The sequence below is a fragment of the Schistocerca serialis genome, chromosome 10 (genome assembly GCF_023864345.2).
Source record: "Schistocerca serialis cubense isolate TAMUIC-IGC-003099 chromosome 10, iqSchSeri2.2, whole genome shotgun sequence".
Taxonomy (NCBI): domain Eukaryota; kingdom Metazoa; phylum Arthropoda; class Insecta; order Orthoptera; family Acrididae; genus Schistocerca; species Schistocerca serialis.
In genome coordinates, this window is record NC_064647.1 from 179,438,190 (window position 1) to 179,700,755 (window position 262,566).

The window sequence follows — 262,566 nt, forward strand, 5'->3', positions numbered from 1 at the left end:
ACTGTCCTGCACAACTCTTACTCATTGCACCCATCCAAGTACACAAGATCTCTTCAGATGTGCACATGTTGAGGACGTTACCACTCCTTGTCAGTGTATAGTAGACATGAGAGTGATGTGGTGATATAACAGATGGTTAAGAAGAAATGTGTGGCTTATGCATAAGGGAGCTCCAGATGGATGGAGGTTGAAGCACTTTACCTAAATCAAGTGTACTGTCAGTCCTAAAGTATTGTTTATTGTTCCAGCGTCTGGGGTCAGTAGCAAGAAGGTCGCCTGACGCTTGCGGCATTCTTGACGCTTTTATCAAGCCGAATCTCAAGAAGCTGCTGCTCTCTTTCTTGCTGCAAAGTCTCGCCTTGCGGTGGGATTGCGGTCCGCTGGCGGGCACTCTGATCTATCTCCTGCTGTGCCTCCGAGATCGGTTTGTTGATCTGCCTCTCGTGACGCTCCTTCCTCGCTCGTGCGTCAGCTAGCTCCGCAATGACGGAGGTAATTGACTTCGCCCTGAGCTGCAACTTTGGTGCGTCCTTTGGCGTGATGGTGCTGGAGGCAACAGGAGGCGCTGCTAACGTCCATTTCCTCACCATTGTCCGTCTTCGTCGCAGGAGTCGTCATACGTGAGGGGCCAGATACGGCCATCGTCCGAGCAAGCTCATCCGAACGGTGATCTGCCGACCCGTCTTCCAGTTGCACACTCCGTGGAAACTCTCGTTTATCCAAGACACGCTTGCGCTTCGGCCTCTCAGCGCGGTGTGTTCACGAGATTTCAATTTCCGGTCCGTATCGTCTGCGCAGCCAGACACTATCCAATGTCTGTGTTCTCGCTGTACGGAAAGAATATCGCAGAACTGCATGCGATCTTTGTTATATTTATTTTGTGTACTGGGCTGTAGTGTGTATACATTCTGATGGGTTTGTGAGTGTAGGTGTAAGAGATACGTATGTGAGAAATTGTGACTTTAGGAGAACTCATACTTACTAATTTCAGTTTTCGTGTGCATTTCACAGACTGCATATTTTGAAAAGGGTAAGTACTTTGTAATGATGGTCATCGGTATGTCAGTAATTTATTTTCCCCTCAAAATAACAGCGCTGTAGGTCGTTGAATGGCAGTATAAATAAAGAAATGGCCAGGAGTGAGGAAATATTACATGTGAAACCAAATACATTGAGATTTTTGTAGTCAAAAGGTATGAATCGACTAATATGTAATAATGTACAGATACTAAAAACCTAAAATACATATTATTGATGATCCACAATAATATTGTTTCATAGTTCGTTATGAACCCCCTTTTTGTGTATTCAAGTTCGTAACATGTTTGCGTTCCACCAAGAACCGACGGAATACTCCATAAATGTTGACTTATGTAGTCATTACTGAATCTTAGAAGAGAGTTTTTAAATTTCCATCTTGTAGTAATAGGTGTCGGAAAGCTAGGATGAATTCACTAGCGGAAAAGAAAATTCAGTTTGCTGCATACATATATCGTTTTTCTGATGATATGACTTTTAAATGTACACCTTAGTTGCGTTATTGCAAGTACTCAATTTGCATATTTGCTAGAAACTGGTGCTATATTGCTCCCTCAAGAACAGCTAAGACATGGCAGGAATGTTGGCCGAGTTTTTTGCCGCTCCTGCAATAATTAGGTTTCCCAAATACTCCAACTTAACGATTTGCGCTTCGCTAGTGTCGCTGATGAATCTGTTACAACAAATGTCTATCTTCAGAACTTTTTTCATTATTAGTAGCTGTTTGTCATGTGCCCAAACAAATTATTACACAATTACTGCCAATATATGTATATAGCTTGTAGTAATACGTTAAATCTCCTGTTGGATTGTACTCTTCGATTTTAAGTATGAATGTTCAATATTAACTTATGTTCAGTGTAGTGATTAGAGGTAATGCCCTGTTCATAGTGGTGGTAATATTGTTCTGTTTTAAAGCATAAACTGGTTTGATTTTTCTATAGAATTGTAACAACAGCAGTTTCATAATTGCTTTGAAATTTTATGGTGACGTGCATGCAGTGTTGAGAGACACTTACTGATGTTATAGGTAGCAACTTATTTTTTGCTACAGGTGGTGATCAGCTTTCCTGAGTCATGGATTGGAGACCTAATCAGTGAGTATTGAGTTCATCTTATTCACAATGGAAACCTATATTTATCTGTAAAGAAACTTGTTTCCTGCATAAATAAAGCCAGTCATCTTTTTGTGTTACATTTTGCATTATTACTGAGTGTTATCATTTCCATTGTGGTTTTGACAAAGAAGTAATTTGACTTGTAAATATCAAAGGAAGAAAACTATGTTTGGTTGCTGGTAATGGCTGTATTGACAGGCAGTATGAATGTTCATCCCTTGGGGGTGCCCTGAAATTAGCTTTACATGTGTCAATTTTATTCCATTAAGAATGGAAGGTAGGAGGTTCTGAAACAAATAAAAATTTATTTACTTAGTTTTTGCTGTGATGTCATCAATATGATGGCTTTTCTAAACATTTAATATGTATAGGTCTTAGTACTATAAGTAGTAAATACAACAATCTCTCTTTCTCTCTCTCCATCCTCTGACGGACAAGAACGCCATTCTTCACTGAATGTTCGTTATTATTCTTTTAATACAACCTGTTAAGGCTCCCACACTGATTGTATTATTCAAGAGTCTGTGGAACTTGTTTTGCAAGCCACTTCTTTTGTGAATTATAATTATATTTTCTTAACATTCCCCCAGTTAATCTGTCTGGTATCTACTTTCTTACCATTTGTTCTATGTGGTCATTCCAATTTTAAGTTGTTCCATGTGATTACCCATAGACAACAGCAGCATCCATGCTTCGCAGACTGTCCAACTTTATCCACTAAATCAATGATATATTTTGTAAACATTAATTGTCCATTCATGATCCCGTGGGGCGCTCCTGAAATTAACTTTACATGTACCAATTTTATTCTGTCAAGAATAGTGTATTTCTTTCTATCTGGTAGAAGGTTCTGAAACCAATCAAAATTTATTTATTTATTTAATTTTTTGTGTGGCGTCATCAGTATGATGGCCATTACAAACATTTAATATGTGTAGGTCTAGTGCTACAAGTAGTAATTACAACAATCGAAAATGCTTATCAAAATACATTACAATTTTTACACTTCTTAATCTGACAAGAATCAATAGATTACCACATACATAAAGTCTATCTTTTATAAAATCATCTCATTAATTTATAAAAAATGCTTCAAACATCTTACCCCCATCTTATGGTTACATTATGTTACAGTATATCAGTGGTATTTTTTATGTTTGTTGTTGTTGTTGTTGTTATTGTGGTCTTCAGTCCTGAGACTGGTTTGAAACAGCTCTCCATGCTACTCTATCCTTCTTTATCTCCCAGTACCTACTGCAGCCTACATCCTTCTGAATCTGTTTAGTGTATTCATCTCTTGGTCTCCCTCTACGATTTTTACCCTCCACGCTGCCCTCCAATACTAAATTGGTGATCCCTTGATGCCTCAGAACATGTCCTACCAACCGATCCCTTCTTCTAGTCAAGTTGTGCCACAAACTTCTCTTTTACCCAATCCTATTCAATACCTCCTCATTAGTTATATGATCTACTCATCTAATCTTCAGCATTCTTCTGTAGCACCACATTTCTAAAGCTTCTATTCTCTTCTTGTCCAAACTATTTATCGTCTACGTTTCACTTCCATACATGGCTACACTCCATACAAATACTTTCAGAAATGACTTCCTGACACTTAAATCAATACTCGATGTTAACAAATTTCTCTTCCTCAGAAACGCTTTCCTTGCCATTGCCAGACTACATTTGATATCCTCTCTACTTCGACCATCATCAGTTATTTTGCTCTGCAAATAGCAAAACTACTTTTTAAGTGTTTCATTTCCTAATCTAATTCCCTCAGCATCACCCGACATAATTCAACTACATTCCATTATCCTCGTTTTGCTTTTGTTGATGTTCATCTTATATCCTCCTCTCAAGACACTGTCCATTCCGTTCAACTGCTATTCCAAGTCCTTTGCTGTCTCTGACAGAATTACAATGTCATCAGCGAACCTCAAAGTTTTTATTTCTTCTCCATGGATTTTAATACCTACTCCGAATTTTTCTTTTGTTTCCTTCACTGCTTGCTCAATATAGAGATTGAGAGATATACTCCTTCCACCTTTCTGCTTTCCCTTCTTTGCTTAGACCTGGATTTCCATCTGAGCTCTTAATATTCGTACAAGTGGTTCTCTTTTCTCCAAAGGTCTCTTTAATTTTCCTGTAGGCAGTGTCAATCTTACCCCTCGTGAGATAAGCCTCTACATCCTTACATTTGTCCTCTAGCCATCCCTGCTTAGCCATTTTGCACTTCCTGTCGATCTCATTTCTGAGACATTTGTATTCCTTTTCGCCTGCTTCATTTACTGCATTTTTATATTTTCTCCTTTGATCAATTAAATTCAATATTTCTTCTGTTACCCAAGGATTTCTACTAGCCCTCATCTTTTTACCTACTAGATCCCCTGCTGCCTTCACTACATCATCTCTCAAAGCTACCCATTCTTCTTCTACTGTATTTCTTTCCCCCATTCTTGCCAATTGTTCCCTTATGCTCTCCCTGAAACTGTGTACAACCTCTGGTTCTTTCAGTTTATCCAGGTCCCATCTCCTTAAATTCCCATCTTTTTGCAGTTTCTTCAGTTTTAATCTACAGTTCATAACCAATAGATTGTGGTCAGAGTCCACATCTGCCCCTGGAAATGTCTTACAATTTAAAACCTGGTTCCTAAATCTCTGTCTTACCATTATATAATCTATCTGAAAGCTGTCAGTATCTCCAGGCTTCTTCCATGTATACAACCTTCTTTTATGATTCTTGAACCAAGTGTTAGCTATTTAGCTATGATTAAGTTGTGCACTGTGCAAAACTCTATCAGGCGGCTTCCTCTTTCATTTCTTAGCCCCAATCCATATTCACCTACTAAGTTTCCTTCTCTCCCTTTTCCTACTACCGAATTCCAGTCACCCATGACTGTTAAATTTTCGTCTCCCTTCACTATCTGAATAATTTCTTTTATTTCATCATACATTTCTTTAATTTCTTCGTCATCTGCAGAGCTAGTTGGCATATAAACTTGTACTACTGTAGTAGGCGCAGGCTTCGTGTCTATTTGGGCCACAATAATGCGTTCACTATGCTGTTTCTAGTAGCTTATCCTCACTCCTATTTTTTTATTCATTGTTAAACTGACTCCTGCATTACCCCTATTTGATTTTGTATTTATAACTCGGTATTCACCGGACCAAAAGTCTTGTTCCTCCTGCCAGCGAACTTCACTAATTTCCTTTAACCTATCCATTTCCCTTTTTAAATTTTCTAACCTACCTGCCCGATTAAGGGATCTGACATTCCACACTCCGATCTGTAGAACGCCAGTTTTCTTTCTCCTGATAACGACATCCTCCTGAGTAGTCCCCACCCGGAGATCCAAATTGGGGAGTATTTTACGTCAGGAATATTTTACGTAAGAGGACGCCATCATCATTTAACCATACAGTAAAGTTGCATGCCCTCGGGAAAAATTACGGCTGTAGTTTCCCCTTGCTTTCAGCCATCCGCAGTACCAGCACAGCAAGGCCGGCTTGGTTAGTGTTACAAGGCCAGATCAGTCAATCATCCAGACTGTTGCCCCCTGCAACTACTGAAAAGGCTGCTGCCCCTCTTCAGGAACCACATGTTTGTCTGGCCTTGCAACAGATACCCCTCCGTTGTGGTTGCACCTCCGGTACGGCTATCTGTATCGCTGAGGCACGCAAGCCTCCCCACCAACGGCAAGGTCCATGGTTCTTTGAGGGGGTTATGTTTATTGCTTTAATATTTTTTAAATGAATACAGACACCTTTCAATTAATATTATTTTTTTATTTTTAATTTGAACAGCTTTCAGGGTTTCTTGACAACTTGTTATACCATAACAGCCTATTAATAAATGGGCCCCAGCCATCATTTATAATGTAGCTCTTTGTCTGATAGTTGCTACCTTCTTACCTGGTGCTGCGGTTAATTACTTCAGTTTTCTGGTAGACATAAAGGGTAATTAATTTATAGAGGTAAAAAAGTAGATGGTGAACTATTTGTGTTGCAGGAAAACTTAATGGGAAAAAGCTTTATGGCCCAGTCCATGTATAAATTCGCTTTTTTTTTTAGCAGCAGTACTCTGTCAAGGTGTATGTCTGCAGTACAAACTCGTATTTCTATGCAGTAGCTAAGAGAAAAGTTGATTGTCACATAATACACAGTATTCACGGTGTGGGAGGCCAGCATTTTGGAAATCTGGCAAGGAAGTTACAGGTTATTACTAACTTTACTACATATAGCAGTAAAGCATCAAAGGTTTAAGTCTAGATGGACGCCTAGGCGTTTAAGGTGGTTTCTTCTGCTGTCATTATGCCCTTTGCAAATGTCACTTTCATGGATAATTTGCGTAATTTGACCTTTACACCTTGAGCATGGAAAAACCTTATTAGTTGCTGAAAGTTACACTTTGTCACAGTCTTTGTTGTAGAATAAAACTGGGATGTCATCAGCATAATTGACAATGTGCAAGGTAAAATAATGTACAGTGTCATTAATAAATGCTAGAAAAGGAAAATACCAAGAATTGAATCTTGTGGAACTCCTTTTATCACTATGTCACTTTTGGAATTGAAAGCTAAAACCTTATCATCACTTTAGTGGGAGAAGTAATGGCAAAATATAAATAATTTACAAATAAAGGAGACCATCACCAAATGGCAGAGATGTTCAGTCATCGACAGGCACAAACAAAAGAATAAAAACTTTGCTGGTTTTCAGAAACAGTCTTCTGACGAGCTAGAATGCAAGTAGATGCACGAATGGATCCCCATCCCCCACCACGCACATACACGTCACCCAACATGCTCCCCACCCCCAGCCCCCACCCCAATCTACCTGCAGAACGGCAATCCAAGCATTGTGTGTCCAGCTGCCACAATGTAGGTACGTGCATTGGCTTTTGTATGTGTGTGTGAATGGGGGTGGGGGGGGGGGTCGAGGGTGCAGTTTAGGTTGTATTTCAACTCAGTGTCTCGGTTACTATTCGTTGTGTGGTCTCGTTTACTCCTACCTCACCGTCAATTTTGTATCAAAGAATGGAAACTCCATGTAGGAGTATCAGTAATGTAGGAACAAATAGTGTGTTACTTATCATAAAGAAGACATGTTTCGTTGCAGACAGGTACAATTAAAAGATGCTTACACAAAGCCTTCAGCCACAACCTTCATCAGCAAAAAAGAAACATGTACCATTCATACACACAAGATGCACACTACTTGCACACAACAGCCAGCTCCAGCAGCTCGCATCAGAACACCACTATCATTTGGGATGGAAGCAGTAATCTGGAGGGGGTGGAGAAGGGGTAATACTGTACGGGTTGGGGGAAAAATGGAATGCTGTCTGGCAGAATGTACAGCAACTAGAATGCCAACAGATGCAGTGTGAGGAGGTTGTGGGGGGGAAAAGGGGGCGAAAAAGGAGAAGGGGGGATGGGTGGGTACATTGGCATAGGGTGGGAGATGAGAATGGGGAGAAGATGATAGGACAGGAGTGACAAATGGGTGGTTGATGTGGGGCAGTGTGTCACATAGGTTGAGGCCAGCGTAATTACGGGAGTGGAGAATGTTTGATAACGATAACTCCCATCTGCACAGTTCCGAAAAGCTGGTTGGGGGGGGGGGGGAGATACAGATGACTCGGGTCGTGAAGTGGCCATTGAAATCAAGCATGTAATGTTCAGCTGCATGTTGGTCTACTTTTCTCTTGGCCACGGTTTGATGGTGACTGTTCATCCTGGTGGACAGGTGGTTGGTAGTCATACCAATATAAAAGCAGTGCAATGATTGCAGCAAGCTGATAAATGACTTGGCTGTTTTCACAGGTGGCCCGGCCCTGATGGGGTAGGATAAATATGTGACAGGACTGGAATAGGAAGTGCTTTGTTTGTGGATTGGGCAGCCCTTACACCTGGTTCTTTCACAGGGATATGATCCTTGAGGCAAAGGGTTGGTATTGGGAATGGTATAGGGATGGACTAGGATGTTGTGGAGGTTGGGTGGGTGATGGAATACCACTTTTGGAAGGTTGATCTTAGAGAGGATGTCCCTCATTTCAGGACATGATGGTAGGTAATCAAAGCCCTGGTGAAGAATGTGGTTCAGTTGTTCCAGTCCAGGGCGGTACTGGGTGAAGAAGGAGGTGGTCATGTATGCATGAGGTGTGCTTGTTTGTGTTTATGGATGGTGTGTGTTTCTCTTTTACTGATGGCTGCTGTGGCCAAAAGGTTTGTGTAAATGTCTTTTAATTTTGCCTGTCTGCAGCTGAACGTGTCTTCTTTACAGTAAGTATTAATCTGTCTTTTCCTACATTGTTGTCAATTTTATATGGAAGTTTGGTACATTGTTTGTGACTCATCAGGTACATGGCTACAAGTTTCGTTGGTATTTAATGCCCACAGTTTAAGAGAAGCCCATAGTTACCTGAGTCAAAGGTTTGCTCAGGTCTAGAAATATTCCAGCATTGTGCATTCCCAGTTCTATTTACTGTGGTCTTCATGGAAGACACTCACATCAGTCGCATGCTAAGGCCTTTCCAAAATCCGTGCTGTGACTTGGTAAGCATTTTGTATTGTGAGAGGAAAGCCGTGAGTTGCAATAGCATAACAGTTCCAAATATTCTACTGAAGTGGGGGTTAGTGATGTCAGTCAATAATATGAAAGGTCTTCCTCACCCCTTTTCTATTTATGAGAGTTGCCCAGAGAGTAATGAACTACAATTTTTTCCCAGCTGAAAACAATGCTACGAAATCAAAACGTTACATATGTATTATTTGAAGCCTTCTGATTGAGCGCACGAAGTTTCTGTCACTTCCGACAGATAGCGTAGGTGCAGGTCTGTTTCAGAATGGCATCTGTAGGCGATGTACATTACAAGCAATGTGCCGTCATTGAATTTTTCACTGTGGGGAATATTCACAAATCCTTGTGCAAGCTCTGTGGAGCATCTGCTGTTGACAGAAGTACAGTTAGTCACTGGGCAAGGAGGGTTAGATTATCAGAAGGTGGTTCGCCGGAGCTCCACGATTTGCAGAGGTCAGGGAGACCATCCACTGCTGTCACATCTGACATGTTGCAGTGAGCTCATGTCGTCATTCACGAGGACAGATAAGCAAAGGAAGTTCACTCAGTGATGCACTGGCTCTGCCACCATGTCAAGGATTGGTACCGACAGGGTATACACGCCCTTGTTTCACGCTGGAGGAAGGCCATAGAAGGGGTTGGAAAAATAGGGCATGTAGATAAAACACCATTCTTTCGTACGTGTAATTCATATTATATTCAATAAAGAATAGTTGAAGAAAAAATGTGGGGTATTAGTTTCTGAGCAATGCTTGTATTTATTGAAAATTACACTTTTTAAGGCCTTGGGTATATATTTTCTCTAATACTAAAATTAATAAGATAGCTAAGGGGTTTAGTGATTTCATAGATACATTTCTCTGATACCACATTTGTGATACCATCCCATCCAAATTAGTATTTGTTCTTAAGCTTTTGTATCATGTTAAATATCTCCTTTTGATCCACATCTAGAAATTTGAGCCCAACACAAAGTGTAGTATTATTTGATGTCTCAGCCTATAGATATATAATGGGGGCTAGTTGATCAGGGGGAGGGATAAAGCGTTTATTGAACAACTTACATGTTTCATTTTGACTTTTCATGAGATGGCCTTTATTCCTAATGGAGACTGGGTCACTTTGCACCTTGCGTATGGTTTTACAATGTTTACTTGACTAGTCTCTAGGATGCCTTACATAGTTGACTGAACGCTCTATTGCAGCCCTGTTTATTGGTTTCCTGAGCATAAAAGTCTACCTTAAAGTTTTTGTACTTTTTCTTAATATGTTCTTTCGTTTCATTATATATTTTGCCAAGATCAAATATATATTCCACCTTTACCAGATTTGACTAGGTGGAAGTTTTAATCTAGTATTAGTCTCAGTATGGAATTTTGTTTTTTTCTCTGGTTATTGCTTTGAAAGGCAGAAATTGTCAAAATGTTCCAACATTGTTCTATAAAATTCGTACCATTTGCTTTTCAACTCCTTTACCTGGTAAATTGTGACCTTCTCACTGCTAGCTTAATTCAAAAGGTGCTGATGTTGGTGCTACTCGGAAACTGTTTCTTTTCAAATATTTTAGCAGTTTTTGATGCAACAATGCTTAAGTACTCCTGCAACTGACAATAATGATTTGAGTAATGAAAATCAATACTTTGGCAGTTAACACTGTCATCTATGTTTCTCTTGATTATTGCATCATCTATTTTACTGAACATTGAGTCTGTTATCCTAGTGTCCCCCCCCGTGAACCATGGACCTTGCTGTTGGTGGGGAGGCTTGAGTGCCTCAACGATACAGATAGCCGTACCGTAGGTGCAACCACAACAGAGGGGTATCTGTTGAGAGTCCAGACAAACGTGTGGTTCCTGAAGAGGGGCAGTAGCCTTTTCAGTAGTTGCAGGGGCAACAGTCTGGATGATTGATGGATCTGGCCCTGTAACACTAACCAAAATGGCCTTGCTGTTGTGGTATTGCGAACGGCTGAAAGCAAGGGGAAACTACCGCCGTAATTTTTCCCGAGGGCATGCAGCTTTACTGTATGATTAAATGATGATGGTGTCCTCTTGGGTAAATTGTTCCAGAGGTAAAATAGTCCCCCATTCGGATCTCCGGGCAGGGACTACTCAAGAGGATGTCGTTATCAGGAGAAAGAAAACTGGCGTTCTACGGATCGGAGTGTGGAATGTCAGATCTCTTAATCGGACAGGTAGGTTAAAAAATTTAAAAAGGGAAATGGATAGGTTAAAGTCAGATATAGTGGGAATTAGTGAAGTTCGGTCAGGTGAATACAGGGTTATAAATACAAAATCAAATAGGGGTAATGCAGGAGTAGGTTTAATAATGAATAAAAAATAATAGGAGTGCAGGTAAGCTACTACAAACAGCATAGTGAACGCATTATTGTGGCCAAGATAGACACGAAGCCCAAACCTACTACAGTAGTACAAGTTTATATGCCAACTAGCTCTGCAGATGATGAAGAAATTGATGAAATGTATGACGAGATAAAAGAAATTATTCAGGTAGTGAAGGGAGACGAAAATTTAATAGTCATGGGTGACTGGAATTTGAGTGTAGGGAAAGGAAGAGAAGGAAACGTAGTAGGTGAATATGGATTGGGGCTAAGAAATGAAAGAGGAAGCTGCCTGGTAGAATTTTGCACAGAGCATAACTTAACCATAGCTAACGCTTGGTTCAAGAATCATGAAAGGCGGTTGTATACATGGAAGAAGCCTGGAGATACTGACAGGTTTCAGATAGATTATATAATGGTAAGACAGAGATTTAGGAACCAGGTTTTAAATTGTGAGACATTTCCAGGGGCAGATGTGGACTCTGACCACAATCTATTGGTTATGAACTGTAGATTAAAACTGAAGAAACTGCAAAAAGATGGGAATTTAAGGAGATGGGACCTGGATAAACTGAAAGAACCAGAGGTTGTACACAGTTTCAGGGAGAGCATAAGGGAACAATTGGCAAGAATGGGGGAAAGAAATACAGTAGAAGCAGCATGGGTAGCTTTGAGAGACGATGTGGTGAAGGCAGCAGAGGATCTAGTAGGTAAAAAGACGAGGGCTAGTAGAAATCCTTGGGTAACAGAAGAAATATTGAATTTAATTGATCAAAGGAGAAAATATAAAAATGCAGCAAATGAAGCAGGCGAAAAGGAATACAAATGTCTCAGAAATGAGATCGACAGGAAGTGCAAAATGGCTAAGCAGGGATGGCTAGAGGACAAATGTAAGGATGTAGAGGCTTATCTCACGAGGGATAAGATTGACACTGCCTACAGGAAAATTAGAGACCTTTGGAGAAAAGAGAACCACTTGTATGAATACTAAGAGCTCAGATGGAAACCCAGTTCTAAGCAAAGAAGAGCAAGCAGAAAGGTGGAAGGATTATATAGAGGGTCTATACAGGGGCAATGTTCTTGAGGACAACGTTATGGAAATGGAAGAGGAGGTAGATGAAGATGAAATGGGAGATAAGATACTGCGTGAAGAGTTTGACAGAGCACTGGAATACCTAAGTCAAAACAAGACCCCGGGAGTAGACAACATTCCATTAGAACTACTGATAGCCTTGGGAGAGCCAGTCCTGACAAAACTCTGCCATCTGGTGAGCAAGATGTACGAGACAGGTGAAATATCCTCAGACTTCAAGAAGAATATAATAATTCCAATCCCAAAGAAAGCAGGTGTTGACAGATGTGAAAATTACCGAACTATCAGTTTAATAAGTCACAGCTGCAAAATACTAATGCAAATTCTTTACAGACGAATCGAAAAACTGGTAGCAACCGACCTCGGGAAAGACCAGTTTGGATTCCGTAAAAATATTGGAACACGTGAGGCAATACTGACCCTACGACTTATCTTAGAAGAAAGATTAAGGAAAGGCAAACCTATGTTTCTAGCATTTGTAGACTTAGAGAAAGCTATTGACGATGTTGACTGGAATACTCTCTTTCAAATTCTGAAGGTGGCAGGGGCAAAATACAGGGAGCAAAATGCTATTTACAATTTGTACAGAAATCAGATGGTAGTTATAAGAGTCGAGGGGCATTAAAGCGAAGCAGCGGTTGGGAAGGGAGTGAGACAGGGTTGTAGCCTATCCCCGATTTTATTCAATCTGTATATTGAGCAAGCAGTCAAGGAAACAAAAGAAAAGTTCAGAGTAGGTATTAAAATCCATGGAGAAGAAATAAAAACTTTGAGGTTCGCCGATGACATTGTAATTCTGTCAGAGACAGCATAGGACTTGGAAGAGCAGTTGAACAGAATGGACAGTGTCTTGAAAGGAGGGTATGAGATGAACATCAACAAAAGCAAAACGAGGATAATGGAGTTGAATTATGTCGGGTGATGCTGAGGGAATTAGATTAGGAAATGAGACACTTAAAGTAGTAAAGGAGTTTTGCTATTTGGGGAGCAAAATAACTGATGATGGTCGAAGTAGAGAGGATATAAAATGTAGACTGGCAATGACAAGGAAAGCGTTTCTGAAGAAGAGAAATTTGTTAACATCGAGTATTGATTTAAGTGTCAGGAAGTCATTTCTGAAAGTATTTGTATGGAAGTGAAACATGGACGATAAATAGTTTAGACAAGAAGAGAATAGAAGCTTTCGAAATGTGGTGCTACAGAAGAATGCTGAAAATTAGATGGGTAGATCACGTAACTAATGATGAGGTATTGAATAGAATTGAGGAAAAGAGGAGTTTGTGGCACAACTTGACTAGAAGAGGGGATCGGTTGGTAGGACATGTTCTGAGGCATCAAGGGATCACCAATTTAGTACTGGGGGCAGCGTGGAGAGTAAAAATCGTAGAGGAAGACCAAGAGATGAATACACTAAGCAGATGCAGAAGGATGTAGGCTGCAGTAGGTACTGGGAGATGAAGCAGCTTGCACAGGATAGAGTAGCATGGAGAGCTGCATCAAACCAGTCTCAGGACTGAAGACCACAACAACAACAATCCTAGTGTCAGAGCTTATTATATTTGTGAGATTGTGTGAATTTAATGTATCTGTCAGTTTCATATGGGTCACAATACGGGAGTTGTCATCAATATTTAGATCTCTGATTGTGCTAATTTCAGTTTGGCCTGCCTGCCCAACTGCTCTGTTAAGTCTGTCAAGGTAGTGTAAGACTTCAGTACTTAGTGGGCAATACTTTCCAATTACAGTATTTAGCTAATCCACGTGAATGAGCGTTTATGTGAACTGCAACACCAGCCATTTCAGTTGTTCCTTCCTTAGTGTATTGTTCAAGACATAAGGTAAAACTTTATACAGGGCAATTGATGCTCTTGCCGTTGATTACATGTCAGCAATGGCTGCCGCGAGTGATGGTGGGTAGCTAAGGTGGTGGATCACCTGATTTATTTAGCTAATTAAAATGATGTTTTAGGGCTTATTGCGGGAGAAACAAATACAGCATTTTAATATAACAGCATCCATTAGCAAAGAACGTGTCATTGGTGCAATGTAACTGAATTTCCTCTGAAAAATTAGGATATACACAAGCATGCAATAAATGATTTAACACAAGTGTTGTTATATTCTTGCTGGTGTGGTCTATTTGTGCAACTAACTAAGGCCTTTTTTTCATGATGCATGCATTTTGGTTCTTTGTAGTTATGAAACGACAACTATTACAGGTCTCTGATGGCGCTTCACAAATAAAAGGGAGTGAAACATGTATGTCATAAAAACAAGCAGCCCTTTATTCAGTTGCATGGATGGATCACATCTTCAAGAGAATAATAATGTAGAAGTAACTAAGGAATGCCATAAAATATAAAAATGAGAATAACGCCATTCAAAATAAGACATTACACTATGGCTTGTAGATCATTGCTGCAGATTTAATGAAATGCATAAATAAATCTACCTTTTCACTATACCTTCTGCACCACATACAGTACAATACACCCATGGCACAGATCAGTGGCCATTTTGCTGCAGGTGAGAGATAATCGACAAAATTAAACTCAAACCAGACAACTTTCTACATCCAGGAAACAGTATAATGTAATGTACTGATCCACCTGAAGATAAGAGTGCAGACTCTTGAAATGCACTGTGGGAAAGACTGAAGAGTGACTGATACAGATAATTGTGTTAATTGAATTTTGATGTTATCAACAGATAAAGTTTCTAATTCACAATCCAGCATGGATTACATAAAGTTAAAGAAGGGAAATGTGGAAAAAAGGGTTATGTAAGGGAAGCAAACTTGAGGACAATATTAGAGACCAAGAAGAGGCAGCAGATGAGGATGAAATGTGAGATGATATATTGTGAGAAGAATTTGACAGCACTAAAAGATCTAAATCGAAACAAGGCTGTTGGGCTGGATGCCATTCCCTCAGAACTACGGGTACCCTCGGCAGAGCCATCCATAGCATTATTCCAGCAGGCGTGCAAGGTGCACGATAACAGGTGAGATGCCCTCAGATTTCAAGAAGGGTGTAATAATTCAAATTCCAAATAAGACAGGTGTGAGTATTACAGAACTATCAGTTTAAGAAGTCATGCTTGCAAAATACTGACAAGAATTATTTACAGATGAACTGAAAAACTGGTAGAATCCGATCTCAGAAATCAGTTTGGGTTCCTGAAATGTGGAACATGTGAGATGATACCAACTTTACAACTTACCTTAGAAGGCATGTTAAAGAAAGAGAGACCTACATTTATAGCGTTGGTAGATTTAGAGAAAGCTTTTCACAATGTTGACTGAAACATACTCTTTGAAACTTTGAATTTGTCAGGGATAAATTCCAGTGAGGGATGGTTATCTACAATTGGTACGAAAACCAGACTGCAGTCACAAGGTTCAAAGGACATGAAAGGAAAGCTGTAGTTGAGAAGAGGATGAGGCAGGGCTGTTGCCTATTCCTGAATTTATTCAATCTGTTCATTGAATAAGAATTAAAAGAAACAAAGAAGAAATTATAAATCGAATTAAAATTCAGGGAGAAGAAATAAAAACTTCGAGGCTTACTGATGACATTGTAATTCTGTCAGAGGCAAAAAAGGACTTGGAAGAAGATTCAGAAGGAATGGTACCATGGAAAGCTGCTGTGAAATGAACATAAGTGAAAGTAAGAGAGAGGTGATAAGCAATGAAATTAAATCAAGCAATGTTAGGGAAATTAGATTAGGAAATGAGGCAGTAAAAGTTATAGATGAGCTTCGCTGCTTGGGCAGAAAAATAACTGACAATGACCATAGTAGAAAGGATATACAAAGCAGTTTGACTTTAGCAGGGAAAACTTTTTTGGAGAAGAGAAATTTGTTCACGTCGAATATACGAGAGTGTGCTGAAAAGTATGTGAAAACCCTTAAAGATTTTCAAATAAAGCAAACGTTATTAACATTCTGAATCTTTACTCTCTACATATTTCTCAAAATAGTCACTCTGATGATGAACATGTTTCTTCCAATGAGATACCAGTTTATTGATACCGTCACTGTAGAATGTTTGACTTTATTAATGGAGTCGCAACCTCAGCCCTGCTTACACTGCTTCATGACTATCAAAGTGAAGTCCTCAAAGATGTTCTTTAAGTTTTAGAAATGGATGAAAATTGGATGGGGGCAAATCAGGACTGTATGGAGGGTGATCGATGACAGTGAACCCGAGGTGTTGGATTGTTGCAGATTTCGCTGCCCTGGCATTTAGCCTGGCATTGTCATGCCTAAGAAGAGGGTGCTTCACATGTGGAGGAATTCTTTAAATTTGGAACTTAATTACAGCACACTGTTTCTCACACACCGATGTACAGTATACATCACATACAAAGTGCCATCTTACACACTACAATTTGGAAGTCTTTTGTGGCAGTAGGCTGCAAATGTGTAGACATGAAGGATAAAGACCTAGGATGTTAATAATGTTTGTTTTTATTTGAAAAGAAAATTGGATGAATTAACTTTTCAGCACATCCTCATAAATTTAAGGCATTTGCTTGGAATGTAGCATTTTGTGAAAGTGTAACACAGACTATAAACTATTCGGAAAATAAAAGAATAGAAGCTGTTGAAATGTGATGCTAGAGAAGAATGCTGAAGATCAGATGGGTAGATCCGGTAACTAATGAGATGGTATCGAGTCGAATGTTAGGCGAAAAAAGAAATTTATGTCAGTACCTAACTGAAAGAATGGGTTGACTTACAGGACACATTCTGAGGCATCAAGGAATTGTCAACTTATTAATGAAGTGAAGATGGGGGGAGGGGGGTGCAGTGGGTGGAGGGGGGAAGGAATTGTAGACGTACAGTAAGCAGGTTCAAATGGATATAGATAGCAGTAATTATTTAGAATTGAAAAGGTCTGAATAGTGTGGAGAGCTGCATCAAACCAGCCTTTGAACTAAAGACCACAACAAAAGTATCTGTTTGGTCCTAAAGTTCATAGCTTTTTTCCATAAGTTTAATGAACACAACAGGTACACATAACAGAAATTTCAATCGTCGGCAATATCTTCTCCTTCACCATTTACAACAGTCTGCCAATGCTGGGGTAACTTGATTCTGCAACTGTGGAAATCACGTGGTTTTGAGGTGAAGAACTTGTGGATCCGTGTTTGGAGTGCATTTTCATGCTGAAAGGAAGATCCTTGAAGGTTGTTAGAATGTGAAAACCTGATAGCGCGAGACTGGGTGAATAAGATGAGTGCGGAATGACTTCCCAACCAAAATCCTGTTCAGTATTTTTTGTCAGTATAGTAGAATGCAGGCAGACATTATCGTGGAGTAGCATAGTCTTCCTTGGATTGTGTCTGCAAGATGTCTCTGTTGTTGACAATAAATATCAGCAGTAGTGAGTACACCTGGGGGAAACATTATCTTTTGTGCATGTGCACAGGTCTTTGTAGGGGGAGTTGCTGCTTTGTTTGAGCTCAGGCATTTCTTTCTTTACATTATGTTAGCATAAAGACACCATTGCTCATCACTGCTTATAATAAAGGATAGGAATAGTTGGATTTGTTCACGAGTCAGTTGGCGATGGACAGGCAGAGGTGCACCTATGATTTTTGTGACTTTGGCATGGAGCATGCTGTGCCCATACACCTGATTTTTGAACCTTCCCCATGTCATGCAAATATCACACAATGTCAGGATGATCACAGTTTATCACATTTGCCTGTTCTCAAGTACACTGATGTGGATCATTGAGGATTAATGCATTTAAATTATCTTCGTCAAACCCTGAACATCTTTCAGAAAGTGGAGTGTCACTGACGTCAAAATGATCCTCCCTAAAACGAGAAAAACCATTTTCTTGCTGTGCTCTATGGCATTATTTGCGTAAATAGCACAGGTGTTTCTGGCTGCCTCCACTGCTGTCACCCCTGTATTGAACTCGAAACGGAAGAATATGTTGGAAACATTCTGATTTCTCTATTTGGCAATCGCTTTTTTTGCATCCATAACTCTACTCACTACCTCTAAATGATAAAATGACAATGTGTAAACTCAAATAGCAACTAGGAACTGAAAATAAAAAATGATAAAAAAAATAATAGATAAATGAACCCATAACAACTGGAATACCAACATGCAAAACAAACTCCATGAATTTATGCACCGACCTAATACATACAAAATAGCATAGATGCGGCCAGGTCACAGGGCCACGTATGTGTGTACGCATTGCATATGTGTGAATGTGTGTGTGATTTTTGTTCCAAAAGAAGAACTTTTGGCTGAAAGCTGAAATGTTCAGTAGTCTTTCAATTGTGCTTGTCTGCGAGTCAGTGCCTCCTCTGTGTTGAGTAGCAATCTATGCTTTTTGTGATGTTGTTTTTTTTTTCGTTCCTAGATTTTACATTGTTTTGTTATTATTCTTGTTATTGTTATTAGTATTACTATTATTACTGGGCAAGTATTACATTACGTTTCAGTGAGAACTGGTGCTGTAGACCATGTGTTGCTTCAATAGTTTGTACCATTTGACAGTATGTTCAAAGCTCCAGCAGTTCTTGTTGTTTCATCTCGACATTCTGTCTGAGAACTTCCTCGAGAACATAGATTGACAAGTGTTTCTTTTATTATTGTATTGTGTTTCCTGTGGTCTGGCTTTCGACGTAGCTATCCTTTCTACTCTAATCGTCTCACCACCAGTTTGCGTTCTACATTAAATTGTTTCAAGAGTCGTTAGCTCTCCAGTCTTTCTAGTTCTCCTAGTGCCATTTTTGGATACGATATTCATTCACAGGTCTTTCTCAGCATTTCTCATGTCGAAACATTTTGTTCTCTTAGGTGTTTGGCCACTGATAGCAGGCAATATTTATGCCTTGTGTATCTCCTAAAAGTTGCCAGATCTCATTTCCTGGTCATTTGAAAGCTATTATTAATTTAATTTTTGTGACACAATGTAGTAATGATCCCCAACAAAGACTGCTCATTCGGTCTTTCGTCAAAGACTCACTGTCAATAGAAAATGTTGTTTTAATTCTAACTACAGACCATCAACAATGGACAGAGGGGGGGAGAGGGTGTATCCTGTTGCAGAGAATGCTGTATAACATGACAGTCGTGACCTTGTGCCTGTTTCACAGCTGCTATCTGGATTCTTCCTCAAGGCACCTGCTTCTCACAACTGTACAGGTTGGAACTGGCATTAGAATGTGTCTTCAGTTCTCACCATCCACCCAGCATTAATCTACGTTTACATCTATGTAGATACTGTGTAATTCACACTTAAGTGCCTGGCAGAGGGTTCACCAAAGCACCTTCACAATAATTCTCTGTTATTCCACTCTCAAACTGCACACAGGAAAAATGAATATCTTTCTGTGCAAGCTCTGATTTCCAGTACTTTATTATCAGGATTGTTTCTACCTATGTAAGTAGACGTCAACAAAATATTTTTGCATTCAGAGGAGAAAGTTGGTGATTGAAATTTTGTGAGAAGATCCCACCACAACAAGAAACGCCTCTCTTTTAATGATGTCCACCCCGTATCGTGTCTGTGATACTCTCTCCCCTATTTCTCGATAATACAAAATATACTGTTCTTCTTTGAATTTTACCAATGTACTCTGGTTATCCTATCTGGCTAGGATAACACACCAAGCAGCAGTACTCCAAAAGAGGACTGACAACTGTAGTGTAGGCAGTCTCTTTAGTAGATCTATTGCATCTTCTAAGTGTTCTGTCAATCAATTGCAGTCTTTGGTTTGCCTTCCCCACAACATTTTCTATGTGTTGTTTCCATTTTAAGTTGCTCGTAATTGTAATTGCTAGGTATTTAGTTGAACTTACAGCCTTTAGATTTGATTGATTTATCGTGTAATCAAAGTTTAATGGTTTCTTTTTAGCACTCATGGGATGACCTCACTTTTCATTATTTAGGGTCAATTGCCAATTTTTGTACCATACACATATCTTATCTAAAACATTTTGCAGTTGGTTTTGATCTTATGATGATTTTACTTGACGGTAAATGAAGCACCAGCTGCCAACAACCTAAGGCGGCAGTTCACATGGTCTCGTAAATCTTTTGTACAGATAATGAACAGCGGAGGGCCTATATTACTACCTTGGGGAATGCCATGAATCACTTGTTTTACTCAATAACTTTCCATCAATTAGCTCTCAGGGGCTCGGCATTCATTTGCTGGGTACGGGCTTGGCGACCCCGGGGTTCCTGAGCTGGGGACCGGTCAGGGCTGCAAGCCCCCCTGTACCGTAAGCTCTGGGCATGCTTTAGCGACCACCGTGTGGCGTGGCGATAGAATGTTGTGTGTCTCAGGGGAAATCTCTATAACGAACCCTTCAATCTCAAGGTGTGCGGTGCACTGATGAGATGCGTGGCTGCTGAGGTGGAACAGTTATTAGCGGGCGACCTCTGAGGGACCTGCCGCACCTCAGTTGTATAAGGTTTACTCGGGCATGCGGGGCTCTGTCTGAGTGGACCCTTATTTCCCTAACTGCTCATGGGACCGAAATGGATCGTCCGAAATCTTCCTTTCCTCCTCCCAGTGGAACGGGTGAGCCACTGGGAGGTACTAACACCCCAACTAGTAAGAGGGCTTGGGTAGCCAGTCCTCCAGATGCGAAAGTAAGACAGCACACAGATGTAAAGAGTAACAGAGCACAGGATGGTAATCAGAATGTGTTTTTAGTAATCAAACATAAAGAAGGTAGTTTCCAGACAGTCTCGCCTTTTTACATCCAGAAGGGCTTAGAAGGAGTTGATCCAGTTCCCAACAAGCTGTTAATATACAGAGTGCAAAGTGCCTGGGCAAATATGCCGTCGATACAGAGCTCCACAGCACTTTGAACTTCAGCAAAGGTGTTGTGTCATGTCGGGATCTAGCGGATATTCCTGTTGAAGAATTGAAGAGTGAGTGGGCTCTGGAGGAAATTGTGGATGTCCAGACTGTCATGAAAAGGGTAGATGGAAATCTGGTGAAATCTGACTCCTTCATTCTTACCTTCAACACACCCAACTACCAGAGCACGTCAAGGCAGGCTTTCTTCGCCTAAAAGTATGGCCTTATGTTCCAAACCCAATGGCTGTTCCAAATGCCAGCATTTTGGGCATACAACCCTTGGGTGTAAAGGAGAAGCGACATGTGGAAACTGTGGTAAGGCCGCTCATGAAGGAGTTGGTTGCTCGTCTCAAGCTGGATGTATCAACTGCTCTGGACAACACCTGGTTTGGAATAGGGACTGCAGAATCTTTTTAGAGGAACGCAAAGTGCAGGAAATAAAAACAACTAAGCGTATACCCTATGGTGAGGCAAAAAAATTTAAAAGTCCATGCAGCCTCCCACATTTGCTACGTCTTTTGTGTCCATTCTTCAGAAGCCTACTCCAAAATCTGATGCCTCTATACAAACGAAGATGGCGAGTGTTGGCACAAACACTGCCAGACAGCAAGTGATCCAACACAGTAGCCCCCCTGTAACAACAGACAAAGCTACAGTGGCCAACTTGAGTGAGACCTGCCTGAGCCTGTTCAGAAGCCCAGCACAGCCATTACCATTCCTCCTCCATCTCAAGCAAAGCCCACAAAACTGCGAAAACCTACTGTAAAGGAGAAACAGCAGGTAAAGTAAAGTGGTAAACCATCCGACCATGTCGATCTGATTCTGCATGATGCTTCATGTGACTCCTCCTCAGAGCTGTTATAGTATGAGGAATGTGTCGGGCAATCATCTCGATCCACGACTGCCGTGCCTCCTGCTTCAGTCTCCCCACCCAGGCGGAGAGACAGGTTGAAGTTGCTACCCCCGTGATAGATGGTTCCCATCTTCAGTGGAATTTGGGGAGGGTTCAGGATGCATTTGGAGGAACTTTGTCTACTCTCTCAGTGTAGACCACTGTGTCTGTGTCTCCAGGAGACTCTTTTTCCCTGAGCTTCGGGACTATGTCCTCCTCAAGAAGGACGACGTGAGTGGCGAGAGAACTAGTGGAGGAGTCAGTATTTTTGTCAATACTGACTACCACTCCTCGCCTCTCTGCCTTACGATGAATTTACAAACAGTTGCCATATCAGTGCACTTGCATCATCCGTTGACATTATGTTGCCTTTACGTGGCGCCACTTGATGCACTTGACGTAGAGGCTCTCGGCAACCTTCTTACACAGCTCCCCCACCCCTTCATCCTCTGTGTTAATTTCAATGCACACTATGTACTCTGGGGCTCTGCAACTAACCTGTCCCCGGGGAAGAGCAGTAGAACACCGTTACTCATTCCACGAAGAGTTCTATTTTATGCCCAGATGATGGCAGCCTATTTTGCCATTGTTACTGCAACAACTAGTCAGGATCCAGCTTTCCAGCACCATGGAGCGGTTGCTAAGAGGGGCAGTGTGAATTTGCGGTCCACCTCTGATGAAGATTACAACTGCCCATTCTCCATGTGGGATCTGGATTCTGCATTGTCTGTGACTTGTGACACATCCCTTAGCCATGACAGAATCCATTATAATATGCTGCGACACCTCACCAACTGAAACAAAGGTACCCTCCTCGCACTTTTTAATGCCATTTGGGCATCAGGCCATTATCCTGACTCGTGGCGTGAGGCCATTTTGATTCCTCTTGTAAAACCTGGGAAGGACCGTATGCGCCCAAATAGTTATTGCAGTGTTGCCCTCACTAGCTGCCTAGGAAAGGCCTTGGAGCGAATGGTCAACTGCCGCCTGGTCTGGATGTTAGAATCCAGGCAACTCTTAGTTGCTTTCATTGTGGGTTCAGGAGGTATCGCTTCACCTTTGATAACCTGGTCCTCCTGGAGGTGGCTATACAACAGGCTTTCCTGCACCGGCATCACCTTTTAGGTATATTTTTTTGATATCGAGAAGGCATACGATACTACTTGGAGTCATCTTATCCTCGAGCAGCTTGGCAACTGGTATTTTCGTGGTTGTCTTACCATTTTTATTTGGTCCTTTCTCTCGCCACGATATTTTCGATACAGAGTCAGTGGCGTTCTGTCTGAGCTGTTTGAGCAGGAAAACGGTCCCCCTCAAGGTAGTGTTTTAAGTGTGACTGTCTTTGCCATAGCTATTAATAGTATTACCTCAGCAGTGCAAAGTCCTGTCCAGTGTTCTTTGTTTGGGGATGATTTCTCTGTGTTTTTCTATTTTTCTCCTCTTCCAGCCTTGCCACGACAACACGTCATTTGCAACTCACTCTTCGACATTTGGATTAATGGGTGCAGAGGAGTGCGTTTAAGTTTTCAACTGAGGAGTCTGTGTGTGTTCTTTTTAACCATTCTCATTCCATTTTAAACTTTCCCGAGTCGATGATAAGGGATGCTGTTCTTAATTCTACTGACACAGTGAGGTTTCTGGGCCTTATATTTGACAGCAAACTTACATGGTTTGCCACATCTTAAGGACCTGAAGAAACGGTCACTTAAGGCTCTCAGTATTTTAAAATCTCTTAGTCACACTACATGGGGAGCAGACAGGACTTATCTGCTCTGGTTTTATAGGGCATATGTGCGATCTCGGCTCGATTATGGTTGCACGGTGTATGGATCTGCGAGACCTTCTTATTTGAAAATTTTGGACATGGTGCATCTTGAAGGCATTCGATTATCCCCTGGGGCATTCAGAACAAGCCCCATACCAATCCTCTGTGCAGAGGTTGGTGAACCACCACTTCACATTAGGCGACGGCTTCTTAATGTGCACCAGATGTATAAAACACTGTTCACACCGTACATACCTGCATACCATATGTTGCTCGGCTTCCACTGGCATGGCTTTTTCATACCAGGCAACGTGCAATGATGCACTGTGGGATTCATGTACAGGATTGCCTTTTAGAGATGGACGTGGCTGGTCTTAATGTTTTACATTGAGATTGGAGCAGATTTCCACCCTGGCTCCTCCAGAGACCCAGAATTATTTTAGATTTGACTAATTTTAAGAAGGATAGTTACCAGATTTTACATATCAATCTCTTTTTTTTTTTTAACATTTTAGATATACATATCTGTTTCATGGTCATTTACACTGATGGCTTCAAACATTGGAATTCCCTTGGCTGCTCTGTAGTGTTCGCAGACTGTGTCACCAGGATTCGCCTTGCTGCTGAGTATACCATTTTTTTCAGCAGAGCTCCACGTGATCCTGAAGGCACTGGAGCAGATACGTCGTCTTCTGGGCAAACGTTTTCTCATCTACTCCAATTTCCTTGCGCCTCACAATCATTGCAGAACCTATACCCAGCTGAGGCGTTGGTCTAGTTCATATTTAGCCAATTGTACTTGCTCCATCAGTGGGGTAATCACGTGTCATTCTACTGGGTGCCTGGTCATGTATGGATATGGGGCAATGAACAGGCCGATTGGGCTGCCAAGGAGGCCTGCATAGGACAGGGCGTGACACAGTGTCCTATTCCCTTGCAGTATGTTGTTTCTGTCCTGCACAGGAAGTGCATGCAGTTGTGGGAGGAGGAATGGCTGTCAGTGACGGCCAATAAGCTGTGGTTGGTGAAGTCCACAAACCAGCCATGGCATTCCTTCTGCTCAGGCAGGATAAAGTCACACTCACTTGTCTCTAGGATTGGGCACTGTCCTCTCACACATAGCTTTCTATTACGGCAGGAGGATCCCCGATCCCCCGTTTTGTGATGTCTGTGGTGCGCACATCTCTGTCTGCCATGTTTTAACAGAGTGCATTTTATACTGTGATGCAAGGGCAGCAGCAAAAGTTGATGGGGATCTGCCCTCTATTTTAGCTGATGATGAGATGAGTGTACTTAGGGTTTTAAAGTTTTGTGATTTGTCTGGCCTCTGGCCTAAACTTTTAGGCTGGAAGTTTTAGTGTGTTGTGGAGTGGATGGCATCTCCTTTTTTTTCTTTCCTTGTGGTTCACCAGCCACATCCATCTGCTGTATTGTTTTAGCTCCTTCTACCACTTTCTTCCTGTGTCATTCATGTTTTACTGTTGATGCCACGATTTGTCCCATGCTTTGGTGTGTGTCCGTATGGTTTTCCACACTTTGTTACATGTGGTTTACTTGCTGTTTTATCTTTCTGTTCTGGGTATTTTACCGACACTAATCACAATCTGTTTTTGTGCAGACGCTAAAGACCTTGCCATCAGGTGCCCTTATCACCATCTCCATCCATCCATTGCCATCAGTTACTACGATCCGTGACCTCTCTGTCAGGAAATCACGAATCCAGTCCCGTAACTGAGTTGATATTCCATAAGCACACAATTTGATTACAAGCCACTTGTGAGGTACAGTGTCAAAAGCCTTCTGAAACTGTAGAAATGTAGAATCAGTTTGAATACCAAAAAATGAGATGACCATAACTTTCCCAGTAGAAGCAACCACTTCTGCTTTTTTGGGGGTTGGTGATGGAGATTTCCACACTGAGTTTTGCTGTTTGCTCTCAGGATCAAAATGGTGTAGCAAAGTTTCATCAGCGGTGATTACATTTGAAGAAAAAAAAAAAGAAAAAAATTCTGGATCTTCCTCTAACATCAATTTTAACTGCACGCAGATCTGCACACGAGTGTCCTTTTGTTCGGGAATTGACAGTCTAGGAACCCATCGCACACAAACACGTGCTGTGTGCAATTTTTCTGTCACCAACGTGTGGGTGGCACCCAGTGAAATGTTCAGTATTTCAGAAAGTGATCTTAAGGTAATTTGTCGATCCTCTCTCACAATGACAGCAGCAGTGTTGATGTTTTCTTCTGTAAGAGCAGTAAATAGAGCACCAGGTCCACCTTCCTTTGATATTAGTAATTCCCCCTCTTTAAGCATTTTAAAGCACCTTCGAGCTGTGCTGTAGGGAAGAACAGACTCTCCATGGACCTCCTGTAACATTGTGTAGGCCTCAACTGAAGATTTGTTGAGACGAAAGCAGAATTTCAAAGCCCCATATTGTCCCTCATGTATTACCTCCATTGTAGCAGCAGGCGATACTGAACATGTCTGACCTTGCCTGCCTCTCACAGGTAGGAACCAGGAGTCCCAACAATGAAACTATTACGGCGTGTTTGTTGCACATTAAGCTAACAGGATATCGTAAGAAATTTAATGACAAGAAATTATGACCATAAAAAAGTTATGATCATTCTTCATTGAACAGCTCTTGTAAATGAAAATAGAACAGTCCCTAAAGTGTAAATATCTGTAAAAATTATTTTTAAATTGTTTACATTTTATACATTGGCAGAATCGCTTTTTCCAGTCTTGGTAGCAGTGTTGAAAGGCTTCAACTGGTAGGGCCTTCAACAAGTTGGTCATGTCATTTTGAATATTCTTGAGAGACCCAAAATGACAACCTTTAAGACATTTTTCAATTTTGGGAAAAGAAAAAAAAATAAGGGTGAATTGAGTGAGACCAGACAATGAAGAAAGGTGGATTGTCTGCATCAAGACAATGCTCCATGTCACACAGCCTTGTCTATAACAGAATTTTTTACCTCGAAAGACATTCCTGTTGCTCCACAGAGAGGCAGAATTAAGACAGAAAGCTTTCAGCCAAAGCCTTCATCAACGAAAGAGAAACACACATCCTTCATACAAACAAGCAAGTGCACCCCACGCATACGTGATCACAAACTCCAACATCTCGGGCCAGAATGCCTTCTGCAACCTTTTTCTTTAGCCTTTTATGGACACTTTTGTAAAACACTTGCTTGACAGTTTGACCAGGAGGAACAAATTATTTATGCACAATACCCATGCTGTCAAAAAAGGCAAATCAGCATTGATTGGATTTGCTCATTTGGGCCTTTTTTCAGTCGAAGAGATGTCTCTGTGTGTGACTCTTCACTTTGCCACATTGTCTCAACATCATACTCAAAATCCAGGATTCATCATCTGTGATTACACAAGTGAATCATTTGAGGACATTGACAGTCCTCTCAAGAAGATCAATGCACATGTTTCTCCAACTGTCCCTCTGCTCAGTTGTGAAGTTTTTTGGCACCATTTTTGCATAAACTTTTCGCATGTGCAAATCTTCTGTCAAAATTTGATGTATGGTGAAAGTGTTTAAGTGTAACAGATCACCCATCATCCTTATTGTTAAACATTGGTCTGATCTCACAAGAGCATGCAAACATTCGACATTTTCGTCAGATTTGAAGTTAGTCTCCGTGAGTGAGGTTCATCTTGAATGTGTTTTCGGTCTTCCAAAAATGATTTGTGCTAGTGAAAAACTTGTGCTCTTGATAAAGAGTGCTCCCCGCAGGACCATTTCAACTTTTCAAAGATCACACTTGCGGATTCCCCAAGTGTAACATGAAACTTTATTGCATAACATTGCTTTAAATTCCTCTGTTCCACTTTTGGTACATACAACAAAAACACACCTTCACTGATGGTGCCTTGAAAATCATGTCATGGTTGTACGGAACTCAAACTCGGGCTGAGCATCTGGAAGGGATGAACACACCAGTCTACACAAGTAGAATACGACAGCGTTGCCAGATCACTCGTAGTTGTGTCCATCTCATTATTTTCCTCGCACACCTCATATGTCATTTTGAAGTGAAAGAAGCTGGTAATTTCCAAAAGTTTCACACCTCTGTGTGTTGAGTGTGGATGGCAACCCATATAAAATTATTTGGCTGTTTTTGATAATTGTCTTTTTTCAGTTTTTATTTATTTTCACTTTCTTTTGTTTTGTCTTAGTAGATATATTCTAAGTTGTATTTTAGAAACCCTTCTCCCCCCTGCCTTAGCACTCTCAGAATCTTACATTCTTGTGGAGGTTCTGTTAAGAGTATTGGTGTTTGCTGTGGTAATGATTTTCTCCTTAATAACGTCATCCAGTTCTGGTTGTTTCATGAGGCTTGTATTTCCCTCATATTGGCAGCATCATTGCACTGTGGACTCAGTACTGTAGTCTTTACTAATTCTTAATATTATTTGCATAATTAGTGGGATTCCCAATTTATTCCTATGGTATGATATCATTCAGCAGTATGTATTGAGAGTGATTCTAAACCATGAAGAATAATTGGTATTTACATTTCTGATGGATCAACATTCGTTGATGGATCTGTTAGGACAGTGCAGCACACGTGTGACTGCCACTGTTGAAACTACTTATGATTGTTTGCATGCTGTTGTCACCCTCAATGCATAGCTCTTGACTGTGTACAAAATCAGATAAATTTAAGGCAGTGCTGTCAGTTGCTCACACAAACTTATCCCAACACTTTATCTGTAAAGAATGTACTGTTTTGATAAAACTCTATATTCGGCTGATATTGTATGTATGTGACATGAAACTATCTGACAAAGACACACAGTGTATACTGATTCTATCTACACAATGGAAACAGTATTTACAATATTTTCAAAACAGAGAAAATTATGATTGAAGTTCGTTAGGAGACGTGCTCATTCTCATCCTCCGTATTAATTTTGTTTTAAGTGTAGTGTTAAGAGTGAAAATGCATCTTGATCCTGCAATAATTCTTTCTTTTATGCCCGACCATTCATTGTTGTAACTAAACTATATTCAGGGTTATTTCAACCATCAAATGTTTCTCAGTCTTGTATAGTTATCAGTTTTGTGGAATTTGGTAGAATGTCTTTTCTTGTATAATTGTGTTAAGTTGACTGCTACCCGTCTTTCTGGCACAGCTTTTATAAGGACAATATATTTATTCTGGTTGTTCATCTCATTTGCATAGCAGTACTAAATCCTCTGCATAAGCTATAATTTTGAATTCCACAAGTTTTTTAAATAACAGTGGCCATGCGGTTCTAGGCACTACAGTCTGGAGCTGAGCGACTGCTACGGTCGCAGGTTCAAATCCTGCCTCGGGCATGGATGTGTGTGATGTCCTTAGGTTAGTTAGGTTTAATTAGTTCTAAGTTCTAGGCGACTGATGACCTCAGGAGTTAAGTCACATAGTGCTCAGAGCCATTTGAACCATTTTTTTAAATAACATTGCATCCATGGTGAGTTCTCTTCTACCACCTTCTCAGGACAGCAGACAACTCTTGTTTTCATAAGAAGTCTGAAATTTAATGACAACTGAGGAGCTGCCGATACAGAACTGAACAATCCAAACAACTTGTCTACTTTACGTAACTGACTGATACCTAATAGGAGGAATTATTTCAACAATATCACCACCTCACCATGAATATTTTTGGTCTGAGGGTAGTTAATTAAGTAAAACTGGTTACCAAAATAGATAAATTGACTTTTTGTTGCAAAGATCCATAATGAGGAGAACCTCAAGGAAATAGAACATGTCATAAAAAACAAAAACGGGTAATAATAATAAGAAAGGAAAGTTGCTATTCACCATATAGCGGAGATGCTGAGTTGGAGATAGGCACAACAGAGAGACTGTCACAAATAAAGCTTTCAGCCATTAAGGCCTTTGTCAACTGGTAATACATATTAACAAAAGAACATATTTGCTATGATTCCTTCCACAGGTACTAAGCGAAGTGGTCCTCAGGAAAATGGAATAAGTAAAAGACCATAAAGATATTTTCATTTAAAAGTTAATGCCAAACCTGCCACAGGCATGTAAATGTATATACTCTAAAAGGCAAAAAGATAATTTCTAGCTATTGTGGCCATACTTTATCAGACAGTAAACAGCCGCAGCACTTAGACAGATCACGTAACTGTGCTGAAGATAAACACAAGTCAGATTTTACATAAAAGTCACGTTATTTAAAATTATTAATATATACAAGTCCTCTGTAACTATAAACTCTTGGCATGCCACTTTGTGGCTCAGCGGTAGAATGTTGTACGTCACAGGAAGCGGCGATCTGGGTTTAACCCCACGGATCATGAGGATGGTAAAAAATAGACTCTTTAAAGTGTGCTGCACCCTAATGGCACAGATGTCTGTTGAGGCAAAATAATTGTTAGCAGGCAATCTCTGGAGGACCTGCTACATCTCATTTGTGTAAGGCTTACTGTGGAAGTGTGGTGATCCCTGGGTGAACCACACGGGTCAACAGAGTAATACCTTTAGAATTGTGTTAGGAAAATCTGACTGTGGTAGTTTTAACATGGCACAACAGTGTTGGAATGTCTTTATTGTGACGAAATGATAATGTTGTATGGTGCAAATGCCTGATGCAAGTCTTTCAGTTATTTGCCACTTAAGTGCCTTGCGTGGCCCTGACTCAATGGCCACCCATCCTAGTACCGACCAGGCACAGTGTTGCTTAACTTTAGTGATTGGGCTGGAACTGGTGTATCTGATTTGATGAGGCTGTTGGCTTCATTGTGATAAAAACAGTAGAGGGGACTTTTGAGGCAGTATTCTCTTTGTGCATCGACTAAAAACATTGGAATGTGTCATTGGACCTGTGACGTCAGTCGAGTGACTTTGCATCAGGACCCTATTGGTTGAAACTTCTATTTCTGAACTATTAAGAATTGGTTCAGTATGCTGTAGCTGTAGAAAAAAGTAACACACTCAACTTAAGTAATGGTTTTGTAAGGTGTAGACATATAATGGACACAGATACCCATGCCATTGAAGGCAGGAGAGTGAGTGGTGAGTTACAAAAAACTGCCACTTTCATCGTAGCCTTCAGTTTGCCTATGCTACCAGAACATATCAGGGTCAGGTTTATTCGACTGAAGGCAAGACCTCATATAACCGGTCCAGTGCGATGCTCTAAGTGTCAGAGGTATGGTGACACTGCACTAGGGTTTAATGCCAAGGCAACATGAAACAAATGTAACTGTGTAACAGGGTCATTGTGTTCAATGCGACTTTTGTGTAAATGGCTAGTGTAGTCAGTTTGCTTCAAGCTGGAATTCCTCAGTATTTCTAGAAGAAAATAAAATTTGACAAACTAAAGTGATGAAGAGAATTCTGTATCTGACTCCAGAAGAAAAAAAAAAAAAAAAGTATGTAAGGACTTGCAATCCCCAGTTTTCTCACCATTGTTTGCTTCCACTGTGAGAAAAACTGAAGGCAAAATCAGTAGTGCCACACAAACACAGGCACAAGCAGGCATACAAGGAAACTTTTTTAATTCCCAAGCTACTAAGCCTACAGCTACTTCTGAATCAGTGTCAGCAGGGGTTACTACTTAGCCCCAAAGACAACCTCCGACTACAAAACCAGGGGCCCCAAGTAACTCAGTCTTATGTGAACAGCCTGCATCACAACAAAATGCAAAATCCTCTCCCAGAAACAGTCAAAATCCAAAGAAACCTGGCATGATACCAATATGTAGGAGCTTAGTATTAACTGACAAAAGTAAATCTCAACTGTAATAGGATACATATGATGACAAAGTGGGAGGTCGTTGTCATCCTCCTCTTCCTCCTCCTCCTCTCACTGTCACCAAAAAAGAGAGACAGGGTGAAATAAAACCCTCTGACTAATGGCTTCTACGTTGCAGTGGAATGTGAACAGTTTAAGACATACTGTAGAAGTAAAGCTGTTAACATAGGTTAGGCCCTTGTGCCTATGCGTACAAGAAACACATCTCAGACCTTTGTCAACAATGTCTTTATAAGCTATACGATCCACAGGAAGGGTGCTACAGATGGCGAGAGAGTCAAGGGTAGAGTGACGGGATTCATCCATGAAAAATGCCATTCTGTACCTGTTACACTTACCAGTCATCTCGAAGCAGCCGATACTGTCCTTAGGGAAGAGTTGGAGGATTTGCAGTCTCCTCATAGTTTTTTCGTGTGAATCCACATGTCATATAGCAACACTTGCCACCAAGCCACCTAAATGAATTTTAAATAAAGCCAGATGGGCACTTTATATCAACCTGGTTTTATTCTAACATAAATCCTGCATCCAGGACACAGTAGGAAATGTAACTGACACCCTTAACAGTGTTGCCAGTGTCGCTGTCCCGAAGTGGTCATGTAATCGTGGCAGATGACCAGTCCCATGGTGGATCAGGTAATGCCATTTAGCCATCAGGACAAGCACGGGCACTACAAAAGCTTTAATATAACACATCTGTTGACAACGCTGCAGCATTTTGCTTTGTTCGGGCCAAATATAGGCGCGTTGTTGAAGAGAGTAAAATGCAGCTTTGATGAGAATTTTTTCAATCTATTAACATTCCATTCTGTCAGCAGAGGTGTGGGACTCGGTGAGAAGTAGGGATGTACACTCCGGTGCTGTACCGAGCAGTAGTGCCCCTTGGCTACATCAGAAGCTGTAGCATAGACAATTAAGAAATGCTTTGAACTGATTACATCCAACACAAATTGAGATCCCCACATTCCAATTCAGCTGGGAATTAGCTTGGAAGATGCGACTGGACTTCAGCTCCAATAGTACCGTCGAGTACAGCTGCCCCTTTTACGAGGACAAGTTACAGTAGAATATTCCAGCACAACTGCGAAGTGCACCTGGCATTGCCGGGTGACCCTTGACTCACTCAGGGGGGAGCACAGCACGTCTACTGGGTGACCCTGTTTTGCTCATTCCTCTCCTGTGACCCTGCCCGCTGCCCACATGCATTTGGCTGGTGCAGAATTGTCACACGTGTTACAGCCCGGCAGCTTTACTGCCTGCACCAGTTCCCGGCTGTGTGACAGTGGGCATGCGATCTGAAAAGACCTGAGCTACGATGTTCACTTGCTTTGGGTCACAGTGCAGATTTTGGAACCAGACAGTGTGCTCTACAGTATTTGAATACTGAGTCGAAAAACTACATTCTCGATATTTTTGAAAGAATGTTGTCAATGGGATAATACAGTTCATTCTGTGAAGGCAGCAGTTGTGGTCTCCCTCCTGAAACTTAAAGAATAACATGGGTCCAAGTAGTTATCACTGTCTAGCACTTACCAGTTGTCTAGGGAAGACACTGGAATTAATGATCAGCAGTCACTTAGCATGTGTTCTGGAAACCAGAAAACTCTCCAGTCCCCTTTCTGTAGGTACTGCTGTATATTTGACAATCTAATACTCTTTGAGGCAGTGATATGAGAAGCTTTTTTAGCAGCCCTCAATAAGAATATTTTTTGATATTGAAGAGATCTGCGGCAGTACACGGAAATAAACATTTTATGACAACTGTAAAGATGGAACTTCTGCTCCTGTATTGCTGTTGTAGCGCAATCTTTCCTTTTGGGGTGGTATTTTGGGCTCAGAGTTGACAGTGCTCCCAGACAGACAGACTTAGGAGAAAGGTGTAGTACAGTGGAGCATTTTTAGTGCTACTCTTTTTCCAGCAGTCAGCAACTGTACACTGGCCACAGTCAGGAGGTCTGTCTGATGGTGTTTCAATTTTGTTTGTCTTCCATTATTGAGATATCTGCTCGATAACTGCAAGTGACTTGAAGAACATTAGAGTTACGGATTAAAAATACAGGCCTTATTTTTCCCCGCCAGAAGAATTTGTCACTTTTAATTGTGCACATCGCAGATTTAGTCCATCCAAGTTGCATCAAGGGGAACACCGCGTAGCTTTTATGAATCGATAATGATGCTGGGTGGTGTGTTTGTGAGAAACTCACCTTCTTATCATACCTTAACCATCTCAAAGTGAGAGCTCTAAACATCTTAAAAGTGCCTCGGTGGCAGATACTGGTGGGAGGGTGGGAGGTGCTGATAGATACTTCCTGCCGTTACTGTGGTTGTTTTGTGTATACGGTTCTGCATGGCCATCTTGTTGAAATATCTCAGGATCAGTTCACCACGATGGGATTAGATTGGTGACTGCATCCTTGAGGATGAACCCAGTACCCCCCCCCCCCCCCCTCCCGACCTGCCTCCCGTTTCCCCCAGGTTCCGGCCTTTAATCTATAATCCATCAGCAGAATGAATGTATGTAAATCACAGAACAACAATGATATTGTTTGCGATCAGAGCAAAGGAGCAGCTTGCAGAGCTTGGTGTAGCGGACCTGAGTGTTTTAGCACGTGGTTGGAATGAGTAACTTCCCTAGTTAGTATTGAAACCAAGGCTGTTTTTAAATTTGACAAAAGCACAGGAAATCTCATGCACCAGATTTTATTTTTTAAATGAGCGTTTCAAGAGTTTGTTGAGGAGCACCAAAATGTTGCAGTTTTATGCTCTGATGAATCAAAGCAGGCCCTAAGTGTCAGCTGCTCAGTAATTACCCCTGACATTGTTGTTAGTATTAAACTATCGGACAAATTTATATTCTTTGACATGGAGTGTTTGCAGTCCTAGAGGTGCTGGAGGAGGTGATGTGCAGTCAACAGAATAACTTCCTCGTCTGTTTTGATTCCGTATGTGTCGTACAGGCCATTTGGCAAATGTATGCGGCATACAAAGTGGTACGAAACATATGAGACACACTTTATATACTGTAATGTCGGGGGAAGGAAGTGTTCTGCTGGGTGCCAAACCACATGGGAATCCTGGGAAATGAGCAATCCTATGCTCCAGCAAAGCACACACATCAGGAAAGTAATGTACTGCCCCCTGCCATTCCCTCGAGTGCTATTACCTTGTTAAGGAGGAGAGTTTGAGTCAGTTGGAGAATGTGTGGCTGGCTCTTTCCCTATTTTTATTTAGTATTTTGTGCCCTGACTATTATTGTATTATTTAAGCATGAGGAAGTGACAGGGATATTCATACATGAACACAGGCTCCTGTGTGTGATTTTTTTATTATCCATTTTAATGTGTCACTAAGTGGCCACTTTTGTCATTGCCAGACTGTTTTTCTTGTGTCTAATGTGCCTGTGGGGATCTGTCCCAGGAAGATTGCTTATGAGAGACACTTTATTTTCGCCCAAAATTTACTTTGTTATGCGGAAGCACCGATAACTGTGTTGTTGAACCCCCGGGAAGCGATATTATTGTCTTTATGGCTGTCATAAATAATATATACATCAATTGATTTTACTAAGAACATTGACAGTGAAGTAGAAGAAATTGTCTGCCAATAAGCAATTTGGGTTCATCTTAACTTGTACTTTATTAGTTGATAAACTATTTATGGCTGCTTGCAAGTTACTAAAAATGTGTGTCTTCAATAATGAATAACTTTATCAATCAAATTAATTGACTTTAAATCTTATTTAGCTTATTTTTATTTCTAGTATTGATTCCATGAACTGAGCTGTTAGTTTTAAAAAGAGCTATATTCTTTGTGACAAAATTCCATTAAATGTGTACTGACAAGCACTAGTTCAACAGTTCCTCGAAAGGCCTTCTTCTCAGCAGGACATTTATGAATTCACATCACAAATAACTTTTATTAGCTGCTTTTGGATTCAGAAAACTGTAGCTCGATTGATGAGTCACTGTGAGAATGAACTCGAGGAATGATAGTAAGCGAAGTATGCCAGCTTTTCTATTGTGGTAATTCCTACATCTCACGGCTTTCACAATGCAGGTAAAAATTTATGTACACATTTCAGCTGTGTTCAGCGATACATTTCTGCAAATGTAATCTCCTATAGAACTGCAATCGAAAGAATCACAAACTTCTTCCATCTGCTTGTCTTCACATGAGGTGTGTCTGGAGAGCAGTGCTGTTGTTCTAACCAGTAGATTTATTGTATATAATGTTGCAAACATTTAATAATCTTTGAATTACTTTCCTTGGACATCCACACACCTTTTCCAGTGGCACTGCCAAGCACAAGACGTGTCCTGGAAGGCTTCAGTTGAGATCTCAGCAAAGGTCCTAATCATGGTGCATTGGACTTCTGCAGTAGACCCGTAACCGATTACTTTGAGTAAGGCCTTGAAGGGAAATAAGTTGGCTGGTACTATGTGTGGACTGTAAGGGGGTTGCGGCAGTGTTGCCAAGTTGTGCTGTGCCAGGTAGTCACAATTGTGAAGTGTGGCATGCCTTGGAGCATTGCACATGCCCCCCTGCGGGTTCGGGGGTAAGAATAGGCCCGCGGTATTCCTGCCTGTCGTAAGAGGCGACTAAAAGGAGTCTCAAACGTTTCGGCCTTATGTGATGGTCCCCTCTCGGGTTTGACCTCCATCTATCTAAATTATTCCGAAGAGCGAGCCAATTGGGGAAGGGCACCTTACATGGTGCACTGTATCCTTCGTGCATTTCGACCTATAGCCGTCTTCCTCGTCGTTGCAATGGTGTCCCGCTCGTTTTCGATCTCTTGGGCGTTTACCGCGCTGCACTCTGCAGTGTTTCTTTTAACTGTGACGACGACCTTGGCCATTTTTGCACCTAAGATCCAGCACGGTAGCCAGTCCGTTGTGGTGGGGTCGCCATGTACCCTCTTGGTTGTAGCCCCCTGACAACACAGGGATCGCTCTACTGATGCCTGCGCCGTTCACTCCCCACGTATGCCAAGGAGTAGATGCCCATCTCCCTGGGGCATCAGGACTCCCGGCAATGGCCATCCTGCCAGGTGGTCTTTGCTGTGGCTGGGTGGCGCCCGTGGGGAGGGCCCTTGGTCGGAGTAGGTGGCATCAGGGCGGATGACCCGCAATGAAGCGTGGTACATCATCTGTCGCTGGCGGCCAGCCGTCAGCAGTCTCTAAGCGTTCGAGAGCCCATTTTAAAGGTAACGTTTATGACCCCAAATCGTTCCCCTCCCTCGCCACACCATGGGAGGAACGACAGGCATTGCGTGACACTGAGACGTATTCGCCCAGATATCTTGTCTGTACCAGAGCTGATGGGGAATCTTTTCTATCCGTGAAGCCGCAGTTCTTTGTAGAGCATTTAGAGGACAAGTTCGGGGAGGTGGAGGGCTTGTCCAAGATGCGGTCTGGATCGGTGTTGATAAAAACGGCATCCTCTGCCCAGTCACGGAGGTTGCTCAATTGTGACAAGTTGGGGGATGTTTCCGTTAGCATCACGCCGCATAAGAGTCTGAACATGGTCCAGGGTATTATATTCCACCGGGATCTTCTTCTGCAGTCCGACGATGAATTACGCGCCAACCTCGAACGACGAGGTGTTCACTTCGTCCGGCGCGTCCGTCGGGGTCCGAGGGATAATCAGGTCGCCACCGGTGCCTTCATCTTGGCCTTTGAGGGTGATGTCTTACCCGAAAAGGTTAAGGTGATGGTTTATCGTTGTGATGTGAAACCATATATCCCTCCTCCGATGCGGTGTTTTAAATGCTGGAAGTTCGGGCACATGTCATCTCGCTGTACTTCCAGCATGACGTGTCGGGATTGCGGACGTCCTTCGCATCCCGATACTCCATGTGCCCCGCCTCCTATCTGTGTTAACTGCGGAGAACACCATTCCCCCTGCTCGCCGGACTGTAGGATATTGCAGAAAGAACGGAAGATAATGGAATATAAGACCTTGGACCGGCTGACCTACCCCGAGGCTAGACGGAAATATGAGAGGCTCCATCCTGTGGCAATGCCGTCGACCTACGCCGCTGCTGCAACGACGGTTCTCCCGTCATCACGAATCGGCCCTAAGATCGGTCAGCATCCACCGGCCCCCTTGCTTGTGGGGGGCACTTCACACCCTGTTGCTCCTGCTCCCTCTTCTTCAGGAGCAACACCCTCCCAACCTTCGGGGACATCAGCTCCCCCTTCCCAGCCGGAGAAGCGTAAGACTTCTTCGGCTGCTCTCGCCAGGAAGGGATCCCTTGGGGACCTCCCTTCGCAAGTTCCGACCAGTGGCAAGGCGGACGCCCGCAAGTGGTTGAAACACCCGCCAGTCCCTGGTTGTCGGGCCTCGCGGTCGTCGTCTGTCCCAGAGACTGACCCAGTGAAGCCCATGCAGCCTGAAGAGCCGAAGGCACAGCGTGATAAGCAGAAAAGGAAGAAAGTCCCCAAGACCAACGGTAATGCGGTGGCACCGATCCCGCCGCTCCCTACAAGCTCTGCCTCTGAGGACGAGGTGGAGATTCTGGCGTCCGCTGAGGACCTCGCTCTTGCCGGTCCCGCGGACGCAATGGATGGCATTTGCACGGATGCTCCATCGGAGGCAGCAGGTGCCCCAGTGGCGTAATCTGCCTTCCCAGTCCCGTCACGCCTTTCCCAGCCATGGACAACACCATCCTCCAGTGGAACTGCAGCGGTTTCTTCCACCATCTCGCTGAGCTCCGCCACCTTATCAGCCTTCACCCTTTCTTCTGCATTGCTCTCCAGGAAACTTGGTTTCCAGCAATGCGAACCCCCGCCCTCCGTGGCTATCGGGGTTATTATAAGAACCGAGCAGCTTATGAAAGGGTGTCTGGTGGCGTCTGCATATATGTCCTTCACACTCTGCACAGCGAGTCTGTCCCTCTCCAGACGCCTCTAGAGGCTGTCGCTGTACGCGTGTGGACGCCACAGGCTGTTACCGTCTGCAGTCTTTACATTCCACCGGATGGTGATGTCTCGCAGCATGTCCTGGCTGCACTGGTCGCCCAATTGCCGCCACCTTTCTTGCTATTGGGCGACTTCAACGCTCATAACCCTCTGTGGGGTGGGTCAGTGGCAACAGGTCGAGGCGCCATCGTTGAGCATTTATTGTCGCAGCTCGATCTCTCGCTGTTAAATGATGGTGCCTTCACACACTTCAGTGTGGCGCATGGCACCTACTCCGCCATTGACCTTTCCATCTGTAGCCATAGCCTCTTACCGTCTGTCCAATGGAGTGTGCATGACGACCTGTGTGGTAGTGACCATTTTCCGATCTTTTTGTCACTACCACAGCGCCACTCTTCTGGGCGCCCTAGCAGATGGGCTATGAATAAGGCTGACTGGGACTTGTTCTCCTCCACTGCCGCTTTTGAGCCTCTCTCTACCGATGACATTGATGCGGTGGTTCAATCGGTCACCACCGGCATCGTTACTGCCGCCGAATCTGCCATTCCCCATTCCTGTGGGTCCCCTCGGCGGAAGGCTGTGCCTTGGTGGTCGCCTGAGATCGCTGAAGCGATTAAAGATCGCCGGCGGGCGCTCCAGCGTCACAAGCGACACCCCTCCCTCGACCACCTTATCGCCTTCAAACGGCTGCGTGCGCGGGCCCGCCTCCTTATCCGCCAAGGCAAGAAGGAGTGCTGGGAGCGGTATGTGTCCACAATTGGCCTCCATGTCTCTCCATCGCAGGTCTGGGCCAAGATTCGACGCGTCTACGGCTATCGGCCACCTGTCAGCGTCCCTGCGCTCTCACTGAATGGAGCAGTTTGTACTGACTCCGACGTCATTGCAAATCGCTTAGCAGAGCATTTTGCTTTGACTTCCGCTTCTGCGAATTACCCCCAGGCCTTCCGCTCCATTAAAGAGCGGATGGAACGTCGGAGCCTTTCGTTTCGCACCAACCACCCAGAATCTTACAATGCTCCATTCAGTGAGTGGGAATTTCGCAGTGCCCTCGCTGCTTGCCCTGATACCGCTCCTGGGCCAGATGGCATCCACTGTCAAATGCTGAAACATCTTTCAGTGGACTGCCAGCGGCGCCTTCTCGATCTTTACAACCGTCTTTGGGTCGAGGGGGAGTTTCCGTCGCAATGGCGGGAAGGCATTGCCATCCCCGTTTTGAAACCTGGAAAGACCCCTCTGGAGGTGGACAGCTACCGTCCCATTAGCCTCACCAACGTTATGTGCAAGCTTCTCGAACGGATGGTGAGCCGGCGCTTGCATTGGGTACTGGAGTCTCGGGGCCTTCTGGCTCCGTCTCAGGGTGGGTTCCGTCAAGGCCGCTCCGCCACCGACAATCTGGTGAGCCTGGAGACTGCCATCCGTACTGCCTGCCCGCCGTCAGCACCTGGTCGCTGTCTTTTTCGACATGCGGAAGGCGTACGATACAACATGGCGTCATCACATTCTTTCTACGCTTCATGGATGGGGTCTTCGGGGTCCTCTGCCGATTTTTATCCGCAATTTTCTGTTGTGTCGTACCTTCCGCGTGCAAGTCGCGGCCTCGTATAGTTCCTCCCACGTCCAGGAGAACGGTGTGCCACAGGGCTCTGTTTTAAGTGTCTGTCTGTTTTTAATAGCCATTAACGGGCTTGCTGCGGCCGTGGGAAATTCTGTCTCCGCTTCCCTGTATGCTGACGACTTCTGCCTTTATTACAGCTCTACTGGCATTGCAGCTGTTGAACGTCAGCTACAGGGCGCTATCCGTAAGGCGCAGTCTTGGGCTGTAGCGCATGGCTTTCAGTTTTCGGCAGCCAAGACCTGCGTTATGCATTTCTGCCGGCGCCGAACAGTCCATCCTGAGCCGCGGCTTTATCTTGCCGACGAACTCCTTGCTGTGGTGGAGACCCACAGGTTTTTGGGGGTGGTTGTCGATGCCCGGTTGACTTGGCTGCCTCATATCCGGCAGCTCAAACAGACGTGTTGGCGGCATCTCAATGCACTCCGGTGTTTGAGCCACACCCGCTGGGGAGCCGACCGCTCTACCCTGCTACGGCTCTACCAGGCGTTAATTCAGTCCCGTCTGGATTATGGGTGCCTGGCATATGGCTCAGCCTCCCCGTCTGCGTTGCGGGTGCTGGACCCAATTCTCCACAGCGGGATACGCCTTGCCACTGGTGCTTTCCGCACCAGCCCTGTGGACAGCTTACTCGTGGAGGCAGGTGTCCCTCCCCTGCGGTTCCGACGCCAACGTTTGCTGGCCGCTTATGCTGCCCATGTTCTCAGCTCGCCCGGGCATCCAAATTATCGTCTCCTGTTCCCGCGATCGGTCGTCCATCTGCCAGATGGTCGGCCCCGGTCTGGTTGTACAATAGCGGTCCGCGTCAAGGAGCTTCTCTCTGGGCTTCAGGTTTTCACTGTTCCACCTACTTTCCGGGCTACTTTGCATACACCCCCATGGTGTGTTCGTCGCCCTTGCCTTCGGCTGGACCTGGCACAGGGCCCGAAGGACTCAGTCCCTCCAGAGGCCTTCCGCCGCCGCTTTTATTCTATCCTGGCCACGTATCAGGGCTCTGGTGTTGTCTACACTGACGGTTCGATGGTTGCTGGTCGTGTCGGGTATGCGCTCACTCTAGGGGACCGTTCCGAACAACGTTCCTTGCAGGATGGCTGCAGCGTTTACACTGCTGAATTGGTCGCCATCTTTCGTGCCCTAGAGTATATCCGCTCCTGCTCAGGTGAGTCCTTCGTTATCTGTAGCGATTCCCTGAGCGGTTTACGAGCTCTCGACCAGTGTTTCCCTCGTTCTCGTCTGGTGATGGCTATCCACGAGTCTCTGCATACTCTTGCCTGTTGCGGCCGCTCTGTGGTCTTTGTGTGGACCCCCGGTCATGTCGGTATCCCGGGTAACGAACATGTTGACCGCCTGGCGAAAGAGGCCACCAGCAAGCCATCTCTGGACCTTGGCCTCCCAGAGACTGATTTGCGGGCAGTCTTCCGCCGCAAAATCTTGGCGCTATGGGACGAGGAATGGCGCGAACTGCCATTGTCCAATAAACTCCGTGCTGTCAAGGAGACGACGGCTGTGTGGCGGTCATCCCTGCGAGCCACTCGCAGGGAATCGGTAGTTCTTTGCCGGCTCCGCATTGGCCACTCCCGGCTGACACACAGTTATTTACTGCGCCGGGAGGACCCTCCTGTATGTCGCTGCGGGGCAGCTTTGACAGTGGCCCACATTCTGTTGGCCTGCCCCCTTTTAGCTGTGGTCAGGCAGACATTTGCGCTGCCTGATACGCTCCCTGCCCTTTTAACAGACGACTCCACTATGGCTGACTTAGTTTTACGTTTTATTCGGGCAGGGGGATTTTATCATTTAATCTGAGTGTTTCTGTTTTATTTTTGTTTTGTGTCGACTCTGGCCTTTGGCCTATGATTTTACACTGATTTTTTAATGTGTTTCTAAGTGGTTGGCTTTTCCTTTTTTATTTGTATGGTCGGCCAACCACCGTTTATCTCTATGTGGTTTTCGTTCGTTTCGTTTTGTCTTGTCTTTGTCTCAGTCTCTCCTGTTCTGTATCGTCTGTGATCTCTTCTGTTCCTCGTTTTTGTTCTCTGTGGGTGTTCTATGTCTTAGGAAAAAGGGACCGATGACCATGGCAGTCTGGTCCCTTTAATCCCCCAAACCAACCAACCAACCATTGCACATGGTGGAGCTCCCAAGAAGTGATGATCTCCTTTCTCACTCACACGACCAATTTTTGCAATTTTTCCAGCACACTGACATAGTAGGCAGTGTTCACTATTTGGCTGAGAGGAACAGACTCTCTGTGGACCACACCATTGGCATAAAAAAAGACCGTTGACATTGTTTTCACTTTCAATTTGCTCAGTTTTGATTTTTTTCAGTTGTGGGGATATTGAGGTGTATGCCACTTGCAGCTTTGACATTCTGTTTCATTGCCGGTAATGATGTCTAAGAAAGAAGTTCAAAAACCCAACGCATTTGAGAAATTCAATTGCGACAGTCACCTAATGATTCTTCTAATTGTCCATCAAAAGCTTGGGAACCAGTTTGGCACACACCTTCCTCATGTGCAATTTATAGTGCACTAATTGTACATTTGCTTTGGGACTGTTGAGAGTTTCTGCAATCTTCTGGACACTCAACTGATAGTCAGTTGAACAGATCGCACACATGGCCCAAATTGTCATCGGTTTTGGTGCTTGACGACCATCGAGTGTGGGATTCTTCGACTACCTCTACCTGGTCTTCCTTAAATGCTTTCATCCACCGCGAAACTTGCGAATTTGATAGAGCACTGCCCCTCAAACTTGCACTATCAATCAGTGACCTCCAGAAGAGATTTTTTCAGTTTCAAACAAAACTTCACTGCATAATGTAACTCAGGTGACTATTTCATTTCCTTTTGAGATGCATGCACTAAACAGGGATGCACAGAGACAGCAGTCCTGATGCCCCAAACTGCTCAGACCAGAGTGGTGAAGGCATCACTTTGAAGCTGAAAGTCCCTCCCCCACCTAATCCAACCATTTGAAATTCTCTGTGGCCACTTGAAGTACCAGCACAAAAAATTTAGACATTTGCTGAGTAGAAACATCTTACAAGTTTTGAACTGCACGTAGTGTGCCTTTTTGAACTTCCGTGACAAAGATTTGCTTAGAAATCATATATTAATGTGTGTAAAAGTTCCGTTAATGGTGCTTTCTAAAACTAGACTGAATGCAGTGACAGTCCATTTGCACACTACCAGTCATTAATTTTTGGAAAAAAAAAAAAAAAAAAAAAAAAAACCACTATGCTGCATTTTAAAAGTTTTGGAACGATGTTTCATGACTGTAACGATACATAAACTATTTTTCATTCTGATTTCAAATCTTATTTTGGTTTTTCTTTATCACACCAGATTTTTTGTACAAATCACATCTGAAGTTTTAGCTGAAATCACATTTTTTCTAACAGGATTTTTTTTAAAATTGCATTAAAAATTAATCATTTATTTTGTAATATTGTCCAGAATCATTACACACTGCATTAGATGAAACAGTGGTATACGTTTACTCAAAAATGCTAATAATTATTACAAAACCAGCACATGTCTGACAGTTTAATTTCCCTTAGCTGATTTCACTGTGTCGAGGTCTTTCTGAGGTGGGATAGAAAGGTCTCTTCTTCAATTGTCTCCTTACTCCAATGTCATCTCTCAGTAGCATAAAACAGTTTCCAGCCATCATGTTTGTTCGTTCCACCTTCCCTGGTATCTCTCTTCCATCTTCTTGATATCCTCTTGGAACCATTATCCGTCTTCTTCACTGACATTTGCATGGTTTGCAGGAAAAAATTCGAAATGTGAATGTAGAAAATGAAGCTTCATACTTGTGTTGCATCCTAATTTTGTGAAACTCTGCAACATTCCTTTAACTGTGGTTTTACAATTTGGATGTTTGTTGCTGCCCAAAAGTTGGGCACTACATTGTTAAATAAAACCCAGACCCTTTACACTGATTCATTGTACTTTCAAACTAACTGTCTTTCATCAAATTTCTGATCTGCGGCCCCACAGGGATGCCTTCTTTAAGTTTCTCATGAAGTGCTTTTGGTAATCTTGTTACTGAGCACAGTAAGCTGTAACCATCTTTTGGAAGTGCTTTAGTGAACAGGATCCTTAATCCAAGCTTGCTGTGATGAGGTGGTCGTAGTATCTTGCTTGGCTGACCAACTGGTTCATTCATTATATTCTGCGAACCAGGTTGAAGAGCCAGTTAGTTAAGTACCAGTGCTGGTCTTTCACTCAGCCGTCCCTCTCACAAATGAAACTAGACATTTTTGTGTAGCCAGATTGTTCACCAATTTAACATGCCAGCTACTTGCAAATTTCCACATACTGTCCAGGAATGTTTTTCATGATTCACAGTTTCAGCACAGCATTGAGGTCCAGTGTACTGAATGGACAACAAGCATTGAGCCAAATAAATTTCGATTATGGAAGAGTATGCCTTTCAGGCTACATTTTGATCAGTCTGTAAACAGTTTCCACTGATTTGGATCATAGATCACATTAAAGATATTCAATAAACCCTCAATATGACAACAAAAAACCCTATGGTCTTCTTCTTTAATTTATTAATTTCTTTTCTCTTTTCATGTGCCAAATAAAAAAAATGATACTTTGGCTGACAGTAGTAGATGACCCAAGCAATTTGGAAGCATCTTTGTCAGATTCAGGTCACAAGTTAAATCATTTAGTTCATTTTGATTAAATAACTGTAGTGCAGCTCTTCCAGCTTGTAATCATCACACTACTTTTCTGAGTTGCTCTCCTGTTGCAAATCTTCAACAATGGAAGGTGGAGTTGGAGGAGGGGGCTTCACTGTGTGTAACTGGTCATAAGACTGAAGAAATGTTAGGATATTTTATATCCTTCTTGCTTTTTGCACTGTGACCTGTGATGCTAACAGTACTAAGGGAAAAAAAAGGATATATGTGATTTTGTGGCTCCTTCCAAACTATGAGAATTGCAAAAGATATTGATTTCATTTTCCCATTTTTCCACAGTGTCTATCCATCAATACCTGTACGGTCTATCTTGTGTGATGCCAGCTTTGGTTACTATCACCAAGCCTCATACCAAAGTATGGGTAGAACATATTTTTCATGAAGCTGTTAATGTCCTATTTCACTTAGTTATGTAGCTACCACATACATAACAGAATACATTTGGGCTACTGGACAACTTTCGGGAACTCTTTTCTGAGAAACTGCTAATCTACATTTAACAACACAAATGTAACGTCGTAACAGTATAGCATACCAAACAGCTAAATGGGAGTGACAGGTGAGACCAACTACTCCAAATTACTAAGATAATATTTTCCTTACTTGCAATAAAATTTCTCTTTGTGGAACTTGAGGTTGAATGAAAAATGCACTTATTTGATGTGGAAAAACTATATGCGGTAACAGACCTGAAATCAGCACTAAAAAGTAATTCAGAAGCAGCAAAAATTATGCAAACATAAAAAATCATGTTAAAAATCTTTTTTACATTTTCAAGTGTTGAAATTACTCCATTAGGTTTTATTATAATACCTATATGTACTAGTTTGGATTTTCAGCAAAGTGAATTATTTCTGCTTCTTGGATATGTGATAGAAGGTCCATTATATGTAACAAGAAGAAGAGTGACCCCATATTAATCCGTGTTCTAAAAATGTAGAGATTACCCCCATACTGAAGTTGCTGTTTCATTGTGTACAACCACTGAATTTCTCAGTGCAACACGTAGCATCCTGATAGATAGAGAAGATGAAACCAGTTAACAACAAGATCTTTGATACCATAATATTTGAGCTTCTGTAGGAGACACTGCAAACTGACAATCGTATGCATTTGACATATAACTGAAATTACGAGTTGGAAATATTTTATCTTTTAAATTTTGTATAATTGTACTATTTAGTGTATCAAGTGTCAAGGCATTTGCATGCATAATTTTTTTCCAGCACCTTCATGGTGGAGATAAGTCTTAGTGAGACCGGTCAGTACTAATTAACATCTGTCTTATTGCCTTTATTGTAAAAGGGTCTGACAGTAACACATTTCAGTCTGTCTGGAAGTATCCCTCATTATAGTGACGCATACGTGACCAAATGCATCGTGTATTAGTGAAGAATAGTAATGTTTCAGATCCTTTTTTACTCGTCTGACGACCAGTCGGCATCCCGACTGCACGGCGAGTGTTACCTTTACTCTTATAGCGTATTGGCTCTAGGCTCTGTTCTTCTAGAATTCTTAGCCTCTTTATCGATTTAATATCTCTCGTATAACAGGCGGGTGCTGACACAAGTCCCAGTCACCAAAGATCCGATTATAGAAAGAGGACCAGTACTATACGGCGGCAGAGGGAAACCACAATACCAGCGGCAACCGCTGCCCGCGGTGCAACCACACCGACCACTGCCCGCAGTACAGCCGCTGCCCGCGGTGCAGTCGCGGCAGCCGCCACCCGTAGTGCAGCCGCGCCACCCGCCACCTGTGGTGCAGCCGCCTGTCTTACAGCACCCAGTGGCGCAGCAGAGCCACTACCAGTCACCGCCTGTGGTGCAGCCGCCTGTCGTGCAGCAGAGTTACTACCAGTCCCTGACACATAGCACCGTGTCACCCCAGGCTGTGCAGCATGCAGTGGCCGTGTTTGCACAGACAGGTAAGGAAACTAGGCTGTTCTGCCTTACAGTATCTGTTAATAGGCATCTTGCTTCTTACCCCATTCTTTTTACACTAGTAGGGTGTGCTGTCCGCTTCTACATTTATACCCCACTAGCCACCGTATAATGTTTGCTGGAGGGTGCTTTGACTATAACAGCCACTTTGCCCTCTTTCCTGTTCCAGCCACAGTTTGCAGGAAGAACAGTTGTCAGTAAGCCACCGTGTGAGCACGAATCTCTCAAATTTTTTTTTTGGTCTTTTTAGTGAGATTTATGTAGGGCGAAGCAGTATATCTGTTGACTTGTGTAGGAATGTACACTCTCAACAATTCAGGAAAAGACAGAGTTGTGGAGAAGCACAGTTAAGACACATTCATGAAGTTCATGAAGCTTGTAGCCACAGCCTTCGTCAACGAAAGAGAAACACACACCCTTCATACAAACAAGCAAGTGCACCCCACGCACACATGATCGTAAACTCCAGCATCTCGGGTCAGAATGCCTTCTGGCCGGATATGCTGGAGTTTACGATCATGTGTGCGTGGGGTGCACTTGCTTGTTTGTATGAAGGGTGTGTGTTTCTCTTTCGTTGACGAAGGCTTTGGCTGAAAACTTTATGTAAGTATCTTTTAATTGTGCCTCTCTGCAACTTAACGTGTCTTCTGTATGGTAAGAAGCAACCCGTTGTTTCCTACATTGTTGGTATTCCTGCCTGTAGAGTTTCCATTGTTTGAACACACTCTCTCAGAATTTTGACAATAAACCAGACTGTGATGCAAAATGCCTCTCTGCAGCATATGCCACTGGAGTTGGACCAGCATCTCCATCGGTGTTTACTAGATGAACTTTACCAAAGTGCATTGCTTTTCTTTGCACTTTCTCTGTTTCCTCCATCAATTTAACTTGGAAGGATCCCAAACGGAAAAATGTTATTGGAGTATTCATTGAACGAGGATTTTGTAAGCTACCTCCCTTGTGGGATAACTACACTCCTCCTCTGCCATGGTCTGCTCCCCTTGACACAATGCCCCTTGGTCTGTACCCCTCACCACACAGCCCCTTTGATCCGCCGCCCGCTCGCCTGCTCTGTGTGTACACTCTCCAAACCCTCTTGTCAACACCCCAAGTGTATCCACCACGGCATGCCCCTAGCCCCAGTCCCACCTCAACATCAGCCCAGTAACAACCCCCCCCCCCCCCCCCCCCGCCTTCCCCCTTCCCAGCCCTCGCCGCCCTCTACCCTCGCCGCCGCCCTCTACCCTCACCGCCGCCCTCTACCCTCGCTTTTGTCCCTTGCACCCTGACCCTGCCTCTCACCATTCGCTCAGTCCCATCCCTCACTCACACCTTCCACCTCCCTTCTATATTCTACACCTACCTATACTATCCCTTCCCTTCTCTGCTTCCCCTCCCCTCTACATCTCCAACTTCCTCCCCTCTTCTACTCACCTCAAAACATGCCATCATACTTCCCTCTTCCCCGCATTCTTACTTCCAGCCGCACTCTTCCCCTCTGCCCCTCGCCCCCACCACTCTCACCACAACCACTCTCACCACAACCACTCTCACCACAACTTCCCTCACCTCTCTGCCCTAAGCACTTACTTACATGCCTGCCCCTTAGCCCCCACCCCATCACCCCATCCTCGGAAACTGCCCTACCCTGCTCGTGCCTTGCCAACACCCACTTATACCTGTCACCCCCCCCCCCCCGATGCCATCTCTCTCCTTTGTCTGTGCCCTGCCCCTCCACCATCCTCCTCCGCTGCCTCCAACCCTGTATCTCGTACCTTGGTCCGTTATTTCCTGCCTTAGCTACGACTTCTTCTCTGCCGTAGCTCCAACTTCTCCTTCTCCTGCCTTATCTCCAACCTCTCCTTCACCTCTACTTCTCCCGCCTTATCTCCAACCTCTCCTTCACCTCTACTTCTCCCGCCTTATCTCCAACATCTCCTTCTCCCGCCTCATCTCCAGCCTCTCCTTCTCCCGCCTCATCTCCAGCCTCTCCTTCTCCCGCCTCATCTCCAGCCTCTCCTTCTCCCGCCTCATCTCCAGCCTCTCCTTCTCCCGCCTCATCTCCAGCCTCTCCTTCTCCCGCCTCATCTCCAGCCTCTCCTTCTCCCGCCTCATCTCCAGCCTCTCCTTCTCCCGCCTCATCTCCAGCCTCTCCTTCTCCCGCCTCATCTCCAGCCTCTCCGTCTCTCTCCTTCTCCCGCCTCATCTCCAGCCTCTCCTTCTCCCGCCTCATCTCCAACCTCTCCTTCTCCCGCCTCATCTCCAACCTCTCCTTCTCCCGCCTCATCTCCAACCTCTCCTTCTCCCGCCTCATCTCCAACCTCTCCTTCTCCTGCCTCATCTCCAACCTCTCCTTCTCCCGCCTCATCTCCAACCTCTCCTTCTCCCGCCTCATCTCCAACCTCTCCTTCTCCTGCCTCATCTCCAACCTCTCCTTCTCCCGCCTCATCTCCACCCTCTCCTTCTCCCGCCTCATCTCCAACCTCTCCTTCTCCCGCCTCATCTCCAACCTCTCCTTCTCCCGCCTCATCTCCAACCTCTCCTTCTCCCGCCTCATCTCCAACCTCTCCTTCTCCCGCCTCATCTCCAACCTCTCCTTCTCCCGCCTCATCTCCAACCTCTCCTTCTGCCGCCTCATCTCCAACCTCTCCTTCTGCCGCCTCATCTCCAACCTTTCTGCCGCCTCATCTCCAACCTTTCTGCCGCCTCATCCCCAACCTCTCCTTCTCCTGCCTCATCTCCAGCCTCTCCTCCTCCTGCTGCCTTATCTCCAGCCTCTCCTCCTCCTGCTGCCTTATCTCCAGCCTCTCCTCCTCCTGCTGCCTTATCTCCAGCCTCTCCTCCTCCTGCTGCCTTATCTCCAGCCTCTCCTCCTCCTGCTGCCTTATCTCCAGCCTCTCCTCCTCCTGCTGCCTTATCTCCAGCCTCTCCTCCTCCTGCTGCCTTATCTCCAGCCTCTCCTCCTCCTGCTGCCTTATCTCCAGCCTCTCCTCCTCCTGCTGCCTTATCTCCAGCCTCTCCTCCTCCTGCTGCCTTATCTCCAGCCTCTCCTCCTCCTGCTGCCTTATCTCCAGCCTCTCCTCCTCCTGCTGCCTTATCTCCAGCCTCTCCTCCTCCTGCTGCCTTATCTCCAGCCTCTCCTCCTCCTGCTGCCTTATCTCCAGCCTCTCCTCCTCCTGCTGCCTTATCTCCAGCCTCTCCTCCTCCTGCTGCCTTATCTCCAGCCTCTCCTCCTCCTGCTGCCTTATCTCCAGCCTCTCCTCCTCCTGCTGCCTTATCTCCAGCCTCTCCTCCTCCTGCTGCCTTATCTCCAGCCTCTCCTCCTCCTGCTGCCTTATCTCCAGCCTCTCCTCCTCCTGCTGCCTTATCTCCAGCCTCTCCTCCTCCTGCTGCCTTATCTCCAGCCTCTCCTCCTCCTGCTGCCTTATCTCCAGCCTCTCCTCCTCCTGCTGCCTTATCTCCAGCCTCTCCTCCTCCTGCTGCCTTATCTCCAGCCTCTCCTCCTCCTGCTGCCTTATCTCCAGCCTCTCCTCCTCCTGCTGCCTTATCTCCAGCCTCTCCTCCTCCTGCTGCCTTATCTCCAGCCTCTCCTCCTCCTGCTGCCTTATCTCCAGCCTCTCCTCCTCCTGCTGCCTTATCTCCAGCCTCTCCTCCTCCTGCTGCCTTATCTCCAGCCTCTCCTCCTCCTGCTGCCTTATCTCCAGCCTCTCCTCCTCCTGCTGCCTTATCTCCAGCCTCTCCTCCTCCTGCTGCCTTATCTCCAGCCTCTCCTCCTCCTGCTGCCTTATCTCCAGCCTCTCCTCCTCCTGCTGCCTTATCTCCAGCCTCTCCTCCTCCTGCTGCCTTATCTCCAGCCTCTCCTCCTCCTGCTGCCTTATCTCCAGCCTCTCCTCCTCCTGCTGCCTTATCTCCAGCCTCTCCTCCTCCTGCTGCCTTATCTCCAGCCTCTCCTCCTCCTGCTGCCTTATCTCCAGCCTCTCCTCCTCCTGCTGCCTTATCTCCAGCCTCTCCTCCTCCTGCTGCCTTATCTCCAGCCTCTCCTCCTCCTGCTGCCTTATCTCCAGCCTCTCCTCCTCCTGCTGCCTTATCTCCAGCCTCTCCTCCTCCTGCTGCCTTATCTCCAGCCTCTCCTCCTCCTGCTGCCTTATCTCCAGCCTCTCCTCCTCCTGCTGCCTTATCTCCAGCCTCTCCTCCTCCTGCTGCCTTATCTCCAGCCTCTCCTCCTCCTGCTGCCTTATCTCCAGCCTCTCCTCCTCCTGCTGCCTTATCTCCAGCCTCTCCTCCTCCTGCTGCCTTATCTCCAGCCTCTCCTCCTCCTGCTGCCTTATCTCCAGCCTCTCCTCCTCCTGCTGCCTTATCTCCAGCCTCTCCTCCTCCTGCTGCCTTATCTCCAGCCTCTCCTCCTCCTGCTGCCTTATCTCCAGCCTCTCCTCCTCCTGCTGCCTTATCTCCAGCCTCTCCTCCTCCTGCTGCCTTATCTCCAGCCTCTCCTCCTCCTGCTGCCTTATCTCCAGCCTCTCCTCCTCCTGCTGCCTTATCTCCAGCCTCTCCTCCTCCTGCTGCCTTATCTCCAGCCTCTCCTCCTCCTGCTGCCTTATCTCCAGCCTCTCCTCCTCCTGCTGCCTTATCTCCAGCCTCTCCTCCTCCTGCTGCCTTATCTCCAGCCTCTCCTCCTCCTGCTGCCTTATCTCCAGCCTCTCCTCCTCCTCCTGCCGCCTTATCTCCAGCCTCTCCTCCTCCTCCTGCCGCCTTATCTCCAGCCTCTCCTCCTCCTCCTGCCGCCTTATCTCCAGCCTCTCCTCCTCCTCCTGCCGCCTTATCTCCAGCCTCTCCTCCTCCTCCTGCCGCCTTATCTCCAGCCTCTCCTCCTCCTCCTGCCGCCTTATCTCCAGCCTCTCCTCCTCCTCCTGCCGCCTTATCTCCAGCCTCTCCTCCTCCTCCTGCCGCCTTATCTCCAGCCTCTCCTCCTCCTCCTGCCGCCTTATCTCCAGCCTCTCCTCCTCCTCCTGCTGCCTTATCTCCAGCCTCTCCTCCTCCTCCTGCTGCCTTATCTCCAGCCTCTCCTCCTCCTCCTGCTGCCTTATCTCCAGCCTCTCCTCCTCCTCCTGCTGCCTTATCTCCAGCCTCTCCTCCTCCTCCTGCTGCCTTATCTCCAGCCTCTCCTCCTCCTCCTGCTGCCTTATCTCCAGCCTCTCCTCCTCCTCCTGCTGCCTTATCTCCAGCCTCTCCTCCTCCTCCTGCTGCCTTATCTCCAGCCTCTCCTCCTCCTCCTGCTGCCTTATCTCCAGCCTCTCCTCCTCCTCCTGCTGCCTTATCTCCAGCCTCTCCTCCTCCTCCTGCTGCCTTATCTCCAGCCTCTCCTCCTCCTCCTGCTGCCTTATCTCCAGCCTCTCCTCCTCCTCCTGCTGCCTTATCTCCAGCCTCTCCTCCTCCTCCTGCTGCCTTATCTCCAGCCTCTCCTCCTCCTCCTGCTGCCTTATCTCCAGCCTCTCCTCCTCCTCCTGCTGCCTTATCTCCAGCCTCTCCTCCTCCTGCTGCCTTATCTCCAGCCTCTCCTCCTCCTGCTGCCTTATCTCCAGCCTCTCCTCCTCCTGCTGCCTTATCTCCAGCCTCTCCTCCTCCTGCTGCCTTATCTCCAGCCTCTCCTCCTCCTGCTGCCTTATCTCCAGCCTCTCCTCCTCCTGCTGCCTTATCTCCAGCCTCTCCTCCTCCTGCTGCCTTATCTCCAGCCTCTCCTCCTCCTGCTGCCTTATCTCCAGCCTCTCCTCCTCCTGCTGCCTTATCTCCAGCCTCTCCTCCTCCTGCTGCCTTATCTCCAGCCTCTCCTCCTCCTGCTGCCTTATCTCCAGCCTCTCCTCCTCCTGCTGCCTTATCTCCAGCCTCTCCTCCTCCTGCTGCCTTATCTCCAGCCTCTCCTCCTCCTGCTGCCTTATCTCCAGCCTCTCCTCCTCCTGCTGCCTTATCTCCAGCCTCTCCTCCTCCTGCTGCCTTATCTCCAGCCTCTCCTCCTCCTGCTGCCTTATCTCCAGCCTCTCCTCCTCCTGCTGCCTTATCTCCAGCCTCTCCTCCTCCTGCTGCCTTATCTCCAGCCTCTCCTCCTCCTGCTGCCTTATCTCCAGCCTCTCCTCCTCCTGCTGCCTTATCTCCAGCCTCTCCTCCTCCTGCTGCCTTATCTCCAGCCTCTCCTCCTCCTGCTGCCTTATCTCCAGCCTCTCCTCCTCCTGCTGCCTTATCTCCAGCCTCTCCTCCTCCTGCTGCCTTATCTCCAGCCTCTCCTCCTCCTGCTGCCTTATCTCCAGCCTCTCCTCCTCCTGCTGCCTTATCTCCAGCCTCTCCTCCTCCTGCTGCCTTATCTCCAGCCTCTCCTCCTCCTGCTGCCTTATCTCCAGCCTCTCCTCCTCCTGCTGCCTTATCTCCAGCCTCTCCTCCTCCTGCTGCCTTATCTCCAGCCTCTCCTCCTCCTGCTGCCTTATCTCCAGCCTCTCCTCCTCCTGCTGCCTTATCTCCAGCCTCTCCTCCTCCTGCTGCCTTATCTCCAGCCTCTCCTCCTCCTGCTGCCTTATCTCCAGCCTCTCCTCCTCCTGCTGCCTTATCTCCAGCCTCTCCTCCTCCTGCTGCCTTATCTCCAGCCTCTCCTCCTCCTGCTGCCTTATCTCCAGCCTCTCCTCCTCCTGCTGCCTTATCTCCAGCCTCTCCTCCTCCTGCTGCCTTATCTCCAGCCTCTCCTCCTCCTGCTGCCTTATCTCCAGCCTCTCCTCCTCCTGCTGCCTTATCTCCAGCCTCTCCTCCTCCTGCTGCCTTATCTCCAGCCTCTCCTCCTCCTGCTGCCTTATCTCCAGCCTCTCCTCCTCCTGCTGCCTTATCTCCAGCCTCTCCTCCTCCTGCTGCCTTATCTCCAGCCTCTCCTCCTCCTGCTGCCTTATCTCCAGCCTCTCCTCCTCCTGCTGCCTTATCTCCAGCCTCTCCTCCTCCTGCTGCCTTATCTCCAGCCTCTCCTCCTCCTGCTGCCTTATCTCCAGCCTCTCCTCCTCCTGCTGCCTTATCTCCAGCCTCTCCTCCTCCTGCTGCCTTATCTCCAGCCTCTCCTCCTCCTGCTGCCTTATCTCCAGCCTCTCCTCCTCCTGCTGCCTTATCTCCAGCCTCTCCTCCTCCTGCTGCCTTATCTCCAGCCTCTCCTCCTCCTGCTGCCTTATCTCCAGCCTCTCCTCCTCCTGCTGCCTTATCTCCAGCCTCTCCTCCTCCTGCTGCCTTATCTCCAGCCTCTCCTCCTCCTGCTGCCTTATCTCCAGCCTCTCCTCCTCCTGCTGCCTTATCTCCAGCCTCTCCTCCTCCTGCTGCCTTATCTCCAGCCTCTCCTCCTCCTGCTGCCTTATCTCCAGCCTCTCCTCCTCCTGCTGCCTTATCTCCAGCCTCTCCTCCTCCTGCTGCCTTATCTCCAGCCTCTCCTCCTCCTGCTGCCTTATCTCCAGCCTCTCCTCCTCCTGCTGCCTTATCTCCAGCCTCTCCTCCTCCTGCTGCCTTATCTCCAGCCTCTCCTCCTCCTGCTGCCTTATCTCCAGCCTCTCCTCCTCCTGCTGCCTTATCTCCAGCCTCTCCTCCTCCTGCTGCCTTATCTCCAGCCTCTCCTCCTCCTGCTGCCTTATCTCCAGCCTCTCCTCCTCCTGCTGCCTTATCTCCAGCCTCTCCTCCTCCTGCTGCCTTATCTCCAGCCTCTCCTCCTCCTGCTGCCTTATCTCCAGCCTCTCCTCCTCCTCCTGCTGCCTTATCTCCAGCCTCTCCTCCTCCTCCTGCTGCCTTATCTCCAGCCTCTCCTCCTCCTCCTGCGCCTTATCTCCAGCCTCTCCTCCTCCTCCTGCCGCCTTATCTCCAGCCTCTCCTCCTCCTCCTGCCGCCTTATCTCCAGCCTCTCCTCCTCCTCCTGCCGCCTTATCTCCAGCCTCTCCTCCTCCTCCTGCCGCCTTATCTCCAGCCTCTCCTCCTCCTCCTGCCGCCTTATCTCCAGCCTCTCCTCCTCCTCCTGCCGCCTTATCTCCAGCCTCTCCTCCTCCTCCTGCCGCCTTATCTCCAGCCTCTCCTCCTCCTCCTGCCGCCTTATCTCCAGCCTCTCCTCCTCCTCCTGCCGCCTTATCTCCAGCCTCTCCTCCTCCTCCTGCCGCCTTATCTCCAGCCTCTCCTCCTCCTCCTGCCGCCTTATCTCCAGCCTCTCCTCCTCCTCCTGCCGCCTTATCTCCAGCCTCTCCTCCTCCTCCTGCCGCCTTATCTCCAGCCTCTCCTCCTCCTCCTGCCGCCTTATCTCCAGCCTCTCCTCCTCCTCCTGCCGCCTTATCTCCAGCCTCTCCTCCTCCTCCTGCCGCCTTATCTCCAGCCTCTCCTCCTCCTCCTGCCGCCTTATCTCCAGCCTCTCCTCCTCCTCCTGCCGCCTTATCTCCAGCCTCTCCTCCTCCTCCTGCTGCCTTATCTCCAGCCTCTCCTCCTCCTCCTGCTGCCTTATCTCCAGCCTCTCCTCCTCCTCCTGCTGCCTTATCTCCAGCCTCTCCTCCTCCTCCTGCTGCCTTATCTCCAGCCTCTCCTCCTCCTCCTGCTGCCTTATCTCCAGCCTCTCCTCCTCCTCCTGCTGCCTTATCTCCAGCCTCTCCTCCTCCTCCTGCTGCCTTATCTCCAGCCTCTCCTCCTCCTCCTGCTGCCTTATCTCCAGCCTCTCCTCCTCCTCCTGCTGCCTTATCTCCAGCCTCTCCTCCTCCTCCTGCTGCCTTATCTCCAGCCTCTCCTCCTCCTCCTGCTGCCTTATCTCCAGCCTCTCCTCCTCCTCCTGCTGCCTTATCTCCAGCCTCTCCTCCTCCTCCTGCTGCCTTATCTCCAGCCTCTCCTCCTCCTCCTGCTGCCTTATCTCCAGCCTCTCCTCCTCCTCCTGCTGCCTTATCTCCAGCCTCTCCTCCTCCTGCTGCCTTATCTCCAGCCTCTCCTCCTCCTGCTGCCTTATCTCCAGCCTCTCCTCCTCCTGCTGCCTTATCTCCCCTTATCTCCAGCCTCTCCTCCTCCTGCTGCCTTATCTCCAGCCTCTCCTCCTCCTGCTGCCTTATCTCCAGCCTCTCCTCCTCCTGCTGCCTTATCTCCAGCCTCTCCTCCTCCTGCTGCCTTATCTCCAGCCTCTCCTCCTCCTGCTGCCTTATCTCCAGCCTCTCCTCCTCCTGCTGCCTTATCTCCAGCCTCTCCTCCTCCTGCTGCCTTATCTCCAGCCTCTCCTCCTCCTGCTGCCTTATCTCCAGCCTCTCCTCCTCCTGCTGCCTTATCTCCAGCCTCTCCTCCTCCTGCTGCCTTATCTCCAGCCTCTCCTCCTCCTGCTGCCTTATCTCCAGCCTCTCCTCCTCCTGCTGCCTTATCTCCAGCCTCTCCTCCTCCTGCTGCCTTATCTCCAGCCTCTCCTCCTCCTGCTGCCTTATCTCCAGCCTCTCCTCCTCCTGCTGCCTTATCTCCAGCCTCTCCTCCTCCTGCTGCCTTATCTCCAGCCTCTCCTCCTCCTGCTGCCTTATCTCCAGCCTCTCCTCCTCCTGCTGCCTTATCTCCAGCCTCTCCTCCTCCTGCTGCCTTATCTCCAGCCTCTCCTCCTCCTGCTGCCTTATCTCCAGCCTCTCCTCCTCCTGCTGCCTTATCTCCAGCCTCTCCTCCTCCTGCTGCCTTATCTCCAGCCTCTCCTCCTCCTGCTGCCTTATCTCCAGCCTCTCCTCCTCCTGCTGCCTTATCTCCAGCCTCTCCTCCTCCTGCTGCCTTATCTCCAGCCTCTCCTCCTCCTTGCTGCCTTATCTCCAGCCTCTCCTCCTCCTCCTGCTGCCTTATCTCCAGCCTCTCCTCCTCCTCCTGCTGCCTTATCTCCAGCCTCTCCTCCTCCTCCTGCCTGCCTTATCTCCAGCCTCTCCTCCTCCTCCTGCCGCCTTATCTCCAGCCTCTCCTCCTCCTCCTGCCGCCTTATCTCCAGCCTCTCCTCCTCCTCCTGCCGCCTTATCTCCAGCCTCTCCTCCTCCTCCTGCCGCCTTATCTCCAGCCTCTCCTCCTCCTCCTGCCGCCTTATCTCCAGCCTCTCCTCCTCCTCCTGCCGCCTTATCTCCAGCCTCTCCTCCTCCTCCTGCCGCCTTATCTCCAGCCTCTCCTCCTCCTCCTGCCGCCTTATCTCCAGCCTCTCCTCCTCCTCCTGCCGCCTTATCTCCAGCCTCTCCTCCTCCTCCTGCCGCCTTATCTCCAGCCTCTCCTCCTCCTCCTGCCGCCTTATCTCCAGCCTCTCCTCCTCCTCCTGCCTGCCTTATCTCCAGCCTCTCCTCCTCCTCCTGCCGCCTTATCTCCAGCCTCTCCTCCTCCTCCTGCTGCCTTATCTCCAGCCTCTCCTCCTCCTCCTGCTGCCTTATCTCCAGCCTCTCCTCCTCCTCCTGCTGCCTTATCTCCAGCCTCTCCTCCTCCTCCTGCTGCCTTATCTCCAGCCTCTCCTCCTCCTCCTGCTGCCTTATCTCCAGCCTCTCCTCCTCCTCCTGCTGCCTTATCTCCAGCCTCTCCTCCTCCTCCTGCTGCCTTATCTCCAGCCTCTCCTCCTCCTCCTGCTGCCTTATCTCCAGCCTCTCCTCCTCCTCCTGCTGCCTTATCTCCAGCCTCTCCTCCTCCTCCTGCTGCCTTATCTCCAGCCTCTCCTCCTCCTCCTGCTGCCTTATCTCCAGCCTCTCCTCCTCCTCCTGCTGCCTTATCTCCAGCCTCTCCTCCTCCTCCTGCTGCCTTATCTCCAGCCTCTCCTCCTCCTGCTGCCTTATCTCCAGCCTCTCCTCCTCCTGCTGCCTTATCTCCAGCCTCTCCTCCTCCTCCTGCTGCCTTATCTCCAGCCTCTCCTCCTCCTGCTGCCTTATCTCCAGCCTCTCCTCCTCCTGCTGCCTTATCTCCAGCCTCTCCTCCTCCTGCTGCCTTATCTCCAGCCTCTCCTCCTCCTGCTGCCTTATCTCCAGCCTCTCCTCCTCCTGCTGCCTTATCTCCAGCCTCTCCTCCTCCTGCTGCCTTATCTCCAGCCTCTCCTCCTCCTGCTGCCTTATCTCCAGCCTCTCCTCCTCCTGCTGCCTTATCTCCAGCCTCTCCTCCTCCTGCTGCCTTATCTCCAGCCTCTCCTCCTCCTGCTGCCTTATCTCCAGCCTCTCCTCCTCCTGCTGCCTTATCTCCAGCCTCTCCTCCTCCTGCTGCCTTATCTCCAGCCTCTCCTCCTCCTGCTGCCTTATCTCCAGCCTCTCCTCCTCCTGCTGCCTTATCTCCAGCCTCTCCTCCTCCTGCTGCCTTATCTCCAGCCTCTCCTCCTCCTGCTGCCTTATCTCCAGCCTCTCCTCCTCCTGCTGCCTTATCTCCAGCCTCTCCTCCTCCTGCTGCCTTATCTCCAGCCTCTCCTCCTCCTGCTGCCTTATCTCCAGCCTCTCCTCCTCCTGCTGCCTTATCTCCAGCCTCTCCTCCTCCTGCTGCCTTATCTCCAGCCTCTCCTCCTCCTGCTGCCTTATCTCCAGCCTCTCCTCCTCCTGCTGCCTTATCTCCAGCCTCTCCTCCTCCTGCTGCCTTATCTCCAGCCTCTCCTCCTCCTGCTGCCTTATCTCCAGCCTCTCCTCCTCCTGCTGCCTTATCTCCAGCCTCTCCTCCTCCTGCTGCCTTATCTCCAGCCTCTCCTCCTCCTGCTGCCTTATCTCCAGCCTCTCCTCCTCCTGCTGCCTTATCTCCAGCCTCTCCTCCTCCTGCTGCCTTATCTCCAGCCTCTCCTCCTCCTGCTGCCTTATCTCCAGCCTCTCCTCCTCCTGCTGCCTTATCTCCAGCCTCTCCTCCTCCTGCTGCCTTATCTCCAGCCTCTCCTCCTCCTGCTGCCTTATCTCCAGCCTCTCCTCCTCCTGCTGCCTTATCTCCAGCCTCTCCTCCTCCTGCTGCCTTATCTCCAGCCTCTCCTCCTCCTGCTGCCTTATCTCCAGCCTCTCCTCCTCCTGCTGCCTTATCTCCAGCCTCTCCTCCTCCTGCTGCCTTATCTCCAGCCTCTCCTCCTCCTGCTGCCTTATCTCCAGCCTCTCCTCCTCCTGCTGCCTTATCTCCAGCCTCTCCTCCTCCTGCTGCCTTATCTCCAGCCTCTCCTCCTCCTGCTGCCTTATCTCCAGCCTCTCCTCCTCCTGCTGCCTTATCTCCAGCCTCTCCTCCTCCTGCTGCCTTATCTCCAGCCTCTCCTCCTCCTGCTGCCTTATCTCCAGCCTCTCCTCCTCCTGCTGCCTTATCTCCAGCCTCTCCTCCTCCTGCTGCCTTATCTCCAGCCTCTCCTCCTCCTGCTGCCTTATCTCCAGCCTCTCCTCCTCCTGCTGCCTTATCTCCAGCCTCTCCTCCTCCTGCTGCCTTATCTCCAGCCTCTCCTCCTCCTGCTGCCTTATCTCCAGCCTCTCCTCCTCCTGCTGCCTTATCTCCAGCCTCTCCTCCTCCTGCTGCCTTATCTCCAGCCTCTCCTCCTCCTGCTGCCTTATCTCCAGCCTCTCCTCCTCCTGCTGCCTTATCTCCAGCCTCTCCTCCTCCTGCTGCCTTATCTCCAGCCTCTCCTCCTCCTGCTGCCTTATCTCCAGCCTCTCCTCCTCCTGCTGCCTTATCTCCAGCCTCTCCTCCTCCTGCTGCCTTATCTCCAGCCTCTCCTCCTCCTGCTGCCTTATCTCCAGCCTCTCCTCCTCCTGCTGCCTTATCTCCAGCCTCTCCTCCTCCTGCTGCCTTATCTCCAGCCTCTCCTCCTCCTGCTGCCTTATCTCCAGCCTCTCCTCCTCCTGCTGCCTTATCTCCAGCCTCTCCTCCTCCTGCTGCCTTTGCTCCACCATCTCCTTCTCCCGCCTTAGCTCGACTTCTCTTGCTTTTACCCCCATCTCAGCTCACTTTACCCCCACCTCGCCTCGCTTTACCCACACTCCCCTCCTTTTGACTCTATCTCCATCCTGTGGCCTCCACGTGCCTGCCTCATCTTCATTCATGACCCCCCCCCTCCCAATTCCATTTGCTCTGTCCTCCTTCCTTTCTTTTTAATCCCTCCTTCTCTCACCTCCATGCATCTCCTCTGTACTTTCCCTGTACACTGATCCAGTACTAGCTCCACCCATTGTTACATTACCATGTCATCCTTTTCCTTTATTCCTTTCCTGCCACCAGCCTGTGTTCCTTTAAGGTAATCAATTTGGAACTGAAAAGGAAAGGTAATACATTTTTGTTCAATATGTGGTGCAGTAAGTTCCTTTGTGTGTCAGCTCCCTAGTTCTGAGATTCTAGTCAGCTCCCAGTAATCATTAATTTTTCTTCTTCTCTAGAAAGAACATACTTTTCTTTTGTTATGTAGAGAAACGGGCAGCCATTGTGCAGATGTTGATAAAAAGTCATATTTCAATTACGTTCACGAAAGAAAGTCGTTATAAAATGTTTACTTCTGTTACTTACAGGAATTGCAGAAGAATTCGTGGAGTTGAACTCCTCAAATTCCTTGAAGTTTGCCAACATGCACGGTGATATTCTTACTGATATTGGTCATAATGCTAGCCAGTGGCACCAGATCACTGTAAGTACATCAGTTTCTTTTACATAGAAATCTAAGTGGTAGTAGCTGTAATATATTACAGAATTTTTCAATGTGTATTGATAGAAGTCAAGAAAATTTCTTCTTGAAAAAATACTACATCAGACAGGTGGTAGATCCATCATATGTCCAAGTGTGTAATGTACCAGTGACAGACAAAATATCTTACTGGTCTCTTTTCTTCTATTTTTTACTGCAGGAAGGAAGAACTAAGGTGGATGATTAACTGACTAAAGGAAAATCACAGAAATGAAAGATTCAGAACAATTGTATGCCCTTGTTTTTACCCTACTCTTATGTATAATTTTGAGGTGATGCACCAACGTGAAAGTAAAAAACCCAGTGAAATGAATGAACAGTTTATTTCAGTATATGCAGGTAATGGTATGAAGCAGGACACTGTAATAATGTGGCAACAGTGTGGGCAGTCAGGTCCAGAATATGAAACAGAATTGGCTACCCAGGTATATGATGTGGGAGTTGTTGGGAATCCTTAAGATTGCCATTGTGAAATGTTAATTGCAGCAATTCCTGTATTGCTATGTTATGGCTGTGTACAGATGGACGTTGCTTTTTATCTGTAGGGCAGTGTTACATACGGACCAATTAGCAGTCGTTTATATCTGGAGAGTGATTGCTTGCATCTGCTGGGCATGTTTTTCAAGATTTACTCATCTCAATATATGGTTTTCTGCTGAGGCAGCACTATCTGTTTAAGGATGTTGCTTTTCACCAAACACAGAATTGTCGGATGTGGAGATACTCTGGGACGAATTAATGTTTTATGCACTTCAAATGTCCTGGGTGAAGGTTTCTGCCATCTTGAAGTATGCTTTCACCTTATACCAGGCAGAACCTTCACTTCTTCTAGCTGTTCTTCCCATAATGCAACTTTTACTGTGAAGAAAAACAGGCTATGTGCTCTGGACACAATCTAGTTTGTTGTGGAAACTACAACTTAAACTCAATTTACAACTCAACTTCAATCTGCAATTCAGTTTGCAACTTAGTGTTAGCTGCTTCACAAGTACATCTCATCTGACAGACTTCTGTCATCAAGATTATTCTCTTTTCATTTTTGTACATTCTTAGATCTGCATTGACAAAAACATGGAACTTCGCCAGGGAGGGGATTCGTGGTGCAATGCATGGCACTGCAGACTCTGAGCGATTACTTGTGATGATTGAAACTTGCCAAAAGGATGTCTTACAATGGACCAGCAACACTTCGAACATAAAAATCTGTCCCAACAAACCAAGAATCACCTCAATAGTATAACTAACGATAATAATGCTATATTTATGAGAAGCATTTGTGAATATTGCCAGACTTTGGCTGCACTATGCATTATTGACAGTGAAAACTTGTACATAGGCCAGGACTTCAACCTAGATCTTCCACTTAACACTAGTGGTCACCTCGTCTGCCTCGGCCACTGAAGCACTCTCCCTGGACGTACCCAAATTTTCGTATCTCGCTGCTTTCATCTACATCCTATACTGGCACGGATATTGTGAGTCCCATATGGGAAGAGATATGTGATTAAAGTCAAAGCTCTTTATTAGGCATAAAATGCGTGAATGTCTGAAGGACATTGCAAAGTACGTTAGAACAACACAGCCACTACAATATAGTATTTTACACTAAACAACTGGACGAATTTAATCATACATCTCTTCCTGTATAGGACTCACAGTATCTCCCTCTCCCTCTCCCTCTCCCTCTCCCTCTCTCCCTCTCCCTCTCCCTCTCCCTCTCCCTCTCCCTCTCCCTCTCTCCCACTCCCTCTCCCTCTGTGTGTGTGTGTGTGTGTGTGTGTGTGTGTGTGTGTGTGTGTGTGTGCGTGTGTGTGTGTAGGCGAAATCAGTGACATTACGGAAATTTGGATCGGTTTGGGGAGCATGCTCGGATGGTCGAGGCAGTCACGTGGAAGTACCTGGTTCGAGTCCTGGCCTGTGAACAAGTTTGCATTGGCAGCAGTGCATAGTGCAGCCAAAGTTTAGCAAATGCAAATATGATTCTCATATTTCATACGACTGTTGATTGCTGCAGTGCCTGTTCCTTCAGACGTGCGTGCATGGGGGGAGGGCTTAAGAAGTGATGAGGACCAAAGTCTGTAACTGGAAAGTTCACACAGTGGAAGGTGCTACCTCTCCCAGCCTTATAATCTCATACTGTTGTCATTGTTACCATTATTACAGTGCACAAGAAAATTAAAGGATCAATTTCTTTTTTGTCTTCCATTCTGATGCATAAGTTTGAACTTCAGCTCAAAGGTGCCTACAATGTTCCTCTGTAGTGGTGGAAAAGCGTAGTGGCATGCAATGTCACCCTCAGGTTTGACAACACTTCAGCGAATGTTGACACGTGTGAAAAATAGGCCAGAGCTCAGAAGCTCATGTGATGTATAAAGTGGGTTAATGATGTCACATTGGCACCAAATTCAGTCACAGTTCTACCCAGTGCCACAGTCGAAGTGTCACACGATTGCGAGGTCATCACAGCCCTCTTACCACTCCTTTTAATGCCTTTGCGATGGAGGTCTGAATCACAACACCCGGAATTGAAATTGTGCAGTTTTTGTACGCGTTGCTGAGGAAAACGTTTCAGACATACCACCACTCACAATCTACACCAAAAAAAAGCTTCAGAAGATGACATAAAGGGCATCAATGTAACCACCTCTTTCCTGCAGACTTTGATTCCCACACATTTTGCGGTGAAAAACAACCATTTTTGAGTGTGATGAGCAAAAGGAAGACATTTTTGACAACATTTGGCACTGTTGACATCACCTGAACTATTCACCCCGTTCTCAACAGACATCACAGAGCTGCAACCCCATTGAATATGATCTCACCCCTTTGGAGTGCAGTTTTTGCTCTAGTGTACGGGGTGGGTGCAGTAGGGCCCATTCAAAACCATTCGACGAAATTTGAACGTGATGCAAAGCAGTAAAGGGCCTTACGTTTTTTCAGTGTTCCTATTTCACACCCTCCTGTGGCAGGATCACGGAATGGTGTGAAACTGACACAAGCATGAATAAAACAGTAAAATGTTCCTCTAAGACCCCCAAGTTCAGCAAAACTATTTGTGGGACCTATCCACACTTATTGAGTAATTTGAAAATGTTTTCTTTACAGGAAAAACCTGAGAAATACTCCTAGTTGTGTGCAGCAGGCAAGCCACGGGAGGATGTTAGCTAGTTGATTACCTGCAGGTGCCCCTGGCAACTTCACAGGTTTTCTGTGTAACAGCACATTTTTAAAATTCCCAGTAAATGTAGGCAGCTGCTACTGAATATTTTGCCAACCTGGAGACTTTAGAGGGACCCTTTGCTATTTTATTCACGCATGTGCCAATGTCACACCCTTCTGTGATTGTGTCGCAGGAGGGTGTGAAACAGGAACATCGAAAAAACATGAAGATCCTTTGCTGCTTTGGATCACATTCAAATTTTGTCAAATGATTTTCAATGGGCCCTACTGGTTCCATCCTGTGCATCAGAGCAAAAATTGTGGTAGCGCTGCACCTGAAAAGGGAGAGATCACGTTCAACAGGGTTCCGTGACGTCTGCTGAGAAGGGTCGAGTAGCCCACGAGATGCCACCAATGCCGAAGGCCAAAGGCTGTTAAGAATGTCTTCCTGTTGCTTATCACACTGCAAATGGTTGTTTTTGACCACCAAATGTGTGGGAAATTGACACCACAGGGGAAGGGGTGGTTTTACTGATGCCCTTTTTCCACATCCTGAGACCTTTTCGTTTCGATCCTGAGTGTTAGTGTGTCTGAAATGTTCTCCTCGCCTACTCATTCGACACTGGGCATCGCGGTTCTGACCTCCACCACAGAGGTGTCAGTGGAAAAAATGAAATGCGGGTAAGACGTGCTGTGACGACTTTTCAATTGTGTGACACATCCGTTGTGGTGTTGGGCAGAATTGTGGTCAAATTCGGTGCCAATGTGACACCAGTAACCCACCTCACACGTCACATGAACTTTTTTTTGCATGTGTTGACACATTGCCATTTGGAGGGTTGTCAGGCTCAAGAATGACATCGCATGGCACCACGCTTTTGCACCATTACGTAGGAAGGCTATACGCACGTTTGAGCCAAATTAAAGACTTATGCATCAGTTATGAAGTGCAGAGTGTTATTATTATTATTATTGTTGTTGTTGTTGTTGTTGTTGTATTGACTACTTAACAACACTCGGTTTATGTACATTCTCTGTTGTTTCTGCTTTTATCACGTACTCATTCATCTTCTCCCGATGTTATCGTTTTCTTTCTTCTGTCCATGTTGTCCTGGTTTGTTCTCCCCCCCCCCCCCCCCCCCCCCCCCGGCAACCTTGAAAAAATTAAGGATGTTGATTGAAAAGTGCTTGTATTATTCCCGATCCTTTGATGATGTTTCTTTTAGTTTCTTTCTAATTTCTGTGATCCATGCTATTGTTGTTTTCTTACTCCAGAAAGAATTGTTCTTTTGGCCTGTTCTGTTTCATATGGTAGAAATGTCCAGAAAAAAATTAATCTTTACTTTTACTTTTCCATTTCCTATGTTGTTATTATGTTGGTGGTGGTGTATGAAGCTTCATATATTTTATTTCCAGATCAAAACTCCTGTTCCAGAATATGAGAGAAGATTTGTGATCGCAGCCATCAACAAACGAATATCACCACAGAAAATTACGCCTTACTTTGTAAGTACACTTCCTTTTTCATTTCACAGTAGTATTTTTTCTACATTCTTTGGCTTTCATTTCTCTCACTGGCCATGTGATGATTCAGCTCTCGGTGATAATTATGTTCTGTATAAGCACACCAGATGAAAAATTTGGTACTCTCAGCAGACATCATACTAATAGGGGCAACATCATACTAATAAGGGCAACACCAAGTCTCTAGCCTCAATAATGGCATCAAAGGAAGAGTGAACAGGTGTGCTGTATCGAGCTGTGACTGCTCGGTGATGATTGGATCCCTTATAGCTACCAAATTATAACATTATTGATTGCTACATTCCATATTCTGTTACAAATAGTTCCAGACTTATTGTATGGTATTTAGTGTGCTTCTTCTTGTGTAATAAAGTGCCTGAACGTGTGAAACCAGCAATGTGTGTGCGGGTGAACTTGGCTGTTGTCATGTTGAAAAATGAGAGCTTCCACAGTGCACTCAGCATAAGATGTAGTCACGAAGAGTGTTGAAACAAACATCCTCAATTCACGTTAAAAGTGACACAACAGACTGAGCCTATCTCACACTCTGAAAAAATCCTTAACTTGGGACAGGATGACCTCTGCCCTGAAAACTACACCCTCCACATATTTCAAATGTCCATTTGTGTGCAGTTCCTTGCACAGTGTTCACTTGAAAACTGTCGAGAAGATCCTCCGTATCCTGATGGTACCAATTCCTACTAGGTTTGAAACAAATTCCCGTGACGAGGTGTGACATTTGTCTCTGATCCGTCAATAATTCCTCTCTGCCATTCTTAAGAGTTCCACGTAGGCCTGTCTCACTGCTCTGATTCTGTACAGCCGACTGGCACATGTCCACCACTTCACTGCCACAACTTCCGTCAGCAGTGGAGGCTTGCATGACTAGCCAGTAGTTGCTCTACGATGACAGTGTGTTAAGAAGGTGACTAGCATTAAACTGGTCAATGTCAATTAAGTTAGCCATTGTATAGAGTATTAATAATAATGGTTATAATGCTAAAAGCACAGTATTTTTATAATCATGCAGGAAGTTATAAACATTTACAAGGTTCTCCTATTTGTGCAGTTTCACAACTTAACATTAATGGTACTCGCCATTTAGCAAGACTGACAACTTTCAGCCAACAGTATTTTCATAACCGCTCAAAATATGAGAATGATTAAAATAATTTTGCTTTGCAAACTTAATAACAATCTGATAATCTTTATCTTTTATTTTCCGTAGTATGTGGATGTTGCCTCATCTGACAACTCTATATAAAGTATTCAGTAAATGTGAATGTATGCTTTCCCGGCGTATACAGCTGGCGAAGAGTTCTCGGGCTTCCAGCCGGGTGGCAATGTCTTCAAACTGCGACGTTTCGACGAGTGACATACTCATCATCTTCGCCCGAGAACTCTTCGCCAGCCAAAGTATTCAGTGTTTTTCGTAAAACATTACGGGCAAATTTTGGGATGGTCATTAAAATAACTCAGCATGACCAAATTGCTTTCCTTCACATATTCCCATTATTTATATGTAGAAATATTTATTTGTTATTCATATAACAGAGTGACGTATTGCACGACTATGGTATTATGAGTACCACTTTCCTATGCTGGAGGATGGAAACTATTTGCAGACTTGAGATTCTTTGTTATTGAAACTCCACCTTGTGAGAAATAAGTCTAGGAAATGAAAATGAGAATATTATAATAAGGATAGATTGATACTCACTGCAATGATGATACTTTGTATTGCAGACATGCACAATGAGAACACTGTTACGCATAGAACTTTTGGCTAAAGCTTTTATCAGAAAGCGCACACGCACACACACACACACACACACACACACACACACACACAGATATATACAAACAAGCAGGCAGCCACTTCGGCCAAATTCAGCTGTCGTGTTAAATGGAAGTGGCAATCTGGAGTGGGGTGGGGAAGGAGGAGGGAGAGCTGGATACGGCTGTGGAGAGAAAGAGGTGAGTGCTTTCTGTCAGAGCATGCAGGGATTAGATGGTGGCAGGACAAAGCTGCTAGGTACAGTGTTGGGGTTGTGGGAGAGGAAGGGAAGGAATTGGAAACCGAAAAGGAGAGGATTAGATAAAGGCAAAAGACCAGTGGGTGTGTTGACAGTGTGTGGCGCACAATGAGAGTGAGAGTACGTGAATTGTGGGAGATGATACAGCAAGGGGTGGAAACTGTTGGGTAGAAGGGGTGGGGACAGTAGTTATCGTAGGTTGAGGCTGGGATAATTTCGGGAGTGGAAAATGTTTTGTAAAGATAAGTCCCATCTACACACTTAAGAAAAGTTGGCAATGGAGAGAGGACCCAGATGCCCCAGGTTGTGAAGAAGCCTTTGAAATCAAGCCTGTTATGTTCAGCTGCCTGTTGCGCCGCAGTGTGGTCCACTTTGCTCTTGGCCACAGTTTGGTGGCGGCCATTCGTCCTGGTGGACAGCTGGTTGGTAGTCTTTACAGTGAGTAGCAATATATCTTTTTCCTAATATTGTTGATATTCTAATCTGAACTTTCCATTGTTTGCTGGAGATTGAGAGAGTTATTTAAATCATTTTATTATTCAAAAACCATGTTATTGAGATGAGGTTTTTGTGTAATTGAAATGTTGCTTCTGATAAGCTGTTAATTATGAGATCTTGGTGAAAAGATGTGATTCTTTCATTTATGAACTTTTGTTTTTATTGTATCAGTAAAAAATTCAGCATTAATGCTCTTCAATGTCAATGTGATCTGCAGAATAGACAGTTTTTTAAAGTAGTCATTTTGTGCTATTTCACTCAAGAGACTGTCTACATTAATCTTTCTTGTTGAATGGTTTATTGCCGATGGAAATTCACCCAAAATTGAAATTTTGTCAGGAGTCTGTTCATTATTATTTTCACTAGTAAATAAAAGAATTTGGATGTGTCCGTACTACTTCTGAAGATCTCGGATTGGATGATATCCTGAAACTGCAGCTATAGATGAAAATGTTATGAAATGCTGTGTATTATATTGTACCTTGAGTTAGTACAGATATATGAAATAATTGCCACCTAAGCGTATCAGAAGAAGAGAGGGTGAAGGAAACCTTTGTACAAGGCTGACACCACATTTTTTGATTGCTGATCAAAACCAAAAACAGTCAAGGCAATGCTTCAATTTTTGTGCTGGCTGGTTACTGTGGATGAGATGTGAGTTTACCAATTTAGCCTGGGGCAGGGGGAGGGGGAAAAGAAAAAATTGAATCAAAATGAGAATTGAAGCTGGCACTCCACCATAAAATGTGATGTAGCTTTCATTTGCCTGCAAAATATACAACTAGTCCAGAATGAGATTTTCACTCTGCAGCGGAGTGTGCGCTGATATGAAACTTCCTGGCAGATTAAAACTGTGTGCCCGACCGAGACTCGAACTCGGGACCTTTGCCTTTTGCGGGCAAGTGCTCTACCATCTGAGCTACCGAAGCACGACTCACGCCCGGTACTCACATCTTTACTTCTGCCAGTATCTCGTCTCCTACCTTCCAAACTTTACAGAAGCTCTCCTGCGAACCTTGCAGAACTAGCACTCCTGAAAGAAAGGATATTGCGGAGACATGGCTTAGCCACAGTCTGGGGGATGTTTCCAGAATGAGATTTTCACTCTGCAGTGGAGTGTGCGCTGACATGAAACTTCCTGGCAGATTAAAGCTGTGTGCCCGACCGAGACTCAGATTCTGTAAAGTTTGGAAGGTAGGAGACAAGATACTGGCAGAAGTAAAGATGTGAGTACCGGGCGTGAGTCGTGCTTCGGTAGCTCAGATGGTAGAGCACTTGCCCGCAAAAGGCAAAGGTCCCGAGTTCGAGTCTCGGTCGGGCACACAGTTTTAATCTGCCAGGAAGTTTCATATCAGCGCACACTCCACTGCAGAGTGAAAATCTCATTCTGGAAACATCCCCCAGGCTGTGGCTAAGCCATGTCTCCGCTATATCCTTTCTTTCAGGAGTGCTAGTTCTGCAAGGTTCTCAGGAGAGCTTCTGTAAAGTTTGGAAGGTAGGAGACGAGATACTGGCAGAAGTAAAGCTGTGAGTACCGGGCGTGAGTTGTGCTTTGGTAGCTCAGATGGTAGAGCACTTGCCCGCGAAAGGCAAAGGTCCCGAGTTCGAGTCTCGGTCGGGCACACAGTTTTAATCTGCCAGGAAGTTTTTTATACGACTAGTGTTTCCTGGGTTCAAAAGGGAATTTTCTTATACATTACTGCGCTTAGAGTGAAATGGTATGTGGCAAATGTTATGAAATTGATGTAGGACTGCCTGGGTGAAAAAGTATATGAGAAGAGATTCGGTTTTCAAAAAGATAGTTTTTCATTGGGACAATTCTGGTGTTCTTAGAGGTGTTTTGCAATGGAAAACTGAGGGAACTTAAGTAAAAGTCTTACAAGTCTGCTCTACCCACCGGGTTTTGAACATATGTCTTCCACGTGCTGCCACATCCAAAACTTTGCATTTACAAAACTTGTACATGCAGGAGGATACTATCCTTTAACTGTTGCTCAAACTGCCTGCTGCTGATAAACGGTTTAAAGAGTTGAAAACAAGTAAGTCGTCATTTCAAGGTATTATACAGTCTGGTTTCACAAAGAGTACTCTTGTGCATTGACCACATATTTTTCTTACATTCATTATGAATCTCTTGCCCAGCAGAATATCCCGTATGACAGAGGAAAAAAAATGGAGGTGACTCCATGACATAAGCAAGGTAAAATAACAGAGGTGCGGAATTACAGACCAGTATCCATAATGTCTTTTTTTTTTATTTTACTATGTCAGCCCTTGCGTAGAGTATATATTTTTTGATGTCACTTAAATGTTACGTCTTAAAGGCATGTGCTAGTCATTTGTTTACCTGCTTTGGGCTGACTTCACCAGATATGATTTGCTTGTGTGCTGCATTCTTACAAGGCATTAATTTTGTACCATTTATATCAATGTTAAGCGGATGTGTTGAACTGAGTATTTGCCATTCTGCACAGTACACAGCAGAATGATGTTAATGCTCTAAGAACATTGCACTCACCAATGGCGTGAAAGCCAAAATCTAGACTGTATAGAAGAAAAATACAGTAATGTACAGTCAGATGGCAGTATATTCTTTCAGAACTTATTAATATCCTTATGTTGGCTTCTTGATTAGATATAGAGTTATATTATAATAAATTTCCTTGAAAGAGAAAACATTCTATCCACAAATCATACAAATTTAGAAACAATTTCGGGCGTGAAACTCGGTTCACCTTTAAGGAATAGATTTCGGACAAGTGAGTTGCTCGAAGAACTTTTGAGTAATAGAACCCAGTATATTATCCTGAATGGCAAATGTTCTTCGGAGATAAAGATGTCATCAGGATTGCTCCTAGGAAGTTCTCTGTGTACATGTAAACATTCTGATGGGTAATACGAGCAACAATCTGTAACTATTTTCTGACAACATTGTTGTGCGCAGGAAAGTGTCATTGACGAGCAACTGTAGGTGGATACGAGATGACTTATGTAGAATTTATATTTGTTGTGGTTAACGGCAGCTTGCTGTAAATGTGGTGAAATGTAAGCTGATGCATATGAGTAAGAACACCAACCTTGTAGTTTGAATGCAGAATCAAAGGTGTGGTGCCTGACAGTCTCTTCAATTGAATATCTAGGCATAATGTTGCAGTGACACAAAATAGAACAATCTCAGTGTCAGTTGTAAGTAATGTGAATGGTTGACTTAGGTTTATTGTGAGATTTTTGAGAAAGTACATCTCATCTGTAAAAGAGACAGCATTCAGAACTCGTTCTCGAATGCTGCTAGAGTGTCTGGGCCTGCCACTAGATCAGATGAAAGGAGGACAGCGAAGCAGTTCAGAGGTGTTTTGTTAGATGTGTCACCTCTAGGTTCAATCAACATTAGAGTATTACAGAAATGCTCCGTGAACTCAAATGGGAACCCTCAGAGGGAAGACGACATTTGTTCTGCTGATCACTGTTTAGAAAGTGTAGAGAATCAGCATTTGCAACAGATTGTAGAATGATTGAACTGCCACGAGTATAAATCTCATGTAAAGATCCCAAAAGCGAGATAAGAAAATTGTACTCATACGGAAGCATATAGACAGTCACTTTCACCTTGTTCCATTTGCGACTGGAACAGGAGAGGGAATAACTGTCAGCTATAGGAGGTACCCTCCACTATGTCTTAAGGGTCATAGATGGAGATGGAGATGTAAAGAAATCTGTGGCTGAAAATGTTGTGAGCCAATGGAAGATGGCTATTTGTAGACCTTGCAAAATCACACTTCAGGGATTAAATCAGCTCTCCAGTAAAACATAACTCTCTGACCTCTGTGGTGTTTTGATGGGAAACTCAGTATGTTTCTAACCTAAACCTTGTCCTTCGCAGCCGGAGCAAGAGCATTTCTGTTCCCTTGTGTTTCTCAGAGGTCTTCTGTGTAAACTACTACTGGACAAGCCATGAAGGCCCAACGGTACTGACATGCCACCGAGTCATCCTTGGCCCATAGGCGTCACTGGATGCAGATATGGAGAGGCATGTGGTCAGCACACTTCTCTCCTGGTTGTCTGTCAGTTTCCGAGATTGGAGTTGCTACTACTTGATCAAGTAGCCCCTCAGTTTGCCTCACAAGAGCTGAGCTCACCCCACTTGCCAACAGAGCTTGGCAGACCAGATGGTCAACCATCCAAGTGCTAACCGAGCCCGACAGCGATTAACTTCAGTGATCTGACGGGAACCGGTGTTACCATTAAGGCAAGGCCATTGGCCAGTTTTCTGTGTGGTGAGTTTTTATCTGCATGTCTTCATGTGCATCTGTACTCAACAAGCCACTACACAGTGTGCAGCAGAGTGCTCGTTGTGTGCCAGCACCGTTTTACCCCGTCCCATTCCACGTATGGATACTATGTGACCGGCTGCTGTGGCCGAGCAATTCTAGGCGCCACAGTCCGGAACCATGCTGCTGCTACGGTCACAGGTTCGAATCGTGCCTCAGCCATGGATGTGTGTGATGTCTGTAGGTTAGTTAGGTTTAAGTAGTTCTAAGTCTAGGGGACTGATGACCTCAGATGTTAAGTCTCATCGTGCTTAGAGCCATTTGAACCATTTGATACTGTGTGGGAAGAATCACAGCTAGAGCCCTCTGTGGGATTCCGGATTTGTCTAATTTTGGCACAGTGGTAATTACACTAGGTGTATGTCAGAGTAAGTAGTACAATTGTGACTCATTTTGGAATGTCAGCTTTGAGAATTTTGTAGGTGGGACACCCCACAATGCAAGACATCTATCTGACCGTGCCTCACACTGCAGTTTCTTGAATATGTCCGTTGACGTCTCAAGCACGAATGTCTCCTGTGTACCATGTGTGAGCTGATTAGTGTTTGTATTTCAGTTCAGTAGAGGAATGGAAGCAACATACAAGCTTGTGGGATGAGCTGTCACTTGCATCCTGCCCTCATTTGGGTGATAATCCCTCTGTTACACCCCCTGCGGATCCAGGGATTAGAATAGGCCTGTCGTTAGAGGTGACTAACAGGAGTCGCACACGTTTCGGCCTTTATGTGATGGTCCCCTGTAGGGTTTGACCTCCATTTTCAAAATTTTCCCAAAGAGTGAGCCAATTGGGGAAGGGCGCCTTACATGATGCATCTTGTCCATTGTGCATTGAGATCTTTAGCCCACTTTCTCATCGCCGCATTGCAGGCCAACTCATTCTCCATCTCTTGGGTAAGGATACCTTCCTGGGTGCCTTTTCCACCATGCACTATCCAGTGTTGCTTTCTGTGCCGACGATGACCATTGACCTCTTTGCACCTTGTATCCAGAATGGTAGCCAGTCCGTTGTGGTAGGGCCACCATGTACCTGTTGGTTTTAGTCCCCTGACAACACAGGGATCACTCTGTTGATTCCTGTGCTGTTAACTCCCCACGTTTGCCGAGGAGTAGATGCCCATCACCCTGGGCATCAGGACTCTCAGCAAAGGCCATGCTGCCAGGTAGCTTTTGCTGCAGCTGGGTGGCGCCCATGGGGAGGTCCCCTTGTCGGAGTGGGTGGCATCAGGAAGGATGATACACAATGAAGCATACCACGTCATCACTTGCTGGTGATCAGAAACCAGCTGTCTCTAAGCGTTTCAAGTCTCAGTACAGTGCAAGAAAGTACGACCCTAAGTCATTCCCCTCCCTGGCCACACTATTGGAGGAACACCAGGCTAAGGATGTATGAGAACTGATGGGGACTCCTTTGTTTCGATGAATCCAGTTTTTTGTAGAGCATTTAGAGGACAAGTTTGGGGAGGTGGAGGGCTTGTCCAAAATGCGCTCTGGGTCAGTCTTGATAAAAAAGGCATCCTCTGCCCAGTCATGGGCTTTAATTGCCTGTAACGAGTTGGAGGATGTTTCTGCTACCATCACGCCACATAAGGGTTTAAATATGATCCAGGGTATTATATTCCACAGGGATGTTCTTTTGCAGTCTGACAACGAGTTGCACCCAATTTAGAGTGGTGAGGTGTTCATTTCGTGCGGCGCGTCCATTGGGGTCCGAGGGATAATCTGGCTGCCACCGGTGCTTTCATCATGGCCTTCGAGGGTGACACCTTACCTGAGAAGGTCAAGGTGATGGTCTACTGCTGTAATGTCAAACCATACATCCCTCTCCCGATGCAGTGCTTTAAGTGCTGGAAGTTCAGCCATATGTTTTCCCGCTGTACTTAGAATGTCACATGTCGAGATTGTGGACGTCCATGACATCCCAATACGCCATGTGCCCTGCCTTCCATCTGTGTCAGCTGCGGAGAGCATCATTCACCTTGCTCGCCAGACTGCAGGATTTTACAGAAAGAGAGGAAAATCAAGGAATACAACACCCTGTACCGACTGACCTACACTGAGGCTGAGAGAAAATATGAGCGCCTACATCTTGTGGCTATGACAAGAACAGTTGTAGCCCCATCTATTCCGCAAATTCTAGTCGGCTGTCAGAGCCAGAAGGCTACACCTGCCCCCTTGATGGTGGGGGGCAATTACCCCTTGTTTCTACCGCACTACCTAACTCGGTAGCACTGCCCTTCTATCCATCACAGACACCAATCCCCACTTCCCAGCCAGAGAAGCATAAGTCTTCTTCAGCTCCTTTCTCCAGGAAGGGATCCCTTGGCTCACTCCCTTCCCAGGTTTCTACTAGTGGGAAACATGAGGTCCGCCAGTGGCTGAAGTGCCCAAAAGCAGCTGGTTGTAGGGCTTCACAGTCGTCCTCAGTCCCGGAGACTGAATCAGTGAAGCCCTCCCAGCCAGAGAAACACAAGGAGCAGCGAGAAAAGTCCAAAAAGAAGACCCTTAATACCAAGGAAACTGCTGCGGCACCCACACCACCGCTACCTACAGGCTCTGCATCTAGGGATGAGGTGGAGGTTCTGGCATCCGCTGAGTACCTAGATCTCGCCAGACCCTCAGAGACAATGTATATAGACTGCTCAGGCAATAAGTTGGTGGCAGACGGTGACCCTTAGGCGTAAACTGCCTCATCGAATGTTCGATGCCTTCCTGGTCTCACAATGTCGTCCTCCAGTGGAATTACAGCAGTTTTTTCCACCATCTGGCTGAGCTATGGCAACTGTTGTTAAGCTTTACACCTACTTTCTGCAGTGCCCTCCAGGAAACCTGGTTCCCGGCAATGCCGACCCCTGCCCTCCGCAGCTATGAGGGATATTACAGGAACCATAGCGACTATAATAGTGTGTCACGTGCCCCTTCAAACCCCTCTTGAAGCTGTCGCTGTCAGGATAAGGACAACACAGGAAATAACTGCCTGCAATGTATATCTTCCTCCAGATGGTGCAGCACCCCTGAACGTATTAGCTGCAGTGATTGATAAACTCACTAAACCTTTCCTACTTTTGGGAGATTTTTAAGCCCATAACCCCTTGTGGGGTGGCACCATGCTTACTGGCTGAGGTAGATATGTCGAAACTTTACTGTATCAGTCCGACCTCTGCCTCTTACATACTGGGGCCGCCACACATTTCAGTGTGGCTCGTGGTAGTTACTCGGCCGTTGATTTATCAATTTGTAGCCCAGGACTTCTCCCATCTATCCATTGAGGAGCACATGACAACCTGTGTGGTAGTGACCACTGCCCTATCTTCCTGCCACTGCCCCGGCGTCACGCCCCTGGACGCTTGCCCAGATGGGCTTTAAACAAGGTAGACTAGGAAACTTTCACGTCTGTGGTCACCGTTGCCTCTCCCCCATACGGTAACATCGATGTGATGGTTGAGCAGGTGACCACAACAATCGTTAATGGGGCAGGAAACATGATCCCTCGCTCTTTAGGGTGCCCCTGGTGAAATGTGGTCCCTTTGTGGTCGCTGGAAGTCACTGAGGCAATTAAGGAGCATCGGTGAGCTCTACAGCGGAGTAAGCGACACCCTTCCCTGGAGCACCATGTAGCCTTTAAGCGGCTCCATGCTCGCATTCACCAGTATATCAAAAGATGGAAGCAGGAGTGTTGGGAGAGATACGTCTCGACCGTTGGATGCCATACGTCACCTTCTCAAGTCTGAACAAAGATCAGACATCTTTTTGGGTACCAGACCCCAACAGATGTCCTTGGCATCAACATCAGTGGCATGTTGTCTACCGACACAAACATGATTGCTGAGCACTGTGCTCAAGCCTCTGTGTTGGAGAACACCCTTCAACAGCGGATGGAAAGAAAAGTCATCTCATTTGCTACATGCCACAGTGAACCCTATAACGCCACATTTACAGAGTGGGAGCTTCTCAGTGCCCTTGCACATTGCCCCAACACAGCTCCTGGGCCAGATCAGATCCATGGTCAGATGATTAAACATCTCTCATCTGACTGCAAGTATCATCTGCTCGTCATCTTCATCTGGATCTGGTGTGGTGGCGTCTTCCCATCGCAGTGGCGGGAGAGCACCATCATTCCGGTGCTTAAACCTGGTAAAAACCCGCTTGATGTGGATAGTATCATCCCATCAGCCTCACCAACATTCTTTGTAATTTGCTGGAACATATGGTGTGTTGGCGGTTGGGTTGGGTCCTGGAGTCACATGGTCTCCTGTCTCCATGTCAGGGTGGCTTCTGCCAGGGTCGCTCTACCACTGATAATCTTGTGTCCCGTGAGTCTGCCATCCGAACAGCCTTTTCCAGATGCCAAACCTGGTTACTGTCTTTTTTTATTTACGTATGAGACTAGCTGGCAACATCATATCCTTGCCACATTATACGAGTGGGGTCTCTGAGGCCCACTCCCGATTCTTATCCAAAATTTCCTGTCGCTTGGTACTTTCCGTGTCCGAGTTGGTGCTTCCCATAGTTCACCCCATACCCAGGAGAATGAGGTCTCGCAGCAACTGTAGGGCCATCCGTCTCACCATCTCTGTATGGAGATGACTTCTGCATTTTGTACTGCTCCACCAGTACTGGTGTTGCTGAGCAGCACTTACAGGGAGCCATCCACAATATGCAGTCATGGGCTGTAGCCCACGGTTTCCAGTTTTCGGCCACAAAGTCGTGTGGTATGCACTTCTGTCGGCATTGTACCATTAGTCAGGAACCGGAACTTTATCTTAATGATGATCCACTCACTGTAGTGGAGGCATATTGATTCTTAGGACTGGTTTTTGACGCCCAATTGACTTGGCTTCTTTACCTTCGTCAGCTTAAACGGAAGTGCTGGCAGCACCTCATTGCCCTCCGCTGCCTGAGCAACACCAACTGGGGTGCAGATTGCTCTATGCTGCTGCAACTCTGCAGGGCCTTTTTTCAATTCCGTCTTGACTATGGGAGTCTGGTTTACGGTTCGGCGACACCCCGAGTGTTGCGTTTACTCGATCCAGTGCACCATTGTGGCATTCACCTAGCAGCAGGTGCTTTTAGGACGAGTCCTGATGGAGGCCGGAGTCCCTCCATTGCAGGTTAGGTGTGTGCAATTGCTCTCCAGTTATGTTGCACACGTTGGTAGTTCTCCTGCACATCCTAATTACTGTCTCCTTTTCCTGCCCACGGCGGCTCACCTCCCGCATCAGCGTCCGAGGTCAGGGCTTACAATTGCAATTCGTGTGTGATCCCTTCTCTCCAAACTGGAGTCCTGGCCTTTACCACCTGTACTCGAGGTTCATTCACATACACCTCCATGATGTACACCTAGGCCGCAGCTTCGCCTGGACCTTTCACATGGCCCTGAGGACTCAGTTAACCCTGCAACTCTCCGCTGCCACTTCCTCTCAATTCTCGACATGTACCGAAGCCAAACGTGGTTTACACCAATGGCTCGATGGCTGATGGTCACGTTGGGTTTGACTATGTTCGTGGAGGACATATAGCACAGCACTCCTTGCCCGATGGCTGCAGTGTTTTCACTGCAGAGCTGGTAGCCATATCTCGTGCTCTTGAGCACATCTGCTCATGACCAGGCAAGTCATTTCTCCTATGTACTGACTCCTTGGGTAGCCTACAAGTTATCGACCAGTGCTCCCCTCTTCATCCTGTGGTAGTGACCATCCAGAAGTCCATCAATGCCCTGGAATGGTCCAGTCGTTCAGTGGTATTTGTCTGGATCCCAGGTCATGTCGGAATCTCGGGCAACGAACTTGCCGACAGGCTGGCTAAACGTGCCATGCGGAAACTGCTTATGGAGGTCGGCTTCTGTGAAACTGACCTGCATTCAGTATTACGCCGCAAGGTTTTGTGGCTTTGGGAGATGGAATGGCATAACCTCAGTATGCACAACAGGTTGCATGCCATTAAGGAAACTACGAATGTGTGGAAGACTTCTATGCGCACCTCTCGCATCTCTGTGGTTCTCTGTCAGCTCCGCATTGGCCATACGTGGCTGAAACATGGTTACCTCCTCCATCACGAGGACCCACCTCAGTGTCACTGTGGCTCATGAATGACGGTCATCCATCTCTTGCTGGACGACTCAGTATTAGTCGCTCTGTGGCGAACTTTTTCCTTTCCCAGCACCCTACCTTTGGTGTTGGGCGACAGTGCCTCAACAGCAGCTTTAGTTTTACGTTTTATTCGTGAGTGTGAGTTTTATCATTTGCTCTAAGTCTTAGCACACATCCTTTGTCCCTATGTGTCCTCCACCGCAGTGCTTTCAGGGTGGGGGTTTTAATATGTTGCAGAGTGGCTGGCTTTTCCTTTTTATCCTCATGGTCAGCCAGCCGTGGTAACATGCTTTCTTGTTTTAACATCTTCTACCTGTTTCTTGCGTCTTTGTGGTTTTCATGTCCCCTTTTGTGCATTTAAGTGTTTGTTGCCCTTCAGTCATTGTTGTAGTTTTTCCTTTCATTATGTTTTGTTTTGTCTCAGTGTCTTATTCTCACCCTTGCGGCATTGTGTCCTTTGGAACAAGGGACCGATGACCTCATAGTTTGGTATGTTCCCTCCTCTTTTAAACCAACCAGCCTCTGTTGCAAATCCAATTTTAGCTCACCCTTCGTCAAGCATGGTAATTGTTGTGTGGCAAACTGCTGCAAATGAACACTCTTGAGGATGGGGAAATTAGCAGAGTTGCAGACTGTGGCCAAATGTCGGTTGTTGACCTGTTCCTTTCTTGTTTATGAGAGTTGTCTTTTAAATTTGTATGGATGGACACTGGATTGTGCTTTTCAGATGTGAAATTAGTGTGATTTAAAATTTGTCGTTTGTTATTGTTAATCTGTGACAATGGTGTTTGCAGTTTGTTTACGTTGAGTGTTTGAGGAAAAAATGCAAATTTCGTGTGAAGTTTTTCATAAAACAATTTTGTGAGATTTTTGTAAAGGCCTTACTATGACGGTTCCTCAAACCACTTCATTTGAGGTTTGGTAGTAGACTGCATTCCACCTTTGGAGAAGACTGTTTATAATTTTGTGGCATATCTATAGACAGAGACATCATTAGGTGTACGAAAGACTACATACAGTGCATTTGTACATTTGATTTTGCATCAAAATGTAGCTCCGAAAAAGACCAGTGTGATCAAAGCTTAAAAACTGTCAGCTGATGTAAGAAAATCTTCAAAAGATTCCACTGAGGAAATGTAAAATCCTTATAAAAAAAATTATAACTTGAGTTGGAACTGATATATTTACATGATCTAGAAAATAAGCAGCAGTGTACTGTGTTCAAAGAGAGAAGTTTTTTGTTCCTTTTAAAATCATGCTTTTAAGAATATAAACATCTGAGTGAGAAAAATGTTTCTGTGATTGGTTCGATGTGTGTATTTCTGTATTTGTTTTTGTACAAGCGTAAGAGGCAGTCACTGTAACAAGCGTTCTCGAAAGTAATGCCTCTGACCTCTTTTGTATGTGTATGTTTTCCTCTGCTTGCAAAAAGACTTTTTGTAAAATTTCAGCACACTTTTGTACTGTTCTGTTTGTATTTACACTCATATCTATATTTTGACCATTCTTTTGCAGTTTCGTATGGAAAATCTACACATAACATTCTTTGTGAATATGTGCGGTTTGGCACTGAGAACACTTTGCAGGAGAGATCTTAAAGTGCCGTATGTCTCTGATAAATTTGATGAGGTTGGTATCTGGTGTAATTTTGTCAGTTATTTGTAAATTTAATAACTGACCTTAAAACAGTCTGAATCACCATGTTGATAAAGGGTTGGCAACTTTGAAGAAGTAATATGAGCAGTATAGTAATATAAGTAGTATAGTATGTAGTATATAAGTAGTATGAAGTAATACTAGGTGTTAGTCAATAGTGTAAAGTAAATAACTCGTTTGTTTACTTTGGACTGTTTGGAGATCAGTTTTTGTTAATTTACTTGCTTTAATTCCATAGTAGATGCTATGTCTTAAAACTGTTGTTTTGTAAATTTGTCAGCTGAGAGAAACAGTGGTTAATTTTTTTTAACTGTATGAAGTCGTTCGGTGTAAATGGGTCTTCAGTATATTTTTGCACTATAACATACCTATTGATTTTTGATTTATGCTGCCACTCTGCTGTCACCATATGGTGTTGGTACCAAGTGTAGGTGAACAATATTCAACATTTTTTGTTTTTAATTTATTTGCAGTGTAGCACATCTGAGGGATACAGACTTAATTTTCACAGTGGTGCAGAACAATGTTAGAGCAGATACTTAAAAACCTCACATATTTATGAGAGTTCAATCCAAAAGATTGTGTTAAAGAGCGTGACAATTATCCACCTTGCTAGAAGTGACACTAGCACAGTGTCCGTGCCTGCTTGTAGACGACATTGATTGACTTAATGAAGTCTTATGGAATGCAGTGTGATTGGTTTTGTTACAGTCACTCAGTTCATACAGCATAACATACTAAAAGCCAAGAGTAACCTTTTCTTACAACAGGGTGTATACGACCCGGGAGATCCGGGAAAAACCCGGGAATTTTTTCATCTGGGAGAAAACCAGGAAAAACCTGTGAATTTTTTAGAATTCTGGGAATTTTTCATTGTTTTAGTTTTCAGTAAAATTTTTGTAATTTTGACTGGTAAGAATCAATATTCAACAAAGGAATACTACTGCAACAATAAAACGTGAATGGAAAAAAAAAAAGAAAGTAAAACATAATTTGCAAAGGAAATGTGCCATATACAACAACAAAACACAGTGCTCATACAAGCATTTGCCAACAGCAAAATGTGTCAAAGGTTTTAGGAAGACCATGCAATGCTTCGTAACAACAAATTGCCTCCGATGAGCGTTATGTGACAACTGTTTACATTAGATTCATTTTAGCAGTTACGAGCGGGCTCATGTGCATGCACATTTGAGTGGCGTATGAGTAGTACCTTCTCCCATTTCTGGCTACAAAAATGTGGCTGCTGCGCCCAAGGTGCCAGATTCATGCATGCACAGCGGGCCATGATCTATGAGGGGGGGGGGGGGGGGGGGCGCCAAAATCATATTCTAGTTTCACAAAGTGCCTAGCATCCAGCGCACATTGGTCTATTGATTACTCATATGATTTTGATGCACATCCCTGTTGGTTTTTGAACACACTCTGTAAGTTGATTTCTGAATGAATCATAAGCCGCGCGGGGTAGCCATGCGGTCTGAGGCGACTTGTCATGGCTCCCCTCGTCGGAGGTTTGAATCCTCCCTCTGGCATGGGTGTATGTGTTGTCCTTAGTGTAAGTTAGATTAAGTAGTGTGTAAGCCTAGGGACCGATGACATCAGAAGCTTGGTCCCATGGTAAAAAAAAAAAAAAATAAATAAATAAAATAAAATAAATCGTAAGTTGATTTTTGAATGCGTGGATAGTGTACGTGATGTTAGGGGAATCCTCGTCGCATCTAGAAATAAACTTTCCTGCAGGCAAAAGGGGACCGGGCTATACAAGCTGAGCAGAGTAAAGCTGAACGAGTGAACGCCAATTGTTGTCTGATTATGTGGTTGATTGGGTTTGTGAATGATCAGTGTTGTTGTTATTACTAGGGAAATCCCTAGATTCAGACTACCAGAGTGGAAATAAATGACTAACAGGAATAACAGGTAAGAAAGATTACGTATTATCTTCTCGGTGTATCCAGGAAAATGAAATTTTGTCAGAAAATTTTTGACCAGACCGCTACACTAGTAAGGGCCAGTTGTACAGTCTCCGTCTAGCAGACGCTTAAATTATATTCTGGAAGTAGCGAGGTGACAAAGGCAGGAATAGTTCCAGAATTAGTCATGACAAGATTGTTAGAACGAGGAAGGAGAGGAAACAGGGACATTACACAAATTAGGGAAGTATGTGACAATTCCAAATTTATATTAAAATCTCATACTACTACTTTTCGATCTCATGCTCGAGCAACTGGAACGTATGAATGAAATGTGAAACTATTTTCTAACATAAAGCTTTTTGCTTGTAGTAGGTCTAATAGGCATTTTATGTTGGTCTTTGTGAATTATATTCTGACGTGTTATAAAAATGACCATTTGTGCCAAAGCAGTCTGGTTTATTTGGTGTATGTTACAATTTCTGCAGTGTTAGAAAGGCCTATTTTGTTTTATTTAGCAGACAGTGACAAAATAGACGTAATCAGATTGAGAAACCACACCAGTCTTGGGTACTATTTGTATTAACAGCTTATGCAGTGTTAAACAACGATATTTCGATTTTTCATGTAGCAAAACGTTTGACGAACTTTGATGAGGTAATAGATTCTGTCGCAGAAAGGAAAGCACGTTATGTAAAGCAGTAGCAAGATTAGAGAGAGAACAATGCTAGCAGCTAAGGATTGAAGAAATGTGTACTGTATTGCTTGTGTCTTGCCTTTACTGGTTTTACGTATTCTATATTTAATTTTATGTCACCCAAAACAGAAAGTTGTTAGCTAACAGGCAATAAAGAGCGAAAATTTTCTGAAGAGTTCTTGTTCTTCCAATAACAAATATTCCCATCTAGTTTTAATTGTGAGTTGAGGGGCAGGATGTCAAACCGGGCGACTGGGAGCAGGAGAGGCACCACAGGACATTTTAATTTCCACTGTTCTGAATATGGTTTGATGGCATCCAGTACAAAATATACACGTTTCAATCCCACGGAGCGAAATACAGTGATGTGCGATAGAAGAATGCTGTGTGAAGAGGGGTGGCAGTGCACTCTGGCACACTTAAGACCAAATAGCATGTCTTACATTTCCTCAAACATATATGTTTTATGTATCAGACTCTTCAGAAAGATGTGCACTACAAAATAAACATATTTTTGAAAATTAGATTTTTTAATTTTTTGACGTATCTCAAACGCTCAAGGGAGGGGTGTGCGGCTGGGGGGGGGGGGATTTCCACTTTTCTGACAGCTATGTATTAATCGCCTTGTAGAACAATGAAGTTATTTTTGTCAGTTTGCTAAAGAAATTTGGCTTTTATTAATCTTTTACACTGAGGCAGTCAACGTGTTTGAAACAAAGTGTTTAGTTCCACACTATTGGCCAATTTCAACTGCTCACTGCATTTCAAGTGCACGTTTTCATCTTCTAGCACATATGGCATTGTGCCATAATAAAGAATAAAAAATGAGTTAATACAGTGCTGGTGCTCCAAGAAAATTGTACATCCCGAAACCCTCTCTGAAAAGCTTAATGTCAGGTCGAGGCCTACTTCATTGGGAATCTGGACTTACGAATGTGCTCTTTAAGTACGCACTTTAAATATGCCATTTTAGTATGGTTCACAAAATTCCGATGCTCTTGGAGTATCGTCTGTTGACTTTTTTCTTTTGTGACATAATGTAAGATCTTTTATTGTTTTACTCGTACGAACATACAGGCTTCCTGCGTCATAGCAGCTGCCAAAGTGCGATGGTGCCTGTTATCTTGCGCTCTCTGACGACTACTGAAGTGAACCTATTTCTAACAGGTCACAGGAAAATATTGCTTATGGTGGTTTGAAAAGCGTTACTTTCAAAGTAAATTTCCTTTTACGCAAGTTGAACTATGTGCGAGAATGTACAATGAATTTCTTAAATCACAGAGCGTTTGATGACGAGCCATTTTGAGCCCAGATCAGACATTCATGTCGTCATTATGAGCAAATTGATATAGTGCTGTGGGAGGCTCTCTCTCCTCTGCAGTAGCTAATTTATTTGTGGAGAACTTCAAGGCCAAGTCACTGGAATCGGCTAAAAATTTTACTGGCACATTTGTGTGATATATATTAAAGTGTAACACGCGCAAAAAATATCAACATTATATGTGAAAGCTTAGCTTTTCTTGTAGCAACACTATGTATATTAATTTAAAACATTAACTTTTCCTGTTTGTGTATTCGCACTACATAAGTGATGTTGCTATTAGCTGACTACATCACGTGTCCTGTGGTCTGAATATTCACTGTCATCGGCTGGCAGGATCACATAGCATGAGCTATGAATGTCTTACAAAAGCGCATCGCAATCTTGATTACAATGGTTCGGAAAGTAACATGCGGTGTTTGGTGGAATTAGAATTTATATTTTCGTAATACAAAAATATGCAGCATACATGTTGCTGCACATCAAAAATATTTCCAAAAGGAGTTTTCTTCCTGAGTTTCGTTTTCTAAAGTGCCGGGAAATTCTACATCCGTGTATAAAAACATAACCATCAAAGGAGTGATAAGTTTTACAGTTCCAAGAGAAAATATACTGTCACTTAATTGCATGGAAAAATTGTGTGTTTTTAACCGGGAAATCCAGGATTTTTTTTTCCTTGTCCGCGTATACTTCACAGTGTGTGTTGACAGCAGTGTTTTGTTTTGACAGCTCACTGTCGTCGAGTTCCTTATTAAAGGAAAGGAAATTCATCCCTGACTTCAGTGGGGATTCCAAGGTTTTTGTGTGTGTGTGTGTGTGTGTGTGTGTGTGTGTGTGTGTGTGTGGGCGCGCGCGCGCGCTTCAGCAGCTATGCGTTTGTTGCAGTTACCCACGAACAACGTACTTAGGACGAGTATCTATCAAGGAAAGAGTTGATAAGTTCATTAGAGAAGACTGACATGTCACTATGAATGAAATCACAACAAAGCTTGAGGTAGAACATTGTGAAGTGCAAGAAATGGTTCAAAGCTTCAGTTATTAAAAATTTTTTGTCCATTAGGGCCCCACATTTATTGACAAGAGATCACAAAGTTTGAAAAATAATGTTGCAGAAAGACTATTTCAGAGAATTTGAAATGAAGGAGATGATTCTTGGTAAGTGTCGTGACATTGACAGAAGTTGGCTGTCTGTATTATCAACTGACTATCCTGTAACCCACTACTATTTACAGTTTGCTAGTCTAACATGTCCAGGGGCAAGAAGAAATTCATTTACAGAGTTTCACATAATTATTGAACACATTTAAAAATTTAAAGTGATATCATAATCTACTCATTAAGAATTATAATCTTACAAGAAAAATGTAACACACAATACGATTAGTATTACAATTAGAAACTGTGTCTATATCTTGATGCAGCAGAACTCTTAGTGCACAGATACCCAGACTTTAATAATTCGTATTTGAAAATGAGAGCACCTAGCGACTTCTGACAAACTTTACATATCATACAATGAAGGCTTTCACGACCGGATGGTACTGTTGTTGATAATTCTTCCGGGTTATTAGGCCGTGGTCCATGGAATTCTTCAATTCTTGAAGAATTCCATGGACCATGGCCTTATAACCCGGAAGAATTATCAACAACAAACTTTACATGTAATTTGAAACCTTTACAAATCTTTTCCATCCTGACAACCCCCCCCCCCCCCCCCCCCCCCGCCCCACACACACACACACACACACACACACACACACACACACACACACACACACACACACAAAATGATTAAGGGAAAAGAATTTATCCCTTACTACATTTTAACTATTCATGCAGTTAACTTCTGCATAGGTAAAATATTTTAATATAGTAATACTTTATCACTAACTCTGTTCATAACACATTTTGCAGGCAGTATCCTTGTGTACTACTGAATGTACCTGCAACATTATATCATTGTATGACTCACAGTACAAGAGATATGATGCCATAAATATTGAGATGTGTTAAAAACTTGGTTTTGCTTAAAACTGAGCGCAACTCACGCAGATTATAGCACCCAATATTTCATAATGAGAGCACTTAGTGACTTCCGACAAATAATTTCAAAACTTCCCTTATTTTTTCCTCGCTTACATGCTTAAAATCAAATGTTAACATACTAAATCATTACTAAAGTAATCATATGTTTGAAGTTGTTTTATACATGAGCATTTTTGATTCTTTTAGAATCGATGGTTTACTAGTTTAATATAGCAGAGCAAGCAGCAGAGATACATTTAATGGCATATGGGATGAGGCAGCAGTTTTTAGATTGGCTGGATAAAAAATAGTGGCAAGACTGTTATAATTCATGCCAGACTTTATTGACTGACATTTATCGTATCACAGGCTCTCGGTATAAGTATCCCACATCGCGATCAGCTCACCCACACAGGTACACTGTCAGTGCATCCATATCTGTCACACAAGGTCCGCCTTATGGCACGGATGATGCCTTCTCTCATGTTGTAGTACGCGTGACGAGGAGGTTCCTTCATTTAGGCAAACAAGTTCTGACCACATGACTAATTTTGTGTGAATACAGTAGATGTTCCAGTATCTCCCACCCTGACATATGCAGGAGCTGCCACTGTATGGCATTTTGCAGTGTCATGTGGGATAATGGGATGCATTTCCAGAAGGTGCAGTCACTTTCCTCTCAGTGCGAGACGGAGGTGAGGTTGCAAGAAATAGCAGTAGTCGGGTACAGTGACTTTCTGCCCCTGTAGTACAATGTGAAACCACATGTCGTCGATAACTTGATATAGAGGGTGTTCGACTGTTGCCCTCACTGGTACAGTCTTCAGATCTCGTACCCATCAAAAATATCCAAAAGGTTGTCAACAGACTGACACGATACCACTTGCCATCCACTACAGTTGATAAACTCTGGCATAAAGTCGATACTGCACAGAACAACATAATTGTACTTGTGTTTGAAACTCAGTTAAACTCGATGGCCAGTTGTGTTAGAACTGTTGTTGGTGCCAGAAATGCCACTTATGTGCCCTTAATTTTGCACCTTGTATGCTTTCAGATTAGTTGAAAATGTTTAGTGCTTAACAGTGCTTGGAAATCTAACCTTTGGAGATGATTTTCTGGAATGTTTTTGAGAATTGCATCATACTGCTTTAGGAAATTAATGTCTGGGCACTGTGCCGGAAGTCCTATAAGTATAAAGGTAATTGAAGAGAATCGGGCCATCTCTTGCAGCCACAGCCTGTCACATGGGCCCATGTACTGCAGACAGGTACGTGAACTGCATTTTGTTCTCTCCCCAGAACTGTCGTCAACAGCATTCTGACATTTACTGGAGGACTGTGTTCCACATATTTACCCAAGACACACCTAGAAGCTGTGATGTCGTAACTGTAAAATTACAGAGAGATGGAATTGCTTGCCATAACTTACCTGACAGTAGAGGAAACACGTTCTACCAATAGGCATGTTGAAAAGTGGAAAATAGGCATGAAGATTAAAAATCTGTGGCTAGGTTTTAGAGCAATAGTTCCCTTTCTCTGGTAGGATGGATATAGGTCAGTAAAGGTTAGGAATGATGGAGGGGGGGGGGGGGGGGTGTAGGCAGCTCACTCGGACCCATGTGCTGTGAGGAAGGTTCTAACTTTGTTTGGTGTCAAATTTTGTTCCTGACGGTTAAAACCAGCTACAAAGCTAAATACTGCTTGTACGTAAGAATAGTATTGTTATGTTCTTTGGATTCATAAACAGTATTTTCATTTTAATGTTGTGTTACTTCTGCTCATTGACAAAATTTTGCTTTTTTAATCCGACAGATTGAAATGACAATCAAACTGTTCAGCAAAAATTTCAACCTCTCAGAAGCTCTGAAAGAAATTATTTCAAGAAGACTGGACAGTCCGAAAAAGTTTTTGGATCTCTCTTATATAAACAGTATTCCTGGTGAGTACAACATACTTTTTGTGGCTGCGTGCGCTCTCTCTCTCTCTCTCTCTCTCTCTCTCTCTCTCTCTCTCTATCTCTCACACACACACACACACACACACACACACACACACACACACACACACACACAAACCTCCTTTGCTTTTACATCATTGGTTCTGTAACTGTAATTAAGCTAAACTATCTGCACAACAAAACTCTATAGCTCACTTGCCAAACATTATCAGAAATTTGCAGAAGTTATAGAGCCTGCGGACTGCAGTGTTCAGTTAGAGTAGTCTGTTCCGTCGCCGCCCTCGGGGTCAGTGGGCGCCCATCAGCTCGCCTGCAGGCTACCCACCGGAAGCCCACTTGCACGCAGTCTACATATGTGTGAGCCCCTCAGCTGACACAGTAGGGCTGCGTACACTAGGACCTGTCTCCCTGACTGCTGATGCCTCAGCTGTTTGCTTATACCTGATCACCTCAGCCCCACTGCTTTCCAGCTGGAACAGTTGGGCTTAGTGTTATTTTCTCCCTGCATTTCTGACGTCCTTGAGAACTGATACTTAACTTCCTGTGCTCTTCATTACATCATGTAAGGTTTATTTGATCTGGAAATTGTCAGCTCATTTAATGTGGAAGAGCTTTCAGAAGATACAAACAGTGAATAAGATGAATTCATAGCCTGTCAGTACTGCGGCACTCTTAGTGCATTTTTGTGTGTGTGTGTGTGGGGGGGGGGGGGGGGGGTTACTGAAGTTTTGTGTACTACATTATTGTTTTCAGCAGATGATTAGAATGGAAACAGGTTATCAGAAGAGACTGGAAGTGATGACAAATGTCAGAGTTACTGTCTGTCACATCAGTTGCAGAAGCTGGTGTGCAGAAGGCGACTGTCATTAGCTGTAACTTGCCATATGAACACTGAGAAAAATTCTGTCATAAATCCTCTTCTGGACTGTGCTAGAGTTTCCCTAACAAATAAAAAAAAGAGAGAACTGAAAGCCAAATCTGTGTACATAACAAGTATTAGGGGAGAAGAAAAGTAGTAAAAATGATCTAAAACATTCTCCACTCCTGTAATTGTCCCCTCACCCTCCACCCAACAGTTTTCATCCTTCCGTCCTGCCACTTGCTCCCACCTTCCCATCCCCTCACCCTCACTGTGCACTGCTCTCCGGTAATGCACTCACTGATGTTTCCCCATCTCTTCTCCTCCCCTTTCCTTTCCTTTCTTTCTCATCTGTCCCTCCCCAACAGCCTCCTGACTCTGCATCAGGTAGCCTTGTCTGCCACCTCTAGTCCCTGCACACTATTAGGTAGACTGTTTCCTCTTCCCCCACTCGTAACATGCTGGCCTTCCTCCTTCACCACTCCACTACAGATTGTTTCTCCTATTTGATACATTTCAGTTTCATTCTGGCCTGAGCAACCAGAGATAGTGGTAATGTGTGTATGAGGTGGGCTTGCTTGTGTGAATGCGTGTCTGTTTTTCGTTTGTGATAAAGGCTTTGACCAAAAACTTAATGTGTAACATTAAGTTTCCTGTTTGCAACTCAACATGTCATCTTTACGGCGAGAAGCAATCTGTCCTTTCCGTAATTGTTGACTTACTGTTTACTTTGATGTGCATATATTTGCATCTTCTTGACAAATGTAAGCTTTTTGAACTTGCAGATGTGTAGACTTCAGCTAGCAGTGTAATGTAGACTGATACTTCAATCATAATCAGTAGAAGCCTTTCATAAATGTAAGTGGCGAGCATCGATAACTTCTGTTGATCTGTCATCCTAAATTATGTGTAATACTATGTTGATAATTTCCATGTTATGTTAATCTATGTGCAGTTGGATAAAACCAAATTTATCTTGCCATAAGGCTTTGCCATCAGTGGCTTGAAGCATATCCATATCTGTGTGTGTATCAGGGCTTTGCATTCTAGGTACTGAACTTTCGTATTAGAAACAGCTCTAGCATTTTCTGACTTCGTATAATGTAATAATGGACAGCCTTTGCACAATAGTTGGCAACAACTTTCCAATTGCAATATGAAGAAAATGTGTGTTCATACTCTCAGTGCTGTGCTTACAAATTCAGAAAGTGCTAGAACTGTCTCTAATCTGAAAGTACATTGTCTAGTACATAAAGCAAAAGGCTACACACATAATTACCGATATGAATATATTTCAGGCCACTGAATATGCCTTTCAAAAAAACAAACTCAAAATTTGTGTGGCATGAAAAAATTGGTTTTTATTTAGTTGGAGATACAACCAGAAAATTAGCATCCTTGATGAGATCTGCTTGCTCCCAAGGATTAACAGCAACAATTGAACAATTCCCCCCATCCCCCCCTTCTCCCCAACACAGTTCAGTCTAGTAAGCTAGCATGTAAACACTGCAAAGTATATTTTCAAAAACACAAAATTCTGTAAGTTTTACGGGACACTACAGTGCCAGTGGTTATCTGTATGGTACTGTAAGGGTGCAAATGTTTATTGATATAAAGCTGAGAGTTGAATCACGGGGTATTTGTAATTAAAAGAAAATTATGTTCTATTTGGATTGCTGTGGTGCTGGTTTATGTTGGATATTCCGGGGGGCATCAGACAGATGCTTGTGATGTCAGAATAGGCAGGGGCCCAGAGTCTGCAAACATGGCTGCACTCTGTGGAGCACCACCCATGGCAAAGTTCCACAATACTGGGACTTGCTAACTGAGGAAACCTAAGTAGTAATGCAGAACCGAATTTGACTCAGAACTGTAAGGAGAGTCTGTTAATGTTGTTATCTGGTTGCATGAACATACTGTTGATCAGAAATTAAACAGATTTCTTATAATAATAATAAATCCTGTTTATGACCCTTCACGGCAAAGGTCTGCCCTCAGTACTCAGCAAAGCAGTTCCTACCAGTGATAGAATTGCTGGCTCACTTTGCATACTTTCGATAAATTCAGCCCTGTGGCATGTAGTAAAGGCCAAAGAAGCATTTATTCTACTGGAGAGTGTGCTAAGACTGCCATGTAACGTTGATAACAAAACATCTGGCAAAAAGCTATTCAATGACCTTTGGGATTCTTGCACTTAGAATGTTACAGCAAAAGGAGTGTATTGAATTTAAAGAATTCTCATTTGATGAAATTGGCCACTGAATCTTAACTCATGGAATCTTGTGTTGTTTCAGTCTGTAAACACACTGTCAGAAACTTTTTACATATTGATTAAAATAATAGGTACATTTTCTTGTTTCAAACTTTTACAACTACTAATATACTCCATACTTTACCATCTGACCAAAAGCAACTGACTTGCTTGGCCTAGCATAGGTCCTTTATATTAAAACGTTACAACACACAGGGACAAGTTCATTACTCATATTAATACGTTCACAAAGTTATGATGAAAAATTACATATACACAAAGACGGAGTGTAACAATGAGTTAAAGAGTAATTTAGAAAATGTTTGACACTGTTTCCTTTTCATATGATATTTTGTAAGGTAGTGGTTTTGAACATTTGCTTTTGAAATATGCGAATTTCAGATAAAATGCGTAATTATTTTGATTACGAATTTTTGTGGAAGTTTCAGTGCTAAAGTTACATTATTTGATGCAACCAACAGCTGTACGATGACATTAAGGATTATTAACTACTGGACTATTTACAGTTTGAATAATTGGTCTCAACTTTGCCGAGTGTTTTTCTAGGACTTACAGTTCGATAATTTTGCATATTTCATATGAAAGCAATGTTCTTTTTCATTTGAAATTATTGGTTTAATGGAATGGAGAAATGTATGCACGTAATTGCAAATTATCCTGTTTTATAATCATGTAAATGAAATAGTGTATCTAACTGTTATTTACAGGCCTTTCAGTTATTCTCAATAGTATTAAGATAATGAATAAAAAAATGTAGGAATAAACACAATCATGGTAATGGATGTTTAAGGTCTGTTCCTATGCTTGCAGAAAATATTTATGAATTAAAGAGCATCTGTCTTTTTGCAAGAACACAAATTGCTAGATTTTGTAAAGCTGATGTTGGACAGCTTTTAGATATTTAAGAAACTTAATTGTATGATGGCACACCTGTTTTTGCACTGTTTTTTAACAATTAATTCTTGTCAGCTTTAAGACCAACTTCTGGTTGTCAGTACCAAAAGAAAATGCTGTACCTGTCCACTCCTCTGACAGCAATTCGAAAGATACAGTTCCCTAAATTGCACCACAAGTGGCTCTCAGTTTCACACAATTTTACAGATAGCGGCACTCTGTACAACAGTCCACCCCTTTTCCCCCTTCCACATGTAGGGTCACGTAGTGTGAACTCGTGGACTTCGAGCTGCGTAACGAGGCTAGTGCAGCTGACTCCAGCAGATTCACATGCTGTTTATGTTCTTAATGATGACATCGACTCCTGCTTCACCCGAGGACTTCTACAGTTTGCTGTGTAAACTGGATTCTCATGTGCCATTCACTTGACGACTACGCACAGCCTCGGTTCAGTGCATCGGACTCGCACTTTATGTAAACTGTAATTGTGCATTTGGGCAGTAAAGGAGACGCGGACCACGCCGTTACAAAAAAAAAAGTGCTTACATTTGTACTGATGTGCACTACTGTATTGAAACAAAGTTGTGGTTGAAACTCCATCAGAAGTAAGTAGTTGCAAGTCATTTTCTTACAATTTCTCTTAAAGAATTAAGCTGTTCCATTGCAGTATAAACACAGATCGCGCAGAAAATCATGTGTTTATTTGAACACATTTTTGTACTCTCACTTCAAATATAAGTAATGTTAAATTATAGTCTGTTCAGAATTACTTCATGATTAACAGTTACAAGGGAGCAGTAAGGCGGAGGCCCATGTGGGAGGTGTGACATGCAATCCACCCGTACCAGGAGACCTGTAGTGGAAGCAAGCATGCACTAGTGCCAAAACTTCGCACTCGACACCACACACTTCGTGCCTGCACTGTGCCTGCTGTCATGTGTGATCGTTGAATCATTTGATTTTGTTTGTTTTTAATTTTGTAGTTAGAAAAGTTAAACGTCTTTCTCGGCCGGAGGATTACCGTTCGAGGTTAGTAGAGGCAAACGGTGTGAGTGTTACATGCCTACTTTGAGACTGAAAAATTTAATGGTGCGCTGTTGCTCGCTGTTAACGAGGTCTTAAAGAGAAACACTGTTGTGAAAACTGGCAAGGAAATATTTGAGAAAGAAAAGGAATCTGGAAAACATTGAAGCTAAAAGGGAAAAAATGTTATATAGGTAAACAGATTACCAATATAGAGTCATTTGATGGAGATGTGATTCATCTTCAGGCTTATTATTATTATTATTATCATTATTATCATTATTATTATTGATCACCCTTAAGTAATCAGATTTGTTTCAAGGAAGGTGCACATAACTTAAAAGTTTTGCATAACCTGGTGTTCTTTTGTGGGCATTTCTCTGGCTATAAGCTGTTAATGGAGAGGGACGATATAGCTGCATGACGATTCCAATTTTTAAGGCAGATCTGTGGCGTGAATATCGATGAAGCGAGTATCGCTTGGTGAAATGTGGGTCAGTTCTGGCAATGCTGGACAGACAACACAACTAGAAGCTCAATATCAATGTCTTCTGGTAAGGGTGCAGAGTTATTCGTGTTCATGCAGACTCCTCACAAGGTTTCTTCCCAGACAGTCTTTTGTTTTCTGAATTAAAGAAAGCAGGACATTATCATGCAGAAATGAACCACATCAGATTTATTGGGTGATTCATAAAATCACTATTTCTGAATCTGAGTAAACAGTTGGCATTGGTTCTTGGTAATGATCTTTACAATTCAGTTATTGTTGAGAAGGCACCTATTATGGCAAAGCAAAAAGAGGAAATGATTGATTGACTTCAGCAGTTTAACGACAGTGTAAGTTATAACCTTAGGAAAGTGGAGCTTATGGAAGTAATATCTCTCCGTGAACCACAGTTCTGCATATACTTAATCAACAAGATGGCAAAAACACATGAATATACAATCATTTGGCTACCAATGTAACACTGTCATTTAAACCCAGTAGAGTAATATGGGCCTAAATTAAAGGTTATATTGCCAGAAAGAATAGTAATAAATCTACCCGTTCTGCATTCAAAGCCCTCATAAAAGAAGCTGTTAGGAGTGTCACTTCTGAAGACTGAAAGAAAGCTGTCAAATGACCACCATGCATCATAGAAAGAGCATGGTAGAATGAAGCTGTTTCGGAAAATTCATTGGAGGAGACCATTAAAAAACATCAGTGACAATGACCTTCAGGCTTCTTTATTAGTAATGGGAGTGATGTCAGTGCAGTTTTTCATTATCACTATAGAAATGAAGGATAAGCGGATTCAACTGCATGTTTGCAATCCACAGTTTACATTGGTAAGTGGGTATATAATGAAATTATTTTTCGCAAGTTTTACATTTTAATAATGACGCCAGTATCAGCAGCTAATTCCAGATGTGCATTCAGGAATCCAGTGTATATCACACAAAATGTATAATTACTGCAATACTGAGGTACTGTTTTTTGTATCACCTTTGTTCTGCCTCTTGATACTGGTTAGTGTATTTAAGACACATTTTCTCACCACGATAAACACTCAAAAATTGTATTTATTGTTGTGTTTCATAGGAGTAGGCAGATTAGAAACTTAATTACAGTTCAATTAAAAACTTAGTGATCTGTTTCTCATAATGAGGCCATTAAGTAATTGACACACATGTAGGCTGTTATTCATCTTATTTAACTGAAATTATCTTGTGTTAGAAAACTGTTAACAAAGTTCGTGTTTGGAGTGAATGAAGATGTAATGTATTCTTAAGATTTTGCTTGTAGAATTTGTACATCGAAGTGCAATAACTAATAATTTCCCAAATGTTGAAAATTTGGTCACGACATCAGAAAATTCATTTTCATGACTTGCCCATATACCACCATAATAAGTAGTTTGTGTAGATAAAACTAAAATGAAAATATTGTACAGCTGTTCCAGGATACAATGATGCATGTTCCGTCTTTGTAAATCAGATAGTTTGCCAGATTTAGCACATTAAAATTAATATAAGATTACACGTGTTCTGTGTGGGATGCGTCAGCTCTGCATCGCACCTCCATGCACTCGTGCTGAACTGTCAGTCGTAAAGTAATTTTGAACAGACTGTAGAAGGTATGTCTCACATGCTGTTTTGTGGCTGCATGTAGAATAATAAATATTACGTCAGTAGTATTCCAGTCCCTAAATTGTGAAGCATGTTATTGTACCAAAGTGGTTAATGTGTTGTATAACAGTTTGTGATAGCCTTTCTTTCTGGTACAAATAACCTGAAAACAGTGTCAAACATAACCGAAATCGGTGCACCTGGGTGCAGTTCCTAATATGCCAAAAATTATGTTTAGCAGCTGCTGCCTCGGAAGTAGTTGTGTGAATCTAAAGTTTCTCGAAGGCAACATTCACGAAATTTGAAATATGTCGATCATCACACTGATGATTCTGTTTCTCCCATTTCTAAGAGATCCAGGAAATGCTGTTTGACCCGACTGATAATTGGCACATCCTGGACCAGATGCTGAGGGTCGCAGAGGTCTCGGCGCCCGGGCTCGTTGCCCTCAGACTCGCGGGTAACGGGATCACGACGCTGACCCTCCTCTGGGATTTTCTGGTCCACTCCAAGTGGAAGTCTCTACGAACTTTGGATGTGTCAGACAATGAGGCAAGTTTCACTTCGTAAAAGTTTTAAAATGTCAGTGTTTGTATTTCCCATGTCTATTGAAAAGCTTAAGCATGTTTCATCCAGCCTGAGATCATTAAAACCAGAAATGATGCAGTCCACAATGGAAGTAAGAAACTAACAGGTGTCAAAATTGCCATTCCGTGAATTTGTGTGTCACTGGAATGAGCTTTATGCCACCAATTCGGTACACGTGACATGCAGATAAATATTTCTGCCGTGTTAAAAGTGTGTGCCAGGCGAAGACTCGAACCCAGTATTGTGCTGAATCCACAAATCTTTTATCCTGGCTTTCTCACTCCAGAAAGTACGCAGGAGTGTTTCAGTGAAGTTTGATATGTGCGAGAGTGAAGCCAGCAGATTTGAGGCTGTGAAGGCATCCCCTGCAAAAGGCCATGTTCGGTGTTTGAATCCCAGTCTGTCAAACACATTTTATGTGAGAAGAAGTCTCAAAACTGTGAACACTCCAATGTGAAGTGATAAATTCATTCTGGAAACACAGTCTAACAAAGTGCAATATTGAAAATGTAAATTGCACAAAACTAGCTAATTCTTATGAGTTTCATTGTCCTGATAATGAATATCATGAAGAAAAATGAACCTTAGCTCTAGCTTTTGTTTCACATACGTTTTCATCCGTAAAGGGATATAGAAGGAATTCACTGCCTTATATATGTCACATGTGACAAAAATGAAACAATATAATATAAGTGTTATTCAGCCCTCAGGTCAGTACAGTTCAGTACTTTGCTTTGGTTATAGTTTAATCCATGAACGATGGAGGGCTGCACAGTCCCACACAGTGTAGAGGCACAGATGGGGATTGCAGTGTAGCCGGTTGCAAACGGCTGGTACCATATGCGCATAGAGACGTAAACATCAAATAGTTCGTAAGCTTGTGTTTAGGGGACAGCAGAGAAAGTTAAGTTCCCACCACCACATGACTACCACGGTGAGATGACCAGATTGAAAGGAGTAAGATGTGCAGTGTTGTCTGGCACAGCAAGTTGCAATTTGTGGTTCATGCTGGGCATCTCTGTGCATGGAAGTACGAATGCTGCTGTCCAGTGGCAAAATTAAAGTTTACAGATAATTATTGTCATAAAACACCAGAAAAACTGCTGCCGTGCACTGCATGTCACTGATACCTACGGAGACATAGTTAAATTAGATTATATTCTGAATTCTGAAGGGAATAATTTTAATAGCACAAGAATATTGTATGTAATATTGGAAAATCTTTTGCAACTGTGATAAACATTTTACTTAGACCAGATGCATTTCACTTTATTTTAAAGCACCTCAACCAAGACAGAGTTGATAAAGTACAGAAAGTGAATTGTGGACTTATAAAAATATAAAAACCAAAATCTATTGAGTGTCTGTGAAGTGCAATGTGCTAAAAAATGAATTTGTTTGAGTGTGTCTGTTATACACAAACAGTTATTTTTTTTCTAAAATACAGATCAGTCAAGACAAATGTTGACTGTGATCTTACCAGTGCAGTGATGTGCAAAACTACAACAGGTAATAAAGTGTCTCAGCAGTGTAGAAGCCAAAATACTCTCCACAGAAGATCTTTCAGAATAAAGCAGAATGCTTCTGTTATAAATAAAACTTTTATTGCAGTCACAAAAGACAGAGTATATCTCAATATTACTGGTAAAACTGCGACTGAGAAAGAGAAGATATTGGGGGGGGATACAATGTGAATATGCTTGTGTGCCTCACTTTACATTGTTTTCAGTTGCTGCAACCATCGTCATCTTCATCGCTGCAGTCCGTGTCAATGTCTGACTCATCTGGTATTTTGACGGTGATGAAGATAGGATCAAGGAGATTGTCAATTAAAATTTTCCTCTCCATGTCCTCTCGTGTAGCTATTTTGGGTGCTAACCACATTCAAACCGTGCTGAAGGTGTTGTGCTGTCAAGAACTTTGTGCACAAGCCTTTCTGTGTCAGCAGTTTTAAATGTCGGGTTTCGTTCTGCGACATTCCCTTTCACTTGTGTCCGTGTTCCTGTGCAATGCAGTCATTACATAAACTTTTAGACGAGACTTATGAAACCCTTCAAGATTCAACAATTCGGCCCAAGTTTGGTTGGCAGCGTTACTTGCAAACCACAGCATAATGTTGGCTTTTTTGTGTTTCTTGTGGGAGCCTTGTTAACAATAACTGAGTGATAACTCGCTTTGTCCATAACAACTGCTGAATTTGCCGGCATTTAAGGGAGAAATTGTTTCCTAAACCATAATTTAAATGTCTCTGTGTTCACTTCAGAATAATAATCTCCTGAATTACTCCATTTTGCTTTCTGGAATGGATACAAAAGCAGAATGATGTGAAGCACAATTACTCAACCACCTTTTACTAACTGGTACTTTAAAGCCACCCAAACCATCACTCGACTTCCAAAACGCTTTTCTTGAATGGTTCTGGTTTACCCATGATTCATCCAAGTAAAATAATTTTCTAATTGCCATATTTTCTTCTTTCAAGAACACTTTCTAAGTACTGTATCCTTGAAGCTGCAGTATCGCAACGTTCCATTAAAAATTTTCTTTTGTCATATGTATTTACATGTTTGAATTCTGTGTTTTTCAGCACTCTTCACATTGAGGTACACTGCCTTTAAAATTTATAGTTTCACAAATTTTCACCATAACTTTTTTGACTGTAGGAAAATCTCCTGTCTTACACATATTGAATACAGCTTGTCTAAGAACATCTTTGTTGAAGTCGTCTAAATTTGTGACAGGCTTCCCACAACTGAGATGTTTCCCTGGTCATCTCCAAACTGGGCTTCCACTTGTCTGGACAGAAAATTACCTTCATTGGCAGTGCAATCCATGGAACAGTTCTCAAGCTGACAATCGAGCTCACAGGTGAACAGCCGATTATTACTGTCCAACGGGCACAGTATTTCAGCAAGTGACCACGTTGCCATCATCAGGTGTGCTGACAAAGTGACCGCCGAGGCGCCGGTGCCGGGCTTTTATCTCCTCTCCGATCTCCAGGTGTTCTGAATGGAGTCCACGCCCAGTCGTGGAGCATCCATCATCCGTTCCCTTTGCAGTCCGCACCCAGGGGCTGGCAACATCATCTCAGCAACTCTGACTGTTCTTGAAGTCAGTTCATGGTGGGATGTTTTCTTTCTTTTTTTAATCAGGTTCAAAGCGGGTTCCCAGACCTTACTAAGGATGTAACCGCTACCTCGATTGGTCAGCGGTTCCTATACTCAGGTATTGATAGATTCTTTAATGAGACAGTCCCAATATTTGGATGTTTGTGCCAGAACCTGAGTCTGATCGTAATTCATTCTGTGTCATTCCAAGAGGCAATGTTCAGCAACAGCCAACTTGTTGGGCTGCTGCAGTCTGGTGCGCCATTGATGTTCTTGGCAATGATCTTCGACAGTACGCGCTGTTTGACATGTTAGTCATACCACATTTGCAGGGGATCTGGCAGACCCCAGGTTTCCAAAAGTCCTAGATTGTCCTTGACATTAGCAAGCAGCGCCCGTGTCGTAATTGGTGGGCGGAAGACAGTCTTCACTTGAGGTTTTTGAAGAATTTGACCTGTCTTTCCCAATAAAGCGCAACAGAACAGAATGAAATGCTATGCCCCCTTTCTGATGAGGTTCCTCTTCTGCTTCCTCCGATTGTACAGTCAGTGTGGGACACAGAGATTTCCCAGTTTGCTTCTCTGTGTAGCCATTTTTCTGGAAAACCGACCTGAGATGTTAAAGTTCTTGGGTAAGGCTCTCATTGTCAGAAAGGGTACAGGCCCTGTGAACCAATGTTTTGAGAATGCCGTTCCTCTGCAGTGGATAGTGGCAGTCGTTTACATGTAAGTAAAGGTCGGTGTGCGTCTTCTTACGGTACACGCTATTGTGCAACGTGCCTTCTGCTCTTCCTTTAACCAGGACATCCAGCAAGGGGGCAAATAAAAGCCTGGTGCCCGCATCTGATGATAGCAATGTGGTTGCTTGTTGCTTGCTGAAATATTGTGCTCATTGGTCACTAACACCTGGCTGTTCACCCGTGAACTCTTTCGTCACGAAGTACACTGGGAGAAATTGATGAATCACAGTTCTCGAGCTGATGCCACTTGCTTATGCAGTGCGTTCCTGAAATCTATTAACATCAGTGTTAGATCCACTGTTTCCTGCTTTGCTCTCGAAGAAAGTGTATATCCTGTAAATTGTGTCTTTTGCTTGTTCGTGAAGTATTTGTTGCTTACCACCACCATCAGCCATGACAAATCGCAAGAAACTGAATAAAAATCCACCAAATAACTGCTACAGTTATGTTCAACACTTGCACTGGCCAAGACACTCGCAGCAGAGTGTTGAGAAAAACTGCTGAACAGTCATTGGCTGTAGGAGGATGATTTCGCACCAGGTGCACAGAATGAGCCTAAACTAGACCACTATCATTCGTGGCTGCAACTGTAGTGTGTGGTGAATGTAATTTTATCTTATATTTTCTACTAAAGTGGTTTTATATAACTCTTGAAAAATTTTGTCGAGAAAAGAATTACAAAAACAAGAACTATACACACTTGAGGGAAAAATTCTAACAGTTGACCAAATTGAAAGTAAAAAAGGTATCTTCGTTTGTCTGCAGATTTGAACACTTTCCAGAGAGAAGCAATTTGATGAAATGTTACATGGTGACGAGAAGGTTGCCTGGGAAAGTTTCTGAAATGGTTTTCATATATTAGGAAATAAGAGAGCTCAGAATTATAAGGCCCCTATGACTTGTTTCTGTAATTCATTTCTTTCACGCTCATCTCGACTTCACAGGTGATAAGCCAAGCAGGAAACTTGCAGCCAGTTGAAAGTTAGAACAAAAATTCTTCATAATGTTGTCTGGACATTGAGAGTGGTGAAACTGTTTGTCTGGCTTTGGCAGCCAGAACCAGTGGTCATGTGTGTGTGTGTTGTGCTGTGTGGATGTGCGTGTGTTGTCTACTTTAGAAGAACGCCTTTTGGCCGAAAGCTCACTTGTTTAGCAGTCATTTTGTCGTGCCTGTTTGTGACTCGACATCTCCACTATATGGTGAGTAGCAATCTGTCCTTTTCATAATACTGTAATTATTCCATCCTGGGTTTTCCTGCTCTTGTTTGTTTTACTGTTGTGTGTGTGAGCTGTTCAAAAAGTATCAGACCTTATTTTTATTGTTGAAAACAACAATGTTATCGGCCCACAACCGCACTATATGTTTGTAAGCATACATAGTGCACATGCCTGATTTTTTTCGGGACTGCAGAAACAACCAGTTGCTAGTTAGCTGTTGACAAGTGGACATCTGTAAGTGGCAGTCGTTGGATTTTGTGTTGTGGGCAATATGTCAGAAAAAGTATAACAAGATTATTGCATCAAATTTTGTTGTAAGCTTGGTGATTCTCAAGTCGAAATGACATGCAAGATGTGATAAGTATTTGGGGATGAAGCATTGGGTACCACACATATAAAGGAGTGGTATAACCACAGCAAAGATAGCTGGTTGTCAGTGAAGAGTGGAGCATTGTCAGGGAGGCCCTCAACATCTGCAAATGAGGTTGTTACAGATCACGTAAAGACCGTGGTGATGCAGGATGGATGATTGACAATCAGATAACTCACAGATGACATTAAAATTAGTATTGGGTGCATTCATTCCATTTTGACAGAACAACATTAGACCTCAGGAGGATCCCAGCAAAATTCGTGCCAAAGTTGGCAACAACTGAAAAGAAGCAACTTTGTTCAGAGATCCTACAGGATGTGCTGGACACTGTGAACTGTAATCCCAACTCTCTTGAACAGTGATCACTGGTGGTGAGTTCTGAGTTTATTGGTACGATGCAGAAGCAAAGTTCCAGTCTTCGCAATAGAAGCATCTGTCATCCCCGAGATCCAATGAAGTGATGCAGGTCCACAGCAGTGTGTGAAAGTGATGCTGACTGTCTTTTTTGACTAGGTTGTGTGGTCCATCACAAGTACACCCCGGAAGGTACTGACTGTTACGATGACGACGAAAGAGTCGTCACCAATGTTGACTGGTGGCCAATGCTAAATAGAAACATATAAATCACAGCAGGTGTGTCAGTAACATTGATAAGGTGCTGGCTGCATGGTCTGGATCTGTAACGACTAAAATAATCAGAAGTCGGTTGTAAAAAATAATATATATTGTACTTAACTGGTTGTAGAGAATTCTTGTTGGCTGCATACATATAATTATCTCACTTAGGCCATACATTACTAAGTGCCTTGTTAGAGGTTGCTTCCTATTAGCTGAAGGCTATGCTACTTTACTACTTGACGTCCCGAGCAAGAGTGGACGAGAGCTTGCTAGAAACTTGATACAAAGCGCCGAGCGGCACTTGCAGTGCTGGTCACGGCTTGCAGATCCAATGATACTAATATGGTCCGCAGTCGATAACTACAACCCCTAAAAAGTGTGGTAGCGAACGTTGATACCACATTCCTCCCCCGCAAATCTGCGAACGGCCGTTAAATTTGGCTTATGACTGCCGGGTGGAGGACCCCATGCTGACGTAGTTGAGGAGGTGGAGAGCCTGACTGCAGGAGAGGTGTGCCCACCTGCACCCCGCCATTTGGACCGAGGGGAGACAGGAAACGCCTGGAAACGTACTCCAGGGTGGACATCAACATGAGGTATCTGCACTTCTACAACTATGGGAGGAACCGAAGGGTTGACCTCCATCGGGTCGGGGCACCCGACCAGCAACAAACACTGGAAACCAGGAAGTGCAGGCTCTTGTACGGCAGTGGACGGCATTGTAACTGGAATTTCACTGTGCCCTATCACAGTTGAAGGCCCCTGGTCCACATGGCCATCTGGTCAGCGCAGTGATGCTGGCACAGCGGGCAACTCCGGCACGAGACATGTCCACACTGGCGCATCATCGCATGGCAAAGGTGAAGCTACGAGCACTGGCACCCAGGGGCGAGGAAGAGGTCCCCGCGGGGGGTAGCCCCGTCGGCGCCGACACTGGAAATATAGGGCAAGCGGCAGAAACCCCACGACTAAAGAGGTGCATCTGATTCTGATGCCTGCGCACCTCACCAGATGGACCTGATATGACAAGCATAGCGCAGCCAAGATGGTGAAGAATGTGCTCTTTCAACCATCGGCGATTGCTGCGGAAATGATGAAAGTAAACAATATCATTTCGCAAGAACTCGTGGGTCTACCGTGGCAAAGAAACGTGGTGCGGAGGATGCAACAAATTCATCAGAGTTCTGTGAGGACGACCAAGCAACAATTCAGCTGGTGAAACATCGTCGCGTGGCTGTGACCAGTACGAAGATAAAAACAACAAAAGAGCGTCCTCGCGAGAATGAGAGTCACGACTTAAACATTTGAATGAATCTTTCAGCAGCTCTGTTCGATTGAGGGGAGAACAGTGCTGAAGTTAAATACTCAATACCATTAGCTGCACAAAATGTTTTGAACTCTGCAGACACTAAATGAGGTCCATTGTTGGTGACAATGACTTGTGGCACTCCTTCTATGCAGAATATAGAAGACAAGGCTTTGGTGGTAGCAGATGATGTCATTGAGGACATACGAACAACAAATGGAAAAAAGCTAAAAGAATCAACAAGAATTAACCATTGTGCATCCCAAAAAGGACCAGCAAAATCTAAATGTGAGCAATTCCATGGCAGAGTTGCCTTAGGCCAAGAGAGAAATTTCTGCGGTGGTGCGGATGGATTTTCTGCACACACAGAACGAGGACAACAAATCTTGGTTATATCAGCATCAATACTAAACCAGGTACAGTGACGGCGACCTAACTGTTTTGTCCGTACGACACCCCAATGACCTTGATGAAGAAGTCGTGGCACAGCTGACTGCAAAGAACGTGGAACAATAACATGAGACTGATCGTTCTGCGTGTGGAGCAAGAGGACACCATATTGGACAAAAAGTAGTTGTCTGTGCACAAAAAGCGATGAACCAACTGATCTTCTATCTGATTTTTAATCCATTGCATAGTGCCATAACACAAAACAACACTTACTACTGGGTTGTTAGCTGTTGCTGTGGCTGTACTACGAAAGTCAACAGGAAAACTTTCTACATCATCATCATTTTGCACATCAATGAACATACAAGCCTGTTCGGAAGATTTGAACAGCAGATCTTCAGCTATTGCCAATCGGGATAACACATTGGCGTTACCATGCTGGGCAGTAGGCCGATACAAGATGCCGTAACGGTACTGCGACAAAAATAGTGACCAATGAATAAATTTTTGAGCCGTACACGTCAAAGGCTCATGGTCGGTGAGAACTGTAAACTTGCGACCATATAAGACGTCGTGGAATTTCGTAACTCCAAAAATCAAAGCAAGAGCTTCCTTCTCGATCTGCAAGTAGTTAACAGTGCGCAGAGAGTAGCTTCGATGCAAATGTGATCAGGCGATCGTGTAAACCAATTTTGTGAACAAGAACAGCTCCGATCCCAAAATTGGAAGCGTCAACCATGAGGACAAGTTTTGGAGGATTGAAGGGCGTAAGACATGTACTGGATAACAACGCAGATTTAAGCTTCTGAAAGGCATGTTCGCATTCAGATGACCAAATGAATGGAACGTTCTTTTGACATAGTTAGAGTAACGGTGCTGCAAGAGATGATGTGCGAGGCAAAAACTTGTGATAATAATTGAGCTTTCCAAGGACGGATTGTAATTCTTTAACTGTCTTGGGTGCTGGTAGTTCTGATATTGCTCTTAAATGATCCGGACTTGGATGGATGCCTTGACAGTTTATTACGTGTCCCAAGTAGGATAGCTGTTCAGAAAAAAATGTACACTTGGCCTTATTGAGTTGAAATCCTTTCTCATGTAACACTTCAAATAACTGTCTCAAATTATGCAAATGTTCATGCTGCATAGAACCAGAAACTACAATGTCATCTAGATAATTACACACTGAAGGAATCGACGCACAAAGAATCTGTAAGTACTGCTGAAATAGTGCCGGTGCGGAGGCACATCCAAACGGAAGCCTCTTAAATTAATAGAGACCCAAATGCGTATTCACAACAAGAATCTTCTGGGATTTGTGATCCACAGGAATTTGAAGATATGTGTCTTGCAAATCTAACTTAGAAAAATATTTGCCTGGACACAATTTGTCAAACAAGTCTTCTGGATGTGGCAAAGGAAACATTGCAACAGGAAGCTGAGGATTGACGGGGGCTTTAAAACCCACCCACAGTCGCAATTTGCCTGATGGTTTCGTTAAGATAACTAGTGGTGAAGCCCATAGTGATGCTTGTCCCTGGTTCGATCACTCTTTGTTCCTCAAGTGCATGAAATGTTTTAGCAACATCATCTCAAAGTATGTGAGGCACTGTGCGAGTGCGGAAAAATTTAGGCTGTGCGTTGTCCTTCAATTCAGTATGTGCCTGAAAATTTTTCGCACAACCTAAACCTGGCAAAAAAATTCAGCATACTCTTGACATAGTTCGGAAACACTGTTTGTGGGAACACATTTAGTGACAGCTAGTACATCATCGCACACAGTTAAGGAGACTACATCAAATAAATCAAGACCAAAAATATTTAGTTAAGGAGACTACATCAAATAAATCAAGACCAAAAATATTTACAGGTGAGGGTGAACACAGTATGTGAAAAGAAACCACTTGAGCTTGTCCGTGGTATGTCACTGGCAAACTGCACAGTCCCACAACCAGGATACTTTGACCATGGTAGGTAGCTAACGTACCATTTGCATTACGCAATGGAGGTGAACCAAGCATTTCGTAAGTTTTTATGATTCATGAGTGAAACAGATGCTCCAGTGTCCAACTGAAAAGGAATCATATGATTCTGAGTGTTAAAGTCCACAAAAAGTTTGTTCTGCTGTTGGCGAAAAATGTCATTCTGAAAAGCAATGTTGACAAGCAAATTGTGCTCGTCGGGATTCTTACATCGGCGTGCACTGGTATCACAAGCAAAATTGTCACATTCTGGCAATGTCACAGGTACTGGAGGCGAATTTACAACATTTATTTGCATTGCTTGTAGCTCATTGTGTTTGGAAGTCTTATTCCGGAAACTGTTCCGGTGGGAGCTACTTTGTCCGGAAACGGGATACGGAGCGTCAGATTTTTGTCTTTTGAGGCACACTGCCTGGACATGTCCCTTCTTGTTGCAAAAATGGCACATGGCCTTGCACGATGTGCAGTTGTGGCGCGAGTGCTTTGAATTACAATGAGGGCATGAGCGCAAAGCAGGCGGCTTCTGCCAGCGCGTAACAGGTGTGTTTCCTGGAAGTGAATTGGGCAGGCACGCGCCGAGCCGGTACAGCATCATGTATGTGTGGTGCGCGCGCAGGTGGCTTGCTAACCTGACAGACAGTGGGAGGCGATTCAAAAGAATTTGCAGCAAAGTCCAAAGTGTCCTATCTGTCCAAAATGTCCAACACCTGTTCTAAAGTGGGGTTATAGCATCCCGTACGATTATGTCAGAATATGATATGCCACAAAAGCGAAAATTCACAGTCGCGAGTGAGGCCTTGCAAAGTGGCTACCCACTCACAGTAATTCTGCTGAGGTGCAAGTTTTGTATGGAAAAATTTGTACCACTGAGCGACAACATTCACACTTTGCTTTTAATAATCAGTTAATGCCTGAACAAGTTCTTTGAAACTGAGCTGATCTGGAGAACCTTTTGGGAATAGTTTGAGGAGGATGCAGCACGATGCCCCGACACAAGATAAAAGCGCATGCAGCCGTATTTTACCTTCGATGTCATATGCAGCAAGGTGGTGTGAAAACTGCATGTGCCACTCCTGCCAGCTTTCCACACTGGCGTGGAACGCACGGAACGACGGGGCTGTACAGCCGGCTCCTGTGCAGCCGGTACTTGTGGCACAGTTTGTTGTTGTCCCTGGACGAGCTGTTCAAGGCGTGCAGTAGTGGACGAGAGCTCGCTAGAAACTTGATACAAGCCGCAAAGTGGCACTGGTTGCGACTCGCGGGTCCAACGATACTAATACGGACCGCAGTCGGTAACTGCAACCCCTAACAAGTGTGGTATCGAATGTTGATACCACACTAACATCAATAAGTAATAGTACCGAGAGGTTCCATGGCTCATTTTTGAAGCAGTGAGACACAAACGGCGGGACTTGTAAGCAGCAGGCAGTTATCACCCTGAACATGGTAATGCACCTGCTAATCATTCGCAGTTAATTCAGAGATTTGGTCAAACCCAACACGACTGTGGTTTGACAGCCTCCCTAGCCCCCTGACCTAGCACTGAGTGACTTCTGGCTTTTTCCTAAAATGACAAAATCTCTGAAAGGGATCAAATCTCAGAACAGAGAAGACATTATACAGACGGAGCAGCTGTGCACCACACAAAAAGAGGCTTTCCAGTAATGCTTCCATCAGTGGCAGCAGCATTGGGAGAGATGTGTAGAAGCTGAAGAGGACTACTTGGAAGATGACTAGTGTCAAAAAATTGTATCTGAATAAAGACTGCTTTTATAAATAAGTCAGATACTTTTTGAACAGCTATACTATAGTGTTACCTACTGTTATTTTACTTATTCATTACAAAAGAATTAATGGATGGTTTGTATATGTTTGGAAAGTAAAGAAAGAAAACATAAAATTCTTCAGTTTGTTTTAGTTAGTAATTTTGTGAGTTTATGTATTGAATTTTATCAATGCACAAGTTTCATATTATTTGAGTGAGTGCTCACCTCAGAAATTCACTGTTATTAACAACATTCCAATGCTAAACTTTTCTTGCCTATGTTGCTGCTTAAATAAATATATCTGAAGCAAAGTATTTGTCTTAACTGCTGTTTTTCTGATTTTTATGTGTAAATAAATGTAGAAATCCTAAATATAAGTAATATACAAATTTTCAATGAAAATTAGTATTCCTGAACAGTGCACCATCTGCAACTTTGAGAATTCTGTAATGTGTGAAGCCTCTGCTTGCTGCCGCCAAAAGCTTTAAATATAGTGGCTCAGAGGAAAGAGAGGAATCTCCCTTTATGCAGGAATCCCCAAAGCACCAATGGAGATTTGTGGAGGACAGTGTCAAATGAGTTGCGAAACAGCTGTGACTCTGTGCTGGGGAATTATGCAGACCAGGGAAGCGAAGCGACATTTCATTTGTGGAAATGGATTTCATATTCCTCACCATGTGTGGCAAGGTTTTGCCATGCTGTAATGTGGGATGTGGAATTGCATAAAGAAAGGGTTGTACCCTGGACTCTAAAACATCTCTTACATATCAGTTCGCACTGCTCTTATTATGTGCACATTGCTTATGTTAAGTTTGGCTTTAATGCGAACAGACACTGTGATCGGTAATTGACCACTGTATTTAGTCGCTGTTGTAATGCTGCCGAAATAGGCCCTGCTTATTTACCAGGTATTTTCTTCTTGTAATAGTGGAAATGATGCAATGAGGTGAACCAAAGCATTGAAAATCTTCATTATTTGTTCTGTGCTAAATAAATGTCTGGTAGTAGTCACTGATAGTCTCAGACATTCACTTTGTCTTTCCTTCAGCCAGGTCTGCGCGTATTACATTGCTGAGTATTGGTTGCTCTTTGTCTTTTTTCATCTCTTTTTATATGAATTGTTAGAGTATTTCACTAGACTAATTAGAGACCACTCTATGAAGTTGATAAATAAAATTCCACTTTAAAAAAATTGTTTGTAATGGGAAATGAGCTGACATCTTCTGTTGATGCTGGGCAGTATACAGAATTTGTAATTAGGAGTTGAGCTGACTTAATTTACACACTGTGCAAACAAAATTGCAAATATTTGCTGTCATATGTCAGTAATTTGCTGCCAGGATATTTTAGTGCAAAGTCTTCTGGCCATCTCGAGGTGTATACTGATGAAAGTAGACTGAGCTCTGTTTAAAACTATGCTGGCACACACATATAGTACCCAATCATCACTGCATGCATTTGTAGAATGTGTGTATGTTTGTAGCAAGTCTGTGCATTGTTGTCAGTGTCCTCTGTGATGAAGGCTTGTGTCTTCAATATCTGATTGTTTGTCTTAGTACAGTATAATGACACCAGTTACACAGAGCATGAAGTTTTTGTATAAAAGGATTTCCACAAAAATGGATAGTGATCCCTACTACACGCAAACAAACACCACGATATGGAAGAGGATGATGCTTTCAAGACTACAGTCTACCTCCTCCATATTGGAAATATTTCCACAAAAATGGGCAGAATAATAATAAAACATAAGGTTAAAGTGATCTTTCATCCATCAAAAATCTCGGCCCTTCTCGGATCAATAGTAGGTGACTTAGAGCTGTGCAAAGCAGGTGTTTATAAGATTCTTTGTGAGTATAGTAGATTGCATACAGGGTGTTACAAAAAGGTACGGCCAAACTTTCAGGAAACATTCCTCACACACAAATAAAGAAAAGATGTTACGTGGACATGTGTCCGTAAACACTTAATTTCCATGTTAGAGCTCATTTTAGTTTCGTCAGTATGTACTGTACTTCCTCAATTCATGGCCAGTTGGCCCAATTGAAGGGAAGGCAATGTTGACTTCGGTGCTTGTGTTGACATGCGACTCATTGCTCTACAGTACTAGCATCAAGCACATCAGTACGTGGCATCAACAGGTTAGTATTCATCACGAACGCGGTTTTGCAGTCAGTGCAATGTTTACAAATGCAGAGTTGGCAGATGCCCATTTGATGTATGGATTAGCACAGGGCAATAGCCATGGCGCGGTACGTTTGTATCGAGACAGATTTCCAGAACGAAGGTGTCACGACAAGAAGACGTTCGAAGCAATTGATCGGTGTCTTAGGGAGCACGGAGCATTCCAGCCTATGACTCGCGACTGGGGAAGACCTAGAACGACGAGGACACCTGCAATGGACGAGGCAATTCTTCGTGCAGTTGACGATAACCCTAATGTCAGTGTCAGAGAAGTTGCTGCTGTACAAGGTAATGTTGACCACGTCACTGTATGGAGAGTGCTACGGGAGAAGCAGTTGTTTCCATACCATGTACAGTGTGTGCAGGCACTATCAGCAGCTGATTGGCCTCCACGGGTACACTTCTGCGAATGGTTCATCCAACAATGTATCAATCCTCATTTCAGTGCAAATGTTCTCTTTACGGATGAGGCTTCATTCCAATGTGATCAAATTGTAAATTTTCACAATCAACATGTGTGGGCTGACGAGAATCCGCACGCAATTGTGCAATCACGTCATCAACACAGATTTTCTGTGAACGTTTGGTCAGGCATTGTTGGTGATGTCTTGATTGGGCCCCATGTTCTTCCATCTACGCTCAATGGAGCACGTTATCATGAGTTCATACAGGATACTTTACCTGTGCTGCTAGAACATGTGCCTTTACAAGTATGACACGACATGGGGTTCATGCACGATGGAGCTCCTGCACATTTCAGTCGAAGTGTTCGTACGCTTCTCAACAACAGATTTGGTGACCGATGGATTCGTAGAGGTGGACCAATTTCATGGCCTCCACGCTCTCCTGACCTCAACCCTCTTGACTTTCATTTATGGGGGCATTTGAAAGCTCTTGTCTACGCAACCCCAGTACCAAATGTAGAGACTCTTCGTGCTCGTATTGTGGATGGCTGTGATACAATATGCCATTCTCCAGGGCTGCATCAGCGCATCAGGGATTCCATGCGACGGAGGGTGGATGCATGTATCCTCGCTAACGGAGGACATTTTGAACATTTCCTGTAACAAATTGTTTGAATTCACACTGGTACGTTCTGTTGCTGTGTGTTTCCATTCCATGATTAATGTGATTTGAAGAGAAGTAATAAAATGAGCTCTAACATGGAAAGTAAGCGTTTCAGGACACGTCCACATAACATATTTTCTCTCTTTGTATGTGAAGAATGTTTCCTGAAAGTTTGGCTGTACCTTTTTGTAACACCCTGTATAGGGCAGATGATGTGCACTATTAGGGAGCACAGTGTGAAGACCAGCGGTGTACTCGCCCCCTCTGGCCTACCAAATCCATTATCGCGTAACACTGTATGTCACTGGTCATTTGCGTGAATAAATGAAACGAAAATTGTTGCCCATACTTCAAACTTTTGGAACTCTGTTATTGACAAATTAGTGGAAGTATGACTGTCTGAGGCTCGTATCAATTGTGACCATGGTTTTCCGTTAGATAATCTGTGGAATCTTTTTACAGAAAAAAATTGTGCTCTGTGGAACCAGCATCATTCTGTGATTTTACTGTATGAAGATAATCAATCGTGTACCAATGAGGCGAGCGTTCACCAGAGAGAGTGGACACAGTAGCATACAGATTCACAGTAGATGAGTATGTGTTCAAATGGTGTGTGTGCAGTGACAACAGGGTACACTGTGCCTCTCCTTGCCCGCTTTCAAACAGGAGAGCTCATTGTACTTTTGCCAGTATATACCTGAAGACTCTGCATCAAAATTTTGCAGCTGCAAGTTATCGACATTGGACATTTGCCTGAAGTTTCATGTAACCTAATGATTTTTGTATTTATTACAAATTTTGGGTTTTATGTGACACGTGAAAGTTTAGCTTCAAATTACTTATTGCTGTGAATTATCCATTGCTTTGTTAATGGTACAGGACATTATTCACATACAGAGTTTGGTCAAAATAGGGAGAGTATCCACAGAACTGAGATTTCCTGACAGATTAAAACTATATAGCACAGCAGAACTTGAACCTCCAAAACAGCAGCAGAATGGCAGGTAAGGGCATTGCATACAATTTATGGGAAGGGAAATTTTCCCAGATCCTCGAAAGGTGTCAGAGGAGGGCACGAGATGATGAGACCAATTTCCCTCTCATGGAGCAAATAGTTGTCTGGCAGTTTGATGAGTTATTTTCCAGGAAACACCATTCAACAGGTAATAAGAGAGTGAGATAAAAGGTCCCTGTCCAACAGTAAAGGACTATTTCTTAGGTTAAAAATGCACTTAAACCTCTGCATCATCCATTTTAGTTCCTATCTATGCATACCTTAAAGCATGCCCAAAGTTTGCGATAAAACAAATGAGCGGGGTACCTCGTATTAACATGTGCCACAGGAGTATCGCACATAGACAATGTAAAGTGATGAAAGGATATGCGGGCATTTCAGTTGTCATCTGCTGTGACTGTGAACAATAAGAAAAGAAGAAAATGGTTATTATAAATGGAAAAATAATAGACGAGTGGTCAGGAGAGTACAGGAATCCTGACTTTTCTTTGAAAATGGTATTTAGATGAATATACCAAATTCCATTAATGTAAATAAATTGCTATTTTCTGTTGTAAACAGCTGACTATATTTATTCAGAAATCCCATCATACTGCATCTATCTGTTAAGCCTACATCCAGATAATGAAGTCTGTTAAAGAAGGCATATTTTCGTTTTTATCATTGTTGTGGTAATCTTCAGTCCTTAGACTGGTTTGATGTAGTTCTCCGTGTTTGTCTGTACTGTGCAAGCCTCTTAATCTCTTTGTGACTACCACGAGACACATCTATTAGAGCCTGCTTACTGTGTTCAAACCTCGGTCTCTCTATACATTTTTTACCTCTGCCTGCTTACACGGTACAAAGAAAACCGCCTGACCAGCACATTGTCAGGAGAAGGTCGAGCATACGAGCATGCGAGCAAAAACCTGCAAATATGCAGTCAACTGTCTGGCGCATTCTGTGCAGTTGTCTGTTCGTAACTGTTCTGGCACTGTCTACTTGGGATGATGAGCTTCGTTCTAACAGCGACGTTCTGATGCTACTAGAGGAAGGCAATTTTTGACAGAAGTCAGTTTTCAGTGACGAAGCCATGTTCCGTGTGTCTAGAAATGTGTATGGTCGTACTGTGCATGTTTGGAGCACAAAACATCCACACGAGATTTTGGAACACATTTGTATCTCACTTAAAGTTAACATCTTTTGTGCCATGGCCTGTTCAAAAGTTTTCAAACCATTTTTCTTCATGGAGAAAACTGTGACTGGTTTTTCATACTTGGACATGCTGCAGTAATGCTTTGTGCCCAATGACAGCAAGACAGTAGAGGTATCATTTTCAACACCACCATCCTCCTTCACCCATTCTTTCAGCCATTCTTGATTAGCTCAGTGCTGAACTGTATCTACATTTGATCAAATTTGTCTCCCATCGTGACTCTTCTGCAGTGATCCCCGCAGTCACCAGACTACATGTGATTTCTTCTTATGGAGGAATGTTAAAGATTGTGTGTTTTTGTTTCCACTGGCACTTAATTTGGTAACGAAGGATAATTAATACTGACTGTGATATGTTGGGACATGTATGTGGAGAGTTTGACAATTGTATTGGTACTTTTACATATGCCTGTATATAGGCTTGCATTCTGTTCTGTGCAATGTATAGTAGCAGCACAGGGCCATCAAGTTCGTATAGTACGTGCAACTCCATGGCCTGTTGTGCTCTGAAAACATCATATAGACACTTGAGTCTAAATCTACATCTACAACCGTACGTTGCAAACTGCTATGAAGTGCATGGCAGAGAATGCTTCCTATTGAAAGACATATTACTACGGTTTCTTGTGGTTCCATTTATGTACAGCTTGTGGGAAGAATGACTCGTTACGTGCCTCTGTGCATCTGGTATTTAGTCTATAGTCACAGTGGACCCCACAGGAGTAGTATGCTCATAGGTACTGACTTAGTAATAGTTTTTGAAACTTTGTAAGTAGTCATTTGTGGAGTAGCTTGCATTGGTCTCAAAGTGTATGCCATGTTTTGGTTTTCAGCATCACAGTGATGCTCTCCCATGGGTTAAACAAACTTGGGACCATTTATGCTGTCCAGTATCTTCTTTTAGTCACCCTTGGCATAGGTCACAAAGATTGGATCAGTATTCTAACAAGGGATGCACAAGCGTTTTGTAAACAATCTCTTTTGTAGATTGTTTGTGTTTTCCCAGTATCCATGTTTGCACCACATTGAAAAGGTATTGAGATCTGACTGAATATTTATACAGATTGTTTCAGATAGTATTTCATAATAGGTAATAGCGTAATCTGCAAAAACTCTTAGATTGTTGTCAGGTCATAATAATGATATACATTATGAAATGCAAGTGTCTCAGTACAAGTCTCTGAGGCACGCCTGAAGTTACTTCTACATCTGTCGATGACTCTCCATTCGAGATCACGTGCTGCATTCTCCCCATAAGAAATGCCCAGTCCAGGTACAAATTTCTTTTGATACCACAAATCATAGTACTTTCATTAATAAGCATTGATTGTTACTGACTCCCAACACTTCTTAGAAGTCAAGAAACGCTGTTTCTGCCCGACTGCTTTGATCCACAGCTTCCAGGATGTCACGTGAAAAAAGTGCAAGTTTGATTTTACATGACAAATCCTTTTGAAATCAGGCACACAGTCTCCAACTTTGTTGCAGTTAGTAGAATCCATCCTTGAAATTAAAATTGTGTAATGTGTATTGTTGCTATAAACCTTCCACTGGTTTCAAAAAATTGTCCATACAAATTTCCTAAGATGTGAGAGGGTGTCTCGAATATGGTGCATATTTTGACAGGCTTTGTGTCCCTCTGTTTTCCGATTGCCAGAACATCTTTATGGATACGTGCATTGTAGTAGATACAATTATTTCTCTTTTGCAATCTAGAAATCAAAAATAATTTATATGCAGAAAAAATTATGAGTCAAACAGATGGTTGCAGTGGGAAGCAGAAATTGAAGGATGATCTGGTTACTAGAGTAACGGAAGGAGAGAATAAAAAAAAAAAGAGTAATTACAGCATCGTAGTGGCCTTACAAATCGAATATGACTATCCGGTCAGTACAGCTGTCCCGTGTAGTAGCACAGCCTCAGAAACTTTATCATTCCTCCGAGTGCCATTCATTTCACAGTTCAGAAGATTGTGTAAATATTAAGAGATTGTAAGGCTGTACTGTTCATATCCTCTGTGCACACCTGAGTTGTACTAGATGAAAAAATAAGAAATCGTACATAATTGTAAGTCAACCAATAATATGTGGTAGCCACAATCTCTGCACTCACCACAAATATGTGGTTTTTAGTGATTTTCTATGTATTGCTGGGAATAACAAACTTAAATGTAGAAGTGGTTTATTTTTTTACAGTGGAAGTACAATATCTGCCAGGGAACTCTAAAAAATAAGAAAATGGAAAATTGAGCAATAGAAAATCCAGGATGGTACGATGACAGTATTATCAAAAGGATATATTGCTACTCACTATATAGCTTAGAAGTTGAGTTGCTGCTAGGCACAGCAAAAAGCCTGAAACAAGTAACCTTTCAACCAGAAAGGCCCTTGTCTCAATTAGGCAAGATACAAAACACACACACACACACACACACACACACACACACACACACACACACACAGAGCCACTGGCTGTGGCTGCCGAGGCCAGGCTGCTAGTAGCAGTGCATGATGAGAATAGCAATTTGGATGGTGGGGGTAAGGAGGATGCTGGGACAGGGAGGGAGAGGGATGGTGGGTTGGGGTGGAGGATGGTAAAGTGCTGCAGGGGGGAGCATACAGGGACAGGGTGGACAGAGGGTAGGGCAGCTAGGTGCAGGTGGGAGGTTAGGCAGAGGGCGGGGCAGGGAACAGTAGGGTGTGGGGGGGGAGGTGTCTTTGTTCCTGTCCAACATTAATAGGTATGGATTAAATAGAAGCCGACAATTACAGGAATCTGAAAAGAAACGTGCATCTAATGGCCTAGTGATTGTCAGGAGTCAAGATCTAATGCCAACAGCAATGTGGCAAAAACAATACCTCAGTCTTTTCACAGTCCAGTCAGTGAACAGATTGCTCTTGGCACCTAATAGTGCTGTTAGTCATTTAAATATTTGGTTATGATAATCAGATATGGGCATGGAATGTCAAGCTGTCTGGCCGTAACACTGTGAAACCCTCAGAAATTGTGTGAAAATCATATTAAATTTTACACAAAAAGTGTGTCTGACGTTATGTTACACCTCACTTAACTTACATTTTGTTTTGTTGAACATGTGCAGCACTAACAATTTAACAGGTAACATTGTATCAAACTACTGTCTTCAGTAATCTGACAATTTGTCATTTCTGTTTTCAGGTAAAGAGCACTGGTACTGTTTCATTGTCTCGTACTTTACAGATCTCAGAAGTCTACTTGGATTGTAATCCAATATGTCACATGCTTAAGAGAGATTCATACATAAGGTGAGTGCTGTGTTTTGATAACACAATTTTCACAAGAATTACCTTGTAGTAGTTGATCACTAAGAAGTAAGTAGTGTGTCATTCCAATGACTATTAACTAATTCTTCTTCTTCTTTCAAAAAGCTAAGTCTTGCCTCTGCACCCATAGTTTTCTGTCTCCATTAATCCTCTTGATCTCCACGCATGAAAAACATCCCATCTGTATTATCGTATTTTGTAAATAGGACATTCCCTTGTTTCCTTCACTATGATCTCGTCTTGAGAGCTGCTCTGTAAAAGAATATCATGTCTTAATTAAGTATCCAGTGAGTTTTGCTCTGTCCTGGCCTGTAACTTTCAGTCGTTCTTTCTTCTCTGGAATTTCTTCTAGAGCTATGTTATTCATTTTTCTTGAAGTCCAGCTGGTTCTTGTAATTCTCATTTACGATCTGGTGCTGCCAACAGATCACATTTGCCATCTGTAGTAACGTTTTTTTCCTTTAGTAACTTCTAGTTACTTTTTCTTGTTAGAAATCACTTTTTTGGCATTCTGAAGTGATTTGGATAGATTGGTAGCAGGGGGGAGGGGGGGGGGGGGGGGAGACAGAGAGAGAGAGAGAGAGAGAGAGAGAGAGAGAGAGAGAGCAAAAGCAAAGTGGTGATTCTTCCATGAAACAGAGAAAGTGAGAGCTAAAGCAAAGTGGTGATTCTTCCATGAAACTTGGTGTTACATTTTACATGGAAAAATCGGGGCATTTTTAACCTAGTATTGAAATTGAATTTTATTGAGTTTTATAAATCACAAATATCTCAGTGTGTTCATTATATGAACATTATTCTGTATAAATTATAAATGTTTAAAGACTGTGGTTAAACTGTTGTTTATGACTGGTACACAGCTGCTAAGCTGAAAGGAAAGGAAAGTCATTATTGTGGTATGCCCCCCCCCCCCCCCTGCCTCTGCCACCACCACCACCACCACCATTAATTTATCAGGAGTTTCTGTGCACCATCTTCCTCTCCACACCTGGTATCCTCAGAGGGTTTTTTTTTCTAAGTTTGAGTAGCCTTCGTGGAGAGTAAAAAAATTGATTTGCAGCAAAAGTGTTCGTGCAAATTGGAATTTGGTAACCTCTGCAAGTGAAAATATTTACGCATTCCAGAATTTTGCGAGAGTGTGACATCAGACTTCCCGGTTGTCATATCTTCTTCTGCAACAACCTACTACATTGATGGATGATCCCGAGGACAAAGGGCAGACGTTCTGTGTGAAGTGACTGGTTCTTCAAGGAAGATGGAACAGGAGCAAAGTTGTCTTGCGTGGGCAAAAAACACAGTGACCACGAAGTGCTTTGTGTTGTGTGTAACACTATCACAAATGTGGAAAAGAAAGCTTTTCAGATTCTGAACCAACATGGAGTGACATCAAGATGTAAACAGTTATTTTGTACAAAAATGGGCACAGCAGCAGTTTTGTCTTGCATCTGCTTCATGCAGCTCAGCATCTTCTGTGAACAGTGGCAGTTCACCATTGTCCCTTCCAACAATAAATAACGTCAAGGACAGTGCCAGTATGGGTATTAAAGTGTGTTTGTTCCATTTATGCAGCTGCTTCCTGTCAAGGCATTTGTGATCTTTCTGAGGCCATATTTTCTATTGCTGTTCCACAAAGTTTCAGTTTGAGTAGTACTAAATTGCAGTACATTGTAACTGAAGCTGAGGAACATTATTTTGAAAATCTGCTTCGTGATGTGGATAATGCATATTATTGTTCTCTGTGCTTTGATGGGGGGAAAAAACAGTGCTGGTGCATATGAATTAGAAACTGTGGTTTGTTGTGTGTCAGAAGCTGAGGATAAAATTGTGAGCCATCATTTGCAGTCTTTTTCATTGGTTAAGGAACATCTGAAGGATACTGTTGATAAACTTACTAGCACATTACATTCAGCAAACCTTCCTTTGCATAAACTATTAGTGCTTGGAAGTGATGGACAAAAGTTTGTAAGGAAGTAATGAGACTGCTTAATGAACAAGTTTGTTGTACAAGAAAAAAGCAACTTATTGATGTAGGCATCTTTAATATTCACTTTCTACATAAGCCTTTTTTTAAATGACTGCATCATCTCGGAGAAAATGCTTCTGATCTGATTGTCTCTGTATATACTTTTTTAGTGATTAGCTGTCGATAATGGAAGACTTCAGACATACAACATTCATTGAGATTGCATAGGCTTCAATTCATAAAGAATAGGCTATCCAGATGGTTAACACTGGAAACAGTACAGAGAAAACAACTTACATTTTCTTCCACCAAAGAGGACTGCTGTAGCTCCCAATACTGGGTACAGACACATTGTTTAGCATCTGAAGAAACCCACAATAGATGCTGAACTGGCATTTCTTTGCTCCACTGCATGCATTTTTACCCAGTTCACTGGAACATTCCAGAAAAAAGAGCCATTGATATGTTGGCTTTACAGTGAAATGAAGAGGCCTTTTCAGGTTATCTGGGAGTAATTTGTAAACCACTAGTACTGTAGATGTGTGAACTGTTAGAAAATATTTTGCCGGAATCCAATTTGCTTCCTCTAAACGACATGTTTTGTGTTGGTGAAATTGCAGCAGCTGTTGAGGAGATAGCTGAGAAGAACCACCTACTGTTCTTGACGCATGTTAAGCAGTATTTTACTGAGGCGTGTAAAAACATTCTTCTTAAATGTAACCTGGTAGGGCCAAGGACTGCAGCAATTCCAGTTTCTTCATCACATAACAGAACATCAGCAAAAAAGTCAATGATCTTGTAAGCATGACAAAAGCCTTACCACTGGATATTGGTTGTGACCAGCCAATGGAATTGTCTCCAGTTGGAAACCACTATAAGTTCAAGTACAGCACAAACTCCAGTTGACAGTTATTGAAAACAAATCTGTAAGACAGGAGAACCAAATTTCCCCAGACAAGTAAAGTGGTGAATACATCTCTAGCTCTGCCTCACAGGAATGCTGTGGCTAAAATGGTTTTTCTGCATTGAGAAGTTATCTTACAAAGGACTTGGCATCACTCTCAGAAAAAACTGTCAACACAGTGATAACGGTAAAAGATACAGTGAAATGGTATGACAACTAAACAGAAAAAGTACCTGTGACTAAAGAGCTGGTTTTTGTGTGTGTGTGTGTGTGTGTGTGTGTGTGTGTGTGTGTGTGTATACAAGAAATACTAGAACTACATAGAAGAAGAAAGGAGAAAGGCAAAAGAAAAGGAAAAACAAAAATATGGAGAGGGAAAAGAGGAAAAAGGAAGTCAATAAAAACTTGCAATGGAAAAAAGGAGATTTCATCATGTGAAGAAATACTTAAACTATAACGACAGTAAGAACAGGAAAAATTTATGGCAGCTAATAAGTTGACCTCTGAAGAAAATGAAAGACTTAAGGTTGCCTTACAGAAGCAAGAGTTGCCCAGGCCATGTTGACAGATGCTCTTCAGTTACAGAAAGTAGTTCAAAAATAAGGTGCAGATGCTCTCCAGTCTTGAGTTGATTAAAGAAAGTGTTTCAATAACATCATTTTTAAACAAAAACCAAAGAATAGTAAGTGTTAATTTCTCCAGTGCATTTTCTAAGCAATTATGTACTTATTTTTTTATCTTACCTTGCTTTCTGTACATGACTTATGGTATAAAATGCTTATTAATGGTAAGAAGTTTGTAAACTGTACACAACTTTTGTAATTATGGGTAAATAGTGGCCAGTCCACATTTAAAATTTCTGTGCAATACATTGAAATTTGATATTCAGTTTATACAGTGAAAAAAGGCAAAATAAGGATAAAGTATGTTGCTTTTGTCAGACTTTAGAATAAAGTTTAAAGAAATGATTTCTTTCTATTGTTACACATTTAACTTTGATCTTAACCAGTTAGTAGGTAGGGGACATCTTTCTCTATAAAGCAGTGTTATTTTTGAAATACATATTGTCCGATCATAAAGAAAGTTAGCCACTTTTTTGCTAAGTTTTGTCACTTTTATCACCTTTTTCACATGCAAAAATTAATGGTAGTCCTGAAAACCACATTTCCATAAGTCTGAGGCAGCTTTACCCTGCTTTGCTAATGTCCAGGTTTCACATCTGTATGTCAGAACACTCCATGCAAAGATCTGTACAAATCTTTTGTTAGTGTGGACACTTACATGTTTATTGAGCAGGAGGTCCTTCTTATTTTGGAAGGCAGTCTTTGTCTGTGCTGTTCTTCCCTTGATTTCCTGAAGACATCTATTGTTTTCCTTCACAGTGCTGCTGAGATAGTGAAATTTAGTTACTTCCTCAAGTTGCTCACTGTGTCTTTTTATGTCAGTCTTACCTTCACCTCCTTTCTCATCTGTAACCACGACTTTTGTCTTCTTGGTATTTGCTTTTAGTTTTAGTTCTGCTATCTCTTGAGTTAAAACAACAAGCGTTATTCATTTCCTTCTCTAAGTCTGCCTCTGTTGCAGTGTCATTTTCAAATCTGATGCAGGGAATGTGTGTACCATTAATTTTCACTCCAGTTGTATTTTCTTTCATTTTTGTTAGTTCCTCCCTAGTAAAAGTATTAAATAATTAGGTTGAGAGAAGGCGCCTGTGTCACAATCCCCTTTTGATTTTTGCTTCTTCCTTGCTACTATTAATAATCAAGTCCTACTTTATACATTGCTTTAAATAAGTAAAATTTTTGATGGCTGTGACAAGAGTGTTCTATAATCTGTACAGTCCTCTGCATTTGACCTCTTGGGTAGTGCAATTAGTTCCAGCTTTTGTGATGTCAAATGGGAAGATCGTCCCTTCATAACATTAAGATACCACAGTAAACAAATTACTTTTGAAGTTGTCATTGCTGTTTTGTAGAAGCTCGGCCGGTATGTCATCTGTACCCATTGCTTTATTTGATTTTAACCTATTTAGTACAAGGAAGAACTTGCCTTTTTTTTATGACTGATCCTTCATTGTTTTCATAAATTAACTCTTCATCATCATTATACTCATATCAGCTTCCAATTCCAGCACTACAGTACAGGTTATAAATATCCTCTTTCTATCTGTCACATATATCTTTACTACCAGCCATTTTAAAATAATGGCATGGACTAAATTAAGTAAAAATACAGTATCTAAGCAATTTCTTTTATAACATTATGTATGCCAAGTTGTTTAGCTTCATTTTCCATAGACCATTTGCAAAGTAAATCATAATAGTGCGGAGCAAGTGTTTTACATTCACATTACAAATTAATTTGTAAATGTGGCTACATGCTGAACATTTATAAGACGTGGCTGCTTTCTTTCTTGCTTTCTTCTTCTTCTTCTTCTTCTTCTTCTTCTTTTTTTTTTTTTTTTTTTTTTTTTTTTTTTTTTTTAAGAAATGTGTGAGTTAGTAATTCCTATCCACCACTTTTTATATAATACAGTTACACAACAATACTGTTTCAGGTTTTCATCTGTCTTCAATTAGCATAATATAGCCATCATTATTGCTGTCAGCATTCTGAATGCTGCAGCTGCACTGTACAAAGTGGTTTTCAGAAACACATAAAAATTGTAAATTGACTTTAATTATAAACAAATGCATAATGTGGCCTTGAGGCGAATTTTGCACTGCAATAGTCTGTTCTTGTTGTCTTCAGCCTGAAGGCTAATTTGGTGCAGCTCTCTACTCTGCTCCATCCTGAGTGAGTGTCTTTGTCTCTATTGCAGCCTACACCCATTTGAACCTGCTCGCTGTAGTCATCCTTTGGTCTCCCTCTATATTTTGTACCCCTCACTGGTAAGTTGAGTATTCATTGATGCGTCAGTAAGTGTCCTATCAACTACTCCCTCATTTTAATTGAATTGTGCCATAAATTTCTTTGTTCTCCAGCTCCATTAGTTACTTGATTTACCCATCTGATTTATCCATCTTCTGTATCACGACACTTCAAAAGCTCTTATTCTCTTGTTGCCAGAGCTGCTTATTGTCCAAGTTTCACTTCTGCACAAGACTACACACAAGGAAAATACCTTCAAAAAAGTCATACTGAAACTTAAATGGATATAATATATGAACAGATTCCTCTTCTTCAGAACTGCTTTTCTTGCTACAGCCAATACATATTTATATCCTCGCTACTTTGAACATTGTTACTTTTGTGCCTAAATAGCAAAACTTGCCTACCACATTTAGTATCTCATATCCTAATCTAATTCTCTCAATATCATCTGACTTATTTCAACTACTTTACACTACATTTTTTTTATGTGGTTGATATTAAACTTTTAATCAGAACTCGCCAGCAACATTTGGTGTCATCTTCTAATCTAATTCTCTCGATACCATCCGACTTAATTCAGCTACTTTCCATTATGTTTGTTTTATGTGGTTAATATTCAACTTTTAATCTCTTTTTAAAGTCACTGTCCACTCTTTTCAACTGACCAAATTCTTTGCTGTCTCAGGCAGTTACAATGTCACCAGAAATCCTCAAAGTTTTTATTTTTTTCTACCTGAACTTCAGTTCATTTTCCAGATTTCTCCTTGGTTTTTACTGCTTGCTCAGTCAGTGTACATATTTTAGTAATGCTACCTCTTTATCTACATAGATACTCCACAAGCCATCATACGGTGTGTGGTGGAGACTGTCTGTACACCTGTGTATGAGCCCTAATTTCTAGTATCTTATCTTTGTGGTCCTTATGTGCTATGGTTGTTGGCGGCCAAAGAATCGTTCAGCAGTCAGCTTCAAATGCCGGTTCTCCCTTTCCCTCTCATTTCCTTCAGTTACCATTCAGTTCAGTTATTATTCAACGGCCACACTTGTTCATCTTTGGGAACTAGTTCACTGGTGATCATTCCTTTTTGGGAACCATTCGTTTTTGTTCCGTCACTGTTCATGTGTGGATTTGAGATACATTTTCCCAAAAAAAACCATTTCTTCTGCATGATAAATTCATTGATTACCTAATGTACACATGTTGTTTACTTCGATTTCCTTACCTGATATTTTTCTCGGAATGCATCACATTAGTCAGGTGATGTGACGGGCCAGCGATTGTAAGCCAGGCAGAGAGAGCCCAGGACAAGCTGAGTGGAAGTACAAATTATGGAGCCTATTTTTGATCTGTACCGGACAATACTAATCATCACTCACTTTTGAGAGAAGTTCATAGTTGTAACAAGTGTAGTGCCTCAGTTTTCTGTTTCTTTACAGAAACTCCATTACAGAAAATTATGTGTAACTGCACAAGCATTACTAGCATGAAATGGCTGGAAGTAAACTATCACCTGTCAAACCAGCATTAATAGTTTTATTTTAAAATTTTTGGGTGTGTAAATTAACTACACATCAAGGGTCATACTCTGTTGGAAGTGAAGATTCATTTGGAAAATTATTGACTTCAGACAAGGGAACTGGGAAACTGGTTTGTATTGGCAATGGTAGCAACTACGTAAATGTGCTGGAAGATCATCAAAACTTAACAAGTGAAAGAAATGTGATTTCCTCTTCTCCCTTCCCCCCCCCCCCCCCCCCCCCCTCCCCGCAGTTGCTTAGAAGATCTTTGCAACTGGAAAAGGTAAGCAGTTTTTGATCAGTTAGTGGTTGAAAAGTGTCAAGGTACATGCATGGAATCAGTCATCAGTTATTTGAGAAAGAGAACTTCTGAGCAATCAAGGGGAACCATTAACAGATGAGAGTAAAATGAATATGAAACAACAAATCAGTAAATTACATAGTAATGTACTTTCCCACATCCTTTCGTCTTTCCCTCTCCTTCCCTCTTTCCTGATGAAGCAACCTTGGGTTGCGAAAGCTTGAAATTTGTGTGTGTGTGTGTGTGTTTGTGTGTTTTTTATTGTGTCTATCAACATACCACCGCTTTCTCATTTGGTAAGTTACAGCATCTTTGTTTTTTTATGTATATTTTTCCCACGTGGAATGTCTCCCTCTATTGTATTCAAATTATACACACAGATTTATTTGAAAATAAAGGAAAGTCCACTACAAGTTCAGTGCCGATAATTTTATGCATATTTCAGACAGTTAAAGTACTACAGAAAAGGGAGGAGAAAGTTGTCCATGAAACTTACTTTGAATGGCTTTTCTGTTAAATTAGTAGTTTCTGTCACAACGGCACAATATGGCACTCTGTTTGACGTGCGTGGGTTTTGATTAAAAAACATTTTGGAAAAAGAATTCCTTGCAGGCATAAGATATGTGAGACTATTACATTGATTGCTTTTGAATTAACTACTAGTTCACTTCTCAAAGAGCTATCTCCTGGAGTGTCATTCTGTGCTGCAAAGGCATCCATTGTGCAAGATGGATGGTGGAATCCATTTATATGTTGAAAACATTTGTGTTCCTTGATGAAGTTGAATTGCGACCACAAGAACAGACTGCAATTTATTCTGTTTGTATTTTTTTTACTACTGTGTTTGTCAAAGCGTGTTCCTATGCCACTTCAAATGCCAAAGCTCTATATTTAGTATATATCAGGTTGCCAGTAGTAGAAGAAATAGTCCCATGTGCAGCTTTACAAAAACTGAAATATTATACATGGTTCCTGTCCCTTGTTCTGTCACCTTCATCTTCTGAATTAAAAATTAGTAACTACACTGAATCTTGAAGTAGAACCAATAAACAAAGATACATAAGAATTTAAGTGGGTATTGATCAATCCCAGAAATTATATTTAAACAATTTGATTTGAGTGTCAAGTTCCTTAAGACAGATTCTTCACAGTGACATATAAATGAAGATGTCAATACTCTACAACTAGTTACTAAACTAAGAATTGTAAATTATCCAATTGAGACAGCATAAAGATCATGTAACACTGTAATAAGTAACTTACAAAAAGAAAAATGAGGAATAGAACCTACATATACTTTGGGTTGTGGCTGAGTATCTCCATAAGGTTTTGGGGCAAAAAAAGACTTTTTATCAAAGAATAAGAATGTTTAGAAGAAATTATTCCCCCCCCCCCCCCCAATCACATTTGACTCCCACACTTGATAAATAGCAAGTTTATATGTTGTATTATTAAAGTTAATGCAGCAATACTGTATTAATAATTAACTTGAAAGTAATGAGATTTTTTGCTGAAAAGGTAGTTTTAAATAACATTCGTTGAGATAAACACTTAATAGGATTTTATACCATTCTGCACTTTTTCAAAAGGAGAGGCTCCCTTTCCCCTTTTCCTACAGAGTCAGAATCACAAACAGTTTAATATATATGAAACCAGGAGGAGGAGGAGGAGAAGATGATAATTGACAGTAGTCTCAAAGACTGCATGTTAAATGAAGAATGAAGCAGAGTAAGCATTAAAAAACTGTGGAAAAAGAAAAACTTGCCTTGTCTTAAGTATGTTTTCTACAGGTGATCAAGATGTTGAAGAGATTATCAGATTTCTTAGTTTGCTGCCTGAAATCGTATGTATTATGCACAACTTACTTTTTTATAAGTCATACAATATAAAAATGTTGACATGGGACATGAAATGAGTGACTGCCAGAAAAAGAACAAGATTGGCCACAACTGAAGTGTATGGTGAATGACAGTTCTGGGGACAAGACCAGCTGTGATCTTTCCCGGAACGAAACTGTTTGCAATGAAAGTGAACGGTGAACCACTTTTTCTTAGAAGTCGTTCCTCAGTCCTCCTGTTCACTTTAGAGAACAGTTCCGTTGGACCCATTTGTTCATGGACAACCCACGTCTACGTATAACTGCCTTCTAGTTTCTGTTCAAGCTGAAAAAAAGCTTTCGCTTCCTGTATTTTATCCCTGCTACCTTCAGAATTTCAAAGAAGGTATTCCAGCCAACATGTTCAAAAGTTTTCTCTCACTCTACAAATGCTGTAAATGCAGGTTTGCGTTCCTTCAACCTATGCTCTAAGATATGTCGTGTTCCTACATTTTGCCAGCCGCTGTGGCCGAGCAGTTCTAGGCGCTTCAGTCCGGCGCTTCAGTCCGAAACTGCACTGCTGCTATGGTTGCAGGTTCGAATCCTGCCTCGGGCATGGATGTGTGTGATGTCTTTAGGTTAGTTAGGTTCAAGTAGTTCTAAGTCTAGCGGACTGATGACCTCAGATGTTAAGTCCCATAATGCTTAGAGCCATAGTGCTTCAATAACAGGCCCGTCATAACATTGGTCTAGTACGGCCGTTGGTGAGTAATGTCTGGCCACACTGTTGGCAAACGCAGCATACAGCGCATGCACAGGAGAGCCGCTCTGCAATTTTTTGCAGAGGAAGTTTGAATATGGCACCATCTGTCTATCTGCAAATCATTGCGCATGCGCGATTTCCGCACCTGCGCATTCTTCACGTACGTGTTCTAGAAATGGGGTGTTGCCGTGCGGATACCGTCAGTCGTACCTAGCCACCAGCTAGGTTGAACCACCTGAAGATGTCGGACAGTTGTTCTGAGGGAATATTGTGGAATTTGCACAACATGATCTGGCGGCAAACCCATGAAGACTATTTACAAAGGTATTTCTTATTGTGGCAGGATGTTCTCACGGAATTATAGTCACCAATTTCTCCTCTGATTGCAAAAATATTTTTGTTAACAGAAGTGTATAGGTGTTCATTTTTTTCCTCGCACCGTTAGAGTGTTGAATAATAGAGAATTATTTTGAAGGTGGTTCAATGAACCCTCTGCCAGACACTTATGTTTGCTTTGCTGAGATGCCATGCAGATGAAGAGCAATGTTAAAAATCTATGTGTGAACATGCACTTGGAGAAACGTATTGAGAAGTGCCATGTAGTGTTAATCACACTGAGCTGCACTAGCATTGTCTCTGCAGGCATTTCAACAAAGGATATGAGAAAGTACTGGTTGTAGTGTGAAACACAGTTTAGTTTTGTTACAAATTGTGATGTACAGCAACTGAGGCAGATATGTGATGTCATGCAACTGTATGGAACAACAGAGGCTGTAAGGAGAATATGTATTTAGGGCAGATTCCAATTCATTTTGGATGTAAAGGAAAGTGCTGGTCATGAGCCAAATGCAAGTTGACAGTAGACATTGTATATGGATCATGACAGATTTTCTCACAAAATTGGCGTCTGTGCTGGAATTGGCATTGGAGAAATTGAAATTGAGGAGAACAGTCTTAAGTCAGTGATTCCTAAAGATATGACTGTGTGTAAAATTTGGGGCTTCGTAAATTAACTGCCAGACTGAAAGCAACAATGGCAAGGACAGGTTTGATTGACTCATATGTCTTAGATCCATCATTTCTGCCAATTGTCATGACAGGGAGTGACAGTTGGGCTATCTGTCTGATCAGTAGTTGAGTAGATGACTCTAATACTCAAAGTACACTCTGTATGTGTCAGATTTTGAAAAATATCTGACATTTTGTGACATCTGAGGACAAATTGGTTTTTGATGACATTATGCGTCTACATTATAACATAGCCATAACTGCCCTTAATCGGGCAGGTAGGTTAGAAAATTTAAAAAGGGAAATGGATAGGTTGAAGTTAGATATAGTGGGAATTAGTGAAGTTCGGTGGCAGGAGGAACAAGACTTCTGGTCAGGTGACTACAGGGTTATAAACACAAAATCAAATAGGGGTAATGCAGGAGTAGGTTTAATAATGAATAGGAAAATAGGAATGCGGGTAAGCTACTACAAACAGCATAGTGAACGCATTATTGTGGCCAAGATAGATACGAAGCCCACACCTACTACAGTAGTACAAGTTTATATGCCAACTAGCTCTGCAGATGACGAAGAAATTGAAGAAATGTATGATGAAATAAAAGAAATTATTCAGATTGTGAAGGGAGACGAAAATTTAATAGTCATGGGTGACTGGAATTCGAGTGTAGGAAAAGGGAGAGAAGGAAACATAGTAGGTGAATATGGATTGGGGGACAGAAATGAAAGAGGAAGCTGCCTGGTAGAATTTTGCACAGAGCACAACATAATCATAACTAACACTTGGTTTAAGAATCATGAAAGAAGGTTGTATACATGGAAGAACCCTGGAGATACTAAAAGGTATCAGATAGATTATATAATGGTAAGACAGAGATTTAGGAACCAGGTTTTAAATTGTAAGACATTTCCAGGGGCAGATGTGGACTCTGACCACAATCTATTGGTTATGACCTGTAGATTAAAACTGAAGAAACTGCAAAAAGGTGGGAATTTAAGGAGATGGGACCTGGATAAACTAAAAGAACCAGAGGTTGTACAGAGATTCAGGGAGAGCATAAGGGAGCAATTGACAGGAATGGGGGAAAGAAATACAGTAGAAGAAGAATGGGTAGCTTTGAGGGATGAAGTAGTGAAGGCAGCAGAGGATCAAGTAGGTAAAAAGACGAGGGCTAGTAGAAATCCTTGGGTAACAGAAGAAATATTGAATTTAATTGATGAAAGGAGAAAATATAAAAATGCAGTAAGTGAAACAGGCAAAAAGGAATACAAACGTCTCAAAAATGAGATCGACAGGAAGTGCAAAATGGCTAAGCAGGGATGTCTAGAGGACAAATGTAAGGATGTAGAGGCCTATCTCACTAGGGGTAAGATAGATACCGCCTACAGGAAAATTAAAGAGACCTTTGGAGATAAGAGAACCACTTGCATGAATATCAAGAGCTCAGATGGAAACCCAGTTCTAAGCAAAGAAGGGAAAGCAGAAAGGTGGAAGGAGTATATAGAGGGTCTATACAAGGGCGATGTACTTGAGGACAATATTATGGAAATGGAAGAGGATGTAGATGAAGATGAAATGGGAGATATGATACTGCGTGAAGAGTTTGACAGAGCACTGAAAGACCTGAGTCGAAACAAAGCCCCCGGAGTAGACAATATTCCATTGGAACTACTGACGGCCGTGGGAGAGCCAGTCCTGACAAAACTCTACCATCTGGTGAGGAAGATGTATGAGACAGGCGAAATACCCTCAGACTTCAAGAAGAATATAATAATTCCAATCCCAAAGAAAGCAGGTGTTGACAGATGTGAAAATTACCGAACTATCAGCTTAATAAGTCACAGCTGCAAAATACTAACACGAATTCTTTACAGACGAATGGAAAAACTAGTAGAAGCCAACCTCGGGGAAGATCAGTTTGGATTCAGTAGAAACACTGGAACACGTGAGGCAATACTGACCTTACGACTTATCTTAGAAGAAAGATTAAGGAAAGGCAAACCTACGTTTCTAGCATTTGTAGACTTAGAGAAAGCTTTTGACAATGTTGACTGGAATACTCTCTTTCAAATTCTAAAGGTGGCAGGGGTAAAATACAGGGAGCGAAAGGCTATTTACAATTTGTACAGATGGCAGTTATAAGAGTCGAGGGACATGAAAGGGAAGCAGTGGTTGGGAAGGGAGTAAGACAGGGTTGTAGCCTCTCCCCGATGTTGTTCAATCTGTATATTGAGCAAGCAGTAAAGGAAACAAAAGAAAAATTCGGAGTAGGTATTAAAATTCATGGAGAAGAAATAAAAACTTTGAGGTTCGCCGATGACATTGTAATTCTGTCAGAGACAGCAAAGGACTTGGAAGAGCAGTTGAATGGAATGGACAGTGTCTTGAAAGGAGGATATAAGATGAACATCAACAAAAGCAAAACAAGGATAATGGAATGTAGTCTAATTAAGTCGGGTGATGCTGAGGGAATTAGATTAGGAAATGAGGCACTTAAAGTAGTAAAGGAGTTTTGCTATTTGGGGAGCAAAATAACTGATGATGGTCGAAGTAGAGAGGATATAAAATGTAGGCTGGCAATGGCAAGGAAAGCGTTTCTGAAGAAGAGAAATTTGTTAACATCCAGTATTGATTTAAGTGTCAGGAAGTCATTTCTGAAAGTATTTGTATGGAGTGTAGCCATGTATGGAAGTGAAACATGGACGATAAATAGTTTGGACAAGAAGAGAATAGAAGCTTTCGAAATGTGGTGCTACAGAAGAATGCTGAAGATTAGATGGGTAGATCACATAACTAATGAGGAAGTATTGAATAGGATTGGGGAGAAGAGAAGTTTGTGGCGCAACTTGACCAGAAGAAGGGATCGGTTGGTAGGACATGTTCTGAGGCATCAAGGGATCACCAATTTAGTATTGGAGGGCAGTGTGGAGGGTAAAAATCGTAGAGGGAGACCAAGAGATGAATACACTAAGCAGATTCAGAAGGATGTAGGTTGCAGTAGGTACTGGGAGATGAAAAAGCTTGCACAGGATAGAGTAGCATGGAGAGCTGCATCAAACCAGTCTCAGGACTGAAGACCACAACAACAACAACAACATAACTGTCGTCTATCTACTGGAGATAATTTTAATGGTGGATAAAGGTATTTTGTTTGTATCTTATTTTGTTTTGTAGTGACCATCCCTGAATTTTATCTTTCAGTTTCTTATTGACTTTACAAGGGCACACTTTTTTAATGTTGCATGAGCAAGTTTCAGTTTAATGTTGAAGCACTAAGGAGTTTTTCTGCAGCTTTTACACCTTTACATTGATTTGATGTTAAAAAAATACTTGCTGCAATCTCTCAATTTTGGTGGTCGTTTTGGAATTATATAATAATGTTAGCATACTAAGTTTTTGTCAGTGTGGAGCAAAAAATTATGTTTTTTGTTTCTTCTTTTCTAGTGCCATCAAGGCAACATTTCCCCGTCTTGCAAAATTGGTGAGTGCTCTAAAATTTACATTTTATAGTATATTTAATTAAAGTAATTGCTTGTAGTGCTTGCTATGTGGTTCAGTGTCATGCGTTTATCAAAAGTGGCACTAAATGTAAGTCGCCCTAGGGAAAACACTAAAAGAGTCATTTAACGCCATGTAATTCTGCTCCTGAATGTGATGACTGTCTGGATATGATTAGAATGCGAGTCCACAAGATTGGGCAGCTACATCACACCTGGGTTAAGCCACTCACTGAGGATTTGAACACACGATTTCACCAAATTGTGGGGGTGCTGGTGATGGTGTTTTACGTACTGCTTCAACATGTCCCGCAGATTCTCTGTGGAGTTCAAGCAAGGTAATTTTACAGGCCAGTCAAGATGTATTACTGTGGGGGAGTGTACAGAAAACCAGTAACATATTTTTCCAGCCTGATGAACTTTCCTATTGTTGCCTTGAGATATAGTGATGGCAGTACCCTCTTGTAGGTGACTGACTGCAAATGTTCGTCACATACAGTTTCCATCACACTGTTCTCTTGTTAATAGATTCGGATGGACCTTCATTCGTTGCCTGCAGCAATTCCTGTCAGATTTGGAAGCGATTTTGATTCACAAGCCATGAAACGTGTCTTTGGTCCCACTCGGTCGCAATCTTTTTCTGACCAGAATTCAGACGTGGTTACATGGCTGGTTGTAGGCACATCGAGCAGTTCACCGCGAAACACCCACAAGTCCATTAATGTCACACACTTATGGCCATGTACACAGCCCAGTACTATTTCCCCCCTCCCCCCCCCCCCCCCTCACATCCTTACATTTACCCACATTTACATACAATGTACACTTGAAATCATTTCAAAAAGCCACCCACCATTCAACACTGTGTGACCAGAAGAATTGTCATTGAAAAGGTACCAGTCTTTTGATCACATTTGATTGTGATTGATTTTTACTCCAGTGTGTTGTCTTTGGTTGCCTCAGTGTTAGCTTGTAGCAAGAGGTTTTTGTAAAATCTGTGAGACATCATTTTTAAGAGTACTTGGATGTTAGTATGTTGTTCTGTCAGTACTGAACACACATCTGTTTAAGAAACAACCGCTTCAATGTAACTGCCACTTTTGTAGTAGAAGTAGAGGAACCTAGTGGGAGGACCCAGCACTAACAACCTTCTACTCATAGAAAGGAATTCTCATTGCTTTTAACTTTCCCCATGTATCCCAGAAACTAAATGCTCACCAAGAGGCGTACCCCCTCCCTCCTCCCCCCTCCCTCCTCCCCCCTCTCCCCTCCTCTACCCACTACCCCCTCTCCCCAACCCCTTCCCCCTCCCTGCCCCCTCGACACACACACACACACACACACACACACACACATACACACAGTTCATTTGTTGTTGAAGACATCCTTTTTACGTGATACATTGTTCCTAATTCAGAACAATTTCCTACATCTGTCACCTGAACATGTTTCCTGTACACTCTCTTGTATCCTAGATCTTTCTCTGTTGGTGAAACAATAATTAACTTCCAGAAGCTCAAGTTTTTTGTATAAGACTTTTTTTCTTTTACAACTATTGCTAAATATATGCTCCTTCATGTCTGGAAAACCCCACTAAAAAAGTGTCCGGTGAATTGGTGTTTGATTTTCATTGACTATTTTGGTAAATAATAATTAAGGTCATTCCATATGGACAGAAACTGATGGCACCTGCACTGTAGTCTCTCAGACACAAATGGAATTTACTGGCAGTGACAAATACAACACTCGTGCACTATGGACCAATCCAACTAAAAGCTATGTGAAGGAAAGAACATACTGAAGGAATCACATCAGTGATGTCAATGTTCATGGATTGCATAATGACGCCTGAAGTTTTTTGGTGAAGTTGTAGTTCCAGTTCTATGGTAGAAATAGGGGGAAGACAAACTCCACATTTGGACAAGTGAAATGAAGTTTTTAAAAGCCTTATTTGGAAGTAGAGAAAGTTTGATATTAGATAAGGGCAGAAAGTTTGATATTAGATAAGAGCGTTACAGTGGACGACTATTTACTAAATTAAAAATTATCAACATAAGGTGGTGTGAACATCATCGTGGGTACATGTTTATAAATTACCAGCAAGAGCCATGAATTATGCTCTAAATTAAGAAAACGTTATGCAGGACGGAAAGGACATGTGACAGAGCTTTATAAGTTGTCTCTCCTATTTTTTTCTTCAAAATCTGTAATAATGTAACATATTTTATTTTGCCAATGATGTTATAATTTCTAGCTACACATTTTGCGAATACTAGTGTTTTCTGTTATATGGTGCCAGCAGGATAGTGTTTGATGATGTGACCAATATCAACTTGCATATTGAATGATGAAAGTCATAGAGTTGCTGAATACTGAAGGTGAAATGCAAATTCTTATTTATTTTGTTTTTTGGAGTTACTTTAGTGGATATAGATAGAAATGCAAATGCCATTACCTGATCCAAATTGATGCAGCTAACACATTGCCACAGAGACAGAACCAAATAGTGGGAGAATGGGAATGTGTTCAATGCACACACACACATTCAAAGAGTTTGCCCATTGAGCCTAATATTAAACCTGTCAGGAGTCTGATGAACTTGTAATTTTCAATATCTTCTCTTCCTTCTCATCAGGCATACATTATATGATATTGCACAAGAAGGCCTGGCAGAATTGAGAAAGAAAGAAAAATATTATGTATATATGGTGGCATGGAGCTTACTATTTTCCTTGTTAAATAAAATATTACAGCATTAATGATGGCTTTTTTCGAGGGATGGAGACTTTATCTCCATAATGGAAAGCAGATGGCAACATTGACGAAAAGCACCACAGGAATAAAACTTAACTCACAGTGGGCAAACATCAAGTATGTTTTTCTCTGCTACAGACGTGCTCTCTGCATTGTAAAGGACTGAATTTCTCTTCATTATTCATAATAGTTACTGTACTGCATCCATTTAAATAAAACACTGGATGAAATTTTAAAGAGTTTGCAGAGGTAAGAGCGCACTGTGTAAATTTGGTGCATAGTTTCTTTTAGCTGGTATATTGCAGTTTGTGAAATGAAATGAAATGTAGATCAGATATCAAAATTGGCAGGTTACCTCAGATTGAGGCCAGTACAATTACAGGAGCAGAGAACATCATGTGAGGACAACTCCCTGTTGTGTAATTCAGAGGAGTTGGCAGTGGAGAGAAGGGCCCAGATGGACCAAATTGTGAAGCAGCCATTGAAACTGAACATGTTGTGCTTAGCCGTGCATTGCACCACAGAATGGTCACATTTGTTAGTGACAGAGGCCATTCGTCCTTTTAGACAGCAAGACAGTAGTCATACTGACGTAAAAAAACAGTACAGTGTTTGTAGCAGAGTTGGTATATGACATGGCTTCTTTCACTGGTGACGTGGCCTCTAATGATGTAGGTTAAGCCTGTGACATGACTGGGGTGGATGGACAAGTCTTGCACTTGGGTCTTTCACAGAGATATAATCCATGTGACAAGGCAATGGGAGTGGGATGATGTAGGGATGGGTTAAGACGTGTAGATTGAGTGGGCGATAAACACCACTGCGGGAGGAGTGGGAAGGATCTTAGGTAAGATTTCCCTCATTTCGGGTCACAATAAGAGGTAATCAAAGCCCTGAGGAAGGATAAGGCATTAGAAATCTATTTGTGGACTAGGTTTGGAGGGGTAGTGCCTGTCTGATGGTAAAAGTCATTATTTCGTGTTTAAAACCAAATAATATGAGTCTTTTTGAGGTTAAAGCTTAAACTTAGCTGTGGGCCACTTGTAGGACTGCTCAACTATCACCTGAGCTGTGTCTGCTGGGGTCGAGTTTTGGTCCTTAATCAGTGTGCTTCAGTTGTGAATGAAAACATTACGGTTTTTGAACTGCTCCTTTAGAGTCATTGGAAGGTCTTTTATATTGGGTGGAAATAAGAGTGAGCCTGGTACTGATTTCTGTGGTACTCCAAATGTGTTCTCCCATTATGAGGTTATTTTTATTCCTGAGATACTGTCTGCATTCGTTACGGAGGTAAGATTCTATCCCTGCAAAAGGGATCCCATTAATGTCACAACACTTTAATTTGCTAAGTAGCATTTTGTGATCCACAAAGTGAAGGCTTTGGCAAGGTCACAGAATATACCAACAGGATATTTATTTATTTTGTTTAGCTCTGCTAGCTATTCATTTGTGATATCTTGTATTGCATTCTGTGTGAAGAATCCTTTATGAAAACGAAATTGAGAGATGGTCAGTAATCAGTTAAATGAGTTAGTTTTATATCATGGGCCAGTTTTTAAACATTTTTGAAAACAATGGAAGGAGTGATATAGGCCTGCAATTAGAGGTAGTTTGCATATCTCCAGTTTTGTAGATGAGTGTTACTACAGCTTATTTAAGTCTGTGAGGAAATATGCCTTGAGCAATTTTCTAATTACAAAGATAGTTTAAGGTTAATCCTGTCAAGTCAGAACAAGCCTGAAAAACTACTACTCTTCAGTGACCTGATGAATTCTATAGTCTCCTTAGGTGCTGTATTTTTAAAACTGATATGTGTTGGTGGTTAAATGCAATGTATGCACAAGTAAATCCAACACATTTGTATTTATTACTGGGTGCAGTGTTTGCAGCCACTGTGTGTTTAATTTGGTGGCCAATGATTTGAAAGTCTTACTATTTTGTGCAAGATATTTTCTCGAGGCTCAATTTCATTTGTTCACTATTTTCATGTGTTTCTTGTTTAATAATGTTATTCTTACTTCTGTTCAACTGTACCTTTGTTTGTTGTGGTGGAAAATAAGACTTAACATGCTGTAGGAATATGTTTAAGATTCTGATTTCAATTTTCCATCAAGTCAGTCTGCTTTATAAATTTCTCCAGAGCATTGTTTCTATAATTTCTCTGTAAACACTATAGTTAGTCATTGTCTATGATTCTGCAATACAGTACTTTTCTTCTGTGATCTGTAATTAAACTGGTCAGTAAAGCTTGTTGCTAATATTTGACCATCATGGTCGGACATACCGTTGACTGTTAGTTTTACATCTAAATCACTGCAGGTTGTTGGTTCTTAAAACAAAGTATCAGTAGCTGTTGCACTATGTTCTTCAATTCTCATACGAAATTTTCTTGTGAAAAATAATCCAAAGCTGGACATCAAAACCTCTACTAAATAAATCACCACCATTTGACTGTATATTACTGTTTTTTTTCTGAACAATCTGGTTTTTGGCTTTTACACCTTTATCAATTACATTGTGTAAGTTATTATGCTATTACAGTAATATACCATCAAATGGCAATGTATTCTTTCAAAAAAATACTGTATGACTGTGGCTCAGCACCATCACAAACTTTTTAACTGGTTCCTTTATTAAGTACTGTCAGAAGAAAATTGACATTGCAGTTGGCACAGACAATAATTTTCCAGTTAAGTGCATAAACTTATTAAAATCATCGCCAGCTACTTTATGAGGCTTCAGATACTTGCTCCCGGTACTCTGCGCACTGTCAGCACCATCAGCTTGTGTGTTTCCTGGTAGACTACTATGACACAGCATTCAAAAAGCTATTAAAAACAATATTAAACAATGGAAAATCCAGGATGGAAAGTAACAATGTTGTTAAACACAATAATCTTTAACTTGGAGAGCCCGGGACATAACTCCAGTTTTGCATGTACAGGATGTAAACCATAACTGTTTACTACTTACCACAGTGATGTAGGCGAAGTCAAGATGATGAGATTCGTAATAGGACACTTGTGGTTTATCAAGCTGGGAAAAGGCCTCCGATTGACATACAAAAGCCACCAAAGCTACAGTCAAAATCATCCTTCAATATTAAAACCTTGTTCTTGTACTTGTAAAATGTAAAATTCACATTTGTGTAAATTACACCTCAAAATATTGTGGAATTTCACAGCATGAAGTTAACGATTAAATCATTTTATTTGTCTGGCATTCTTAATATGAAACTACTGTGCTCAGAAGGGTTAATTTGAGATCTGATTGTAAGTGTAATTAGCTTTTCACGTAATGGTTGCAAAAGTCTTTTAAAGTTTTACTGAAAAGTTGAAATTGGTAATGTTAACGAAATAGCCGACTGAGCCCGTGATGTAAGAGAGCGAGAGGACATTGAAAATATTGCTCGGCATGTGCGTGCTGTAGTTTAGGTGGCTTTTGAAGGCCAAGTTGAGACATAGACTTAAAGTGTTCCGTATCAAAACACCACTGTGGTTACTGTTTACACCCTGTGTAGCGAGTCCCCTTTTCTTTTCTTTGGTTCTTCAGTAGTTTGACATTAGCTTCTGTCTATCAAGACAAATCTGAAATAGGATTTAATGATTATACAGAAAATTAAATACCCACTGTGGTTCAGTTGAATAATGTGTAGTATTGTGGAATTATCTGCTGGAACTACAAAGTTAAAGTAAATGAAGTTTTTATTCAGCAAGTGTGATTGGTGGAGTAATGATTCAGCACGCAGCAAGTCTGTGATTAAAAAACAGGATGCAGAAAATTACATAAGGCTTTTCAAGTTATTCTGAGCCCATTACTATTCTTCCACTGTTAATGATTTCCAGTTTTGTTTGAATTAGTAAGCAGTCTCACACATTTTTGGGGGGTGATACAAGTATTGTTGCCAAGCCAAATAATGATGCACAGACATAAAACTTTTTTGTGGGTTACATTTACTAGATTGACAGCAGTGATCTTGCACTGAAGTTTGTGAAACACAGCTCAGTCAGACACTTGAGTTTCTTGTAGATTATTTGAAACATGAACCTCCTTCATTTTCAGTGCATGAGTGCAACTAGAAAGAGGAAATTTAGACCCTATGTAGTTTGGAAATGCTCAACAAAAACCACAATAACACACACACACACACACACACACACACACACACACACACACACACACACACACCACACCACACCACACAAACAATGATGACCTGTATCATGACTCAGCAGTAGTGAAAATTAATTACTTGCAGGTGAGTAAGTAGCATCAACTCAGTCTCTCTATTGTTTTGCTAGAGGGAGTGTAAGATTTTAAGCAAAAACATCCATCACTTGCCTTGTTAATCTCAACCGCTTCCTCACTAAGATCCCTGTGTTGTTTTATTCCACAGGAGTACCAGTGCCAAGGTAAAGTCCTGCAATAGCAGATTTGCTCGGCTGTCATAAGCGTGTGTGATGCTTGTGCTCTAAGCACCAGTTCTCCATGGTCGTGATTGACTGACGGATGTATGACAGCCACAACTGTAAGAAATACAGCAGGCACCAGCCTTACACTAATAGAGATCATCCTAAACAGACTCTAAAAGGGGCCCAGTCTTAAATGGTGGTTGAAAAACATGCTTCACAATGTGTTTCTGCACAGTACTGCCAAACCTGTTGGAAATGCTACTTACAAAAGGTGAAAAAGACCTTAGGTTTAGATGCCTCCTCATTATTTTAATGGTTGGCCAGTAGAACATTGCATGGCTTATCTGTCTTTCATTGTAACCATTCTGGCGAAAGGTGACTTCATTGTGGGATGCATCAGCTGACAAAATTTCAGGAACTGAAATGACGTAATAATGAAATGCTGAAGTATTCCTTCATTCTCTTCTGAATGGTGGCAGTTATCAGAATGGTGATACTAACTGGTGTATGTTGGCTTCCTATAAATGACATATCCCACTGTGGCATCAACCTTCCCCCTGATCGACACATCATTCTTTCCCAACTTCTTAGTGGGGGGGGGGGGGGTCTGTTGAATTCAGATGCTATGAAATGGTGTTTAAATTCTCACTGCCATGAGTCCAAACAACAAAGTTATTGTCTACATATTTAAAAATGCAAGTATCAGTGTTACCGTCTCCAGGGCACATTCATTAAAATCTTCTGTAAACAGACTGCCGACAGTAGGTGACAAAGAACTCCCTACCACAATTCCGTGTTTCTTCTCATAGACATATCGTGATAAGGATAGATTGCTACTCGCCATACAGTGGAAATGTTGAGTCACAGTCAGGCACAACAAAAAGACTACTAAACAGTAAGCTTTTGGTCAAGAAGGCTCTTCTGAATTAGACAAAAACAAAAGACACACACACACACACACACACACACACACATTCACGCAAATGCAGCTCTCACACACATGATCACTGTCTTTGGCGAGGCCACATTTTGTCTACTCATAGAATCATTGTATAAAAAGTAATTGGAAGTCAACACTTGCCAGAATACATTAGTTAATTCTACACAAAACCGAACCTCCATTATCCATAGTAAATCAAACAGTCCTAAGTTATTGTACACACTGATCTATTGTTTATAGTCTCTTGTGATAAGGAATTTTTCTTCAAAAGTTTGTTAGTGACCTCTCGATACTTTTTGTTTGGTCAGCACTTAGTTTGGAATGCACAGGGTCAGGTAATAAACACTGCCAGCTTTGAACATAATCCTGCTTGTCCAACACAGTTACAGCATTGCCCTAGTCCATGGGTAAGTGAATGATATCAAGGCCCACCCAAAGTGTGAATCCAAAGCAGCCCTCTCAGCCACTGTAATATTACTCTTAGGCGAATCTGCTTCTGCCGACACACTACAGGCTTCTCGCCTAACCTCCTCAGAACAGTCTGAAGGTTGCGTAAAATCATCCTGCTCAAGAGAATTAATAAAATTGACAACTGGCAAATGCTTGGGTGTCAGAACAAAGTTCAAACATTTTCTTAGCACGGATATAATTGTCACACAAAGCTTTTCCACGATAATGATCACTGAACTTAAAGATATAATATCACACTTTGATCTATGGAAATATTAAAACTTGGCTGAATGCTGGGCAGTGCAAGAATAAAATTCTCTGTCATGCTATGGCTGGGAAGCACCACCAACCGAGCCCAAGAAAATGATTAAGTTATCAAAGCAATCATCAAATTAACTGAGAATAACTCTTTGGAAACAAAATCCAACTAGCAGCCCCTGTAATTAATCCTTTCATGAACAAGAGCTAAGCCAACCCATTGCTTGATTCAATTAGTGGGAGGAAAATTTATGTGATGTACAACTTTGGCAAAACTTGAAACAACATTACAGTCTTGACACTGTAACAAAAACAAAAGTACACATTGCAATCTCATGCTTTGCTGTATAACTTTATATATCTTCAGCAAGCAATGAGACATTTTCTCCATGTTCAAACAACTTAAGGAATGCAGCTGGATGACGTCTTCATCAAGAGCCGGTATTTCAACAGGTGAACACCCTCTCATTTTCAAGCCGCAAATTCAGTGAGGGAGCACTGTGCAAGGAAATTTGAAACCTCAGTTGATGGGGCTACGCTGATTGTGAACCATAAATGACTTGTGCAGAAATGTAAAAAACACACACACACACACACACACACACACACACACACACACACACACACACACACACACCTATGAAGAGCAACAGCTTTCTTAATGAGATTATTCTCCTCCTTTGTTGCATAAGAACCTTATGAGAGTTATTTGTTGTATTTTCCAGACCAAGTGTGCATAGGTGACTTTCCCCTTATGACCCAGTAATCACACATCTGAAACAGAGAGATTTCTCACTCCACATCACATACTACTTAAGACACACCCAGACAAGGCGTCAGACTTCACAGTTTCAAGTAAGTTCATCAAAGCAACAATGCAAAGTTCAAAATCTTCATAGTGAACACATACACAGAAATCTCTAGATGGCGCGTATGACCCTAGTTGTTTTTGCACCCTAAAACAAAACAAAGAATATCCTGATGGGTGTGCTACCATCCACTTAGGCTGTAGTGCACAAAATTTGATCTTCCAGTGTGGAATACTGAATGCTCCCTCTTATATATGGCAAAAATTTCGTTAATACTGCTAGTCGTGTACCTTTCTACTTTCACCACATTTTCTGCTGCAGCTGTTATAGCATTAGTCTTTTCTGCTGCCACGATGAGGAGAATAGTCAAATTTATCTTCCAGATAAAATGCCTGGCCAAATGGAACAATGGCTTTGTTCACAGGGTGGCCATAATAAGGATCTGGTTTTCCAGGCACTTGTTTTGCAGCTCTCACATTTCTTGCTTTGTCCACCATGTGTTGTGATAGAATGTTGTGCGAGATATTTTTGTTTGAAGTGGACACTAACCTACCGTAACTGTTAGAACTTTCCATTGGCAGATGTACACAATTCAACAACTGAAAAGTTGATCAGGTTGTTTTTTTTTTTTTGAGGAGAGTCGTCGGTTTCATTGTGCTGTAATCGTTCCCGGCTTCAGTAAACTCTCTTTGCGTTCATAACTATATGCAGTATGACTTGAGTTAATAGACCATGCTTTAAAAGCAGAACCAACAACAACCACTAGCGCTGACTAATGGAATTTAATTCTCAGCCTACACACACAAAATCTCTTGTCATACTTCCTCTTGTACTCCGTTGTGATCTCATCTTGAAACATTTAGAACATGAGTTGGTAGGTTTGATATGGACGAGGTACTGAACTAGCCATCTTTGACGTGGAGTTCAACATCGAGGAAGGTGGCTTGTTGGGTTGAGTAGGACCAGATGAAGGTTTGAGGTTCTGGAGGAATGTGGATAGGATGTCCTCACCCTCGATCCAGATCACAAAGATGTCATCAGTGAATCTGAAAGGGGTGAGGTGTTTGGGATTATGGATGTTTAGGAAGGATTCTCTAGGTGGCCCATGAGTATGTTGGCAGAGGATGGTGCCATGCGGGTGCTCATAGCCATACCCAGATTTGTTTGTAGGTAATACCTTCAAAGGAGAAGTGACTGTGGGTGATGATATAATTAGTTATGGTGACTAGGAAGGAGGTTGTTGGTTGGAATCTGTTGGGCGATCGGGAAGGCAGTGTTAAATAGCTGTGGTGTCACTGCCAGACACCAAACTTGCTAGGTGGTAGTTTAAATCGGCCGCGGTCCATTTAGTACATGTCGGACCCGCGTGTCGCCACCATGTGATCGCAGACCGAGAGCCACCACAAGGCAGGTCTCGAGATACGGGCTAGCACTCGCCCCAGTTGTACGACGATTGCTAGCGACTATACGGACGAAGCCTTTGCTCTCATTTGCCGAGAGACAGTTAGAATAGCCTTCAGCTAAGTCCATGGCTACGACCTAGCAAGGCGCCATTAACCGTATCTGAAGATAGTCTTATTTGTATTATCAAGAGCGATGTACCACAAGGATCGAATAAAGTGAAGTATTCGAGGAGCTGCATACTTTTCTTGCATACCATTCACTACTTATCCTGTTCCAGAATTCACGCCCGTCTGCGTTAGATTGCGTGCATTTAGGCCGCCTCTAGCATCACAAGGTGTTGGCACATTTACCAACACATCAATAGCAGTAAGGTCATGGACATTAGGGATGCTAGTGTAAAAGGAGGTGGCATGAATAGTTACAAGCAGGGAACAGTGTAGTAAAGGAACAGAGTGGAGAGTTGGGTAGGAAATGGTTGTTATCGTTTGTATAGAAGGTTAGGTTGCGGGTAATAGGCTGAAGGTATTAGTCTACAAGAGCAGAGATTCTCTCAGTGCGGGCACAGTAACCAGCCCAAATGGGGCATCCTGAGTGCTTGGGCTTATGGACTTTAGGAAGCATGTAGAAGGTCCTGGGTGGTTGCATTTATGGACTTTAGGGAGCATGTAGAAGGTAGGAATGTGGGAAATGGTAGGGGTGAGGAGAGACATGAACTCCAGGGAGAGATTCTGGGATATGCCTGAGGATTTGAGGAGAGGCTGGAGATCCTGTTGGATTTCTGGAATGGTGTCACTGTGCAGGGTTTGCAGGTGGATGAATCTGACAACTAGCAGAATCTTTCTGCCAGGTAATCCTTGGTTCATAAGAACAGTGGTGGAGCCTTTATCAGCAGTTAGGGTTATAAGGACAGGAACAGTTTTTAGGTGGTGAATTGCGGTTCTTTCTGCGGATGTAAGGTTGGTTTGCATGTTGAGGGATTTGGGGAATGATGGTGAGGCAAGGTTAGAGATTAAGAGATTCTGGAAAGCTAACATGCAGTGATTTGGAGGTACTGGGGATGGATCACTGTTGGATGGAGGAGCGAGTCAGGCAGTTTTCAACATTGGTCTTTGATTGAGTCTGATTGGTAGGATTGGTGGTGAAAAAGTGTTCCCACTGTAGGGACTGTAAGAATGAGAGAAGGTCTTTAACAAGCTATCCATGATTGAATTTGGGAGTGGAGCAAAAAGTGAGGTGTTTGGAAAGGACTGATATTTCTGTAGGGCTAAGGCTTTTGGAGGAACGGTTAATGTCTGGGGTTTGTGAGCTGTGTGGGGACAGGGGGCAGGTTTGGAGGTTGTAGAGGTGGTGGAAAATGGTAATCCAAGGTCGGAGAAGGAAGTGAGCCGAGTGGATAGTTTTTCGAGGTGGTATTGTGCATGTTGTTCTAGTTCTTGGAGGCCAAGAGTTCAATGTATGTGTGTTATGGGATCCAGGAATTTGTGATTTCATAGCAGGAGAATTTTATGGATGGAGAGAGGGTATTGAAGGAGGTTTGGGCCTTATTGATTCAGTTTTTGCATGACTATGTTGGTGAGGCTAAGAACAGGTGGAATCTGAATAAATGGAGGTCATTATGGAAGGAAGTGTGGTAGCCGGAGATTGGTAATTTGATGGTAAGTTCATTTGGGGAAATTCCATGAGCTAAACAACAATGCAGGAACAGTATGTAGGACTGGGTTCTGGTTAGGAATAAGAAACTTTCCTGTATTGATGGAGACGTAAAGAGTAAGGCAAAAAAATATGTAAATAACATAGAATTATGTCCAAAAAAATTCACGTAAGTAGGCCCAAATATGTGGGAAAAAAATTACAAAAAGGATTAAATGAATGAAATAAAGAGAAACTAGATGAAATCTGAGGGAGTTCTTCGATAGTGAAAGGTGAAAGACAACTGAAATTGGCGTGAAGTCACAAAGAGATCAAAGAAAAAATAATACAAATACAATTAAAAAAAAAAGAACATAATGGCATGTCTATTGGTGAATAAGTGTGAAGAAGGGGGAGGGGGGGGGGGGGGGGGCAGCAAGCACTGAGGCCTCTATAGACCTTAATTATCCGCCCAACCTCGTACATAAACAGATCTCCCGTGCCTTATCTTTCCAGTCACCCACCACCTCCCAAAGTCCCACTGTCTAGCCACAGAGGAGCATTCCTCTTGTGACTCAGTACTGCTTAGGACTGGAGCAACTGAATTACATTCTCTGCCAGGTTTTTGAATATCTCTCATTGTGCCCTGAAAAGAGGAATACTCTGCACACTGTCCTTCTCAGCCCTCCCAATGTGGTATTCTGCTGCTCACCAAATCTACACAATAGGCTCGTACATCCCTACATAACCCCTGCTTCTAGCTTCTTGTGCCTTGTGGGTCATATCCCTGTAATAGACCGAGGTGCAAGACCTGTCCCATACATTCTCCTACTACCATCTACTCCAGTGCGGTCACAAGCATCATCTATCCCATCAAAGGCAGGGCTACGTGTGAAACCAGTCTAATGATTTACAAGCTAAGCTTCTTCTTCTTCTTCCGTGTCCAGATGCACCAATTATATCTTCCCTTCCCAGTAATTAGCAACGTAGATTGCTTTGTCATTGACTTTCAAAATATCATCTTTAGTGCATGTTATAGACATGTCTGGGCAGATCAGTAGGTGGTCCAAGTCCTGTATTGCTCCGCATTCACACCTATCGCTATCACTGTAACCTCATTTAAATAGGTTTGATTTGCACCCAGTTACTCCAGTGCGCAGCCGGTTTAATGACCTCCAAGTTGTAAAAGGTAGTTGAAATCCTGCAGATCCCTCCTCAAGTAGTTCCATTGTGGAATGTGGCACCATTTCTTCCCAGAGAGATAGTCGCCTTGTGACGGGCTTGGTGGCGAGCTCTTCAGTAGTTTCCATGAAACTCCTGCGGGATTTCAGCCGGACACGTTGTTTTTGGTGCATATACATCGGGTGTCGAGGATCATTCTTTTGTTTTGATCTTTCGATCTCGGCGGCTACTTGTCTGCGGATAGTGGGTGGTGCTATGCATATGATGGGGTAAATGATGTCTGTGGGAGTTGGGTTGAGTCATGCTGTGGCAATACGTACAGTTTCGTTTACGGCGACGTCAACTTGCTTAGCGTGGGCAGAGTCCCTCCAAACTGGCGCCGCATATTCTGCAGCTGAGATACTCAGCACCAGACCTGTGGTGCGCAAAACATGTGGTTGAGCTCCCCACGATGAACCTGTTAGCTTCCGCAGTATGTTGTTCCTGGCACAGACCTTTTTTTTAGTGTTGTGACAGTGCTGCTTAAAAGTAAGTGCTCTGTCCAATGTTACTCCCAGGTATTTTGGGCTGTTTGTATGTTTCAGCTCTTCCCCTTGCCACATGACTCGGAGTTTCCATTTGGCTTGTTTGCTCCTAAGACGGAAGGCGGAGACTTGTGATTTACTGGGGTTTGGTTTGAGATTATTGCCGTCGTAATAGGTAGCAAGTTCTGTTAAGGCTCCTGTGAGATTCTCCTCCACTTGTTCAAAGGTTTTATCCTGTGTGGCCACTGCTGCATCATCAGCATATATGAACATTTGTGTCTGGTGGCTGATGGGAAGATCATTGGTATAGATGTTAAATAATATTGGAGCCAAGACACTGCCCTGTGCAAGTCCATTTTTCTGTGTCCTCCATCGGCTGTTTTTAGATTGTAAGGTTACATAGTAGCGTCTGTTCTGTAGCATACATTGCACGAACATAGAAAGGGTGTAGTCCTTAGTGACATTATACACTTTCTGGGTAAGCAACTTATGGTTAACTGTGTCATATGCAGCACTGAGATCCAGGAATGCGACCCCAGTTACTTCTCCTCTCTGATAGCCATCTTCGATGTACTGTGTGAGATTCAGGATTTGGCTACAGCATGATTTTCCTGGTCGGAATATCATGCTGTAGCCAAATCCTGAATCTCTCACAGTACATCGAAGACGGCTATCAGAGAGGAGAAGTAACTGGGGTCGCATTCCTGGATCTCAGTGCTGCATATGATAAGCTAAGCTACAACTACTGTTCTACATTTCCCCCAGGAAACTCGTCACTCTTTGGTGAGTTTTCCCTTCCATGCTGCTTGTCTATCCTCTTGCTGTTCTTTTCCCTTCCCTTGGGGAAAAAGTCTGGGCTGTTTTTGGAAATTATTCTACATTTTCAGTAGTCAGTATCAGAATACTCTCCATTGTTTTTTGTTTCTTTTTTCTTTCTTCGTTCGTCTTCTCCTATCCTTCCTCCACTTCGGCATTTGAAGTTCCTGTTTTCCTCCTTCTTCCCTGTGTGCTCCTGCGTGTGTCATCTAACAGGTGACTGAAAATGCGTAATTCCCAGCCCAGGGTCAACAGATAGGATTTGCACTTACATTGCCTGAGCTGCTACCTTCTGAAATTGCTGATTGGTTCCTCTGTCAGGTATTCAGGTCCCCCTTCTGAAGGGGTCCCGAGTTGGAAGGAGCGCACCATCGGAGATGCTGGCAGTTGTGGGGGATTTTCTCACAGTGAGGCAATCATCTTCACAATAAACTGCTATGAAACGTAAACGGAATGAGGCTAACGATTCGAAGCTCCTCCCAGCTGCACCGTGGTTCCTTATGGTTTCACGTACTGAAGATGGTCAGTTCGTCGCAATGGTAAATCCGTCTATTATTCAGAAAGATGTTGGTGCAACTGCTGGCACTGTGAAATCTTGCTCTCGTTTATGCAATGGAACTTTGCTGTTGGAGAGTGCTTCTGATTCTCAAGCACAAGAACTGCTTGCAGCTTCGCTCCCCCATGGTTATCATGTTCATGTCAAGGCCCATCGAATGCTAAATTCTTCCCTTGTTATTTACACGAGGCTGCTCGATGGTCTGACCAAGGCAGAAAACCAAATGTACCTCTATGGTCAGGTTGTCATGGCAGTCTATCAGGTGATGAAAAAAAGTAGATGCCTCTTTAGTGCTCACGTGCACTCTCTTTCTCGCTTTTGATAGAAATATTCTTCTGTCAAAGATGAAAGAAGGTTATGAAGTTATCACAGTCAGACCGTATATTCCGAACCCGATGCACTGCTACCACTGTTGAGAGTCCTGTCAATACCCAGCCAAATGTGTGACCTGTAGTACAGAGGGCGATTGCCTGCCTTCTCCTCCCCACTGCATCAACTGCAGCAGCAATCGTGCCACCTCCTCCTGCTATTGACCTGTGTATCTCAATGAACGGACTGTGCAGGAGATCCGGGTGAAGGGGGAAGTGCCTTACCAGGTTGCTCGCAGGTTGTCGGCTAGTCGCATATGCTACATTCTACTATCTGGCACCTACAGTAATGTTCTTGCTACATCTTGCTCCACGAAGGATATGGCCACACAGACATGCGGCATCAAATTTAGCACTGTTTTCGTGAATTCGCCCAGTGTCGTGGTAGCATTCTCATCTCCTCCTCCAGCTGTGCAACATGCTACCAAACTTTCACCTCGTAGGGTGAAGTCACCAGCTACACAACTGGCAGGCCGGAAAGAACAGAAGGAATGCTCACATGAAGACTTCCTATGTCCCTCCAGCCAACAACATGTGAGTCTTCCTCTGCCAACAGGAAAAGCGCCAAGAAGTCAAAGAAAGGCAAATGGTCTTCTCCTTGCCAACTCGAAGATCCTCTTCGGTGGTGTCACTGCGTGATACCCGCGCTCAGGCAGTCTCCGTGTCGCCAGTGCATACCACCTACCGTTTTTCTGACCTGGACTCCACAGGTGACAGAAGAATGTCAAACACTTCTGTAGACCTCATGGAGCAGGATCCTCCAGCCTCTGTGCGCTGTAGCAGTAAGTCTTCAAAGGCTGGCACTCGGCAGCTGCCGAGGTGACACACTTCATTTTTTCCTCGTCATTACTTTCCTCCAATGGAACATTTGCAGTCTTCAATCTAACAAAGAGGATTTACAGCTGCTCTTAGAATTTCAGCATCCATTTGTTCTCTGCCTTTAGGTAACAAAATTGCGTCCTCACAATCACTTTGAGCGCCCACATTTCTTCCCGGTCTGTTTTGACCTTCCCTCCAAGGATGGCACTCTGTCATGTGGGAGTTATGCTGCTCATACGGGATGACATTCATAGTCAATCCATCTCCCTGGCAACCCGCCTTCAAGCTGTTGCAGTTCGTCTTTTCCTTCCTCACTTGGCCTTTTCCCTTTGTACCATATACATCCCTCCGTCATTCAGTGTCACCAGGGCAGACTTCCTCCAGCTTATTGGGCAACTACCTCACCCCTTTTTGCTGCTCAGTTATTTTAATGCGCACTATCCCGTTTGGGGTTCTCCCAGAAGCTGTCTGAGAGGTTCGCTCTTGGCTGACCTTCTCTTCTGCCTTAACACAGAAGCTCCCATATTCCTTTCGGACTCCAGGCACACCTGTTTCCATTTGGACATATCCTTCTGCACTGCCCACCTTGCCCGTTGTCTTGAGTGGTCCGTTCTCTCTGGCACATACTTGAGCAACCATTTCCCTTGTGCTATCTTTTGCTGACACCTATCCCACCTACATGCACACCCAAATGGCAGCTTACTAAGGGCAACTGGAGGCTTTACTCCTCCCTGGCAACTTTTGACAAACATTTCCCCAATCGTGATGACCAGGTAGAATATCTTACAAACGATATCCTTACCGCTGCAGAACGTTCCATTCCTTGCACTTCCTCTTTACCACACCATGTTCTGGTCCCTTGGTGGACTGAGGCATACCATGACACAATTTGTGCACGGAGACATGCTCCCCGCATTTTTACCGTCATCCTATGACGGCAAGCTCCATTCATTATAAACAGTTGCATGCACAGTGTCATTGCATTCTTCAGGATAGCAAAAAAGCTGGCTCAATTTCATTCACTAGTTCTTTTAACAGTTCCAATCCCTCTTCCGTCGTGTGGGCCAACCTCTGAGGGCTCTCTGGAATCGGGATGCGTATTCCAATTTAAGGCCTGACAGTAGCAGATGATATCGTCGTGGATGCTATTGCTATCTCGGACATCCTGGGCTGCCATTTTGTGGAGATTTAGAGCTCCTCTCACTATCACCCCGCCTTCCTCCATCGGAAACAAGCAGAGGCGGCTCAGGCAATACCCTTCCCTTCTCAGAATCGTGAGTGTTACAATGCCGCCTTTACTATTAGGGAACTAGATTGTGCTGTCACTTCATCCCGATCCTCCACCCCAGGGCCAGATAATGTTCACTTTCAGATGTTGCAGCACCTTTCTCTTGTGGGCAATCACTTTCTGCTTCATACGTGCAACTGAATCTGGGCGGAGGACACATTTCCCAGATGCTGATGTGAAGCCAGTGCCATACCCATGCCTAAGCCCAGCAAGGACAAACACCTTCCTTCCAGCTATCGCCCCATTTCTCCCATCAGCTGTGTTTGCAAGGTGATGGAATGTATGATTCATACCCAGCTATTACAGTGGCTAGAGTCTCGCAATTTACTAACAACTGCACAGTGTAGATTTCAAACACTCTGTTCTGCTGTTGACCATCACCTCACTTTGTCCACCCATATCGTGAATAGTTTTCTTCGGAAATCCCAGACCGTGGCGATTTGGAGAAAGCCTATGACACCTGCTGGAGGACTAGTATCCACCGTGCACTCTAAGGAGTAAGCTCACTGAGGAGTAAGCTCGTCAGAAAATAACGGTGATACATATGTATGTATGAAACAAACACAACAAAAGAATACTTTTCTTGCTACTGGTGTTAAACAGTCTCACGGAAAGAATATGGGGTATTTAGATTCCCGTGCCTCGACTCACATCACTAATGATGGAAAGAAGCTCCGTATTGTCAAGCCATGTAATAGTTAAGTGACAAGCATGGGAGGTGATGGCTTAGTAACAGAGACTACTGGAAGTGTTGATCTGACCTCCTATACTGGTGATAAAACAGTAGAAGGAGAAGCATCTGATGTCATTCATGTCCCAAACACAGCTGTAAATTTGCTCTCAGTTAGTAAAATTGTAAGCAAAGGGCATAAAGTGACTTTTAACAAAAAAAAATTGGGTTCATCTACTCTGCAGAAGGTGAACCAAATGCCTAAGAGTGGCATCTATTGTTTAAATACATGTGAAATGAAATAGTGCTACTATACAAAAGATACTGGATTCTTATGGCATCACAGGCTAGGACATATGAATTGTAAAAGTATGCTACGTTGTCAAAGGTTTCGGCAAGACTAAATGGAGATATCATGGTGAAGGATCCCTGTGAGTTGTGCATCATGGGAAATCAGTCACGTCTCCCATTCAGACCTAGCAAAAGGTATTATAAACATGACTTAGACTTAATACATTCTGATTTTTGATGTGTTTGTGTGTGTGGGCAGATGGAGACAATCTATTGGTGGAAATCATTATTTCAAAGAACTGTGACTGACGCCCGAACAACAGGGACTTACATACAGTGACAATAAAAAATAGCGCATTGAGAATGGCTAACTACTAGCCGAAATCTGGAACCAATGCATGGCTGTGTTGACTTAGCTGCTGCAGCTACATACAGCGCCAGTGGCTACGTAGTTCGCCTGGCTGCCGCTAGAGCTCGGAGGATCGCGCTATAGTTCTAACTAAGCGCGATCCGCTGGAAAAAATACTTTTCCAGCCGCCATGTTGGATCATCAGCGCGTGGCTTCCTGCCACGTCCAGGGAACTTCCTGCCGCACCTTGGCTAGTGCTAATTATCTGCAGGAAGTGTGACGTATGGCGCAGCTGTTATCAGTACTTGCAGGCCTGTACGTCACGTTCTGACGACTTGTAGTGGCTTTATATTACGAGGCTACTGCATTTAATTTAACATGAGGCAACTGCATGTTTTAGGCAGCCATGCATCATTGTTTTCAATTTTCTTGGTTATATCTATTGATTGATTAATATTTATTTCTACTTTCTACACATTGATCTTGCCAAAAGCCAAGAAGCGATTCTTCTTAGTGTTGTAGCCCACTGGTGCACTAAAGGACAACTGATTGCTGCACTCCATAATTTATAAAATCATTATTTTCTCTTATTTATTGATGATTTTTCAAGATTCAATTTTGTTTATTTGTTGAAGAAAACATCTGAGGTAACACAGGTATTTGTAAACCTCGAAGCCATGATGGAAGAGCAGGCAGGGAGAAATATGTCAACGATGAGCTAAAAGGATTTATGGCTTCTAAGGATATCATCCACCAACTTACAGTACATTATAATCCACAGCAAAATGGTGTTGCCAAGGCTAAGAGAACATTGGTTGAAAAGGCTCATACTACGATGTTCGATGCTAACCTACCAAATGAGTATTGGGTCGAAGCTATGTCTACAGCTACAGCTGCGTATCTATCAAATCGTTTACCATCCACCACACTCAGAGATAAGACGCCATATGAAATTTGGCATAGGAAGAAAGCCTTTTTTTTATCACACCTGGGAATTTTTGGCTGCAGTGCAATGGTTCACATTCCAAAACCCCATTGCAAGAAGTGGGATAAGAAGTTGCAGAAGTCAAAATTTGTAGGCTACTGTCAGGCAACCAAAAGCTATTGATTCGTCAATATGGAGACTGTCCAGATAATTGTCAGCAGGGATGTAAAATTGCTGGAGGATGGGAGTTTCTCTAGTTTGAAGACAGGGGAACATTACCTTGGGATTGGAACAAGAAGCAGTTCTTCAGGACATCAGTACTTCACAAACTGAAGAAGAAATTAAATCAGAAGACAGTGATAATGAACCCTTTTATGGCTTTGACAGTGATTTAATAGAAACTGAAGCTCAAGACAAGGGTCATGAGAATTGAAACATAGTTCAAGAGGTTACACCTCGAAGGTCAAACAGAGAACCAAAACCCAAGACATGGCCCAATCATGTTACTTACTATTTGGAACAAGGACTTCCATGTGAGGACATTGATATCAAAGAAGCTTTGAAAGGGGCAAATGGTGAAGAATGCAAAAAAGCAATGAAGAAAGAATTTCCATCCATAGTTCGTAATAACACATTTGAAGAAGTTGACCTGCCCAGGGGACACAAACCACTCACGACTAAGTGGGTATTAAAAATAAAGCCTGGGACTAGCAGTACACCAGAAACATTTAGGGCATGTCTAATTGTAAAAGGATGCACTCAAGTTCCGGGTGTTGATTATCAGGAAATCTTCACACCAGTGGTCAGGCATACATCCGTTAGACATCTCTTGTCAATGACAGCTCAAGAGACCCTGGAGATTGACCATGTTGACATGACTACTGCTTATCTCTATGGAGACTTGAATGAAGAAATTTATGTCATTCCACCAGAAAATTTTGTAACTCCTGGAGGCTGAAGAAAGCTGTTTATGGACTCAAACAGGCTGGTAGAAATTGGGATCAAAAAATTGATGAGGTATTAAGAAAACTGAAATTGAATAGATCAAACACTGATCCATATATCTATTTTCACAGAGATGGCACCAAACTAGTCATCATAGCTTTATATGTCGGCAAAATGTTATTATTCTCTAATGACAGAAGTTTCTCGAATCAGTTCAAAAGTTCCTTGAAGAGATTTTTTGAGGTAAAAGATTTAGGACAGGTATGCGAATGCCTAGGCATGGAAATTAAACAGGATTGTGATAAAGGAAAAAATTTGGATCTCCCAGAAATACTATGAAAAAAATTGTTCTGGAGAAATTTGGAATGAATGAAGCCAAGCCGGTGTCAACACCACTTGAACTTGGTTTGGACTTCGTAGCAGTCGAATCAGGTGATATCAAGCTACCATGTCAAGAAGCAATAGGAAGTCTTCTATATGGCATGTTGAGTCAGGTGTTATTAACATTGAACATCTGCCTTCTGAAGAAATGTTAGCCAATGCTTCCAGAAAACCATTTGGCAATGCCAGACATGAAACGTGTATAAGAACCGGTGGCCTTGTGAAGTAAGTGGAAGAGCAATAGGACATTTAGACTTCATAATTTGTGTCACTGTTAATTTAGGGGACATGTTAAAGTATGTAAATTGATATCGGCAAATTTTTTTTTTACTCCATTGTGTTGTAATTATTTGGTGGTTATTATATATTCTGGGGTGTTTAGTTCTTGATACACAAACTGATTAATTAGTAAAGCCTTATTTTAGAAAGCTTTCACGTTTATATTAAAAATGTTCAACAGATATGATGAGAATGTCAGTGTATCCACACTTTGGTCTCAGCCATTTTGGGCTTATACTACAGTACTGATGTCAACTTGAGGGTAGAATCCTTTGCAGTATCAGAGTCAGCAGCTGTGGATCACATCTATGAGAGGCACCAAATTCAAGAGTTGATTTTAAAAAACAGAAATTCCAGAAGCAATGCGGCATTTTCTCTTTCTCAAGATATGTAGTATCCTACATAATGCCTGTTAAATTCTCAGAATTTTTCTGTTTGGTACTTTTGAGATGATGAAAATAGAAAGCAATTGCAATTAAGAAATTAGACAAAGAAGTTAAAAAGCAAACATTGTTTATAAATCTTGTTACACTGAAAAGTGAAAGTTCTCCTTTCCAGACACTGTAATGCTGTGTACTAGTGTTAATAGGAAAAATATAAAACATTGAAATTGTCTGTTGATATTTCACCACTGAAGGTACCATTCCTATCAGAATATTATCATCTTTCAAATAAAATAAAATACAACAAAACAGCTTTTCCCATTCATTAATATTTTATCAAAAGTCACATATGGAAAAAGTCAACTGTTTTGCCACCAGTGGTGGCATATATTGTGGACCAGGAATGTTTTACATAAAACTGTATAAGACAGCTTACTTACTCCCTGCCCACCCACCCTCTCACTCACTCACCCTCCCTCCTGGATGCCTGAAGTAGTGAGGAGTATTCAGTAAGTGAACTTCCACAACAATGCATTTGTTCTTGACATTACTTGACTGCACTTGCAAATGCATCTGTTGATGCATATGTTTGCAAAATTGAAAAGTGGTCAATGCAGAAATGTCATGCATGCACCAGGTAGATGTGATAATCATTAGACAGTGGTTTATAAACTGAAACAGGCCTATCATCAATGTTAATGTATTTTTAATTTTGACATAAGGTTTACAGCTCCAGTGGAATGATGATTTCAATCTTCAACACCCTCCATCTTTCTTTCCGTTCTTCATTGACTTAAGTTATCACAGAACTGGCTTTTCCAGTGCACAAGAAAAATGACTATGCTGTGTCTATGCCTGTGTTTATGACCTTTTTAAAGCTTAAAAAAAAATTTTTTTTCCTCTCTGAATAAACATGACTTCCAGAATACAGTGAAGTATTTTTATAAATTTATTCTTATATATTTTAAAAAAGTATAAGATGTCAATTATAAGAAATTAAGTCATTCCATTGCCTAAAATATTACTTTACTTGTATTTAAACCACTATAAGTATACCTTATATGTTTTATGAAATGCAGACTAGCAAAACATGCATTAAAGTTTCCTTCATTTACGTTGAATAAAGAAAAAAAATTACGTGTATTCTACCTGACAGCTCTTATTTCTTTCTAAACCCACTGTGTGCATTCTATTGTCGTTGACATCATTAGCATCATCATCATCGTCGTCATCATCATCCATTAGCAGTTTGGGTATCTCTGTTCACACAATGGACCATGTCATCTTATATCAATGCTTCCCTGGGGTTGATACTGTAGCACTTTGCCTGGCAATCTGTTCTCTAGCATGCTAAGAACAAGCTGGTGCTATTTAGATTAGTGCTTTGTTCATCAGATACTTTTATGTATCATTGTTTTTTTGTCAACCATCTCACATCCCTTAGGGAATGTTGTGGTGTAACAAGACAGCTACGCCACACTGAAGTAGCCGAAAGGCACGCGTAATCTCACATAGGCTAGATAGAGGTCTGAAACAGGATATGTAATGAATGGTAGAAAGAAAAGTACGTAGCTGCTATAATACTTAACTTTTAATCCCTCATTGGTATACAACATTCCTTGATGATACAAGTGAGACTCTATCTTAAAATGGTTAATGGCGCCTTGCTAGGTCGTAGCCATTGACTTAGCTGAAGGCTATTCTAACTGTCTGCTCGGCTAATGAGCAATGCTTCGTCCGTGTAGTCGCTAGCAATGTCGTCCGTACAACTGGGGCGAGTGCTATTCCGTATCTCGAGACCTGCCTTTTGGTGGCGCTCGGTCTGCGATCACACAGTGGCGACACGCGGGTCCGACATGTACTAAATGGACCGCGGCCGATTTAAGCTACCACCTAGCAAGTGTGGTGTCTGGCGGTGACACCACATTCCTCCCCCGCAAATCGGCGAACGGTCGTGTTATAAGGCTTCCGCCCGCCGTGGGGAGTACCCCATGTTGACGTATGCGATGAGGTGGGGAGCCTAACAACAGGCGAGGCTGTGCCACCCGGCCATTCGGTCCGAGGGGAGCTAGGAAACGCCTGAAAACCTAGTCCAGGGTGCACGTCAACATGCGGTGTATGCGCCCGTAAAGAGACAGGAGGGGCTGAAGGGTCGACCTCCATTGCGTCGGGGTACCCGACGCGCGAAGACGCCATGTGGTCCGGAGCGGGCAAGAGTTCCATGGCGGAGGACAGCTGGTCACGGGAAGCGATCGGCGGCGCGTGACCCAGGGAGGCGCTTGGCAGCTGCAGCGAAGCGCCCACCTCAGGTGGCGCCGGCTGGAGGACAGGCGGAGGCGGCAGCGTCGCGTCGCCATGGGGCAAAATGGAAGGCATCGTCGGTAACACCTGGGGATGAGGCGAGCCAGTAGATGGGTCCCCAGGGCGCTGCCTGGACGGCACCGTCGCTGAAAGCAGACGGGGAGCGGCAGAACCCGTGCGACGACAGAGGCGCAGCTGATTGAGATGCCGACGCACCTCACCAGAGGCCCCCAAAACCAAATACATCGCGCGGCCGAGGCAGCGAAGAATGCGCCCTGCTAGCCAACGCCGTGAACCTCGATAGTTGCGATAGAATACAACGTCGCCTGGAGCAAAAGCAGGAGTCTGCCGCTGCACAGGAACCTGATGCGGCGGATGCAGCAAAGACATCAAGGTTCGATGAGGACGACCGTGGAGCAACTCAGCCGGCGAGCGACCATCTCGGGGCTGAGAGCGATACGATGACAAAAAGAGCAACAACGCGTCTTCCCGAGAATGCGACTCTTTCAACTTCAACATCTGTGACTTGAAAGTCCGGACCAATCGTTCAGCGGCACCGTTTGACTGAGGCGAAAACGGCGCGGATGTCAGATGTTGAATACCATTGGCCCGGCAGAATGACTGAAATTCTGCGGACATGAATTGTGGGCCATTGTCGGAAACAATAGTCTGCGGAAGACCTTCAATGCAAAAGATAGCAGACAACGCTTGGATTGTGGCAGAGGACGTCGTGGAAGACATCCGGACAACAAAAGGAAAATTACTGAAGGCATCTACCAGAACCAACCATCTAGCATTCCAGAATGGACCAGCAAAATCAATGTGCAAGCGTTGCCAAGGGGAAGTGGCTTTTGGCCATGCAAAGACTTTCCGCGGCGGTGCGGATTGTTGTTCGGCACGCGCCATGCAAGAAGAACACATATTCGTAATCGCAGCATCGATTCCGAACCAAGTACAATGCTGACGAGCAAGTTGTTTCGTTCGCACTATACCCCAATGTCCTTGGTGAAGAAGCCGTAAAACAGAGGACTGTAACGAACGTGGGACCACGACTCTGGACTGATCATTATCAGAACGCAACAACAAAACACCACGTCGAACAAAAAGTCTCTCCTTGTGAGCAAAATATCGGTGAACCAACGGATCCTCGATCCGAGACTTTGACAAAGGCCATTGCATAGCAACAAAACGCAAAACGGTAGCAAGGACTGGGTCAGCAGCTGTGGCTGTAGCTACACGACGAAAATCAATCGGAAACGCTTCGACCACTTCATCGGTTTCCGCATCACTGAACATGCAAGCAAGTTCGGAAGAATCGAATGCTCTATCCTCAGCAACAGGCAAACGGGACAACGCATCGGCGTTTCCGTGCTTAGCAGTGGACCGATACAAGATATCGTAGCGGTACTGCGAGAGGAAAATAGACCAGCGAATGAATTTCTGCGCTGTACGCGGAGGTACAGGCTTGTTCGGATGAAAAAGCGACGTCAAAGGTTTGTGGTCTGTGATGTTGGTAAAGTAACGACCATACAAGAAATCATGGAACTTAGTAACACCAAACATGAGAGCCAAAGCTTCTTTCTCTATCTGGGAATAATTTCTTTGCGCAGACGAGAGCAATTTGGACGCAAAGGCAATAGGGCGATCATGCGACCCAACTTTGTGCGCAAGCACAGCACCGATCCCGAAATCCGACGCATCTACCATCAACAAAAGGGGTTTCTGGGGATCGAATGGCATAAGGCAAGTATTTGAAAGCAACACCGATTTCAACTGACGAAAGGCGCGTTCGCATTCCGTCGTCCAGACGAACGGAACACCTGTACGGCGTAAGCGATGAAGCGGAGCTGAAATGGAAGAGGCATTGCGCACATTCACTCACACCTTGTGATTCTAAATCGTGTAATGTTCTTGCGACCGCATCACGCAACGCGTGAGGAACATTGCGCGCTCTGAAAAATTTCGGTTGCGCGTTGACTTTCAGTGCCAAATGTGCTTCTTAGCGCAACCAAGGCCCGGTGCAAAAATGTCTGCAAATTCTTCACATAGCCGAGAAACACTGTCTGAAGGCACAGTCTGATTCACTGATAGGACCTGATTTACAATAGACAAGTTAAACAACTGAAATAAATCTAAACCAAACAAGTTCACTGCAGTAGAAGAACGAAGAACGTAAAATGACACAAGTTTTGTTTGTCCCTTGTATGTCGCAAGAAGAGTGCACTGTCCTAACACAGGGATCTGCTGTCCTGAATATGTAGTGAGCTTAACAGTTGCGGCATGCAACGGAGGTTTGCCCAGTTGTTTGTACGTGTCGTGATTGAGCAATGAAACTGCAGCTCCGGTATCGAGCTGGAATGGTATGACCTTGCCATTAAAGTCCAAATCTACAAAAAGTTTATTGTCCTGCGGACGACAAGAGCGACTGTCGCGTGCAATTTGAACTGATACAGGTACAGCATCACTTGCTAATTGACGTGATTTCCGGCGGCGTCGACACACACTTTTTGTGGGACGAACACAGTCACTGTTAGAGAAAGTGGCACTGGACAAAGTGGAATTAACTACATGAATGTCCATGGGCGAAGGTTCACGAGCCCGAGTATTCTTGGTTCGATTCCGGCGCGAAGCAAAGGGCCTGGAACGATTAAGAGTGTCTGATCTGAGCTTTTTCTGGCAAACACTTTGAACATGTCCTTTCTTATTACAGAAAAAGCAAATAGCTTGGCGTGACGGGCAATGTTCACGCGAATGTCTAGTAGCACACCGCGGGCATGATTTCACTGCATTTGTATGCTGTCGCGGCACACCTGGTTTAGAGCGTGGCGGCAGCTGCGCGGACGTGTGCGAGGGCAGTTTACCGGGCCGTGCAGCGCGCCCGGCGGGCCGGTTAATGTTACACACGGCTGGCAAAGTTGCAAATGATTCCTGAGCAAAGTCAAGCGTGTCTTGTCTATCTAATATGTCTATCACTTGTTGAAGGGAGGGATTAACTAGTTTCAAAATTTGCTCCCGTATACGAACATCAGAAACGTTCTGTGCAATTGCATCACGTACCATTGTATCTGAATAAGGGAGTCCACATTCACACTCAAAAGCACAATCCCTTGTAAGGCCTTGCAAAGTTGCAACCCACTCCCGATTAGTTTGACCGGCCGTACGTTTTGTATGAAAGAAAGTATACCTTTTTGCAACTACATTAACTGTTTCTTTGAAATAGGCATCCAATGCCGCCAAAATTTCTTCGTAGGACAGTGTTGCTACGTCGCGTCGGGAAAACAATTTCACTATCACACGGTACGTTTGCACCCCTACACACACCAATAAATGAGGCTGCCGCTCGTTACCTTGAATTCTGTAGGCGGCGAGCTGAAATCCAAATTGGCATGACCACTCAGTCCATGTCTCCTGGGTTGGGTCAAACTTGCGAAACGGCGGTGCAACTGCATGTTGTGGCTGCGGTAGCGGTGAATCGGCGGCGGCCGCATCGTGTTGCAGTGCACGTTGACCCTGGACGAGCTGTCCAAGGGCATCCAATAACGCCTGCGTCTGCTGATTCTGCAAGCGATAAAATTCGGACAGTACATCGGGAGATTGTGGCGAAACCATGACACAAGTAAATCAATGAGAAAGAACAAGACCCTTTCCGTTGACTCGTCGCCAACTGTTGTGGCGTAACAAGACAGCTACGCCACACTGAAGTAGCCGAAAGGCACGCGTAATCTCATGTAGGCTAGATAGAGGTCTGAAACAGGATACGTAATGAATGGTAGCAAGAAAAGTACGTAGCTGCTATAATACTTAACTTTTAATCCCTCATTGGTATACAGCATTCCTTGATGATACAAGTGAGACTCTATCTTAAAATGGTTAATGGCGCCTTGCTAGGTCGTAGCCATTGACTTAGCTGAAGGCTATTCTAACTGTCTGCTCGGCTAATGAGCGATGCTTCGTCCGTGTAGTTGCTAGCAATGTCGTCCGTACAACTGGGGCGAGTGCTATTCCGTATCTCGAGACCTGCCTTGTGGTGGCGCTCGGTCTGCGATCACACAGTGGCGACACGCGGGTCCGACATGTACTAAATGGACCGCGGCCGATTTAAGCTACCACCTAGCAAGTGTGGTGTCTGGCGATGTCACCACAGGGAATGTAAAAAATTTCATCTGCTTACTGTCTACTCTGGCTTGATGTCAGACGTTTGTTCTCATATAGGAACTTTTTTTTATTCTGTTTCTTTCCTCATTTGCTTATCAACATTTCTTTGTAATCTGGTGACAAATTACTGAACTGCAAATGTAGAAAGTACTATATGTGCATATCCAGTGCTTGAGTGGGAGCAACACTGCCAATTAATGTGTGTTAGGATACTTGATGTTTGTATAATGACTGTTGGAAATCAGTGTTGCTTGAGAGAAATATTGTCAGTTACAAGTTCTGAATCTCACAAGTAATCAGATCTGTAAAATGTGATAGAAAGTTATTTAGTTCTTCTTTGACATTCCCCACCAGTTGCTACTTGAGTTCAAAAGAATGAAATGTTTCTTTCGTGGTAGTTAGGTGAAAATAAGTACAACATTTTATGCGGGTCAGTATTGTGAAGCAAAACTATGTACATGTTATCCATAATGTGCATCTTGCCAGTTTTCTTGATTCCTCTGTCAACAATGCAACTGCAAGAGATCCTTTGGTTGATAAGTGATTGCTCGAAGTTCCTCCTCATGGTGTTTTTGTTGGGTGTTGTGCAAGAATTTATGTCCCACCTATTCACTAGCTGCTTTCAGATTTATAAACATGTATTCATACCGATTTCCAATCTGTAGATTGCAACACACAATCTCTTTCACAACAAGAACTTGTTAATTGTTCTGTGGCGTTCCCACGTTTACATATTGTAGTGTGTGTAAAACGTCAAAGAATTCTCACTTGTATTAATGTTGTGTTTGGTCGTCTGACACATACACACATGCATACACAAAACTATGATAAGCTGTTGAACTGTTTTTCCCTTATCCCCTTATCTCTTATATGCAGGGTGATTTTGTGATAAACAAAATGTGTTGTTAGTGTAACATTTGTAATTGTATGTGTTTTATTTTGTATTAAGGATGGGACTTACCTACACACCACAGCACATCTGCCTTACTGGAAGCCGAATTTCATTGTGAATGGTACTGGTGACCCAGGTGAATTTGCTGACCAGTTCATCGAGCACTTTTTCACACTCTATGATGACCCCGATCGAATGAAACTCCGTGGATTGTACCATGAGAAGGCTTACTTCTCACTTTGCAGTTTATATTTGGATGCACAATTTACAACTCCCAATGCAAGGTAAAAGGAAAGTCAGTCTCTCTCTCTCTCTCTCTCTCTCTCTTTTTCTTTCTCACATAAACTGAAATGGCTTTGGAAGACAATAGAAACCACAAATTAGAATGACATGGGTTTGAATGCCTTAACCACTACACCAGGCCACTCTGAGTTTATTTCCGGCAATGGGGAAGGGTGGGGAGAGTTGTGTAGTATTTTAATACATTGAACTACAAGATTAGAATTCTCACATGAGACTGTGGAGAAAAAAAAAAAAAAAAAAAAAAAAGGTTCAAATGGCTCTGAGCAGTATGGGACTTAACATCTGTAGTCCTCAGTCCCCTAGAACTTAGAACTACTTAAACCTAACTAACCTAAGGACATCTCACACATCCATGCCCGGGGCAGGATTCGAACCTACGACCGTAGCGATCACGCTGTTCCAGACTGAAGCGCCTAGAAACGCACGGCCACACCAGCCGGCTGAGACTGTGAAACTGGTAATATTCAGAATAATATTTCCAGAGTGAATTTTCACTCTACAGCAGATTATGTGTACCAGACTGGGACTCGAAGCTATGGGATGGGTCATAAGTCGGGCAGGGAAACTCAGTCAGTAGAGCATTTGGTCTGCGAAAGACAAATATCCCAGGTTTGAATCCCAGTCCAGCACACAGTTTCGATCTACCAGTAAGTTTAAAGATAATATTATTTTAAACATTGGTGATTTTCTTATATTAGACCAGCCCCTCAGGTTTGATATGTTGTCAGATTCCTTCTCACCCTGTATCAATGAGTGACTGACTTATTTCCATTGTAAAAAATGCCTGTGGCTTTGTCAAATGTTACACATCCATTATTTTGCTTGTATATTGCCTTCCTTTTCGGTTTCCAGAGGATCATTTCAGAAATTCTATGCACATAGAAATTTGAACCAAACACATTATTTCACACACACACACACAATCTTTTCTCTCTTTTACCAAATTAACAATTCCTTGATACCTCAGGGGCCCGATTTAGACTTTTAGTTCAATGTGCAAACTGTTTTTGTTTTGTGTGTTATAGTCATGACATTCACTGTTGTCTTTGTACAACGGAAAGTTATTACATACAAAGGTCAACAAGGAAAAAATATACTGTGAGGACCTGTGAAGGATCACCATTTTGCGAAATAAGTAACTTGTATGGTGAATATCACTCATTACCCTGATAGCTTCATACCTTTTTTTAATTTGGGAACTATCCTATGACATTAATGAATAAAAGAATCCAAAAGAGGCAGCTTTAATAGTATCTACTTCAGCCACAGAAGCAGTAATTCAAATGGTTCAAATGACTCTGAGCACTATGGGACTTAACATCTATGGTCATCACTCCCCTAGAACTTAGAACTACTTAAACCTAACTAACCTAAGGACATCACACAACACCCAGTCATCACAAGGCAGAGAAAATCCCTGACCCCGCCGGGAATCAAACCCGGGCGCGGGAAGCAGTAATTCATAGTGCAAATATTGCTGAGCTATGTCTTTTAAAAAGATTAAGAATGTGGGTTGACCAGTTACATTTGCTGTCTCTATAAGGACCCAGTAGTTTTGTATCCTCAGATTTTTAAATTGGTTGATCTCTACACTTTTTCTTAATTTTTTCAAGATTTCTTTGAGACATACGAAACCTCCTATAATGGGTTTTATCTGCATTGAGTGATAGACCATATGAAGAAAACCAGTTTAAAATTTTAAACTGTATGTATCTCATTCAAGGTGGTTGCCAGACAATTCATCAGTGAGAATTGAAGTATCGTCTGCAAAAAGGAAAATTTACTCTTTATATCGAAACAGAGAGGGAGGTCATTAATGAAAAAAAATAGCCTTGTGGCACACTGCAATTTAAGGTCTCCCACTCAAACGAGGCAGATTCTCTGAATGGGTCATCAGCATTACAGTCTGATTCCAGTCCTTTAGGTATTACTGAAGCCATGAATAAACAGTGCAGCCAAACCATATTATTTGGCCTTTTTCAAAAGAATTTGATGGTTTATGCAGTCAAAAGCTTTTGAGGGATCACAAAAAATACCTACTGGAGATATTCTTTTTTTAATGGCTGCCAGATCTTGATTTTTAAATGAGAAAATTGCTTGTTCATCATAAAAACCAGCCCAAAACCCAAATTGACTATTGTTGAGGAATTTGTGGAAGTTGAGATGATGAGAAGTATCACTACAGCTAGTTTTAGTGGACCAGGGACAAATCCTTGGAGAAGTGTATTGAACATGGTGCATAAGACTGAACTCATATATTTCAATATTCCTTAGAAATATTGTCCGCATCAATGGACTTTTTATTTTTTAATGACTTAATTATTCTTTCAGTATCATTTATTGAATAGAAGATAAGGATATCTGTGGGGTTCTGTTGCTGATTACTTTCTGTAGAAGAACCAGTGCTTCATCCACTTCTCTGCTGCTGTCAAAAAATGTTTGTTCAATATTTCTGCAACCATTTCAAATTTCTTTATAATATTGTCACCTTTTTTAATTTATATTTGTGTCATGTTTCCTGTTTTTCTGCCAGTTTCCCTCTTTTATCACATTTCAAATTGTTTTTATTTTGTTTTCTAATTTTTCAGTTTTTATGCACATACTCTTAGGTTTATTACCTTCCTTAGAGTGCTACAGCAAAGTTGTAGTGCTGCTACGAACAAGTTTTGAAAGAATTGTACATCATCCTCTTTGTTCTGAGAGATGTTTTTATTTCCGCAGTGAGCCAGATCTTCCTGTCTGTGGTTACATGGCTGATTCTAATTTTTTTTTTTTTTTTCTCGAAAAGGTAGCTTCAAACAGAGACATTAATTCATTTACGTGTTACTGACATATGTTTCACTGTAAACTGGGCTCCAATCTATCTCTTGCAGGCTGTAGTTGAAATTTTTAAAGCTCTCATCAATCATCACCCTAAAAGATTTCCAATAACGCTACGAACTGTCGCACAGATTAATGCCTGTCAGTGTAAGTCATTGACCATCATGATTGGACATATAGTGATACCATTGACTCTTGGCTTATTTATAGGTATATTGTCAATCATATTTTGACAGTTATTAATACCCCTGGTTGGAAAATCCACCACTGGCATCACGTTAAAAGACTCAATTAAATGTTCTAAACCTACGTTACTATTCCTCTCATTTAAAAAATTTAAATTCAAATCATCTGCAGTTATTAAATTCTTGGATCATGTTACCTTTAGGAGCCCTGTAAAGTACTAACATTACAACTGGCAAGTCATTTATAGTAATCTGTACTCCACATATTTCAATATGTTCTCCATACAGTGACTCTTTAAATCTAATGCTTTGTAAGATATATTATTTTTTTACGTAAATCACACCACCACCTTTCTCAAAGATAGTTCTGGAGTAATGTGTTGCTAGACAGTAACCATTAAGCTGCAACATTTCAACATCTTTCCTGTGGTCTTCACTGACATATAATACATCAACCTTTACCCCTTGTGGATCCTCTAAGAGAACATAATTTCATTTATTTCACTTGTAAGTCCCTTTATATTTTGGTGAAAAATTGTCATTGCTTTGTTATTTGCAGAACCTGCATCCTTTTGCCTAAAATAGGATCTGAGGGCTTTGAAGCAATAGGCTCATTGTTAACTGTTTCACTGATATTTTTGCTTGAAAAATGCTGTGATGAGATTGCTTGAGCCAGTTGAGGGGAATATGTTTCGGGATGGAGCTGTTATTGTCTACTTCCACAGTTGTGCCAGTCAAAAGAGTACCTAATGCTTTTTTTTTCCATATTAATTCTGGTAACAAAGAACAATCAGCAAAACAGAATGGCAACTTTAAATCAAGCATTGGTAAACATCTATAGAAACAAAGTTATTCATATTGCACAACAAACGTGCAACATCAACATTCAAGAAGGCACAAATTGCTGTCATTGACGTAACAATAGCTATAGCAAAGTTTATCAACTCAAAATCACGATGCTTGTATGGCCTGTCAAATTTTGTTATTGAAAAGATAGTGGACATTATACTAGACTCACTTTGTATATTAATAATTTAGATTTTTATGAGTTGTTCTTTTCCAGCCTGCTTAAAGATAACAGTAGTTGTCCCTGTACATAAAAGAGAGACAGGTTATTTGTTGATAATTACTGTCTTCTCAAAGTGTATGACTGTGTGTCATCGTAGATGCACTGAGGTGCTATGGTATTCGAGATGCAGAGCTCACTCTTGTAGAATTCTGTCTTAACAATAGCAAGCAGAAGATACACATTAATGGTATGAGCTTTGTATTCCCAAATATTTCAAGACACATATCTCAAGGTTGTGTACTGGGACCCTTGTTGTTTATAATCCATATTAATGACATACCAAGTATCATGCCATGTAAATCTGTTCTTTCATTGTAATCAGAAATGACATAGGGGACCTAAAGGAACAAAGCCAACCTAAGAATTTGTAGTATCTGGTTTAAGGACAATGGATTACCTGTTAATCAGAATAAAACTGAAAATGTTATTTTTAATTTACACAATACCAACAACAATTGTATGTCTATTAAACTTCTGTGTGTAAGCTTGAATTCCAAATTAACCTGGAAACTCCATACAGATTCTGCATGCACTAAATTTTCAAGAGTCATATACCTGATACTTAGACTTGGAACATGTGTGAGTGAAAGCAGGTCATATTACGCATTTTTTTCATAGCCATATAACATACTTCATACTGCTTTGGGGCAGCTCCCCTAGTGCAGAGAGAGTTTTTATGTGACAAAGAAAGGCTGTCAGATGTGGATTGAGTGTCCTCAAAAACAATTTATCTTGTGGGCCACTTTTAAAGAAGCTGGGTGTCATGACAGTCCCATCATTTTTTGTACTTAGTTGCCTGGTTTACACAAAAGAGAAGACAGAGCTACACATTAAGGCATTCATTTCACTGTACCAATACATGTGACAAAGAAAATATTGACCAACTGTTTAGAAGACTAAGCAAGACTCATAGAGGGAAAGACGAAAGGATGTGGGTTTTAAGGGAGAGGGTAAGGAGTCATTTCAATCCTTGGGGGGAAAAAAGGACAGGTATACACTCGCGCACACACACCCATATCCAACCGCACATACACAGACACAAGCAGACATTTGTAAAGGCAGAGAGTTTCGGCAGAGATGTCAGTCGAGGCAGAAGTACAGAGACAAAGATGCTGTTGAAAGACAGGTGAGTTATGAGCGGCGGCAACTTGAAATTAGCGGAGGTTGAGGTGTGGCAGATAACGAGAAGAGAGGATATACTGAAGGGCAAGTGCCTATCTCCGGAGTTCCGACAGGTTGGTGTTAGTGGGAAGTATCCAGATAACCCGGACGGTGTAACACTGTGCCAAGATGTGCTGGCCGTGCACCAAGGCATGTTTAGCCACAGGGTGATCCTCATTACCAACAAACACTATATAATGTTGTACAAAACTGACTTAAAAGGAAAAAAGGCTTTCTGTGTAATATAGGAATTTCTCAATTTTGCAAAAGAAATTAATTGTATTTTCGTATGAAAATCTACATGATTTAACTGCTTTCTTTAATATAGTTATATGTATTACTATGTGTTATTCAGTTTTACAAACTATTAACATCAGTAGCATGCAAAATGCTCAAAGATGAAAACATATAAAAAGCTGCCATCAGAACCTTGACGATACTCCCTCCATTTGGAGAAGTTGAGTCAGCACCTCGCTACAACACTTGAGTAGGTGTTTTATACTTGTTAGCGAATCTGTCACCATATTTGTGGAAAAAGATGGACAAATTACAGATGTAGCTTTGATTAGGGTCACTAGTATCATAGGGAAAAAATTTCTCATGTCTTTCCAACACAAACAAAACAGGATTTTTCCAATGAACTAAATGGATTCCTGTAGGACACCTTATCCACATTCCTCCAGATACTCAACAACTTCTCCCCCATGTACTTCACCTGGTCCTACTCAACCCAACAAGCCACCTTCCTAGATGTTGACCTCCACCTCAGAGATGGCTACATCAGTACCTCCATGCATATCAAACCTACTAATCACCAGCAACACCTCCACTTCAACTGCTGTCACTCATTCCATACCAAGAAGTCCCTTCCGTACAGCCTAGCCATTCTTGGTCGTCGCATCTGCAGTGATGAGCAGTCCCTCTCAAAATATACTGAGGGTCTCACTGAAGCCTTCACTGACCGTAATTATCCTCCCAACCTCGTTCAAAAACAAATCTCCCATGCCTTATCTTTCCAGTCTCCCAGTCCCACAGTCCGGCCACAGAGGAGCATTCCCCTTGTAACTCAGTATCATCTGGAACTGGAGCAACAGAATTACATACCCCACCAGGGTTTTGATTACCTCTCATCATGCCCTGAAATGAAAAATGTCCTGCCCTCTATCCTTCCCACCCCTCCAACAGTGATATTCTGCCATACACCGAACCTTCACAATATACTCATCCATCCTTACACAACCCCTGCTCCCAGTCCATTACCTCATGGCTCATACCCCTATAATAGACCTAGACCTGTCTCATACATCCTCCCACCACCACCATCTACTCCAGTCTGGTCACAAATGTCACCTATCCCATCAAAGACAGGGCTACCTGTGAAACCAGTCATGTGATTTACAAGCTAAGCTGTAACCACTGTGCTGCATTCTATGTAGGCATGACAACCAACAAGCTGTCTGTCCGCATGGATGCCCACAAACAAACTGTGGCCAAAAAACAAGTGGACCACCCTGTTGCTGAACACGCTGCCAAACGTGGTGTCCTTTATCTCAATGACTGCTTCACAGCCTGTGCCATATGGATCCTTCCCACCAACACCAGATTTTCTGAATTGCTCAGGTGGGATCTTCCCCACAGTACATACTACATTCCCCTAACCCTCCTGGCCCCAACCTTCATTAGTCACTGCCCTCAACCATCCAGCCCCCTCGCTGTTCTCATTCCAGCACTACACAGCCATCGTTTCACTGCCACACCCAGTCTTTTAATTTCTTTTTATTTCTCTCCTTTCCACTACCTACCCCCTCCCCACCTTTTGTCCTGCCCTCCATCTAAACTGCAGCACTTTGCTGTCCACCACCCTCACCACACTATCCCTCCCCCTCCCCACCCCAGCCTCCTCCTTACCCACACCCAGTCGCCACTCCAATCATGCACTGGTGCTGCAGCTCATAGTATGGTTTCAGTTGACTGAGACTGCAGTCGTTTGTGCAAGTCGCGTTTGTGTGTGTGTGTGTGTGTGTGTGTGTGTGTGTGTGTGTGTGTGTGTGTGCGCGCGCGCCGCGTATGAGTGTGTGTGTGTGTGTGTGTGTGTCTATTGCTGACAAAGGCCTTAATGGCCAAAAGTTAAATGGTGTGAATCTTTTGTTGTGCCTATTGCGACTCACCATCTCCGATATATGGTGAGTAGCAACTTCCCTTCTCTAATATTGTTACATTACATCCTGGATTTTCCATTGTTTGATTTTTGCTGTAGGTTTGGTTATAGAAAATTACTATTGGTAGTATGACTTTCTCCTGCAGGTAACTGTATATTGAAAGATGTACTTTGTTGACAGTGTGTTGTATACTTTTCATCAGATTACTCAGGAAAAAAGGTGAGTTGAAGGGAAAGGGAATCCAACAACAGTGTCAGGGCTAGCGAGAGCAGCTACCTCACGGTACACACCCAATATAAATCTTCTTCAGACTTTGTTTGGCACTGGTCTATGCACTTGTTGTCAGACAGCCTCTTAGATTAAAAACAAGTACCAAACTGGGGCTCGAGCTAGAGTACGAACCTCAGTCCGACATTCAGTGCTAATCTATTAGGAAACTTCTGCATACTGTTCATGTTCGAGTTTTCTCTCTCCAATCCCACTGAGTGAGGTGTGGCAGTGGTTAAGATAGTGGACTAGAATGAATTCCAGAGCACAACAGTTCAGTCATGAAGGTTCTTTTGAAAGAGAGACTACCAATTTCCTTCCCAAAACTCAGCTCATATTTTGTCTCTAATGAACTTGTCGACAAATGCAAAACGTTTCCTTCCCTCCAAATCAGAATAGTTCAGTTCTTCTTCTAAAACTTCATAAATTTTCTGCTCGCTCAACAAAAGTGATGTGTGTGTGAGAAGCAATATAGGGAATGGTGATAACTAGCAGATACACAATTGTCATGCTGCCCTCAGCATGTAGTGGTGCCGTCGATCACTACAGCCATTGTGGTTCCCTACTATATCTATTAAACTAATTTGAGAAACTGTCTCCTCAGTACCACTGGTCGTGGAGCAGCTTTTCCAAAGACAGGTGTTTCATGTTGTTTCAATTGGAGCCTCTAATTTAATAAATAGGGAACAAGGGAATTTCATTCAACTAGTCTCTCTGGTATCAGGATAATGTTGCTTTTTCGAATCACATATGTAGGGTGACTCATCTGTTCACTTCATACACTAAAGGTTTTGTTGATAATCTGTTATCACTTTGATAAAAAGTCACAATAGGCTCTTAAAATTGTGACCTGTCTATTTGTTTTTCAATAACAGAGATATGGGCACATAATTCATGTCTTCAAATTGAATTATGCAAAATATAGTTCTGGGTGAGTTCTGGTGTTTAATCTGCATTGGGTGACAAATTCTGTGAGTTTGTGTATTGTCAAGCATCAGTAAAAATCCATTTTAGGCTTATAAACATTTAAAATTTGCCAGTGTAAATGTTTTATGATCATTATAAAGTAAACAAACTTCAGCTTAAGCCCAGATATGCCTGATCTATGCAGATTTTAATTCTGCTGTGCTTCAGTCAAATTCCCAGGAGTGCAGGACCCAGTTAATTGAGTATCTATATTTCAGTGGGGCATGTTATTGCAGAGGGAACATGAGTGGTTCACCATTCTTGAGCAAGCCCCCCCCCCCCCAAACACACACATACAACATACACATACACACCCTCTCCCTCTATCCCTCAAATGTAATAGTGTTGTCAGATAAAGGACTTTCCAATGAATAATTTGTAAACCTATGTAAAATTCAATGGGTGGGGAGATCAAGTAACTAATGAGGAAGTTCTGAATCAGAGTTGGGAAGAAGAAATTTACAGCACGTCTTGACTAAAGGGAGGGATCGGTTGGTAAGACACATCTGGAAACAAGAAGAAATTATCAGTTTGATAATGGAGGGAAGTGGGGGGGGGGGGGCGGGGGGGGGGAGTAAGGTTCATAGAGGGATACCAAGGCATGTGTGTGGTAAGCAGGTTTGACTGGGTGTAGGTTGCAGTTGTTATTTGGAAATAAGAAGCTTGCATAGGATAGAGCAGCACAGAGAGAGGTGCATCAAAACAATCTGTGGACTGAAGACCACAACACCTATACTAATCATAAAAATGAAACCACAGTGTCTGTCTGAGTGAACATGCTAATCTCCAGCTGATTTTTCATGGGGTTTTCACAGATCACTTGGGGCAACATATAACCTTATTTCATCAAAATCAGATCATGAAAAGAAAAGAAAAAATATTGTAATTTAAAGTGTCATCTAAAATCATCTGCTGCTCTGAATAGTTTGGAGGTGTACTTTGGTGACAACATAGTACATCAAAGAACCAATAGATGGCACTGCAATTCCCCCTCCCCCCACTCCTCCCAGTGACAAGAGTTTTGTCAGAAGTTTACATCACTGACAGAATCAAGTGCCACAGTATTATCGTTACAAACACAAACTAACGTTGAATTCTCTTGGCTACAGTATGCAGATTTACTGATTTTGCTGCGTCCATTAAAAACTTGATGAATTTGCTGTGCTTCTTTCAACAAGTTTCATTTATATTTTACTTCTTGGCTAGGAACAATGAATTTATTGAGAAGGTGATCCATTTTTACTGATTGAGGTGCAGAACCCAAAAAAAAGAAAAGAAAAAAATGGTGGTATGCAAAGGCTCTTCTTTAACTTCCGTTGTGCGAAGCTCAGACATATAATTAGCCAACAATAAACATCAACTTATGTATGACATGTGGAGGATACTGGAATACTGAGTCCCACCCACTTTCTTTCATCACATGACTGTATCTGTGGTGTCACTGCCAGACACCACACTTGCTAGGTGGTAGCCTTTAAATCGGCCGCGGTCCGGTAGTATACGTCGTACCCGCGTGTTGCCACTGTCAGTGATTGCAGACCGAGCGCCACCACACGGCAGGTCTAAAGAGACTTCCTAGCACTCGCCCCAGTTGTACAGCTGACTTTGCTAGCGATGCTACACTGACAAATACGCTCTCATTTGCCGAGACGATAGTTAGCATAGCCTTCAGCTACGTCATTTGCTACGACCTAGCAAGGAGCCATTACCAGTTTATATTGAGAATGTATCAACAAGAGCGATGTACACCAATTATGGATTAAAGTTAAGTATTTTACCAGTTACCTCCTGTTTTGCTAGTCTTATTTCTCTGACCTGTTCCAGACCTCATGCCAGCCTGCGTGAGCTTAAACGCGTGCCTTTCGGCTTCCTCCAAACTCCGTGAAGTGGCTCCTGCCAATTCACAACAGTATCGTCCCCTTCCTCACCACTTCCTATGAGAACAATGTGTATTATTGGAGGAGCACATAAGTCAGATCCAAATTCACTTAAAAGTTAATTGTGTCTGCTCTCTATCTGTGCTCGAGTTAGACTTACATCCTGACTGTTTCTTGTGGCCAGCCTGTCGTTTGCTAGTCTGCCTCTTACAGTAGTAATGCATATAACTACAGGGTGTACGTTAATTGGAAATCTGAGACTTACTCACCTGTTAACCAGATGCTTTGACCTGCCCTGTTGTACATAGAAGGCAGTATCTGGGATAGAGCTGGTTGCCAGCTTTTTGTACATTGTACAAAATTATTAAGGCTTTCACAGACACTTGTAGATGTTTTTCCTGTCGGCTTGTATCTCAACAGCTTTGGCTAACTTTTCTTTAATAATTTTTCTGATGTTTTACCAGCTCGAGTATGTGACATTATCAGAGGTTCACCTTCAATTGCTGGTGGCAGGCCAGTGCAGAAATTGTCCTACCAGAGTCCATGCTGTGACACCGACCACGTGATACAATTTGCTGACACACACATTCTTACTGTAAAAAAACAGCTACCACACCCACTTATTCGGGAGAGCCCTACAAATTCACAAAAATGACTGTAGATTCATGAAGAAAGAAGAAAGCCTCGAGGCAAACAGATCCCAAATTTTGTTCTGCAGGAAATGATTGTTGCGGGTAATGGGGGGTGGGGAGGAAAGAGCAGTCGTAATGACCGGGGAAAACACTCTGACATTCGTGCAACAAGGTAGGTTCTCCTCTTGTCAGCTGCAAGCAGGGTAGGATGAACCATTGACACTGCAAGGCCCTCATGCTGATGTATCATGAGAAAAATCATTAAATAAATAGCTCAAGATCCCAAGACAAAGGCTGACTGGCAGTGTTTCGTTTATATTTTATTCTTATACAAATGTTGTCCAGTTTCTGATTGATAAATGACTTGTTATGATATTCTTCTCGGTTGTGCAGCCGTATAATGCAGTCATCTTGACACAGAATTTTAATGGACCAACTGGTGACAATCTTCAGGTAGGTAGGCTGATGCGCAATTTAACCGGAACTGAGTTTCCAACAGAATCAGTAGTTCATTTATACACTGCAGCTGACCACACCAGAGGTGCGTGAGCAGCAGTGTTACTGCCATGAAGCACAAGTGAACTAGTAGTGCACCGGGGGAAGAAATAAGCAAAATGGTATATCACTAGCAGAATGCTAATTAACTCCGTATCTGCACTCAGTGACGCCTATAGGCTGAGGATGACACGGCGGTCAGTCAGTGCCGTCAGGGTCTTCTGAAACTCTTTAAGATGGAGTTTTAATTGGGCCATCTCAAAGTTGTTTTTAAGCACAATGGTTACACTCACCAACAAATATGTTGTGTTCACAGTTTGGACCACCAGGCAAACCATAGAGAATACTTTTAAATCTGTTCCTTTTTTACCTTTTGCTGGAAGTGTTTCCTCAAAAATTTCAAGAATTTTAAGAAGAATGATATAAAAAGTGTATTTATGCCACCGACTAAGATTAGAGCACTTCATGGTTCAGTGAAGGATGACTTGGGACTGATGAAACCTGCAGTATACGAAGTTCTTTGTCATTTTGGGTTGGCTTACATTGACAAAACTGTCTTTACTACTCAGAGCTGATGAACATCATTGTCACACTCATTTGCTCCTGCGAGGGAAATCCACAGTGGCAGAACACTGTCCTAAAGAGGGCGTAGGATGATGTATAATGAGGTGCAAATGATTGCTCTTGCTTCCCGCTAATGAGAATGTGTTCTAAAGGAATCTATTGAAATTCGGCTGTCTGGTACTATTATTAACAGGGATAAAGGCTTCCCTAAGTAAGATATGGAACCCAGTTTTATCTAATCTTAAAAGACGATCTTTGTTTCGATGAGTGAATTCCTTTAATTAGTGTTCTGCTAGCGATATATCGTTTTGCCACTGCTAGGTCACTTGTGCTTCAGGGCAGCAGTGCTACTGCTTGTGCATGCTTGGTGGGGCAGCCGCAGTGTATAAAGGAGCCATCAATTCTTTGGAAACTCTGTTCTGGCGAGTTTGTGCATCAGCATACCCACCTGAAGATGGTGGCCAGTTGGTCCATTGAAATACTTTAAGTTGAGTACATTATCCGGCTGGATATACTAGAAGGCTATGTAATCACAAATAATGTGCGCGTAGTGCAGTACTGCAATACTTGCTGTACTGTGGAATTGTCCCCGTAAAGTGTTATTCTAACTGTAGCTGTACCCAGGGCAGATCTCAGAGAATTATACGAGTTGTTACCCAAAATATCTGAGAATTTCATTATGCCGGTCAAACCACTAGCAGTACAACATTCTGCTGTTAGATGTCTCGAGGTACGTGTCTTAGTTACTGTGGAACAAAGTTGTATCTTTGACGCATGCAGTTTTGGGTTTTAGTGGTGCGTGTCAGGACGTGCTTCAGTGCTTCTGCAAATTGTGGAATGGAAAATGTGAAGGAGCAATGGATTTGCATCAAACTGTGTTTCAAGTTGAAGAAAACTATAGCTGAAACCCAGTGCATGCTGACAGGCATTTGGTGAGAGTGCACAAATCAAGCAAGAATATTTGAGTGGTTCTAGTACTTCAAGGAAGGCTCACAATCTGTGGAAGATAACCGTCAACATGCACAACACCAGAAATGATTACAAAAATGCGAAGGCAGTTAATTCATGATGTCTGTAATGGACTCGGGCTGTTGTATGGTATGTGACAGTGAATTCTAACTGATGAACTGAATACAAGACAAATTGCTGCAATGTTTAGCACTCACCTTCTCAGCATCAACCCATGAGAACTCAGATTGAGACATATTCTGAGCTCCACCAAAGAGTTTGAGATTGTTCAGAATTATTATCCAGAGTTACAAGAAGTGATGACCCTTGTGTCTGTGGCTATGATCCAGAAATGAAGTAGCAATCATTACAATGGAAAACGCCACCTTCTCCAAGGGCAGAAAAAGCTCGACAGGTTTGCAGCAACATGAAGTCAGTGCTGGTCATTTATCTCAACATTCAGGGAATAGTGCATAAGGAGTTTGTTCCACTTGATCAGACTGCAAATGGCAGTTTTACTACGTGGTTTTCAGGTGACTGAGGGAAAAGTTGAGCACAAATGCCCAAAGCTGTAGAAAAAGAAAAGCTGTTGGTACACTACGACAACACACACACACCTGCGCACACCTCACTCATTGTGAATGAATTGCTGGCTAAAACCACATAGAAATGGTCCCCCAACCACCCTACTTGCCAGACCTAGCCCCATACAATGTCTGCCTGTTACTGAAGATGAAAATCACTTTGGAAGGGTGACGTTTTGATTTGACTGAAGACATCAGAGTGGAACTGCAACAGGTCCCGAACATCCTTCAGCCTGCAGACTTCCAGGAGTGCTTCCAAAAATGAGAACAACACTGGGATTGTTGTGCGCATGCCCAAGGTGACTACTTTGAAGGTTACGGAGGACATTGGGATGCAAGCATAGTTTTTTAATTTTTACAGTGAAATTCTCGTATATTTTGGGTGTTATGTGGTGCTTAAAATTCTGTGTCTTTAATGATGCTGTATCGGAAGCTCTTTATCTGTCTTATGCCATTAGACCAAGTACTTAAGGAATTTGATCCACTCACCACAGAAGAGGCCTTGTTGTGTAGTATGACCATGGGTCTGTGTATTTGTATAATCTGGAAAAAGACAATGGCAGACAAAATGTTGGAGGACTGCTTGTTTCTCTGCTAGCAAAAGTAAGCAAGAATCGTAAAAATGTGTAGTGACTTTCCCTTTCTTGCAGATTTGTTGATACCTTACTGCAAATTATCTTTAGTAAACCAGCTATTTCAAGGCAACGAAGAGGTATCTGAATTGCTCTTGAAAGCCAAAGGTGAGAAAAGCATGGAAAAAATGCAACAAAGGCGATAAAATTTAGACAAACCCCAAGCCAAAAAATTGAGCATTCCTTAGCAAATAGAACTGGGTACATTTTCAGAAGAGGAAGAAATCATCAGGTATGAAAGTTGATTATTGTCTCACCTCAATGAAGTGAAGTGTTATATGACTGGTATGACTTGTTTACAGCACCTGAGAGTGAACTCGGCCAAGGATTCTCCAGTGTCAAGTATTTGGCCAAGTAGTCCATGAGCGTAATGTGCAAGCGAGCAAATACAAGTACTTGCATTATACACATTGTCCAAACATACTGATTGAAGTTTCCCGTAATTTCCTCAGATCGTTCATGCTGAAAGTTAGCACAGTTCTAGTAACATCTCAGAGCCATCAGCTTTCCAACTCAGGCTCGCATTGTGCGTGAATTGTGTTGTGGATGCTAACTGAAAAATTCTTAAGAAAAACAGTTGCAAATTTTTGATACAGACAGTGACTCAGAATGGTAGATTTTTCAGTATCAGAAAATTCTTATGTGCAGTATCTTACAGTATTTCTGTATTTCATCCTGGGGCTACTACTTTTCCAGATATATGTTAATGACATTTTCCTTCAAATGTATCAGATAATTCTACAGCCATTTTGTTTGTGGATGAGTTGGCTTAGCCATTGTAGATACACTTGAGGAATGGCATAATATAAAGAATCATGATTTGGGGAGAAACACAGCAAATAGATCAACTATTAACTGCAGCACAACTCTGTATCTCCATTGGTTTTACAGTAAATTCAGTTTGCATTCAAATTCATCATTTTAGACAATAGAAGACAGTGTCTGAACAGACAGTATTTATTTTATTAAGATTCATTACTGGTTTCAGCTTTTCAGCTACCATTAGGTCTAACACATAGGCGTGTAATTAGCACTGACATGTATAATCTAACCCAGTAGAAATGTCCAGGTTTTCTCAAGAGGTACAGGTGGCCTCATTTCATATTCTTCTTCTTCTTCTTCTTCTTCTTCTTTTTACCAAGGTTTTATGATTAGTGGAGTCAAGATCTCTGTGAGTGGTAGTAGAAGGGAAACATTCGTGGATGGCAAACATTCATGACCTCTTGCAGAAGCTGAAAGCAGCCGATTCTGGTGTTAGGATATTTTATAGACTCATCACCAGCAATACACTGAAACTTGGGTGCGTCATACACTTTCATTCCTTGACACCGTAGGAAATTATTTTGGGACAAATGATCGAAAGCACGAAAAGTTGGTTGGTACTCATCCACACGAGTAATAAAAGGAATACGCTAAACTTCAGTTACATGATAAATCACAGAAACCTAAAAGCTGTATATTCAACTAAATACTTATATATAAAAACAAAGATGAGGTGACTTACCGAACAAAAGCGCTGGCAGGTCGATAGACACACAAACAAACACAAACACACACACAAAATTCAAGCTTTCGCAACAAACTGTTGCCTCATCAGGAAAGAGGGAAGGAGAGGGGAAGACGAAAGGAAGTGGGTTTTAAGGGAGAGGGTAAGGAGTCATTCCAATCCCGGGAGCGGAAAGACTTACCTTAGGGGGAAAAAAGGACAGGTATACACTCGCACACACGCACATATCCATCCACACATACAGACACAAGCAGACATATTTAAAGACAAAGAGTTTGGGCAGAGATGTCAGTCGAGGCAGAAGTGTAGAGGCAAAGAAGTTGTTGAAAGACAGGTGAGGTATGAGTGGCGGCAACTTGAAATTAGCGGAGATTGAGGCCTGGCGGATGACGAGAAGAGAGGATATACTGAAGGGCAAGTTCCCATCTCCGGAGTTCGGATAGGTTGGTGTTGGTGGGAAGTATCCAGATAACCCGGACGGTGTAACACTGTGCCAAGATGTGCTGGCTGTGCACCAAGGCATGTTTAGCCACAGGGTGGTCCTCATTACCAACAAACACTGTCTGCCTGTGTCCATTCATGCGAATGGACAGTTTGTTGCTGGTCATTCCCACATAGAATGCATCACAGTGTAGGCAGGTCAGTTGGTAAATCACGTGGGTGCTTTCACACGTGGCTCTGCCTCTGATCGTGTACACCTTCCGGGTTACAGGACTGGAGTAGGTGGTGGTGGGAGGGTGCATGGGACAGGTTTTGCATCGGGGGCGGTTACAAGGATAGGAGCCAGAGGGTAGGGAAGGTGGTTTGGGGATTTCATAGGGATGAACTAACAGGTTACGAAGGTTAGGTGGACGGCGGAAAGACACTCTTGGCGGAGTGGGGAGGATTTCATGAAGGATGGATCTCATTTCAGGGCAGGATTTGAGGAAGTCGTATCCCTGCTGGAGAGCCACATTCAGAGTCTGGTCCAGTCCCGGAAAGTATCCTGTCACAAGTGGGGCACTTTTGTGGTTCTTCTGTGGGGGATTCTGGGTTTGAGGGGACGAGGAAGTGGCTCTGGTTATTTGCTTCTGTACCAGGTCGGGAGGGTAGTTGCGGGATGCGAAAGCTGTTTTCAGGTTGTTGGTGTAATGATTCAGGGATTCCGGACTGGAGCAGATTCGTTTGCCACGAAGACCTAGGCTGTAGGGAAGGGACCGTTTGATGTGGAATGGGTGGCAGCTGTCATAATGGAGGTACTGTTGCTTGTTGGTGGGTTTGATGTGGACGGACGTGTGAAGTTGGCCATTGGACAGGTGGAGGTCAACGTCAAGGAAAGTGGCATGGGATTTGGAGTAGGACCAGGTGAAACTGATGGAACCAAAGGAGTTGAGGTTCCCATCTCTGGCTGCAACCCTTCCTTCCATCAGTCCCTATACCAGTTCCAAACTGAACAATCCATTGCCCTCACCCACCTAATCCTTTACCTACACATCAACTCAGCCAATGAACACACCCGTCAACTCCTATCCTTAATAAAAGTCCTTAATCTTTCCTCCCCCACATCCACACCGGCTGTTCAGAGCATCCTCCTACAGGCCAACCGTAAATTAGAACAGCATGCCACCCTCCACCTCAAAAAACTATCCAATCTCCTGGTTTCCCACCTCCGGAAAGGCAACTCACTCACCTTTCACAACCTTTCCAGCAAACCTCAACCTCCTCTCATTGCACACAAACCCAGTCTCTCCCATCTACTCAATCTCCCACTTCCAGCTCCACTCCCTCCAAAACCTCAAAATTCCGATCAACACAATCTGGAACCACAACACCCTAATTCAGTAGTTAACCTTTCCTCCAAACCTCTCTCCCAATCCGAAACCTCTGTCCTATCCAAAGGCCTCACCTTCAGCCCCACTCCCAGATTCAACCAAACAGCCCTCGTCAAAGATTTACTGTCCTACACCCGTACTCTCTGCTGGAAGTATCACTTTGCCACGAAGAAAAATGATCCTAATCCTACTCCTAATGATCCGACTCCTCAAGACACCATCCAAATTGAACCCTGCCTGGAACAGTTCCGTCCTCCGTCACAGCGGGACCCACCTCCTCTTCCTCAAAATCACCCTCTCCAAACCTTCCAGGAATTTCTGACTTCCAGCCTTGCATCTCAATCCTTCTTAAAAAACCTTAATCCTACACCCAACATCACCACTGCTGAAGCCCAGGCTATCCGTGATCTGAAGGCTGACCGATCCATCGTCATTCTTCCGGCGGACAAGGGTTCCACGACCGTGGTACTTGATCTTCGGGAGTATGCGGCTGAGGGACTGCGTCAGCTTTCAGACAACACCACATACAAAGTTTGCCAAGGTAACCCCATTCCCGATGTCCAGGCGGAGCTTCAAGGAATCCTCAGAACCTTAGGCCCCCTGCAAAACCTTTCACCTGACTCCATCAACCTCCTGACCCCACCGACACCCCGCACCCCTACCTTCTACCTTCTTCCTAAAATCCACAAACCCAATCATCCCGGCCGCCCCATTGTAGCTGGTTACCAAGCCCCCACAGAACGCATCTCTGCCTACGTAGATCAACACCTTCAACCCATTACATGCAGTCTCCCATCCTTCATCAAGGACACCAACCACTTCCTTGAACGCCTGGAATCCTTACCCAATCTGTTACCCCCAGAAACCATCCTTGTAACCATTGATGCCACTTCCTTATACACAAATATTCCGCACGTCCAGGGCCTCGCTGCGATGGAGCATTTCCTTTCACGCCGATCACCTGCCACCCTACCTAAAACCTCTTTCCTCATCACCTTAGCCAGCTTCATCCTGACCCACAACTTCTTCACTTTTGAGGGCCAGACATACCAACAATTAAAGGGAACAGCCATGGGCACCAGGATGGCCCCCTCGTACGCCAACCTATTCATGGGTCGCTTAGAGGAAGCCTTCTTGGTTACCCAAGTCTGCCAACCCAAAGTTTGGTACAGATTTATTGATGACATCTTCATGATCTGGACTCACAGTGAAGAAGAACTCCAGAACTCCAACCTCAACTCCTTTGGTTCCATCAGTTTCACCTGGTCCTACTCCAAATCCCATGCCACTTTCCTTGACGTTGACCTCCACCTGTCCAATGGCCAACTTCACACGTCCGTCCACATCAAACCCACCAACAAGCAACAGTACCTCCATTATGACAGCTGCCACCCATTCCACATCAAACGGTCCCTTCCCTACAGCCTAGGTCTTCGTGGCAAACGAATCTGCTCCAGTCCGGAATCCCTGAATCATTACACCAACAACCTGAAAACAGCTTTCGCATCCCGCAACTACCCTCCCGACCTGGTACAGAAGCAAATAACCAGAGCCACTTCCTCGTCCCCTCAAACCCAGAATCCCCCACAGAAGAACCACAAAAGTGCCCCACTTGTGACAGGATACTTTCCGGGACTGGACCAGACTCTGAATGTGGCTCTCCAGCAGGGATACGACTTCCTCAAATCCTGCCCTGAAATGAGATCCATCCTTCATGAAATCCTCCCCACTCCGCCAAGAGTGTCTTTCCGCCGTCCACCTAACCTTCGTAACCTGTTAGTTCATCCCTATGAAATCCCCAAACCACCTTCCCTACCCTCTGGCTCCTATCCTTGTAACCGCCCCCGATGCAAAACCTGTCCCATGCACCCTCCCACCACCACCTACTCCAGTCCTGTAACCCGGAAGGTGTACACGATCAGAGGCAGAGCCACGTGTGAAAGCACCCACGTGATTTACCAACTGACCTGCCTACACTGTGATGCATTCTATGTGGGAATGACCAGCAACAAACTGTCCATTCGCATGAATGGACACAGGCAGACAGTGTTTGTTGGTAATGAGGATCACCCTGTGGCTAAACATGCCTTGGTGCACAGCCAGCACATCTTGGCACAGTGTTACACCGTCTGGGTTATCTGGATACTTCCCACCAACACCAACCTATCCGAACTCCGGAGATGGGAACTTGCCCTTCAGTATATCCTCTCTTCTCGTCATCCGCCAGGCCTCAATCTCCGCTAATTTCAAGTTGCCGCCACTCATACCTCACCTGTCTTTCAACAACTTCTTTGCCTCTACACTTCTGCCTCGACTGACATCTCTGCCCAAACTCTTTGTCTTTAAATATGTCTGCTTGTGTCTGTATGTGTGGATGGATATGTGCGTGTGTGCGAGTGTATACCTGTCCTTTTTTCCCCCTAAGGTAAGTCTTTCCGCTCCCGGGATTGGAATGACTCCTTACCCTCTCCCTTAAAACCCACTTCCTTTCGTCTTCCCCTCTCCTTCCCTCTTTCCTGATGAGGCAACAGTTTGTTGCGAAAGCTTGAATTTGGTGTGTGTGTTTGTGTTTGTTTGTGTGTCTATCGACCTGCCAGCGCTTTTGTTCGGTAAGTCACCTCATCTTTGTTTTTATATATAATTTTTCCCACGTGGAATGTTTCCTTCCATTATATTGATATCAACTAAATACTTAGGGATTAGAATTACAGTTAACTTAAATTGGAATGATCTCTTAGATAATGTTGTGGGGAGAGCAAACGAAAGACTGTGATTTATGGGAGAACACGTAGAAAATGTGACAGGCCTACTAAACCGACTGCTTATACTCCATTTGTCTGCCCTTTTCTGGAGTATTGCTGTACAGTGTGGTGTCTGTATCAGCTAGGATTGACAGAGGACATCGAAAAAATCCTAAGTAGTGCAGTTCGTTTTGTATAATGGTGATATAGGGGAGAGGGTGCCACAGCTACGATACACGAATTGGGGTGGCAATTATTAAAAAAAGGCTTTTTTTTGTGGCAGAATCTTCTCATGAAATTTCAATCACCAACTTTTTTCTCATAGTGTGAAAATATTTTGTTGGCACCCACGTACATAGGGAGAAATGATCATCAATTCATCATAATAAAATAGCAATCAGAGCTTGCATGGAAAGATTTTAGTATTTGTTTTCTGTGCATACTGTTCCAGAGTGGAGCAGTAGAGAACTAGCTTGAAGATGGTTCAATGAACCCTCTGCCAGCCACTTAATTGTGAATTGCAGAGTAACCGTGTAGATGAAGATGTAGATCGTGATAATTTGTGACCCTCGTGCATGCCTGTGTGTACCTTTTGACTGCAGTGCACTCCTCTGACATTTGAAAAGTATTTTGTTGCTGTACTGCTGCTGGACTTGTGGCTCACTTTCATTTGCTAACATTTCAACAGATATCTTCTTAATGTACAATATATATGACTTCATTGTCAGTTAGATGTGAATGTTTTTTAGTTTACACACCACACATAACAGTTTGCTGTAAACTCAACAAATGACATTTCCAGTATTATTTCCGTAGGTCATGTGTGTTTCCACTGTGCTGTGAAATTGTATGAGGCATGTTAAAAAGTTAAGAGAACTCAGTTGTTTTAAAAATTTATAAAACATTTACAGATTTGCAGAGGTACATCCAGAAAGCTGTTTGTCAACCTAGTCACATTCATTCTCGATGTACTTGTGTGCCGAAGGATGAATTTTCTGTACCTTCATAAAAAAGGTCTCACCCTGCGTCTTCAGCCCACTGTTTGGCCACACTCTGGATCGCATCACCGGTAGGAATCCTTTTTGCACCCATAAACAACCTCAGAAAGGTGAAGGTGTCAAATCAGGACTGTCTAGCCAATCAGTGTTCACTACAAACCATTTCTCTGATCTAGTTCACCATCTCGTTTGCCATAGTTGGAGGGCACTCACTCTTTAGTTCACTGTGAACATTTGTTCTGCCAGCTTTAAACTCACAACCCCAATTGTACTTATTGGATGTTTTGTCACACCATCCCCCTAAACAATTTTTATTTTGTTAAAAGTCTGAAATCGTGTGTATCTCTTGACACTAAGAAACTGGATTATGTTCCTCAACTCACAGCTGGCAGGATTAGGAATATACACACTAATTTCAGCACGGCACTAGAACAAGAATTTTCAGCCGATTGATACAAACATCCCAACTGCCAACACATTGTCCTAAAATGCAGTGCTACCAACTTTGTCCAAAACAAAAAAAAATCGCTCTGATTGTGCGTCAGAGGCTCTTTACACTTTCTTTCTGGGGGTGCCTCGTACCATTATTTTTGACTTCTGACTCATCACCCTCATTAAACTACTTAAAAATGTCTGAAAATTATTTTTAATACCAGTTGTTCCAATCCACAAAACACCTGTAGTTATGTTGGAATCAGAAATGTCCATCTATGTTGAGCATGAACCTGAGAGCGAGTTAGAAAGTTAATTACCTTCAGTCATTTTAGTTAAAGTTTGGTCAACTTAGCTCGTTTCTCAACAATAATTGTAGATTCTTCTCAATTGTAGATTCTTCTCACCTGCATTCGTGGCTCAGTAGTCTTGGTGGTTGATTCCTTTCTGAAATGGCTGCAAAAGAGGTCTCCAGCTTTTCTACCTCCATGCATTAAGTAAATAATAAGATGTTACAGATTGTATATTTCATCAAAATGCATTTATTCAGTATCTGGTGACTGACACACACACACACACACACACACACACACACACACACACACACAGTCTCTGGCCCTTGAGGCCAGACTGTGAGCAGCAGCATGTGATGGGAGAGGCAACTGGGTGGTGGGGGTAAAGTAGTGGCCTGGTTTGGGAGAGGGAGGGGTAGCGGGGCAGGGGAGGGGTACAGTAAAGTGCTGCTTGTGGGAGTGTACAGGGGCGAGGTGGAGAGAGGGTAGGACAGCTAATAGCTAGGTATAGTCGGGAGGTTCGATGGAGGGGGGGGGGGGGGGCAGAAAGGGAGAGAAGTAAAAACTGTGGGTGCATTGGTGGAATAGAGGACTGAAGTACTGGAATGGGAACAGGGAAGGGGCTAGGTGGGTAAGGACAATAATGAAGGTTGAGGCCAGGAGGATTACAGGAACATAGGATATATTGCAAGGACAGTTCCCACCTGGCAATTCATAAAAGCTGGTGTTGGTAGAAATGTTCCAGATGGCACAGGCTGTGAGGCTGTCATTGAAATGAAAAACATCATTTGGTCTGATTGCTCAGCAATGGGGTGGTCCAGTTGTTTCATGGCCACAGTTTGCCAGTGGCCATTCGTGCAGACAGACAGCTTGTTGGTTGTCATGCCCACGTAGAATGCATCACAGTGGTTGCAGCTTAGCTTGTAGATCACATGACTGGTTTCAGAGGTAGCCCTGCCTTTGACAGGATGGGTGATGTTTGTGACTGGACTGGAGTAGGTGGTGTCTTGCATCTAGGCCTGTTCCAAGGATATGAGCCACGAGGCAAGGGGTTGGGAGCAGGTTTTATGTAGGGATGGACGAGGATATTGTGTAGGACCAGAGGGTGACAGAAAACCATTCCTATCAGGCACTGCTGCTTGCTAGCCTCAGGAGCCAGAGACTGTGGTCCTTTTTTTGTGAGTTGCATTTGCATAAGTATGTGTGTATGTTGTCTGTTTCCGAACAGAGGCCCCATTGGCCAAAAGCTCAGTCTGACAGTCGTTCTGTTGTGTCTATCTGCAACTCAGCATCTCCACTATATGGTGAGTAGCGACTACCCTTTTGATAACATTGTCACTTTCCATCCTGGATGGTGAGTAGCAACTATCCTTTTCATAACGTTGTTACTTTCCGTCCCGGATTTTCTATATTTAGTTTTAGTACAGAGATATGTGGATATAATGGTTATAGCGAGTGAGTTGAATTTTATTAATATTTAATGGAGAAAATCAGATATCTTAATTCATCTTTCAGAATAATTACAGAAGCCATAAATCTGATTGTAATTCAGATTTTTAATATTCATGACTTCTTATAAGAATATGACTGAAATTCACCAAAAATACAAAAGTCATTATCTTTCTTATAAAATAAATATTCTTACATTAACTTCATGTATTATTTCTGTCTATAAAACCTATGATTATTTGGTTCTAACATCAAAATTATATAAGTACAGAAGTACAGTTGTGATCTCATTTGATCGTTTTATGAGCCAATTTTTATTGGTTTCCCCAGATGCATTGACCAGTCCATATTGGCAGCAGTAAATACTCCCAACCATCCCATTATTTGTCCAAAACCCAGAATGGAAAAAGCTGAAAATAGCGAGCATGTCAGGAGCATTGAGCACCCTGTGTGTAGAATGCAACATTCTTGGCACATCCTCCAAGTTTTGCATGTTCCAGTAGAAACATTAACAGTTGGGAATTCCCATGCTGACAGTTGAAATGGAACATGGATGGCTTTTGGTATGGTGTTAATGTTACATATCCTGTGTAACTCTTTGATGTCCAGTGTTAACAGATTTATTTAGTAAATTTCTCTCGATCACCTCTCTTGACATTTTCTGAGTGGCCCTGCTAGTCAGTTCCACTTAAACGCAGTTTTTACAGGACTTTGTCTCCTTGTGCGTGAATGGCTGCTGAGAGAGAGTGATAATTGTCTTCCAAGCTGATTGAATGACTAAGCTTTAATCCTTGTGTATTGACACTTTCTTTTACAGATCATCATCTCTCAGTATACAATTTCTTGTACAATATGGGTTAACAGATCTTTTTAAAAACTAATGTTGCTTGACAAGATCAAGACAAGAAGTTTTCCTACACAAATGAGTTCGACAGCCATTTTTCAGGGGTTTGTCATGGCAGCCATTGTAGCCGTGACCTCTTTTCTTTTCCTCCTTGCCCTCTAAACACCTTCAAACCATGATGCCAAGGAATAAGCAGACCCACACAACAGGTGGAGATCTCCACTCGCAGATGCTCGCTCGCTGTCCTCCTTTGTAGATGTGATGGGTTTAAGATGTTCTCCCATGTGTTCATATCATAATAATATCTCCCACGATGTGATGTCCCAACATTTACGTACTACTAAATGTCACAAACATCTTTCATCGTCACAGACTTCTGGAAGTGGGACATAGAAATGTCATGTCATATTTCATCTACCCCCACTGAAACAAAAGATGTTGTGTAAACCATCTTAATCAACTAATTACAACAGTTTATAACATGGTGATTTTAATTAACATAACACTATCATGAGATAAAAAAAGTTATTCCAATTGTTAGAGATGATGAAAATTTAATTTTGAAGGAGGACTGGAATTAGATAGTAGAAAAAAGAAGAAAAGGAAAAGAGGTAGATGAATACGTACTGCGGGAAAGGGAGCTGCCTGGTAGAATGTTGCACAGAGCATAATTTAATCGTTGCTAACACAACTTAAGAATCATAGTTGTATATGTAGCAGAGACCTGGAGACACCGGATGGTTTCAGATTGGGGTCATTCCATGTCAAATCATCCAGAAATTGTCGGAAATAACACCCATTGTCACGCAAATCCTTGTAAGTACGGGTAGTAGAAGTTTACCTTGATATACTCACATTTCCAAAATGTAAATGTTGCAGCTCAATTACTTTTTCACTTGTGATAAAAAGAAGTTGTATAGATTCAGGAATTCAGGTTTTGATAGATGAGCTCTGTTATAATTTAAAAATGTAATAGTTCCTACAGTTTTTGCAGCGGAAGCTTGATTTTTTTTTTTAAAAGGAAGGTTTGTTTTTTTATAGTCATGCTTCTTGTAGCAAATATCCATCATCTACATCTCAGAAAAAATTGTAAATAATTTCTTTTAAACAAAATCCATGCATGGACATTATAATTTTTTAAGGTATTGCCTCCTCATAGATACTTTTGAAAAATTTACAGTATTATTATAAATATTCCATTATGTCTCACAAAATGAATCAGTTTTTAGAAATAATGGTAAGTGTGAAAAACAACATTATTGCAAAAGAAATATTGAAGTTGCTTATTCATGACTACTATGTCACCACTAAATTGCTGAAGTTGGCTACACTGGGTTTCCCTAAGAACAAATCATATCTGAGAACACCGTTTTATTCCCAAATTTACATGTATTGCATCATCCAGTTCCTTTGTTTTGAGTCGTGTCCACTGAGCATGCAGTTCTGAGCTCTTGTACTGAGTTGTACCCAGAGTCAAATATTGGTTAAAAATTCAGTTGTTGCAGTTTTAAACTATCCATTCCAAAAAAAAAAGTAAGTCCCCTAGTGCTACAACAAAAATGTGAAATACTTTTGTAATGAAACAATGGGATAGAATGATTTTTCATTATTTTATTGCTTTTTAAGTAACATCAAATATCTTTTGAATTATTTATGACAAATATTGGTTTTATGACTGAAGCAGTATGGAAAGTACAAGTAGGCAGTGTTTCCTTGGACCATATTTGCAAGATATATGTGATAATGCCCTGACTTGTGTGAATGAACTGACCAGTGAAGAACAAGAACTTTTATTGTGGCAAAGCAACAGTCATTCATACTGTGATTTAAGTATTTCATGTGTGTGTAAAACACAAGAACGGATACCTGCACAGATTCTCTCTACATAAGAAAATTTGCTGTGATCCATTCAGAAACGCCATAAATGATCTGTTTCATTTGGATTCCATGGAATTAGTTTAGAAAAGGCAAATACCTTCAAAATGACAGGCTTTAGTGTTATTCCTGGGGAGAAAATGTGCCAAACCTGTATCAAAGTTATGAATGAAAAACAAGCTAGTGACGACTCATCACCAGACTATATAAATGTCAGTAATGTGAAGGTGCGGACTCCTGAAAAATCTATGCTCAATATTAGCTTAACTAGCATAGGAGCATATCCTGCAAAGCTGCATTCAGTTGCTCAGCATAGTCAATATGCAGCAGCCAAACGAAAACTGGAATCAGCAGCTGGAGCTCTGAAAACTAAAATTTCACATACATATCAAGTTGAGCTGGCTGCTGATGCAAGTGCTATCCCTGACAGTGATTTAACAGAACTGGAAGAAAAGGCAAAACATCATGATGAACTCATGGAGAAATTGAATAAGAAAATAATCGTGAAAAAATTCAGTTACTTACTCTTGAGCCACCAACTTGGACTTGACAGAAAGTCAGTTCCAAATTTCAGGTTACTGAATATTGGTACGACAAGCAACAGCCTTTTAATGGAGAAGGGTATTTATTGATGGCTGAGTAGAAAAGAGGTAAGTGTGAATTTCCAGAAATTCATCTTGCGCATGTTGAATATTTCACTGATGATTGTGCTGCACAATATAAAAATTGTAAGAATTTCAGAAATATCTGCTACCATGAACACTACTTCAACATAAAGTGCAGCTGGTCCTTTTTTGCTACCAGCCGTGGCAAATCTCCTTATGATGGTATTGGTGGCACTGTTAAAATACTTGTCACGAAAACAAGTTTGCAAAGAGTTTATAAAGATCAAATACTTACAGCTTCACAGGTATTTTTGAATTCTGTCACAAGAACCTGCAAGGAATTTCAGTTCTCTTTGTTTCAAAAGGTGAAATGGTAAAAGTCAGACATTATCTTTCTCAGCACTTCACAAGTGCAAAAATTATATATAAGTATTATCTATGCGTTAAAGTGTCTCGTCACATGTGTAGTTCTAAATCTACTTGACATCACATTGTAGCACCAGCATTTTGTGCAGTGTTGACAATATTGGCTTTTGACAAAATGCTTAAATATTATAAACAAAATGCTATGTATCTTTACATTGAGTTAATTTGGTTATGGCAGAGGAAGGAAAGTGTTCATATGTCATGTAATGTACAAGTTGCTCTATGTTGTATAATGTGTAATTTTGTTTCATATATTGCAATTTTTGTTCAGTTTGGGTATTGTTATAGACTTTTTTCCCCAGTGCCATCCATTTCCCAAAACTGATTTTTTGTGTGATGAAACTTTATTATATGTACAAAAATTCAATTGGGCAATTGTAACATGTTTTCAGAAACTACATGTCTGAAAGGCTATTCAGGGAAAAAAACTGTCAGCATAGCATTTTTTGTTTAAAAACTGCAGCCAATTTTCAAATTTTTACAGTTTGCTTTGAAGTAACGCATTGCATCAAACTTTCAGCAATTGCTACCAACAGAATGTATATAAAGCAATAAAAATTGACAAAGGTTCATGATATTAGATACAAAAGCAGTACACAAAATCTCAGTTCACAGCTAGATAATGGGTGTCAAGGCCTGGAGGACTTGATATGGAATTACTCATTGGTTATATAATTGTTAGACAGAGATTTGGGAACCAGATTTTAAATTTTAAGACATTTCCCGGGCAGATGTGGACTCTGATCACATTTTATTGGTTACCAACTGGAGATTAAAGTTGAAGAAATTGGGAAAGGTGGGAAATTAAGAAGATGGGACCTGGATAAGTTGAAAGACCCAGAGGTTGTTAAGAATTTCAGAGAGAGCATTAGGCAATGCTTGATTAGAACAGGGGAAAGGAATACGGTAGAAGATGAATGGGCAGCTTTAAGAGGTGAAATAGTGAAGGCAGCAGAGGATCAAATAGTTAAAAAGACAAGGTCTAGTAGAAATCCTTGGTGAAAGGGAATACAAATGTTTAAAAAATGAGATTGACAGGAATTGCAAAATTGCTAAGTAGGAGTGACTAGAGGACAAAGGTAAGGATTTAGAAGTGTATTTCACTAGGTGAAAGATAGATATTGCCTACAGCAAAATTAAAGATGCCTTTGGTGAAAAGAGATGTAGCTGTATGAATAGCAAGAGCTCATATAGTAAACCAAACCTAAGCAAAGAAGGGAAAGCTTAAAGGGGGAAGGAGTATATTGTGTATCTATACAAGGGAAATGAACCTGAAACCAATATTATAGAAAACAAAGTGGACAGAGATGAAGATGAGATAGGAGGTATGATACTGTGAAAAGAATTTGACAAAGTTTGGAAGGCTCTAAGGAGAAATGAGGCACTGGAGGTAGACAATATTCTGTCGCAACTACCGACAGCCTTGGGAGTCCATCCATGACAAAACTCTTCCTCTGGTGTGAAAGATGTATGAGACAGGTGAAATACCTTGAGACTTCAAGAAGAATGTAGTAATTGCAATTCCAAAGAAAGTAGTTGCTGACAGATGTGAATATCACTGAATTTTTAGCTTAATAAGTTGTGGCTGCAAAGTATTAACATGAATTCATTACAGGAGAATGGAAAAGCTAGCAGGCCGCAGCTTGTGCTCGTGCGGTAGCGTTCTCGCTTCCCACGCCCGGGTTCCCGGGTTCGATTCCCGGTGGGGTCAGGGATTTTCTCTGCCTCGTGATGACTGGGTGTTGTGTGATGTCCTTAGGTTAGTTAGGTTTAAGTAGTTCTAAGTTCTAGGGGACTGATGGCCGTAGATGTTAAGTCCCATAGTGCTCAGAGCCATTTGAACCATTTTTGAAAAGCTAGCAGAAGTTGACCTCTGGGAAGATCAGTTTGGATTCCAGAGAAATGTAGGTACATGCTAGGCAAATCTGCCACTATAACTTGTGTTGAAGATAGGTTAAGGAAAGGCAAACCTACATTTATAGCATTTGTAGACTTGGGGAAATCTTTTGACAGTGTTGACTGGCATACTCTCTTTGAAATTATGAAGGTAGGAGGGGTAAAATACATGGAGCAAAAGGCTATTTACAACTTGTACAGAAACCAGACAGCAGTTTTAATGGTCGAGGGGCATGAAAGGTAAGTTTAATCCGTATTTTCTTTTTGGATCTTATGGGGAAAATATGTTTAAATATGAGTGTAGCATTTATGCTATGACATACAACGAAGGTATTTTTTTGTGTGTATAGTAATTGCCAGACTGATTTATTTTCAGTTGTTTCATAGATAGAAAAATCACTACTTGAATGTAAGTAAAACTTACCCTTTGGGCAGTAATGCATTGCTAATGGAAGTGGTAATGGATTTATATTATTTTTATGTTACTGGTACGGGTATACAATTTATTGACTACAAAGGTCGCAAATGGAAGTTTGCGAAGGAAGTTATTCTTGCCATCTTGAGATTCCTTATTTAAGTGAAGATCTTTTCTCATCTGATGACTCAGTTGTTGACCCAACTGTAAACACAAATACAATGGATGACAATATTGAAAAGTACTCTCCCATAGGCTCTAATGATTGTAGTCATGAAAGCCCAGATTTCCACCCTCCCAACACCAGATTCCTTGCATCATATGACTCAGAGGAAAGATAAATCTAGGTATCAGTCATCAAGGAAGAAGCTGAATAGTGAATGTGTAACGTGGAAGTTGCATGGTATTGATTTTCTAGTTGATAAAAAGAATGTTGAAGAACAACCTCCATCTACAAGGTGAAGTTTGTGCTTTGGAAACATCTTTTCAGTTCTTCAAGTATATGATTACCGATGAGTTATTGAATCACACTGCAGAACAAACAATATTACACAGTGCTCAAAAGGACCCAACAAAGGCTTACAATACCACCTCTGAAGATTTCAAAATTTATAGGACCCTGTATCATACTGCCACTCAAGTCTGCAAGCGCAGTCAAATCTGCAAGAAACACTAGGCTGTACTTGAACCCATCTATGGGTTTATCCATGATACATGAAACAGTGTCATTGAATAAATTTGAGAAACTGAGGCAGTTTTTGCATTACAGTGACAACTCTCAGGAAGTTACGACCAGTGAAATTGTGATAAGCTACATAAAATTTGTCCAGTCAGCAATTTTCCACAATATCAGTGGAAGAGAATTTTACAGTAGATGAGCAGATGTGTGCAACAAAATCAAGGCACCGTCTAAAGCAATACATGCCTGATAAGCTTCACAAATGGGACTACGAAATTTTCATATTGTTTGATATCTGGCTTCCGATTTTAAAATTTATACTAGGCAGGAAAATCATCCATCATTCTGCTTGCAAGGTGAACCAGACTTGACTGCCAGTAACAGTGTGGTTGTCGGATTAGCACGATCTATTGCGAAGCGTGTCGGTCATAAGTTGTACTTCGACAACTACTACACATCCTTACCTCTTATGACATACTTGGATTGTTAAGAAATTTTGTCTCTGGGAACTGTTAGGAGAAACAGGTTTCCAGACTGTAAACTTCCAGCGGACAGTAATTTGAGGAAGGAGCCAAGGGGAAAGACCGCGGAATATGTGACAGACATAAGTGGAACACATGCTTCCTCTATAGTGTGGAAAGATAATAAATGTGTCAGTTACTGTCAATGTTTGCAGGGGAACTACCGAAGTGTACAGCTGAAAGGTAAAATTGCCAGGAAAAATCAAAGGAGAGTGATAAGTGTTCCTTATGTGATACAGGAGTACGACAAACATATCGGGTGTAGACCTACGTGGCAGTTTGCTTGGATGGTACAAAATTGGAATGAGGAGTAGAAAGTGGTATTTCAGATTATTTTATCATCTATTAGATGTTACAGATGGAAAAACCTTGAAATTGTCTGAATTTCGAACCAATGTCAGGAGAAGTCTCTGCAAAGTAGGAGGAACATAAGAAAAGTGAGGTAGACTACCATCCAGTTCTCAGTATCAAATGAAAAAGTCTCTAGTGTGAACTGGTATATGAAGAAGAACATTGGCTGCTTCAAAATGTATCACGCTGAATAATGCTTATTTTCTAAACAGTAATATAAATGAATGCCAGTGTGGTGTTTCTACTATTTGGTATTTATTTAATATACAAGCCCAATAAAGTGACTGTGATATATATTGTACAGATGGGTGATTTTTGCCTCTGAGAACATTGTAGATATGCTCTGATGCACGAAGCCAGCAACTTTGTTTAACAATTAAACTTTCTGCAGCCACAGTTGAAAAAGAATAGAACTCATTATAACACTTCCTACATTATGTAAATATTTAAACTTGGTTAACTTCATTCTTAAATGTATATAGAAGGGTAACTTCACCTTAGGTAAGTAATCAAAGTGAATATAATTGTATAACTTTTACTAATTAACTTTGAAGTAAGTCTTTTTCCAGCTCTGTGACTGGTAATGTTAGGCACACTGCATACATAATGATCTTTAGATGCCCTTAACACAATATACGATAGTCTCCTCCAAGGAAAAGCCTGTCTCACACGGACTAAGGTTCTATGCGAGATTGCTAGATAGCACACGTGGCTGCTAACTAGCAGGTGGGGGTGATAGCTACCTCATATGCCGAACCTCAAACCCGGTGTGTGATTTAGCATGTGGATAAGCAAGCTGGCTGGCTTGACTGTGAAAGGCAGGGCACGTGAGCTTGCTGAACTGCAATCTCTCTCGAACGATTGTAAAATAAAATAAATTAAGTAAAGTAAAAATTTAAAAAAATACCCAGTAAAAAAAATTGATTCTCGCACATGTCATAGCTTCATTTGTCAATGTCATGATGAATGGACTATCATTTCGTTAATGGTCATATTTATTGTGATATTTTAGAATTGAGTAAAATACAACAAGAATTCTGGAAAGTTTGCAGTGAAAAATAGGTGTCACTATGAATTTGCGTTTCGTGCATGCTAGGCCATGTGTTGCTGCTTTTGAAACGCAGCTAACATATTGAATTTTGATTTAAACTGTGACATTGCTATCTATGACCAAACTCGAGAAAATAGTTCCTGTGTAAAGCGTCTCATCCCAAGCTCACACACCAGCGGAAAAGCTGTGAAATATTTACAAAATTCTTCGTATCTTCTAAACGGTTTTAGGTATTGAAATAAGATTTTGGTAAACGACAGTATACAAAGAGGAGAGTATTTCACTGTATGACTAATATACAAAACTTCCATATCCACTGTGATAATTGAGCAAGTATGACCAGTAGCTGGTGAAATAAGAATTACTGTGGTCCTGGAATAATATATGTGAAGAAATTACAGTTTATTTTTATACCAAGAATAGGCATTTGACATGCCTTTACATCAGTTGCTGTTTTATGATTCTGTCACGATTTCAACTGCATTAGAATGTAAGTGACATGAATATTTGCAAACTGTGTTATGTTTTGGGGAAGGGAGCAGATTTCAACGTGGCAACAGGGGAACTTAATGTACTACTCAAAACTTGCCATTGATGAAATCTCTCTGAAGAAAATTAAAGGGAATAATAAGTCTGGTGAAAATAAATTGATACTTCTGTTGGCATTTTAATGGGATCCTATACCCCAGTGTGTGTATAATAATGGATTATATGGATTGACACTGGCCAAAGAATTTTATTTCTGTATCTCACTGATATGAGAAATATATATAAAAAAAAAAAAAATTTCCAAAATCAAGTCAACTACCTATCAAGATATAAACAGATTACGAATCTCTTTAACAAACTAAAAGATGTTTGTGCTGGAAAAGTATAATCCCTTATTCTGTATAAAAATAGAAAGAAAAGATGCTGTGCTATTTGCTGTTAATTGTTTTCATATTTCTTAAATTATTTTGATATGGAAATGAAATACGGTGCTCTGTTTCAATCCATGTAATACATTGTTAAAAATATGTTGGTGTATAACATTTCGCAAAAATTTCAACAGAAGTAGCAAATCATTTTCCCCAGACTTACCATCACGTTTATTTTGCTTCAGAGAAATGTTATCGGTGACAAGTTTCGAGTAATACATAAGACTCCTTGTTGCCATATTAATCGCTTTCTTTTGCCAAAATAAAGCTGAGTTTATTTATCTCACTAACATTCTAATGCTGTTGAAATTGCGACAGAATCATAAAGCAATAACTGATGCAAAGACATGACAATAGTTTATGAAAATGCCCATTCTTGGTATAAAAGTAAACTGTAATTTCTTCACATATATGTTCCACCAAAATAATTCTTGTTTCACCAGCTATTGATGGCACTAGAATATCATGGTAGACATGGAAGATTTGTGTATGAATCGTGTGGCGGAATACTTTCCTCTTTGCATACTGTTATTTGCGAAAATCTTGTTTAATATCTTCAACCGTTTACAAGATAAGAGGTATTTTGTGAATATTTTGTTCTGGCTTTTTCACTGCCACGTGAGCTCTCGTTGAACCACTTTATGTGTGATACATTTTCTCAAGATTGTTGATAGATAGCAATAACCATCATAGTTTAAAGAAAATTCAATATGTCCGCTACATGCAGCAACATGTGACCTAACATGCCCCAAACGCAAATTCAGATCATCCTCTATTGTTCCCTGGACACTTTCTGAAATTCTTGCAGTAGTGTACTTAATCCTAAAATATCACAATAAATATGACCAGTATCGAAATAATAGGCAGTAAGTTCATCATGAATCTGACAAATGAAGTGGTGTTTTTTTTTTTTTTTTTTTTTTTTGTGAGAAAGATTGCATGTTGGCCGATGGGTGCGTAACGTCCTGTTTGGTGTTGAGGGTTAATTGGCATTATCTCAGAGTTCCCTTCCTGTAGACTGTGATATCAATTGCCAAACAGCACTCCTGATTGACCAGTGCAGGTAGCATGCAGGGAACCCGACTAGGCCTCACAGGAAAAATAGCACTGGACCTATCATGGGAAACATGCACAGCTCCCTGCAGGGCATCCTATGCATGCCATTACACAGCAACTGTTGTTGTTGCTGTTACCAGTCCAGAGACTGGTTTGATGCAGCTCTCCATGTCACTCTATCCTGCGCAAGCTACATCCTTCTGAACCTGCTTACCATATTCATCTCTTGGTCTCCCTCTACCTCTGTGATCCCCCCCCCCCCCCCTCCACCCCCTCACACACACACACACTTCCCTCCAATACTAAATTCTGATCCCTTGATGCCTCAGAATATGTCCTATCAACCAATCCCATCTTCTAGTCAGGTTGAGCCAATCGAACCATTTACTCTTCAACATTCTTCTGTAGCATCATGTTTCAAAAGCTTCTATTCTATTCTTGTCTCAGCTGTTCATCATCCAAATTTCACTTCTGTACGTGACTGCACTCCAGACAAATACCTTGAGAAAAGACATCCTAACACACAAATTTATATTCAGTGTTAACAAATTTATATTCTTCAGATATACTTTTCTTGCTATACACAACATCTGTTATTAATAAATTACATTCTCCCAACTGACAGTAGTTCCCATAATACCTTAAGGAATACTCATTGATGTTTACTATCTTATTACTACAGAATTTAAATCCGGTACACATATGAATATCTATACTGGCAACATAATCCTGTTCCCTTCAGTGAACTCTAATCTCAAATCTTCATCTGCATATTCATCACAAGTTAAATATTTATCATATTTAAGTTCACAATCATCGTGCACTTTAGTAATCTCAATTGGACATGTACATTCTCTCTTAGTGGCTCGACTGAGCTGATACAGTGTCTTTAAATTATCCTCATATTTGGAATCCGATTCTAATTCTTCCCACAACTGTTGAGACTTGTTTCAGTTTTCTGTTATATCACCCACACAATTAGTTGTAGGGCAGTTCCTGCTCAACGTTTTCCTCCAAACAAGTCAGTGTGTTCTGAGCACTCAGCGTTTCATTAAGTTCTTTATCTTGTTCTAACACCTCTACCCATTTTCATGTATCTAATATTTGATCATTTAATACCTTAAATCCATTGTGTGCTTCTTTAAACTGCTCATTCGCTTCATTTCGTAGTTGGTCATACTTTTTGTTTACTTCAGACTGTAACTCCGTAGGCAAATTTGATATTATTGTATAGAGGTTTTAATCTCGATCTTCAACTCCTATAATTTCACAAATAAGAACATTACATTCTCTTCCACGCTTCGTCTGACCACAGAAATACAATATTAACCAAAAATAAATGTGTAGATTTAAAAGTAATAAACATCATCACTTCATATATATTACTCTACACCAGTTCAAATCTTTGGTAGATTAAACACAAAAAACACACAAAATCTCATTTCTGTGCTTAGTACAGCTCATTGTATGATGAAAACAGCTTGCTGCACTGCAATGTCAGTGAGCAGCGAACGTCTGGTTGGTGGAGAGTGTCAGTGAGCTGTGCCGCTGATGGAGTGCGGAGATGAGCCGCCTCTGTGTCGATTGTCGGCTGCTGTAGAGGCATCATGGACTGGTGAGTCAGTTGTAGCTCTCCAACCCTAAACAAGAAGTCTTCTTAGTCAAACAATGAAATCTTCTTGTCTTTCTGCATTTAACTTTACTTGAAGTGGTCGTATCTACTGTTGTTTCTGAGTTACTATGGACAACAAAATATAATCTCGAACTTCGCTTCTTCTTACAATTCAATGTATTATGCTACATTGCATATGTGTATTCCTCTTTATTGTTTGTTGTTCTTATTGGTCAAATGTTTTCTCTTTTTCTCTAGCGCTGCTAATCCAAGTCCATCAGATAGGTTGCCATAATGAAATGAAACATGAATGGTTTTTGTGTGGTATATTGTTACATTTCCTGCGTGTGATCTAGTCAATGTTAGTAGATTTATTTAGTAAATTCTCTTGTCGCCATATTTGATGTCTGCTGAGGTGGCCCTGCTAGTCAGTTCCAGATAATCATGTTGCAGCAGTCTTCACAGGACTTTCTCATCCTGTGTGGATGTTTGCTGAAAGAGAGCATTAATTGCCTCACAAGCTACCTGAATGATGTGAACCACTGCACTTCAAATATTCTTTATTAACAATGGAAAATCCAGGATGGCCCACTATCCTTCCCACTCCTCCCACAGTGGTACTTCACCGTCCACCAAACCAACACAATATACTCGCCGATCCTTACACAATCTCTTCTCCCAATCCCTTACATCATGGCTCATAGCCCTGCAAAAGACCTAGATGCAAAGGGCTGCCTGTGAAACTAGTCATGTGATCTACAAGCTAAGCTGCCATCACTGTGCTGCATTCTGTGTAGGCATGACAACCAACAAGCTGTCTGCCTGCATGAATGGCAACCGACAAACTGTGGCCAAGAAACAAGTGGACCACTCTGTTGCTGAACACGCTGCCAAACATAATATCCTTCATTTCAATGACTGCTTCACAGCCTGTGCCATGTGGATCCTTCCCACCAACACCAGCTTTCGTGAGTTGCGCAGGTTTGAACTTTCCCTGCAAGATATCCTACATTCCCGTAACCCTTCTGGCCTCAACCTTTGTTAGTCACTGTCCTCGCCCATTGCAGTGTTACGTGGCTTTATGCTTAATTACAGACTTACTATTTTATCAATTGATTTGTTTTCACCTAGTAACACCCGCTGTTTACATCCTTCTTCGTTGCTGAGTGATGTATCACTTTTTGTTCTGACACCTCAACTCTTCCTTTCCTATATCTTTACTACTTTTTATCTATATAAATGATGAACTATTGGTTTTGCCATTTAATAACTGTGGAAGTATTACAGGCATCGGGTCCCACCTAATGTGTCACCCGCCTATACGTTTTACATGAACCTTTTAAGACTCGATCGATCTGTTTACAAAGAGAAAGCTGAATATCTCTTCCTTTGATGTTGTCCAACAACGACCTAGGAAGCTAGACGCCCTCGTGGCCCAGGCTCTTCCATGGCTCGCAGTAGTTTGCGGCATTCATTTTATTCTTTGACCACTTGCCACTATGTCGAACTTTCGTGGTGATCGTTGGGCAACGTCTTCCACATTATCTGCAACATAAATAAACTTTCTTCCCACAGTATTTCTGAAAACCCAAAAACAGACTGAAAGAACATAATAGTAATAACTGTTCTTACAATTATTCGTATAAGTCTTGGTCGATTTAATGAGGGGTGGGACAGGCCTAAGCCTTGTGACACCACACCATCCAGCCCCTTCCCTGTCCCCATTCCAGCACTGCACAGCAGTCATTCCGCCACCACACCTAGTCTTCTTATTTCTCTCCTTTTCTACCTTTTCAACACTTCACTGTCCGCCACCCCCACCATACTATCCCTCCCTCTCTCCCCACTAGCCTCATCCTTGCCCCCCCACCCAGTCACCACTCCCATCATGCACTGGTGCTGCTGTTCACAGTGTGGCTTCAGTTGCCTGAGGCTGCAGTCGTGTGTGTGAGTTGCGTTTGTGTGAGTCTGTAGTGTTTGTGTATGTGTGTCTTTTGTTGACGAAGGCCTTAATGGGCGGAAGCTATAATTGTGAGTCTTTTTGTTGTACGTGTCTGCGACTCAGCATATCCACTATATGCTGAGTAGCAACTTTCCTTCTCATAATATTCTTTATTAACACTTTCTCTTAAAAAAATCGTGTCTCAATATATAATCTTGTATAAAATGTGGGTTGACAGAAGACAAATGGTGTAATGTGGATAAGATTAAGACAGACCAGTTTGACAGTCATTTTTCATGGCGTTCATTGTAGCCATGACCTTTTCTTTTTTTCTCTGTAGCCTCTAAACACCTTCAAACTGTTATACCACAGAACAAGTGGTCCACACACAGCAGATGGAGATGCTAATATGCCGTCTCGCCTTGGAAATGTTATGGGTTCAAGAGTGTCTCCCATCTGCACATATAATAACAATATTTCCCACTTTGGGGTATCCTGATACTTACTACTAAATGTAACAAATATCTTTCATTGTCATGGAAGCCTGGAAGTGGGGCATGTCATTTCATAAAAATGTCATGTCACACTTCACAATGCTGTACATCTGCTCACTTGTGAGACTTAACTTTTACAACACGTTCTTGATTAAAACAACAGCAGTGATCAATTAGTAAATATATGGCAGAGAAACAATGTTTATGTTGTGACTACATTCTGAGGCACTGTTCAGAAAAGTGTGTACAGCTCTGGAACAAATGTTTTCAAGACAAAATTGTTTTCTGCTTAGTAAATTGCTTTTCTTCCTGCTGGTGTTATTTAGATTCATATAATAGTGTTGTGGAGGATGTAATTCATTAAAATCAATAAAATAATAGGTGGTACTGGTCATATACAAATTCATTTCACAAGTGTTTCAGTAAGATACATGGGGAAGTATGGAATCTGCTGATATAAAGACGATTTAGGCTCGTGTAGGTGATCCAGTCAAATCACTGCAGATGAAGACTGGCACAGCTCAACAAATAGGCCACAACCATCACCTTTCCTTTTGTTGCCCAATATTAAGACGTGTGAAATTAAGTACATTTTTATGCCATCTGTATATTATTGTTGTGTTAATTGTTCTTATCATAAAGAAATTTCAAAGTTGCATGATTGATTAATCTGATTATTAAAATTAGTTCTCGGTAAATTATAGATTATCGTAAGATTTTGTTTTTTTCCACTGGTATAGAGGTCCAGCTGAATAAAAATAGAGTAAAAAGAATGGCAATCAGAGTTCATCCTTGATAATTTTATGGGATAGATTTGTAATGTGTGAGGGGTTTCACACATTCCCCAATCACTTGCAGTTTCAGTGCTAATGTCACCACTATTTTTAAGCCTTTATGTTGCTGTCAGATCACAAAATTAAGAATAAAGTTTTTCTTGGTTCCAGATTGTCTGCTTACATTGATGAGACCCGAAACCTGTTACGTTGCTCTGATCTGAAGAAGGCGAATGCTGCACTAACACACGGCTCAGAGGAAATCCTCGAAAGGTTATCGAGCTTACCCACTACACAGCACGATCCCTACACCTTCGCTGTGGATCTTTTGGTACATACGGTGAGTTACTCAGCTTCAGTTAATCGGTTGTGCAACCACACCTGCTTATGTACTCTGGAAGCCACCATAGTGTGCACAGTGCAGATGGATTATCTCATGTAGCATTATCATTTTCACTTACCTGTTCCATTTCCACATGTTGGGCATGAAGAATGACTGCCAGTAAGTCATGACACTGAAGGTTTATGTGTGCCATTCAAATGGTGGAAGGAGTGGACACACACACACACACACACACAGAGAGAGAGAGAGAGAGAGAGAGAGAGAGAGAGAGAGAGGGAGGATCTATCAGTTCTTGACTGCTTCTTTTACAGCTTATATATGTACGAGGCATGCTCAGCAAGTAAGTGCACTATGATCCTAACAGTCTGTGATTTTTTGTTTTTTGAGAGTTCACAACACTGAGTGGTATAAAGGGATACCCTGACCAGAAAGAGCATTGCAGGAACACAGTAGTGTGTAAACTCATGTTGTAGTGACCAGCTGTGTGAAAGATGTCAGTAAGAAATCCTGGCAAGTATGAGTCACGTGCTTCTTACTTCCGGAAGGGATAACACAACACAACCAGAATTTTTTCACGAGTCAAAACATTTTATGGCAAAGGAGTTCTGAACAGAAAAGCTGTTTTTAAGTAGTGGAGGCTGACAAATGTTATGATGAACGGAGAGTGGATGACCTTCCATTTTTACTGATGAGTTGCTCCAAAAATTCAAGGAAACTGTTTATGAAGACTGCTGATTGACAGTGGATGAAAATTCTGTGATGTTACCACAACTCTCCAGAACTCTTATGAGAGTCACAGAAAAGCTGGGCTAGTGGAAACTATGTACAAGATGGGTCCCAAAAAAGCTTACAGAGCAGCACAAGAAAAATCGGGTCAGTAAGAGCCACGAGTTTCTTTAGCTACTTGAATTGGAAAGTGAGGATTTTTTTAGCTCTATTGTGACTGGAGATGAAATGTGGATGGTTCATTACACACCTGAGACAAAAAGACAGTCTCCATTGTGGTGTCACACCAATTTCCCATCTGCCAAAAAATTCAAAACCATAATTTTAGGCAAAAAATCATGGCCTCGATGTTTTGGAACTGAAAAGGCATCAATTTGGTCAAATTTCTGCCTCAGGGGGGAGATCATCAATGCAAAACAATATTGTGAGACCCTAAAGAAACTCAGCCCGTGGCATTCAAAACAAAAGGAGGGGAATGCTGATGAGAGGAGTGTCCTCGGTGCATGACATTGCCTGTCCTTGCACAGCCTTGGCCATCATGGTGCTCTTGGACTCATTTGGTTGGGATGTTTTGGATCACTTCTTGACTTGACACCTTTAGATTATCCCTGATGGCAGATATGAGTGGAATTAAATTTTCAGCAAACAATTTTTTTTAAGTATACTTTTTCCATTAAAAAGAAAACTACTACACCTACTTTCTGACCATACCTTTTTCTCTCTGTGTGTGTGGGTGTGGGTGGGTGGGTTTCACATTTTCTTTTTTCTGTGCAGTTCCATAGAGTATGAGGTTCTTGCAAATTATCACTTTTTGCAGTATGTTAAGGAGCCCTTTATTTAAATAACTCTTCAAGGCCTTACCACAGTAATACTTATTTTGTACACTCCAATTAGTTCATGAGATAAAACAGCCACAATAAGTAAAAGTTCTTTTGTTAATTGCCAACATAAACAAAACAGTTGAAACTTGTAGTAAATTGATAGTAATTAAGTAATGTCAAACTGCTGAGAAATAGCTAGAGACAGTACCTTATGGTCTGTGGCCATTGGCTTCTACAGACTAGTTAGTGGCAACACACACTGCTTCTCCCTCAGTGCAACAGAAATTTAAGTCCAGTTATGTCGCAAATGTTAGTACTTAACCATTTCCAAAGTTTAAAGATTTATACATCAATTGTAACTAGAGTTATTTGTCACTCTGCAGGTGTGTAAAATATTAAGAAAAGAGTTGTTTGCTCTGTTGCTACTTGTTTAACTGTTTAATGTGTCACAACATTTTGGAATGTGAATGGGAGCATTCAAAGTGTCATGGCAGCACACAGAACTTGTGATAAAAAACTGTCCGCCACTCACAACAGTGGAAGAAAATCTAAATTTGGTTGTAGAGACCATGGAGTAGAGAGTTACCAACAAGCAGTTAAGCATCTGTCTGAACCTTAACAAAAGAGGGCATATAGAATGTACAAAATATAAACTATTGTTCACTGGTAGCAAGTTATATGATCAGATGTGTGTACTTAAACACTGTTCCCAACCACAAAATGTGTCTTATGTATGGAGATAACCAGAGGAAGTTTACAATCCAAACTGATCTCTTCCAACTGTGAAAGCGCGGTGGTGGTTGTACAGTGGTTTAGTTGATAATAATGCGGTTTTCAGTCAGTCGTAAGGATAAGTGATGTGTGAAACCCTTTTAAGTGACAGTGTTCGTTCATTGGTGCTGTCAAACAACATTTTCTGTGTGCCTCGTATATTTGCACTGTGTGTGCCACGTGAAAGTAAGCTCATACCCTGAAATACAGAAGCAATATACAAAACTGGAGGGATGTGACTTTAATTTTTTACTTCAAACTTCAGTGACCTCTAAAATGTAAATCGGTAAATTTACTAAGAGGAAACAAGAAGCTGTATACATCTACATCTACATCTACATCTATACTCCGCGAGCCACCTTACGGTGTGTGGCGGAGGGTACTTATTGTACCACTATCTGATCCCCCCTTCCCTGTTCCATTCACGAATTGTGCGTGGGAAGAACGACTGCCTGTAAGTCTCCGTATTTGCTCTAATTTCTCGGATCTTTTCGTTGTGATCATTACGCGAGATATATGTGGGCGGTAGTAATATGTTGCCCATCTCTTCCCGGAATGTGCTCTCTCGTAATTTCGATAATAAACCTCTCCGTATTGCGTAACGCCTTTCTTGAAGTGTCCGCCACTGGAGCTTGTTCAGCATCTCCGTAACGCTCTCGCGCTGACTAAATGTCCCCATGACGAATCGCGCTGCTTTTTGCTGGATCATGTCTATCTCTTCTATTAATCCAACCTGGTAAGGGTCCCATACTGATGAGCAATACTCAAGAATCGGACGAACAAGCGTTTTGTAAGCTACTTCTTTCGTCGATGAGTCACATTTTCTTAGAATTCTTCCTATGAATCTCAACCTGGCGCCTGCTTTTCCCACTATTTGTTTTATGTGATCATTCCACTTCAGATCGCTCCGGATAGTAACTCCTAAGTATTTTACGGTCGTTACCGCTTCCAATGATTTACCACCTATGGCATAATCGTACTGGAATGGATTTCTGCCCCTATGTATGCGCATTATATTACATTTATCTACGTTTAGGGAAAGCTGCCAGCTGTCGCACCATGCATTAATCCTCTGCAGGTCCTCCTGGAGTACGTACGAGTCTTCTGATGTTGCTACTTTCTTGTAGACAACCGTGTCATCTGCAAATAGCCTCACGGAGCTACCGATGTTGTCAACTAAGTCATTTATGTATATTGTAAACAATAAAGGTCCTATCACGCTTCCCTGCGGTACTCCCGAAATTACCTCTACATCTGCAGATTTTGAACCGTTAAGAATGACATGTTGTGTTCTTTCTTCTAGGAAATCCTGAATCCAATCACAAACCTGGTCCGATATTCTGTAAGCTCGTATTTTTTTCACTAAACGTAAGTGCGGAACCGTATCAAATGCCTTCCTGAAGTCCAGGAATACGGCATCAATCTGCTCGCCAGTGTCTACGGCACTGTGAATTTCTTGGGCAAATAGGGCGAGCTGAGTTTCACATGATCTCTGTTTGCGGAATCCATGTTGGTTATGATGAAGGAGATTTGTATTATCTAAGAACGTCATAATACGAGAACACAAAACATGTTCCATTATTCTACAACAGATTGACGTAAGCGAAATAGGCCTATAATTATTCGCATCTGATTTATGACCCTTCTTGAAAATGGGAACGACCTGCGCTTTCTTCCAGTCGCTAGGTACTTTACGTTCTTCCAGCGATCTACGATAAATTGCTGATAGAAAGGGGGCAAGTTCTTTAGCATAATCACTGTAGAATCTTAAGGGTATCTCGTCTGGTCCGGATGCTTTTCCGCTACTAAGTGATAGCAGTTGTTTTTCAATTCCGATATCGTTTATTTCAATATTTTCCATTTTGGCGTCCGTGCGACGGCTGAAGTCAGGGACCGTGTTACGATTTTCCGCAGTGAAACAGTTTCGGAACACTGAATTCAGTATTTCTGCCTTTCTTCGGTCGTCCTCTGTTTCTGTGCCATCGTGTTCAACGAGTGACTGAATAGGGGATTTAGATCCGCTTACCGATTTTACATATGACCAAAACTTTTTAGGGTTCTTGTTTAGATTGTTTGCCAATGTTTTATGTTCGAATTCGTTGAATGCTTCTCTCATTGCTCTCTTTACGCTCTTTTTCGCTTCGTTCAGCTTTTCCTTATCAGCTATGATTCGACTACTCGTAAACCTATGATGAAGCTTTCTTTGTTTCCGTAGTACCTTTCGTACATGATTGTTATACCACGGTGGATCTTTCCCCTCGCTTTGGACCTTAGTCGGTACGAACTTATCTAAGGCGTACTGGACGATGTTTCTGAATTTTTTCCATTTTTGTTCCACATCCTCTTCCTCAGAAATGAACGTTTGATGGTGGTCACTCAGATATTCTGCGATTTGTGCCCTATCACTCTTGTTAAGCAAATATATTTTCCTTCCTTTCTTGGCATTTCTTATTACACTTGTAGTCATTGATGCAACCACTGACTTATGATCACTGATACCCTCTTCTACATTCACGGAGTCGAAAAGTTCCGGTCTATTTGTTGCTATGAGGTCTAAAACGTTAGCTTCACGAGTTGGTTCTCTAACTATCTGCTCGAAGCAATTCTCGGACAAGGCAGTCAGGATAATGTCACAAGAGTCTCTGTCCCTGGCTCCAGTTCTGATTGTGTGACTATCCCATTCTATACCTGGTAGATTGAAGTCTCCCCCTATTACAATAGTATGATCACGAAACTTCTTCACGACGTTCTGCAGGTTCTCTCTGAGGCGCTCAACTACTACGGTTGCTGATGCAGGTGGTCTATAGAAGCATCCGACTATCATATCTGACCCACCTTTGATACTTAACTTAACCCAGATTATTTCACATTCGCATTCGCTAATAACTTCACTGGATATTATTGAATTCTTTACTGCTATAAATACTCCTCCACCTTTGGCGTTTATCCTATCCTTGCGGTATATATTCCATTCTGTGTCTAGGATTTCGTTACTGTTCACTTCCGGTTTTAACCAACTTTCCGTTCCTAATACTATATGCGCACTATTTCCTTCAATAAGAGATACTAATTCAGGAACCTTGCCCTGGATACTCCTGCAGTTTACCAATATTACGTTAACTTTTCCTGTTTTTTGGTCTCTGAGGACGGACGTTCTTTATCAACGATGATAATGTCCTCTCTGGTAAGCCGTCAGGTATTTTATCGTTTCGCCCAAGGGGGGGTCCCTCTAACCTAAAAAACCCCCGTGTGCACGCCACACGTACTCTGCTACCCTAGTAGCTGCTTCCGGTGTGTAGTGCACGCCTGACCTGTCTAGGGGGGCCCTACAGTTCTCCACCCAATAACGGAGGTCGATGAATTTGCAACCATTATAGTCGCAGAGTCGTCTGAGCCTCTGCTTTAGACCCTCCACACGGCTCCAAACCAGAGGACCGCGATCGACTCTGGGCACTATGCTGCAGGTATTAAGTTCAGCTTGCACTCCGCGTGCGATGCTGGTTGTCTTCACCAAATCAGCCAGCCGCCGGAAGGAACCAAGGATGGCCTCAGAACCCAAGCGGCAGGCGTCATTCGTTCCGACATGTGCTACTATCTGCAGCCGGTCACACCCAGTGCGTTCAATAGCTGCCGGAAGGGCCTCCTCCACATTACGGACGAGACCCCCCGGCAAGCACACCGAGTGCACACTGGCATTCTTCCCCGACCTACCCGCTATTTTCCTGAGGGGCTCCATAACCCGCCTAACGTTGGAGCTCCCTATAACTAATAGGCCCGCCCTCTGTGACTGTCGGGACCTTGCCGGAGAATCGGCCACTGGCCCAACAGGCGAGGCATCCTGTGGTGGCTCGGAAACGATGTCATCACCACTAGGAAGCACCCCGTACCTGTTGGAAAGGGGTAAGGCAGCTGCCACGCGGCCAGATCCCACCTTCGCCTTTCGGCCAGGCACGCGCGAGCCCACCACTGTCCGCCATTCACCCTGGAGTGATGGCTGACCGGTAAGATGCTCACTGCCGGAAGACGCAGCGACATCAGGGGTTCCATGTGATTCCAAGGCCACCGAAGTAGGCATAGGTCTCACCACAGTTGCCCCAACGCCACTACGAGCCGACGCCTGCGCCTCGAGCTCGATGAGCCTAACAGACAAAGCCTCCACCTGCCCCCGAAGAGTGGCCAATTCTCCTTGCGTCCGCTCACAACAACCACAGTCCCTACACATGACTATGTTTACCCTACTCTATACGGTGACAAATTCCCAAGATAATCTTCTGATGAGCTACTCTGATAATCAAGAAACACTCACTGAAATACGAGACGCGAAAACTACGCTAGGTTTTCCCAGAAAAACTATTTAAAAGCTAAGCGCAGCAAATAAGTACAAAAACGCTTTATACAAACAGTACTCGCTGCTGCTGGTGCTCTCGCTCTGGCTGTCACAAGACAACTGCTGATTCAAGTGACTAGTGGCTAACGGCCGCGAAACAAACAAAAGACGGTTTTAGGGCGCTTTCTGTTCTAAACGATCAAGAAAACACTAAGAAATCTAACACGAAAACTACGTAAAGTTTTTAAATACAGTTAGAATAATGACTGTGACAATAAAAATGGAGGAACTCCACCTTAAAAACTGAAATAGCAAAACGTAGTCATGCCTGTGTAACAGATGTGAATCCTGTGCTAAGGAGTGAGATGATATTTGTACAGCATATACTTTAGATGTAGACTTTGTGTATTTTCAATTAGGTATAACTAGCATTTGGTATTTTTCTAATGATGAAAATGAAGTGAAACATTCTGTTTTCTTTCTCCCCCAGCCGAAGATGACCGTACTGACAGTAACAGGTGTCTTCCGGGACATTGCTAAGCAGAAAAGTTCTCATAGACATTTCTCACGCACTTTTGTCCTCCAGAGACGAGAAAATGATGAATATCAAATTACTAATGATATCCTATATATCTCAAATGCAGCTACACGTGAGGCAGAAGTAAGTAAATCACATAAAATCATTTTTTAAAAAGTGTAATATATGTATCCTTATAGAAGTGTTGTCACTTTTATTATTCCAATCATAGGAGACACATTTATGACGAGAGATAGTATGAAATTTGGAGTTTGTAAGTGAGGTGGATGTCTTAAGACTGGAAAGTTTGAAAAATAAATGTGTAAATCACTTAGCAAACAATTTGCAATCCACTCACCTCTTCTTAACACTGCAATGTCACAAAAATATGTCCAGGTTAACACTTTTTAGGCCTGTGTGTGTGATCCCACTATGAGCCTAACAGCACCACAGTCTTTGAGGAACTGTAAATCGACAGATCTAGATCAGCTTTCTGCCCTAATATTACTATAATAAATTTAGGTTTTACATAAACCTCTCTCTTTATCTGCAGTATGTGGTTAATAATACTACTGCACTTAGAGAACTACCAAAATCCAGCAGCTGTAATTGAAACACTCAACTCTAACAGGATCCCTTAAACATACCCAGCAGTATAAAAAAAGAAAAAGCATTCATAATAGCTCTGAGGATCTCACAATCTCCCTTCAACATCCCAGCAATATATAAAAAAAAAAGAAAAAGTATTCCTAACAGCTCTAAGGAAAGAATGATCGAAAGCTAAATGAAAATTGGATGATGTAGTTTTCAGAAATTCCCACTTTAAAAAACCAGATAAAGAATGCAGCGCTTCCTCCAGCTAATTATTAGCTCCTTTGTCTTACATGAAACTGCAGCCAAATACACTCCTGGAAATTGAAATAAGAACACCGTGAATTCATTGTCCCAGGAAGGGGAAACTTTATTGACACATTCCTGGGGTCAGATACATCACATGATCACACTGACAGAACTACAGGCACATAGACACAGGCAACAGAGCATGCACAATGTCGGCACTAGTACAGTGTATATCCACCTTTCGCAGCAATGCAGGCTGCTATTCTCCCATGGAGATGATCGTAGAGATGCTGGATGTAGTCCTGTGGAACGGCTTGCCATGCCATTTCCACCTGGCGCCTCAGTTGGACCAGCGTTCGTGCTGGACGTGCAGACAGCGTGAGACGACGCTTCATCCAGTCCCAAACATGCTCAATGGGGGTCAGATCCGGAGATCTTGCTGGCCAGGGTAGTTGACTTACACCTTCTAGAGCACGTTGGGTGGCACGGGATACATGCGGACGTGCATTGTCCTGTTGGAACAGCAAGTTCCCTTGCCGGTCTAGGAATGGTAGAACGATGGGTTCGATGACGGTTTGGATGTACCGTGCACTATTCAGTGTCCCCTCGACGATCACCAGTGGTGTACGGCCAGTGTAGGAGATCGCTCCCCACACCATGATGCCGGGTGTTGGCCCTGTGTGCCTCGGTCGTATGCAGTCCTGATTGTGGCGCTCACCTGCACGGTGCCAAACACGCATACGACCATCATTGGCACCAAGGCAGAAGCGACTCTCATCGCTGAAGACGACACGTCTCCATTCGTCCCTCCATTCATGCCTGTCGCGACACCACTGGAGGCGGGCTGCACGATGTTGGGGCGTGAGCGGAAGACGGCCTAACGGTGTGCGGGACTGTAGCCCAGCTTCATGGAGACGGTTGCGAATGGTCCTCGCCGATACCCTAGGAGCAACAGTGTCCCTAATTTGCTGGTAAGTGGCGGTGCGGTCCCCTACGGCACTGCGTAGGATCCTACGGTCTTGGCGTGCATCCGTGCGTCGCTGCGGTCCGGTCCCAGGTCGACGGGCACGTGCACCTTCCGCCGACCACTGGCGACAACATCGATGTACTGTGGAGACCTCACGCCCCACGTGTTGAGCAATTCGGCGGTACGTCCACCCGGCCTCCCGCATGCCCACTATACGCCCTCGCTCAAAGTCCGTCAACTGCACATACGGTTCACGTCCACGCTGTCGCGGCATGCTACCAGTGTTAAAGACTGCGTTGGAGCTCCGTATGCTACGGCAAACTGGCTGACACTGACGGCGACGGTGCACAAATGCTGCGCAGCTAGCGCCATTCGACGGCCAACACCGCGGTTCCTGGTGTGTCCGCCGTGCCGTGCGTGTGATCATTACTTGTACAGCCCTCTCGCAGTGTCCGGAGCAAGTATGGTGGGTCTGACACACCGGTGTCAATGTGTTCTTTTTTCCATTTCCAGGAGTGTAATAACACCAGCTGCTGTCATGCTAAAGTGTTGAAGACTGTTTAATCGGACTCATAGCCATCAGTAGTACTCCAGGTCAGTGTTTCATCAGACCTGCTATCCTGCCTCCTATTTCATGATTTCTGGGCAACTCTCCAAATATGGTAGACTTTCAGTACTGTGGTTGCAGAACTATTGGCTTGTTTCTTGCTCAAAATCATTCCACTGGTCCAGCCCCTCTAAGGCTCATAAATTACTCTCTAGTTTCTGGTTCTGCTGATGTGTCAGCCAGAATAATAAAATGTTGTGCTGTCTCGATGTTACCTTTGCAATCTGTCGGTGAGTTAAGGAGTGTCTCCAGAAAACTGTAGAATTCACTCATTACGCTAATATACGATCTATATTACAGACTGATTTCAGTCCTTCCCTTGTTCTCAAAAATTTTTGAGAAAATAGCTCATAGCAGAATAGTGAACCATTTTCTGAATATAATTTGTTAACGACAACTCAGTTTGGCTTCTGTTAATATTTCTGTACTGTGCACTCACACAAACTGAATTGTAGGACAACTAAACAACAAAAATACTCTGTTGGCATTTTCTGTGAGGTTACTGAGCTCTATGACAGGGTGGATTATAAAATTCTTTAGCGGAAACTAAAATGATACGGGATTAAAGATCTTCCCCTCACCTGAATTTAGTGATATTGTAATGACAGGAAACAAATAATCGCATCTGCAGCTGATACGAGGGAATAAAAGTAAATTGAGATGTTCTCAGCCTGCCCCTTTTCTTTGTCTACATAAATGTTTTACAAGGGACATCGAACGACTCTTCCAATACTCTAATGTTTGCTGTAGACATCTGAGATAATAGTGGAATGAGCTTTCAACTGGTTCTTGGCCAACACCTTAACCCTTAATGTTGCGAAAACTCATATTAATCCATTCCTGGCAAATAAAACTCACTTTGAGGTACCAGAAATAGATATCAGTGGGCAGAAATATTCCAGATGAGCTTCATGTGTGAAGTTCCTCGGTATGTAGATGCATAATGAAGTGGTACAAAGAGGCAGATAAGTTAATCAAAAAGTTTAGTCCTGCCTGTTTTGCGTTCATAAACTGGAACTGTCATAGTGTTTTGACCTGCAGGCAATATTCCTAGCATACGTGACACATTTGCACTCATTTCTCTCCCGCGGCATAACCTTCTGGGACATTGCAAGGTGAAAAAAGTGTTTTTCCTGTAGAAATGTGCAGTAAGAATATTGTGTAAAGTTGATCACTCCCTAATGGTTAATAAAAAGACCGAATTTAGGGTGAATGCTGCCTCATTAGCCACTCTTCCTACAATACGAGGTGCATTCAAGTTCTAAGGCCTCCGATTTTTTTTCTCCGGACTGGAGAGAGATAGAAACATGCGCATTGTTTTAAAATGAGGCCACGTTCATTGTCAATACGTCCCAGAGATGGCAGCACCGTACGGCAGATGGAATTTTACCGCCAGCAGTGAGAATGAAAACTGTTTTAAACACTTAAAATGGCGACGTTTTCCTTACTTGAACAGCGTGCAATCATTTGTTTTCTGAATTTGCGTGGTGTGAAACCAATTGAAATTCATTGACAGTTGAAGGAGGCATGTGGTGATGGAGTTATGGATGTGTCGAAAGCGCATTCGTGGGTGCGACAGTTTAATGAAGGCAGAATATCGTGTGACAACAAACCGAAACAACATTGGGCTCGCACAAGCCGGTCTGACGACATGATCGAGAAAGTGGAGAGAATTGTTTTGGGGGATCGCCGAATGACTGTTGAACAGATCGCCTCCATAGTTGGCATTTCTGTGGGTTCTGTGCATACAATCCTGCATGACGACCTGAAAATGCGAAAAGTGTCATCCAGGTGGGTGCCACGAAAAGCTGACGGACGACCACAAGGCTGCCCGTGTGGCATGTTGCCAAGCAATGTTGACGCGCAACGACAGCATGAATGGGACATTCTTTTCATCAGTTGTGACAATGGATGAGACGTGGATGCCATTTTTCAATCCAGAAACAAAGCGCCAGTCAGCTCAGTGGAAGCACACAGATTCACCGCCACCAAAAAAATATCGGGTAACCGCCAGTGCTGAAAAAATGATGGTGTCCATGTTCTGGGACAGCGAGGGCGTAATCCTTACCCATTGCGTTCCAAAGGGCACTACGGTAACAGGTGCATCCTACGAAAATGTTTTGAAGAACAAATTCCTTCCTGCACTGCAACAAAAACGTCCGGGAAGGGCTGCGCGTGTGCTGTTTCACCAAGACAACGCACCCACACATCGAGCTAACGTTACGCGACAGTTTCTTCATGATAACAACTTTGAAGTGATTCCTCATGCTCCCTACTCGCCTGACCTGGCTCCTAGTGACTTCTGGCTTTTTCCAACAATGAAAGACACTCTCCGTGGCCGCACATTCACCAGCCGTGCTGCTATTGCCTCAGCGATTTTCCAGTGGTCAAAACAGACTCCTAAAGAAGCCTTCGCTGCTGCCATGGAATCATGGCGTCAGCGTTGTGAAAAATGTGTACGTCTGCAGGGCAATTACGTCGAGAAGTAACGCCAGTTTCATCGATTTCGGGTGAGTAGTTAATTAGAAAAAAAAATCGGAGGCCTTAGAACTTGAATGCACCTCGTATATCTGAATGCTTGGACTCAGGAATGTAATTTCTGTCTATTTTAATATTTGTATCTGATAGATATGGATTTTACCAGTACCCACAGACTGCTATTAGTTGTTGTAAGGTAAAAATGCTTTGTTGGAAGTAGGGGGTAAACACAGTATCCGGAGTCATATAGGAGGTGGAGGAGTAGCTGTAGCGTTTTTGTTCTAACATATAAGGAACAATCAAATGAAAACAGGATAGGTGGGGGAAAAAATGGACAAGTCCAAGTAGATCTGGCGCTCTCAAGGTTCCATACAAATTTAATTATTGTTTATAGATGATGATGATGATGATGATGATAATTTTGTGTGGCCGAATTGCTTCTCAGTTTCCAGGCATGTATTTTCCCACTAGACCTCCAGGCCTGACATGTTCCTCTACACTCTTAATGAGAGTGTTTGTTAATATAAACGTATGTGATATATTAAATTATTTACACTGCCAAGGAACCATAGATCTTAGTATTTGACATAAATGTCAACTTGATACCTATATCTGTGCCTTTGAAGGAGGAGTGTTAGCAGACATACAGACAGTCAGCAGATGTCAAAAAATATTTTTTTATAAGATATAATTACAAATTAACATTATTTGAATTTTTCCTTTACTTTTATTGCGAAACTGTTTCTTGTAAAATTTCATGATTCTAGATCATTGGGAAGTACCCTATAGGTTTTGATGACTGAGTTTGATGGCCGTATCATTTTATTGTGTTTACCTGGCATAAATTTCAACTTGAAAGCAATGAATGGGAAGAATCTTACAGTTTTAATTATTCACTCTACAAATATTGAACTATAGTCCAGATCTTTATCACTGTTCATTACATCAATGTATATATAATCCTTTTTTAAGTATGTATATTTCGCATACAACTGTATATATCTCAATCTGTAAGTCCATCTACAATTGCATGTAAAATTTAGATAGTAGGTATGTAATTAATAAAACAGAACAGATTGCTTGTTTAGCCCATGAAACATGGCAAATCAATATACTCTAATATTTGGCAATATATACTGTTCAAAATGTTTGCTAATATACTGTTGTAATTCATCATTGTGCACAATTAATGAAAATATGTCTTTCAAATCTTGTTATGGTGCTGAGTGATACTCAATAGTTACCAAATAATGTTTACACTTCTGTGGTTGGAAACCCTCTAGGACTGCACTACTTTGAGCTAATCTTGTTATAAGACTGGTACCTTTCCCAACCCCCACCCCAGACTATCCTCCTGGTGGAGGGTATTTGCTGCTTGACTGGAGAATAGTGGTATTCATCGATTGGACAGAACAGACACCACCAGCTACACCACCCCATACCCTGAAAACAGGTACCTACCCCCAATTGTGGGATGCTGTCAGAAAGTATAGTGCAGTTACCTAGTTCAATTTCCGGAGATAGATGAAACTTGCAACTATTGTACTAAATTGTACACATGCTTATTCAAAGGTTTCAGAGACAATTGCTCATTTCTGTAGAATGGGGATGGATACAACTTAATAAGTAAATACAGCTACCCCTACCGAACAAAAACCTCATACAACCCATACCATTTCATTAAAAACAAAGTTACAATGTATAATGCCTTTCCCTGCAGTAATTATTCAAGCTTCATCTACTTTCCCATAAAAAAGTTAGAAATCACCCCACAGCATTTGAGAAAGAGTAAAACAGTCCATTCTACATTTCAAACGTTTACAAACTTCAAAATTATACAAAATTTTATCTTTTCTGATGATCCAGTAATAGGTCTAGCTCAATATTCTGTATTATCTGGCCATCTAGGACAATATTTCTATTGATCAAATACCATAGAAAAGTTAAAGTTTTATCCACTCACAATTCTTACAATTGCTTTGGGATGCCATGTAATCTTGGACACTGTACATATCCTTATCCTTTCCTGTCTCTGGGTCAGATAAAAACGACTGTTTTGGGTGCAGCATCTTAATTATTAAGAATGGTCTCTCATATAAAAGATGAAATTTGCTTATAATTTTTTCACATTTTTCACCATTTTGTGACTCCTAACTGAAACCAAATGGCCCACCTTGTACTGTATGAGTGTACCTTTCTCCTATCTCCTTTTCCTTCTCTCAGCATCTCTCATTAGCAAATCATTCAAATTATTGTTCCATGACTCCTATGTACCATCGTCCTCCTGTGGCCATTCAACCCATTTTGGGAGGGTTTCTCATTATATATGTCCTCCCTCTATTTCCATTAAGGAAACCTTTGCAACTGAGTGCGGCAACTCACTTAGTACCCTTTCAAATTCTCTCACCATGTCTGCCCATTTTGAATGTGTACCAAAGCAATAAGTCCAACAAAACCTGCCCAACTCACATAGAATTCTTTTAACTCTGTTACTTTGCGGATGATATTTAGAAATTAATATATGGTTCACACCTTCCCACACCAAAAATTATTTGAACTGCCTTGCTATGTTCCATTATCCGAAAGCAAATATTTTGGTTTACTCACATTTTTGAAATGATCTCTTAGTTTCATTATACCATTATTTAATGGGTGTAATTTTTTAGTTTAGCTAAGCATTCCAACACCACAAATATATGTGTCGTTCCTCCCTGGCCTGTAGGCAGTGGATCATAAAAGTGCACGGCCGATATATTCTACAAATTGCTTGGAATGCTGGGATACAATGCAGTGTGGACGCCAATAGTTTGTACCCTAACCTTCTGACTTGTCTCACAGGATCTCAGAAGTTTTCTAACTGGGCAATTCATATTCTTAAAGTAGTAAAATTTGTTCATATGCATTATACATTTCTTTGGATTGAAATTTGAATATCCTATATGAACATACCAAGTTATTAAATGAATGCTATTTTATGGGATGCATAGTAACCATCTATGTGAGTTGTATTTCTTATGAAATTAAATAATGTCAAATTTCCAGTTGTCCTTTGTATCACTATCACTATGACTTTGGCTTAAGGCCTCAATGTATAACCGTGACTGTCCTTGCAGTTCACTTTCTAAGTTTCTACAAAAAAAATTATGTCTTTTTCATATGTATTTACTTTCAGAAAAAAAAAACAGCAAATTTGTCTCCATCCCTTATGAATTGGTATGATTGGAGACATGCGGTGTTGAGACAGTGCATCGGGTATTACATTATCTTTCCCCTTTACTTATTTAATAGTAAAGTGAAATTCCTGTAGAAAGAGAGCCCATCATGTTAGCTATGTTGAAGTTTGCTCTTTAATAGAAATGTTAATGTACTATGTTGAAGTTTGCTCTTTAATAGAAATGTTAATGTACTATGTTCTGTATGTATTACTGTCTCATATCCCTCTAGTAGTTATTTAAATTTCTTGAATATGCACGCTACTGACAATGTTTCCTTTTGAAAATTCTTCATGACAGTGTATATCCCATCTCCACATTGTGTTCTGTTTTAATAACTTTATCAAACTTGGTACATTAAGCACTGAATTGGCAGTGAATTTTTGTAGAATCATACCATACCTAAAAAGATGTGAATTGTTTTTATTAGTAGGTTCTGGGCACTTCATGTTAGCATCTAATCCGTGTGGATCTGCCCCAATACCAATAGTATTGACACCAAGAATTTCACCTCTTTTCTATTAAATTACGATTTTGACAATTTAATGGTGACACCTAAGTACCTAATCTCGTAAAAAAAATTCATCCAGTGTTTGCAAGTGTTCTTCCCATGTTGTGGATCTTATAACAATGTCATCAACATTTAGCAACACTTTACTTCCTAACTCGTTTCCCAATTCTTTATCCAAAGCTCTTATAAAAGAGAGACTAGGCGAAATGGTAGCACTTCAAATTGGTACGATCTTCCTTCAAACAGAAATGCCTTATACTTTGCGAATCTTCGTGCAGGGCAATCTGCCAATAACCTAATATCAGATCCACTGTGCTGATGTATTTTACTCCTTCAAACTTTGCAAGCAGTTTCTCTGTTATGGAGAGTCTATCTCTCTGGCTCTGTTATTCTGTCTACAGTTCATCCCTCCAACACTATACATACATACATTACCATCTGGTTTTTTAACAGTGACTAGTTGATCGTTATAACAGCTAGACATTTCTGTAATGTTCTTTCAGTTTCTTTTTGTACTAATGACTTCGTTAGTACTGGTATGGAGTAGAGTCTGACATAAAATGGATTGTGTTGTTTAATCTTCAACCTACGAACAAAGTCTTTAATAACACCTGCGCATGTTAAAATGCATAATAAAGAAATCATATCTTCCTTTTCCTCAATGCTTAGATTCTTTGATTTGTTGATGTTATCAATCGTGTCTGCCTCATTCAAGTGTACCACATCTGAGCCATAACTGGTGCCTGTAATTCTGTTTTAATGTAGTTTCTGTCAATAAAGCGAGTTTTAATCTGCCTGTGTTCCTCTGTGTGAACTGAATGACAGGCAAGTCATCCTCTGTTAGAAATTTTAACAATAAGTTGTTGTCATACAAAAAGTCTGTACCTAAAATCATAGGTATATTTAAACCTTTTACTACAAACATTACTTGTTGAAATATGTATGTGTTTAATGTAAATTTGATAAATAATTGTGCATTCACCAGTTTGCTTGTCATATCTGTTATTCCAGTTATCTGTATTCCTGTGACTGTTAGCTGAAGAAATGCATTTAACAAATTATTTTGCTTTAAGAAATAGTGATTACTACTGATATGTCACTACCAGAGCCTAAAATGACTTCCACAATTATGCACTGTAGAGTGCATGTGAATTTTGATTTCATACATTCTTTTGTTTGTGTATTTCCTTCACGTAGTAAGACATCTTTTACACTATGCCCATAATTGTACCTAATTAAGCTAGGACAAATTTGTTGTGGCTCACTTTCTAGTGCATAAGCCTCTCCTCAGAAGCTTATTAGTTTTCCCTCTCTCTCATACTTGTATTGTCAAATGTGTTATTGATAATTTCTGCTGTTCCTGTTTCTGTATCTATTCCCTGAATGGTTACAGTCACATCCGTTGTGTACCCTGGTTCCTCCATTCGTAGCACTCTCCCTGGTGGGGCGAGATCCTGTGTTAACATTACTTTGTTCATTATTATTTTGATATTGCTGCCTGGGTGCCATCTTTCTGATTGCCTTTTCATTATGTCCACTTGTTCTAGATATTCCAGTAAGTTGTTCTCTTTTTTCCAGTCCTTCACTAGCAATTTGTCCCAATTCTTCCTTTATTAAGGTGCCAGTCCACAAAATATCTGCACCCGTTCCATGAACAACTGTTGTATCGTTTCAGTCATAGAGGTTCTATTCTCAATTTCTTTTGTGCCCCGTCACTCCAGTACTTAGACTTAAATGCTGTTTTGAAATCATTGTAAGTTGTGAATTATTCTGCCCCACTGTTCAGTATTGCCCATCAAATGACTTATTGAAAATCGTACCTTATTAAGATCTGACAAGGAGTCAGCAACATGCCTTTAAACGACTTTAGAATTGAAACAGGGTGAATATCGCACAAAGGTGAAAACTTGGTGAATTTATGATTTAATCATTTGCTTAGTGTTGCGGCAAAGTCATCACAGGTATTAGTTATGGTCCTGTTTTTTAATAAGTCTGCTACCTCTTGTCTTAGTTCTTTATTTGTCTCCTCAAGACTCAAAGAGTTATTTCGTGTCACTGCATTTGTGTTTGAACTTAAAATATAACAACTGTTTTTTCAATACATACATATATACATTATTGGTGTAAACTTCTGGTTGTTGATATTTGTTGACAATGTGGCTGGTGCAGAAGACTTTTTCTGCCTTTGACTACTCTGAGCACATCTTCAGCTCTCTTGGAACGGCACGGAGACCAGGCAGAATACCTTACACAAATAGTAAAATGCACACAACAGGACTTTCCCTTAATAAATCTTCTTACTTAATAATTAAAACTTTGTATTCTAAACAATTATTCTGGATAACAAAAATGCATATAATTTACTAGTGAATCTTGTTCATTTATATTCAAAATTAGTGCAAGATTTCACTTCCACGTTATGAAATTATTCATTTCCGAACTGTGCGTACAAAATACCTGGAAAATCTTACACCCTCACAAATCCTGAAGACAGACATTGGTGACTGTCGATTTGCTTCCGACGAAGAGGTGCGCATTTGGGTACAGCAATGATTCTGTAGGCTTCCACAAACATTTCAAACATTTTTACCCAATGCCATTCACCATTTCATCTTGCAGTAGGATAAAAGTATTAACAGTTATGGCAATTACTTTTCAAATAATTAATAGTGTACTTACTTGTTTAGATCTTGTTTTCATTTGACTGCCCCTTAAAAGTATATAAAGAAGAGGTAATTACCAGTTTGAGTAGATTAGCACAAGTTGTTATTACATTTCACAGGAGTGACCAGCGGTAGCTGTTCCTGCCTGTTCGTGTATAACTTGAGTTGTTGCATAACACTGAATGCCCTCCTTCATGATGGGATTAACAGAACACACTGTGTGATGAACAAAATGAAGTACTGTTATTTCCTAAAAGAATTGTTGACTTATTTCCTGTTGGATCATAGGGCAGCAGTAAAGACTTTCCATCTGGTTCTGTTGGCAGCCAAACATTTCACTTCGCTCCATGTTTTACCGGCTTTCAGAGCTTCTTCTTCCACCGTTCTTTTCCATGTCTTTTCGGGTGGTCACGTCTACGTGTTCCTTGTGGGTTCCAATCCAGTGCTGCCTTTTCAACAGCTCCTTGTTATTTGCATATTATGTGACCAATCCACCTCCATTTACTCTCCTTTATTTGTTCACAGAGTGGTTTATTTGTTCATGGATTGGTCGCTGGTTTGTAATCTCGAACAATTCGTCATTTGATATAACATCTGGCCACCCCACGCTTATAATTTTCCGAAGACACCCGTTTATGAAGACTTGCAGCTGGTTTACAATCATGTTTGTTACCTTCCATGTTTTGCAACTATACAGGAGGACTGACTTTGCATTGCTATTGAACGAGACAGCTTGGTTCGTCTCGAGATGTTCTTATTATGTCAGACAGGGTACAATTGTACAGAGGCTCCATTTGCCTTCCATATCTGACTCTTTACATCCTCCTTAGGCTCCATTTGCCTTCCATATCTGACTCTTTACATCCTCCTTGGCCCCTACATCTTTACCTGTTCCAATTCCTTTCCATACACTGTTTGCTTTGCTTGTTTTCTATTTTGCATTCTCATTTCCTTAGTTTTCTGGACATCTATTTTAAGTCTTGCAATTTCTGCTTCCTCTTTCACCTTTCCAACTTTTCTTCCATGTCACGCAATCTTTGCGAGAGCAGACAGCTATCATCAGCAAAGTCAAGGTCTTCAAGCCTGCCTTGCATTCCCCACCGAATACCTCTTCCCCTATCATCAACAACTCTTTTCATTACGCTGTCCAGTACCAACAAGAACAAGGTAGGTGACAGAATACATCCCTGCCTCACCTCAGCATTTGTTTGGATAGAGTCAGTAAGTTTCCCATAGTGTGGCACCCTACATTGATATCAGTCATACATGGCTTTAATAATATTTACTATCATATTCTTCCAAGGTATGCCACATAACTCTCCTATTAAGAGAGTCAAATGCCTTTTCAAAATCAGTAAATGTAAGGTAGTGTGTGTTCTGCCATTCTGGACTCCGCTCAAGTATTATACGCAGTGTGTTGATGAGATCGACACAATTTCTGTGCTCTCTAAACCCAGCTTGCTCGTTTCTCAGTCATGCCTTGACTGAGTCCTTCATATGATTTAGCATAAATCTACAGAGTACTTTACTTGGTACAGATAGGAAGGTGATGCCTCGCCAGTTATTACAGTTGGTAGTATCCCCTTTCTTTGGCATCTTAATAATCAGACCTTCTTTACAATCCTTTGGCATTTTCTCTTCTGACCATCTCTTCTCAAACAATGGATGCAGTAGATTTACGGTGGTGTCAATTTCTGCTTTTAGCACCTCAGGTGCAATATTGCCCATTCCTGGAGCCTTCCCGTTCTTTATCTGTTTGAGAGCTATTTTAATTTCAGACTTAGTTGGTGTGTTTACATTGATTCTGTCACTGGCATCTGGAAAATTCCATTGCCTTTCCCTCTCTTCAGGGTTCTCCCTGTTTAAGACTTCAGAATAGTGTTCTCTCCATCTTCTAAGTTGGTCTTCTTCTGTCCTCAACTGTCGACCCTCCTTGCTTTTCACAGGTCTGTTCTTGTTGAAACCTTTTTTGGACAACATTCTAGTGATGTGATACAGCTCTTTTGCATCAGCCCTTGCTGTGTCTATCTCTGCTCTCAGAGCTTGCTCATCCATCCACTTTCTCTTATCATTCCTCACACTCCTCTTTATTTGATAGTCAGTAGCTGCATACTCAGCTTGCATTCGAGTTTTCTGCCATCTTGTTTTACTCATATTTAATTTTGCCTTAATCTCCTTCCTACAGCTGACCAAATTCTATGTACACTCAGACATCAAATCTTTCTTCAAATGGTTTTTAAAGCCAATGACCTGTTTGCACACATTGCAATAGACGTCCTTAATCTGAGTCCATGTATCATCAACGCTATTTTCATCATTTTCCTGTGCTTCTCGGAGTGCCTCGTAGCAGTCCCTTAGCTCAATACAGAAAGCTTCTTGTTTTGATGTTATTCTAAGTTTTCCCACATCATATTTTTGTTCCGTTGTTCAAACTTTCTATTTGTAGCCATGATTTTTAGTCCAAAATTTGCAACAATAAGGTTATTTCTCACGTTCATCAGCAACCTTCTAAATTTTTTACTTAGCGCTATATGATCAATTTGGTTTTCCGTTCTGTGATCAGGGGATACCCATGTAACCTTATGGCAATTATTATGTGGGAATAATGTACCTCCAAATACCAAATCGTGACTGGCACAGAAATTTGAAAGCATATCCCCATTTTCATTCATCACTCCGATACCATGCACTCCTTTTACATGCTCTAGGCCTTCATTGCTCTTTCCGACTTTTGCATTTAGGTCTCCCATAATAATCAATATGTCTCTCTTACTGGTACTTACAATGGTTTCACTTAAGGAGAGGTAAAGCTATTTTTTTTTTTTTTTTTGCTCAGTATCTGCGGTTTCTGTAGGAGCATAGCATTGGATGACTGTGACATTTTTAATGTTTGTCTTAAAACGTGCTGTCAGTGGTCTTTCTGAAACCGGTTTCCATTCCATAAGGCTCTTTTTCGCTCCTTTGGTTAACAAAAGTCCAATTCCATTTCTGTGCTCTGTATCCTCTTCGGCAGGCCCAGAGTATAAAAAGGTGTAACCACCTTGTGTTTGGATTTATCCAAAATCTAGGCATCTCACCTCACTAAGTCTGAGACTGTCCAGTCTGTAAGTCGTCATCTACTTTGTAACCTGTTTCAGTCTGCTGGCTTCTCTCAATATTCGAATATTCCAGAAACCTATTTTCATTGTCCTTTTCATGGCAAAGGTCATCATATTTGAGTCCGTCCGACTGTTCTTTTCTGCTGTTTCTTTAATCATTTGTTTTTGGGAGTGCCAGTGATTGGTCCACAGCTCCCTAGTCTGATGGTGACGCTGCCACCTAAGAGCCTCCAGTCTTGCCTGATTTTCTTTTAAGGGTTTACTCCCCTAGGTCAGCTGGCTTCCCTACACCTAAGAGTTCCCCCTTCCCTTTATTATGTTTTGAGATGGCAGGAAAAGGACAGGGTAAGGACAGGCTTGGGATAGGTGAAAAGGACCCATGAGCCGTTGTGGGACACACTTCGTCGTGCTCCTTCCCCTTGGCCAATCCGGCATGGGTGATCCAGCTGGTAGCTAAGCTACCGCTGGTATAGCTCTCAGGATCCAGAGCACGCAAACCTCCTCGCCCACACGGACAGTGCTGCTGTAAGGCAGTGTCCCCTGAGGAGGCCTAAAAGAGTGACTTGTATCCAAATGTTACAAAATTAATGATTGGAAAAGCTTCCCCAACATTGCAGGAAAGTACCTAGATACTGGTACAGTGAAAGTATCCAGAGTGACTGTTGAATATCCTTCAAAAATCCTAGTTGACATTTGCTTCCATCCTGACAACTATTGTGGTCTTCCACCTTTTACTTCACATATATAAAATTACTTACCAGAACAAAATCGACACTGAAATAATTGCTCTGACTGCCATCTCTGGAGGCTTTAAAATGATATCTTATAAATGGAAGAGTGGCAATGTCTCATTTGGTCCAGAAAGATTGTGATCAAAAATGACAAAAAAGAAAAGCCACTTGAAGCAGAAAGTGGACGAAAGGATTATTAAGAGGAGTCAAAATTGGCTCACCTTCAACTTTGTTGCATAATATTTGTTATATTCTTTGGTTTACATACCAGTATTAACTGTGGACTCACTGCAAGTTGTCTAAAGAGGAGGGGGAGGAGTGGACTGAAAAATTATTATTTTGACACACACAGTTTAAATAACGCAGCAATGCCCTATTTTATCATATGCATCTTCCCACATTCTTCGAAGTAATTCAAATCTGAGTTGTTTAGCTGGATCATCAATCGGCATAGTTGGGAACTTTCTGTTTCTAACAGTATCTGTTCGTCATCAGAGTCATTAGGGCTTAGAGCTATGAACAACAGCTTTTGGTATTTGAGAGTGATTTTTGGATGTAAAAACTGGTGGGTTGTTATGTCAGCAATTTCATGATGGTCCTTGCCCTCTTCACATTATTCTTAGGTGTCTGGCAATGTCTCATTCCGTCTAGAAAGAGGATATACAAGAAGATATACAGAAGGAGGAGAAGAAGATATACAGAAGAAGGATATACAAGACCTAGTGCCAAATGCCAGAATGTAGGTGCAGCTTTACGATTATTCACTTCACTTTGTTGAGATGTGTGTCAGTCATCAGGACAAGTGCACTACACATTGTGATAGGAGTGCTATAGTCCCCTACACCAAGGATGAGTTTCTGAGTGATTTAGTGGTACTGCTGAATGTGGTTATTGGAAGTTACGTTAATAGTTCAGGGTGCACAAGAAATATTTTTTGGAAACTTCATATCAGTATTTCATATTTTTTACAATATTTCCCAGAAATAAACTTGAATGAGCTAAACATTTTGCATTTATTACACTGTTAACTAATTTGGAATGAGTGTTGTTTATAATATGTAACATCCTTACATTTATTTATTCTGTTGAAGATTCTCCTTCATGGTGAGATATTTAGAATGTGATGTATGACTAAATAAATGTCTAGTTATGTTACACAGTATATGTATTTTGTTTACAGGAGGCATTCAAGTACGTAAGACCACCTAAAAAAATAAAGAAAAAGCGACCAACACCTAATTTGTCAGAGTGCGAGAAGGAGTCCATGACCGGAATGATTCAGCAACTGACTAGTATGTCAGCTCAGTGGTCACGAAAGTATGTACCATTAATTTTGTTGATTTACTTCATATTATGTATAACTCATTGACAGTGGAGGAAATACCACAAATACAGTATTTGCTGCCTCCGTTGACGAAGTTGTTGATAGGCACTTCTATAATGGTGGCGGCAGTGGTTTGGAGGCAGCCTGTTCAAATTGATGTATGGAAGGAAACAGATGGTATTTAACCAGAAAGGGGAAAGTTCTCAAACACTGGTACTTGCAGTAATGTCCTGATTTCAATCTCAACCCCTCCCCCCGTGGGTTTGTGCATGGCACACATGGGCGCCTAGTTATTGCAGCCAATTCTTCCTTTCCTGGCTGCATTTCCTTCACCTTGCACTCCCTCCCTATCCTTGCTCCTTCCCCACTGCTCCCCTTCTTGCCCTCTCCCGGTGTTCCGATTTATATCCACCTGGTTTCCTGTATTGCTTGCTATTTTCTTCCCTCTGTCTGCTCTTTCATTCTTTTTGGCATTTAGATCCCCTCTTGAGGTTTGACCTCCACTTCAGAATTTCCTGTTTTTAGTGTGAGCCATTTGGGGAAGAACTCCCTCCCTAGCATCTACAATGTGGATTCCTCTCCCTCCTTCCTTCCCCTCTCCCTTCCCTGCTGTAGCCCCCTTCCACCCTGCTAGGCCACCAGCATGTGTAATTAGTCTGTGTGGTGGGTCTGTTATGTACCCATATGGCTGAGCCCCTTGACAACACAGGAATCACACTACTGATATCTGAGCTTTTCCCTTCCCATGTATGTCAAGGAGTTGTGGCTTGTCTTCTTGGAACATCAGAACTCTCGGCAACGGCCCCCGTGCCAGATGGCCCTCGCAGTGGCTGGGTGGCACCTGTGGGGATAGCTCTTGGTCAGAGTGGGTGGTATCAGGGCGGATGCTTGGCACATGAAGCGTATCGAGCTGAAAAAATCTGGCCATTCTCAAACGGCCATCTCTTTGAATGGGGAAAGATCATTGCTGTTTCTATGAGCTGACAACCTTCCCTTACGTAGCTACACCATGGGAGGAGGGCCAGGCTTGCCGTCTTCAGATGAAACACTTTCCCCATTACCTCGTCTGTACCAGGACAGATGGGGATACATTCACTGCCACAAAGCCATTGTTTTTTGTGGAAAATATCAAGGACAAGTTTGATGAAGTGGAGTCCCTTAGTAAGATGTGGTCGGACTCCCTGTTGATCAAAGCTTCTTCAGCCAACCAATCCACAGCTCTCTGTGCCTGTGATCGTCTTGGCAGTGTCCCAGTGTCTATTAATCCTCACCAATCTCTGAATATGATCCAGGGATTGATTTTTCATAGGGATCTCATCCTGCAAACTGAGGAGGAACTCTGGGCTAATGTGGAGCGGCGTGGCATTCGTTTTGTTTGACGTATGCAGAAGGATCGCAAAGACAAGTGCATCGATACTGGTGCCTTCATTCTGGCTTTCAAGGGAAATACCCTCCCTGAGAAGGTCAAGTTTATGTGCTAAGATGCGTGAGCTATACGTCCCTCCACCTGTGCAGTGCTTTCGGTGCTTACGTTTTGGGCATATGTCTTCCTGCTGTACAACGGACCCTCTGTGTGGTGATTGTGGACACCAACTCCATGAGGGAAGCCCTTGTGTTGTTCCACTCCCCTCCCTCTCTGAATTTTCCAGCTTATAAGAGAAAAAAGAAGATCCAAGAATAAAAGCCCCTGGATTACCTGTCTTACGCTGACGCTCACCAAAAGTATGATAGGCTCCATCTAGTGTCACTACCTTCAACTTTTGCCTCTGTTACTTCATTTCCTCCTCCTACCTCTTCCTTATCCCAGTCCCGTCCCCCTCTCCTTTCCCCCCTTCCCCCTCTCCTTGCCCCCTTCCCCTCCCCTGCAGTTCCCCCGACCTCCCACATGGGAGCTGCCCCCCCCCCCCCCCATCCTCCTGAAGAAATATCCCCCTTCTTCTGCATCTCCCAGGCTGGAAGACTCCTACCACCACTCAGCCACGAGACACTTCATCTGTGCGCCCCAAGGTCGCCTGCTCTTTTTCAGTTCCAGATCTTGCAGATGCCTGTATTCCTATGCCCTGCCCTCCTCCACCTCTGAAAGAGGAGGAGAAGAAGAAGAAACATAAATCTCAAGCAAATGCCCCCCTCCCCCCCCCCCCCTCTCCACCCACCCAATGCCATGTCCCCCTCCCAACCTAAGTCTGACATCTTATTTATGGATGTCACCCCATCCTTGTCAGTGATGACCACTGACCGAATGACATGACCTCTCAGCTTCTTTATGTCTAACCTGGACTCTCGCCGCATGATCATCCAGTGAAATTGCAACTGATACTATATCAACGTCTTGTCACCACCTATTCTGCGTTCTGTTTTATTCTTCAAGAAATGCATTCCTGTGATGACCACTCTCCAACATTTTGTGGTTATTGGGCATTCTGTTAGAACCATGCCGTCCCTGGGGTAGCATCTGGTAAGATAAGCACTTTGGCTTGCTCCGATGTCATTAGTGACTGGATCCCCCTACGCACCAAACTGGAAGTAATAACGGTTTGAGTGCAATCACCATTTGCAAAGTCTACCTCCTCCATGTAGGCCCCTTCCTTACATTGTTTTGTCTACCATAATCCAGCAACTCCCACACCCGTTTCTCCTCCTTGTGGATTTCAATGCCCACCACCCATTGTGGAGGAGTGTCACATCAGCGGGTTGGGGTCTCCTAACTGACCAACTTATTACAGACCTCGATTTGTCTCTCCTCATTTTCGGTTCCCCTACCTGCTTCAGTGCTGCTCATGGCACCTTGACTGCTATCAATCTCACAATTTCCTCCCCTGCCCTCGTGGCTTCCCTACATTGGTCATCCCATGATGACCTTTGTGACAGTGGCCACTTTCCGGTGATTCTATAATTCCCCTGCTGCTGCCAGGCAGACGGGCCCCCATGTTGGGCATTCTGGAGGGTCGATTGGCCTTTATATACATCTGCTGTGCACTTAGACACCTCCCTCTCAAATTCCATTAATGCATTTGTGCAAGGCGTCTCTGCCACTATTCTTTTTATGCTGCTGGCACTGCTGCCCTCCCTATCCACTGGTCCCCATCATTGTTGACCAGTACCGTGGTGGACGAAGGATTTTGCTGTCACTGTTCAGGACCGCCGATGTGCGCTGCAGCAAATTAAGCAACACCCTTCACAGACCAACCTCCTCACTTTTAAGCATCTCCGTGCTAAGGCTCATTACCTTATTTCGCAGACATCACACAAATTATGGAAGAATATGACGATTCGAAATTTATACAAAAATTTCGTACTACTACTTTTTGATCTCTTAATTGAGAAGCTGGAGCGTATGAATTAAATGTGAACTATTTTGGAACATAAAGCTATTTGCTTTTAGTGGGCCTAATAGTCATTTGATATTGGTACTTTGTGAATTATATTCTGTCGTGCTATGAAAATGATCATTTGTACCAAAACAGTCTCGTTGATTTGGTGTATGTTACAATTGCTGCAACATTAGACAAGCCTATTTATTTTCATCTATCAGAAAATGACAAAATAGATGTAATCAGATCAAGAAGTAATACCAGTTTTGGGTACTATTTGTATTAACAGCTTTTTTAGTATTATGCAATGACATTTTGATTTTTCACGTAGCAAAACGTTTGATAAACTTTAATGAGGTAATAGATTCTTTCGAAGAAAGGAAAGTGTGCCATGTAAATTTGTAGCAAGATTGGAGAGAAAAAATGCTAAGACCTAAGGACTGAAGAAATGTGTACTGTCTTACTTGTCTCTTGTCTTTATTGTTTTATGTATCCTATATTTAATTTTATGTCACACAAAACAGCAAGTTATGAACTAATAGACAATAAAGAGTGCAAATTTTCTGAAGAGTTCTTGTTCCCCCAGTTACAAATAATCCCATCCAGTATTAACTGCGAAGATTTATTTTATTTTGAGAGAGAGAAAGAGAGAGAGGAGGGTCAGGATGTCAAACCGGCTGACTGGGAGCAGGAGAGGCACCACAGGGGATTTTAATTTCCTCTGTCGTATAAATATAGTTTGATGGCATTCGTTACAAAATATACAAGTTTGAATTCCACAGAGCGAAGTACAGTGATGTGCGATAGAAGAATGCTGTGTGAAGAGGCGTGACACTGTACTTTTTTACACTTAAGACCAAATAACATGTCTTACATTTCCTCGAACATATGTTTCATGTATCAGACTGTTCAGAAAGATATACACTACAAAATGAACATGTTTTGAAAAAATTTTGGCATCCAATCTCAAACGCTTTGGGGAGGGTTCGGAAATGTCCTAGATCCAGGGCAGATGCGCAGAGCTGTAGTGGGGAGATGGGTAGTCTCCAAGTGACCCTTGTTTACATTTAGTGATTTTGGTGTTTCTTCTTCGTTTACTGCTTTCACGTCAAGTGAAAACAAAATGGATCTCCGTGGCCGGGAGCTATCAGCTAAATTAAAATACATTCGTATAATTATGGAGGGCTAAAATGTTATTAGTTTCAGGTCTTATTTTATTTCCACCTTTGTGATAGTCAAGCATTAGTCACCTTGCAGAACAATGAAGCTCTTTTTGTCGGTTTGCTAAAGAAATTTTGCTTTTATTAATCTTTTCCGCTGAAGCAGTTAATTTATTTGAAACGAAGTGTTTAATTCCACGCTGTTGACTAGTTTCAGCTGTTCAGTGCATTTCAAGTGCACGTTTGGCATTATGCCACAATAAAGAACTAAACATGAGATAATACAGTACTGGTACTCCAAGAAAATTTACAATCCGAAAACCACACTGGAAAGCTTAATATCAGTTCGAGGCCTACTTCACTGGGAATCTGGACATGCAAAGGTGCACTATAAGCCAAATTATGCATTTTAGTATGGTTCACAAAGTTCCGATGCTCTTGGAGTATCCTCTGATGTCTTATTTCTTTTATGACATAGTGTAAGATCTGTTAATGTTTTACATGTACAAGTATACGGGATCCCAATGTCATCATAGCTGCGCAAGTGCAATGAGCCTGTCGTCTGCCGTTCTCTGGCAACTGCAGAAATTAACCTATTTCTAGCAGGTCGTGGGAAAATATTGCGAATTGTGGTTTGAAAAGTATTAAAGCCTAGTTTACACGACGACATTGGGTTGCGCCACTGTTGAATGAGTTGCACGAAAATGGTTTCATATATGACTGTAGACATGGTGACACCAATATACACGTCAGTTTCATCATTTTGTGGGTTCCTGAGTCGTGTCTGAAATGAAAGTTTTGGCAGCTGCATGTCACACGAGTTGTGATGGAATTAAAGCCATTCCTATTCTTGTTCATGGAACTGTCAAAAAGGCGGTGTAGCACTTTGAGCTGCAGTAGGTGTTGCCTGTGCTTGTGCTGGGAGCTGCTGTACCGTGTTTAGCAGAGAGGATATTTGCTGCCTCCAAAACTGAAACATCTGCCTTATCTGCGTTGCATCTAATGCTGGCAGACTCCTGAGCAGGGTTAAAATAGCTGGGGTGGACATGTTGGAAGAGACAAGTGCAAGAAACAGACAAGGCAAGCAAGAAAAATAAGTACAAAAGCTAAGAAAATTTCGGCAACGGCCACATGAAAACACTGATTAGCAAAAACATGATAAGAGACTGTTAAAGCAAGTAAACAACCCTGTAAATAAAAGACGAGAGAATTAAGGTGCCAGCAAAATTCAAAAGCAAAATTCCGTGGTCGTGAGGTTTGGCCCTTTTCTTTTTCTTTTTTAATCCCCATCCTCAATTTTTTTGTATCTTGCAAACTTGTCCAATATAGGGTGCCTAGGAAGCTGTTTTCTCTTATTGCTAGACAGCAGTTCAAGCATATCATATTAATGGAGTTTATTACAGTAAGTTAAATTGACAATACTTGACTCTTCATATTCACAAATGTGTGTCGCAAGCAAATGGTGGCTTGCAAATAATCAACGTCCTTCGGTATATACAATTTCATTGCAAGCAAAACAGTACTGTTCATAAATCACTGCAGAAGCGTTTGTACGATGGCTCATCATCCACTGCCCTCTCTGCTCTTCGAAAACTTTGTATTTGGAGTCTACCATCCAACTGACCTTTTCCCGCCGTCACCATCTTATTGCCGTCTTTTTTTTTTTACCCAACAAAAGCCTGTGATACCGTTTGACGATGCCACATCCTCACTACTTTGCACGATTTTTGTACAGAACTTTTTGTCACTCCACTCTTTCTAGTGGCTATTAATGGTTTTGCAGCAGCAGTGGGGTTCTCAGTATCACCGTTCTTATATGCTGACGACTTTTTTATTTCCTTTTGCTCATCTACTGTGGGTATGGCTCAACGTCAACTGCAGGGAGCCATACAAAAAGCGCAGTCGTGAGCCCTTACCCCCAGCTTTCAGTTTTCAGCCCCCAAGACTTGCATCGTGCACTTCTGTCACTGTCATACTGTCGACCCACATCCAAAAATTTACCTCAGTATGCAACTACTTAACACTGTGGAGACATATCACTATTTGGGATTGGTTTTTGACACACACTTAACTTGTCATCCCCATATTTGTCAGCTTAAGCAAAAGAGCTGGCGACATCTTAACACTCTTCAAAGCTTAAATCGCACCAACTGAGGTGCAGATGGCCCTACACTGTTACAGCTGTACAAAGGCTGTGTAGAGTCCCATCTTGGCTTTGGGTGTTTGGTGTAGCATTGCCCTCAGCAGTGCATATGCTGGACCCTATACACCACTGTGGAGTTCGACTTGTGACACCTTTCTGAATGAGCCCAGTAAACAGCATACTTGTGGAAGCTGGGGTTCCTCTATTGTGGATCAGGCAACAATGACTCCTTGCAAGTTATACCACACACGTTCACAGCCTATCTCAACATCCAAATTACTGTCTCCTTTTCACTGACACGACGATTCATCTCCCACACTGGTGGCCCAGATCGGTGATTGGAACTACAGTCTGCGTCCAGTCCCTTCTCACTGAACTCGAGTCTTTTCCCTCTTCCACCTTTTCTCCAGGTCCACTCACACTCACTTCCATTGTCCATGCTTCGGCCACAGCTTCACCTGGACCTATCACAAGGCCCAAAAGACTCAGTTCCTTCTGAGGCTCTCTGCTGCCAATTTTTCCATTTTCTCAGTGAGTTCCAAGGCTCAAAAATAGTCTACACTGATGACACGATGGTAAGTGGTCATGTTGGATTCGCTGATGCTCACACTGGACTTATTGAAAAGCGTTCCTCATCGGATGGCTGCCGTGTTTTTCCTGTGGAGGTGAGTCCTTTCTCATTTGTAGTGACAAGCTCTCGACCAATGCTTCCCTCAACATCCTGTGGTAGTGATTCGAGGGGAGAGTTTTGTCACCCAGTCTGAGGGTTGGCAAGTGGCTTCCTCTCTCAGGCCTTCACCCTACCTTCATTTTAACTCTGCCTCACTCCCTCGGTGCTGTCTGCTCGACTTTGTGTTTGCCTTTTCACACTCTGTGTTTCTCTTGCCTTCTGTTTTCAGGCTGGAGATTTTAGCATGTTCCAAATGACTGGCTCATCCTTTTTTATTCTCACTATCAGCCAGCCCAGGCCATCTGCTGTATTGTTTTAATGCCTTCTACTGCTTTTTTCCTTTTTGTTAATGTTTTCACTTTTGGCTTGCTTGTTTCGTTTTCTCTATCAGTGTGGCTACACAGACCATTTTATGCATTTTGTTCCTTCTCTTATTTGGAGTATGGTTTTAATTCAAGAACTGTGTGACTATGGAAAAAGTGATTGATAAACTGCAGTTTACTCCCTTTAAACCTACCCACAGCAACCTTTCATCATTTTGCAGTGGAGGAGGGGGGGGGGGGGTTGTTACTGAGGGAAAAAGAGTTTTATGAAAGTTTAAATTATTCGTAAATTTCATTGCAAATCACTAAATGCTGTCATTTTGAAATACTAAATGAATAAAGTATGGGTAGTTGTGCGCCATCAGTTATGCTTCCTTGAGACAAAAACAATTTCTAACTGTAGTATTTGTCTTTCTAAAACTTTTAGCATTAGATTATACCTCTTAATGAATAAATTAGGACAGAATTTTAAACTTTGTCAACAATTATGCCTCCCCCCCCCCCCCCCTAGCACTCTGGAACCTGTTAGATAGGCAACCTGCAACTGCTGTCAGGTTCTGGCATAGTCACTTAGTAATATAGATTCTGGAGCTAGGTGAGAGAACAAACTGTAAGTTTTGTGTGTCTGATATGAGAACTGAAGACTACCATCAGGATTTTTTAAGTAAAATAGTTACCAAAAGGAAATGCGAAGGAATGTCCAAAATGTAGAACTTGTGAGAAGCAACAGTTCTGAAGCATGTGGTGATAAACTTTGCTAAATGTTAAATTAAAATTAACCAGTATTCAGAAGCTCTTTGTAGATTTTTGAAACGAAAAGGATTGATGGTATGGTTTAAATTGAAAAGAAAAGTACCTAGGTGAACAGAGAAAACATGTCTTGATCTAGAAAAGGCTTTTGATAGAGGGGACTTGAAGGTACAGGCTGTTTTCAAAACATTGGTCCTACTTCACAAGACTAAATATTCTGCATGAATGGAAACATAGACTTGAAGGAAATTTCAGCTTACGCATCAAAACTAAAAGTTTACCTCAGCCCCAGTTCTAAGTTGCCATTTCGTGATGATGTGGTTGGGGGCTGCCCACTGCTGGCTTGATTGCTCGTTCGTCCCATTACACAATAGCAAAAGAGGTTTTGCATTCTTCATTTCAACACGTGCAGTTCTGTTACTGTTGTGTTGCTCCTCCTGCTTTGTAAGGGGCATACAAATCTTGCATTGCGTCAGTGGCCTCCCAGGTCTCCTTTGCAGTGAAGTGTGACACCATGTGACAACAGTGCTGAATTCAGTAGCTCTAGACATGCTTGAAAAAGTATGAGACGAGGTTGGTTATAATACAGATATTTGTCGTGCATTTGTTGGTGAAAGGTAAATAAAAACTTCACCCCAAATGTAATTGTGGAAAATTGTCTAATGTTGTAAGTCCATGGATGTGAAACATATGTCATTGTACAATTAGATGATTCTTGTGAAAGTAAAAATGTTATAGTCTCAAGTGTCAGTTGAAAATTATCCCTAGTTTCTGTATTCATTCATATAGAAATTATAGTCTTGTGAAATTGGTCAAAATTTACTGTTTGGAGAATTGAACAAACCTAAAATAAACTTAGGGGATAGGGTGGCCTGTAGTATTTTGTGATAAACTAATTAAGTTTGGAAGACCATCTGAGCTGTCCTTTCAGATTGTTTGCTGATTATTCTGTCATTTGCCTCTAGTAAAGACATCAGAAAATCAAAACAAATTCCAACATGATTTAGACAAGATATTTACATCATGCAAAAAGTGATAATTGACTCTAAACAATAAAAAGAGTAAGCTTTTCCACACAAAGACTTTAAAAAAATCCATTTAACGATAAAGCTCACAAATTTGAAGGTTGAATCAAACAATGGAAAAATCGAGGATGGAACAATTACAATATTATGAAAAGGATAGATTGCTGCTCACCATATAGCAGAGATATGGTCTGGTCACGGCAGCCACACACAGTGGTCATTGTGTGTGTGTGGGTGTGGGCGGGCATGTGTTGTCTAATTCGGAAGAAAATGTTTTGGCCAAAACCTTACTAGTCAAACCTTACCTGTTTCACTGTCTATTTGTTGTGCCTATCTGTGACTCATCATCTCTGCTGTATGGTGAGTAGTAATCTATCTTTTTCATAATATTGTCAAATTTAAAGATCATTGTTTCATGTAAATACCTAGGGGTTACAATTATGAACACTTTACAATGCAACTGTCATATAGAAAGTGACTGATTTTTGTTGACAAAATACCTACTAAAGGGATTGCCTACAGTATGCTTGTCCATCCTCTTCCTGACTATTGCCTCATTGTATGCAGTCCTTTCCAGATAGAGTTGATGAGTAACGTTGGAAATGTTTGAAGAAGGGCAGCCGATTTTAAATTATTGCAAAACAGAGAGAGATAGAGAGAGAGAGAGAGAGAGAGAGAGACAGAGTGACAGAGTGTCATGAATACTATAAGCGAGTTGAGGTGGTGGCATTGAAACAGATATTTTTCACTTTGGTGACATTTTTCCACAAAATTTCAATAATCAACTTTCTCCTCCAAACGCATTGTTGACTCCCACCTAAATACGGAGGACAGACCATTGTAACAAAAGAAGAGAGATTAGAGCTCACACGAAAAGATTTTTGTGTTCAGCAGTGGAATAGTAAAGAAATTGTGTGAAATTTGTTTTGTGAACACTCTACGTAAGTGTGAATTCCAGAGTAGTGTTATAGATGTTGTATCCAGATAAGGTTTCCATAACTAAGTGTGAGGTGTGTCTGAAAGAGAAAGTTTGCTATCTGTGGGTTACATTTTTGACATGTGACAATGAGGCATTGACTCTGAATACAAACACTGTGGGTTGCTCAGAGAACAGAATTGGATCTAGGGTGGGAGTGTCATGTGGCAAAATGGCCAAATAAGGTTTACAGAATGAGATTTTCACTCTGCAGCAGAGTGTGTGCTGATATGAAATTTGCTGGCAGAAGTGGGGGTGTGAGGACAGGGCGTGAGTCGTGTTTGGGTAGCTCAGTTGTTAGAGCACTTGCCCGCGAAAGGCAAAGGTCCCGATTTCGGGTCTCGGCCCGGCACACAGTTTTAATCTGCCAGGAAGTTTCTGACCAAATAAGGTTGTTTAATTGTAAGAGATGATAATGAGGTTCTTCTTATAATTGTGAATTTGGTCAATAGTAGCAGTTGCTGAGAGCCTACTGTAGTGCTATGGTAAGGAGAAAAGTTTTGTCTTAGCATGAGGACTGTGTTGTTATAAATAAAATCCATCTTTATTTCACTGTTGTGGAATTATTTTCTTTATACACCTCTGTAGATTAACAGCGATTCGTGTCTCTCACGCAAATGCCCAATTTCGAATACTGTGCCATTATAAAACTCCATTGCTTTTGATTTGGGCAGTAATGTTGCTACATCTGCCATGTGAGTCTTTCAAGAGGAGGATAGCCAATTTGAATTCAGGTGCTCATATCTTAACATTTGCGAGTGAAGCAACAGTTTTCTTAGAAACTTTCACCAAGCCCAGATGGTTTTCTGCTGGTGATAAAGATGGTCACAATTATGGTTTCAGAGAAAAAGTGTCAAAAATGAATAAAATAACTGATGTCATAGTGATATTGGGAACAAAGAGTACAGAGTATACAGCAGAACTAACTGTGAGAAAGTGCCATGTGCATTGAAGGAGGGAGGGAGTGAAGAATCTTTTGACAAGATTTTGTACCCACCCAAGGGAGAGATTGTTGATGATCATCCGGGTTTAGCTTTGCCTGACTTATATTGTGTGATGGTAAACATTATGGCAGTCATAGATGGATATATTGCATACTTTCCAGAATATCATCTTAGGGGTGTAATCCAGTCACTGGACTGAAGTACTGTGTTGAAAAATTGGTGCATTTTTAATCAAGAAACACATTTCCCTTGCAAGCTGAGAACTTTAACCCTTTGCCCCCATGTGACAGAGTGACTTAGAAGCAGAAACATGTTTCATTTCAAAAGTGTGGCAACTACAAGAAAAATTTTCATTTCTCTGGGTACGTGTTTGAGGATGACTGGCAAAAGGAAGATCTATTTGTGTAAGCTTTAGATTCAGAGTTGTTCGCTTCATTTTGCTGGTCACCATTATTTAGTATTGAAATGGTTTCAACTTCTCAAAGTTTTATTTTGATTCAACTTGTATTCTTGAGTGACTTCGGTTTTCTTCATGCTGTTTGGATTTCCATGTCATCAGAAACTAATGCTACATGTTTTCTCAGGTGCCTGGAGGATACTGACTGGGATATGAAGGAAGCCCTCCAGATTTTTGTGGAACTTTATGAGATGAGCAAAATTCCAAAATCGGCATTTATCACCTCGAAATAGTAATGAAGAAAACTTGTTCAGCTCTCAGAGAGACTGCATCTCAGTGCTGTGTATGTTTTGTTAACTGTACCTTGAAACAATTGCCTGTAAATAAACATTGTTGTAATTTTGATTGTGCATTGGTGTTTCAAAGTGTGCAGAAGTTTGACAGAAAATTGTGCTGAGTGGGCATTGAATGTGGCTACACTCTTTAGAACAGAACCATTCCAGTGTGGATTATATAGTATGCTATTTGTATGTTAATACTTTTCAGTAATTGCAGAATGAGGAGGGAAAGGTGTCCACGTTGTCTGCAGTGGTGAAATTTTAGGCTACAGCTATTTGGAAAGACCTGTTTTAGCAGTTCTGCTGTCTATGTTCTATGTTGATTGTGCATTAATGTGACGTACTTAATTTACGAATATTCATGTAACATACTCCAATGCTTTCATATTAAGTTCGTCATAGGAATGTATGTGGAAGACAAGTAAAAAAATGATTTATGAATAAATTAACTCATTTTTGTGCTGTTCTTTGCTGGCAGCTGTGTGTAAGTGTATTATTTGCTTTTCACTTCTTACATAACTTGTCCAGTATTTCTTTGCAAAAGTTATTCATTCAGGGAGTAGAAAGGATTTTATTAATAAATACCACTTACACTGATAGTGAAACATTACTACCCACAACAAGACTGAATGCCATCTGACAGTGTTGCGGGAGTGTGAAATGGTACGTAAAGTAAATAAGCAGAGTAGAGAGGAATCATTCTAGCGACAATAGGGGCTGCAAATGGGGAAATCCACTGACATAAGTGAAGGGTTAACTGCTGTGACCATGGGCCCGAGAATGAACATCTTGAAACTGGTCAGCTGTTCAAGTGCTAGACGTGAGCATCTGTGGAAAGTTGTTAGAAGGCGGAGGCCACTTGTGGGTCTCGAATGTCCGTGCCTCATCTCAGAATGTGGTGTTTGGAGGCTTGCGTGCTCTGTAAAGTAAGACAGGCAGTGATTTGTGGCAGGTCAGATGACAGAGTGGAATGGTGGTGCAGGCCAAGTATTTGAAAGTTCACCATTCAACACACATTATCGAACATGGGGCTCCACAGCAGACAGATGCTATGTGTCCCTGTGCTGATTCGATGACACCTACAGTTACGATTGCAGTGAACACGGGATCTTTCAGAGTGGACTGTGGATCGATGGAAACGTGCGGCGCAGTTGGGTGAATCGTGTTCTTTGTTACACTGAGTCTACGTGTCCGATTACTCCGTCCTCCAAGCGAATGGCTCCTCTAAATTAGCACTGCTCCACAGACACAGACTGGTCAGGACAGTGTCATAATGGGTCGGGAGTCTAATGGCAGCTGCAGGGTGGCGAGAACTGTCTTTGTGTTCGTCAGAAGACATTCGACTCCCATACGGGGTACCCTGGATTTGTATGCTAGGGAGGGAGACACAGACTGGTCAGGACAGTGTCATAATGGGTCGGGAGTCTAATGGCAGCTGCAGGGTGGCGAGAACTGTCTTTGTGTTCGTCAGAAGACATTCGACTCCCATACGGGGTACCCTGGATTTGTATGCTAGGGAGGGAGACACAGACTGGTCAGGACAGTGTCATAATCTGTCGGGAGTCTAATGGCAGCTGCAGGGTGGCGAGAACTGTCTTTGTGTTCGTCAGAAGACATTCGACTCCCATACGGGGTACCCTGGATTTGTATGCTAGGGAGGGAGACAAATGCCTTTAGGGGGTGTCTGCAGAAAGAGTCAGTGAACATAACAATTTTTTATTATTCTGTTAACTCGAACAGTCATCCGTGCCCGTCCTAGCCCCAGGCACAGCCTTTCGTCGTCCCGTGACGTTCTGGCATGGGCGGGCCAGGCACGGCGAATCGCCCCGTGGCGTACGTGCACAGCCGGGAGGCAGACCGGTTGGTGAATGCCGACACAGAAGATGCTGCAGTCACTGCACTCGACACAGCTTACCAGCCGGGCAGTAGCTGAGAGTCTCCTTCTGGTGTGGTGGCCTGGTGCTCAGTGTGTGACAGATGGCAGTGTGGGCCAGAGTCAAACCCTATACAGATGGCCAGAGGGCAGCAGCTGTCGCACACCTGTGGCACGGACTCAGGTTGCCCTCCGTTCGTGCTTCAGACAGTGAGGCAGCAGCAGGACGATCGACAGGTGGTCTCGTAGAGATGGCAGCACAGTGTCGGCCCGGGCATTCGGGCACTGAGCTTAGGTTCTGTTCCTGTTAATGGCAGTGAAGACTGCAACGTAGGGACAGTATTCACTTGCATTAAGCGTTGGCGGGTGTCGACACGGCACAGCTGTTTGATGATGTTGGGATATAAATACTGCTGTCAGGAGCTGATTGTGCTGTGAAGTAGTTCTGCTGCATTCCTCCATCGGCCTGGAGTGTCTTGAACTGTGGTCAGTGTCCTAGTGCACTGTCATTGCCTCACGATAGGAGGTCAGCACAGAAGTGGCTCAGCTCGAGTCAGCACAGGTTGCAGACTGGGATTCGGCACTGACTGTCGTGCTAGATGGCACTAGGCTGTCGCTTTGGCCTCTGTTGGTACATTATTATGGTATGGGGGTCATTCACCTAGACTTCTGTGGGGCATGTTTTAATAATCAAAAGCATCATGCTGGTGTTGGACTGTAACTTCATTGCACACCACTTTCATTCTGCAAGGGTGGTGGCATCTTCCAGCAGGACAGTTGTCTCTGTGACTAGGTCATTATCGTGCTACAGCAGTTTGAGGAGCACAGTAGTGAACTCACGTCAGTGTCTTGACACGGACTGACAAACATGTTGGAAACTGTCAGTTCCCAGCCCTGTGCTCACAAACCACCAACCTGTACTTTACGGGAATTGTGGTAGCTGTGCATAGACATCTGGTGCTATACACCTACTGAGGACTTGATGAACTCATGCTATGTAAAATCACTGTTGTGTTGCGTTCCAGAGGTGGACCAACACACTATTGAGCAAGTGGTCAGAATGTTTTGGATCACCAGTATACGTTGCTATAAAATATATTTTGTATGTATGTTCAGTAGGACCTCTAACATGGTATAAGTCAGCAAGTGATGTATTTATAAGTAGTGTCCAGACTCACTGGAGCGTCAATTAATTTTTGTTTCTTCCATTTCATTACAGAGCTGTTTTGGCTACACTGCCATTATCAAGTGATGTATATATTATGTAGATGGACATGTAGATGGACATATAACATCTTTGGCAGCTATATTTTAACTGTCATTCTACACTGAAGATCCAAAGAAACCGGTACGCCTGCCTAATATCGTGTAGGGCCCCCACTAGCACGCAGAATTGCCTCTACATGATGTGACATGGACTCGACTAATGTCTTCTGAAGTATTGTGGAGGGAATTGACACCATGAATCCTGCAGAGTATGAGGGGGTGGAAATATCTTCTGAACAGCACGTTGCAAGACATCCCAGATATGCTCAATAATATTCATGTGTGGGGAGTTTGGTGACCAGCAGAAGTGTTTAAACTCAGAAGAGTGTTCCCGCAGTCACTCTGTAGCATTCTGGACATTTGGGGTGTTGGGTTGTCCTTCTGGAATTGCCCAAGTCTGTGGGAATGCACAATGGACATGAATTGATGCAGCTGATCAGACAGGATGCTTACGTATGTCTCACCTGTCAAAGTTATATCTAGACTTATCAAGGGTCCCATATCATTCCCATTGCACACGCCCCACACCATTGCAGTGGGTGGGGGGGGGGGGGGGGGTGCAATTTATATTCATATTCTTGAGGAAAATAAAACCCTGTTCCACAAAGCGCCTAGCGTCCAGCGCACGTTGGTGTATCGATTACTGATATGATTTAGAAACCCATTCCTGTTGGTTTTTGAACACATTCTAAGCTGATTTCTGAATGAATCATAAGTTGATTTTTGAATGCGTGGATAGTGTACGTGATGTCTCTGTCAGGGGAATCCTCGTCATATCTAGAAATAAACTTTCCTGCAGGCAAAAGGGGATAAGGGTATACGAGCAGAGCGGAGTAAAGCCGAACTGGCAAATGCCAATAGCTGTCTGATTATTGGGTTGATTGGGTTTGCGAATGATCAGCGTTGTTATAATTAATAGTGGAATCCATAAATTCAGACTACCAGAGTGGAAATAAACGACTAACAGGAATAACAGGTAAGAGAGATTAAGTATTATCTCTTCGGTGTATCCAAGAAAATGAAATTTTGACAGAAATTTTTTGGTTGGTTCAAAAATGCCTCTAAGCACTATGGGACTAAGCACTATGGGACTAAGCACTATGGGGCATGAAGCGCCTAGAACTGCTCGGCCACAGCGACCGGCAAATTTTTGGTCAGATCGCAACACTAACAAGGGCCAGTTGCACAGTCCCCGGTTAGCAGTCGCTTAAGTTCTATGCCGGAAGTAGCACAGAAGACACGTCGTATGAACATCTAAAAACGCCTGTTGTTGTTGTGGTCTTCAGTCCTGAGACTGGTTTGATGCATCTCTCCATGATACGCTATCCTGTGCAAGCTTCATCATCTCCCAGTACCTACTGCAACCTACATCCTTCTGAATCTGTTTTGTGTATTCATCTCTTGGTCTCCCTCTACGATTTTTACCCTCCTCGCTGCCCTCCAATACTAAATTGGTGATCCCTTGATGCCTCGGAAAATGTCCTACCAACCGATCCCTTCTTCTAGTCAAGTTGTGCCACAAACTCCTCTTCTCCACAATTCTATGCCTAACCGGAGAATAATCGCCCGATAACTAAACTGGTGATTCTGGCAGGGTTAGTGAAGTTAACTGGCCAGTAAGTTTTGAAAGTGCAGGAATAGTTCCTCAATTAGTGATGACAAGATTGTTTGTTAGCATGAGGAAGGAGAGAAACAGGGATATCACATAAATTATGGAAGAATACGACGATTCGAAATTTATATAAAAATTTCGTACTACTACGTTTCGATCTCATGTTTGAGAAACTGGAGCGTATGAATGAACTGTGAAACTAACATAAAGCGTTTTGCTTGTAGCAGGCCTAATATGCATTTGATATTGGTACTTCGTGAATTATATTCTGTCGCATTATAAAAATGACCATTTGCGCCAAAACAGCCTGGTTTATTTGATGTGTGTTAAAATTGCTGCAATATTAGAAAGCCTATTTCGTTTTATTTAGCAGACAGTGACAAAATAGACGTAATTAGTTCGAGAAACGACACCAGTTTTGGGTACTATTTGTATTAACAGCTTTTGCAGTATTAGACAACGACATTTCGATTTTTCATGTTGCAAAACGTTTGACAAACTTCGTTGAGGTAATAGATTCTTTCACAGAAAGGAAAGCACTCCATGTAAAGCTGTAGCAAGATTAGAGTGAAAAAAATGCTAGGAGCTAAGGCTTGAAGAAAAGTGTACTGTTTTGCTTGTCTCTTGTCTTTACTGGTTTTATGTATCCTATATTTAGTTTTATATCAAGCAAAAGAGAAAGTTATTGCCTAATAGTCAGTAAAAAGCGCAAATTTTCTTGTTCTCCCGATTACAAATAACCCCATCAACTACTAATTGCAGGATGTCAAACCGGCCTACTGGGAGCGGGAGCGCCACCGCAGGACAGTTTAATTTCCAGTGTCCTGAATATAGTTTGATGGCATCCATTACAAAATATACGTGTTTCAATTCCACATAGTGAAATACAGTGACGTGCGATAGAAAAATGCTGTGTGAAGAGATGTGGCACTGCACTTTGGTACACTTAATACCAAGTAACATGCCTTAAATTTCCTCGAGCATATATGTTTTATGTATCAGACTCTTCAGAAAGATGTGCGCTACAAATGAACATTTTTACATTATATCTCAAACGCTCGATGGAGGGGGGGAGGGCGGGGGGCGCCATTATCTCGTATTGCCCAGGTGCGGAAATACCGTAGATCCGGAGCTGATGCGCAGAACAGTCTGAATTATAGTGGGGAAGTGTGTAGTGTGGTGTCACCGCCAGACACCACACTTGCTAGGTGGTAGCCTTTAAATCGGCCGCGGGCCGTTAGTATACGTCGGACCCGCGTGTCGCCACTGTCAGTGATAGTAGACCGAGCGCCACCACACGGCAGGTCTAGAGAGACGTACTAGCACTCGCCCCAGTTGTACAGCCGACTTTGCAAGGAACGGTTCACTGACAAATACGCTCTCATTTGCCGAGACGATAGTTAGCATAGCCTTCAGCTATATTTGCTACGACCTAGCAAGGCGCCGTATTCAATTGATATTGAGATTCTATTAATGTATCATCAAGAGCGATGTTCGACAAATGTGGATTAAAGTTAAGTATTCCCGAAGCTACGTACTTTTCTTTATAGCATTCATTACGTATCCTGTTTCAGACCTCACGCCAGCCTGCGTGAGTTTAAGCGCGTGCCTTTCGGCTTCCTCTCATTGTGTCTAGGCTGTCTTGTCTAGACACAACATGTAGTCTCCACGTGACCCGTATCTATATTTAGTGATTTTACTGTTTCCTCTTCGTTTCCTGCTCTCTCGTCAAATTAAAATAAAGCGGATTTCTGTGGCCGGGAACTATCGAGTGAATTAAAACACATTCACAAATTACGGAATGCTGAAAATGTTATTAGTTTCAGATTTTATTTCCACCTTTCTGACAATCAGGCGTTAATCGCCTTGCAGAACAATTAAGTTATTTTTGTCTGTTTTCTAAAGAAATTTGGTTTTTATTAGTCTTTCTCGGTGAGGCAGTCAGTGTGTTTGAAACGAAATGTTTAATTCCACAACTGGTTTCAACTGCTCACTGCATTGCACGTGCACATTTCATCTTCTAGCACGTATGGTATTGTGCCATAATAAAGAACCAAGCATGAGACAATACAGTCCTGGTATTCAAAAAAATTTACACCCCGAAAACCACACTGAAAAGCTTCATATCAGGTCGACGTCTACTTCATTGGGAATCCGGACACGCGAAGGTGCACTATAAGACGAATTATGCATTTTAGTATGGTTCACAAAATTCCGATGCTTTTGGAGTATCCTCTGATGTCTTGTTTCTTTTATGTCATAAAGTAAGAATTTTTAATGTTTTACACGTACGACCATACGGGCTCCCTGCGTCATCGTAGCTGCGCAAGCGCTGTGGCGCCTGCTATCTGGCGCTCTCTGACAACTACTGGAAGGAACCTGTTTCTAACATGTCGGGATAAAATATTGCGAATGGTGGTTTGAAAAGCGTTAGTTTAAAAGTAAATTTCCTTTTAGGCAAGTTGGACTATTTGCGAGAATGTACCATGAATTTCTTAAATCACAGACCGTTTGAATTTCATTAATAACTCAACTCTTTGGTGAGCCATTGAGAGGAATTTTGAGCCTTGAAGATCAGACATCTATGTCGTTATTATGAGGAAATTGATGTAGTACTATGGGATGCCCTCTCTGCTCTCTGGTAGCTAATTTATTTGTGGAAAACTTAGACGACAAGCCACTGGACTCGGCTAAAAATTCTGCTGGCACATTTGTGTGATATATCCTAAAGTGTAACACGCGCAAAAAAGATCAACATTATATATGAGAGCTTAGCTTCTCATGCAGTATGTGAAAGCTTCGCTCTTCTAGTAGCAACACTACGTATGTTAATTTAAAACATTAACTTTTCCTGTTTATGTATTCTCGCTACTTAACAGTGATGTTGCTATTGGCTGAGTACATCACGTGTCCTATGGTCTGAATATCCGCTGTCATTGGGTGGCGAGATCACGGGTAATTTCCAAGAAGCCAGAATGATTGCCTAACGAAGTCGTTGGGTCCAAACGATACATATCAAACTTGCGATCGGAAATCTATCATGCGACTCCCGTGGCGGGCGTTATGAGTATGTTTACGTTGGACTACAGCAATTACAAAAGAAGAGCGTTACAAAAATATTTGTAATTGCAAAGGAGACGTCTTACCTTATTCGTCGTCGATGTTGTCACGAGAAAGTCCATTACGGTGTTGTGGATGGATAATTTGGAAGAATCGAACCGTGTACTCTTCCTGATACTCGTTCGTTTTCTGCACTGTCAGCAATGACATTGTAACGGTATTTCAGCATCGAAACTGTTCTTACGAAGTTTAACACATACCAGTTATAAAGGCACATTTGCATGCCGAGCGTGAGTTTCCTCGGAAATGCGAAATATTAATTAAATAAATAATCAGTGACAAATAAATAAAGCCTATGGCACACAACTGCAGCGCTGTGTCGCTGATAAAACAAAAGCACAATTACGTTACTCTTATGTTTGATTAAGAAAGGGAGAGCTCTGGTTGAAGTGGTGCGAGAAGCACGTATTTTATTTTATTGTCTGGCACACCGCCATATTTCATGTTATAGAAGAATACTGCGAGTTGCAACCACACTAGGCACTCGATTCTGTAAAGAATTTATATTTATAAAAGTAAGTAGGATTATGAACTGTAGGCTTATTCATTGAATATATCTGATTTAATTAACTGTGTAACTTTTTTATGTTTAGTAGACAATCACCTCTGTACGACGTATTGGCATGGCTGGCAAATTATTGTAATATTGAGATTTAGATTATGAGTCCGCACCTACCGCAGCAGTCTTTGGAATCGATTTAATTACGAAGTCCGATTATTCAGTTTTATTTCACGGTCAACTACGAGTAACATTGCCTTTACGAAAAAGCCATTGTCAAGCGTCTGATAACGAATAATCAAACGTCGACGTTCCAGATAAGCAAACACAATTGCAATCACAATCACCATCATACAGATAGAATAATCAATATCTAAATAACAATATATATTTTTAATTTATTTATTTTATTTATTTTATATTGGCGACTGCGTGTCGGACTTGTTATTTTGTCATTTGTTACATTGTTCTCTTTGTTTCATGTAAAAAATCAACTTTCTGGACCTGGACGTCAATGTATGAGAGATAACAAAATCATCTGAAGATATTTTCCAATTCTGAAATTTTGCGGGAAGACGCAATGAAACTTCCAGCAAAATAAGGTAAGACGCAGCATCTTTGCATTGGTAGGCTTGACCAGACGTATAATTCAGTGTATTAGCTTTTTAGTAAATTCTGTAGTGTTTCTTTTCCGCATAACAGTTTCAGTGATAAATTTCATTCTCAGTACTTTTCCCTAAACAATAACGTATGCAACAATACCAATACACGAGTGTAAAATATGGGCGACTTCTGTACGAGATCATGTAACATGGCCAGCAGCCATTACCAATAATCTCAAATTCAGTTTATATTTTTAAATTAACAGACAGCCATTGTTGCTACGAGCGATTCATGCTCAACTACATTTTATTTTAAAATCAGTGTCAAAAATTTTCTTGAAACATATATCACGTGTGGCATGGTAATAACTAGAAAACAATACGCAAAAATGGAACACCAAGGACGTACTATTCAGACGCAATCCGACACGGACGTGAGACAAGTGTTAGAAAATGACTTTACGACAGCAACCGGTAGTGACGATTCATCAAACATTGACGCAAGTGTTGACGAAAATTTTGACAATAGGCCGTCCACTACAAAAATTTCAAAATCTCAATCAGAGCCCATGTTAATGCATGACGTCACGTCTAATGACGCGGCGGGGGCAGAGACCTTGCAAACGGTAAACATTGCCGACATGTTACAAATGCTAATGAAACAAAACGCCGAAAACATGGCAACCTTAAATGAACAGTTAAAAACACAAAATGACGAAATCAAATCTGATCTCATAGCAATCAAGATAGGTAATGACACTTTGTGTAAACGTGTGGAACTTATAGACGCCACACTGACCAAACAGATGACCGAACTCAGTACTAAATTTTCCCAGCTCAATACGAGACAAGAAAAGACTACAACTGACGTAGCACTTTTACAGACACAAGTAAAAAACCTTAATGTCACGTGTGAAGTTCTTACTGAACAAATTCAAACATATCCTTCAGTACATGACAATCTTGAAAAACGAATTACTGACGTACAGAATAAATTTGACAATGTTGAACAACACCTGACTGACATCTTACAATCAGATGCCACAGCTCATTTTCAAAATATTAATAAAGAATTTCATGATTGGGTTGAGAACAAAGACAAACATTTTGATAGATGCTTACGTGAAAATTTACCAACAATTGTGCACGACTCCGTAGCGCAATACATTACTAATAACAAACAGCTGATCAGTGACGCAGTACAATCCGTCACTGCACCCATGAGACAATTCACCGATCAACTACAGTCTGAATGTAACGAAAATATCAGTCAAAATGTACAGTTCAGAAACCAATATACATTCGAGTATGATACACACGTTCCGCACACGACAAATACACAAGAACAAAACACACCACGACTACAACACATACCACGATGTGGAAACACAAACACAAGCTATTATCATGGTAAACCACAGCAACATTATCGTAATTACTCGCCAGCTGAACATACCAGTAATTACAGTGGAATAAATCCATATCACAATGCGAAGGAAGATGAAAGCTTAATGAAACACAGGCAATTTCAGATTTTTATCCCAGAGAAACGAACCATTCATCCGGTGATTTTTCTTAAATCTTTTAGTTACGCATTTCCACGCACTTGGAGTGACCGGAAAAAGATTTCATATATTGTCGGTTACATCCAAGGGGATGCAGCTGTCTGGGCATACAGTCAAGCTGACGTATGTACCACGTACAGTGAGTTTGAGGTGCTTTTCTGAACAAATTCTGGTCGCAATCCGTCCAGGAGCGACTCAGAAGACAAATTTTAGAACCTGAAACTTTTAACAGTAAAAATGGTAACTTACGCAGATATTTTGAAAAATACTTGAACATGGGACATTTTTTAGACGAAACAGTCGCAACGCGTGAAATACTCCGAGCGTTGAAGGCCAAATTGCCTTTCAACATTAAGGAAAAACTTCTACATATCCCGGATGACGATTCAGATTATTTTTTAACAGCTTTAGATTCGGTTGACATGTTACTTGAAGATCAGCGCTTCGCGCGGCAAAACAGCAGCCACAATGTTTACACTAGTGGTATGCAAAACATGCAGGCTTGCCAACACAATTCTGGCGCGCCCACAGTTGGATACGCGGCACAACAAAAACAGCAAACTCACATGCCGTCTCAGTACGGAAATCAAAATCAACACGCGTATTCCAATACAAACAATAGTTACAACAGTAATAACATTTCATGCGGCAATCCATACAAAAGGCACCGCGGTAATAACTACAACGGTAACAACGGATACAATGGTAATAACAAAAACACAAACAGAAATAGAAATAATAGTAACTACGAGCCAAGACAGCATCAAGGTTGGACTCGTAACGATCAGTACTTTCATTCAAACTCTGCTTTACCACAGCAGCCACCAGGACAAAATTGGAGCATACCCTACGACCGACAGGTAAGTTATAATGCGCAACAGCAACAACAACCGCAAAAGTTTGGAGATCATAATAGCCAATATCCGAATGTGAATATAATAGAAATGACACCTGATGCACAACCTCAATCTGTGTCAGTACCTAGTACAAATGATAATCCAACAAACTAGAAACAGTCACTACTTTGCCCCAGGTCGTGGCTGAAGAATTCTTGGGGGGCGACTTCAATGTTAATCAGTTATTTGACACCACACTTGAACAACAGAATAATGATATGCCGAGTAATTCTAAACAAAAACTACCTGTTTTATATATAAGATACAACCACAATAACAATATATCAGATGAACTTTTACAAGACAGTACACAATGTCGTTTAAACACAAATGAAATTGTTTTAGCATCTACTACTGGTGTAGTAGGTGGGATTCCAACTACTATTATCCTAGATACAGGTGCAGCTGTAAGCGTTTTGTCTTTTAATTTCTATAAAAAGATGTGTGAATTGGAACCTGTGCCTGAGTTTCCTGCCCAAAACTGTAAAATAACTACTGCACTAGGTAATAAGTCATGTAGGGTTACGAAGCAAGTTTTTGTAAACGTTAAAATAGGTAATGGAACCGTACAATGGCCATTCCTGGTTGTACAAAACCTTGTGACAAATTGCATATTAGGAATAGATATTATGATCGAGAAGGACTGCATTATAGACTTCTCCAAAGGTAAATGTATTTTAAATGATAAAAGCAGTGTAATTATTATTGATTTGGACAGGAGAACTCTAAAGCATGACAAACACTGTACAGGGTACAAGGTTCAGTTAGTACTTCACAATGACATTCAAGACATGCAAACACACTCATCTGACACAGAGCTAATGGACTTGAAAACATTGCTTGATCATAAGATAAGTGAAGCTACAGCTCTCAGTGTACATGAACGTATAAAACTACAGGAAGTGTTATCCAAATATTTACAAGTTTTTACCAAACGATTAGGTGTTATCAACACGTATGTGTACAAGATTGAAGTTAAGCCTCACAAGATCTTCTACCATAAGACATATAACGTACCGTTATCTCAACGACCTGCTGTGTGGCAAGAATTAAAACAAATGTTAGACTGGAAGGTCATTGAACCATCCACCTCACCTTATTGTAGTCCTCTACTTGTTGTCAAAAAATCAAATGGAAGCATTAGGTTAGTGTTAGACGCACGAGCTATTAATGAAATAATTTTACCGGTTCACACAAAACCTGAAAATTTAGAAGAGCAATTACAGAAATTTCTAGATGCAAAATATTTTTCCACAATAGATCTCGCTAATTCGTTTTGGCAGGTGGGTATCACTCCTGATTCTCGGAAATATACTGCATTTATGTTCGGGGGGCGAACCTATCAGTTTTGTGTTCTACCCTTCGGACTGAATGTCAGCTCTGGGGTATTCATTACAGCCCTGGATACCGTGCTTGGCGACGATTTAGTTGAGACAGTCACACACTATGTAGATGATATACTGATAGCTACACGATCTTGGAATGAACACGTTGACACTCTTCAAAGAATTTTAGAAAAATTTGCACAAGCTAGAGTCACAGCCAACCTAAGAAAATCAAAATTTGGTTGCAGTGAGATAAAGTATTTAGGACATATCATTAATTCACAGGGCATACGTCCGGATCCCAGTAAATTAGATGCTATCAGAAACTTTCCTAGCCCTTGAACTAAAAAGCAGTTAAAATCATTCCTTGGGCTATGTTCATTTTTCAGACGTTTTTTGCCACAACCACTTTTGAACAGTAAACATCTGCTAAATCTACTCAGAAAGAATCAAGTTTGGATCTGGTCGGAACAGTGCCAGAATGACTTTAATACAATTAAACATGCTTTAGTGAATGCTAACATATTGAGCCATCCAGATTTCAATTTAGATTTTTGTATGACTTGTGACGCTTCACGTACTGGCTTGGGCTGTTGCTTATTTCAAGTTGTAAAGAATAAAGAGGAGGAACAGATAAGAATTATTGGGTTTGCGAGTCGCACTGTAACTGAATGTGAGCGTACATACTCCACTACTGAGTTAGAAACACTTTCCATAGTATGGGCATTCAAGAAATTCAATTATTATTTATTTGGAAAACATACGGTAATTTACACCGATCACCAGGCCCTGACATTTTTGTAAACTTGTACATCCTAGACTATCACGACGGGCAGTTACACTCCAGAACTAATCTTTTGAAATTAAGCACATAAGAGGTAAGGACAACACCATTGCAGACACTTTGTCTAGACTTCCACAAGGTATGAATGATACCAACAGTGACTTAGAAAATATAAATGACTACAGGATTCTCTTAATGCAAGACAAGCAGTATCACCAATATTATATTGATATGTGCAGAAACATGGCTGAATTACAAAAATCTGATCCTCACTGGTATAAGATAATAACATTACTGGTAGAAAAACACAATCATCCTTTGACTAAGTTTTACAAGTTACACAATGATGTGCTATTTTATCGACGACATCCAAATGCTACTAACTGGTGTGTATGCATTCCCAAAGAGTCTGAACGTAATTTAATTTGCACACACACTTAGTTTGGGGTCATTATGGGACAAAAAAGTGTTTAGCGAAGCTCAGCACATACTGTTATTTTAGCAATATGAGAAGAAAAATTTACAGGGAACTAAAAACATGTGTCATATGTCAAAAATCAAAACCTCAGAATTTATCCACAAAAACAGATTTACATTCTATTTTACCTTGTAAACCCCTGGAAATTCTGTGTACTGACATCAGTGGACCGCATCCAGCAAGCTCTGGAGGCGTCAAATATATCTTAGCTTTTTATGATATATTTTCTAAACATGTAAAACTTTATGCTTTAAAATCCGCCACTGCAAATGCTATAATACGAAGATTCTCAAGTGATTACCTGACGCACGTGGGAAAACCTAAAGCAATTCTATCAGATAATGCAGCATACTACTCTGGGTACAAATGGAGAAATTTCTTGTAGGACAATAACATTAAAAGTATATTTATTTCGAGGTTTAGTCCACAATGTAACGCGACTGAGAGACTTTTCCGAGAATTAAATCGATTCATGAGGACCTATATTTCATCAAAACATACTAATTGGGTGTCCTACCTAAGTCTTTTCGAAGACGTACACAATAACTTAAATATTTACGATACGAATTACACACCTAACGAGATCATGTTCAATTGCAAACAGAACGATCAGTGGATGGAACCATTACCTAAGTTGTCAGACAAGGAAATCACACCTGAACAGAAAATAAAAGAAGTATTGACTACATTGACACATCACGCACAAATACGAAACAAACATCACAGAAACATAATAAAAAGAAAACAAAAATTCGAGGTAGGAATGCTTGTACTACTTCGTACTCATCATAAATCTGTAGCACTCAAACGACGCAACGCTAAGTGGCGTCTGCTATATGAAGGACCGTATATAATTGTTAACATACCCCATCCTGGTGCGTATCTGTTACAACATCCTAGAACTAACAAAATTATTGGGCTATACGCACACCGAGATCTTAGAGCATTTCATGCTGAATAATGTCAAAGTCATACCCATCAAAATATTGCTAAGCAACTCGAAAAACTCTGTTGTTACAACACAGATAATAAGTAGTATAGAAATTTTCATTTCAGCGGTTCCAGTGACGCAGTTGAAGACAGAAGAACTCTTCTTTCAGCGCGCGCCTCCACCTGAAAGACGGAATATTAAAGTAAAATTTATGATTACGTAGCAGTGGATGACATATTAATTTTTCATGGAACATTCGTTACTGAAGGTACCACTGACTTGGTGTGACACCTGACGAACTGACAGACGTCATCTGTGAAGCGATCTTTTACTTTGAGAAATAGATTAGACGCACATCTCTCAACACGAAAAGCATCTATCAGTAGTCAAGGCCACACAGACACTCTACACACACGCACAAAACGCGAGGAATCGAACATTTTCTCTCTCTTACTATTTTGAATATTGATTGAGTAGTGAAAACGCCTGGTCTTGCCTACTGATGTAATGAATGTTGTGTCTAACCTATCTTAATTTCAGATGACATCACAAAAAACATCGATAATATCCCAGCAAAACCGCTAAACAGGATGTAAATATCTGCAATTCATGTAATCAAATGTAACACAATGTAATAACCTATAGCGATGTAATGATGATGTAAACATGTTTATGTGCAACTATATTATGTTTATGCTAAGAAAATATGTGACGTGTGTATGTATAATTACTTATTTTTTTTAACTGATGTATAGTGCAACTGTTACTATGTAAAAATTTGAACAAAACGAGTGCCAAAAAGACATTGCATAGTGAACCACTGTTCACGGACATTAACGAACATTACTAACTCTGCAACTACGCGGAAACCTATGTGAAAGAAACTGTTAATGCCATTCATTATGCAGCGTATCTATGTGAACGCGATGAACGATTTCCTTGATTAATAACTACGAACATTTAGGTGAGCTATATTCAGCAAAAAACTGAAAATGTGAAGTGCATAATTCGTGCATCGTCTAGTGATATTACTACAGTACCCAACTTCAAGATGTTAACTGGATTAAATGGACACAAAGTGCCTGTCCAGAAAACAACACGACGGGTGGAAGAATTTTGGTTGGAACTTCAGGGAATGAAATGTTCTCGAAATGTGACGGACACTCTTACCTGGACTGTCCAAGGATCGACGCCAGGTATGTGCCGTCCGAGGTTCTGCAACCAAGCTTCCACGGAATGTAAAAAACGAACTGCACGTGGACCAATTACTCGACGGGTCACGTCTGATCTGTAATAAGCAATGCTTTTAGTCTCAACGAACTGCATCACTACGACTATAATGGAAATGAGAAATGGACACGCTTATGTATTAATCATGTTGTTATACAACGATGTTACTGTGATCAAAAAACTTTACCACGACGATACTAACCTGTAAAAAATTATTGTGCAGCGGATGAATATGAACTGTAATAACGACACGATGTGTATAGGTCAACGCACCTGAAAAATACGGACATTTTTCTTTGAAGTATTTCAAAACAATACTATGTAACTAAGAACATTCAACAATCTAAGTTGTATTGTGTTATAACAAATATTGTAAATTTAAAACTAAGTTACCTGTCATAGAATGTAGTCTTCATATGTAATCTTGGTTGAATATTTTCTTTGTGCAACGACTGAAAAACACGCGCACACGAACAATATGATCTGCGATACTGTGCCGCGTGATCTAACTGTACGATATAACGGCAGTGCCGCAGTTACACAGACGCTTCTGCGCATGCGCGCACTCTATCTGCCAACATTAGAACTTTTACGGCGCACCCGCGTCATTCAAATTTTGTATATAATGTGTAATGTAAGTCATGTAAATAGTTGTAGATAACTTAGATTTTCTTGTGCCTTTAGGTGAATTGCTCGCCTGCAGGTGTGTCCTTTCGCCTCGCAATTCAGGGGGCAATATAAAGGCACATTTGCATGCCGAGCGTGAGTTTCCTCGGAAACGCGAAATATTAATTAAATAAATAATCAGTGACAAATAAATAAAGCCTATGGCACACAACTGCAGCGCTGTGTCGCTGATAAAACAAAAGCACAATTACGTTACTCTTATGTTTGATTAAGAAAGGGAGGGCTCTGGTTGAAGTGGTAAGAGAAGCACGTATTTTATTTTATTGTCTGGCACACCGCCATATTTCATGTTATAGAAGAATACTGCGAGTTGCAACCACACTAGGCACTCGATTCTGTAAAGAATTTATATTTATAAAAGTAAGTAGGATTATGAACTGTAGGCTTCTCAAGAGGACGTCGTTATCAGGAGAAAGAAAACTGGCATTCTACGGATCGGAGCGTGGAATGTCAGATCCCTTAATCGGGCAGGTCGGTTAGAAAATTTAAAAAGGGAAATGGATAGCTTAAAGTTAGATATAGTGGGAATTAGTGAAGTTCGGTGGCAGGAGGAACAAGACTTTTGGTCAGGTGATTACAGGGTTATCAATACAAAATCAAATAGGGGTAATGCAGGAGTAGGTTTAATAATGAATAAAAAAATAGGACTGCGGGTTAGCTACTACAAACAGCATAGTGAACGCATTATTGTGGCCAAGATAGACACAAAGCCCATGCCTACTACAGTAGTACAAGTTTATATGCCAACTAGCTCTGCAGATGATGAAGAAATTGATGAAATATATGACGAGATAAAAGAAATTATTCAGGTAGTGAAGGGAGACGAAAATTTAATAGTCATGGGTGACTGGAATTCGTCAGTAGGAGAAGGGAGAGAAGGAAACATAGTAGGTGAATATGGATTGGGGGGAAGAAATGAAAGAGGAAGCCGCCTTGTAGAATTTTGCACAGAGCATAACTTAATCATAGCTAACACTTGGTTCAAGAATCATAAAAGAAAGTTGTATACCTGGAAGAATCCTGGAGATACTAATAGGTATCAGATAGATTATATAATGGTAAGACAGAGATTTAGGAACCAGGTTTTAAATTGTAAGACATTTCCAGGGGCAGATGTGGATTCTGACCACAATCTATTGGTTATGAACTGCAGATTGAAACTGAAGAAACTGCAAAAAGGTGGGAATTTAAGGAGATGGGACCTGGATAAACTGAAAGAACCAGAGGTTGTAGAGAGTTTCAGGGAGAGCATAAGGGAACAATTGACAGGAATGGGGGAAAGAAATACAGTAGAAGAAGAATGGGTAGCTCTGAGGGATGAAGTAGTGAAGGCAGCAGAGGATCAAGTAGGTAAAAAGACGAGGGCTAATAGAAATCCTTGGGTAACAGAAGAAATATTGAATTTAATTGATGAAAGGAGAAAATATAAAAATGCAGTAAATGAAGCAGGCAAAAGGGAATACAAACGTCTCAAAAATGAGATCGACAGAAAGTGCAAAATGGCTAAGCAGGGATGGCTAGAGGACAAATGTAAGGATGTAGAGGCTTGTCTCACTAGGGGTAAGATAGATACTGCCTACAGAAAAATTAAAGAGACCTTTGGAGAGAAGAGAACCACTTGTATGAATATCAAGAGCTCAGATGGCAACCCAGTTCTAAGCAAAGAAGGGAAGGCAGAAAGGTGGAAGGAGTATATAGAGGGTTTATACAAGGGCGATGTACTTGAGGACAATGTTATGGAAATGGAAGAGGATGTAGATGAAGATGAAATGGGAGATAAGATACTGCGTGAAGAGTTTGACAGAGCACTGAAAGACCTGAGTCGAAACAAGGCCCCGGGAGTAGACAACATTCCATTAGAACTACTAATGGCCTCGGGAGAGCCAGTCATGACAAAACTCTACCATCTGGTGAGCAGGATGTATGAGACAGGCGAAATACCCACAGACTTCAAGAAGAATATAATAATTCCAATACCAAAGAAAGCAGGTGTTGACAGATGTGAAAATTACCGAACTATCAGTTTAATAAGTCACAGCTGCAAAATACTAACGCGAATTCTTTATAGACGAATGGAAAAACTGGTAGAAGCGGACCTCGGGGAAGATCAGTTTGGATTCCGTAGAAATGTTGGAACACGTGAGGCAATACTAACCTTAAGACTTATCTTAGAAGAAAGATTAAGAAAAGGCAAACCTACGTTTCTAGCATTTGTAGACTTAGAGAAAGCTTTTGACAACGTTAACTGGAATACTCTCTTTCAAATTCTGAAGGTGGCAGGGGTAAAATACAGGGAGCGAAAGGCTATTTACAATTTGTACAGAAACCAGATGGCAGTTATAAGAGTCAAGGGGCATGAAAGGGAAGCAGTGGTTGGGAAAGGAGTGAGACAGGGTTGTAGCCTCTCCCCGATGTTATTCAATCTGTATATTGAGCAAGCAGTAAAGGAAACAAAAGAAAAATTCGGAGTAGGTATTAAAATTCATGGAGAAGAAGTAAAAACTTTGAGGTTCGCCGATGACATTGTAATTCTGTCAGAGACAGCAAAGGACTTGGAAGAGCAGTTGAACGGAATGGACAGTGTCCTGAAAGGAGGATATAAGATGAACATCAACAAAAGCAAAACGAGGATAATGGAATGTAGTCAAATTAAATCGGGTGATGCTGAGGGGATTAGATTAGGAAATGAGACACTTAAAGTAGTAAAGGAGTTTTGCTATTTAGGGAGTAAAATAACTGAAGATGGTCGAAGTAGAGAGGATATAAAATGTAGACTGGCAATGGCAAGGAAATCGTTTCTGAAGAAGAGAAATTTGTTAACATCGAGTATAGATTTAAGTGTCAGGAAGTCGTTTCTGAAAGTATTTGTATGGAGTGTAGCCATGTATGGAAGTGAAACATGGACGATAACCAGTTTGGACAAGAAGAGAATAGAAGCTTTCGAAATGTGGTGCTACAGAAGAATGCTGAAGATAAGGTGGGTAGATCACGTAACTAATGAGGAGGTATTGAATAGGATTGGGGAGAAGAGAAGTTTGTGGCACAACTTGACTAGAAGAAGGGATCGGTTGGTAGGACATGTTTTGAGGCATCAAGGGATCACAAATTTAGCATTGGAGGGCAGCGTGGAGGGTAAAAATCGTAGAGGGAGACCAAGAGATGAATACACTAAGCAGATTCAGAAGGATGTAGGTTGCAGTAGGTACTGGGAGATGAAGAAGCTTGCACAGGATAGAGTAGCATGGAGAGCTGCATCAAACCAGTCTCAGGACTGAAGACCACAACAACAACAACAACAACAGGCTTATTCATTGAATATATCTGATTTAATTAACTGTGTAACTTTTTTATGTTTAGTAGACAATCACCTCTGTACGACGTATTGGCATGGCTGGCAAATTATTGTAATATTGAGATTTAGATTATGAGTCCGCACCTACCGCAGCAGTCTTTGGAATCGATTTAATTACGAAGTCCGATTATTCAGTTTTATTTCACGGTCAACTACGAGTAACATTGCCTTTACGAAAAAGCCATTGTCAAGCGTCTGATAACGAATAATCAAACGTCGACGTTCCAGATAAGCAAACACAATTGCAATCACAATCACCATCATACAGATAGAATAATTAACATATTCAAAATAACAACATTTTTTTATTTATTTTATTTATTTTATACAGTACTCCGTATTTGCTACAAAAAGTCGAACGATTTTCTACGCTGGTTAAACATGGAATTAAACTCTTCCATGTGAGAGAATCCACCGAAGAAACGTCACAAATAATTTGCGGAGGTATGTAATTTAGGGCAAGTAAGGGAATGACGAAAACAGTTAAAAAGGCGATCACAAATAATTGAGCACAACGCCCGCCACCGGAGCCACATGATCGATTTACGACCGCTTATTCGATATGTATCGTTTGGACCCAACGACTTCGATAGGCAATCATTCTTGGAAATTATCAGATCACGTGACATGAGCTATGACTGGCTTACAAAAGCGCATCGCAATCTCGATTTCAAAGGTTCGGGAAGTAACATGTGGTGTTCGGTGAAATTGGAATTTATACCTTAGTAATACGAAAATATGCAGCGTACATGTTGCTGCCTATCAAAGATCTTTCCAAAACATGTTTTTTTATTTCCCTTGAGTTTCGTTTCCTAAAGTGCCGCGAAATTCTATGCCCCCATGTAAATAAAAACATAATCATTCAAGGGATTGGTAAGTTTTACAATTCCAAGGGAAAATCTCCTGTCATTTAGCTTGGAAAAAGTGTGTTTTCACGCGGGAGAAACTGCATTTTTAATCGAGAAATCTGGAAATTTTTTCCCTTGCCCATGTATACAACCTGTTTAACTACTCAAGTAGTGCATTCAGTAGGTCAGTAAAAAATAGTTTACTCTGCTAAGGCTTGTGAATGGTATTTGCAAATAATGCTAGGAACACCGTGGTTACAAAACACATAACCCGTAAATGCAAAATAATGTTTAAGTTAATGAAGTGTGAATGTCCTGTGGCAAAGGATGCATTCATATTTTTGTTGCAGTTGTTTAAAAGCCTCCAGGGTGCATCCTCTTGCAGTAGGTTATGCCTTTGAAATTAAGCCTCTATAGTCAATCCCAGGACGTTCTCACTTCTTTCACCTCGCGCAATTATTTACTAATGTGAAAAGTTTTCAAAGTCCATGTAAAACTGCAAGTCTGTTCATAAATGGGAAGAAGGCAAGCGGATAGCACCTCCACCTGCTTCAAACCAGCCATTGAGATGAGCACAGATTTATCAGTTTTTTAAGGCTCAGACCTGTAAGAAAAATACTTTATTGCTCATACACTAACTGAAACTCTTCTCTAGACCATGTTTTTGGTGTATCTTAGCTGTGTCTGGCAAAGAGTGTTACTTCAGTAGACATAATTATGGTAAGTAGGTTTACAGGGAGAAGTTTTTCAGACTGCATTGAGCTACAGTATATCAAGGTGGAGTACCTTTGATGCAGAACCCAGAATGTGGAACTAGGAGGGAAACAAGGTCCACTGAAATTCATTTATTTGAGCTCTCAAATAATTTTATAGCTTTGCCAGTGTGATATGACAGTATTCTTATCACCCACTAAACATCTATCGGCACTTTTTTAACTGCCCGTATTCTGTGTAATGTTAGTGAATCAGTGCTGATCTACAAGGGTGAGCCAAAAAGCTTGGAATATTTTATTCTGTTCCCAATATCAGTTGACGTGTTACACATTGTGCATATTACTCGGTGACTTTCCCACCTTGCTGACAAAAGTTGAAACCCTCTGCCATTAGAGGGCTTCAAATTGTAGCACGCAACATGTAGGTGTGTAACTATGTTGGTGCATGTGAAACAGTGTGCTGTAGTCGAGTGTTTGATTGCAGAAAATGTTCGTTCACACATGGAGCACTCTGACCTTCATTATGACAATGCCAGATCACGCGCGAGAACTGCAACCTCTGCAAGAATGTGACACCTCGGTGTTCACTGTCATCGATTGTTATGTGTGTAGGTTCTTTAAATGACCTACACAGGTAAATAAATATTCGTGCTGTCCACATGAGGCAAATATACCATAGGGAAGTACTATTATATCTATGCTGACAGAAATTTTAAGAGTAAACTGCCAATTTTTTTTCCATACCTCATTTGCCTTTTTTCACCAATCTCGGTGACGGTGTGTCTTTTGAGATTGTGCAATAAAGGCATATGTGATTATGTTGTATCGGTATTGTGTTTAGTAAAAGTTGTAATATGCGGAAGTTTTTATTCTACACCAAGCTATGTGCTGCTTTCCTTCTCTCGATGGGATGAGGACTTGCTTTTTTAAATGGAGATTTTTGGATACATTGTCAACATGAAGAAAATGGACATGGCAGCCACACTGGCATTGTTGTACATGGTTGGAGAGACAAGGTGCAGATAATTGTGCATTAGTGTAATTACTTCAGATCTGGACAATCCACATTTTCTCTCCCTCCAACAGTTATATCCGTACAGTCCCAATTTTCCACCATCTGATTTTCACCTGTTCCCAGAGCTTACGAACACTTGTGAAGACTTTATTTCAACAGTGGTGAAGCAGTACAAGCGGAAGTGAGGTTTTGGCTTTGTGAACAAAGTCAAACATTCTACAGTGATGGTGTCTACAAACTGGTCTCTTGTTATGAGAAATTTGGCCATCACCCGGGTAACTATGTTGAGAAATAAGTATATAGGTGGAAGAATAAAAATGTAAAATGTTAATAAAGTTTCTTTTATTTAAAAAGCTTTGAGATTTCACAGAAAAAATTGAAGGCATTACTTCTCAGAAAGCCCTTGTAATTAAACCACATGCAATATTTCCCCCATTGTGTAAATGTAATATTGTGCATCTTTTTCGTTCCTGTTTTTCATGTTCATGTAAAAATCTCGTTGAAGAATCCACCATTTAAAACCAAATCTCACAGGTAAAAAGAGTATAAATATTTCTCTGTGTAACAAAAACTGTGATGTTTTCATGTTCATAATATTGTTTTTATGTGTATAGTTAATGCAATACTTACAAGTACTTTGCTGTTGTATTATTTGGGATGGATACTCAAATCCCTTATTTCACAATTTTCAAACAACAGATTTTTTGTGATTTCATCATTTCACCTCAAAAATGAGAAATATTTAGTTGCTTAGAACCGACCAGACAAAATGGAAGATATTTCCAAAAGTTTTGCTAATAACTAGGAGTTTCACTTGACATTCTTTTTATATCTTTGACCGTCCAAACCACTGGCTTCCTTCTGATTATCAAACTAGTCATATTCTATGGGGATGGGAATATGCCCTCACTCAAGAATCTCAAAAAGCAGCTTCAGTAGTGTTAAACTGCACTGCACATTCTTGACTGGCTATGGAAGTTGAGGTGTAACAGATTGCTTTAACGTAGATGGATGTGTTATAACTTACTCTTTCAATCTGACAAATGATGTCCGTGACATACAGGGTGGTCCATTGATAGTGACTGGGTCAAATATCTCACGAAATAAGCATCAAACGAAAAAATTACAAAGAACAGAACTCGTCTAGCTTGAAGGGGGAAACCAGATGGCGCTATGGTTGACCCACTAGATGGCACTGCCATAAGTCAAACGGATATCAACTGCGTTTTTTAAATAGGAACCACCATTTTTTATTACATATTCATGTAGTACATAAAGAAATATGAATGCTTTAGTTGGACCACTTTTTTCGCTTTGTGATAGATGGCGCTGTAATAGTCACAAAAGTATAAGTACGTGGTATCAATACAGACGGTATTTGCTTCATGATACATTACCCGTGTTAAAATGGGCTGTTTACCAATTGCGGAAAAGGTCGATGTCGTGTTGATGTATGGCTATTGTGATCAAAATGCCCAATGGGCGTGTGCTATGTATGCTGCTCGGTATCCTGGACGACATCATCCAAGTGTCCGGACCGTTCACTGGATAGTTACGTCATTTAAGAAAACAGGAAGTGTTCAGCCACATGTGAAACGTCAACCACGACCTGCAACAAATGATGATGCCCAAGTAGGTGTTTTAGCTGCTGTTGCGGCTAATCTGCACATCAGTAGCAGACAAATTGCGCGAGAATAGGGAATCTCAAACACGTCGGTGTTGAGAATGCTACATCAACATCGATTGCACCCGTATCATATTTCTATGCACCAGGAATTACATGGTGACGACTTTGAACGTCGTGTACAGTTCTGCCACTGGGCACAAGAGAAATTACGAGACGATGGCTGATTTTTTTGCACGAGTTCTATTTAACGACGAGGCGTCATTCACCAACAGTGGTAACGTAAACCGGCGTAATATGCACTATTGGTCAACGGAAAATCCACGATGGCTGCGACAAGTGGAACATAGCGACCTTGGTGGGTTAATGTATGGTGCGGCATTATGGGAGGAAGGATAATTGGCCCCAATTTTATCGATGGCAAACTAAATGGTTCAATGTATGCTGATTTTCTTTGTAATGTTCTACCGATGTTACTACAAGATGTTTCACTGCATGACAGAATGGTGATGTACTTCCAACATGATGGATGTCCAGCACATAGCTCACGTGCGGTTGAAGCGGTATTGAATAGCATATTTTATGACAGGTGGATTGGTCGTTGAAGCACCATACCATGACACGCACTTTCACTGGATCTGACGTCCCCGGATTTCTTTCTGTGGTGAAAGTTGAACGATATTTTCTATTGTGATCCACCGACAACGCCTGACAATATGTGTCAGCACATTGTCAATGTATGTGCGAACATTACGGAAGGAGGACTACTTGCTGTTGAGAGGGATGTCATTACATGTATTGCCAAATGCATTGAGGTTGACAGACATCATTTTGAGCATTTATTGCATTAATGTGGCATTTACAGGTAATCACACTGTAACAGCATGCGTTCTCAGAAATGATAAGTTCACAAAGGTACATGTATCACATTGGAACAACCGAAATAAAATGTTCAAACGTACCTACGTTCTGTATTTCAATTTAAAAAACCTACCTGCCACCAACTGTCTAAAATTGTGAGCCACATGTTTGTAACTATTACAAAGCCATCTATCACAAAGCGAAAAAATTGGTCCAACTAAAACATTCATATTTCTTTACGTACTACGCGAATATGTAATAAAAAATGGGGGTTCCTATTTGAAAAACGCAGTTGATATCCATTTGACCTATGGCAGCGCCATCTAGCGCGCCAACCATAGCGCCATTTGGTTTCCCCCTTCAAGCTAGACAAGTTTCGTTCTTTGTAGGTTTTTCGTGTGACGCTTATTTCGTGCGATACAGGGCTATTACAAATGATTGAAGCGATTTCATAAATTCACTGTAGCTCCATTCGTTGACATATGGTCACGACACACTACAGAAGCGTAGAAAAACTCATAAAGTTTTGTTCGGCTGAAGCCGCACTTCAGGTTTCTGCCGCCAGATCGCTCGAGAGCGCAGTGAGACAAAATGGCGACAGGAGCCGAGAAAGCGTATGTCATGCTTGAAATGCACTCACATCAGTCAGTCATAACAGTGCGACGACACTTCAGGACGAAGTTCAACAAAGATCCACCAACTGCTAACTCCATTCGGCGATGGTATGCGCAGTTTAAAGCTTCTGGATGCCTCAGTAAGGGTCGGCCTGCAGTGAGCGAAAAACGGTTGAACGCGTGCGGGCAAGTTTCACGCGTAGCCCGCGGAAGTCGACCAAGAAAGCAAGCAGGGAGCTAAACGTACCACAGCCGACGGTTTGGAAAATCTTACGGAAAAGGCTAAAGCAGAAGCCTTACCGTTTACAATTGCTACAAGCCCTGACACCCGATGACAAAGTCAAACACTTTGAATTTTCGGCGTGGTTGCAACAGCTCATGGAAGAGGATGCGTTCAGTGCGAAACTTGTTTTCAGTGATGAAGCAACATTTTTTCTTAATGGTGATGTGAACAGACACAATGTGCGAATCTTGGCGGTAGAGAATCCTCACGCATTCGTGCAGCAAATTCGCAATTCACCAAAAGTTAACGTGTTTTGTGCAATCTCACGGTTTAAAGTTTACGGCCCCTTTTTCTTCTGCGAAAAAAACGTTACAGGACACGTGTATCTGGACATGCTGGAAAATTGGCTCATGCCACAACTGGAGACCGACAGCGCCGACTTCATCTTTCAACAGGATGGTGCTCCACCGCACTTCCATCATGATGTTCGGCATTTCTTAAACAGGAGATTGGAAAACCGATGGATCGGTCGTGATGGAGATCATGATCAGCAATTCATGTCATGGCCTCCACGCTCTCCCGATTTAACCCCATGCGATTTCTTTCTGTGGGATTATGTGAAAGATTCAGTGTTTAAACCTCCTCTACCAAGAAACGTGCCAGAACTGCGAGCTCGCATCAACGATGCTTTCGAACTCATTGATGGGGACATGCTGCGCCGAGTGTGGGAGGAACTTGATTATCGACTTGATGTCTGCCGAATCACTAAAGGGGCACATATCGAACATTTGTGAATGCCTAAAAAACTTTTTGAGTTTTTGTATGTGTGTGCAAAGCATTGTGAAAATATCTCAAATAATAAAGTTATTGCAGAGCTGTGTAATCGCTTCAATCATTTGTAATAACCCTGTACTTGGCCCAGTCACGATCAATGGACCACCCTGTATAAACAGGAATTTTCTTTCTTAGCTTATTAGGAATTTGCAACCCACCTTATATGTGCAGAAATTTTGTTTCATGTGCACATGTATCACATGATGGGTGAATGCAGCATATCTGCAAGGCAGGGTGGTGGGCGGCAATATTACGACATTTTCCAGCATTTACTGCAGTGAGCGATTATTCTGTGCCACTTACATCCTGCCTAGGGGATACACACCAATCCACAGAATCCCCAGATACTGGGAGGCTTGTTGGTTGACTTTTCC

General features: G+C 42.2%; 1 protein-coding gene across 1 annotated transcript; it reads left to right on the forward strand.

The window, feature by feature from the left end:
- The first annotated feature begins 810 nt into the window (after positions 1-810).
- Positions 811-235,307, forward strand: LOC126424776 (nuclear RNA export factor 1-like). Its single transcript, XM_050087536.1, has 15 exons — positions 811-1,030; positions 2,093-2,135; positions 46,273-46,646; positions 60,114-60,229; positions 64,862-64,951; positions 79,433-79,546; positions 87,341-87,467; positions 94,995-95,194; positions 115,368-115,474; positions 130,085-130,121; positions 159,975-160,201; positions 199,439-199,607; positions 206,746-206,916; positions 223,060-223,196; positions 235,090-235,307. Exons 2-15 carry the CDS (start codon positions 2,116-2,118, stop codon positions 235,193-235,195), a joined length of 1,995 nt encoding a protein of 664 aa, XP_049943493.1. The 5' UTR covers positions 811-1,030; positions 2,093-2,115; the 3' UTR covers positions 235,196-235,307.
- The last annotated feature ends 27,259 nt before the right edge of the window (positions 235,308-262,566 follow it).

Excerpts from the sequence above, each read along its gene's own strand:
- LOC126424776 (XM_050087536.1), top strand. The coding sequence starts at position 2,116 with ATGGATTGGAGACCTAATCA. Across the intron at positions 95,195-115,367 it reads TGGATGTGTCAGACAATGAG|GTAAAGAGCACTGGTACTGT; the intron begins GCAAGTTTCACT and ends TTCTGTTTTCAG. Across the intron at positions 223,197-235,089 it reads TCAGCTCAGTGGTCACGAAA|GTGCCTGGAGGATACTGACT; the intron begins GTATGTACCATT and ends ATGTTTTCTCAG.